The following is a 226,226-nucleotide window of genomic DNA, read 5'->3' on the forward strand; positions in this document are numbered from 1 at the left end:
AAATTCATCCCTTCTTTTTTTGAATGTTAAATAAAAACAGCCTTTTGCATATGGTTCCTTTCATTCAATAGTATGTTTGTAAACTTGATCTGTGTAGCATTCATTCATTCTCATTGTATAGCTCCCTTACAGCTATACATAATTTATCTGTTGTACTATTGATAGACATTGGAGCTGTTTCTGAATTTTAGGTATTACGAACAGGACTGGAAGTGCTGGGTCATAGGTCATGTTCAGCTTTCATAGAAACTACCAAAAGTTTCCAAAGTTGCATACCAATTTACATTCTCATCAGAATGCAGAAGAATTTCAGTTGCTTCATAGCCTCATTTTAACTTGTGCTTTTAAATAATTTTATTAACCATTTGGATAGTTTTCTTTCTTCAAGTCTTTAATCCATGGGGGGGTCAGCTTTATTGAGGTATAAAACAATGATATTTACCAATTGGAAGAGTGCAGTCATATGAATTTTTCAAATTTTACTATACCGTAACCATTTGTCATAATTACGATATAAAATCTTTCCATGGGGGCCTCCCTGGTGGCACAAGGTGTTAAGACGCAAACTATGAAGCTATCCACAGCCACTTCAGCACGAGTTCAGTCACCAGCCAGGGAGCTACCCACATGGTGCAGCAGACCTCTCCTGGCTCACCCACTGCTCCCCTCAGCAGTGTATTTCATTACCTCTGCCTCTTCTGTTCTTTACTCTGTTTCTGGTGAATCCTCTCACCCCACACCTCTGGCCTATACCCAGTTCTTGTATGCATAAATAAATAAATCTTTTTTTTAAAAAAAGAAACTGTCAAGTTTTCATTCAACTATGAAAAAAGATTTTTTTATAGTTTATTTTTATTTGTGGCAACATGGATAGACTTGAGGGAATTAGGCTAAGCAGAAATAAGTCAGGAAGAAGACAACTATCACATGATTTCATTCATGTATGAAATATAAGAAGCTAAGCAAAACAAACCCTTGGAATTTCAGAACTGAGATAACTGAGGTGGGGGATGGGAGGATAAAATCTGGTAGACTGGAGGGTGTCCAATGGACTGTGGTGGATTCTTATTGGTGTTTTGGTGGTAGGTGTTATATTGCAACATCCATTTGAAGAGGTGTGAATCTGTACTCCTAAAATGTATACAGTGCTATAAATCAACATTACCTCAGTCAAAGAAAAAAAATTATCAAAGTGGCTATATCGTTTACATTCCCACCAAAAGAATATGAATATTCCAGCTACTCTACGTCTTCACAAAGTTAGAACTATTATATCTTTCTGATAGGTTAATATTTTTATTATTGTGAAATATCACACATTTTTAATGCTTCTTTCCTACATAGGCTTCTTTATTGTTAGAGCTATAACAGCATTCTTTGGGTGTTTACATAAAAAATCTTTTTTTTTTAGTCTATAGTACCATGAATAAAGCTCTTTATTCCTTAGACAAAGAATTCTCCTCCATCAGGATTTCTCTGACACCTGTTGTAAAGGATACAGAAAACTCTCAGTCTGCAAATAAGATATTAGACTAGATGACTTTTCATCCTTCTCAGAGGCTATAGACAAATTTAAAACAGTGAAATCTAGTCACAAACTTTCATTCCATTTATTCTCCATTTACTAAGAAAGAAAGATTAAGTATTCTTCGCAAAACATGCTAAGGACTGATGACTCTCCTGAGACTGTGTTCTTCTCTGGCTCTTCCCCTGGTGTCCAGCACAGCTCCTGACACACAAACCCTCCTCTCAGAAAATCAACTGACTTCCCACTGCAGTTCCTTCATGGATTCCAGATAAGAATTTTCTGTTTGATTGATCTTGCCCATCTATACCTCCTTCCATCTATCTCTGGAAAACGTTCTTTCTCTTTTCTGAGGCAAAGTACTCACCTATGTCCTTTCGTTTCCTGTGGTAATTTGCTTCCAAATTATTTTCTTTGTTTACTTACTTTGCAAGCATCTGTGGTTTTTTTTTTTTTTAATGATATTTTTTAAGTTGAGGTAACATTGGTTTACAACATACTAGGTGATTTAGAGTCATAAGATCACACCTCTTCAGATGTATGTCACCTCACTCACCACCAAGACATCCTCAGTCCTCCAGCATAGGCCACTGGGCCCCCTCCACACTTTGCTCTCCACCCTCTACCACTTCCTCTGGTAACATTAATTCTACAGACAGATTTCTCATATTTGTTATTGTATTAATTTTGATTGACATTTTGTGTTATTTCTTTATAGTCCACATGTAAGTGAAACCATGTGCTATTTGTTTTTCTCTTTCTGACTTATCTTACTTAGAATTAGTCCCTCCATTTCTATTTATGTTGTTGCAAATGGCAAGAATTCCTCTTTTTTTTTTTTAAAGATTTAGTTACTCATGCATACAAGAACCAGGGTACAGGCCAGATGTGCGGGAGGGTGAGAGGATTCACCAGAGACAGAGCAGGGAACAGACCAGGCAGAAGGACTGAAGTACACTGCTGAGGGGAGCAGCAGGCGAGACTGGAGAGGTCTAGCCACGCCATGTGGGTTTCTCCCCGGCCAGCTGGGATCAAACCGGTACTGCAGAGGCTGCGGACAGCTTCACAGCGCTGCGCTGAGTAGTATTCCATTGTGTATACATACATAACAGATCTTCTTATTCTACTCATCTGTCCTTGAGCACATAGGTTCTTTCCATAACTTGGCTATACTAAATAGTGGAATAATGAACAAGAGTGCATACATTCTTTTGAATTTGTGTTTTTGCACTAACACATTCTTAATATTTTGAGAAACCTCCACACTGCTTTTTGCAAGAACTGAACCAACTTGCATTCCCATAAATAGTGTGTGAGAGTTCCTTCTCCACCACCTCACCAACACATTGTTTCTGGACTCTTTGATATGGGCCATTCTCACAGGTGTAAGATGATATCTCATTGTGGTTTTAATTTGCATTTCCCTTATGATAAATGATAATGAACATTTTTTTCATGTGCCTCTTGACCATCTCGATGTCCTTTTTGGAGAAGTGTCTATTTAGCTCTTCAGCCCATTTTTTGACTATTTGTTTTCTTTTTGGTAAGGTGTATGAGTTCTTCATATATCCTGGATAGCAGTCCCTTATAGATATATGATATACAAATGTTATTTTCCTCCATTCAGTTGCATACCTTTTTGTTTTAGTGATGGTTTCTTTGCTGTGAAGAAGCTTTTTAGTTTGCGATATTCCTAGTTATTTATAATATTTTGTTTGTTTGTTTCCCTTGCTATTGGAAATGAGTCCACAAAGATGTCACTAAAGCCTATGTTGCGGAGTTTTTTGCCCATGTTTTCCATGTCTTTAACCCAATTCTTTTAACTTTGTTGAGTCATTATTTTAGATTATAACACTTGTATCTTCTGTAAAAAAGAAAAAAGTATACACACATATGTATTTAAAATTAGTATAACAAAAAAATAAAATTAGTATGACAATCTGTTTTTATAGTGGAATATTACACCATATACTTATGGTAATAAAAATACATTATTTGTTTATACATACTTTTGCTGTTCTGTTAATAGTAACCCTAGAGTTTACAATATGTACCCTTGACTTCATTGACTTTAGTTTAAGTTACTACTTTTGAGACAAGATATCCTTGCTGGCATCCCCAGCAGAGAACTATTCTATTCTGATCTGTTATCTGAGAGAGAACATAGTTCCTTCCTAATTATGGAAACTAACTGTTGTCTAATTCTCTTCTTCTGCATTCAAGAGATCCAAATTCTCCTTAAATTAAGCCATTCTCTCTTCTTGGAGACTTTCCTCCTCCACATAATTGTGTCTTGTGCTTCCCTGAGAATTTAGAAATTCACTACAACTTAACCTTCCCTCTAGACAGGAAAAGGGAAAAATACTTCTCACTTATCCACAGTAAGTCCATAGACAAGAAAACAAGACATGATTTCTTAATCATCTTATCCTGCCATACCTATTAATATTGTATTAGGGTTTGTGGCCATGTGTTAGATTCTAACCATCGTTAGTCACACTATTTTCATGGGAAGTTAATTCCAACTTTATACTTTAGGGACTTTGAGAACCCAACATATTTATTGCATATATTTTCTGTAAAACAGCATGTTCTTGTTTTTCTTTTCTTTTTTTAAAAGAATTATTTATTTATGCATGTGAGAGCTGGGGGTGTAGGTCAGAGGTGGGGGAGGGGAGATGAGAGGATTCACCTGAGACAGAGTGGGGAGCAGAACAGGCAGATAGACTGAAATACACTGCTGAGGGGAGCAGCTGGCGAGACTGGAGAGGTCTGCTGTACCATGTGGGTCAGCTCCCTGGCCAGGGAGTGGCAGTGGGTAGCTTCATAGTGCTGAGACTTAACCCCTTGTGCCACCAGGGAGGCCCTTTCTTGCTTTCCTTATTCAAGGGAAGGAAAACTTGCCGATATGGCTGATCATTACTATAGGAATATTCTGGTCACTTGTCTTTAGGATTTACCTTCAATATTAACACCTACAAATGAGGTGAACATGAAGGAATACATGATCTTTCACCAAAGTGGAAGATATTTTTGTGTCTTTAGTTTTCTTGACTAAGCACAAATGACACAGAGAGAGAGACAGGTACTAATTACAGAGATATAACCTTCCTGAGATACACTGTGAAATTTAAAATGCAGTCATAAATACAGATGTAGGTAAGATTTAATTTAGGGAACTGTATTTTTAGTGATGTGGCACTTAAGCCAAAGAACCACGAGGTAGTGGTCTAGTTTCCAAAGGTCCATTAGGAAATTTTCCAGGGACAAAATGGTGGTGATTTCAGCCTAGACCATAACACCTGCTGCTTTTGCTGAAAGTGATTCCTAAATTTATCTCACCCTGTGATATCCAGCTCTTAATTCTGAGGACAATGTAGACCAGATTTTATACTATTTCCTGTGTTCTTTAGCTTTCATCCTGGACTAGTAATAGACTCACCTTTTACTCTGAGGTCAGGTAAGTCATTCCCCCAAATATCAAGCACTTTTTACAGGAGGGACTGAAAGTAAATTAAAGTTAAAGTAACTTTTCTCTCTCAAAAACCGTTTTCTAATTATACAGATGGAAAAACTTTTGATTTTTAGTTTCCCTGGATCACCATTTCCATGTTCAGTCCAATAAATGCTGTAGAGAAGGCAGAATTAGAACAAGGTATGTGATTGTGCAGCATGTAATAAGAAGAAATGCTTTTTCCAAAATAATTTGTAAGTTTGGCCTAAGATCATCTGAAAACTGAAAATGCTCTATAAACAATTCCATAATCATAAAATGAATTTTTAAAATCTGGTTTTCCACATAAGAGCTCTTTCACATTTAATCATTCAAGAGTTGATTATCCAAAATCAGTTATTTCTTTTTTTCCCTTCTGCTCCCTCATTTTTGGTCATTTCACAGCTCATTAGCATTCTTTCTCTGGGACAAAAGTAAATGTAGCACAAACCAGTGTTTTCAACTTTCTATGTAAAGGTTTTGTAGGATGGGTTATAATTATTGGCTTATATATCACTTTTCTTTAATAATCATCTGGTCAGGCTCCACTGGGCATTGAGAATTAAAGAAATTAAAGACATTGTCCCTGTTCTTAAGGCTCTTACACTATAATTGGAGAAACAAGGTTTGCGCACAGTGAAGTCAAGTATTAATGCAAGGCACTGGATATTTAAATAACAACATAGAAGAACTTGATAAGCCTTTAGTGGTAAAGAAAAGGGGAGGTATAGTATGGGCTAACAAGACTGTCATGGAAAGTCTCTACAAAATAGTGAGATTTGAACTAGATAGCAAAGAATGAATGGGATTTCAATATGAGAAAAGGGAAAATCACACAGAGACACAAAAGAAACACAAGGAAATACCAGAATTCCTATATATATTTTTAAAGATTTATTTATTTATTTATACAAGCACTGGGTACAGTCAGAGGCACGGGAGGGTGAGAGAATTCACCAGAGCCAGAGCGGGGAGCAGAGCAGGCGGACAGACCGAGGTGCACTGATGGGGGGAGCAGCGGGCGGCAGGGGAGGTCTGCGCGCCAAATGGGACCCTCCTCTGGTGGCCGGGGAGCAGCCGGGAATCAAACCAGCAAGGCAGAGGCTGCGGGCAGCTTCGCAAGCCAGCGCTCAACCGCTGCGCCACAGGGGAGGCCCCCCTATATATTTTTAAATGAAATACTTCGACGTAGAGAATAATAGAAGCTTTTCATCTTCTCTACCCAGCCTTGTCAAATATCTACTTTTGGCTGTATTTGCTTTATATCTAATTACTTTTTAGGGGAAAAAAACCCAACTTAGCTAAAGGCTTCTGCATGCTCTGACATTATTTTTATCCCTGAGCAGAGGTAACAATTATTCTGAATTTGTAATTTATCACTGTCATGAATATTTTAAAATATTTATCACATGTGAAAATATATAGTATTGTTTTATGTTTTAAACGGAATGTAATGGGGCCTCCTGTGGCACAAGGGGTTAAGACGCAACCTGAGAAGCTATCTGCAGCCACTGCAGCACGAGTTTGATCTCTGGTCAGGGAGCTACCCACATGGCACAGCAGACCTCTCCTGACTTGCCTGCTGCTCCCCTCAGCAGCGTATTTCAGTGGATCTTCCTGTTCAGTTCCCGACTCTGTCTTTGGTGAATCCTTTCACCCCCACACCTCTGGCCTTTACCCTAGTTCTTGTATGCATAAATAAACCTTTAAAAAAATAAACTGAATGTAAATGTGTACTTCATATCTCTTCTGCCACTTTCTTTTTTCATTCTGTATTTTGTTTTTTGAGATTTATGCATATTCTAGTTCTAGATCATTTATTTTAACTATGCTCTGGTATTCCGCTATGTGATCATATAATCTACTTACATATAATCTACTTAGGATTTTTCCTTTTATCTTCGGTTAACAGATGATGCTTCATTGAACATTTATTTACATGTTTCCTTAAGCATTTAAGGGAGAATTTCTTGACTATATGTAGAGAAGTGGAGTTGCTAGATTGTGAGACAAGGGCATCTTTATCTTTAGTGATATAGCTAAGTTGCCATTTAATATGTGTCTTCCAATCGTATCAGTTTATTCTCCACTCAGAAGTATATTCAATTTATGTGTTTCCGTATCTTTCTTATCTTTGCAGCTGTGATGACTAGATATTGTGGGCATGGAACAGTTGAAGAAGCATGGAGTCGATTCTTGTGAACTGGCTATGGAGGGGATGCTCAGCACTGGCCATCACTATGAACCAGCCCAGTCTAAGCTAAGAGAGGATAACAAACCTCTGGGAGAGAACTGGGTAAGAACAAAAGAAAGGAATGATCTAGTAGTTTAGGATTGGGTGAACATTTTTTTCATATATTTTTAAAAATTTTATTTATTTATACATACAAGAACTGGGGTATAGGCCAGAGGTGTGGGGGGATGAGAGGATTCACCAGAGAGTGGGGAGCAGAACAGGCAGATCTACTGAGATATGCTGCTGAGGGGAGCAGTGGGCAAGGCAGGAGAGGTCTGCTGCGCCATGTGGTTCACCTTTCTGGCTGGGTAGTCTTTAAGCCTCAGTTTCCCCATATATAAATTAGAGATGATAATAATTTGAGGAGTCATTCCAAAGGTAAAAGAAGATGATATAAATTTATAAACAATGTTGTTATGCAAGTCAGCAGCATTATTTTCAATTTGAGTGTTCAAGAAATGAGGCCCATAAACATTCTCTATTCCTACATGAGCAGTTTTGTTTTATTTTAAAAGACTGCTCAGCATTGTTTTGCAATCTCAGACTTTTGCTTAGAGATCTCATGATTTACTCTCTTAACTTCTGGCTCAAATTTACACACCGTGATCAGATTCCCTCTTGCACTTTCTAAATCTGTCACTATCCTTGCAGTGAACCCTCCTAATGCCTTCTCATCTTTTCAAACTCAGCCTGCCTAAATGTGAACTTTCATTCATTTCATATTTAGCTTCCCCTCAAGGAGGACTTTTGTATTTTTACTGTTGGCATCTCAGAAGCATGGTTATTGGCCAGGTGTGGTAGTATCTGAAGAAGGAGAGAATGAGGCCAGAGAGACTAATAAAGCAGCTTGCACCACATAGCAGAAAACAGGTTGTACTCAGATTTGCAGCCATGGTGTCTGGGTTTATTCGGAAAGACCAGAAAATACTCTTAGGTGAGAGGATTCATAAAGCCAAAATGTTGGCATCACTGCAACATTTAACAATGCAAACATGTTATACTTTTCGGCAGCAAAATTTCAATAAACATTTTCAGATATTGATGCCCTTGATGTTGAGACGGTGTCAACATTTATATGCAGCTCTACACCTAAGCTTGAAAACTGCTATTCACAAATATAGGAACTGAGTCATTTGTAAATAAAATACAAAGCAGGGGGAGTCTTTGATGGGTTTCCTTCCTTCTGTTTCTTTTACAATGAGAATAATTATTCCATCAACACATGTTTAAACTATTTTGATAGTATCAGACTCTCAGCTGGAAAATTCATACTACCAGATCAGTCTTAATTTAAATGTGTGTGTGTTAAAATATCTTTAGCTAACCACGTGATCAGATTCCAGGCTGAAGGTGTGGTTATAATATGAGAAGAGGCATGTCCTGATCCAGATGGGCTTTGCCACGAGTTCAGACCCTGCAAATGGTTCTGTTTCCTGGGGCAGAGATCTGAGTGAGTTTGAGAAATAGGTCACCTTCACGTCCATCTGGAGTTGCAAGTAGGTAGTAAAGAATAATGGAAAACTCCTGGCACATTATATGAATTACTTAACTGAGTTTTAAAATCTCTTTGTTTTAATCAAGAAAAACTCCAATCTAGGTTTAAACAATATTCATGTATTATTTCCCCCCCAAAAGGATGAATTTTCTAGATCTATAAGTAGATTGCTTTACTTAAGGTTTTATTGGGAGCAGAGATAATTTTCTGTCTCCTTCCTCTTTAGCCTCTCTTTGAGATTTAATGCTTTTGGTCACTCTCCACTTAAAATTCCCTCATTTGCTGCATTGATACCACATTTACTAGTTTAGCAGATGAGAAAACTGATTTAGAAGTACAAGATACTTATGTGTGGAAACACCTGTGAAGGATAAAAAAAGAGCGGGGTCCGGAGAAGGAGGGGAGAGCTCAGACAACAGTGCTTGTCTTCCTACTAGAGAAGGGAGAGGAAGAAGGGAGGGCTGGGCAGGAAGACTGTAGTATGCAGGCACTTCTGAGACCAAAGTCAATGGGGAGTCCCAAGAGCAAAGATTGTGCTCTATTGGGCAAGAATGGTTGCGCATGCTCAGTCACTGAGTGGCAGCATCTGGAGAAGGCAAGACTTCTGCATGAATGCTGTGATAGATCTCAAAGGCATGGAGGCTGGAGGGGGATCATCACACTCCTCAGAGCAGGTTCTGTGCCCCAACTCCTGAGTGGTGCACATGCCATTCAATTTCCACATGTCATGGTGGGTTTCACCCCCCACCCCCAGCTTCCTTTGCTGGATTCTCTTTGCTCACACTCTTAATCTTAGGGGTCTTCAGACACCCATTTTCTGCCTATTCCATACATTTCCTTATGAGAATTCATCTCAACCCACAATTTCAAATATGATCATCCCAATTGTTGATGCTGACTTTACCTGTTAATTCAGATGATCATTTTGTCTCACCTGGGTGACTACAATGGTCCCCTAACTATTCTCTGATCTTGGACCCAGTCTTGCCACCTGCCTCTAATTCATTCTCCATACTGTAGCTAATTAGGTATATCTAAGGTGAAAAAGACCGTGCTACTTCTATGCTGGAAACCTAGCAATAGCTCCCTTTTGTTCTAAATGAAAGCTCCAAATTATTTAACATGATTTGCATGCTTTTTCAAGGACCAGTCCGTTTACCATTCTAATCTTATCTGTTATTCACTCTGAACAGAACTACCATTGTTTCTTTGAATGTAATCTTTCTATTCTCCGTATGGAGTATAACTTCATCAGCCTGAATAATTCTCAACTTGGTTTTAAGTTTCAGTTTAGAGATTCCTTCTTTTGCATAAGGGATAAAGGTTAGGTGGAATTTTTGTTGTAAATCTACAGAGAGCAGTGCAACATCATTTGGGTGTTAAATATTGGCAGTATAATAAAAGGGTGTAGGGGCAGGAATGACACAGGGCAGGTTTTCTGATCCAGCAGACCGGGTAAAGGAGGAGTCCTGGAGCCCTCGGTGGCTTTGCAGGCTTTTATTGGGATTTACCAGGTACACAGCAGGCAGGGGTGCTAGGGGGTCGGGAGGCTGGCAGACCTCCCAGACCCCAGCAAGTCTTCACTCTATCTGGGCTCTCTGGCGTTTTCTCTCTCTCTCTTGGCTTCTGTTCTGCTTCTCTGCTTCTTTCTCAGCTTCTCTTTCTCTCAGCTTCTGTTGGCATTCCCGTGACGCCACCCTTAAAAGCCCAGTCTTAGCCCAGGTGAATCCCATCTATATATGCCCACCCCCTATTCCCGGTGCCCGCCATCAGGCATGAATTCAGGACCACAGGGTTCTGTCATCTATCCTAATGGCGGGAGAGCAGAAAAGACTGATACCTTTTACCCTACAAGAGACAATATTTTACATATCAGGACTTCTCTCAGAGAATATACTGTATGAGATAGAAAGGAATACTATAACAAATAGCTTGGTGTGGATAATAGTTCTCCCGAGGGACATGATAGGCAAACATTCCCAGTCCAGTCACATACCCTGCAGCCTCACTTCCGTCATTAAGAAATATGTGTGGCTATTTTTGTTGCTGATGTCAATATGGCACGGATGTTATAACACATGAGGACAGTCCTACACATGGAAGACTTGGCCTACCTAAAATGCTAATAAAACCTCCATTGAGAAACACTGAGATAAGAGGTGTATGCAAACCTGGGAGCAGAGCTGAACTGCTTAGAATAATGGAGGGGGAAGCTGAGAGCTGACATCCATACCCCTTCTGAGCTCCAACTCACCTTTAAATAATGTTGAGTGCAAAAATGTTCTCCCAGTTGGTGGGGTTTCTCTTTGTTTTTGTTATTGTCTCTTTTGCTGTGCAGAAGCTCTTTAATTTGATGTAGTCCCAGCCGTTTATCTTTGCCTTCATTATCACTGCTTTGGGTGATGTGTCTGTAAAGATGTCTTTGATGTGCAAATCATGTAGTGTTTCGCCTATATTTCCTTCTATGTATTTTATGGTTTCAGGTCTTATGTCTAGTTCTTTAATCCATTTTGAGTTGATTTTTGTGTATGGTGTGAGGTAGTGGTCAAGCTTCATTCTTTTGCATGTAGCGACCCAGTTTTCCCAGCACCATTTATTGAACAAACTTTCTTTGCTCCAATGCATAGTCTTTGCTCCTTTGTCAAAGATTAGTTGATCATAAATCTGTGGGTTTATTTCTGGATTTTCTATTCGATTCCATTGGTCTGTATGTCTGTTCTTGTTATGGCTTTGTAGTATAGTTTGAAGTCTGGAAGTGTGATGCCTCCATTTCCTTCTTTTTGTTTCAGGAGAGCTTTGGCTATTCGGGGTTTTTTGTGATTCCATATGAATTTCATCAATAATTGTTCTATTTCTTTGAAGAATGACATTGAAATTTTGATTGGAGAACATTTTTGCACACAACACTAATGATAAAGGACTGATCACAAAAATCTGCAAAGAGCTGATGAGACTCAACAACAACAAAGAAAATAATCCAGTCAAAAAATGGGCAGAAGAGCTAAAAAGAAACTTCTCTGAAGAGGAAATGCAAATGGCCAACAGGCATATGAAAAAATGTTCAACATCACTTGTAATCAGGGAAATGCAAATCAAAACTACCATGAGATACCATCTTACACCAGTGAGAATGGCACATATTAAAAAAACTAGCAACAACAAATGCTGGCAAGGGTGTGGAAAAAAGGAACTCTTCTGCACTGTTGGTGGGAGTGCAAACTGGTCCAACCACTATGGAGAGCTGTGTGGAGATTTCTGGACCTACTAAACATAGAGCTTCCATATGATCCAGCAATTCCACTCCTAGGTATTTACCCAAAGGACACAGAAACATCAATTCCAAAGAGCACCTGCACCCCTATGTTTATAGCAGCACTGTTTACAATAGCTAAGCTTTGGAAACAGCCCAAATGCCCAAAAATAGATGACTGGATCAAGAAGATGTGGTACATATACACCATGGAATATTACTCAGCATTTAAAAAAGATAAACACATGCAATTTGCAGCAACATGGATGGCGCTGGAAGGGATCATGCTCAGCGAAATAAGCCAGAAAGAAAAAGAAAAATACCGGATGGTCTCACTCATAGCAGGAATCTAGAAAACTTAAATAAGGGACCAGGAAAATGAATAACTGTAAGAAAGTGAAAATCAAAATCAACAAAAAACTATGAACCAGAGACACTTTTTGGGGGGTGGGGGGCAGGAGGGGAGGGACTGGGGTCAGAATGGGGGGGTTGAAATTGTATGGGGAATATAAAAATAAAATTTATTATTAATTAAAATAAATAAATAAATAATGTTGAGTACACATTTTTAAAAAATTGATTTTGGAAAACATATATTGATTTGAATAAAGAGTCAAATTATCAGTCCAAGTAGCATGTAATTATCTCTTTCTGGCTATTCCTCCCTGCACCCCATACTTATGTCATTGTGAAGAAATTATCTGAGAACTTGTCTGTATTGCCAACTGATTTCAGGGATCTAGCCCTATCTCATTGTCAGAACTTCATATAGTAGTGTTTGGGACTTGACAGGTACTCAATAAATATTTCTGAACTATAACTTCCTCGAATTAAAAATTAACCCGAAATCTTTTGTGTCAATTTTACATATCTGTCACTAATTTTACATTTCCAGTTGAGCACCTCAAACTCTACAGGTACAAGACAGAATCATCTACTCTGATCCAGTGTGAAAACCCTCCTTCCCCAAACCCCAGTTCCTTTTAGGACAAATGCTACGACTTCTTGGGAATCTTCAAAACTGTCTAAGGCAAAACCTGTGTCGCCCCCGTCCCTGCTTCTTCATTTCCCCAAATCTCCATCCTCAGCATCCCCCACCTTAATTCTAGGTCTCTGGTCTCTTAAATGTTGTTATTGATTCTGAAATCTTATGTCCATCCTCATCTCCAATACTATCATACTTAAAAACATTCTAAAATATGCTTAAAAGAATAGTAAGACTTTGTGGACTTGCCAAGGTGCCAGCACTACTGACATTTAGATGTAGTGTCATTTTGAGTATTCCTAACAGCCCCAGATTGAACTAACTTCCCAAAGTCCTTCAGGAAGAGAGACAGACAAGGTTTAAACCCAGGTAATGTGTCCCAGACTTGTGTTAGGCTGGGCTACACAACCTCCTAGAACGCTGCCATATTGTCATACATATGTCTGGGTCTGATTCTCCTCCCCTGCTGGAAAGCTTGGTTATGATGAGTCTTTTTTGAGCTAAGATTTGCTAAGTCCTTGTTCCTCTTTCAGAAGAGTTGTTGGTGTACTGGAAATGTGAGTAATGATTATGAGGTCAGTAAGCCAGAGAAATGAATACAATGGGTTATTAGAGAAGAGGTCCTGAGAGGAAAACTTAGAGCTTGTGTGGAGGCCAAGCAATTCTGAAGCCAAAGACCCAGGTGATGACCAACAGAGGGTGGTGTGGGTAAGCTGGCAGCTACTCTTGCCCATCCTACCCTTTATGTGCTCCCTGCTGTGTGGCTCTTACATGACTGTAAGACAATGTATTGGGGCAGAGTGGCCAGCCTGGAGTATAGCAGCTCCTCCTTGTTTATCTGGCTAACTCCAATGCACTCCTCATGATTTAGTTTTAGCATCATTCCTTTACCTTCCTGTCTCCATTAATACACCTCTTCTGTATTTTCACACTATTTTAAGAGTCTGCCTTCATTTTGAGGACAGATACTGTGACTTTCCTCTGTATTTTATAACACGAGAATCTAATGATCATTGACTCTAAATATATTACAGGGAGGCAGATTTTTGCTCAGCATAAGAGAAATTTTTAAAAGAATATTGTTAAGCAGAGTACAGAGAGTGGCTAAAAGTCTGGTCTTCCGTGTCATACCATCTCTGTTCAAATTTCAGCTCTCTGTGTTCTCTGAGCTGCTTAATCTGTTTGCTCCAGAAATGGAGATAAATACAAGCTGTTTTAAGAATTAAATGAGATAATATATGAAAAGTACTTGGTTCAGTTGTAACATTACCATTGAAAGTACATGGTAATGTTAGATATTCTACTGTTGTCTATTATTGTTATTATAATTCACTAGCATAATTCCATAATCAGAAGGTTGCTTTGGAAGAGGTAAGTTCCCTGTAACTGAAGGTATTTCAGCAGCAGTAAATTCAGGAAAGATGCTATGAAAGTAGTTTTGAATTGAAAAGAGTAGATGACTTCTAAGGATGCTTCTAATCATAGAAGAGGGAAGTTATTTCTCTGATTCAAAGAAAGTGTGATCATTAGTGTTACTTCTAGCAACAGTGAGGAGTGTGAGAATAGAAAAAAGACATGGGCTTTTGCTAGATGTATATATCACAAAGAGCATACTATTTTATTCTTTGTGAGCAGTTAATTGCAAAAGCCCTTTTATTTATATTGTAACCTATACGGCAAATCAGCCCCTTACAGGAACAACCATTTCTTTTCAAAAGGACTGGCTTAGCCCTGCCAAAATGAAACAAACAAAACTTTAGAAAGTGTTTCCAGCCCTACTGAAATGTCTTTTCCCTTTGAAAGAAATCTATTAGTGATGCAAATGCAAAGTTATCTCCACAGATGACAATCCTACCAAACAAAAGAGTGAAACCATTAGAACGTTCTTGTGCAATTTTCAGTCCTGAGAATTTGGCTTTTCAGCATTAAAAAGGCAGACAAAGAGAGCAAAACTGATTCCTATTTGGGATAGCTTGTTAAGTCTGCTTATCTGAACTCTGGGCTAATTATGCTTATGTTTGGCTTAAAGAAGCCAAACAATTCTCCAAATGTGGAAAGTTGCACATTTGCTCTGCACTCTGGGCCTCTGTAATTGCCTTAAGCAGATACAAGCAGGATCCTTAGCTATGGAATAACATTTGCAGTGAGGAGTTTCTTTAGATACCAGAATCTAAAGGTAGAAAAAAAATCACTGATGAGTGCTTTTCAGAGCTGTCATTTAGCCTGCCCAGAAATGCTCATATTACTGATGTTTTAAAAGAAGTGAAAAATTAGGGGCCTCCCTGGTGGCCCAAAGGGTTAAGACGCAGCACTATGAAGCAATCCACAGCCACTGCAGCATGAGTTCGATCCCTGGCCAGGGAGGTGACCCACATGGTGCAGCAGACCTCTTCTGCCTTGCCTGTTGCTCCCCTCAGCAGAGTATTTCAGTACATCTGCCTGTACTGTTCCCCACTGTCTCTGGTGAATCCTCTTACCCCTCTCTCCCCCCACCACCACCTCTGACCTGAACCCCAGGTCTTGTATGCATAAATAAATCTTAAAAAAAAAAAAGAATTGAAAAATTAGAAAAACGAAAGGCTACTTGCACAGCTAAAGAAAGGTGATAGTCTTTTTCCTGCATCTTTTAGTCAATAAATACAGCACTCAACTTCTGAGAATTTAATAAATATGCAATCTTACTGGCAGCAAAAGGATTGAAAAGATAACACTGTCTGAGGCAGTTACCTGTAAGTAGTTAGCTGGACTATTATTTGATTATACTTACTTTATCCTTAATAGGCTTGATAAGACCTAGTTTTGCAGGAGCTGCCAAGCATTAGGGAATATTCGCAGCCAGAAGGTATGGTGCCTGAGGATATCATGGTGCCTAAGGATATTTCTTAAGCAAAACTCCAAAGCGATATTGCCCAGGTAGCCATCCCCTACTTGATTACAGCTTTTGGAAATACCTGGTGGGCAGTATAGCAGAAATTTGACCCTCTGTGCTTTCTTGGACATGTATTCACAGTTGGAGCTGCTATTCACAGATTGGATGGAAAGCTCGCCAACTGGATCTTAACCAGGGTGGGGCTTTGGGTAGGTAAATTTCTTCCGGATCACCACGTGTTTACATTTCAGGTGCAGAAATGGGTCTAGCCCACACTCCACCCTCCACCACCTCGCCTTTGCAAGGTGGCCTGACAGCTTGCCTAGTCCCGCCCTGGTCTTTGATAATGAAGACTTCTCTGGTGAGGAAGGTCAATCACTGCTTTAACTTCAGTGCTCGCCTTGCCTCCCACGCCTTCCTGCGGCCAGGCTGGCGGCCGCTTGGCGAGATTTTCCCCCAGAGCTTCCCACGCCTTCCCCACTCCACAGGCCTCACTGGCCTGTTCTCTTCTGCACCCTCGCAGGCCAACTCCAAGGACCCGAGTTTCGGGTATCCGAGCTGGCGACCCTGGCTTTCCCCAGGGACACCCTTTGCTCAAATCCCAGCAAGTGTGCGGGATTTGTCTGCAAAACTCCTTTGTGGAGCAGCTTCTTGACAACAAAGTTGGGGCCGCGGGCTGTCACGCGGGTGCCAACCGCACCACCTGTCCAGGCTCGGGCTGGACGCGGCGACGTCGGCCTCGGCCCTCAGGGAATCAGAAGCCCCAGGAGCTACTTTGTGCCGGCGCCGCCCGGCAGGCGACCTCCGGCATCGCTGGGGGGCGGGGGGGGGCGCTCCCCGCAGAGGCGCCGGGCTCCGGGCGGGGTGTCCCGGCCGCCCGCCCCGCGGGCCAGGCGCGAAGCCGGGGCGCGCACCGGGCGGCGGCGCGCGGGGCCGGGGAGCGCGCCCCGCGGGCTCGCGGCTGCGCAGACGCGCCCGCGCCGGGGCGGGGGGAGGGGGAGAGCGGAGTGAGGGGCGGGGGAGGAGCGGCGAGGGCGGAAGCCATGTTGGAGCTTCACCCCGAGCGAGGGGCTGCGGGCGTCCTCCCGGCCCTGTGGGTGTGACCCGCGCGCGGCGCGGCGGGCGGGGGCGGGACGCCGGGGCCGGTCGGCGTCCGCGGCGGCGGCGTGAGGGCAGCGGCGGCGCCGCAGCGTGGAGCGGGGCGATTGTGACCGCCGGGGGAGCGGGGGCCCGGCGGCGGCTCCCACTCTCCGAGTGGCCCCCTGAGCGCCCCCCCTCCCTTGCCGGGGAGGGAGGCGGGGGGCACCCGGGGCCCGCCATGAACCCCGGCTTCGATCTGTCCCGCCGGAACCCGCAGGAGGACTTCGAGCTGATTCAGCGCATCGGCAGCGGCACCTACGGCGACGTCTACAAGGTGAAGGCGGGGGCCGCGCGCCGCCGAGGCCGCGGGGGGCCGCGGGAGGCCGGGGGGCGGCGGGGCCGGTGCGGGCGCCGGGCGGGAGGCGCCGGCGCCCGGGCGGGGGGCGCGGGCGCCGGCGGCTCCGCAGCCTGCGAGCGAACAAAGAGCCAAATGCCGAACCCCGAGACCTCCGAGCCCTCACCTGAGGGCACCCCCCGGACGCGCCTGGCCGGGCAAGGGCCGGTGCCGGCGGGCGCCTCCGCGCGTCCAGGCTCCGCGAGGGTCGGGGCGCGCGTTGCATTGGCGGAGTCGGGGCGCCGCGCCGGACAGCGGGGGGCTGGCGTCTGTCAAACCTGCAGGCTGCAGCCGGACCTGGCTTGGCCCGCCCGAGGGGGGGGCCTGCTGCCCACCAGGCCCGGCGCTGGACCACCTCTGTCCACGGCTCTGGAACCTTTAGCCACTTAGCATCCGCTCCCCAGTTTCTATTGATTTTTCAAGTAATGACTTTTTCGGTAAAAGAGATCTAGTTAGTGCTATTTCCCCCCCCCCCCTTTGGAGGAGAGAGCTACTTTGTTTTCTCTAAGTCGAATTGCACTCTGATGCCTTGTTAAACTTGTTTTTGTCAGTGACATAGGATTCAACTTTAAAACAAAAATAATGGATTGGCTACTTGGGAAAGGTACTGATTTGACAAGGTTAGAACTCAGAGTGCATTAGTAGTACAGCATTCCTGTTGTTAAGGGACCCCTTCTAAATCTGGGAGATAAATCACTCTTCCCTGGCCGGCTCAACTCTTGGCCTTGCAGAGACTGCCAAGGAGAGGGGAGGACAGTGCCAAATGTGGCAGCTCTGGATTTACTTGTGTATCTTCTTACTGGTTACTGAAGTGGAACTCCTGTTTCACAAAACACCTGAAGATGCAGAAGGAAACCTGATTTTGCTTTGGAAAATTTAATCTTAACTTTATTTGGCCCACATGGAAGCGATAGGTTTTTACTTTCGTGCCAGTGTAGTGCGTTTGGTAACTTAGATATTTAATACACTGCAGCTAGTATGTGTGTGTGTATATACGTGTATGTGTGTGTATGTGTGTGTACATATTTGGATGACGACAGCATTTCATTGCAGTTTTATTTTGTGCTGCACAGGAAGAAGGGATTAGGATTAGGGTTATGAGAATATGTAACGGGAGGACCTGATCTTCTTTGGGGAGTCAGAGGCATTGGTGAGAGGGAATTATGCCAGATAGAAGGAGCACAATCTGTGAAGGATCTGCACCTTAGGGAACTACCTGTATGGCCTGAGGATGGCCCTGGATCATGCAGGCTTCTTAGGTCTACTGAGAAAATTGAAACATTTGCAGGGTTTTAAATAGGGAAGTAGATTTAGATTTGGAGTTTAAAAAGATTTGCCACTGTAGTGTGGGGAGTGGAGATTGGAGGGAGAAGAGCATTGAAGGAAGTTGTTGCAATAATTCAGGTGAGAGTCACCATTCCTGGGTTTTGGAATTGGTGATTGTGGAAAGTTGAAGAGAATGGGTCAGGTTGCTTAGAACTGGTTAGGAGAATAGTAATATTCAGATGAAAAGTTAATTAAAACTTCAATGTTTAAGACTTAGGTGGCAATGTGTACAGTAAATTTTTTTTTCAGTTCTTCACAAGAATAATAAACCAAGTATTTACTATGCTTAGGAAAAACAGCTGGTAGTTAAACCATTGATTAAACAGTAAGAAAAAATAAAGGTCTATAATCTAAGGACATCTAAGTATAATGCAGATATAAGTTCGTTAACCTTGTTGTCATCTATTTAAGATAATGATAATAAAAGCTAACATTTATGGAGTGCTTATTACTAAACTCAGCTCTAAGTTTTCTCCTTTTTTTAACTTACACAAACCCTATAAAATAGACACTTATTAAATCTGTTTTGCAGTTGAAGAAACTGAGGCATGGAAGGTTATGGTAACCTGCCAAAGTTGATAGGTGGCAAACCCAAAATTTGAACTAATTAGGGAGAGAGACTGCATTCTTAACCAATCATCTGCACAGCCTTTTTAAAGACAGGACATGCGCAAATGTACTGCATTTCCAGTACAGAAACAGAGGCACACATTTAGTTCAGCTTTTGAAGTGTAGCCACACTCTAAGTTAGAATGGGTCTTGCTCACCTACAACGGATCTTGCAGGCATCACTCTTTTTGTAGAATCAGCCTAGTGGATATCAGGTTAGGCACTACACTGTGAAGCAGTCCGCAGCCTCTGCAGCAGAGTTCTATCCCTGGCCCACCCGGGAACAACCCACATGGCGCAACAGACCTCCCCTGTTGCGCCTGGTGCTCCCCTCAGCAGTGTACTTTGGTCAATCTGCCTGTTCTGTTCCCTGCTCTGTCTCTGGTGAACCCTCTCAGCCCCCGCATCTCTGGCCTGTACCCCAACTCTGTATGCATAAATAAATAAATCTTAAAAAAAAAAAAAAAGCTTGATTCCTGCCTATTAGGCTCTTCCAAATTCCTGCCCAAAGCAGAGAAATTCCATGTGGTTTTTGGCATTATACCTTCTGCTTGCTAAATAACCCAATAACCCAGTTAACCCTATTTGTGTTTTTTGGTTGCAGTGTTATCAAAGATAACATTTTTTTTGCATTTGTTTTGCTATTTTAGTTTTTATACAAACTGTGTTATTAGAGAGGAGTGCATTAGAGGGTTTGTTTTCCACAGTCAATATAACATAATTTGCTCTTTACTTTTTTTTAAAGAGTTCTTTATATATACAAGAGCTGGGGTACAGGCCAGAGTTTCGGGGGGTGAGAGGATTCACCAGAGACAGAGTGGGGAACAGAACAGGCAGAGCGACTGAAATACGCTGCTGAGGGGAGCAGTGGGTGAGACAGGAGAGGTCTGCTGTGCCATGTGGGTTGCTCCCTGGCGGGCCGGGGATTGAACTCAGGCTGCAGAGGTTGCGGATTGCTTCATAGTGCGTTGCCTAATCCCTTGCGCCACCAGGGAGGCCCATAATTTGCTCTTTAATCTGTCAATGTTTAGGTGGTAAAAATTGAGTGATAGATTTAAGTAAATAAGTTAGGGACCCAATTATCACCATTATTAGAAGGCTGGTGTTTTAAGGATTCTTCATTTCAAAATTGTATCCTACCCATTGTAATAATGTATTTGTTATATTTAAGGTGGGATGGTTTAGTTAAGAAGCACTGAATGAGTATGTATAATATCTGGAATTTATTAGCAATGTGGCCTTGTAAAATCATTTAATTACTCAGAGATGTTTTGTTGTGAAGGCATCTGCTAATCGTGGTGAATAACTTGAGTTTTACTCGACAGATAAGTTTTTTTTCCCCTAGGCCAAAAAATGCAATTATGCATTTTGTCTGTACTGTCTTAAAGTACATGAAAACATGGCTTTAGAAAAGAAGTGGTACCTCAGATGGCCCATGAAGCCCTCTGAAATGATCAGTAATAGGTTTCAGGTTGTGTGTATGTCTTTCTGGCGATATGGCTCATAGCAATCATTGCATTCTCAAAGAGGTATCCATGATCCCACGAAAGAATGATCTGTAGTCTGTACATCATTTGAAAGAGTTTCCACGAAGAAGTTAGGTCATTCTATACCAGATCTCATTATCACCATTTATCACCTTTAATATGATTTTCACATGCATTGTTCTGTCTTTTCTCAGGCAATTTTCCAGTTTATTTTGTATTATTTCTCCCCTTAAAACCTCCAAGTCCTAATGTGTTTCTAAGGAAAAGTCTCATCTATGGCTTTGGCTTGGTTCCTATCTTGTACTGCTCTATGCCATTGTCTCTACTGACCTCTTTATGGACTACATCTTCCTCCAAATCTGTGCTTTCCCTCATATCCCACATTTATTAAAAGCCCTGGTATTGATAAACTGGCCTAGACTTGAAGCCTTGGAATCATCTTTTACTTCTGGATTGGATTTAGTAATCATTTTTAAAGTAGGCGTGGGATGCTCCGGGGGAAGCAGGACTAGGAGTCTGTTAAAGACTCAGAAATCTGCTCCTATGTTAAACTTTGCTTAATCTAGCAAACTCCAAATTTATTTGACTAAGGGATTTGCTTTTTCTGTAATCCCCATTGCTTGTCCTTAGAGCTAGTGTCATGTAGAACACGCTTGGGAAATGTTGCTGTTGAATTTATCTGTGAGCGTTTGGAAGCCGTCCTCTGGGAGCAGAGGCTGCAGTATTACTCCAGGGTGCAGCTTTAGGGTGTCATTCCCATGTAGTCTCTGTAAACTGACTTGGAGTCTATGAAGGCTGACAGGAGAAAAATCGAAGACTTGTATGTACACTTGTTTTGTGAAGTGTGTTGGGTTATTTTTAACTCTGCATCTTTCAAGGTGTTTGATTAATATTATCAAAGACTAATTCTTTTCATTATAGTCAGCATCTGTAAGAACCTCTATAAGACTCAGTTCTGAAATCTAACCTCTGATGAGGGACATGAAGTCCATAAGCAATTAGAAAAGAGGAGCTGAAGGAAAATAAAACATGGTTATCTGGGGGTTAAGCTCATTTTTACTTCCATGGACGACAAAGTCTAGAGGGACTGATGTTCCTAAACTTCAGAAAGATCATTTGAATGTTTAAGGTAAATTAAGATAGAACTTCCCAGCATCAGTCGTTTTTTGAGCTGGAAAGTAACAGTGGAATGGATTGTGGAATAACTTCTCTAGCGATTGTTAACAAAGAAAAACAACAAAAGATTGAAAAACAAACAGGTTATCTGACTGTGATATAGATCTCATTCCCTAAAGGAGGTACTTACTTCCAAGAGTTGTTCTGTATATTTATTTACTTGTGAGAAAAAAAACATCTAATAGATTATTTTGTATTGAAGATGTTCATCCTGAATGTTGGTATTTGGTAACCCTCCCTTGAGAGTAGCTATAATATAAAAGGAAATGTGTTAGGGACTGAGGAGAGTATCAAAAATTACAAGATGTGGTAGATGGTATTTATAGGGACATGAAATGTGCACCTACCTTAAGCTATCATAATTTGAGATCAAAACTTTGTGATTTCCTCTTTGCTAGCACATTAAATGTCTTATTCACTGAGATTATTGAGACACTCCAGAATCTGGAGAGCCTACTACCAGTGAGTTTTAGAGCAGAGTTCAGAAGTCTGCCTATTTTCACCACCCCTCCAGTAAATTACTTAATCCTGTCTGTGCCTCAGTTCTCTCAGTGGTAAAATGGAGATTTCAGAAAAGGGTTTAGGGAAGTTTCTGACATACTGTTCAGTAATTGTTCATTGCTGTTAGTATTGAGTGTATTAGATATTTCTCCTGCTGCTGTCCTCCTGACCTGTTCTGCTCCTCCTGCTTCTGCCTCTTGGTTTTTGCACTTTCCGTCAGTGCCTTAAACATTCCCCTCTCCCCATATCTGTATTGTTTTCTGCTGCTTCATTTCCCTCAGGTCTCAGCTCAAATGTCACCCTTCTGTGTGTGCCTATTTTTTTTTTTGCCCCCATATTATAAAGAGCCCTCCCTTTTTGTCTTTATCAGGGGTGGATCCAGATTTTATAGGGTCTGAAGTTTATACAGTCTGGGGAGCTGTCATAAAGAAATAAGTTCAAATAAACAATTTGGTATGAAAGTGAATGTTTAAAATGAGAAAAGATGTCTCAACAAAGTTATTCAATCAGAAGTGCTTTCATAAAATGCTGCTTGTTAGCAACCTGGTTTCTCCTCCCCACTTAGTATTCTGCATGTCTCAACAGTAATTCTCAACACTCAGAGGCCCATACGAGTGAGGGGCCTGAACTTTTAGTTTCGCCTCAGGAAAAATTCATCTCTGCTCTTAACTCTACTTAGTTTCCACTATGTTGTGTCACACCTTGTATTTCATTGTTTATTGCCTGTCTCTCCCCTCTAGAGTGTAAATTCAGAAAGCTGGTGATTTTCTTTTGTTCACTATTGTATTCCCAAGGCTTAGAAGAATACATGACACAATCTAGACTCTTAATACTTGTGGAACAAATTAACTGATACAAGAAAAACAAACCATGTGCTCTATGACTCTAGAGGAAGGAGATCATTGTTTCTGGTTGAAAGACCTCAGCAGGTTTTACAGAGGAGGTACTAATGGACTTGACCTAGAACTCTGGCAGTACTGGGTAAAGAATGATTAAGCATTGTGGGTTATTATTAGGCCTAAACTAAATCTGTAGGCTTAATATGAGTATTTTCTGATTATTAAGCAGTGTTCATGACTGTTAATGTATATGAAGATACTCTGTCATTTTCAACTAAGCCTGAATAGTGACTGATTAGTGAATAAATGTAGCAATTATAATTTGCTTTTATTTTGTTTTTAAAAAAATATGATTACAGAAGGGTTTAAGGAAGATGACCTTGTTCAGCAATACCAGAAGGCCCTAGATTGTAGAGATGAAATCATGTTTATTTGCTGCTTTAGTTTTGTGTTTTTTAGTCCTTTTTTGTTCTAGAATATGCTACGTTTCAGGTTCCAACTGCCTTGACCTGAAATTATAGGTTTGAATTCCCAATGTGACAATATATTGCCTACCTTAGTCCTTAAAACTCTGTGGAAGGATTTTAACTTTGACCATAAATTTAAGTATATTTGAACAAGACATTTATTTTGTGTGTTTAGATTTCCTAGAAATTTAAAATGGTTAGAAAATTATTTCTGTATAAATCATCTACCTTACCCTGCTCAGAGTTTCTCTTCATTGCCTATAAAGTACAAACTTTTAAAACTAATATTCAAGGGACTCTCCTTTCTGCCCTTAGGCCCCTAAGGACGTATAAAGTTTGGATAGCTTGGAGAAGGCTGGGAGGGGGAGGAGGAAAGCAGGGGATGGAATGGGGAGAAGGGAATTATTCAAGGTGAGTGTAACTACTTTGGTAAAGTCTTAGAGACTAGAAGAGAGAATTAACTAACTTTGAAGGCTTGTATTGGAAAATGTTAAGTAAGAAATGCTAGATAAGGTAGGTCAGTTTATAAATGTCTCGAAAGCCAGGTAAAGTCATTTAGATATGAAATGGTAGGATATTGGGAGTTTTAAAAACTTTCATACAGGAATAATGTTGAAAGTGCCCAGGATTATTCCGGCAGTCATAAGAATGGTTCAGTGAGGAAGGATTGAAGTATCTGCTGAATAGAATCTGTGATTCTTAACACTTTTTGGTTTCAGAATCCCTTTATGCTCTTAAAAATTGAGCCCTAAAATTGTTTATGCTAGTTATATGTGTCACTATTGATTGTATTAGTAATTATATCTGAGTTTTATAAAATAGCAGTTTATTAGAAAGACTAATAAACCAATTACATACTAATACAAATAACATTTTTATGAAAAATAATTATTTTCTAAACAAATTTAGTGTAGAGGTGGCATTGTTGTACATTTTTGGAAATTTCTCTAATACCTGGTTAAATAGAAGACAGCTGATTTTCAATTCTGCTTCATTCAGTCTATTAGGATGTTTTGTTTTGATTTGCATATATACACAAATTTGTTCTCACTTATATGTGGTTGAAAAAGAAGATATTTAAATAACTTTTTCAGATAATTATAATACTTTTCTCTGATACTTCACTGCTTGACAATAGGTCATTTCTTAAGGATACTGCTTCTTAATGTGGAATTTAAGACCAGGTTGATAAATCTTATGTTAATATACTAATTTTTGGTCTCTCTTGGACTCAAAATTGGTCTTTTTCAACCATGCATGTTGTTGTTTTTTTTTACGTCATCCATTGGTCATTTGGAAAATAAAGACTCATTGAGTTATCCAGATCTTTCAAAAGTTGTGCCATATTTCATGATAAAATATGAAAAATCATCACTCATTAGCAATCCTTAAAGTATTGGTGGTAGAGAAGTTTTCCAAGATTCCAAATTTCTCAAATGCATAATTTGCAACAAATGCTGTTGGCCTTTTCTCATTGAAGTGACAGATTCATTTAGTTCATTTTCAAGAAAATTTTAGATATGTAAAGCTGACTATGCATAGTTTATCGTTCTCTCAAGTGAAAATGGTCCCAATGAAGGATCACTGCCTTGATTCGTGCTAAGGCACCAGCAGTTTTATACTTCCATTGCTTTTGTACTATTTGTGCAAATGCCAACTTAGAAATAAAAGGACAGATACATTTTAATATTGTGAAATGGTTTTGACCCTTTAAAAGAACCCCAGGAATTCACAGAACTGTCCTAGAAGTTAAAGGAAAAAATTAAAGGTGAGTTTAGGGGCCTCTCTGGTGGTCCAAGGGGTTAAGACGTACCCTGTGAAGCTGTCCGCAGCCTCTGCAGCATGAGTTCCATCCCGGGCCGGCCAGGGAGCTACCCACATGGCACAGCAGACCTCTCCTGACTCACCCGCTGCTGTTCTGTTCCCCACTCTATCTCTGGTGAAATCCTCTCAACCCTCACACCACCCTCTGGCCTGTACCCCAGCTGAGAACAGATGAGAAGTATCTTAGAGAAAAATTTGATGGGACTTTGTGGAGAAATATGATGATGGAGAAAGATAGTTGGAAGAGAACTTCAAAATTTTAAGCCTGCAAGAAGAGCACAAGGCACTGTGGTGATGGTGCACGGGTGAATTCGTGGTGGATATCCTATGGGGACTACACCTGAGAAAAGAAAGCAAATATTGTAGAAAAATGAACAGTGATGTAGTAATATATATAAAGAAATAAATTATTAAAAAAAATTTTTAAGCCTGACTGAGAAGCACATAACAGGTACTTTATAAATACCTGTTCAAATAAATTAATAGTGGGAGAATGCTATCAATTGAAAAAGCAGTAAAGTTGAGAAAGGGGAGTGGTGAAGAAGTTTGGATGTTTTATTAGAAAATAAAGGGATATTTGTGGCATCTCTCCATTTTTCTTCATGTGGTTACTCTAAAGAAACACTAACTGACTTAATTTTTTCTGTGGTGATAACAATTCTTTAGCAGTATCTTTAGGACTAATAGATCAGTAACTTTCTCCTGGCTCTTGGATTATCAGGAAAATGTGAAAAGGTAAGTTCTGCTAAGGAAAAATGCTACAGGATTGGGGAGGGTAATGGATAATGAGGAACTAGTGAAAGGAACAGTAGAATTTGCAATGGCTATTTTTATTCTGGCATAAATTTTAAAAATGTTTTGTAGTCTTACACATTTTTAAAAGAAAAAAATAGAAAATGATAATCTTACTCTCAAGAAATACTCTTAATATTTTGATATATTTTGGTTACAGGTTTTGTATATACAAAATATCTTACAAAACTTTCTGTAGTTGGTATATTTTTGAAATTGAATTGTAATCTGTCATGAAATGCAGTCATACGTGTTTCAGTTAGATGAGTTTTGAGAGTATACAACTGTGTAATCCACACCCTTACTAATAAGACAGAACATTTCCTTAACCTCAGTGTGTTCCCTTGTGCCCCTTCCAAAGCCAGTGGAGCACCCACTCTTCACCATGACAATCAAAGCTCTGAATTACATTCCTATGAAAAGCCCTTCTAGGATTTCATGTTAATGACTCATGTATGAATCACTTTGATATCTTTCATGAAAATCTATCAGCAATACATGTGTCAGTATATTCTGGACTGTGGTATGTTCTGTTGAGCTGTATGACTACTATCATCATTACCTCACCGATTGCTTACTGTAGCTTTCTATCAATAGAAAGTCTAGAAATCAGGCAGTGAGAGTCCTCCAACTTTGTTCTACATTTTCAAAATTGTTTTATCTATTCTAGGTTCTTTGCTTTTTCCATATAAATTTTAGAATCAGCTTTTCAAGTTATGTAAAAGAAAGCCTGCTAGGATTTTAACTTTTTATTTTAAAATAATCATAAACTTGTAGGAAGCTGCAAAGAATGTATGTGGAGGTCTTATGTATCTAACACCAGCTTTCCCCTGTAGTGACATCTTTGCATAACTATAGTGCACTATCAAAGGCAGATTGATCGACACCAATGCAGTAACTAGATGTTAACCAAATTTCACTTTTTGCTTATATTCTTTTTACACCTCCCCCCAGTCTTTGTGCATAATTTTATGGCATTTAATCATATATATAGCCTGCTGGAATATTTTTGGGATTGCAAGACATCTGCATTTGTGGAAAATTGAAATCTTAACAGCATTGAGTCTTATGATCTATGAATATGGTATTTTTTCCCATTTACTCAGATCCTTTAAAACTTAAACTTATCAGTGTTTTGCCTTTTTTTCTTTACAAATTTTATCCCTAGATTTTTGTAACATTGTAGTAAAAGATAACTACTAATATAGTATTTCTTCAAGATGCTACAATAATCATTGTAAACTTCATTTTCAATTTTTATTAAAGTTGTCATTGTACCAGTGGTATCTTGATTTCCTTTGACTTAACTGTGTCGATTTTTCGTCCTGATTATATGGACTCTTTAAACTGGCAAAAATGAAAACAGGGAAAATGACTATTTAAAAGCAATTTTAGCTGTGTTATCTAAGGGTTAAAACAAAGTCCTAAGAAACCTCATTTATTTTTATGTATAAGATATATGTGTTTATATATGCGTATTTTGTAAAGAATATATTTTCAGTTTATTAAAGGAAAACAACTTAGTTTGCTTCATCTGTGAGTATAAATAAACAACACTGCTAGATTGTTTTGAAGATCCTAAAGAATTTTACTCTGATCTTGAGCAGCTTATACTTTGACTGAGAAAACAAAATATGCTTCAGTGGAACATCTGACGAGCACTTATAAAAGGCAGTAGTTTAATAATTAAAAGAGCAACAGCATTTTATAATAGAGAAATTCACTTTGATAAGGGAAAGACAAATTGCCAATGATCTGGTAGAGACTTTGCAGAAGATCAAATGTTGACAGGAACTTAAAAAATACTGGATTTGCCTTTGTAGAGAACTGTGAGGGAACCCATTCCTGAAGGTTGAATATAGATGAAATACTGCCTCAGGACTGGAGTACACACAGGCCATGGACAATCATTCTGACTAAAGTAATAGCCCATATTCAGAAATATAATAATGTTTCAGATATCTAAGATACAGACAAATGACTGCCAACTGAAGAATTTGATCTTCAGTAAAATATTTCCCAAACATATTATAGCCAGTCTTGTTTTTTCTGATCTGTTTAGGCAGTTATTTGGATGGTATTCTGTGTTTTATTTTTTCTTATCCCCTCTATTGTGTTAAAAGTTATAGTTTTTGTTTTTACTATTTTGGTGGTATTAAAATTTATTAAAATTTCTACATGCATAATAAAGCTAATCCATACATCTGTTCTCTTTTCTGGCCAGTAGGAGGACTTTAGAATGTTTAATTTCAGATATTGCCTTTTTGTGTTGGTGTCTCTTACATTGGTTCTACATTGTTTGTAATCTCCCAGATTAGCATTTGTTATTACTGCTTTATACACAGTGTTCTTGTATGTTTACCTGCATCTGCCTTTACTCATATGTTTTCAGTTTCTTTGCTCATCATTGTTACTTGGTATCTTTAGTCCTTCAGTGTGGGTTCAGTTTTCTTCCTCCTGGTGGGCATTGTTTGATAGGGTGGGCCCTTCCTTTTTCCTTCCCTCCCCTTCCTCTCTCCCTCTCTGTTTGTTTTCCCCCCTAAGAATGTCTGTTTTGCCTTTTCCTTTCAAGAATTGTATGTCTGGTTATTTTATTTTTATGAAGGCAGCATTGGTTTACAATGCGGTGTATAATTTAGAGGTATAGGATCACACCCTTCAGGTGTACGTCGTCATACCATACCCACCTTGGCACCGTAGTCGTCCTCCATTGTCCATTGTGCCACCTCGCCTTCCTACTCTTCCCCTCCTGCCACATGGGGATCCTTAATTCTACAGTGAGAGCTCTGTGTTTAGTTATTGGTTGCATTTTATCTGACCCTTTGTTTTGTTTCTCTGTATCCCACATATAAGTAATACCATCTTGGTATTTGTCTTTCTCCTCTGACTTTCTTTAGTATAATCTGTTTGGTTCCATCCTTGTGTTTGCAAATGGCAAGAGTTTGTCTTATTTAATAGCTGAGTAATATGCCATTGTATATATTTCTGTATCACATCTTCTCATCCAGTCATCCTTCTTTGGACACTTAGACTATTTCCTAACTTGTCTATTGTAAATAGTGCTTCAGGGAACGTAGGACTGCATCTGTCCCTTTAAAGTAGAGTTTTTGCGTTTGTTGGGTAGATGTCTAGGAGTGGAACTGCAAGATCATATGGTAGATGTCTTTTCAATATTTTGAGAATGACCCATGCTGTTTTCTCTAGGGGCTGGACTAGTCTATGTTCCCACTAATGTCTGCAAGGGTTCCTTTTACTCCACATCTTCTTCACGCTTGTTTTGGATCTTTTTGATGTGAGCCATTTTCATAGGTATGAGGTGGTATCTCCTTGTACTTTTGATTTACATTTTCCTAACAGTGAATAATGGTGGGTATTTTTTCATGTGCTTGTTGGCCAGCTGCAAGTCACCTATGGATAAGTGGCTATTTACCTTTTCTGCCCATTTTCTGTTTGGGTTATTTGTTTACTTTTAGATGAGTTGCTTAAGTTCTGTGTAGATCTTGAATATCAGCCCCCTGTTAAACATATCATCTACATAGATTTTGTCCCGTATTGTAGGGTGCCTTTTGTTTTAGCAGTGCTGTCTTTTGCTGTGCAGAAGATTTTTAGTTTGACATAGTCCCAATTGTTTATATTCTCTTCAGTTCCTCTTGCTGTTGGAGACAGATATACAAAGACATCACCTAAGCCTATGTCATGGGCTGCTTTGTGTATCCTTTCTACAATGTATCTATAGTTTCAGGTCTTATATCTAATTCTTTCATTCATTTTGAATAAATTTTTGTATGATGTGAGGTCTAGTTTCATACTTTTACATGTGGCTGTCGTTTTATCAATACCATTTACTGAAAAGACTTTCCCTTCTCCATTATATATTCTTGGCTCCTATGGTATAGATTAACTGTCCATGTAGGTGCAGGTTTATATCTAGGATCTCAAAACTCATCAAAAAGAAAATAAAAAAGTTTCATGTCTGTTTTTGTTTCAGTACCATGCTATTTTGATTATTATAGTTTTGTCATAGAGTTTTAAGTCTGGGGTTATGATGCCACCTCTAGTCCTCTTTTTTGTAGGGATTTCTTTGGCTATTCGGGGTCTTTTGTGATTCCACATGAATTTCAGTAATGTATGTTCTTTTTCTTTGAAGAATGCCATTAAAACTTTAATAGGGTTTGCATTGAATCTGTACATTGCTTTGAGGAAGATGGCTATATTGACAATATTAATTCTTCCAATCCACGAGCACAGAATGTCTATTTCTTTTAACAATGTCTTAACAGTTTTCATTGTACAGGTCCTTTACCTACTTTCTTAAGTTTACTCCTAGGTACATAATTCTTTTAGGTGTAATTGTAAATGGAATTGTTTTCTTGATTTCCTTTTCTTTTAGTTCATTGTTTGCATATAGAAAACAAAACAGGTTTTTATATATATGATATGGTATCCTACCACTTTGCTGTACTGATTTATAGTTTTTTAGTGGAGTATTTAGGGTTTTCTGTGTATATTACCTTGTCATTTGCAAACAGTGATAGTTTTACTTCTTTACCAATTTGTATTTCTTTTGTCTTTCTCTTGCCTAATAGCTCTAGCTGGGACCTCCAACACTATGTTGAATAGTAGATTGTAGGATTGTTTTCCACCCCTCTCTTTTCAGCCTCTCTTTGTCTTTGGAGCTCAGTGCATTTCCTGGAGACAGCAGAAAGCTGGATTTTATTTTCTGATCTAACCAGTCACTCTGTGCCTTTTGGTTGGTGAGTTTCAGTCCATTTACATTTAGGACAATTATTGATATATGGACATCTGCCACTGCTATTTTGCCCTTAGTTTTCAGGTTCTGTTTCCCTGTTCATGTTTTGTGGCTTTTCTTCTCTTTGATTTAGATATTAGAGCTCCTTTTAACATTTCTTGTAGAGATGGGTTAATGTTTGCAAACTCCCTCAGCTTCTGTTTTTTTCTGAAAAAGCCTTTATTTCTCTCTAATATTGGAAGGAGAGTCTTGTTAGCTTGCTGTTTTTCTAAGTTTCCTTGTATATCTTTGATCAACTTTTTGGTCTTCTGTTTCTTTTTCATGGCAATTTTGAACTATATCTGATAGGAAGAAAAGATCTTGCATGTGTTTGTGTTTGGTTTCTGGAGATTTATTCCCTCTCTGTGGTGAGATAATCCCCTGAGGACTCAACGTGCCATGTGTTGTGTTTTCCACCTCCCCATAGTGTAGCTTTCTAGTTTGCTATTTCTAGAGTCCTGAGGGTGCAGAACTTCCACTTTTCCAGCTGCTGGCACTATATGTTGGGGGTAACTGATCTGCAGTCTTTGAGTTAGGGGTGAGGAAGGGGTCTAGTCACTGGTGAAAGTGAACAGGAGTTGTTCAAATTTGTGGTATTACTGAAAGGCCCCCCCCCCAATGGGTTTCCAGAGTCATATCTCTGCAGTCTGTGGAGTTGCACTGTCACACTTCAAAAAATCAGTTCAAGTCCCAAAAGGATGTGGGAGGGGTATTGCTGTTTTGCGCCCTGTCTTCACTGGGGACCTGACCCACCTGGGACACCTGAGCTCTTCTGCAGATAACTACCCTCAGTTAAAGGTGTGCCTACACACGGATCTGTTCTCCCTTCCTCAGGGCCACCAACTAAACATGTGCACACAGTTCTGAGACCTGCACAGCAGGCTCCTGTCCAGGCTGCAGTCTCTAGGCACCTCTCTTGACCTTCCTTTTGTTGTATGGAATTGATTTTCCACACTGTCCCTTCTAGTGTGATCAGCGTTGATCTCTGATGGCCCAGAGGTGTTCCAGTTTTGCCCCAAGTCACAGGATCCTCTAAGTCCAGTGACTCCCTAGACAACTTGGAAGCTATTCTGTTGTCTTCTAGTTAGCTGTTAACTGCTGCTAAGAAGTTTCCAGAAACCGATCCAGGATCATACATTGCTTTTAGCTCTAACACTTTTTAGTCTCTTAATCTAGAATGGCTTTTTAGCTTTTCTTGACACTGATGTTTTTAAAGAGTACATGTCATTTATTTTTGATATGTCTGCTGTTTCTTTTTGTTCAAATTCAGGTTACACATTTTGGGCAGAAATGTATATTAGTGATGTGGTGTCCTCAGTGAATCACATTGGGGGTTTGTGATGTTGATTTGTCTTTTATTATGTTGGCTTTGATCTCTTGTTTAACATTATCTGCCAGGTTTCTTCACTATAAAAATATTTCTCCTTTTGTAATTAATAAGTAAAATGTGGAGAGATGCTTTGAGACTGTATCTCCTTCCTGAAGTAACTTGTACTCAGACTTGGTTAGTTGGATTCTGCCGTGGTCAGCTCAAGCTCCCCAAACAAAGTAATAGAAATTTACTTTCTCACTGTTTTGGAGGCTAGAAATCTAAGGTCAGAGCATGTCGGCATGGTTCCTTTCTGGTGAGAGATCTCTTAGTTTGTAGATGGCCACCTTTTTACCTTCACATGGCAGAGAGTGAATGCAGTTCTGTGGTCTCTCTTCTTACAGAACATCATAGGTAACCCTGCCCTAAGGACTTCATCTAAAGCCTAATTATCCCCCAAAGCCTCCATCTCTGAACACCAATGGCAATGAAGGCTAAGGCTTTAACCTATGATTTGGGGGGTTGAGGAGAGGTGGTGGCATGGTTCAGTCCATAGCAGATTTCATTGCCCTTTAATTTAAATAATTATGATTCTAGAAATTCTGTTTTTCTCAAGTATTTGTATTCTTTTTGCATAGTTTCTTGTTCTTAGAGCTTTGATACCTTATAATAGTTTTGATTATTTTTAATGTACTTGATACTCTTTCAAATTATTCTATCTTATGAAATTTGGGGATTTTAAATCTTGATGTTTGTTGCTTTGTTGTTTTTGCTTACTCTCAGTGAATTTTTATTTTAATTTTAAATTCATCTAGTTTTTTAAGGAGACTCTTGTGGCTCAAGTGGTACAGGTGTCCTTCAGAATAGTTTTGCTTTTGCTTTTTCCAGGAACTTGATGATCTCTTTGGTCTGGGGGTAATGATTATGTTAATTTCTTGGTTTGGAATTCTCCACACCTTAGGGATAATGCAAATTTGAACCCCAAACCCAAATGAGCAGTGGCCTCTTAGTCTTAAATTACCAAGCGTTTTTTTTTCTTTTTCTAACCTATTCAGAGTTTAAGCAGAAAAAGACTGTTGTTGTCTGGCCACTTGAGACACCCCATGGCAACTTGTACTTCTAGATTGACCTTTTTTTATTTTTTTAATTGTTTTCATTTTACAGAGGTCACATCCAGGGTTCTGGTTCTGTTCAAGAGTCTCTCTTCCATTGTACTGTTTTTGTTATAGGGCAGCCCCGATATTGAACTGGTTGCCTGGCGAGTGCGCTTTTTGGTGACCAACGCAAGAAAAATTACTTTGGGCTGGTCAACCACGGGTGAAACTTGGAAACCACATTGGGCGCCAGCTGTTATAGGGCAGCCCCGATATTGAACTGGTTGCCTGGTTGTGGGTCCTCACCCGCATGCTTGAAAGGGACTTATTAATACTCCACTACAGGCACACACAAAAGGTTAATAAAAGGTTTATTTACAAGGGAAAAGGAAATAAAGAAAATGTACAACTCAGGGAGAAAATAGGGAAATAAAGCCTTTAATGTGTCCTACCCGATCTGCCGACCTGGAAACCCAAAGGCACTCTCAGAGCTGGCCGGACGCTGCGAGCTGGCGGAGAGCCAAAATGGGGGACCCCTCCAAAGCCCACGTGTCTGGCTTTATACCAACCTGGCTGCTTAACCCCACCCTCAGGTCCCAGCCACCTTCCCTTAGGTGGTGATGGGATTTGGAGTTCCCAGTGTCTTTGGCTTTGGCCTGGGGTGGGGGTGGAGTCCACAAAGCCTGTATGGAATTAGCTTTAGGACATCCTTTTCCCCTAACATTTTGAGTTGCCCCACGACCTGTTCACATGTCAAATCATTTTAAAATGCCAAGTACTTAGGTTGCAGCAACCAGTTTCTCTCTTTCCTTGTCTCATTCATTCTTTCCTTTACTCCCCTTGTGGTGGAAGTTTCAACTCTTGTTGTTTTTCCACTTTCCTTCATTTTTGGTACCAAGGGCCTTTTATTTATTTTTTTTTTTGGAGACTTTTTAGGTTTTTGTTGAAAGGGTTTTCATGTTGTTATTCTCCCATATTGCCAACACCTGAGATCACTGCTCTGTATAAAAACCCTAAAGTGGTATTTCTATAGTGTTTGCTATGCTAGTGGCCCACCATTAGTTGGAAGTCATACCTATTTTCTTTGTTCCCCAGTGCAAGCATGTTATAGAAAAAAACAAAGTTGTCTTGATTGACTTTATCTTTAGCAGTACAGAGCAGTTTTTTTCCTAATAGGTAAACTTTATTTTTTAGAGCAGTTCTAGGTTTATAGAAAATGTAAACTGAAAATTCAGACTTTGTGTGTGTGTCCATCCCCCTCCCCCTCTTCCCCTATTACAAAGATCTTGCACTGGTGTGATGCATTTGTTATAATTAATGAACTGATGAACCTATATTGGTAACATTATTAATTAAAATCCCTGAATAAAGTCAGTCCCTAATAAATTAGGGTTCTCTCTTGTTCTGCATACTGTGGATTTAGACAAATGAATGATGATATATCCATTATGGTATCATGCAGAGCATTTTCACTGCCCTAAAAATCCTGAATTTGGCTCTGTGTTCATTCCCAGTACTCTCTTTTTACCCCTGTAACCACTGATCTTTTACTGTCTCCATAGCTTTGCCTTTTCTAGAATGTCATATAGTTGAAATCATAGAGCTTGTAGCTTCTTCACTTAGCAGACTGGCTTCTTTCATTTAGCAATATGCATGTATGTTTCTTTCATATCATTTTGTGGCTTGATAGCTCATTTGTTTTTTATCACTGAATAATACTAAGTTTATATGTGGTTATACTGCAGTTTATATTTCCATTCACTTACTAAAGAACATCTGGTTGCTTCCAGCTTTGGCAGTTATGAGTAAAACTGCTATAAACATCTGTATGCCGGTTTTTGTGTGGACATAACTTTTTAACTCATTTAGATAAATACCTGGAAGTGCAATTGCTGGATTGTGTGGTAAAACTACGTTTAGATTTGTAATAAACTGCCAGACTTGGTAAGACGTTGCCCGTCTTCTAGAGTGACCTTACCATTTTGCATTCTCACCAGCAGTGAATCCTGTTCCTGGTACTCCGTATCCTCACAGCATTTGGTGTTGTCAATGTTTTGGATTTTGACCGTTATAATTGGTGTGTCGTACTACCTCACTGTTTTTAATTTGCAGCTTCCTAGTGACATATGATATTGGGCATCTTTTCATAAGCTTATTTGCCATCTGTATATCACACTTGGTGAGGTGTCTGTTCAGATTTCTTGTCTCTTGAAAAACTGGATAATCATCTTATTGTTGAGTTTTAAAGAATTTTTGGGTACATTTTGGATACAAAACCTTTATGAGAAAAACGTTTTGCAAAAAATACTTTCTCCCAGTCTGTGACTTGCCTTTTCCTTTCCATTCTCTTTACAGTGTCTTTTTAGCAGAGCAGAATTTTTCAAAGGAAAAAAAGCTCTTGTATAATGTCTTCCTCACTTTTAATATTCAGGGAATTAAAGATTCATGTTTTCAGTCTTTCTTTTGAGGTATATTTGAGAGAATGAATGAAAAGACCTATGTGATAAGGACATTGTAGAACTTAGGGTCTTTGCAAGAAGGTTTGACATTTGAAGTTACTAAGTATTTTCTAGTAGAAACACGTAAGAATAATGGAGTAAATAGAGATGGAGAGATTATTGTTAACAGAGTTTTGTTTCAACACTTGTGTACATTTAAGGTCCTCTCTTAGATTTCTACTTTCTTTTCAGTGTCTCAGGACTAGGTGACATATGATCTCCCACTTTTCCCACACAGTAGGGTTAGCACTACTTCTTCCTCCATGTCATTTTTTTTAGTGATTTATTTATGCATACAAGAACTGGGGTACAAGCCAGAGGTGTGGGGGGTGAGAGGATTCATCAGAGACAGAGTAGAGAGCAGTGCAGGCAGATCTACTGAAATACACTGCTGAGGGGAGCAGCAGGGCGAGGCAGGAGAGGTCTGCTGCCCCATGTGGGTCATCTCCCTGGTTGGGGAGCAAACTTGTTCTGAGGTGGCTGCAGATAGCTTCATAGTGCTGCTTCTTAACCCCTTGTGCCACCAGGGAGCCCCCTCCATGTCATTCTTAACAGGTGACAGAATTGATGGCAATAAGAAAGCTTTAAAGGTTCCCAGTTATAGGAAACCCGATGCACAGCGTCATTATTAAAATTGGATCATCTTTCCCTTCTGTTGCTTAGTCTGCACCCACCCTGTGCACCACAGTCTTCCCCTTTAATAAAAACTCAAACCATTGAGTAAAACTTTCACAGAAGCAGGACACACACAGTTATATTTACTTTTTGAATTCATTCAGCTTGAAACATCAGTCATTGTCATTTTTATTTTCTCGTCTGTGGGTTGACTTTGGGGGAGCACATCTTGAGTTTCTCGTCGGTGCTCTAATGATTTACTAACACGACTGGAGTCTTCTGATCAAATACGATGTTTTGATTTGGAATGTTGAGATTTCTTTTTTTCCTTCAGTAAACTGTGGTTTTGTGAGGTTTGACAAGCTGTTTTTTTCTTTCAAAAACCAAAATTGAAGGTTTCTGTTAATTAATGGGCAGAGTTGCTATTTTTACAGTAGGTTTGTATTGTTTGTGTTGAGATTTCTTTAACTCTTTCTTTTTATAAAGTAATAATTTGAATTAAAATTTAAAGGGTGTATAAATATGTGTGTATATGTATGTATATAACATATATTGACTTTATGAGAAGTGGTCATCTAAATGAAATGACATTTAAACTAAACTATGTTCTATAAGATTTCAGATGAATAGTAATTAACTTATTTTGGTGGGCTTTAGATCAGCTTGGAAATTAACCTTATTTTACATGACGGTAAAGGGAGCTAGTATTTTGTTGTTGTTGTTTGTTTTTTAAGCATTATTTGCAGAAATTATTTACCTGCTATGATCAACTGTTTTGCAAAACCAATACCTTTTTATTTGTTAGGCCAGTATTTAAATTCATCTTTTTAAACACATTAAAAATTATTTAAATTGTTTATTCTTTTAAGAATTTTTTAAAACTCTTGTCTAGGTCACTAATGTGCCATTTAGACTTTATAATCAGACCTGGAAACTTCCTGACCACGTGCGCCATGGCCAGGTGGGGAGGCGCTGGAAGCACCCAGGATGACACAGGTGGCATCATCATCACAGGATCAGCTTTAATAAATACCAGTCAGGTTATTTGGGAAAGGTGGGGGTGAGGCTTTACCACTTAAAGAGGAATCAGAGCTTTTGCTCAACTGTCAACCTTGAAAAACTGTGCATCTGGTCACCTAGCAGACTCCCATAAATGCTGCCAAAACCCAAACGGGAGCAGCTCCTATCACCGCTGCCACAGAGTTAAGGGGAGGGAGAGCTCCTGAAGCAGCCTGTGGCTGAGAAGGCCTAATTATTTTTTTTTTACTTTATGCATACAAGAGCTGGGGTACAGGCCAGAGATGCGGGGGGTGAGAGGATCCACCAGAGACAGAGTGGGGAACAGAACAGGCAGACTGACCCAAGTACACTGCTGAGGGGAGCAGCGGGCGAGTCAGGAGAGGTCTGCTGTGCCATGTGGGTTGCTTCCTGGCCAGCCGGGGATGGAACTCATGCTGCAGAGGCTATGGATTGCTTCATAGTGCGGTGCTTAACCCCTTGAGCCACCAGGGAGGCCTGAGAAGGCCTAATTCTTGAGTGGAAGAGCTGAAAAGACTGAGGGGGAGGGGATGGAGGGTCCCTTGAAGCCATGTGGAGGAAATTTCATTAAATGCTAAAAGTGCTTTTCTTTAAAAAAAAAAAAAAAAACCCAGAATTAGAAGAAACCAAGCAGTAATTTCATTTTTGAGTAGTTTTGGATTTATGAAAAGTCACAAAGATAGTACAATTTCTCATTCACTTTCCTTGTGTTAGCATCTCACATGATCACAATACATTTGTCACAACTACAGGACCAACACTGGTCCATTCCCATTAACTAAACTCTAGTTTACTTGGATGTCACTAGTATTCCCCTGATGTTACTTTTCTTTCTTTCTTTCTTTTTTTTTTTTTTAAGGTTTATTTTTATTCATGTACAGGCCAGAGGTGCGGAGGGTGAGAGAATTCACCAGAGACAGAGTGGAGAACAGAACAGGCAGATTGACCGAAGTACACTGCTGAGGGGAGCAGCAGGCGAGTCAGGAGAGGTCTGCTATGCCATATGGGTAGCTCCCTGGCCGGGGATCGAACTCATGCTGCAGTGACTGGGGACAGCTTTATAGGTTGCGTCTGACCTCTTGCGCCATCAGGGAGGGCCCTAATGTTACTTTTCTGTCTCAGGTTCCTATCCCCAATAGCACATTACATTTAGTCTTCATTTCTTTTTTGGCAGGCTTGTCTCTTGACAGTCTTACAGACTTTGTTTTTGATGACCTTACCAGTTTTCAGGAGTGTTGGCACAGTGTTTTGTAGCTTGTGTCTGAGTCTAGATTTATCTTATTCTTTTGTCGTGGATATGGATTTTAGGGACAATGAAGAATCCATGCTGTCAGCGGGACTTACCACTGGGTGATGTTAACTGGGATCACCTGACCTGGTAATGTTTTCCAGGTTTCACCACTGCAGAGTTTTCCCATCCTTCTATGTTGTGCTCTCTGAAATCAAATCACTGTTTATAGTCCCATACATAGGATACAAGTTAAGTTTCACTTTTAAGGGAGAGGGCTGACACATAAGTCACTAGGAATTCTATTGTCAATTTGTATCTCGGCCCTTAGTTATTTTATAAATCAGTTTAACTTATGTATATTTATTTTATATCTTGGGTTATAATCAAATACTCAGATTGTTCTAATTTAGCCATGGAGAGCTCTTTCAAGTCATCTCCTGTGTCCTTTTGTTTTGTCTCCATTTTGTTTCTAGTATTTTCTTACTTTCTGTCAATATAAAGTATTTCAGGCTCATCATGTATATTCCCAGTTTCCGCCTTACAGTTAGCCATTTCTCCAAGAAGCCCGGATTCCTGGTGTGGGAGAATAGTATAGAAGGTAAGACCTGAGCTCTGGGTGTACTCATGTATTGGTATGTAATTACTTCTAGGCCCTCTTAGTAGACAGAGATAGGAAATACATGTATATGTTACTAACTTATGTACATATCTGTAATTGTTTCTGTGTCTATGTTCATTTTTAAGCTAAAATGAGTTTGTACTGATGTACAAGTTCATCCTGGCTTTCCTATAATCTTCTCCTATAGTGAGAGACCTGGTTCCTTCCATCCACCATCCATTTACATATTTTTTTAGTCTCAGTATACTTGTAAAGCTTTTTTAGGAATTGTCACAACTCTGTTTTACAAGTTTTTAAACCAGGATATCCTCATACTTTTTTCAAAGTTTCTTATTTACCCTTTGAAATAATAATTATACACCATGTACTATATTAGCATTATTATATAAACTTTTACATGAAATAATCAATTTCAATTTTAAGCCATGCTGTAATGTGGGAATGTTATCACTCTTTTTATAGATGAGAATAAAGGGACGCAAGGAGCTGAGTGATTTGCCCAAGGGTTTCCAGCTAGGATATGGCAGAGCACAGCTGAATCTAGACAGTCGCCTGTGGAGTCCAAGCATTCAGCTACATTGCCAAAAGCAGGTGTGTGAAAACACAGAGCTATTCCAATGTAGTGTTGTTTTTAAGGTTTTTCTGTGCTTTCCTTTTTTGCCAATGAACAAGTCAGAAATGATCACTGATACCAGAAAAGTCCCCAAAGTATTCCCTTAGACAAGAGAGGGGGTCCATGATTAGAAAAAAGAATAAATGTCCTTTAAAAAGGCAAATATGCAGAAATGGAACCATATATTTACTAAAAGAGAAGGCTCTTTTTCTTCTAGTTAGTTGAGGAGACTGTACTTGTGAGGGAAGAAGTTAATGCTTTTAAAAATGATTTTGGAGTAAAACATGGACAGGTTTACCCCCCACCCACCCACCCCATGGACAATTGGTAGAAGATTATTATTTTTTTTTCCTTCTGGTAGAAGCATGTGGTTCTCACCCTCTTCACAATATGTCTCTTTTACAGAGGGGAAGGGAGTGGGTCAGAATTGCAGTTAGCAAAGGCGTTCTGCTGGCTGCTGATCAAGTCAAGAACCAACTCAGTTGAAGGGATTTCTTATTATTATCATGCCAGAAATATCTAATCTTTTCTATTTCACCAGAGCCTGTTTAGCATTTGGTCTCATTGCTCACCTTACATGGAAAAGCTTAGTTATTCTGGAGCTTTGTTTTCAAACACTGCAGCCTACCCCCCCACCCCCAATCTGATTTAATTTTTAAAAATAACCTTATTAAAATATAATTTACATACAATTCACCCGCTTGAAGTATACAGTTCAATGAGTTGTACAGCTAGTCTGATTGAAATTTGAGTTTTACAAACCCTAGAAAAACATGACTGCATAATTGAGGCTGCTAGAAGAGGAGGTAGAATGGGGCGCCCAGTGAGCTAGGGTAAAGGACTACAGGTGCTTTGATGGTATTGGTGGTGTGGTAGCATAGATTGCAGGAGGTGTGAACCTATTCCCCCAATCATATGCAGTGTTGTAACCATTGTTACCTCAATAAAGAAAAAGCATATTTTGAGTTTTAAAATCAGAGATTAGATCATGTAGATAGAATTTATTTATTCATTCATTCATTTTTTTTTAAGATCTATTTATTTATGCATACAAGATCTGGGGTCTAGGCCAGAGGTGCTGGGGGTGAGAGGTTTCACCAGAGACAGAGCAGGGAGCAGGACAGGATGATCTACTGAAATACACTGCTGAGGGGAGCAGTAGGTGAGACAGGAGAGGTCTGCTGTGCCAGACCTGGCCCAAGGATTGAACTCATGCTACATAGGCTCCGGAGAGCTTAACAGTGCTGCAACTTAACCCCTTGCGCCATCAGGAAGGCCCCTAGAATTTATTTTTCCAAATGTTTTATAATTCTATTTTTATATTAAGTTCTATAATATAAATTTTAAAGGCATTTAATCCATAAGCCTTTTCCAGCTAAGTCATAATTAAATTGAAACTAGGTTGTATTTATTATGTGTTTACCAGAAATTCCAAGGGAAGGTATCTTTTGTGCTGAGAGTTCCCATTTCTTTAGTATCTAGCATGTTACATTTCTGCTGTTGCCAAAGTAAAGTAAAGCCAGTTAGCATAGAAAATATGAAGGAAACTTTTATTATTAATTCTGTTGCTTCTTCAGTTGTGCTAACTTTTAAAATGATACCCATATACTTGGGCAGTTTGAGAACTGTTAACTTTTTTTTTTTTTGTTTTATTTATTTATTTATTTTATTTGTTTGTTTATACATGCACTGGGTACAGTCAGAAGCGCGGGAGGGTGAGAGAATTCACCAGAGCCAGAGCGGGGAGCAGAGCAGGCAGAAGGACCGAGGCACACTGCTGAGGGGAGCAGCGGGCGGCAGGAGGGGTCTGCGCGCCATGTGGGGCCCTCCTCTGGTGGCCGGGGAGCAGCCGGGGATCGAACCGGCACCGCAGAGGCCGCAGGCAGCTTCGCAACCCAGCGCTCAACCGCTGCGCCACCGGGGAGGCCCCGAGAACTGTTAACTTTTAAAAGCCATCTCTCTTCCTAGAAGGAATTGGGCTTTACAAGTTCAAGCTGTCAGTTCACTGAGTAGAAAATCTGATTGTGAACCATACCCAGGTTATCACCTGTTGCACCTGGCTCATAGAGGTGCTTACAGCTTCTCAAATCTTAGTTCTTCCCAAAAGTATTGGTGACAGTTTTAAGATTCTCTATGAAATTGCTGGCTTAACGTTTGTATAAGTGAATTACCAGTAAATAATTAGCACTTACATAATACTTGGTTTTCATACAGGTTCAAAGTATTATATTTGTATACACTCCTTTTAAAATTAGTGAGCCACTGTAGCAGGCTCTACAGCAGGTGGCAGTGGGGGTGGAACGTGGGGGCAATGTCTCAAAAACATGCCTGAAACATTTTCTTAAGGAAATTCATTCTTCTGAAGAATTTTCCTAACATCATTGTAAGACTTACAGTGTTTCTGAATTACTTGCCACCTTTTATTTCCCCTAGGAAAATATTTTAAAACTATTTAATAGAAGATTTTAATGTAGGAGTTTAAAATTTCCCCCCCCCCCCACAGATTTGGCAGTAAAATATTAGCTTTCAGGTGATAAGCAGGATTTTTTCTCTTGTATCTTGTGAGCATTGATCTTCAGAGAAGATTGGTACTCTCTTTGCTTTTGGATTTTGTCTTTCTATGGTGAGGTTGGTGGGTTGGTTTCTGCTTTCCAGACTTTGCTATTTCTGTAGAGATTAGGAACATGTTGCTTCTTGTGAAAGTGTTAAGACAGAGAGGAACAAAATCATGTTTAACTGCAGCAGAATGTTTTAATGCTTATTGCCATCTTAGTCATATTGTTTGGCTAGCAGTGTTACTTGAGTTGCTCTTCTTTTGGGTTATTGGGAAAATGTATGGAGAATCTGTGAATAACCATGTGTGCTATTACTTAAAGATGTAGAGACTGAGACTAATAAGAGGGGGAAGAAATAATATACTCGGGGAGAGGGGGGTGGATATTAGAATCTTGCACGTTCCCTGTAAGAAGCAGGAGAAATACTATCCATAAATAGCCAAGCAGTTCAAAGCTAGACTTTGCCCAGAGCTGCTTGGTCAGCATGGATGAAACAGAGACTGGATGTCTTGTTCTTCAAAATCTCTCCAGGTTTAATCTCTGAGAAACAATTGAGCAGGCTTCTCTGTTTAGAGACTTGAGGTGCTTATCTCTACCTGATCTTGTTTTTTTGGTCACCTTTCTGATTGCATTTGTTTCCTTTTAGTCCCTGTTCCTGAAATCCATACCTATACGGTCTTGTTTGTTTCATGTACAACAAATTAACCCATCCTTGAAATGACTGGCTTTGGCCCGATTCTGACTGCCAGTGTTTGGCTTTACATATTTTGTGATTGTACTTAGCTTTCTCACCAATATTAGCATATGACCACTAATTCTGTACCAGTATCCTACAGGCTACACTGGAGTTTTCAGATTTCTGCCCTAATCTGGTCCCCATCCTCAGGGCATGAGGACACTGGTGGAGTGACAATTAGGGGAACCTTGGTTCTGCCCCTGGCTCCTCATTACTGAAATAAATGACTGGTTCAGTTACCCACTCAGGGCTATGGTTTTCTCATCTTGTGCTAAGAATCTTTTTAGACCCTGGGTAATTGAGAATTGGGATGCAGTTTATACTTTGCTAAGGAAAAAAAATCCTTATAATCTTTTGTTGGGTCTCTCTGCTGGTAACTTTGGTGAGATACACAGTAGTTAGTTACATGAAAAAGAAATGAAAAGATGCAAGAAATCTTTAAAATCATTGAAGTGGCAGTTTAGTATTTGGCAGGTAGATACTGGCATTCAGTGATGACCAAATAGTTAAGAATTTAATTTAGTCTCTAAAATCATGTTGAATTTGAATTTAAACTCCACTGATTTTTCGCTTTTTTGTCATCTTGACACTTAGTTTAGTGTTTTCATGCCACAGTTTCATTTCTAAGATTAAAATGATTCATCAGAGAGCATACAGTACCTCTAAATAGCATACTTACCTCTAAAGGTTACTGTGAGGTTTGAATAATAAAACATTTAAATTTTAGTACAGTACCCTGAACATACTAAGAACTCTGTGTTATTACTGTAATAGTTTTCTTGTTTGTTATTGTTTCGTAAATTTGAACCCGTTTTTATGACCATTTAGGAAAACCTTGTGTCAATCGGCCTCTGTCATATTCTCTTTGTGATATCATCCAGGTTTTTGCTTTTCCTCCTGGATAGCACTAATCAGTCTAACATTTTCATATCTTTGTTTCTCCCCGACTGGAATGTAAGCTTTGTGTGGGATCAGGGATCTTTGCTAGCCTGTTCATGGTTATATCTCCAACTTACGGTGTTGTCCCTTGAACACAGAAGAAGCTTTTTAAAAGAGAATGTACTTTTAAATTTTGATCAAAATTTTAAAAATTAATTGATCATGAACTGAAACAATCTTTTTCTTTTAACCTAATATGTAGGGCTAGCTTTCTGCTATAAAAGCCTGGTTTACCCTTACTCCCTTCCTTCCTGTGTGAAATTATATGGTTAAGAAAATTAAAATGAAATAATACATGTGAAAGTATTTTGTGAACTATAGAGTGCCCCACACGACATTCATTTTTGTCAAACATTTCAACTTCCTTTTTTAGCCACCATGTAAATGTGGTAACCAACATCCTCTGACAATATTCTCAGATATTTTGCTATGTGTCGACCTTCATATTTTTCTAGTTAATCCCAGTTGTTCTTTCCCTTAGAATTTTTTTTTTCCCAATTCTGGAAGATTTCAGTGCTCATGGGTAGAGCAGAGATACTTGGCTTATCCAGAACTGAAGGAATGATGAAGCCCTTGCCAGATAACTTTCCTAGTTCCATCTATGTTCTCAGCAGTCTCACACGGTCTTCTGGGGGAATGAACTTTCAGAATTCTATTATTACAATTTGACCATATAATTAAGACACTAGCCATAAGCTCACAATGGCTTTTTGTCTCCAAACCATATTTGATATATAATTGGCTTCCAATAAATATTTAGAACTAAATGAGACATGGAAACTGTGCACTCTTCTCATGCTCATATAGTGAAATGAAAATCAGCTCTTTAGAGAGGGAAGATGTATCGGCACACCCAATCTAAAATACGCACCACAACTTTATAGTATCATTTGAGTAGGGAAAATATAGGTAAAACATCTGCATTTATGCCAGAAGTTAGGGAGTCAGACTTAACTGGCTTTCTCTCTGTACGCTGCTTTCAAGTTGGATCTCAAATAACAGCTTTAACTAAAAATAGAGGTCAGGGTAGCTTTCTTCTGTGATAAAGATTGTCCACTTGTCCTCTCAGGAAATCCACGCTCAATTTAGGCATAAAATTATAATGAATATATACTACTCTAAAAAATTACTGTTTAAGTACCATCCTTTATTTAAGAGGACAGTGAGTTCTGTTACCTACAACTTTAATGGAACATTATCATGACATCAGAATTTTTTGTTATTTTAAACACATTGTTTCTAAAAGGTAGACTAATGACTATCTAGATTATAAAGTATGATCATTTTTCTTTTGAATGAAAATACAGACAAGCAGTGCTAAAACATGGATATCAACAACTGACATGTATGTACCTTTAATATATTATTATATAACTATGTATTAAAGTGTGCATTCCATACATTTTGGAGTAATTGCTAGAAGGAGAAAGGGTCATTTTTGAGAAATTAATGAGCTTTTCAAAAGTTAGAAAAATGTTTCTATATTTTATATTATCAAAAGTAGTCCTTCTGAACTTCGGCCTAACATCTTTTTGTGAACAATCCTTTAAACTATCATTTTCATTACAAGTATATTAACATTTGTCTCTTGAAGACAAATTCTGTTTTTTCTTTGCATACTTGTATGTTTTGTCCCCAAAATCATCTATTAAGATTCTTGGCTCTTATAATTAAATGACTATAATGGTTTTCAGTGTAGTTATTATAATGTGTGGGCACAATCCCAAAATTTATATAGATACAAAGCTTTACAAAAAATTCTAGGTTGTTTTCAGTTTCCAGTTGGTTTTGTTATGATTCCATTTCTCTGAATTTCTTGCATTATGTGATTCTCAGTTGTTACGACATGTTTAGCTTGTTGCGTGAGTAAAGGGAATGCAGAATATTTGGTTCTGACGATTTGTGGTATTTTGCTAATACAACTAGGATTCTTCTGCCTTTTACTTAATGCAGTGGCCTGTTTCTGAACTGGAAATCAGCCTTCTTATTATTAAAGACAGTTCAGCAGACCTTCTAAATTACCATTCTAAATTACTGCCCTCCCATCTAAACCTAGGTGTAAAGAGAAACCAAAAGGTCAGCCAAAAGTTATTTCTCTGATGCAATCAGGAAAACCTACAAAGCTTATTGAGAAAGTGAATGTTGGGCATAAAAATATACAGTATTTTGTGCTTCGGTTTTGTGGAGAGAATTTTTTCTAAGTAACAAGTAAAAATACCTTTCTGTTCTTTTCAGTGTGTTGTTGGAATTAGTACTTAGAAACTATAAACTTAAGCACTGTGACTTTCTTAAAGCCATTTCTTCCCATAACCATACTGTTCTTATCTTAGTGTCTGTAAGTAAGAGGCTTGTCTTTACATTTATTATACTACTAGGTAAATAGGCATTTATACACGGTAATATAACCAGGATTGCGTAAAGAATCTCAATAATTATTTTTAGTTTGTTTCTGTCCATGGTGTTATTAAATTACTTTGTTGTCTTTAGTTTATAGTTTATAGTCATAAAGATTACCCAAAACTGTATTACAGTTTGATCTTTTGCAAATTTATACTGTTTCACAACCTTCACTACAATCTAATTTAGAAGGGTTCCATCATAGCTGAAGGTTCCCTTGTGCGCTTTTGGTCTCAGTTCCTGTTCTCACGTTAGCCCCATAAAATCATGTATTATCTGCAGTTTTTTGGAAGAGTCTGTTTAGTTTTTTACTTTAGTGTTTGGTAGAATTCATTAGTGAAGCAATATGGACATTGAGGCTTCTTTGTAGGACATTACACTACAGATTGGATTTCTTTTGTAGACGCAGGACTATTTAGGTTTTGTATTTCTTTAATGAATTTTGGTAGTTTATTTTTTAAGGTCATCATTTTTCCAAATTAAAATTTGTTGGCATAAAATTATAATATCCCTGAATTATCCTTTTAATTACTATCTGTAATGGCGTCATCTTTCTCCTACCTGATAGTAGTAGATTTGTGTTTTCTCTCCACCTCCCTCCCCCACAACCACGCTGTTGAGTAGTTTATCTTGTGAAAGATGTTTTTCTTGGTTTCTAAATACTTGGAATTTTCCAGTTATCTGTGTGTTACTGATTTCAAATGTGATTTCATTTTGATAAGAGAACATACTTTTTATGATTTGAATATTTTTTCAAACTTATTTTTTGATTGAGAATATTTCTTAGTATATATTCTTCATGCCCTGAAAAGAATGTGAATTATGTGGTCGCTGAGTGTACTGCCCCTATAAATGTCAGGTAGATTAAGTTGATAATATTATTCTGATAGTATTATTCTATATCTTACAGATTTTCTTGCTAGAAGTTTTAAAGTGCTTGAATGTAATTGTGGACTTGCCTGTTTCTTCTTGAAGTTCTACCAAACTTTGTTTCATGTATTTTGAAGCTTTGTTTTTTGGTGCATAAACATTTAGTTTGTATGCCCTCTTAATGAATTCACCTCTTAATGAACTTTGATCATTATAAAATGAGTACTTTTATAACTAATAATACTCTTTGCTCTGAAATCTATTTTGTCTTCTAGAGTAACCCTAGCTTTCTTTTGATTTGTATAACATGTTAGATCCTCTAACTTTTACTTTTTAACTTATTTTTGTCTTTTAGAATACGCTTTTTGTAGGCAGCATATAGTTGGGGCTTCCTGCTTTTAATTTTTCCCCAGTAATTCATTCTGACAATATTTGCTCATTAGATAGGAAACCATGCAAATCTGGGGGAATGTCACAGTTCATAAGTCCACATCTGTGCACTTACTATTGCAAGTCATGACTCAGGCTCAGAGTATAACAACAACAGGGTTTAATTATGAGGGTTGAGAGAGATAAGGAAAAAGGAGCAAGTTTCTAAGACTGTTAGACTATCTGCCTAGCTCAGATAGTGTCTGCAGTGTCCAGTAGTCCAAACCAAAAGCTGTTTGTGCTAGAAGGCACTGCCCCTTCAATGAGAACTTGGAGTGGTGGCACACCAATAAGTGGTGGACCAGGACCCAACTCAGGTGGCAACTGGAGGTAATCACAGGTGATGCCACTTAGGTGGCAGCCAGCAGCACCTAGCCAGAGGCTGGAATGGACAGTGCTGGAGGCAATAGTAACAGGAGATGGTGCTGAATGTATAGGGAGGCGAAGTGGCAGTCAGGCAATGATCAGGTGGCAGTACTGGAAGATCAGAAGCAGTGCACAGCTCTTAGAAGTGGCTAGGCATAGGCCAGCAGTGCTAGTCAACAGGCAGTAATGTGGAGCATCAGGTACCAGTGTACAGTTCTTGGAGGCCTCAGGCACAGGACATTGGTGCCGGTCAGCAGGTGACATGAAAGATTGAGCAGCAATATACAGCTCTAGGCTCCTGCTCCAGAGGCGGGAGCCATGATCCATGATCAGAAGCAAAAAAACAAAGGCCTGAAGACGAACTGAAGGTCTTAAAGAGAGTATCTTAACAATTCAGTCTCAAACCATTTGTTATCCTGCGTTTGATGGCTTTTAGGGTCTGTGGGTTTCAGACCTGATAGGCACAATTTCAAAACCGGGCATTTTTCAAAACCCAATTCCCACCAGTGCTTCAAAACTCACCCTATACCAGTTAGGCTATCAAACCCTGCTTGCACCAGGTGTGGTGGTGGACGCAATGGATGCAGCAGAGCCAGGCACACTTTGCTGCACCACCGAACCATGCAGGGTTCAAGTTAGATGTTATTGATCTGGTTTGGTTTAAACTTATCATCTTGTTACTTGTTTTCTGCTTGTCCCATCTGTTACTTGTTCCCTTTTTCCTCTTTGTCTGACTTCTTTTTGGATTGAGTACTTTTTAGGGTTCCATTTTATCTCATTACTGCTTTATTAGGTTTACTCTTATATTTTTAGTGGTTTTAAGACTTTTAGCATTCATCTTTAATTGATCACTGTGAACTTAGAGGTAGTTGTGTATCACTTTATAACAACAGTATACTTCCATCTGTCCCCTCTGTCCTTTGTGCTGCTGTTGTCATACATTTCACCTGTGCATGTAATAAGTCCTTCAATAAGCTGTGATTTTTATTTTAATCAGTCATTTATCTTTTTAAAGAGATTTGAAAAGTCTTACATTTACCATTTCTGATGTTCTTCACTCCTTTATAGCAAGACATATTTTGGTCAGATAGCAGTTTCCTTTTGCTTGAAGGATTTGTGAGTGTACCCTCATGGAGATAAGTTTTTTCAACTAGTTCAGGGTCTTTAATTTACCTTCATTTTTGAAAAATAATTTTTTAATTGGGTAGCTAATTCAAGTTTGAATTTTTCTTCAATACTTTTAACATGTTGCTTTACTATATTCTGGCTTGTATTGTTTCCAACCATAGATCTTTTATTCTTATCTTTGTTCCTCTATATTAATGTGTCTTTTTCCTTTCTTGCTTTTATTATTTTTCTATCACAATTGTAAACAGTAAGATTTTGATTTGCTTAATGGTTTGTTTGGGTTTTTTTGGGGGGGCATGTTTTTATGCTAAGAATCCATTCAGATTTCTTCTGTGGGTGTATAGTTTTCATCAAATTTGGAAACACTTTGACCATTAAAAGATGTTGTTTGCCTGTAAATTAGGCTGCATGAAGTTGTCCCACAGGTAACACACATGCTCTGTTCATTTTATTCCCGTCTTCCTCTGTTTCATTTTGGAGGGTTTGTATTTACTATTTTTCTAATTTCTCTGATTTCTGTGGTATCTAAACTGCTATGCTATCCACTGTATTTTTCTTGTAGTTCAGTTATTTTAGTTTTCATCTATTAGTATGATTTGGATCTTTTTTATATTCCCTGTTTCTACTTATCTTGCTTAATCTTTACTCTTGGCTATGTAGAATATCGTTATAATATTTGATAGTTTATTGACCTTTATTTTAGTGTCCTTGTGTACTAATTATAATTTGACCTCTTGTTATAGATTTATTTTCATTTCCATTTTATAGGCTGTATTTTTCTACTTTGTTCCATTCTTAGTAATTTTTATTAGATTCTAGATAATCGAGAGTTTTACCTGTGTGCTGGATATCCTGATATTCTTTCTTTTTAACTTTCTTTTTTTTAAAGATTTATTTTTATTTATTTATACAAGCACTGGGTATGGTCAGAAGCACGGGAGGGTGAGAGAATTCACCAGAGCCAGAGCTGGGAGCAGAGCAGGCAGAAGGACCGAAGTACACTGCTGAGGGGAGCAGCGGGCGGCAGGAGAGGTCTGCGCGCCATGTGGGACCCTCCTCCGGTGGCCGGGGAGCAGCCGGGGATCGAACCGGCGCTGTAGAGGCTGCGGGCAGCTTCGCAACCCAGCGCTCTACTGCTGTACCACCGGGGAGGCCCTATCCTAATATTCTTGAGTGTTGTTCTGTGCAGTGAAGTTTCTTTGCAAACAGACCCTTTTGAGGTTTGTTAATCTTAAATGGGAACAGAGTAGCTTGTAGCTTAAGGTCTATTTTCCCCTAACATGAAGCCCAATTTACTGGTGACTACTCTTACCCATTGCCACTGAAGAGGTTTTCTACTGCAGCTGGTTGGAATATGATCTAATCTTGGCCTTTAATGAGCTTTGGGGATTGCTTTCTCTCTGGTAGTTCTTGTACTAGGCCTCTCATCGAGATAGAGAGGACTGCAGATCTCTGAAGCGTTCTCTACTCTTTGGCACCCTGCCCCATGAGTCTGGCTGCCTAGTGTCCCTCTTTTCCAGCTCCGTCTCCTCAACTCAGGCAGACCATTGCACTCCATCTGGATTTCCTCTCCCTACTAAGGTCTGGAAATGATCTGTAGGCTATAAACAGAGACAGTTGAGCCCTGTAGGGCCTTCCATTTTCAGGAATCCCTGTAGTGTTCTATTTGGTCATTATTGGCTAAAGTCCATTGTTTACTGTATTTTTATTATTTTTTAGTTATTTCAGGATGAGGGTAAACCTAGTCTCTTACTTTATCTTGCCTAGGAACCCTGCTTTCAGAAGCTAAAAACCATATTACTCATAGTTAAAGGGGAAATTACAATGAAAATTATGTAGTACTTATGTCAATGAAAAATTATCAAAGCTGTGGATATAGATTAAGCAGGATATGTAGTCATAATGTGTAGTTGCAAATTTATTTATTAAAGAACAAGAAATAACAAAAATTGGAATGATACAGCATTCAGAACCCTAGAGAAGTAGAAAAAGCAAAGTAAATCCATTGATACCAGACAAACTATAAATAATGAGGAAGGACAAGAATTCAGTAGGGGAAAAAAGCTGGGTCTTTGAAAAGATATGTAAAAGACAAGCTTCTGGGAAATTCATTTAAGAAGCGAGAAGGCAAAAAAATTATTAGGAACAAGAGGTGACATCTATAAATATAGCAGATAATTAAAAATTCATAAAGGAATATTATGAGCAGTCTATGCTAATAAAAATGAGAGCCAAGCCTAGATGCATAGATTTTGAAGTCAAGACAGAGTCCAGCTTGGAGACTTGCTGTATTCCAGACAAGAGATAATGGCGGCCTCTATGGCACTGGAAGTGGAGAATAAAGTAAAAGGATTCAGCAGACATTGATGATTCTGTGAATGCAGAGGTGAGGAGTGGCAGGGAGGGGTAAGGTGTTGGGCTGTAAGATTCTCACATGGACACTTAGATGGCAGAGTGCAGTGTTATTACACCCGAGGAATAGATTTTTTTGGGGAGGAGGGTTGAATTTGAAGTATATGAGGTACAAATAAAAGTAAATGGGACAAGTTGGTTATATGAGTCTTCAGCTTAGATGTAAGTTCTTCATAAATTTCTGCTTGTGTTGCTACGAGATTGGGTCTTGTTTTTAAATTCAACAGCTTGTTTTTCTTTTTGTGAGCATGCCTTTTAAACGTTCCAGAAATATAAAATACCTTTGTTATCAGATTAAACCCACCCTCCTCCATATAAATATTATTTACTGAGTTAGATTTTAGATACCAGAACAAAGACTCTACTTAGAACAGTCTCTTAGAATAAACTCTGAAATGTATGCTTGTAACAGGAGCCCTTAACTTTTTGGCACAGTTTTTGTGTAAGTACTCAGATTTCTCTGTGTGATGAGGCTGTGACTTAGATTCTGATTTCTGGAAGTCATTTGCCAAGCTTATCTGACCCTGGCGCTCTAGGCAGGTCCTAAAGTACTTTTAAAATGAGCCACTTTTACATATGTTAGGGAGGTGCTAAATGTAAACTTTTCTTCTCCTTCTAGTCCTCAGCCAGACTCCCAGTCATGCCAAAAGATGGAAGCAGGATGGTTTCCATGTCCTTTTTTGTTTGATTGGGGGAAGAAAATGCGGCAGATATTGGAAGTGAACCTTTCCTCTTATGCTTTCATTTCTTGACTGGATTGAAGGGTACTGTTCACCATCTCAAACCTGCCAGTTTTAGCATAATCCCGCCTGACCTGCATTGAGCTGGCTGTTATTAAAACCTTTATCTACAATGTCAAAAGTATTACTGTCCGTCACAAGTGTTTACTTTTTTGCTGACTTCGTACTGACTTATAATGTGAAACTTTCTCCTGAACAAGGTGAACAATATGCTTTTTTTTTAATAAATATTTATTTGTTTGTTTGTTTGTTTATACAAGCACTGGGTACAGTCAGAAGCGCGGGAGGGTGAGAGAATTCACCAGAGCCAGAGCGGGGAGCAGAGCAGGCAGAAGGACCGAAGTACACTGCTGAGGGGAGCAGTGGGCGACAGGAGAAGTCTGCGAGCCATGTGGGACCCTCCTCTGGTGGCCGGGGAGCAGCCGGGGATTGAACCGGCGCCGCAGAGGCTGTGGGCAGCTTGGTAACCCAGCGGTCAACTGCTGCGCCACTGGGGAGGCCCACAATATGCTTTTCAAAATGTTCTCTAGTTTGCTTTGAAATCTGGTATGAGCATATCGACAATTGTAATTGCATTTGTGTGACTGATGTTTCACACAGTGGTTATTAATGTTGTAATTTTAGTTACTCCTTTAAATGTCGCTCAGAAAAGGCTTACACCATGGTCGATTAAGTTTTTTGACCAATTATTAACCAAATCACAAATTTCTTTTTATCTTTGTATTTCAGATTTTTCTTTTTAAGATTTATTTATTTATGCATACAAGAGCTGGGGTACAGGCCAGAGATGCAAGGAGATGAGAAGATTCACCAGAGACAGAGTGGGGATCAGAACAGGCAGACTGACTGAAATACACTGCTGAGGGGAGCAGCAGGCGAGACAGGAGAGGTCTGCTTCACCATGTGGGTTGCTCCCTGGCTGGCCAGGGATCGACCTGGTGCTGCAGAGGCTGCAGATTGCTTCATAATGTGGTGCTTAACCCCATGCGCCACCAGGAAGGTCCTCAGATTTAATTGTTTTACTCTCATTTTTGCAACAGGGTATGTATTCATTTACTTGGTTCTAAAATTAAAATGCTGTTTTTTTTTTTTTTTAAAGATACACTTTTTTTTTCCAATTTTTTTTTTTTTAAGATTTATTTGTTCATACAAGCACTGGGTACAGTCAGAAGCGCGGGAGGGTGAGAGAATTCACCAGAGTCAGAGCAGGATGCAGAACAGCCGAAGTACACTGCTGAGGGGAGCAGCGGGCGGCAGGAGAGGTCTGCGCGCCATGTGGGACCCTCCTCTGGTGGCCGGGGAGCAGCCGGGGATCGAACCGGGACTGCAGAGGCTGCGGGCAGCTTCGCAAACCCGCGCTCAACCGCTGCGCCACTGGGGAAGCCCTAAAATGCTGTTTTAAAAATGTTTACCCTGAGAAATCTTGCTCCTACCTATCCCAGTCTACCTCTTTCTCTGTAGCCCATTCATTACATATAATTATTTTTTATTAATTTCTGTATTCTTCCTGACTTACTTTGTGCATATTTTCATTTCCATCTCTTACTCAAAAACAGCGTACTACTGTTATTCATCTAGTTTTATACTCTGGAGCTCTTTTTCATTACCAGTACTTAAAGATCTCTTTTTTGTAATAGTACAGTATTCAGTTGTATGTGTAAACACATAGCAAGTATAGAGAATCTATAACATTTTACTAATTTAGTAGTTTCAAGTTAGATTTATATTAGGACTGACCAAGACTTTGGCATCCACGAACCCTACTTTAAGAGTTTCTGATCTTACACATTTTTAGAAATAGAAATCATTTTACCTCACCAAGAGTATACTCTTATAAGTGAAAAGAAGATACTATTTCTGATATTTCTGTTAAAGTTGTTTTAGGAAAAATATCCTGATTTGTTAAAACTTTGGGTCTTGGAGCTAAAACCTGTTGAATTAAAAAAAATATTCCTAAAGGCTTGGAAACATACACTGAATGGTCTTTTACTTTATTTTACCATGGGAACGCTGGAGTATTAGACATTTAGTATAAAAAAATTGTAGTTCCCCCGTTTTTCTGATATTTTACTATTGAATTATATGTACATATTCTGTGCACTGAGCACATTATTACCCTAAACTTTTAAACAATTATAATGTTATGGATACAAAACTTTTTAGGTTTTAAATAGAGCATATATCTCAGAAAATATTTTGAAGAATAATTGAGATCTCAGTCTTTCCTTCGTTTTATTTTTTTTTAAACGTATGGAAAGAATTATTTTATAAAATGATTTTCAGAGCCAGTTGTAATCTAGAATGTTTGGTTTTCTGATTCTATAACAGTAAGAGAAAATTTAAAATGGGAGTAGTAAGTGTAGAATATCACAATTAATTTTAGTAAGCAAAGTTTTGTTATTAGTATAAATGATATTGGATAAATAGGATAATATGAATGTTCTTATACTTGGAAAATTATGTTCATCCTAATAAAAAACAAAGGCTATAAACTGTTAGATAAGTTGAAAGGAATTTAATAGTGAGAATGGGGACCTAGTTCAGTCAAATTATGTAATTTCTTTCATGTTTAAGAGAATAGTTCCATCATAAGCATTTCGTTTGTCGTTTAAGATACAACGTAGTTAGTGAAAATCTGAAGGGCAACTTTATGAATTAATAAAATATCGTCAATTCATAGCCAGTATCCTCAGGTAGTGGAGAAAGCTTTTTAGCTATGACTTGATTAAAACCATTCTGAGTTAAAACTCTGTGTGTGTGTGTGTGTGTGTAAGGTGGTAAAATCCACATTTTATGTGCTTTTTTAAAGTTTTTCAACAGCAAGATAACAATTTTCAGTCTTAATTTGTTTGGTATTTTCCATACATTGAGAGCCCCTTACAGATGGGTTTATTGCACGTTATGATAATAGTACTGATGAATTGGTGTTACTTCTTGAATGAATTGGCATACTTAAAAAAAAAAAAAAACCTGGATATTAGAATGTTAGAAAGTTGTTTAGGGTATATATATGAACGAGTAGTGTTGTATCTGCTCTTGACATTGATTCAAATTATAGATTTTGATTGCTGTCCCAGCAAAATCAATTGTTTTATTTTTGCTTCAGGTAAAGTGTTAGGAAATAAAAATGTTGTTCTTTTTGTTTGTACTTCAAACACATAGCACCTTGGTAAAAAAAAAAATTTTAAGTAAAATATCAGATCATAGTGCCTCCGCTGGTGGCGCAGCGGTTGAGTGCTGGGCTGCGAGGCTGCCTGCAGCCTCTGCAGTGCCGGCTTGCTCCCCAGCCGCCGGCGAGGGTCCCACCAAAAAAAAAAAAAAAAAATCAGATCATAATTGTATTATTGGAATACTTTTCTAACTTCCTTATTATTGAAAGATCCTATCACAATTATTCCTATAATATTATATTAGAATTTCCACTCCTATATTTGTTTTTCTTCTGTATTAGACTCTCTTCCCTCAAGTGCTCATTATAAAAGACATCTTACACAGCTCCTGGCACTCATTATTTATTAAGTGAAGCAACTGATGAAATTTTAAAATTTCTCTAATGTTTTCCTCAAAAGTAAAATCTAGATACAATTTGAATTTGGAGTGGAATTGTTAACTCTAAGGAAGTTATAAGTGTGTATAATATCTGCATAGTGACTATTCTTTCAAAGAATCTCTTTTGAGTAAAATTCCTGGTCATGATTAAGACCATAGCTTTTTTGGAATCAAGACAGCCTGGGTTCAAATTTGTTGACTTCTCTGAGTGCCAGTTAAATCATCTAAAAAATAAAATTAATAATAATGCCTTCCTTACAGCATCATTGTGGGATAAATGAACTTTAAACATAAAACTTCTGTCACATGTCTGGCACATGGTAAGTGCTCAGTTAGAGGTAATTCTTTCGTGTGGCTTATATGGTATTGTTGTCATTATCATTATCATTCTGAGCATTATTGTGTTCATATGTTGATACAGGACAAAACTTTGCAGGTAGGAATGCTGTGAAATGACATACCCTTCTCCCCCTTGTTTAAGCATTACTTAGGTTGTTCTAGGTAAATTAGCAAACCTTTTAGAAAGTTATAGGATATTATTTTGTAATCATCAATGATTGGTTTTCTTTGGAATCCCTGTGTTATTAACACGCATAGAGATTGCTGGCTTTTGTCTGCTTCACATTAGGAAGTTGGCAAAAGTCACTGAAAGAGTCTGTCTGGTATCGGTATTATGAAACTGCTGAAGAGATAGACCATGATGTGGAGTGAGTGCTCTGACAAAATAACACAATTCTCTAGTCATTTCAAGAGCTCTTGTTTGTCTTATGATATTATATTTTTAAATATACTTAGCTTGAAATGCTAAGATTACTAACTGGAAAACACATGTGGTTAGCCAAGTTGTATTTCCTCATATAAATCTATGCCTTTTCAATTAGAAGCTTTTGGACTTTTTTAATGTTTTCATGGCAAACTATAAAACTAAAATATAGCTGTTGCCTTTTTTTTTTTTTTTTTTTTTAGAGATTTATTTATTTATAGGAGCACTGGGTACAGTCAGAAGCGCGGGAGGGTGAGAGAATTCACCAGAGCCAGAGCGGGGAGCAGAGCAGGCAGAAGGACCGAAGTACACTGCTGAGGGGAGCAGCGGGCGGCAGGAGAGGTCTGCGCGCCATGTGGGACCCTCCTCCGGTGGCTGGGGAGCAGCCGGGGATCGAACCGGCGCTGCAAAGGCTGTGGGCAGCTTCGCAACCCAGCGTTTAACCGCTGCGCCACTGGGGAGGCCCTGTGTTGCTTTTCTTGACCGTTCCTAATAATACGTAAAGTCTTCAGATTGAGAATCTGTCAGAACTTTGATTAATTTAGCTTAAACTGTAGCTGACACACCCTGTTTCTTATGTGTGCTTGTTTATGTTGCACATAGAGTGCTGTTAAAATTACTAGCTAGCGTTATATGTCAAATATACAGTGTTTTTACACTTTTGCTTTTTTTTTGTTCTTAAAATGCATGCTTAAAAATATTTAAAACCATTAAAAAAGTGAATCTTTTCCTTATGCTTCCCCCCTCCGGTTACCTATATCTAACCTGGTTGGGTCCCTTATCCTTTCCCAGATTGAATGCCACAGTTAAATTTTATCCTTCTTATTATCATCTAAATTGTCATTTGAAGTCTTCCAGTTGCCACTGAAAAGTTTTTCTGATACGAAACAAATTCATTTAGAATTCCGCACAACTTAAAAATTTAACTTTGAAATATAGCTTACTCTCTTGTCTTTCATTCTCAGATTGTCTTCCGTGTGTATAATAATCATTAGGAATCCAGCTAATTAGAAAGCTAATATCGTTACAGAGCAACCCCGATAGAGAGCGGGTTGCCTGACTGGGGGTCCTCACCTGCGCGCTTAAAGGGGACTTATTACTGCTAAACCCAGACACACACAAAGGTTGTACGGTGAGGGGGAATGGGGCAATAAATAACTCGGAGAAAAAGAGGGAGATAAGTTCGTAAATGCGTCCTACCCGTTCCGCCGACCTGGAATCCCGGTGACCCGCCGAGCTGGAGAAAAACCGAGCACACCGCGTGGCCAAGAGGGTGACCCCGGCCACAGGGCCAGTTAAATACTCAGGTGCTCACACCGCGAGCCTGGCTGCTTAACGCCGCCCTCGGGTCCTCGCAGCCGTCCCTTTGGTGATCATGGGATTTGTAGTTCCCAGTGTCGCGGGGGTGGAGCCCACAGAGCCTGTGTGGAGTTTGCTCACAACCTCCTTTCCCCCTATCAATATGATAGTCTCAATCTGTTTTTTGCCCCCCTTTCTTTGAAATTACCATATTACAGCCCTAGAAATTTAGATCTTTCATCTCTGACTTCCAAATAGAGCCATTCAAGTTAATTCAAGGGGGAAAAAAAGACTTAAAAAGGTATGTGTGATATGGAACTGGAAAGTTCCTAGGAGCTCCAGTCAGCTTTGGAATTCTGTTGCATTCTGGTAGTATCTCTTGTTTTCTCTCTGTGTTTGTTTTGTTCCCTGCTCCTTACTGACTATCCCCTCATTGTAGCTTCTTTTTCTTCACAGAGTCACTTTGCCTCCTTGTTAAGACACTGGCACAGTTTTATGACACCATTTTCACATTTAGTTATATTGCACAGTGTTACCGTTCTCAGTATTTCGTGTTCAAACTTTTTAGAATTGTGCTGTCTAGTCAGTTGTCATCACCACACATGCCTATTAAAATAGTATATATGGTCTGTGCGCTGATAACTAACACACTAATGAAATAACAAAGTCTAAACAGAGAGACCTGCTAGTATCATTCATGGATTGAAAGACTACATTGTAAAGATAATCAGTTCCCTTAAATTGACTGATAGATTTAATGCAATTCCAATCAAAATGCTACCAGGATTTAAAAAATAAATATAGACAAGCTGATTCTAAAATTTGTAAGGACAAAGGACCAAGAGTAGCCAGAGCCATTTTGAAAAAGAAAAATAAAGTTGGGTGAATCACAGTATTTTTTAAATTATTGTATAGAAGAACTGGGGTGTCAGACAGAGGCGTGGAGGGGGGGGGGCAAGAGGATTCACCAGAGACAGAGTGGGAGCAGAACAGGTGGATTTACTGAAATACACTGCTAAGGGGATCAGCGGGCAAGACAGGAGAGGTCTGCTGTGCCATGTGGGTAGCTCCCTGGCTGGGGATTGAACGCGGGCCTTAGCAGTGATAGCCCTAAGACTTAAACCTTAGGCCACCAGCGAGGGCCCCTTAAGATTTATAAAAATCTATAGTAATTAAGACCGTGTGGTACCGGTAAGATATAGATAGAAGAGCAATGGATCCATATAGAGTCCAGAGGTAGACCCATATAAACACAACTTGTTAATTCTGACAAAGATGAAAGGTAATTCAACAGTGGAAAGATAATCTTTTCAACATATAATATACATAGAGACAAAATATTTACAAATCATGTATCTGACAGAGGACTTGTATCTAGTATATATAAAGAACTCTAAAAACTCAGTAAGAAAATAAACATCCCATTAAAACATGGACAGAAAGCTAAAAGATAATTCACCAAAGAATGGCAAGTAAACACATGGATATTCAACATCATTAGCCAGTGGGAAGGCAAATTAAAACCATCAGAGATACTATCGCACATCTGTTAGAATGGCTAAAATAAAAAGTACAATACCAAGTGCTGACAAAGATGTAGAATAGCCATGCAATGGAATACCACTCAACAATAAAAAGAAACATACTAATGATACATTCATCAATTTGGTGAAATAAGGTTGTATCAAAAAGTCATAAAAGATGATTTAATTTATATGAAATTCTTAAAAAGACAAAACTGATGTGGCAAAGAACAATCAGCGATTTCTAGGGATTAGAGTGAGGGAAGAATATAACTTTTTTTTTTTTTTTTTTGAAGATTTATTTATTTATTTATGTAAGCACTGAGTACAGTCAGAAGTGCAGGAGAGTGAGAGAATTCACCAGAGCCAGAGCGGAGAGCAGAACAGGCAGACTGACGAAGTGCACTGCTGAGGGAAGCAGCGGGTGGCAGGAGAGGTCTGTGCGCCATGTGGGACCCTCGCCTGGTGGCCAGGGATTGAACCGACACTGCAGAGGCTGCGGGCAGCTTCGCAACCCAGCGCTCAACCGCTGCGCCACTGGGGAGGCCCTAGAGAATATAACTTTCAAGGGAATTTTTGCAGTGGTGCTGCTTTTCTGTTTCTGGTTGGTGGTGGTCACATAAATCTATAGTAGTTTTTACTACTGTGAACTTTGTCCTTAAAAGTTGGTTTTATCATCTCCTATTTAAAAAAATTAAAATCCCTGAATTTATCTATTTTATGGTATATACACATAATTAAATAAAATTTAGTTTTCATTTATACTAGCTATGTTTCGTTGATCAGTAACTACTTGTGGCCTGGGCTAGTCCATTGGACACAGCATATATAGATAATTTCCATCAATGCAGAAAATTCTGTTGTATGGTGTTTCTTTAGAGCAGGGGTCAACAAGTTTTTTTTATCTAAAGGGTAAAATGGTAAACACTTTAGGTTATGTTAACCATATGGACTCCATCTCAACTACTCTGTACCACTCTATTGTAAAAGCAGACACAGACAATACTTAAACAAATGAACATGACTGTATAACAGTAAAACTTCATTTCTAAAAACAAGCATGCTTGCTGGCCCCTGTCTTAGAGAATCTAATTGGCCCTATTTTCATGTCAAGTCAATATTTATTGGTTGTGTCATCTTATAATTTATTATCCAGATTAAATAAATTTTTAATTGTATTTTTGAGAGTGAAAGTAGGCACTTGAAATAACTCTGCCAGGACAATAGGTATAAACTGGGAGTATGCTGGAATGTTTGCTGCCTTGGCTACTGATAGTCTTCCTGTGGATTGGTTGCCCTTGTGGTAGGCTTATACTTAGTCCAAGTAACTTTGGAAAAGCAAACAAAACTATTCCTTCTGCAGGGACTGTGGATGAGCCATTTCCTTCTGAAAAGGGAGTGTTTATATGGGAGGCAGCCTGAGGTTTGGCTTGCCCAAGACACTCAAAATAGCCTCCTGGTTTTTGTCACTGTGTCCTTGCTCATGTTTTTCTCTCTGTGCCCTCTTTCCCATCCCTTTTCTGTGCTTGTTGTTTTTCAGCCCATTTCTCAAACCTCTGCTTTTGAGTGGTAACTCCTTCATAAAACAACCCCTGTAACAACCCTTTCAGACGTAGAAGTTGGTATTTATAGTTTATAAAACTGGCCCAGTGCCTTAGACCAGGCCCCCCAACCTGACTGAGCATAGCACCTCAGTAGCTTTAAAGACTCCTGGGTCCCAATCTAAATTTGTTAATTCAAAATTGTTGGAGTTTTTTTCCCTGTAGTTTTGTTTTTAAACTTCTCATATGATTCTTATATAATCTGCCAGTTGGTTCCGTATTTGGGATCTGTTACTTCAGATTTAAATTATTTCATGTAAACATTAACTTAGGATGAGAAGGAACCTTAGAAACAGTTTTTTTTTTTTACTTCTTTTTAAATTGAGGAGCAGGAGTTGGCGAGAAAGCACAAAAGGAATTACTTGCTCAGATCCCACAGTTACTGGAAGAGCCAAGACTAAACTGCCTTTTTCACTCCCATTTCAGAACTTTTCTTCATGTTCACTTGAGACATCCCCTTCGAAATAGTGAGCTTTCAATACCTAACGTTGCTTGGGATATAGTAGGTGATCATCTTTTTTTTTTATGGATAATGAGTATCTCTAACTCACTTTATAGCGTATCTAGGAGTTGGAGTAATGGCTTATATAGATAATGTGTCAAATGGCAAAAGTGTGAATAGCGCTAAGGAACAGCAAGTTGCTTGGCTTGTCTATAGCATAGTTAGGGAGCGACTGGGAACACCGGAGACAAGATAGTAAAGGGTTTTACAGTGGAAATGATGTATTTCACAACTGGATATCAAAATGCAAAATAATGAAATTGGAGCTTTACCTGACACCATACAAAAATTTACTAAATGGGTCATGGACCTAAAATGGGAGAAGTGAAACTTTAAAACTCTTAGATGAAAACAGGATAAAAATCTTTGTGACTTTGGGTTAGGCAGTGGTTTCTTAGCTATAATACCAAAAGCACAACAAAAAATACCAATTGTTAGACTTCATTGAACAACTTTTGTTCTTCAAAGAGTACCATGAAGAAAATGAAGACAATCCACAGAATGAGATTAAATATTTGCAAATCACTGATTGCAAATCATTAATAAGGGCTGTATCAGGTTCTATAAAGAGCTCTATGAGTCAACAGTAAAAAAGACAAGTAACAATTAAAAATGGGCAAGGAATTGAATAGACGTTTCTCCAGAGATATGAGCAATAAGGCCGTGAAAAGATGCTCAACGTCATTAGTCATTAGTGAATTATAAGGCAAAACACAATGAGATAACTTCATACCATGTAGAATAACTCACATAAAAAGGACAGATGATATCAGTATTGATAAAGACGTGGAGAAATTGGAGCCCCCATACATTGCTGGTTTGAGCATAGTGGTGCCACCTGCTTTCAAAGATAATTTGATAGTTCTTCAAAAAAGCTAAATATAGAATTACCATATGATTTAGTAGTTCCATTCTTAAGTCTGTACCCAGTAGGAATGAGAAGAAAAAGTTGTACACTGATAGTCATAAAAGCCAAAAAGTGGAAATAGCCTGAATATTCTTCAGCTAGTAGATGGCCTAGCAAAATGTGTTAGTTCCATACAATGGGATGTTATTCTGCAACAAATGGTATAAAATACTGATACATGCTACAGCATGGATGAACCTGAAAATGTTATGCTTGATGAAAGAATCCAGTCACAAAGGATCATACTTTGTATGATCCTTCTTTTATGAAATACTGAGAACAGTCAAATCCACAGAGACAGAAAGTAGATTAGTAATTGTTTGGGAGGGGGAAGAATAGGGAGTGAATGCATTAAATAAGCCTGGGGGTTCTTTTGGGGATGATGAAAATGTTCCAAAACTAGATAGTGGTGATGATTGCATAACTTTGCGAGTGTATTAAAAACCACTGAATTTTATACTTTAAAAGGGTGAATGTTATGGTATATGAATTATATCCCATTAAAGCTGTTACTGAAAATGTTTAGTGGAAAATTTAAATTCTGACAGGAAATTTGTATTTTTGTCTTTAAAGCAGTGGTGCGTACCCCTGAAGAGTTTTAAACTCAAGAACATGATCTGAACATCACTTTCAGAGCATGTGAAGAATGTCAGTTAAATCAGTGATGTGGCAAAAGACAGGGACTAGAGATGCTTTGAATATTTGGCTCTTTTTTTTTTTTTGCCCTGGGCAAGTCTGAAATTTTTACATTACTGATACTAACTTAGAAATGCTTAACTTTATACATAATATTTTACAATATTTGCCTTGCTCTCATTCCCTCCCCCCAATACATTGCTCTAGATTATTGAAAGAATAGCAGTTAGAGTATAAGAGATACTCATTTTTAAATTTACTTCAGCATGTAACCTTTGTAAATTTACAGACAGTAATATATGATTTATTTTAGCCAGAAGACCAAGATTCTTGATTAATGATAATACCCTAAAGGATCTTTCATTCGTAGATAAGAATTTTGATGCAGAAAAGTTTGGAAATTTGTTTCCTGAGAATTTTTTAAATCCTCCCACTTTTGTGAATTATGTTAATTATGTCAAATAAGTTATATATTGGAAACCTTTTGAGAAAACAGAAAGGACAGTAATCATTTTGGCTGAGTCCCCTCCACCCTCCACCCTCTTTGGATTCTATAAAGAGCCATAATTTTAAAACTTGGCTGTTATCCTTTAGAAAATCCTGGAATGAGTTAAATTTTGAAAAATTATATCCATAAATATTGACTTTAGTAGACTAGTTTACTGCTAGTGTCACAGTTTTTCTGTTAAATACGTGCTGGTGTTAAGTTTTACTAAATATTTTTAGGAGAGTACATTGTGTACAGCAGCCATTTTGGATAGACACTGGGATTTGTGGTGTCAGTAGAGAGAGTGCCCCCTTGTGGTCAATTGGGAATAAAATCGTAGCTATAAAAATAATCATCCTAGTTCTCTGTTACTTAACATTTTCTCAACTATACCATAATAGAATCATCCACACACTGAATTTCTTTTCAGTAAACAGAAAACAAAAACATGACAGACTATATGATGGAGAATGAGGAATTAGATAGTCACATCTTGTTTTATTTGGAAAAGAGCTTAAAAATATATGGTTGAATGACAGAGTATCATGGAGGAACCTAACAGGAAAAGATACTGAAGTATGAGGAAAGGCTTTTCAATTTAGGAAATTAAATACTTAATCTAACACTATTTGAAACATTTTACTTTATGGAGTTAAATGTAGTTTTAGATAGCTGTTGATACCTGTTTTGTACTGCCTGTCATAAGTTGGCATCATTGTTTATTAGTTAATGGGGATTTTTTTGAAGAAATGAATTTTCTCTGCAAACTTAATTTTAATTTTTTCCTCAATTTTAATGGGGAGATCGTTTAATGCTTTTTATTCTTTGAGTTAAAGGGCTAAATTTTATATTTCAACAGTACCTGAATTACACTGGTATAATGCTACTATTTCTTGTGATTCACTGATCATCTTTACTTATTCATAAGCAAGTAATTGTGCTTGCAACTTAGTGTTGCAGCGAGGAATAATGCTGGTCAATAAATGGATCTTTCTGTGACCAGGGTATTGCACATGTTGGTCTTTTATTGCACAGGTATTGGTCTTCATTGGTTGATATGAAAATTAATTTATTAAGTTTCAGTTAACAGTTTTTATATATTATATAAGTTTTGAATACTGTTTTGAATATTCTGATCAACTACAAAGTATTTTAAATTGACAGAATTATGACCATTTTTATACAAATTGAAGGCAATCTCTACTTGCTTATACAGAATTATAGCTGTAAATATTAGGAATCTAATGGATTGATTTTCTAAATGATTTTTGCTTTTACAATGTGGATTGTAAAATTTGGTTTGTATTGAATTGCACTGGTTTCATAGCTGCAAATTGTGTTGGCTTTTCACATTCTAAAGTTTTGAAAATTAAAAGTTAAAAATTACTTAATTTGAAATTTTAACCAGCCTTTGAATGAATGGCAATCGAGTATAATGCCGAACCGCTCAGTCTCTGGAGTCAGATTGTCTGGATTGAATCCCAGCACTGTCACTTACTGGCTTGTCCTTTAACTTCTAGTTTCCTCCTCTGCAGCATGGAAACGATAAATCTACGTCATAAGATTGTCGTGAAGGTTAAATGAATTAATATAAAAACAGTATAGTGCCTGGCACATATTAAGGTCTGTGCGTGAATAGTAACTATTGTTGTTATCGCCATTAACAAATATATCCAAGATTTAATGTTGAGTTCTTTGAGAAGAATATACTGTTTTGTTGATACCTCTTTTGTAGTTCGTTAATAAATATTTCTGTATCATTGAAAATAAACAGTAAGCCAAAATGACATTTTATTAAAGTTTTTTTCACAATTGTCTTTTCTTTTCTCTTTTAGGCACGGAATGTTAACACTGGTGAATTGGCGGCAATTAAAGTAATAAAATTGGAACCAGGTAAATTAATTGAACTCTTTTGTTTCTTATTTCTATAAGTCATGGGCTATCTTTAAGTCTTATTTTAATGATGTTTGGTCTCCATTCTCTTGTTTTTCCCAACATCTTCTGGAAAACAGAACTGGTGTCTGCTTTTTCTTCCACCCCTTTGAAACCTGTAGACACTTTGCTCAATTCTTCCCTGAAAGGTGACTGACTCATAAATGGGTGAGGGAGTGAACTCCTGAAGAGACTTTGTTCCTTCTGAACTCAATTGAGCTAACTTGTGAGAAACCGACAGTGGTTTACTTTCTACTTAACATTGGCCTGTGGTGAGGGGCCCTGGGATGCAGTGGAGAGACTGGGATTTGTAGAGTAGTCTGTGTGAACCACTCCCTTGCTCTGTGAACTTGGGCAAGTGGCTTCATTTCTTAGAGTCTTAGTTTTCTCTGTAGACCTAACTCTCACTTTTGTGTGTTATTAATGTCTTATTAATTACCACTCAAGCAGCTTATTATAAAGCCCCTAATCCATATTTTTTATTTGCTTCAACTATATTCTATCCTTGCAATCCCCCCACTCCCTGCAAAACCCATCTTTCTGAGCTAACGACACACTTTTCTCTCTTTCCCACCACAAGCAAGCATTGTGCATGGTGTTCCACAGTGGTGAGAGTGCCTTTCTAATGTGGCTTCTTCCACTGTAAACTGATAATATAAGTTTGTTGGTAAACAGTATGTTTGAGCAGAAATCCATTCAGCAATTTTGGTTTTCAAGGGGGGGCCAGTTTTTTTCTGTTAAAGGCCAGAGAGTAAAATATTGTAGCTTTTAAGTTTCTCTCTGTAGCGTCCTGCTTTTCTTTCTCCTTCTCGCCTCTCCTCTCTCAAAACGAAAGATTGTTCCTAGAAAATCAGACTACCTGCTTCTGTAGCTTGCCTGCCCCAATTTAAAGATCATTAGTTAACTTTTTAGAAATTGAGATGAAATTTGAATGTGTTGATTGACTTATAAAACCACAGTGAAATAGAGCGAATAGAAAAATGCAATACCTGTTTGCAGATTTTATATAGTCTGAAGTCCTTTATTTTTTTTTATATCTCTACTGTTTATAAGGAACTAAAATAGGATATTTGAAATTAGTGAATTATGGAGTAAAAAAAAAGATTTGGTATTTGATTGAAACAGGATCTTCAGTTTTTATTATTAAGAAGTGACTTTGTTTTTCAGTGAAATAGTCTGTAATCAGAAGTAGTTTGTACACAAATCATTCCCGCAAATCACTTTAGTGCCTTTTCTTTTAGGAAAACTTTCCTGAACCCTGAGCTGATTAAGATGACTCCTCTGCAGAAATAATTCTATTGTAGCACTTATCCACAACTACATTGTCATTCTAGAGTTGTCTTTTTTTATATCTAGTTTTTAATCAAATTTGTGTCCACAGCACTGAACTTAGGGCCTAGCTCATAGTATTCATTTACTACACCTCAAGTTTGCTTTAAAAAATTTAGAACTTGAAAAATCTTGTTGTTCATCAAGTCATTTGTTTTCTGATTAATAAAATATTTGAGTTGTTGCACTGTTGAGCTTGAGTAATGTGATGCATTTATTGATCATTGTAACAAAAGTACAAAACACAAATAATAAGTAAAAAGAAAAATTCATATTCTGCCACCCAGAGAGTACCATATATATGTTATTAGAGGTACTTAAATTAAAACATTTGATTCTATATTTATATTTTCACAGAAGCCACCCTAATTTTCATATTTAATTTCTTTGTTTTAGTTTGCTTATATTTTGTGAGAAATGTTTCCTTGTTGGTGAGCTTAAGTATGTTGCCCAGTAGTTTAAAGCATAGATACAAACAAGGCATCTTTGATTCTAGTCCGGGCTTGATCACCTTGCTTCTGGAATGCTTTCTGGAGCTTTGTTTCCTCATCTCTAAAATGGAGATAAAAATCGTGCTCCCTCTTAAGATTGTTGTAAGGATTAAATGAGCTAATCTATCTATAGCACTTAAAATAGTACCCGGCACAGAGAGAGTGCTACAGTATTTTTCTATAGTAAGTATCACTGCTTCTTTCCATTCTTCCCAAAATCTTTAAATAACTGTTTCCTTTGTTTGGTTAGATGGCGTAGAATTCTTCTGATTTGTAGTCTTTCTTTCACTGAAATGTGTCTGTAAACCTTATTTTGTGAAACTACAGGTTTGTTCCTGTGACTGTAGTCTGATTTTGCTTTTCTGCCAGCTCTAGAGACTGATTTTGAAAGATAATTAAAAATAGATCAAGATGAGAGCTTGTGGTGGAACTTGTTACTACAGTAGAACTCATATATAGGGTCTTCCACACTTCACTTTCAAAGCTATAAGGTATTACAACTGTCTACATTATGGGGCTCTTGAATCCTTTTCTCCCCCGCTTTTGTGTCTCAAAGTCAGAGCTTTATTTAGAGCAATAAGAAGTGTTTAAGGTCATCTATCTCAATAGTTGTCAGACATTTTATAACTTTAAAAACTTTTCTCATAGGAAATACCTAGTAGCAGGGAAGTAACAATCACTTAAGTCCAACTCACATTTCATAGTGCAGTAGGCACAGCATTTGTGGTTTGCTCAAAGTCACATATCTTCTTTGTGGATCTGATTCCTCTCATTCTTGCTCATTGTTCTTTTTCACACTAATAATAGTATTTAATTAAAATTACTTATTTCTCATTCATGGTATTGTTTGCAGCACCAGTTATTAAAGTAGTATGTAAGTGCAGGTAGATAACTTTGATTGAATAAGTGGCAACTCATGGGAGAAACACATTTGTTTCAAATGCTGAAGCTCATTGCTTTTCCAACACCAACAAAAAATACTAAAATGGATGAGTTGGGGAAATTAATAGTGAGAAAATCAGGAATTGTGTTTTGTTTCCATGAAAGCAACATTTATTAAATTGTAGAGCAAAATTTTAAAAGTGTGAAAAATCACCAGTAAGATCTCATTCCATTTTTTTATGGATCTCCAAAGTTGCATTTTATGAATCTTCTTTTTTGTCAGCTTTGACATTAGTTTTTTCCTGTCCTAAGAGATAAAAGAGGTGCTTTATCTGCCTTTACCTTTATCATAGAGTGACAAAACTTCAGGGAAATTATTCCTCTGATTCCTTTTCTATCTCCCTTGAGTGCTTTACCAGCTCCCTTACCCTCAGTTGTTTATTCAGTGCTGCCCTGCGTTTTTTGCCATCATGAAGTGTTGCTGTTGCATCATTTATGATAATTACTTTTCAAAGCTTAATCATGGATTGCTTAGGTATACTTTAATGTATTAGAACCATATTATCGACTTAAGACTGAATATACTCTTTCACCTTTGACCTGCTCACTCCTACATTATTCATACCTTGACACTTTTAACTTTTTAAAGAAATTATATTTTTTCTGTTGCTTCATTGACTTGAGGAAGTAGTAAACCAGGTTTCTTTTCTATGTCCTTAAAAACTAAACTTTATCCCCCCTGACTCCTGAGAAAGGGGATGTGGACTATAATGAAGTACATGTATATTCCCAAACTCATAGAAGGGAAAAGAAGCCATATGCATGCATTTATTTAAATCTTACACATTTGTAGATACCTGTATATAGGCAGTTGTATTGATCGACCATTTTGCATTGTGTTGCCCTTCCATTCCTTTGCAGAAGCTGTTCTCTCATTTGACATTGCCAACCCTTCACCCATACCTCCTACCAATAGTGTTTGTATAATTATTTTCATTGAAATTTTGTTTATTTTGTGAAAACATTAGTGGATACTCTGTTAATTCAAAACATTTATGTTAATGATAAGCGTAGGTCTTACAAACTTAATATACTTGACACCAGTACAGATAATTAAACATACAAAAAGGCAGTCAGTTGGAGATCCATTTGATTTAAGATTATGTATTATTTTGTTTAAAAAAAATAAAGAATTTCATGAAATGCTGGAAATACAGTGGTTGTCAGTTTGTAACTGAAAGTCCCGGGAGGTATCAGGGAATTTATGTTTAATTATAATTTTTAGGTAAAGATCTACCCCTATAACATTCAAGTTTCATCTTTTGCTTTGACACATTTAACTAAATATACATTTCTTCAAAGGAAAATAGAGAAAAATGACTACCATCTTCATTGTATCTCTTTACCTTTTTCATATATTTTCTATCTACTAAACAAAGGGGCTGAGTTCTTGTTTGTAATCAAAACATTTGTGAAGCACCTACTACAATCTGGACAACCTTTTACATAAGCCATGGCAGTAATTATTTCAGTTTAGGATAATGTTAACTACTGTAATAACTAGAGCATATCGGTGACCTAACATAATAAAATTTTATTTCAAGTTTATGTAATAATTCATTGCAGGTGTTCAGGTTGTTGGATGACATTCTCCCTGTTCATGACTCAGTGCCCCAGATTTCTTGCATTTTCTTGGACTGCACAATGTCATATAACCTACCAATAGTGAAAGAAAGTGGGAAAAGAACTCATTACTTTTGCTCAAGTTCTGTTGGCAGGAAGTAGCCTCTAGGGTACATCAGTATTCACGTTGACTAGGAAACTTGTGTGACTGGGTAATTGCCTGCGATCAGTAACTTCCACACCATGGGAGAGCACAGACTGCATGGCCAGCTAGCTCTACCACAGTAATAATGTTGATAGTAATAGTGTATTAATTTCCTATGGCTTCTATAACAAATTACCACAAACTTGGTCCCTCTGGACAGCACAGATTTAGTCTCTAAAAGTTCTGCAGTTCACATGCCCAAAATTAATTTCTCTGGGTCAAGACCAAGGTGTTGGCAGGGCTGCTGGCCCTCTGGAGACTCTAAGGGAAAGCTATTTCCTTGCCTTTGCCGGCTTCTAGAACTGCATTCCTTGTGTTTCTTAATTCGTAGTCCTTCTCTCCATCTTCAAATTTATCAGGGTAGCATCTTGCTTTTTGCCTTCTTATTGTCAAGTCCCCCTCTGCCTCTCTCTTGTAATGATACTTGTGGTTACACTTAGGGCCTAATCCAGATAACTCAGGGTATCTCATCTCAAAGTCTTTAATCATATCTGCAAAGCTCCTTTTTTCATTTCAAGTAACAGGTTTTAGGGACTGGGACCTGGATATGTTTGGGGGGCAGTATTCAACCTACTACAAAGAGCTAACAATTATTGAACACCTAATACATGTTGTATACATTCTGATAACTTTGCATATATTTTTCTGTTGATGTGTTTTTTCCATGATCTGCTGTACTTGTCATTCTGCCTGTTTTTCTCAGTCAGGGGTGTGTGTGCATCTGGCCTGCCATCTTCTGGAAGGTGTATTTTTCACTTTAATTTCTAAAAAATTTAACAGAAAGCCCCAGACTTACAGAACTGGAAAGAAACTGAAAGGTTTTGTCATTTAGCCATCTTGCTCCGTAGTATCCAGTTAAATGTGCTAGGATGGGGCGGGGTGGGCCTCTTGATTTTCATCTTTGGAATTTATTTCTCTCAAGCTTTGAAGAAAGCTGTTTAAATCTATTATTAGGCCCCTTTAGAGTATTAATGAACTGTTCTTTTTTTCTATCCGAATCTACCTTTTTCAGTTACCTTTAAAAATCCAAGTTGTGGATTTTATCTTCTCAAAAAAAGGCTAACTTTAATTTAGCTATTCTTGTAATAATGTAGAGATGACTTAATGGGGGAATGAAGGCTGCACTTTGGATCAGCAGCTTTCTTTTTATTTATTTAATAGTTAATTTATTTTCTGTTTTTAATTTGGGCATGGTATTTGACTTCTTCCTTCAGTGTAGTCCTGTAGTTCTCCTATCACCTCGGCACCTGTGATCCGTCACCACAGTCCCTTGTGCACGTCTCCCCCCTGGTTTGACCCTTCCTCCTCCTCCCCTGCTGTGTGCCTCAGCTCTATGGTCAGCTTGCCAGTTTTGTCTTTTTTCCCTCTGACATTTTATTTGACTTTTCTTTGTTCTTTTGTGGTAAGGAGGTAGTTGAAGACTTAAACCTACTCAGTTTAGTAGAAAGCACACAAGCAGCAAATAAGCAATTAATTGTATAAAAAATGCTAGTAAGTGGTCGAAGTTAAACCAAGGGCAAATATTCCCAATATGGGGTCATCATAGAGAGGAATTATGTGGTATTTTGTAGATTCTTTCAGGCAGCAGTGTTAGCGATACCATGTTAAGTGCCAGGGACACAGCAGTGATTAAGGCATGATCCTGCCCCAGAGGACATAAGAGTCTAGTGAGGACATACACATGTAGACATTGATACAGTGTCATAGGCCTGTGATGTGTACAGAGATCATAGCAGAACTTTTGATGCTTATAGTTACAACAGAAACTCCAACTCAGTATGGCTCAAATAATAGAGGGAATTTATTGGTGCCACACAGTTATATTCAAAAATTACAGAGACAGATGAGGCTTGCGTTAGTAGCCCAGTTCCATTGCTACATGCCTTCCTCCTCGCCCCTTTTCCCTGTTTCTCTTCACTGCTTTCTGCAGATCAACTTTATTCTAACGTTGGCTCCCTTTGAGGTGTCGGGTCTTAGGTTTACCCCCAGAAAGCAAGCTGCTGTCCTCTAGCCAACATATAAAAGTCCATAGTTTACTCTGACTGTATCAACTTGATCTCATACAACCCTTTCAGTAGATTGGGAGAAATTATTATTAGTCTCATGTGGTTTTATTATTTTCAACTTAGACGTTTCTTAATGTGCTAAAAACCAAGACTTGTGATTGCTGGGAGGTCAAGTCAAGAGAATCTGAGTTTAGTGATTTTCTTCTAAAATTTTAGAGGCATAACAATTTCCTATTCTGTTCTCCCTTTGGAGATCTTTAATTTTGCACTCACTTTTTTGTTGAAAGTAACGAAATGAAGTACTGTCTCTTCTCCAGTACTACTTGCCTTGTAACTGGGGCAGTAAAGTAGGTTTTGACATTAAGTTCAAATGGTTCATGGTTGGACTATTCAAGACTTAGTCACAATTACAGAAATGCCAGGACTTGCCATAATGATCTTACACTTGTGACTTAAGCAGTCATTTGGGAAGTCTTCTGTTTTTCAGTTTGTAACTGATGATACTTTTAATTGGGCTTTACATGGTATATAATACTTTAAAAGTAGAGTTAGATATATAAAGCTACTTTGATCTAAATGTAAGCAATTTCCATTTGTTTTCTTTCTGCATAGTCTCTGGCTACCACATTTGCATTCCTTGCAGTTCTGTTTCTCTCTATGGCAAGTGTTCATTCAGGAGCTGCAGCATGTGACACTGCTCTAGGATTGCTGGTTCTTATTTTTGAAGAATTTGGTCAGCAGGGGTGTAGAAGGAGAGAGATTATTTGCCAGTCATCCGACTCGACTAGGCTCAAATATAATTCCATTCTGCATCCCAGCACAGTTGAAACAAGGCACTGGAATACAGGGTCACCCTGTATATGTGAACCATCTGGTAACCCAGCACTACTCATGTGTAGTCCTCTTGGCTCTACAGAAACCTTTTCAGGTTCCTGCCCTGACTTTTAAAAAAAAGATTCAACTTTTTGTACTATAATTATATTTATTGTTATTTGGTAATAAAGGAAATAGTACTATGTACTTTTTAGTGACTTATCTGGTGATTATGTCCTAAGCATAATAATAACAATAGCCAGTACTTGATTTTGTGGTAACTGCACCAGGCGATATTGTAAGTATTTTCCATATATTAGCTCATTTAGTTCTCCTAACAGTTATGTGATATAGGTAGTTAATGTTTTTATTTCTATTTTACATAGGAAGAAATTGGCACAGAGAGCAAGTTATTTGCTCAAGTTCATACAGCTCAGTAAGGGACAGAGTTGGGATTTTAAGCCATCTAGTCTGGGACTAGCATTCATATTTTTTAATCACTCTATTTTCTGTCATTTTCATTTAAAGTAGTATCAACAGTACCACTGTGTTTTGAAATAAATGTGTTTTTGGAAATCTTTCTTACCTACTAAATATTCAACATGCCTTTTTTCCCCAGGAGAAGACTTCGCGGTTGTGCAGCAAGAAATTATAATGATGAAAGACTGTAAACACCCAAATATTGTGGCTTATTTTGGAAGCTATCTCAGGTATCTTGTTTGTTTCCCTTTTGGTATACTTAACAAAATTAAGTTAGTTCTAATACCATGTTTTATAATTTTCTCCATGCTTAAAAGATACAATTTTTTGTATGAATGGAATACGTATTTATGACCTATTTGTTAATTCTGTAATTGATATCCTAGTTTATGATTTGTCGTTATTGGGAATTCTGGATGTCATTACAGAAAGGAAAATAGAAAGTAAAAACCAACTTTTGTGGTTAGTCCTCCTGTGGTATATTGGAGACCTGAATCTGCTTTCCTGTTGCCTTTTCTAGACTTGGGGTGAATTTAGAATTTAATGGCATCTCTTCTTTTTATAGTTCTATTAGAAAATTTTTCTTTTGTCCTTCTAGCTTCGGAGTATTGCAACATCCCTTCCCTTCATTTTGTACAAAGAATTAATGTTTCACTAACTTCTTATTTTTCCAAGTCCTAAAGTGAACTCAGACTGTGAATTTGCCTCCCCTCATTCTGGTTTGGTAGGAACAAGCCTGGTTCTCCAGGTCATACTCCAGAGGGGGTGACTTCTGGGTCACATCTTGTTTATCCGTTCAGTTCTGCATGCACTGTGAGTTAAACATTGTGACTTAGTTGCTTTAGAGGCTCCTTCTAAAGGGAGGATAGGAATATGTTTTCCTGTGTATTAAGAAAATTTTGTTTTGTTCCAATATACTACTGTAGGTGTATGAGGACATAGCTGTTTGCAGTTCCCATTCTCATTTGATCCAACTACAAATTTCTACTCTGTGGTAGATGTTATTCCCATTTTACAAGTAGGATACTTGACAGAGTTAATGTTGTGTAGTTTATAGTCTCATTTCAAGTGGTTGTCAGATTAGGGTCCTACCTTTTTTTGTCATCTTGTACTCAAGAATGCCAACTAAATAACTTCTGACCTTTTCCACCCCCATAAAAGCCAGTACTAAACCAAACTGGACATTTCTTTCTTGGTTACTTAGGCAGGAGCCATCCCACACAGGGCGAAGCACGAAATGTTGGATTTTGTTACCCACCCAAGATCAGAACTCCTCTTGTGTTTTTATTCATTTTTATTGATAAGTCTTGGCTGTGACTTAAGGCAAAACAGTGAAGCTCTTTTTTAATTAACTCATTAATTGACCTTCACTTCTAGACATGTTACAAAAGCACCAATTTGAGATTATACATAACAAAATTTGTAATTTTAGATTTCAGGAAATGTGTATTCCGACTATTTTGAATGTTTTTTTTTTTTTTTAAGTAAACTCTTTGAAGCATAATGTACCTACAGCAAAGTACAAAGAATTATGTTTTGTGTATATTTTAATGAATTCTTTAAAAGGCACTTTTATTTTAATCCAAATGTAAGAATACAAACAGCAAAATTACCTATAAAGCAGACAAAATTAGGGCCCTTTTTTCAATACAGCTATGTTCATTTGGTATTATTTGATCTAAAATGGAGATAACTGGTATAAATAGATGATTTTTACTCTGTAACTAGTGTAGCTGACGAAAATGATATCAAAACAAATGTTAGTATAATATAGAATAGCAATTAATTTTTTTAACACTTTGCTTCTATAGAGATTCTTCTCTAATTAGAGACCTGACTCGATTTGAGATATGGAATACTAATGACGGAACTTGTAAGGTGTTAGGGCTGGAAGGGACAGGAGATCATTTCACATAGTCCACTCTTTTACAGATCAGAAAATGAAGCGCTGGATAAATGATTTCTGCTAATTGTTGGTACTGGGATTTAAAACTGACTCTACATATGTTTCAGTGTTTCCGATCACTTACTCCAGGAAGGTCAGATTTAGTCTCAAAGGGAACAGGATTTCTTGGATTTTTTTTTTCATTACTGAATGATTTTACAAAACTTGATACATCTCCCCTAAAATATATACTGAACCTAGCAACTTTCTTCTTTGTTGTTGCCATTACAGCCTGTTACAACAAATTTAGACAGAAAATTGAGCCAGCCTCCTTTGACCATTGGTAAACCCTCCCTCGGGGAATCAGACTTAACCTATGCTTATGTCCAAAGAACTGAGGCTGAGTTCCTGTAAAATATCATTGAAAGCCTGTGTACTGTACAGCAGGAACTGGACAGACAAAGCTTTTTCCTGGGAGTTTAAAATTTAAAGTCCTGGTTTGATACAGTTTTTAATCTTTGAATTTGTATGTGGGTATTTATAAAACAGCAAGTTTAAATCATCATAGACCTTTGCCTTATTCCCAGGAGACCTTTAACTATTATTTCTTTAAAGTGAAGAATGGTTTCACCTCAAGGCCCTTTCTAAGCATTCCTTAGTCCAACATCTCCTTTAAGGAAAGTTAAGACATTCCTTTCAAGTTTGAACTTTTAAAGCTTATGTTGAGTAACAACAGATTCTCCTCAGAAGATAAGGCAGTAGAAGATCAGATCCATACAGTAAAAACAATTTTACTTATGTCAGCTATGTTAAGCATTTGAAGTACTGGTATAGATGAACATAATTTATCTCATGAAAATCACATGTTTATAAGTTACTACCATTTGCAAAGTGTTTTCACATTTTTTCTTGTGCTATATAGGTACTGTATTGGTTTTTGGAGACCTGATAGATGAAACATAGTCTTTGCCTTTAATTAGATTACAGACTGATTTTGTAATCTAGTAGAAGAAACAAACACTAGCAGATAATTGCACTTTAATATGCTAAACGCAATAATGATTTTGATGTAAGACACAAAGTTGAAAGAAAGGTGGAATATATAATTTTGTCAAAGTAGTAGAATTAGAGAAAATAGTGAATAATGTGACTCACAAATATGTCATGTTAAAGGATTAGTGAGTGCTAGCTATAGTATGTATATGTGTGTAGAAAAGGGTAGTTTCTGGTAAAGGGAATGCATGCATGAAAAACCATGTAATATTTAGGAGACAACTAATACTCTCATTTTAGAGTTTAAGGGGAAAGGGTAAACTTTTATTTGGTGGTCTTGCTCACATTTTACTTTTTAAATTATATTTGGGCAAAACAATTTTAACTTAGTTTGTTCAGTTTTAGGTCTGTGATGGGTTACAAAGTATGGCAAAATTTTCAGTTCAGTGAAGTAGTTACTGCAATGTTAGTTCTTACCTGCTCAAGATAACACTGAATTAGAAAACAAAAGTATTGAATTATTCTTCTCTACTCATCTTTCTATCACTTATAAGATATAAAGATTTTAGAGAAATGAGAATAAAGAATCATAAGGATTTGATGAGTCTGGGTTAATAATGATACATTGAAATTTTACCTCAGTGGTTAATTTTATTTCAGCTCAGGTACCTAGGGACAAAGACTTTATAATTTATTAGATTGCATGAAATGAGCTGATTAATTCAAGTTCTTTTCAGTTAGGCAGATAGTTTGGTGAATGACCAAAACCAAACGCAGATTTGTCATTGCAAAAAGACATTCCTGGAATAGATGAAAGTTGTTTTTCTGATAGACTGAATATTTAAACTTGTTTTGATAATTCCAGACTTAACTAAATAGAATGATACAAAGGTAAAGTATTTTAAGTATCTTAAAAAGTGAAGTGGGGTGTGTGTGTGTGTGTGTGTGTGTGTGTGTGTGTGTGTGTGTCTATTCCTGACTATGTGTAAGTAAGAGTCATTTAACATAGAATGAATAGAAAATTGTGTTTTTAAGCAAGGTGGGAAAAGGGAGCAGGCCAGCTTCAAGTAAAAGATGGTATAAAATTGAAATATGTGAGAAAGTAGAGAACTTTTTCCCTTATCCATTTTCTCTACCAAGGAGAATTTTTTTTTCCAAATCGGAAAGGGTAGGAAGAGCATTATTAAGAAGGAATTGAAGCACAAGATAGGTGAGTAGATAATTATAGAGCAGCTAGACAGTTTAAATGAATTTAAGCTTTTAGATTTATATAAATTATATCTCATTATACTGAAAATTTAGCAGATGTGATTGTTATCTAGGCAGAACAGGTGTCAAAAGATTAGTGATCAGCAGTGATCAATTGCAAAGGAAAGGGAAAGATGATTTCTGGAAAATACAGACTTGCTGTCACTCATCAGTCCCCAGAAAACATTTAGGATAAATTATTAATCAGATAATTAGCACTAATAAGAGAAGTGGCGATTAGCATGACTTCAGGGAGAAGTCATGTCAAATCAATCCCATCTCCAATTTTTTTTTTCTTAAAAAAGAAATCATAAACTTTACTTACACTTTAAATTCTAGGAGCAATTTGTTGGATAAATTATAGCATAAGGAGTAGAAAACAGCTGATATTTATTGTGCCACATTCCAGGTCCTTTACATGTTAATTCATTTTATCCTAAGCAGACCCTAAAACAATCACTTGACTGGTTTTTGTAAGATGTGTGAAATTCCTACTGCCTATTTCTTAAGCACAGGTATTTTCATGAAAAACAGATTCATGTGCAGCAGTTATTAAAATACTTTAGAGTGGTGGTTCTTCAGCATTTTGGTCTTAGACCCCTTTTATTTTGTACACTTAAAATTATTTAATATCCAAAAGAGCTTTTATTTATCAGGATTGTATCTATTGATATTTGCCACATTAGAAATTAAAACAGGGCCTCCCCAGTGGCGCAGTGGGTTGAGCGCTGCACTGTGAAGCTGTCCGCAGCCTCTGCAGTGTGGGTTTGATTCCTGGCCAGCCAGGGAGATTCCCACATGGCGCAGCAGACCTCTCCTGTCGCACCTGCTGCTCCCCTCAGCAGTGCTATTGGTCCGTCTGCCTGTTCTGCTCCCCACTGTGTCTCTGATGAGTCCTCTTGCCCTCCCGCGCCTCTGGCCTGTACCCCAGCTCTTGTATAAATAAAAAATAAATCTTAAAAAAAAATTAAAACAAATATTCAAAACACAAGAAACACAAGAGTACACACAAGAGTAAACGCAAGAGTACACACGCACATATTCCAGTAGCCATCAGAGGGACGGCATCATTATTACATGTCCTGTAACCTCTGAAAAATTCAGTCTGTTCTCATGAGAACAGAGTGCAAAGAGCAGATCATTTCTTAGTGTTATTATAAAGATGTCTTTGACTTTGCTGACCCCTAAATGGATCTCAGGAGTTCCCAGACCATATTTTGAAAAACACAAAGAGATTGAGTTCTAGAGGAAAGATTCATCCTACCTAGAGAAATCAAAGTATGGAATCCTGCATTACACATGCCAAATTGGTGCCTAAGTGTTATTCCAAAGGGTATTGTTTGATGAACTTGCCATTTATACTTCATTTAAGCAAAGTAATTCTAAATAATCTACACAGTTAGAGCACTGTATGTCGCCAGTGGGTAAAAAATAGTTCTAACATTCCTTAACTTCATTAGTTAACTCACTTAGTACAGGTCAAATAGCTTGTAAGCAAAGCCCTAGTAATAAGAAGCTGCCTCTGATGGGTCTTTCCAACAACCACTTCTGAAGCATGTGGGTGGTGGTGAATTATTTCCAGTCACATATATATATATCCCATTGTCTGTGCTGAAGTATTTAAAACAATCAGAACCGATAATGTTATAGGACAGGGAGAGGGGTAGCCCAAGCCCCGCAAACCTGCCTATTCTAAATGGGTTCTGCCATCCGCCGCATCAACACAAAACATAGGAGACTTTAATGGGAAGGAACTTTAATAAAACTAGGAAACAATACAGGTAAGGCAAAGAATCTAGTTTCTAAATGAAGCACCCAAAGTTACCCGTCCCCTTGTGGGTAAAAGTCCATCCATATGGGATCGGCCCAGAGCAAGGCCCCAAAGCCTGCTACAAGTCTAAAGCATCTTCCAGTGGGGACCCACAGAAAAGAGTCAGAAACAACCAGACAAGCCTGGAAGGAAAAGAGCAAAATCAACATCAAGATAAAAGATGCCATGGTCACCTCCCCATGGGTCTCACCCACATCTGTGTCACCCAGTCCACGACCAAAAGACAAGCGCAGTTTCTTCACGTGTCTCTAGGCTCCATGTGCCTCCTTCCTCAGTCTCTTCTGCAGCTTCTCCTCTTCCTGCTCAGCTCCACCCTCCCTTGGGTGGGGCAGGGAACCTCCCCCTTTCCTGGGGACCACCCTGTTGCAATAAGATGTATGTCAGAAACAAAGAAAGGAGTCAAAAGTACTTTTCTTTTTTTAAAGAGTTAGATTTAACAAGTAAGGACAACATCCTGGTTTGAGTGAACCAGATAAATACAAAGCTGAAGAGAAAACTCACCTGACACTTAAAAAAGATCCAGAGGTGTTAGTTTAAACTAAGAAACCAAAGAGATAGCCTTGGTCAAATTAATAGAAATTTTCAAGTATTCAAATGAAGGAAATAATGGTTATATTGTTGGGGGGGCAGGGAGAATACACTCCTCCCTGTGTAGCAGTTATCAGTCATAAGTGCCTGCCCATTTAATAACAACACCCTCTGCCAGGCCTAGACATCCATTCTGACCGTTCTTAGAACCAGCCACTGGGTAGCTACCTCATACTTCACTGTCTGCTGTTCTGCCTCAGTTTCATTGATATGTGGACTGTGAATTGTAGATCCTGAGTAACTTCAGATTTCTTCTTCTAGGCTGCATTCTCTTCAGCTTTGCTCCTAGAATCATGGTCCTTTTTTAACACTGTTCTCTCAGTTTGTTGACCTTCGTGCTCTGATAACTTGGGTTCCCCTGTTGTCTGCTGCATGGTCCATTGCACATAACCACATCATCTTGCATCTCAGGTCTGGTTAAGCTCACCTCTGCCACCAGGTGTGGTCCATGCATACTGACTCCATGTTTTGTTTTGTTTTTTTTTTGAGATTTATTTTTTATTTATACAATAGCTGGGGTATAGGCCAGAGGCGTGGGAGGGTGAGAGGATTCACCAGAGACAGAGTGGGGAGCAGAACAGGCAGACGGACTGAAAGCACTGCTGAGGAGAGCAGCGGGCGCGACAGGAGAGGTCTGCTGCGCCATGTGGGAATCTCCCCAGCCGGCTGGGAATCGAACTCTTGCTGCAGAGGCTGCGGACAGCTTCTCAGTGCTGCAGTCAACCCATTGCCCCACCGGGGAGGCCCTGACTCCATGATTAATGCACTGTTCATGCAGCACTATAAGAAGATTAGATTCTGGTTGCCACATTTTAAAACAGACCTTGACAAATTAAAGAAGCCGTACAGCTAACAGCTGTAACTAAATTGAGTAGTCTACTAACCAAGCATTGTTTTACAATATAACCCAGCCTATTCTAGCTTTTTTCATGCCACCGTCTCTTCATGTCGCCCTCTGTTCAACTCACACTAAATCACCCAGTTTGTTAACTATGGCATCCTCTTTCAAATTTTCATTCTTTTGCACAGACCTCTCCCTGTCTCTCGATGGTAAATTCCTACTTTCACTTCAACGCCCAACTCAGAAAGTTACCTCCTCCTCAAAACCTTCATTGACTTTCCTAGATATTCATATCTCTGGGTTCTCATAAAATTAAACATACCCTAATCAAAGTACAGTCTACTCCAGGGGTCAGCGCTGCTGTTTTTTTTGTACAAAACCAGTCTAGATAATATGTAATTGAATGAGTGTGATGGTGCCTAAAATTCAAATTTCATATCATTCTTACATGTTGAGAAATATTACTCTTTTGACTCTCTTCCTCACCCCCTCAACCATTTAAAAATGAAAAAAAAAAAAATTCTTAATTCCTGGACTCTGCAGAATCAGGCAACAAATTACTTTTTGCTCATTGACTGTTGATCAGATTGATTTGTTTATTCTTTTATTCACTCATACATTCATTCATTTATGAAAAAAATACCCATCTGCTAGATATTCTTCCAGGCATCTCTGTTCCCAGTATGCTTCTTGGTACATTTTGAGATAAAGTAATGAATAATTGAACAAAGGAATAGACAAAGAAACAAGCTCTTGTAACTATTTTCTGCTTATTTCTTCCATAACTATATGAATTGTATCTTAGAATGTGTAAGAGATGCTATCTAAAGACAGGGAATGATTAATTCTAACAGATTATTTTAACAAGATCTTTAATAAGAATCCAGACAATGTATACAGTTTACATTTTGTCTTTTTGTTAATAAGAGTGCTATCAAAGATGTACTTTGAGAGTTTTGTCTTTCTTTGATGAATTTTTTATATACTTTTTGTTATGCACTTTTTATTTAACATAAAACTTTTATTATACCATCATGAGGCAGATATGTAAACTATGGGGGAAGAAGGATTTTTAACTACAGGGAAATTTTCTTTTACTTGGATGTGCCTGGTGACATCTCTGTATTCTACGTATAGTGTACTTTAAGGATTAAACCTAGGATTGAGTTATAACAATATATTATATTAAGTAATTCAATTACTCATAAAGATTAGCTTTTTTCTTAGCTAGCACATTGCATTTATGTGGTTTTTCAACAAGTATTTATAAAATACTTGTTCAGATAATTTTAATGTTGAAAATGTGATTCATGCTCATTTTCTCTTTATAGGAGAGATAAACTTTGGATTTGCATGGAGTTTTGTGGAGGTGGTTCTTTACAGGATATTTATCATGGTAAGACCTATATTTTATAGGTAGAGATCGAATAGAATTTCTTCAAATTGTTTTGAAGAGACTATGTTTTGTCTTATGTATTTGGATATTTGATCTGTAAAGATGAAAGGAGCACTTGCTTTTAACCTGGAAAATTATCTGCAGTTGAATTATTTGCTAATTCTAAAGATGGCATATTATATATTGTTAGTTCAAAATTTCAAATTCAGGCTTACAGAAAATGTCTGGTACTGAGCAAAGAGAATATCCAATTGATACATAAGTTGAGTTAATACATAGAATCAGTATTGCTCTCACGTGTTTAAGAAGCATCAATTGAATGTTTGCTCTCTTAGATGATAAGTTCTGGGGAATTAAAAAATTAATAAAACATTTTTCATTGACATTCAGTGGAGTATGTGAGAGACCTGCAAAGCAAAATAAAAACTACTTACTGGCTTTTCTTTTTTTATCTTTCATTTTCTGGTTATACAAACTGCAGGGTAGGTTTATTCTTTTGCTGGAGTTGTGCTTTTTATAATATGAGGTAAATAATATCTAATAATTTATGATGACAGTTTTCTGTGAAAATAATTTGGAAAAATCCTCTCACTTTTTTCACATAGTATTTGGCCTCATATTTCTAGTTTGGGACCTCTTCAATAATTTTAGGGGCTGATTATAATAAGGCAGATGTTAAAAGACTGGTTAGGAATTCTGTTTCTATTTCACTTCAGTAATTATATCATCTTGGTATAGTTTTACTTAACATAAAGATTGTCATAATAGTATTTTAATGTGTTACTAATTTTGTTGGACTAGGAAAAGGGACAGGATAGATTTTCTAGAATTGTTTTAGAAGACTTAATGAAGAAAGCAGCTTTAAAATTTTTCTTTAAAAGATAGGTAAACATTGGGTAAGAGAAAAATAGGGGAAAGTGCTTTCTAGGAGATGAAGCTATAGGCACTGACCTGATGGTGAGCCATGTGTGACCACTCTTACTTGTCTGGAGGTATATTTGTGGAGCAGTCGAGGTCCCATATGGGAGCCTTGAAAGCCAAATGCAGAGCCTGAGAACATTGCTGCTTTATGGAAAGTTATTTCTTTTCTTGTAGTTTGTTTTTTTATGTGCATATCTTCTTTATATTTGAGAATTTCTTTAAGTTTATGGCATTTTGATTTCATAGACTCAGAAAAAGTTAAGAAATATTTGGCATTATTTTGCCTTATAGAACACACAGTATGTCTAGAGGCTTGTGATTTTTTTATAAATTCAAAAATCGAATCCCCTCCTTTTTATCATAATTTGGACTGTTTTCCCACCTTACTGATTGATTTTTCTTCCTGAAGGCCTTTCAGAAGTTCTCAGTGATAACTGTCAGTTTTTGACACCCATTCTTAGATGATAATTTAAGTGGGCATACACAGGTATTTTTCTAGGTTGACAGATGTTTTCTGTCAGTATTTTGAAGATACTGATTGACCCATTATCTTCTAGCATCTCTCCGTGTTGGTACTGTCAGTCTCATTATTGATCCTTTATATGTATTCTTTCTTTCTCTTATTTATTAAACTTTTCTCTTCATTCCTGGTATTTCTGGTATCTAAATGTGGATTTATTTTTACTTTTCAGCTTAGGACTTTAAAGTGCTTACCGCTGAGAATTTAATCATTTCATCAAGTCTGACAGTGGTCAGTTATCTCTTCAAATATTTTCTCCCCTTTCCCTCATCTTTCCTTCTGGAATTTCACTTAACAATACATTAGATCTTTTCTCAATGTCTCTTCAACTCAACTTCATATTTCCTCTTTTTATATCTTAATAGAGCACTGAGAATACTCATAACCATCTTTCCACTTTACTGATTTTATAGCTGTGATTAGTATATCCATTAGTTTTAATTTTGAGTGGTCATAGTTTTCATTTCTAGATTTTAATTTGATTCTGTTTCAAACCTCCCTCCATTTTTTGTCTTTTTTTTTTTAAATCCTTGTAATTTTTCCTTCCTTCTTTTACGTTGTTAGTTTTTTAAGTGTACTTATATTTTAGTTCTCGGATTGTTTAGTAATTCCTTCAGATATATGTGATTGGTCTTAGTGCTTTGACTTTGCTTTCTTCATTAGAAGTAAAAAGACCAAGTTAGTTATAGAAGTAGCTTATCATAATCTTCTCCATTTCTACCAAATAATATTTTGATCTATCTTACAAAATTTGCAAAGAATGTTTCTTTATTTAAAGAAGGCCTTTTTTTTTTTTAAAGATTGATTTATTTTTATACAAGAGCTGGGGTACAAGCCAGAGGTGCGGGAGGATGAAAGGGTTCATCAGAGACAGAGAGGGGAGCAGAACAGGCAGACAGACCAAAAGCACTGCTGATGGGAGCAGTGGGCGAGACAGAGAGGTCTGCTGTGCCATGTGGGAATCTCCCTGGCTGGCCAGGAATCGAACCCGCACTTCAGAGGCTACAGACAGCTTCACAGCGCTGCACTCAACCCGCTGCACTCAACCTGCTGCGCCACCGGGGAGTCCCTAAATAAGGCCTTTTTATGTGGGAATTTGGAACTTTGTTTTAACGAGCCCTCTGAAGATCTTTGGCCTTTTCTTCTGAGACCATGTAGGGAAAAAAATAAAGCTCTACTTTACCAAGATTGGCCTTCCTCTAAGAGACAGCTAGAATAATTTACATTTTTACCTATTCTTTTGTCCCCTGGGAACATCTCTTACTATTGATGAACTTAGGCATTTTAAAGGTTATTTTAAATATTTTTCCTATTCCAGGTACTATTTTCAGGGTTTCAGCTTAATCTGATTTGCCATTATTGTGGGAAGAGAAATCTTAAAAGACGCCTAGCTTACTGAATGAGAGTGTGTTTGCAAGCCACAGAAATTAGTTACATAGTTTTCTTTAGAAATTTAAACTGAGCTCTGTCCCCAAAAGAATCTAAGTAGATTTCTTTCTTCCAAAATAGTAAAATGCCACAAGCGTTCTGAAACATACACTTTTGCAAAGCTGTTTTGGGTAAATGTGAAATTACTATCTAGCCAAAGATCCCATCATTAGAATTTAATTCAATTTCTACAATAGTGTCTCCTACCTAATGAATTTCTTTCTTTATTTTAAAATGGTTTAATAGTGGAAAAGAAATGTTTAAATGTCTTTCATAGTTAATAGAGGCATACAGAAGAAATATTATTAATTAAGCTGCATGTATTGATGTGAAAAGATGTTCATGATAAGTTAGACAAATTTCAAAATTGTCTGTGTAATGTGATTCCACACATTATTTTTGTATGGGCTACACATTATTTTTGTATGGGCTACACACTGCATAAAAATCTTTTGGTGGGGCCTCCCCTGGTGGCGCAGCAGTTGAGCGCTGGGTTGCGAGGCTGCCCGCAACCTCTGCAGCACCAGTTCGAACCCTGGCCACCGGCGAGGGTCCCACCAAAAAAAAAAAAAAAAACTTTTGGTGGATTATAAGCCAAATTATTGATCTTATTGTTGAGTAATAGTTTGAATAAGGAACTGATCTTTATTTTCTGAACTTCTCTATTATTTGAAATTGCTTTTTAAAAAAAAAAATTATACAAGAATCAGGGTACAGGCCAGATGCATGGGAGGGTGAGAGGATTCACCAGAGACAGAGCAGGGAACAGAACAGGCAGACTGACGAAATAAACTGCTGAGGGGAGTAGTGGGTGAGACAGGAGAGGTCTGAACGCCATGTGGGACCCTCACCCGGTGGCCGGGGATCGAACCGGTGCTGCAGAGGCTGCAGGCAGCCTCGCAACCCAGCTCTCAACCTCTGCACCACCGGGGAGGCCCATAAAGCTAATAATTTTAGAAAAAATACTAACTTTTAAAAAAAGTTGCCAGGCCTCCCCTGGTGATGCAGGTGGTTGAGCACCATGCTGTGAAGCTGTCCGCAGCTTCTGCAGCACCTGTTTGATCCCAGCCGGCCGGCAAGAGTCCAGCATGGCACTGCAGACCTCTCCTGTCGTGCCCACTGCTTCCCTCAGCAGTGTATGTCTGTTCCCCGCTCTGTCTCTGGTGAATCCTCTCACTTTCCCACACATTTGTCCTGTACCTTGTTTCTTGTATAAATAAATAAATAAATAAATCTTTTTAGAAAATAAATAAATTAAAAAGTTGCCAAAATACATGTTGCACATCACTTTTTAAAGGTTTAATAAGAACTAGCTAAACCTAGTTCTCTTGGCCTTGCTTTCTTTTAACATTTAGGAGATAACATTGATCAGTGAGATGTGAAAATGAATTTCTCTATTTTAGCTTTTCATTCATTCTGTAAACATTTTTGAGCAACCTTTCCATATCAATCACTATTGTAAACACTGAGAATACAACAATGGGCAAGTCATAGTTTAAAAAATTCCTGCTTTCATCAGGCCTACAATTTAGTGAATTGTTTGGGTATATTAAGATTATTGCTTCGTGGAATTTTTAAGACTTTGCCAGTTGAAAAACATGTTTGACTAATTTTATTACTATTAATTTTCTTCTCTTATAGTAACGGGGCCTCTGTCAGAGCTGCAGATTGCATATGTTAGCAGAGAAACACTACAGGTAAATCCAAAATTAATGAAAATGGGACTTTTTTTATTACACTAAATGTTTAATTATTGTGCACTACCTAGTAAGTAAAGTAAGGATTAAATACTCTGATTGGGTAAACTGTTGAATTTTAATACATTTGTAATTGTCTTTTAGAATATTTACATAAAATAAGTTAATTACTGGCACTAGACTTTCTGTAATGAGTAAATAAAAACCAAAGACTACTACTCAGATCATTTTAAATCCTAACATGTGCTCTATAATAAAACCCTTTTATTTTTTCTGTTTTTCTTGAAACTCCAGGGATTATACTATCTTCACAGTAAAGGGAAAATGCACAGAGATATAAAGGTACATATATCTATTTATATACACACACATCATGTTTAACCATAATGACCATTTCTTCATTTTTAGTTAATGCTACTTAAATTGTTGATCAAACTTGTGTTGATTATTCTATTTGATAAATTTACTATCTGAAATATGTTACAATGGTAAAATTGAGAGATACTCTTAAGGGTTTTGTTAATTTTTCCTAATGGCTTTGTTGAGATACAATTCACATATCATTAAATTTATCCTTTTAAAGTATAGAATTGTAAATTGCTTTAATAACCCATTTTAGCTTATTGTAGTTTTTTTAAAATGCAAATTAGGTTCAGAGCTTCAATAAGATCACAGCTTTTAGGAAGTTACATGTTATGAATATTGTAGTAAACTTTGGCAGTCTTTTTTTTCCTAATTATGCTTGTTGAAGTAATGTTGGTTTACAACACTGTATTTGTTTTAGGGGTTGTAGATTCAAACTTCTGCAAATATATGTTTTCATACCTTACCCACCACTAAAGCCCTAGTAGTTCACCACGATGCACTTTGGCTCTTAAGGAACTCTCAATAATGTATCAAACGGATAAATTAAACCTCAGCATCTTTAGTGGTCCTTCCTATAACTGGGGAGGAGAGCAGGTGCTGTGTGCTGACCAGGTGCTGGGCAAGACTCCTGTGGTTGTTTCTGAAAATACCATCATTTCCCCACGTCAGATAATTTCCTCTTTTTGTCTTACCCTTTCTTTCTTGTTTTTCTTCTCTCCCATTTCTCATTCTCTCTTGTTTCCTGAAGCTTTTTTAACCATAGAGATTTTTTTAAATCATGTGCTCTGATGGAAGCCTTGGACGACTCCTCAGAAAAGCCCTTATGCACATACCTTCAAATTTTGCATGAAATTTCAGTGAACTCTAACCTCACCTGCTGAGATTCTCTGCTTTAAGTGGTTTTCACAGCCACTTAAAAAACACAAGCAAAGAGCTTTGGAGTTCAGGTAGTTGAGATCATGAGAAGATGAGTAAATCTGTCATAGGCACTTAAATGATCTAAAAGGATTCACAGGTGTTTGTCAGCAGTGGAGGCTGAGGTGTTTTCCAAACAGGAATAGTGTGAACAGAGATAACACAAGTCAGATTGTGTGGGGCAGGAGCATAAAAGTTGCTCTGTGTTACTTGAAGAGAAGAAAATGGCCAAGAGTAATGGAAGAATGTGTTGGTGAGGTGGTTTGTTCTCCATTGCAGAGTTTGGGCCTAACTGTATGGTTCTAACTGTTGCCAGTATTTCTCCCCTTGTCTAAGCTACCATTGTATTCTCTCTTACCTGAACTTCCCTTAGTCTTCTGACTGATTTCTCTGATCCTGTTCTTGAGTGGTTCTACATTCACTTTTCCCACCTCACAGCAGCCAAGTGATCTTTAAAAACCAGATGTATTCATTCTCTTGTTTATAAACCACCATTGGCTTCCCATTCTACTCAGCATAAAATCCAGATTCCAGATGTTTTTACCATGACCTACAAGTTTATGCACATCTGTTGAGTTTTTTTCTGTGGCCTTATTTCACTTTCTGCTTGGGTCATTTTGCTGAACCACACTAAACTTTCTGTTCCTGGAATACATCAAGTGCATTCTGGCCCTAGAACTTTGTATTTGCCGTTTCCTCTTCCTGGAACAATGTTCTCCCATACTTTGGCATGATTCTGCACTCTCACTTCATGTCCACTCAGATATCACTGTCTTAGAGAGTCCTTCCCCTCCTTCTCTGTTTGTCTTCGGGGTATTTACCTCTGCTTGGCTTTGAATCATTTCTTGGTTCGCTCACTCATTCGTGTGTGTGTGTGTGTGTGTGTGTGTGTGTGTTTTCATTCATTTTTCACTTTCCTTTCTCTCTTACTTGGATGTAAATTTTATGAGAGCTAAAACTTACTCTTTATTTTTTACTGTAATACCAGAGCTCAGAATAGCACCTGGTTGCTAATAGTCTTTCAGGAAAAAGAGATGTATGGATGGATAAAGGAGGGAGGGAAGAAAGTATGTAGGAGGGACCAATTAAAGGCTATTGGTGCAGGAAAAGTGATATAAACTGTAATTTAGGAAAATTGATTTGGCTAGGGAAAGACCAAACTGAATTGAAGACTGTGGCAGCAGTCTAGAAAACAACATGAAGTCTACATGAAGATAAAATCCCTGCTCTAGCTCCTTCTCTCTTCTCTTTTTCATTTCTCCCATTAGCATTATTTCAGTAATATCAGAGGGGCACAGTCTTCTGTTTCTTTCTCTTTTAGGGGGTGAAAAGGAGTTCTCTATTTCTCTCACTTAAGCCTATATTTACATGATTAGGTTGTACTTTGCACTAAAGAGATTGCTTACTTTTGCTTGCTAATTTAAAAGTGCAAAAGCAGGGAAGGGGAGAAAGCCTGAAATACTTCAAGGAGACTGTATTTCTGCCTCCTTCAAAAACCTTGAGCTTCCTGAAGATGAATCTTCCGTCTTTTCAACTAAGTCAAGAAGCTAACATGGCTAAAATACTACTCCTAGGTCATGAAGACAAGGTGACATTTTAAATTCTGTGGACCTGTGACTATTTATTCACTGAATAACCCCAAACTCTGGGCAGACATATTAGGATAGACAACCTCATATACTAAGGAACAAGATTTAGTCTTATATACTAGCACTGGTTCAACTGATAATGAGTTTCTAGAAAGGGAGATTTGGTTTTTTTTGGTTTGTTTGTTTTACTTTTTGAACAGGAAATAGCCATCAAGCTTAAAATGTAGTACTAGGAATTGAAATGCCAATATGAGCTAACATTTTAGTATAATGATAGTATTTAATCAAGTAAGAAAATAACCTATAGATTCATATTATGTTAATAGCAGCTTTTTGCAAGGTAGAGCGTTTTATAAAAATTGTCATTGCCTAAAACAATTTTTATAAAAATTGTCACATTTCCTATAACTATTATGACTAAACATTTTAATTGGGCATATTTAAATTTTAAGTATTTCTGGGTCTCAGGCTACCACTTGTGATTTATTTTACAATGCTTATATTTAATCTATTACATGTGTGGTCCAATAAAATGTTTCCTACTTTAACAAAAATGTTCTCACTTTGAAGGGAGCTAACATTCTGTTAACGGATAATGGTCATGTGAAATTAGGTGAGTAAATTAAAATCTTGTCACTTGTGCAAATTTATTTCTAAAACATAGAAAATTTATATATTCCTTCGTAGTACTAGGTTTCCCCTCCCCTAGCAGTATTGTTAGAGTTTTATAGAAATCTTATCATGGAACCTATGTAATTCTTCATCTTTTTCCTCTGCTCTCAAATGGGGATAAAATCTGCCCTACACGTATGACAGATCTGTTGTAAAGATATAATGAAATAATATCCTTTAAAAATTCTTTCACCTCTGACTCCAGAAATGTGACTTGTAGTAAGAAATACATACAAAATTACCTTGTAACTGGAAAACAAACAAGAGCCAAAAAAACCCAATACTGCCCAAATCCTACATTCTTTATAGAAGCTTTTCAAACAAAATTGAGTATTACTTATGTAAGAGTGTAATTCAGTTGTTGACTGTTTCTTTAGTTCAAACTTTAACTTTCAGTTGTCAAATTGTGATTAAAAAGAGCTCAAAAGCTAAGTAGTAATGTAATTTGAAAGTTTAAGACTTTTTCCATACATTAAGGAAACATGCAATATAGTAGTTTTATTAAGAGTCCTGTGTGTTAAGTATTAATTCAAGTATTTAATGACATATTAGATATGAGTTATTTTTACTTATTACTATAAGACAAATCAAAATTCAAAGTACATATTGCCTTATCCATACGAATAAAATTGTTTTGAGCTATAATCTACAATAGGATTAATCACACTTAAAATTATATATCTAATAATTAACTTAATAAAACTTCCCTAAGCTGACTCTAAATATGGGAAAAGCAGTTATCTATCTATTGATGGCTTAGTGAGTAGTTTCTATTAGCTGCTTAATATTTTATATCAAAATCATGTGCTTAAAGAAATTCTACATATATAGTGATAAGGATTTACAAGTTATCTTTAATAAAGTAGAAAATATTAGCACTCAGCATATTTAAAGAATAACAGCAAATCTTAATAAAATAAATTTTCTGCTAGTGATATAGAAAATAGAATGTGTTGCAGATCCTAGGGGATATTGTATTTGAATGTTTTTCAGGTTAGATGGATTTACCAGTAGACTTAATGGTTTATTTGATATCAGTCATAGGTATGTGAGGAAGCAGATGGAATATCTTACTGCTTAAGGTCCTTTCCTGTGTTACTCCTTGAATTTCAGATCCTGGAAATTAGTGAATATAATATTATCAAGTCTGGTAGATTAGCGTATCTTTAGCTTTCTCTTTCTCATCAAAATTATGTGATCTTGACTCTCTTGATTCATGCAGGGGGATAGATGAGAATCTATTTGACCTGACACACACTGACTACTTTGTGGTACTTTAATGCTAGTTCATTAAGATTAAAAACTTTGATGTGATGCTTGAGAATATCTCTTATTTTCTGTGATGTTAGTTTAATGAAAATAATTATTAAGTTTCTTCTTATGTTGTCTTACATTATTTTACTTTGTTTCCTTTTCTCAACATTTCTCATTTTTTTAATAGCTGACTTTGGAGTGTCTGCACAGATAACAGCTACAATTGCTAAACGGAAGTCTTTCATTGGCACACCATATTGGTAATTGTATTTTAATTGATAATCTAACTTTATTTTTCTATAATAGCGTTTATTGAAGATTGCTCAATATTTTCAAAACTAAAAAGACATTAAGATGGTCATCAACATGTTAAGTTATTTAGGTGTTGATACTTATGGATGGGTTATATAACCAAATAATATCTACTGTGTTGATTTTCATTAAGTGGAAAAGACTTTAGAGATTGATAGCTTTGGGGATAGCTTTGGGGAATCTTGATACATTTTCTAACTGTGCTGGAAAAACCCAACTTTTGCTTCTACACATATCATATGTATTTTCAAAGGTATTTTTATATCTCTATATGTCTTTTTTTACTGCCATCTCCATCCCATAGTCTGACTAACCTTTGGACATTACATTATTCAGTTTCCTTTGCTTAAATTGTTTTGATATATCTTAGTAGCACACATGACAAGTAAATATTCCTTGGCATTTGGAGTCTTCGATGGTCCAACCTCTACTCTAGTCTTGCTATATGTCGCCATAGACCTTCCTTTCTAACCATGTTTGTCTACTAGGTTTTCTTTGTGCTTTCTATAAAAACCATCCTATTCATTATTACTCAGAAAAGTTTCTGACCATTTGCTATGTGCCAAATACATTGATCATTAGGAATATAGTGTTGATAGATACAGAGCTTTTTTGTTCACACTTGATTGTTCATGCTGGAAGTCTTAACATGCTTTTAACTTTTGTGCTACCCCTCCCCTGAGGCCTTCCTATTCTGCTTTATCAGCTGGGGGATAGCACTAGTCTGCACCACTCATTTTCCTATTTAGGATATGATATGCATATAATTTTTCTATTAATTTGCCTTTCTATCAAAAAACATTTTAAAAGTAAAATAGACTAAAAGGGCTCATAAAAACTTTGCTAGTTTGTCTTTCACCATTTCTAGGGTTATCCATTAGTTACAGATTTTGTGTGTTAGCTCTCTTCATTTTCCAGTTTTCTTTTCCTTTCAGTATACTTCCTATGTCAGTTATCCTGTTATTAACATTTACTGACTTGAAAGTTTTTTCCTATCTTCCCAAATTTCTTCACTCCAATACCTTCTCACATTTTATAATTCTGTAAGATAGCTTTATATAAAGTTGCATATGATAAAGCCTGCCACATATGTCAGACCTGGTTTTTGCTTTGTTTTAGTTTTTTTCTGAGAGTAGTCCTTCCTGGAGTTCTTTTACCTTCCATTCCAATTTGAGTTATTTTCTGGGACTTTCACTTCACTTCGCCTTGAAACTTTTCATCTCCTTGGGAATTCATATCCTAGAATTCAAGTCTTTTTTCTTGATACACTTCTCACATGTTTTGGTAACTTCCTCCGAAATTTGAATGCTGAAACTTTTGAAATGTTACATGTCTAGCCTTAGAGTTGACTGATAATTTGAGTGAGTGTAGAATTCTAGATTGGCATTTTTGAGATACTGCACTAGCTCCGTCTTTAATATTGCATCATCCTCGGATATCAATCCTTCCTCCCCCAAATCATTCCCGGTGGTTTAATATTTCATGATAATGTACCTTAGAATGTTTTGGTGTTGGTTTTTTTGTGTGTGTCATTTTTGCTTTTTCATCACTGTACTTGGCATGTGTGCTTCAATCACGAGATTCATGTCTTTCAGTTCTGGGAAATATTTCTGTATTATTTCTTTGATATATTTCTTTGATTAATTTCTTTGCTATACTATTTCCTGCTCTCTCTTTCTAGGATTTATTTGTTATATACTGGACCACTTGAATGAATCCATTAATTTTCTCTCCTGTTAAAAGTCTTTTGTTCCACTTTCTGTAAGATTTCTTCAGCTTTTTAGACTCATGCTTTCATGATGGAGGCTTTCCTCAAATAATCTGGTAATTCTTTTCTTCTAGTTCATATTGAAGAGCAAGGTTCTGAAAGCCAATTCATAGCTCTGCGTGCTTTGGAGGCCGCGTGTATCCCTGTTTTTTTAGTCTTCTAGAACTGAGCCGGTGAAGGAAAATGGGGAACTTGTTGCTCTGCATACAGACTCCACTCTCCAGTATTCCATTATTCCCCATATCTTTGAGTTTGAAACTTCTCTCAATTTCTTTTGGTTTTTAGCCTGCAGTGCCTAGTTCTCCTGCCACAGTCAGTCCTCATGCATTGGCAGGAGATCCAAGAATTAAGCTCAGTTCTGACACTGTCTACCAGAGACAGGCTCAGCTTCCACAGGGTTAAGGGCTCAGTCTTCAAGGCCACCAACGTCCACTTAAAAAGATGCCAGCTGCAAGCTCCAGACCTGGGCTTTTAACCAACATACTATAGGCTAGAGGTTACCCCTTACCCAAACCCTTTCTGCAGGTTTGATTAATTTGCTAGAAAAGCCTGCAGAACTCAGGAAACATGTTTACTCACTAGACTATCACCGGTTCATTACAAAGGATACAGATAACAGCCAGATGAGGAGAAACACTGGGTGAAGGGCTAGAGCAAAGGTGCTTCTCTCTTGTGGCTGGCAAGGCAGCACATGGAAGCACTCTCACCTCTAACCTGAAAGCTCTCTAAACACCCCTCCTTTTGGACTTTTATGGAAGCTTCATTACATGGAATGATTGATTAAATCACCAATGCTTGGCCCTTGAACCCTCTCTTACCCAAAAGTCAGAGGAGTGGAACTAGAAGTTTCACCCTTTATTCTTTTTGGTTTCTCTGGCAACCAGCCCTCAACCTTAGATGGTTTCCAAAAGTTATCTTCATTAACAAAACTAAATATACTTTTATTACTCTCAAAAGGAAACCGCAGTGCTTTGGGGGAGATATGAGACAGCAATAGTGGATGAAGGCCAAATATGTATGAGAAATATATTTTAGTCATCTGAATGAATAAATATATGTATGTATGTATGCATGCATGTTTTTGTTTTGGTTTTTTGGTTTTTGGTGGGGTTTTTTTTTTGGTAAATCAAAATATCAGAAGTGGGAATAGAGAAGGCACAACTGCTGGGCCTTGATGGTTGAGAGACAGAACCTCAGGGACTGTTCACTGTATGGATTAGATACCATCGATTTTTACCTCTACCTACTTTTATAAGTTCCAACTCTCATTTTTTTTCTGAGGTTCTTTTCCTCAGCACACACTTTTGTTTATCTTTCCCTGTTTGCTGCATCATTTACTATGAGTTAAGTTCAAATGTGTCTCCTATATATTTCAACAATGGTTTGTATTTCTTTTTTGTTCTCATTGTGTCGTGTTGACTTTTGAGAGGAATAATGGCTGAAGGACCTATGGTTATCTGTTTTTATTTTAAGATGCTCTGTCTCCTCAGTGCAGTGATTGAGCTCTCTGAGTCTCTAGTGGCCAGATTGATTCTGTACACATGCTTAGCAAATATTGATAATAGCTGAATTCCAACTCTGACTTCAGATATTAAAAACTATTATTTCTCTTATAATAGTGTAGGAAATACCTTGGGAGCATGTAGTAATTATTTTGAGAATTAGGCAAAATCAATTTTTGGAACAATTCTACTATTTCTCTTTCTAGCCTAGTATCATGTGTTTTATGCCTAAACTCCAGGGATATAGAATATAATGGAATGCCTTCTCCAGAGTAATTAAGGTCAGCAGTTAAAGTCTGTAAAAAGGAAAAAAATGTTGCATTGTAGTATGCATTTATTTGCCAATCTTTTGATGCAGGATCAACACCTTTACTTTGAGTGGGTCACTAAGAGTTCTAACTTAACAGTGTGAACCCTACTCATAAATCACAGCTGCATTTCTCACCGTGTGTTTCTCTAAAAGTGCGGTGAGAACTTAGACAAAGTGTGTGACCTTTTTTAGTCTGGTTTATTGAGTATAAATTTAGGCTCATTGGGTTTAAGGTTCTATGGACATTGAGAAACTTGGTGCCATGGTGGTGAGAAATACCACAACAAGATATAAGACTTTCATCACCCAAGAAATTTTCTTTAGACCCTTTTTTAGTGAATTCTCTTCTGTCATCCTGAGTAGTGCTAGCAACACCCAATCTGATCGCTGTCTTTGAAGTTTTACCTTTTGCCTGAATGTCATGCAAATGGAATTTTATAGTCTATATAGTCTTAGTCTTGTATAGTCATGTTTTTACTGCATGTTCTTAACTCATTTGTTGGGTTTTTTGGTTTTACTTTTAGAAACTTGTCCTTAACAAGTTTTCTAAAGCATTCAGTTTAATTTTTATAACAGCTTAACTTTTTACCTTAATAATAAATCCATTTTCAAAATATTTAAATAAATTATGTGTTTATAGCAGCAAGTATGACTAGAAACAAGTTCAGAGATGAACTCAGTTATGATTAGCATGCAACTAAACTGGCAGTAGAGGTGAACAAGCTGGCATCTTAACCTTTCACTCATATTTTAAAAGAGGAATGGAGTGCATCTCATGTGGTGAGCTATTAAGCATTTATCACTTATAGGCACTTTCATTCTCTGCTAGGGCACCTCTCCCAACTAGCCATCAATAAAGAATCCAGCCATCAGTAAAGTAATCATTGATACAGTTTAAAATTTAGCTTTCTTAGGATAACTTGAATGTTTAAAGAGATGTGGTAAAGATTTTAAGATCAGGTATTTTGAAAGTTAGAGGAAGATTTTTTTTTTAACCATACTGACAAGCTGATTTCCTGAAATGATATCAGAAGACAAATGTATATTTGTAAAACTGTCTATTTAAATTACCCTTTTGATATGTAAGAGTTGAGATGTTTATCTCAATTAGTTTCAAAACTATTGTTTAGGACTCAAAACTTTTTATATTTGAAAATTAATATTGTTTAAATCTATCATACAAATTTATTGAGTTGCAATTACAGAATAAGGCTATAGTTAAAAGAAAATAATTCCTTAATTGGTTAAATTTCCTCTGAATAAATACATTTTTTAAAAGCAGACACTTATTTCCACCATAATAATAAAACTGAAAAAAAGTCAGCTAAGTATATAATGAGTTAAGTACTAAATGAAGATTTTTGGTGCCCTAATGAATAGTTTTAGTAAAGTGAACACACAGGCCAGATTGCAGTTTATTGAGGTAAGGAGACACAGCTAAAAGTTATAGAATATTTATTGAAAGATGTTATTTTACTATGGAGTTTTGTATGTACAGAGGAGGAAAGATTGAGGTGTGCACAAATTTGGTACGCACTACTCTAATAGTAAAGTTTTATAGGCCTATACAGTAAGTAGTGTAACAAAGTAACAGGAATCACCAGTAGGGACTTGGGATGAAGGGTCTTAGGAAATATCCAGATCTTAGGAAACATGAGCCTTTTAAATACTAATACTTATTTTTATTTTTCAGAGAGCAAGGCCTATATATAAAGGCCTCAACTTACTGATAGTTCCATATACCTGGAATATGAAGGAAAATACAATAAACAGAAGGTTTTTCTTTTCTGAACTATTTCCTTCAGGATGGCACCTGAAGTTGCTGCTGTTGAGAGGAAAGGAGGGTACAACCAGCTCTGTGATCTCTGGGCCGTGGGGATCACTGCCATCGAGCTTGCTGAGCTTCAGCCTCCTATGTTTGACTTACATCCAATGAGGTCAGTGTATTGTAATTGAGGCATCCTATGCTTAGAGTACGGGGAACCCCCAGAGTCTTTCTTCAAATGTCATAAACAAATATTAGTTATGACTTCACAGAATTAGCATTAGATAGTAAAATATGAAATCTTAAAATCTTAAAATGTTATGTAATGATTGGTTTTTGATTTTTCAGAGCATTATTTCTAATGACAAAAAGCAATTTTCAACCTCCTAAACTAAAGGATAAGATGAAGTGGTAAGTATTTTGTTGTTGTTGTTATTTACATGAGCAGTCATAAGCAAAAAAGGAATTGAAATTTAAAAGTCTAATTTTCTAACATTTCTTAGGTCAAATAGTTTTCATCATTTTGTGAAAATGGCACTTACCAAAAATCCGAAAAAAAGACCAACTGCTGAAAAGTTGCTACAGGTATTTTTCCCCCCCTGAAATACAACTTTTTAAAAGATAAGATGTCATTCAGTTGGATTTTCAATAAGTGTTCTTGCTGTATTATTTTGATTCCATAGCACCCGTTTGTAACACAACCTTTGACACGGTCTTTGGCAATCGAACTATTGGATAAAGTGAATAATCCAGATCATTCCACTTATCATGATTTTGATGATGATGATCCTGAGGTAGGAACTATTTTTACCAATTAGTAGATATAACTTATATGAACACATGTATATACATCGCATAATCAGTTTTTTAAAGTGTTGGGTCTAGTTTAAAAAAACTCTTGGGAGAACAATTATTTGACTTTTATCTTCTAGGAAATAATTTCAAAGGTAACGTTTTCATACACAGGAAAAAAAATTTAGTGTGTGAAATAGATGCATTACCTCTTAATTATATTTATGCTGTAAATATGCTCTTAAAATTAGACTTTAGAGTATGCAGGATGAAGCTGAGGAAGCTTTGCAAATGCTGCCTCTTTTACTCTATAACATTGGAGATATATCCATGAATTAACAGTAAGGAAAATGCATTCCACTACTCCTGCCCCCATTAAATTTCTCACTGAATCTGACAGTACACATAAAATGGCTTTACTAAAGTAAAAGGAAAGAAAATAGAGGAGTGCTACTCCAAGAAAAATCATAAAGGGAAGTAAATTCTTATTTTCTAAGCAAAATGAACATTAATGCCTTTAACATTTGTTTCATTTCATCCTTTTTGATGTAAGAAGTTGAGCTTTTTTTAAATTATAATTTTCTACTCTGCAGCAGGGAAAGCTAGCTAATTTTTTGAACAGCTATTAAATTATTGCAATATTCCATTTTGAATATTTATATTCAACTTACAGGACATTTACTGGGACCATGCTATGAATAAAATATACCTCTAATCTTAATAACCTTCAATTTGAGGAGTGAGGATAAGAAAAAAAACAGCTGTTTTTTGTTAAGTAAGTTATATAGCGTCACAGTGGAATTGACGTTGTTAGAATGGAGTTTGACAAATTAAAATAAATAAAAATAATGATCAAAGCATTTGGGACTTTTAAACAACTTATCAAAATATTTAAAAAGTGATAATCAGCTTCCATGTCTAGATATTTGAATATATCAGCTTTCATAAATTTTAGAAATGTTGAATTATAATTTATCCTTTTAAGTATGTAAGTTTCACGTAAAACAGTGCAATCAAGACAAGCTTGTGTATGATTAAGAGCACATCAAGTATGTGACTGTTCACTTTATCATTTAATTGGGTTATTTTCTTATCCATTAAGTAATAGATTAATGCATTCTTCTTACATTAAATAATAGCTTGTACTAATTATATTTATGCTGTAAAAATATTTAGAATATTAATTGACTTTTAAAGGATGCTTTACAAAATATATTTTACTTGAATTTTATTATAATCAGCTGTTATCACTAAGAAACCAAAAATACATGGAATAAAGGAAAATATTAATAGACATTTACACTCCATATTTTCCAAATTTCCTACCAGTTTTTTTTTTTTTTTTTCCAGAGGCATGTATTTATTTATTTATTTGTTTGTTTGTTTTGTTTATACATGCACTGGGTACAGTCAGAAGCGCGGGAGGGTGAGAGAATTCACCAGAGCCAGAGCGGGGAGCAGAGCAGGCAGAGTGATGAAGTACACTGCTGAGGGGAGCAGCGGGCGGCAGGAGAGGTCTGCGCGCCATGTGGGACCCTCCTCCGGTGGCCAGGGAGCAGCCGGGGATTGAACCAGGGCCGCAGAGGCCGCGGGCAGCTTCGCAACCCAACGCTCAACCGCTGCGCCACCGGGGAGGCCCATTCCTACCAGTTTTAAAGGAGAAAGTTAGGATTTTTGTGGTAATGGTATTACTTTAATATTTTTTTAGGGAAACTTTTTATTTATTTATTTAAGATTTTACTTATTTATTTATACAAGCACTGGGGTACAGTCAGAGGCGCGGAGGGTGAGAGAATTCACCAGAGTCAGAGCGGAGGGTAGAGCAGGCAGAGTGATGAAGTACACTGCTGAGGGGAACAGTGGGTGGCAGGAGAGGTCTGCCCGCCATGTGGGACCCTCGCCCGGCGGATCAAACTGGCGCTGCAGAGGCTGCAGGCAGCTTCGCAACCCAACACTCAACCACTGTGCCACCGGGGAGGCCCGGTATTACTTTTAGCTTGGCTATTTGTGCTTAGAAAAGCTGAGAACCTGAAAATGAATTTGATTATGTTAAATCAGTGTTAGCTCCCTGTCTTGGATCACTGACCTTGAACAGGGGTTGGCAAACTTTTCTCTAAAAAGCAAAGCAGGGCCTCCCCGGTGGCGCAGTGGTTGAGCACTGGGTTGCAAGGCTGCCCGCAGCCTCTGCAGCCCCGGTTCAATCCCCAGCCACCGGGCGAGGGTCCCACATGGTGCGCAGACCTCTCCTGCCGCCCGCTGCTCCCCTCAGCAGTGTACTTCGGTCCTTCTGCCTGTTCTGTTCCCTGCTCTCGTGAATTCTCTCACCCTCTTGCACTTCTGACTGTACCCAGTGCTTGTATAAATAAATAAATAAATAAACAAACAAATAAATAAATCTTTTAAAATAAATAAATAAAAAGCAAAGCGATAAATATATTTGACTTGTGGCCCACATGGTCTCTGCCACACTTACTAACTCATCTACTGGAGAGTGAAAGCAACTGTAGATAATACATATGAATTGTTTATGAAAATTTACTTATAAAGATAGTCTGTTGTGGAAATTGGCCTTGGTCCATGGTTTGCCAACTGAGTGTTTTTCCCCACATAAGAATTTCTCAAACCTAACACTATTGTTATTTTGGTCCAGAGAATTCTTTTTTGTGAACTGTGATATCCCTCACGTGTTTAAGCCACATACCTGTCCTCTACCCATTAATCTTAGAACTTTTAAGCCATAACAGGAATAAACATGAAATGATTTATAAGGGTAGGTTTTGTTTTTGTCAAGAAGAGGTAATAAAAATTACTTTGCTTTTACAGCATTGTTTTAAAGAAAATACTTTGGGAACCATGTTTCATTGTGAATAGTTTGTTTCTTTAATGCTGTTTGTTAGCATGATTATTAATTTATGATCACTTCTTTTTATACCATTTATTAGAGTAATTATAAACTCATCATAGAAGATTTCTATGACAGTATGCATTACATTTAGAGAGAACAAGAGTACATATTTAGAAATTAAAATTTTAATTTTAATTTTTGAAATTGTATCTACATAGCCTTTGTCAAATTAAATGATACTAAAGGATATCCTTTTAGAGATCCAGCTTTTCTAATTCAGACAAGAAATATTTCAGAATCTACTCTGCTTATTTGAAAGTCCAATAAATCTAATCATTTTAGAGAAATTGAGTGAAATTTTCCCATTATTGGAAATCTAATTTCTTAATATCATAATAGAGTCGCAGTGCCTACTTAAATTTCCAGGAAGGGCATCTTTCATTATCCTGGCCTTATTTAACAATATTTTGTATCATCTCTTTCTTTCAAATATGAAATGTATTATTTTCATGACTCTTTTGGGCATGAGTGTTTTGGAAGAATACATACTTGTGTAGTCATCTGAGGTATTGCATTTGAAAGGAAAATTCAGTCAAGTCTTCATCTCAGCTGTGGACTAAATGATTAAATTAATCATTTAATTTCTTGAGCTAATTACAGCTTTATTTCCTACATGCTTTAGATTTCATTTTCAAAGGATGTGTATAAATGATGTTTTTAGTCCAAATTTTAATTGATTTTGGAGTCTTGACAAATCTTGTGTTGAGAATCTCTAGAGTTAAATCTTCCAGTGCTTTGGTCACTTCTAACTAGTTTCTATAATCCTGAGGTGTTAATCTTTACAAATTAAGAAGTTTAATATTGATAGGTCTTTTTATGCTCATGGGGATGTATGAAGAATACCTATAACAGAAAGATACTGAGATGGAATTAAGAACTTTTTTTTAAATGAAAAAATGTTATGGTTCAAATTCTGGCAAATGTTGAAATGAAAAGCAGTTTCACCTATTAAATTGTCTGTGCGGTGTGTGTGCAATATTATTTTCAAAATATATGTAAGTTGAATAAATCTTAAGAGAAAAGACATCTGAGTTCAGTCATTACTCTTAGAGATGATAGATGTAAATGTAATCATAATACTGTTATCTTTCCCTTTAAATTTGTTGATGTAAGAGTAGGTGCAAAGTATTTGGTATACTTGATTCTTCATTGTAAAATATATCTAGACAAATTCATTATTATATTTACAAATTATTATTATATTTACAAATTATTATTATTACTTGTATTTAATTTAGCATATGTTTATCTAGTCACAGAAATATTCTACCTAGTACAAAAAAATGACTTACCTTAAGTGTGTAATAAAGGTATTTATATTTTTACCTTCATTGTTTGAACTGCTATTGTGGTTGTCTTTTTTAAAAAATTATATATTCACAAAATTGCATTTTGTCCCCATTTTTATGCAAAATGAAGTTTCTTTCAGATTTGGGTAATTTTATGGACTAGACTATGACTTGATGTACCAAATTTCACATCATTAATGTGGTTCTTTCCTAGCCTCTTGTTGCTGTACCACATAGAATTCATTCAACAAGTAGAAATGTGAGAGAAGAAAAAACACGCTCCGAGATAAACTGTAAGTACATTTCTGTAATGTCAGTATATAATTCACATTGCTTTCAAGGACCAGCCCAGTGGGTCTTTCTTAAATACTGCTCTGTTTCAGAAACAACTTCATCACATTGTCTGGTCTTTATAATGGGAGTTCTTTGCAACTCTTCCTTGAAATATGACTAGACTATTAAGTTCTTGGCAAAGTTTTGTGCTGGAGCTACTGGCAATGGTTTTATGTTTCAAGTTTCTGGTGTCTCTCCATATAACCAGGGTTTTGTTCTCTCTTTGTTAAAAGTAAATGGTGTTTAGGCAATGTGTATGTAAAAAAAAAAAAAAAGACTCATTTGTAGAAAAGGTATTACTCTTTCACTTTTAGGAAGTCCTTTCTGCCTTCAGTTAAATATGATAAAACACTTTGACTTTAAGAGGAAACAATCTGGGGCTTTTCTTGTGTGCCGTAGTGGGATCAGTTTTGCCCCATAATGACTAATGAAGAGTCAGCGAGTGATAAAATTGAAGCTGTCTCAGAAGAAGCTAAGGAGGCGTTTTCATCCAGATATTAAAATATAAATTTATGATAAATGACTTTACATACAGATCAAGACCAGTGGACAGTTACAGGTAGTTTTTTACATTAGTAAAATATCATAAACAGCAATGCATCCTGAAATGTTTGACCAGCAATTATTTGAACAGTAACTGGATATAGTAGAAAGTTGTCATAACTTTAGGGAATTGAAGAGAACAGAAGAGTGATACCAGAGTAAAGCATGAAGAATGGATCTCCATAGGGACTTTGCTATATAGGGTCCATTTCTGGGAACGCATTCCCAGGGAGTGCAAGGATATTAAATAACCCACTACAGTTACAGTTCAGTTAGTAAGGCAGCTTCTTATCTCTACAATTAGTGATTGTGAAGTTGGGGTAACAGGGATATTCACAAGGCAGATAGATGCATAGAAGTGTCATGTAATGAGTGAAGATTTAATTTTGCTATTTAGTAACAAATACACAGGAGAGCTCTTCAGAGGGCCTCTATTGATATAGATTAGCTTTAATACTAAAAATTATTTTATGATTTTTGATGTATGATCATGTGTGTGAACTATAATAAGGAACCCATTCTTGAAGAGCCTAGTTACCTATAAGGGTCAAATTTTGATATCTTGTCCATAACAGCTAGTAAGCATGCACACCCGCATACACAGCTGGAGAGAGCTTATAAGATTACTTGTCAACCTTTTTTTTTTTTTTAGCTTGTGCCTCCTTTTGCTAAATATTCAAATCTCATGGTCTCCTTAAATTAATGTAAACATTCACAATAAATTATACTTACTAGCTAAAATCAAAACAATTATAAAAGTGATTATGCTTTTGAAATGTCACTCATTTCTCTGTCTTGAGAATTGGTGTTTCAGCTGGATCTCTTGCTAGTTGAGCTATAATATACTTGTGACTGTGTTTTTCTTCTGTTTATATTTGTCTCTCTGTTTTTAATCTCAGTGGTCTTGAATGTTGTACTCAGGTTATAAAAGCAGATGATGATAGTGATAATGGAATATAGACATTAAATGTAAAGGTAGTAAAACATTTAATAGATTAGAATAACAAGGAAAAAAGTAAATGATGTATTGTTAATTTAAGTCTATTTTAGCTTGTTTAAACTTTATCTCATAGCAGATACGTTACTGATTATTGTATAACAAATCACCCCAAAATTTAGCAGCTTAAAACAATAAATATTAACCTCACATGATCTGAGGAACCCAGAAGAACTTACTTGAGGGTTGTGAATCAGGGTTTGTCATGAAGTTGCAGTGAGGATGTCAGCTAGGACTCCTATCATCATCAGACTTGCCTAGTCTCGAGGATTTGCTTCTAAGGTCACTCATAGGGGCTTCTGGTCCTTGCCACATGGCCTCGTGGGGCTGCTCACAGCATGCCTCCCTCCAGCACCAGCGATCCTGAAGAGGAAGCCTGCAACAGAAGCCTTACCTTCGAAGGGGTGTGCTGTCATTTTGCTATACTCATTTTGATCATGTAGAACTACCCTGGGGTTATGAGAAATTTATGAATGCAAGGAGGCAAGGTTCATTTGAAGCCATCTTGCAAGCTGGCTTCCAAAAGTACTCTCAATTACTGTGTCCCAACTGAGGTCCTGAATGAGGATTCTCTCTCTTTGATGCTGTGTTGCGTTGGAGTAGCTGGTTACATCCTGATGGTAGCCTCTCCATGTGTGGTTTTAAAAAGTTAGTCATCTCTCTTACTGCGGAAAAGGCCTAGGATTAATAGATGAAGCTTTGTGACAGATAGACTGTGTTGGACTTTTTTCCAGCTAACATTCTTTATTTAAATCTTCGAATTATTTTCAGTGTATGGTAGATAGTAAAATTAAATGTGATCTGCCATGGAGTAATTTTTGAAATTACTACATTATTCAGAATATGGAAACAGAGTGTTGGTTTACTTTTTTTTTTTTAGTTGGCCAAGTAAAGTTTGATCCACCCTTAAGGAAGGAGACAGAACCACATCATGAACTTGTAAGTACTGTAGTCTTAAAATGTTAATACTGAAAATAAATATTTTAATTAGCCTTTGAGATATATTGGTGTTCACTGAAAAAAAGACTAGTTATTAATACTTTCAAAAGTTTGGGAAAATAAAAATGTAAGTCTTAAATTTAGAATAAATAAATCTGTGTTGCTGAGATTTTCAAAACTATTTGAGGGACAACCTACTAGTTTTACCATTCCCTGATTAAATGTTTTTAATGGTGGCCCTTTATTTTTTTATTTTTGTTTTTCAGTTTTTGAGGGGCTTTTTATGTATGCATTTATTGGAAATAAATGCCAGGGTTTTAAACTAGAATGATAAAAGCCCAACTCAGTTTTAAGAGTATTAGGTGGTTTTCTAAACGTCAAGACAGAGTCAGATATGCTTAGTGTAGTAAAACTCAGAACAGACTAGGCATTTACATAGTAGATCAAGTTTGTCATTCATTTAAGATTTGTTAACTGTAAAAACATTTTTTTGTTACTCTTTTATGTACTCCTTTGTAGATGTGTGATAGTATATTAGCTATAGTCTTAAAAGCAAAGTACTTTACATATATTTGAGTTTTTTTAAATATTTGAGATGTTAGTATTTTATGGAAGAATAAAAATGAGACTTAAAAATTAATCCTAATGAATTTATTTCACCAGAACTCCAGATAATAAATTTTATTATTTTTCTTTTCTATTAATAATGAGAAGAAAGAACTGTTAGCAAGTACTAAGGATTGAAGTGGGAACTTTCTTCTTAAATTTAATGCTTATTTTAACCCACTTTACTAAAGGTATGCAAAAAGTGTTTGAAGGCTTTAACTAATAGAGTTACTCTGATTCAGTGTAACAGCATGGAGAAAAGGATTGTTAAAGAAAAAAATTTTAATAATCATGCTGTAATACTTAAACCCAACATTTTAGAGTAGGTTAAGAAGAAAAAGTCCCTGACTTTATGAATTTGCAGTTGTATTTATTTTCTGTTTTTCCTTTTAAGTGGCCATTGCATGTATTACATTCTATACTAATTTAATAACTGCACTATAAAGTTGTTGCAGTATTGCTTTTATAGTAGTTCCTTAATATAATTTGCATATGCCTTAATAAAATTATGTTAGCAGGACTGACTACACTTGTGAAAGTTTCCCTTTATGAATTTCTGACTTTTAGTCTAAGTGTAAATAACTTGGGTTTCTTGGTCTCTGCTAAACAGCCCGACAGTGATGGTTTTTTGGACAGTTCAGAAGAAATATACTACACTGCAAGATCTAATCTGGTATTTCTCATCTTCTGATTTTCTTTGTCAGCATTGTTTTGGTCTTAATTGTTCTTTTTTTCAATCAAACATTTTGTCCAATTTTAATGAACCAGTTTAAACACTGTTTAATAAGTTCCTGCTATTTAGAAAGACTCCATTTAATAAAGATTATAGTAGTTATTTTACATAAAAAGTTAAATAAATGTATTTTACATGTTTTATAATGTAATAATTTTTTCCTTTTTTAATGGAAAATTGGTTTTTACACTCAAATGAGTTTTATTAAAGAATTTGCATCTCCCTCTAAAATGTCCAATGTGACTTATTTTAATGAACTAGAAATCATTCATCTATATATACAGATACACATAAGCATTCATTTATATAAAGCTATTTATGTGTTGCATATGTAATATATATTTAAAAAAATAATATGTCCCTAACAGTGAAAACAATCTCAGGTGACATTTTAACTTCGTAGCATTATTCATTGCTATTCATCATACATTGAATATATATGCCATATTCAATTTTCTTAGACCAAAATTTGAATTATAAAGTACCTCTGAAGTTACAAATATTAGGCCATCTTACCATTAGATAAGAAAAGATGGGAAATTAACCTTGCTAGATATTTAATAGACAGTACTTTTCATAGTTGAAAAGTTTCATAGTTTATTAAATAAATAGTTCTTTCTACTTCTGTTCCTGGCGAGAACACATAGGCACTTGAATGTATATCCACAGATTCCATTTTTTCTGCCTTTTCGATGAAATTTTCTATCCTTACCCCCTATAATCAAGAGTTTCTTATGATACAGAGGATCAGTTGACAGGGATGTTGTGACAAAGGTGATCTTTACGGACATTTAACTTGTGGCTAGTTCTGGCAGACGAGGGATGAATAAAATATTTGTCAGACTTCACCTTTAATAATCAGTTTTAAAAAGCTCAATCGATAATAAAAGTTAACACTTGTCCAGAAGTTTTTATATACCAGATATTTTAATCACTTTATATATATTAACTTACAATCCAACCCAAAAATGATGGCTTTAAGGTGCAAGAAGCTGAAATTGTTTTAATACCCAGTTAAAGAATAGCAGAGATGGGGAAAAAAAAAAAAAAGAATAGCAGAGATAGCAGAGATGGGATTTGACCCAAGCATTCTAGCTCAGGAATTCAAATCTAACCACTGTGGCACTGTGCTGTATTGCCTCTACTCAGCATCTTCAGCAGTGTTTTCTCACTAACACTGGGCTCTCTCTTACACGTGCTTGCTCTCTCTCCTTTGTCAATAGATATGTCCCATTGTTACTTTTTTTATTGTGGTAAAATACATATAACATCACATTTACCATTGTTACCATTTTAAAGTATATAGACCAGTGGCATTAGGTACATTCATATTCTTGTTCAACTGTCATCACTGTCCATCTCTAGAACATGTTCATCTTTCCGAACTCTCCTTCTTAGCCATTAAACAATAGCTCACAGGCCCCCTCCCTTAACCCTTGGCAGCCACCATTCTATTTTCTGTCTTTTTGAGATTTTCTGCACTCTGAGCATCATACAAGTAGAATCATACAATGTTTATCCTTTTGTGACTGACTGACTTCACATAGCATGATGTGATCACATATTCCAAGTTCATTCACATTGTAGTATGTATCAGAATTTTAAGGCTAATATTCCATTCAGTAGACCACAATTCTTCCCCCACTCATCCATCAAGGGATTCTTGGGTTGCTTTTCACCCTTTTGCTTCTGTGACTAGTGCTGCTATAAATGTGGATGTACAAATATCTGTCAGGTCTCTGCTTTCATTCCTTTTGTATATATAACTAGAAGTGGAAATGTTGGATCGTTTGGTAATTCTATATTTCATCTTTTGAGGAATTGGCTTACTGTAGCAGCTGCATCATTTTACATTCCCACCAACACCGCATAAGGATTTCAGCTTCTCCACATCCTCATCAGCACTCGTTATTTTCAGTGGGGATAGGGGTAGAGGAAATATAAAATGAATTTCATTGAAGTAACACTGATGTATAACATTATATAAGCTCCAGATACACAGCATTGTAATTTGACATCTGTATCTACCACATCATGATCACTGCCAAAACTTTAGTTTCCACCTATCACCATACAGTTGACTCCCTTTACCCGTTTTACCCACTCCCTGCACTTCCCCCCAGTAATCACCAACTGTTCTTTGTATCTAAGAATTTGTTTTTTTGTTTCCTTTTTTAATATTCCACTTAGCATAATACCCTCAAGAGCAAGCCATGTTGTCGTGAATGACAAAATTTCATCTTTCAGTAACTGAGTAATATTTCGTTATGGGTATTTACCACATCTGTTTTATTTCTTTATCAATGTTTAGGTTTTCATATCTTAGGTTTTCATATCTTAGCTGTTGTGAATAATACTGTATGAATATATGGTTTCAAATTAATATTGTTTGGGTAAATACCCAAAGTGGAATTACCTGGGTGACATGATATTTCTATTCTTAATTTTTTGGAGGAATCTTCACTATTTTCTCTGTGTTTTTAATAGTTGTCATCCCAATGTCTTTGAAGTGTCTGTAGTTATTTCAATTCCCTAATTTCACCAGTCCTGAGCTTTGTAAACAAGCTTTCAACTCTTAAAAATACCTGTTACTGGCCCCTAGAAACCTGACAAAAACAAAATGTCTGACTGGTATTTCATTAGGCAGGCACTACGGTGACAGCATAGAAGAAACATCTACTCCCATCAAGACCTTGCTGCCTAAAAAAGCTCCAAGTCATCAGTGATATCTGTTGATTAAGGGTTAAGTGTATTCAGTTTATAAATTTTATAAATGAATATGGAGTAGTACACCCCTGTTTCATTACTCCAATAAGGTGATTTTTTTAAAAGCAGAAGTCATCCAAGTATTTGTTTTTGTTTTGTTTCCTTTCTTTACATTCCACAAATAAGTGAAATCTTATGGTATTTCATTTGTTATTACTTCATAATAAATGAAACCTGAAGAACAAAGCCTAATTTTTTAGGATCGTTAGCCAGTAAAAGATTCTTAGATAGGGGAAAATGCCTGAGTTTAAAAAAAAAAATCAGCATAGACAATAGAGTTTTATCCTTAACCATAAATGGATTTTTCTGATATATAAAATGCTATTTTTTAGATTAAAATATTAATTTGCACGTTACTCGATGCTGATTTTTTTTCTAATTTGCTTATTTTGCTAGTTATTTTTGTACGTACACCAATTAAAAAATATTGAATATTGATTACATAAAAAGCATTGTTAATTGGTATATAGGAACATAGTACTAACTTAATCATTGCTCCGAAGAAACTTACACCTGAGGAAGTAAGAAGAAAATATTTACATTTTAATTGAAAGCTTATCAGAAATATATACCCAACTGATCATTATCGATAAACATAACAAAAGTACTTTAAGATTACCTCTGAATTAAGCCAGAATTGAATAATTTAAATTTATTTTCTGGCAAAGAAGCAGTAAGTACTAAACTTACATTAAATCTGTTAAACAATTACTGTAAAATTTATGTTTCATCATTATTTTTCTCACCTTGTATTTAAAGACAGTTTTTTGGGAGGACTCATATCATAATTGTACATGATAGGACATTTTCTAGAATTTCATGCCTACCCCTCTGATACTCATTTCCAAGCTTGCAGCACAAAAGTCATTTTATTCCATTGTGTCCTCTGAGGTCTTCTCTTGTGTTAGAATATCACACCACCACTTCATTAGCAGGTTAACCACCCCTCTTGCTTTTCTGGCATTTTATAAATAAAAAATTGTTTTTATTTAAATTATCCAGGAGTCAGTTCCTTTTTATCTGTGAGATTGCCTAACAACTCTATTCATGTTATGATTTTCTCATTCTTTTTGATGAGAAAAAAATATTTTCTTATGTTCTCTTTTTTTTTTCTTGGTTAAAATATATTGCTAAAGTTTTTTTTTTTTTCTTTTGTGTTTTTGTAGCCAAATATCATTTCTATTGACTTCCGCTCTTTTCTCATCAGGTGTAATGGATTTTGTAATCTCCCAAGGGTTAAAAAAATTTTTTTCTGCATCACACATTTTCATTTTTCCAGTGTTCCACGTTATATCCTTTGTTCTTTTTTCATTTTTGTCATGGCATTGTGATACGTTATGGACTTTATCTAGGTTCAGAAATACTCCCCATTCATTAAAAGGAACCACTGAGGTTAGGACCTTCTGACACAAAAAAGATACTTTAATTGGGCTAAGATGAGCATGTTAAGCTCAGTTCAGGTTGAATATGTACTAGGTCATTGCATGTTTTCAGTTCATGATGATACTTAATTGACTTTTCTGTGTAGACATTATCATTCATTAATATACTGGTGTCTGATGTATGCTACTAATTTTGGGTATATGTCCTGGCATGTTCAAATGTGTTCTGATTTAGCTTATAAAGAATGGCCATGTAATACCACCTCCCAGGGTTGTCTTGAATGCTTTATCCAGCATAATTTTGGTTGCATTTTTCTATTAATGGAATAGCTTTCAAATCCTTAAGAAGCATTTTAGATCTGTCTTTCTTAGATTTCCCTAAAGATTATCAATAACTACCAACTTTGCTCGTTTCACTTTCTTCCTTTCCTTTTTGTTTCTTCTCATTTTTCTAATCTGATTTGCTGTCTGAATTCCTACCATGTGATAGGTGTTTGGTAAACAATAGTTGAAATTAATAAGATTAGGTTTTATTAGAAGGACTTAGTATAATTCTTTTACTTGATAACTTGTCTTGCACTGTTTTTTGTTCCATAGTTGCTAAAACATAGCTTGATTTAGGGAGAAGGAATTACAAAGAATGAGCCCATTGCAATTTTTGCTTTCTGGAAGAGCTTGACATACAGCATATGTAATCATCAAACTTGAATTTACTAATAACTTTGTTCCTGCCCTGATTGTTATTCTCTATATGAATCAATGCTCAGTTTTTTTTTCTAGCATATGCTTTGATCTTTTATTTTTTTATTAATTTTTTATTTTTTTTCATTGTTCATTTTTAAACAATATTTGCTTCCCTCCACCCCCTCAGGTGTAGTCCCCCTAGAATTTCCTTCACCAGTGCACCTGTGCACCATCACCTCAGTCCCGTTATGCTCAATTTTTTTTATGAAAATACTATGTTAATGCTTTGGACTCTTCTTCTCTTCCTAAGTACACTGCTGTTTTTGATTTTTTTTTTATCTTTATCACTAACCAACGTGGTAATTGTCATTTATCAGATGAGATGGCTGTTCTTCTGATACATCTGTATTTATGTGACAGAATCCATGGCCACTCTGCAGAAATGTATGCTTTTGGGAGTTACCGTTCATTAAAGACTTAAAGAGATTATGATGTCTAAAAGGATGCTAGTCAGATTAAGGGCCGAGTTACCTACTGCTAAAGGAAAAAAAAAAAGCTTCAATTTAGAAGTGTGTTCGTTGAGATCAGTACTTACCCTTACTGAATGCCAAAGTTTTAGAGGTCCCTATGAAAAAAACTCATGACCACATAAATTGTGCAACTTAATAATTGTGTGGCAGTCTTATTACAATAGTGACTTCATCTTATTACCATCTGTCATTATAAATTAAAGAGAACAGGTGTCCTTATTAGAATTTTATGCGATACCAGTGTGACAGTCAGGTAATCTTTCTTGTTTATATATTACCTTTTCCGTCACTAGAAGAACAGACACTACTATGCATGAAAAGTCACAAATATTAAAGAAGACAAAATTTAAGTCTTGTCTAAACCAGGATTTTGATTTTCATCAGATTTTTCGTTTTTTTGGCAAGTCTTTGGAGCATTATCTTGGTGTATCTTAAAGAAGCTGAAGTGTTAGTTACCTGTTCATGGAAAAATTAACAAATGGCATCTGGACAGGCATTTATGTAAGGTTAGGTAGTATATGCCAGATACCAGCTTAGCCCTGGGCTATCAGTAAGGAAGATACTTTTTAACAATTTCCCTTTGTTTGAGAATGACAACCTGGCTACTATTTTTACAGACTTGTAAACAAATTAATTAAAATGCAGTGTCAGTACTAGAAGAGAACTATGTGTTCAATTATGTGGAGACCTGGAAAAGGTTCCAGCTATCTTCCTGGACAGTCTTGGAAGGCTGCTCCAAGAAGGTAACTTTTTTGTTAAGTCCTGATCACATCTGACAATATCTTGTAAAATTAGGAAACATTTTATGTACACTGTATTCTAAAGAAAAAATCATTTAAAATGTTAAATACTCCCCTTTTATTGTTAAAACAATGCTGTGAGATACCTGAGCTTAAAATGGGAAGAAAAGGTAGCTTTGTACTTTCCGTGGTTAGTGGAAAGCTTTTTATCCCTCATGAAGTCTAGCACATGTATTTTTCATCCCTTTAAATTTCATTTCTTAAATCTATAACCTGTAGCATTCAGTGGAAATGTTTAAATACAAGTTGAGTAGCTACCTTAATATTTATTTGAAGTCTTGCAACTTAGTTCTTTAAAAAAAATTGTTAAAAGTTCTCAAATGCAATTTATAATCATGTTCAATTTCTCATATATAATTTACTTAAAAAGAGCACCCTGTTTTATATCCTTAAAAATTATCTATTACATGCTTCATGCAGTATTTTAATTATGTATATATATAATATACATAATTATTGCAGATCTTTAAGTGAAAACAAGATTTTCTTTGCTTGTTCTCTTCTATTATCACTTTTGTTTCATAAGCTTGAGAATTCCTTTTTTTTACTGTTTTCTTTATAAAAATTTGATTTTTGCAGATGTTATAATAGCAATAGCTATAAGTGAAACTTGCATATATTATTCCAAGTTCCCAGAAACATGCCGAACTTAAATAATAAACTATGTAAATGAGGACTACAAACTTCTGAAATCTCTATTGTTGCAAGTCCTACCATGCCTTGTTTTTAAGAACCAAGCAATACAGATTTATTTGCAGTCTGGGATTTATCTTTTTAAAATAGTATGTATTAGTGTATCAGTTGATTGTGATAAGCTGCTGTTTGCTAAATACTTTATTTTGTATTGTTAGGATCTACAGCTAGAATATGGACAAGGACACCAAAGTAATTACTTTCTAGGTGCAAACAAGTAAGTAAAGTTATTTTTAAATTAAATTTAAATTCAGGAAAAATTAAGTTGTCTTAAAATATTTTTAATATTTATGGTAGTAAATTGCATTTAGTAGATATATATTTACTACACTATTAACTTTTTTCATTGCCACCTTGACAATCACTTGGTTAATAATTGTCATAACAGAGACAAATTTTTATGTCAAGCTATTTTGTAGCCCTTACTTATTAGAGAAAACTAAGCACAACTAAAGTAGATATTTCAACTATTTATTTCTTTTATTTGTAAAGCCACTTTGTTTATTCCTTGCAAAACTTGCCTTGGTACACATCTCCCAGATGTGTTGACTTTTGAAAACAGTTGGAAATAGTCACACTATTTAGAAATCTTTATCTTAAATATTTAGATGGAAGTCTTTTTGAAAAGTGAATAGTAGTTTAAATATGCCAGCAGTCTTAAAAGTTATCAGTTTGGGCAAGAAATAAATCCAGCAGCTATTCCAGACTTTACTATTCCCTGTGGATTATCACTTTCAGAGTTCATGGATAAATTATTACAAAAGTTAATTTACAAGGAAATATTGAAATTGCCAAAATCTCTCAGCGATATGGTTATTTTAATATTATCAGAAAAAGGGCCTCCCCGGTGGCGCAGCGGTTGAGTGCTGGGTTGCGAAGCTGCAGGAGGCCTCTGCAGCGCCGGTTCGATCCTCGGCTGCTTCCCGGCCACCGGAGGAGGGTCCCACATGGCGTGCAGACCTCTCCTGCCGCCCGCTGCTCACCTCAGCAGTGTACTTCGGTCCATCTGCCTGCTGTGCTCCCTGCTCTGGCTCTGGTGAATTCTCTCGCCCTCCCACGCTTCTGACTGTAACCAGTGCTTGTATAAATAAATAAATAAATCTTAAAAAAAAAAAAGAGAAAGTGATAAATTAAAAAAAATAAGAAAAAGTTGAAATTTCCAAGTATGATTTCAGTTTCATTAGAGATTTAGACATATTTATATTTATAAACTAGTTAAGCAGTTATACAATATGGACTAGAGAGAGGCAGCTCAGATTTAGAGATAATGCAAAGTCATGTCTCTTCTGGCTTTGTAAACTAAGCATAATTGTTTACTTATTTTTTACTCAGCACAAAGAAGAGTTTGACAACCTAAAGAAATGTATTAGTTGTGATTTAAAATAAACATAAGTTAAATATACTGAGGGTTTTTTAAAATTAACCTTACCTATGTTTCTTGCATGCAAAATAAGTATAAAGTTTTCCTCGTAGAAAAAAGTGATTTTATCAGTATAGTAGCTATTTGCTGTTCATAGGATGTTGATGAACAACTAAGGAAATTTTATAATTTATTTATAATTTATTGATGTACAACAAAGGAAAATTTGTCTTATAGTAGAATTAGCAAATAAAATCTTCAATGTGTTTTCTGTGTTACTTTGTCTAAATGTGAGATCATCAGTTTTAGTGATGTTGTTAGAATATTTTGATATATTTTAAGAGACTGAATAATTTGGAAAAATATTTCACTTGCCTTTTTTTGGTTCCTTTTAAATATACTTTAAAATTACATACTTGGAAAAATAAAAAATATAAATGACCCATCACTAAATACTTTTCCAGATACCTTAGTTCCCATTGTCTGATGTTTGACCGTTAGACATGTTCATAGTATATGGTTATTTTAGCTAGGTAAAATGTTAATAATTTGCCCAACCTTCATTTTCTGATTAATTGGATCCCTGCTTAAGGAACTGTATTCTATATAACGAATCACTGGCAAGGTAGGTTGGCCAAAATTTTAACCTATGGCTGTGTTTCGTGTACAGTTATATACATACATGTGACATGAGCATGGATGTAGCACTTCTTTTATTGTATTGATACGTCTGCTTTATTCTTGTGACTAGGCAGTGTTTTAAAACTCACAGGATTCCCTGCTTTCTCCATAGGTGATCAGGCAGACAGATTTCCATTTATGGGTTTCTACCTATTCCAGACCATGCAGGAATTAAGTTTTGTGGTTTTTTTTTGGTTTTTTTTTTTTTACTAGAAAGCCCCTGTATTTTGACTTACTGGGACATTTTCTTTTGAATTTTGTTATCATTAGGGCCAAATTTTCTGACCATTTAAAACTAATACAGTATTATTTTTAAAAGGAAAAGTCTAAATTTTTTTGAGAGAAAAGCTTCTAAAGATAAATTTTCTAAAGGTATAAATGATAGTCAAAAGAGTAAGTTGAATCACATAATTCCTGGCAGAATTGAGTATAGCAGTAGTGAGTGCTAGATCTGGAGTCAGAACTGCCTCCTGTAAGCTATGTGACTTTGAAAAATTTACCTCAGTATTCTCTAGAAAAAAATGGGGATAATAGTACCTGTGGGTGAAATGGAATAATCATTGTAAAATATTTAACACATTTAGGGCTTAGTAAATACTTACTGGTTGCCCTTATTTACAGTATTTACTCAGTAAATAATTGTTGATTGTAAGAGCAAGTGGAAAAAGTGAATAAATGTGCTTTTTGGTTTTAAAGAAATAGGGAGCTTGTTTTGATTTCAAATATATATTCAGGGCAGTATTTGTAGATCATTTTGAGCTAGTTAGGCATATTTGAAAGATTTTAGTTTAGTAACCGGCAACATGAATTCCTTAGGTAATTAAAATATTCAAAATACTTCGGTGTTTTTTTTTTTCTTCTCTCCATATCTGTTTCTTCACTTCAATTAAATCTGTTTCCCTATTGTTTTTAAATTTTTTAATCCAAATTTCCTAGTCATTTTTGATAGAATTGGTAACTCCGTATATGAGGACATCATTTTTTTGTTTTTTCTTCTCTTTATAAAAATTCCATAAGAATACAGTTGGACTTGGTGATTAAATCAGTATCACTTTTTTTTTTTCAAATCACTCCAGTGCTCTCAAGTTCCAGTATTTACTATAAATGGGCCTTTTTGCAGTTTAGCCATGTTTCGTTTTCTTTTATGAAACCTGAGAAGCAAATCATATATCCAACTTTTCATAGAGTTCATATCGTACCACGTCAGATAAAAGTAAATGAATAAAAAATGAGAGTCACTCACCAAGGCTAGTTGCTTTTTCATGTTCTCTTATTCAGCTTTTCTTTCTTACTCTTAGAAAACCTAATGCTCCCAGGAAGGCTTTTTTTTTTTTTTTTAAAGTGGGTGCCATATAAAATAACTAGAGGAATAACAGAAGACAAACTACGTTTTAAATTCCCCTCTTAATTATTTTCAGATCCTAATATTCTCTACTGGAAAAAAGCAATGCCTCAGAAACTGTTGTCATATGCTTAAGAAGTTGTTTTGTTTTTTTTTTTCCACATTTTTTCTAAAATGACATGCAAGCCCATTGTACAGTACAGAGAGATTATATTTAATTTAACTAAATAGTTTAAAGCAACACTTAAAACATTTTTGGTTCCAGGATTCTTTTATAGTCTTTAAAATTGATGACTCCAATGAGATTTTGTTTATATGATTGTTACTGTTAGTATTTATAGTATTGGAAATATAAACTGAAAGTTTTTCAAAATATTTAGTTAAAATAATGTAGTTGTTACATGTGGTCATATATAATATAACTTTGTACTAAAAAAAAAAAAAATTCCTCTCTTAAATGCAATTCCTTTATGGTACCTTCCTTACATCATTTGACTCCTGTCTGTCATGAGACTTAGAAGCAATAAATAATTGAAATAAGGAACTTCATATATATGTGATGAAATACAGCAGACTTTTTGTTGAGGCCCACTAACATTTTTATAAAGGATTTTTTTTTCTGAAACAAGAATAGTAAGAAACATAGCTTTGTTTTGTATTTTTATAATAATACCTGGCTTATTGAAGACAGCTAAATTCTCATATCTGTTATGATCCTGTAGTGCTATCATACATCTGATAGTCTCTGGAAAAACCCAGAATTTCCTATTTAATGAAAGAATGAGATCAAAAAAAATATATGCTTTATTTAGTATTATGAAAATGGTTTTGACCTTGCAGACCTCCTACAGAATACAGGTGTCTAGTACCCCAGGACTCCTGGACCGCGCTTTGATTAAAGTTTAAAGAAATGTTGCCAGGGCCTCCCTGGTGGTGCAAGGGGTTAAGTACCACACTATGAAGCAATCAACCTACATGGCGACCCACATGGTAAAGCAGATCTCTCCTGTCCCTCCCGCTGCTCCCCTCAGCAGTGTGTTTCAGTAGGTCTGCCTGTTCTGTTCCCTGCTCTGTCTGGGGAATCCTCTCGCCACCCACATCTCTGGACTGTGCCCCAGCTCTTGCATGCATAAATAAATAGATCTTAAAAAATAAAAATAAAAAAAAATGTTGTTTAGTTAAAAACAATGAAGAAAACATTAGTTGAGTACTCACTGTGCTCTAAATTACTGTTCTAAATTATTCTTAAATTGTAAGCATTGTCACTTATTTTATTTCAGAGAAACACTTTAGGATGGTCAATATTGCTGTAATTCCCATTGTACAGATATGGAAACTGAAGCATAGGAATGATCAAAGTACTTTATCTAAATCAGCACACCTTATCCTGGCAGAGGCAGCATTCATTTCAGGCTGTCTTTGCTTCAAACCAGTCACCTAGTTTTTGTTTGTTTGTTTGTTTTTGCTAATCTGCCTCAAGGCAGAAGCTCTCCTGTCTTCCTGTAGCCAGCCATGATGAAGTTGGTGAATAAGATAAATTGCCTGAGATGCCTCCTCAGTTTTTGTATCTGCAAACTAGGATTTGCAAAGCATTTATGGTCTTTCTGTGTCATTTGCCTTTCTAGATTTCTTACTTTGTCACTTTTTAAAACTTAGATTGATAATAAAACTGGCCTAATTAAAATACTTAATGGCCAAAAATTTATTCTATTCATTGCTTATACCAGATAACCAAACCTCTCAGTGCCTCTGGTTTTAAGTTTTAAGAACTCTAAGAGCATTTCCCCTCCCCAATATGTATATGTACAAGAGGGTAAACTAATTAGGAAGTTCTATCACAATTTTTAAGGAGAGTAAATATTCTGTTGAATCACTTTTATCCCAGTATGCTATCAGTAACCATATTTCTCTCTATCCTATTAGCTTTAAAAGACTATTGAGTTTTTATGCTTAAAAGAGTATAATATAGGAGGTATGCTGCATGAACTTGCAAGGAAAAGAATTACGTTAACTTCAGGAATGCCATAAGTTTTCTTTTACATTCCTGAAAAGCAAAGGTTTACAAATTGCTCCTAATGCTAAAATCCTCGCACCTGGTCTGATACAGGCTTAGTCTCCCAAAAGTGTAAATGTGTTTGCCAGTACACCACTGGAGAGCAGATACTTCAGGTAAGTGAGTGTCTTCTGTGAAAGCCAAGTGCTACTACATTCATGTATTCACATCACATGCATGCATGCTTTCGCAGAGAGATCCAACATGTTGAGTTTCATTTTGTAGGATTGCCTGAGAGCATGTTTTTTTTTTAAAGTGTGTCACCTTCCTTATTTAAATAATAAATATTTATATATATATATATATATAATTTCAGGTGTCAGGCAAAATACTCCAGGTAAAATTTGAGTCCTGGAAACCCCTGACTATGACCCTGCAATTATTGTTATGTCAGTCCTATCGTGACATTTCATGGTGGGTTGTCTTATGTTTGAATTGTTAGTTTTCAGTAAATATTAAGTTCTGTTTTGTTTTGTTTTCATTTAAAACACATGTGTAAAGACATTAGCAACAGAAAATAAGAGTATCTCATGAAATACAGCTTTTATGGTATAGAGATGACTGTAGCAAAATTTTAGTAAATAGTAAAAGGTAATTTTTTAGAATTATGGGTAAGGTTAAAGTGATAAAAATATATTCTTGGTATTGCTTTGCTTATTATTTACATTATTTTTTTCCTTTCAGGAGTCTTCTGAAATCCGTTGAAGAAGAACTACACCAGCGGTAATTCTGATTTTTAATTTAGCTTATGTACTTTGTACTTTGAGCAGTTTGACAAGAGTTTGCCCCCTTCTGTATCATGTAGCCCAAGATTACTTTGTTGCTGTTTTAAAAATTCTGAATCTTATAAAGATGTTGAAATAAACTTCTTTCTTGAAGTAGCCATTTCTGCATTTTCTAAAATTTCTTTATAAACTGTTTTGGTAAAGTCTATTTAGCACTAATAGAATTATCCTTTCTTTCTATTTAGAGGACATGTGGCACATTTAGATGATGATGAAGGAGATGATGATGAATCTAAGCAGTGAGTTTTGTTTCTGTTTTTTGTAAAAGAAAAATTGTCATATGACCTGATTTCTTAAATCTGGCTTTTAATATTGACAGTGATTTTACTGTCACTAATAAATAGTATCATGGGTTTCACCACAATTTCTTTCCTTTTCTGTATTCTAGTTGTGTTAGTCACCTTGGGTGTCCTTAACAAAATATCATACCTGGGTGTCCTAAACAATAGAATTTATTTCTCAGAGTTCTGAAAGCTGGGAAGACCAAGCTCAATTTGCCAGTTCAACTCCTGGTGAGAGATCTCTTCCAGATTTGCAGACAACTGCCTTCTTATGTCCTCACATGACCTTTCCTCACTGTGTGCACAGAGAGATAGAATTCTGTGCCTCCTCTTAGAAAGACATCAGTCCTATCCTATTAGAACTTCACTTTTAATGACCTTATTTAACTATAATCACTTTTCAAAAGCTGTCTCTCCAAATGCAGTCACATTGGAGTTAAAACTTTGACATAAGAATTGGGGTGGGATGGGGCCTCCCTACTGGTGCAAGGGGTTAAGACACAGCACTATGAAGCTCTCCGCAGCCCCTGTAGCACAAGTGTGATCCCCAGCCAGGGAGATGACCCACAAGGTGCAGCAGACCTCTCCTGTCTTGCCCGTTGCTCCCCTCAGCAGTGTATTTCAGTGGATTTACTTGTTCTGCTCCCCACTCTTGTCTCTGGTGAATCCACACACATAATATGTCTATACATGTATATGAACATATACACAGTTATATTGTGAATCATATTCAACCAGAAAAAGGAACCTTGCCTTTTGGGACAGCATTGATAGACCTTGAGGATACTATGCTATGTGAAACAAGTCAAACAGAAAACAAAAATTGTATGATCTCACTTATATATATTACATAAACCAAGCTCATAGATTCACAGGATAGATTGGTTCTTGCCACAGGTAGAGGTTAGGGCATGAAGGTGTTCAGAAAGTACAAATTTCTAGTACAAATAATTCATGGGGATATAATATATAGCATTGTGACTCTGATTAATGGTATTGTATTGCATGTTTGAAAGTTAAGAGAGTAGATCTTGAAAGTTGTCATCACAAGATTAGAAAAATTTATGACTTATGAGCTGTTAGCGGAACTTATTTCCCAGTATATGTAAATGTTGACTCATCATGTTTTACACCTGTAACTAATAAAATGTAAGTGTCAGTTATATACCACAAATTCCTTTTCAGCATAACTTAAGCATTTCACAAAATATTTTGGGATAATGAAAGATATTTCATTATCTTAGAAAAGGTATTTGCGCATGCTTTTCTTTAATATTTTAGTAGTGATTCAATTATATGATGGATAATTCTGACTCTAAATTTTTATGTTTTTAGTTCAACCATGAAAGCAAAAGTTCCACCTCCTTTGCCACCAAAGGTAGAGAATTTATTTTTCAGTATGAATTGTGTATGTGAGTGTATGTGAGAAAGAGAGAGAGACCTGCCACTTTATTTCTGTATTAATAGCTTAATTACTCTGTAGCATTTTCTTTTGGTGTCCATAAAGAAAAATAATTAAGAAGTTGCTAACCATAATATAAGTAGATGATTGTGATTAAATCAGTTTAATTTTTTTTAAAATTATCTATCTGGTCATTTGGTATTTATTCTAAATAAGTTACAGAAATTTGTACACTGGAAAATATTTTATTAATGGATTGATAGGATCATTTGTTTTAGAAAACTCCCCTTTCCCTCAAAATCTATAATCTAGTAGCTAATTTCCTGAGAAGTGGGTAAAAGGTAGTCATCATCACAGATACTTAATTTTCAGAAGATACTCTCAAAATGAAAACACATCCTGATGTACAGAGGATAGCCAACAAAGATTAAAGTAAAATGAAAATCCAAAATGAGATTTTTGGAATGTCAAACAAAGACATATTAAAATAATTCCAACTGTTGGACTTTTTAAAAAGATAGTATGAGTTAATATCGGTAATTGTTATATACATTTATTTCAAAAGTTCATATGCATAGCTAATTTTAATTATAAAATGACCTATTTATAAAATGAACTAATACAAAGTTTAGAAATAGGAGTTATAGGTGAGAGCTGGCATCTGATCAGTTTTTTCATCCAGTTTGTATTACTGTATTTAACTTCCATTTTATACTATTAAGAAAACCATCATTCATATAGGTAAATATTATGGTACTTGCTTGTTTAGTTTCATATTTGCAGAAATATAGAGCTCTGAATTTCAAAAAAGTAAGTGCCGATCACTTAATAAATGAAGGAACACATTTATAAATTCTCCATACCTTCATCATCTTAGAGGTTTTTCCCTGTCTGCATTTCTCAGGGATCCATATTGTTCTGTTAGTATTCTCCAGTATGACAAAATTTTAATTGAAATCTTCTGTCCCCAGTCTGAAAGATTAAAAGGCATTTTGTCATGTAAAAGACAGTTTAGATTAGCCTTGCTAAAGACTTGAACCTTGATAAGCATGGATGTTTAAATAAAATGAGTTCATTTAAATTGGAAATCACAAAGACCAGAATGTTTTTATTTGACTAGTCTAAATGGGAAAGCTTGTGAAGAGTTATAAGAAAGACATAGAGGGTCCCCCACCCCCTTGTTTCATAGCAGTAAAATCTGAAAAAACATTTTAGGATATATATGAAGATAATTGAATTACCTTGACACTTTGGTAAACACTTTGAAAGCCTCTGCTACATGGTGGTATTTACTTCAGGAAAATAATTCATGTTAAATCATTGGTCTCCTTTTCTGTATTATTTCAGCCTAAGTCCATATTCATAGCACAAGAAACTCATTCTACTGAGGATGATAATCAAGGAACAATCAAGAGATGTCCCATGTCAGAGAGCCCAGCAAAACCATCCCAAGTACCACCTAGACCACCACCTCCCAGATTACCTCCACAAAAGCCTATTGCTTTAGGTAAAGGGGGACAAAGGGGTAAAATCATTGTTACCAGATTTTCATACTGTGTGAAAAAAAAAGTGCAGGAAATCTTGATGAGAGTATGTGAAATTCCTTTGGGAAGGGGAAATGGAAGTCAGTTGTCATAGAGAGATACTCTGCTTTTTTGCCCTGTGGTGTGAAATGTTTTTATGACATGATCATGTGTGACCAGTCTAGGATATTTGCCCCTTGTTTCTCATTTCATGTCTAGACCCCGTCTATTGAGGAGTTGTTTATGCCAAATTCATTTACCTTTGGTGTGGAAACAAAAGAAATTAAGCTTTGAACAAAGAAAATGTCTTTTGGTTCTAAGCTACTTCTGTTCTAGACCTAGAAGAGGGTATTTTATCAAATTCATTTTACTAAATCAGTTTGGTGGTTTTTTGGTTTTTTTTTTTTAAAGATTTATTAATTTATTCATATAAGCACTGGGTACAGTCAGAAGTGCGGGAGGATGAGAGAATTCACCAGAGCCAGAGCGGGGAACAGAACAGGCAGACTGACAAAATACACTGCTGAAGGGAGCAGTGAGCGCGGCAGGAGAGATCTGCACGCGATCTGCACGCGCAGTTTGTTTGTTTGTTTTTTTAAATAATAGTCTCTGCTAGGTATTTGTCTCCAAATTATTTAGATGGTACTGTTTTAACAATATAAAGTTTCTTGTGTATTATGCAAAAGAAGCAATTAAAAAGAGCAACTGAAGTTTCTTAGATAACACAGTATGAATTGACCCTTTCCTGAAGTAATGTGTGAAATATTTCCTTTTTACCTTTTTTTTCTCATTTATGAGATATTTATTAAAATAACACATTTAGGGGAAAAAATCAATACAATGTATACATCATTACTGAAAAATATATACCATTATACAAAAAAGGATTTTATTTTGAAAAATGATTCCTAATTTATGTCAAGTTTTACTTTCGGAAATAAACACACAAAACAACACAATCTAATTCAATCTTAAAGGCTGGCATGCTGTGCAAGGAATGTTCTTATTCTTTGTAGAAGTTCCTTCTTTACACTGTCAGGTACCAGAGCTTTGTCTTTTGGTGTGATTTCAGCCACCAAGTCATCAACAGTAACGTGTTCTAGTCCTTTTTCTTTTATTACCTCTTTACAGTGTGCTTTCAATTGATCTTTCCAGCCACATTCAATTAATTTAGCTCTCAGCAACTCTTTGAGGCATTCTCTTTCTCCAGTTTCAATCAACTTTTGGTTAATCGCTGCTCTCATCTGCGCATCTTTGTTCATCTTGCTAACCACCATCACCGCGGGCAAGGGCCATCCCTTCCCAGCGACGAAATGACCCTTGCGCTGACGACTGTTACCTACCACACTCTTCGGCTGCCCAGACTTAGACCCTCAGTAGCTCGGGCACCTCCCTTTTTGCCTTTTTAACACAAATTTGTGTACTTTTATACACAACCTGAGTTTAAATTTATCTATCTGCCAGAATTAGAGATCTAAGTAGAAAAATGTGTGTTATAGGTAAGACTTTCTTACTTTAATGCTAATGTTTCAATCAAATAATCCCAAATGAAGGATGAAACCATCTCAGACCTAATATTTTTCTTTGCCACTTGATAATTTTCTAACTATAAAAATAAGGAAAATCAATTCTTTTTCTGTATGTTTAAACATGTCCTACTGTAGGAAATGGAATGAACTCCTTCCAGTTAAATGGTGAGCGAGATGGTTCACTATATCAGCAGCAGAATGAACACAGAGGCACAAACCTCTCAAGAAAAGAAAAGAAAGATGTACCAGTAGGTATTTATAGCCACAAAATCTACTTGTGTTTGTTTCCCTTTTCACTATTAAGTTAGTTTTGCCCTTCAGTTAGTGAAATTAGCAATTGTATATTTAGTATATTATTTTGTATATTTTGTATTTTACTTGTATATGTCTATTTGTATTTTTTATATATTTATATTCCATATGTTATATTTACTGTTTTAGTATATTCATTTTAGCATAAATAGGGTAGCGAAGGTTGTTTAAATCTTTCAAAAAGACTAAATTTGCTATGTAAATATGATTGATGACTTTCTGTGCTCGAATTATTTACACCAGTGTGTTATATAGTGTATTGTAAAACGTGATCTTCTGCATACAGTTAAGCACGAAGTATTCTTAGGTTTCTTCAGAAAATAACTATTGTTTTCATTGATGAAAATTGATCATTAAAAGTTCCTTTATAAATTCAAAAAGTTATGGAAAGAAGGATATGTACATTAAGCTTCTAGCCCAGGACAGATTTCTGACTATAGATTTCATAATTAGTGATATTGCTACTCTTCTTCAAAGAAATTAGCCAATGAGGAGGAGAAGTTAAAATTATTTGCCAGTAGATACTAGATATCACTTTAGGAGATTTGAAGTTAACCTTAACAACTATTCCTGTTACAAAAATGTTAGAATACTATGTCATAACTATTAAAACATAAACATTATGTTTTATAATACTGTTTAATCTCCCAAAATTTCAAAATTTTCTTGTGTAAATAGTGCTACACAAAAAATTTACATATTTATATATAAAATCAATAGTACCTTTTAAAAAAGATTTTGTTATATCATTTAAATGATTCTAATTTATATCAGATTGAGAAAAATTATAACACTATACCTTAAAATATTTACTATTAACTCAGAACAAATCTAGACTTTAATAAAATTTATGTTGAGTGTAACCTCTCTCAGTGAGTTTCCCTCTCCAGGGGACAGATCATATACCCCAAGAAGTAGCCCTATGGGAAAATACTGGCATTCCTAAGAATATTGTAGGTGAGCAAATATGCTATTTTTGCTCTCCTTATAATTATCAGTATACTTGACCACTAATATATTTGAATTACTCAAAATTTAAAACTTTAATTGACAAAACAAATTGTAAATAAGATTATCTGGAGACTAAGAGAAAACGTTTGTAATTACTTATAATAGATAAAGTATTCAAATCTAAATTATATAAAGAACTCAAATAGATTTTTAAAAAAAGGGAATGACAAGTCACAGAGGAGAAGATACAGATAGCCAATAAACATTGTCTTAAAAAGATTCTGAAGTGTGGTGTCATGGAATAGGTTAGAGGGGTTGATTTGGATGGTAACAAAAAAATAGGAGTCAGCCTTCATGAGGGTGAAAGGTATGCAAATTAATGAGAAAATATTTTTTACTAATAAGTGTGTCTTTGACACTGTAAAGAACCAGGACTGTCATATATTGCTGGTGGGTGTGACCTGAAATGGGCACTCAGAAAGGCAGTAAATGTAAACAATACAGACCCCCTATGTTCCAGTAGTTTGACTCTCATACATATCCTAAAAAAGTAAGTCACACGTTGCATCATTAGGTAGATGCAAGAGCATTCATTTCTGCAATGTTGTTAGAGTAAAAAGTTGAAATTAACCTAGATGTCCAATATTTACTACGGAATAGCTAAGTAAAGTAGGTTATACTCATATGCTACAGTTAAAATAAATGAAACAAATCTATATTTGCTGATGTAAAACACTGTCTAAGACCCAGTGGTAAGACAAAGAACAAAATGATAAGCAGTGTGCAGTGATGTTGTAAACACACACAAAACAATTTTCTGTGGAAACATGTATACAAATATATACCAAAAGGTTGGGAACAATATACAAAACACAAGTACATATACAGTAAGTCCTCACTTAATGTCATAGATTCTTGAAAACGTACTGTAAATGAAAGGACATATAATGAAACCAAGATACTTGAATAAAATAGACTTATTCATTGTCAGCCAGGATTTCTTTTTTCTCATTAGCAGTAGAAAGAAGCATTGTTTGAGGATCTGCTTATAATTACCTAGAAAAAGATTTGGAAAGATACATGCTAAATGCATTTTAGGAATGTCAGGGTACTAGGAATAAGTGTCACAGGGGAACTTCAGCCTTATTTTCATATTTATTTTGTCAAGAGAAAGTTTACATATTCAGATACATGCGTTGAGATGCAGTATTGTTACAACAAAGAGCAACAAAAGCATAATTAAGCATATGTTCTTTTTTCTAGAAGCCTATCAGTAATGGTCTGCCCCCAACTCCTAAAGTACATGTAAGTATAAAAATCAAATTGGTTAAACTTTCACACTGTACACAATACAGTGACATGTAATTGCGTGGATGTGTACCTTTGGATGGATTTTTTCTAGCTAGAAAGAATTTTTATTATTGAAAAAAAACTAGAAGATTACAAATTAAAATATTGTTTACATCTAAAAAGTAGCTTTTCAAAATAAAATTATCTAAGTTATACATACTTTATTCCAAAATGTGTTAATATCTTGTTTGCAGCTAATTTTGAAGATATGTGAAAAGGCACATGGATATAATAGGAAGTATAAAATGTAGGTATGACACATTTTTCTAACATGATTTCACTTATCAAAAACATAGAATTTTAGAACTGAAGGAACATCTGGCCCAAACTATTTTGCTTATGAGTAAAACTGAAACTCAAAGATCTTAGTCTAGCCCTCTAAATCATAGTCTAGCCAAGCCTACAGTTGGAGCTTAAATGTGCTGTATTATAGTTTGTTATGGGTTTTTTTTTTTTAATTAACTCATGCTTTCTTAGGATTAAAATTATATTAACTCAGTATAATTTCTGGTTAATATCACTAGAACTCAACACACCACACACACACACACACACACACACACACACACACGGCATGAATAAGATTTCCTTTTTGACTTCCAAATAAAACTTTCAGACAGGCATGTAGTTAACAGGGAAGAGCTGGTAACTATGGAATGTCAAATAGGACCAGCTATATACAAAAGAGCTTAAAGTTAGTATTGGTTTGATTGTTGTGTTCCCCATTTTTTTGTTTGGATTTTTTAGGAGTTTAGCGGTATTTTAACATATAAATATCAGTAGCTATCATAAAGGATAACTATTAGAATTAGTTCTAATAGTTCTAATAAATTCTAATTATTTCTGATATAGTGTCCACCCTATACCATAAAAGTATTTTTATTGGTTTTCTCTTACCACTTGGTTGTATTGCTAGGTTAAGTTGTTCATTTTGGGAAACTAAAATCTTTAAATACTGGTTGGTAGATTTCCACAAGTAAAAAGGTTTATTATTTTGTTTTGTTAGTATTTTTAATTCATTATAATAGTCAAATATGGTGTTTTCCCCAGAGTGCTATCTCATTTTTATGAAGAATATCTTTCTGCTATAAAATGAAGTACAATGATTTTCTTCTGGCCAAATATTCTATATTCTTTTTCTCCACAAATTATTGGTAGGAAGAGTAATGAAATGAGTAAGCTGTCTTGTATTTATTTATTCAAACCTGAAAAATAATTACACGATTAACATCTTATTCTAGGGCCTCCCCGGTGGCGCAGCGGCTGAGCGCTGGGTTGCAAAGCTGCCGGCGACCTCTGCGGCGCCGGTTCGATCCCCGGCTGCTCCCCGGCCACCGGAGGAGGGTCCCACATGGCGCGCAGACCTCTCCTGCCGCCCGCTGCTCCCCTCAGCAGTGTACTTCAGTCCTTCTGCCTGCTCTGCTCCCTGCTCTGGCTCTGGTGAATTCTCTCACCCTCCCGCGCTTCTGACTGTACCCAGTGCATGTATAAACAAAACGAACGAACAAACAAACAAATAAATAAATAAAAACATGCCTCTATAAAAAAAAAAAAAATTAAAAAAAAAAAAAGATGAATTATAAAACATCTTATTCTAAAGAGTAAATGAAAGTTCAAGTGAGTGATACTGTAATTCACTGAAAGGTATTTATTATCTGAAAGATTTATAAATGGGCTTGGTAAATAAATACTACCATCAAACAGTAAAGCTTTTTAATGACCTCTTCCTGGGAAAATAATCAGATTTCTCAATTTAAAAAAATAGGACTTAAAATAGAAGAAACCTATCTCAGCATAGTAAAGGCAGTGTATCACAAGCAAATAGCCAATATGATGCTCAGTGGCGAAAAGCTAAAACCTTTCCCCTTAAGACTGGGAACAAGATAAGGATGCCTATTGTCACCTCTTTTGTTTCAACTCCGTACTCAAGGTTTTGACCAGAGCTACCAGCCAGAAACAGGAAGTAAAGAGAATCCAAAATGGGAAAAAAAAGACATGAAACTATCACTGTTCACAGACAATATACTTTATATAGAAAATCCTAAACTTGATCAAAACATTAGTGGTAACAACAAATGAATATAGCAAGTGGCAGACTACAAAATCAGCATACAAAAAGCCATAGTCTTTTAATTACAAACAACAGACAAGAAGCAAAAGAAATTAAGAAATAACTCCATTTACAATTACTTCTTAAAGAATTAAATATTTTGGATTCAGCCCAACAAAGGAGGTAACAACTATCCAACGAGAACTACAAGATATTATTAAGAAGATGGAAGCATATCCCATGCGCCTGGGTGTGGAGAACCAATACATGAAAATGACTATCCTTACTAAAATGATATGCACATGTTGGGCCTCCTGGGTGGCCTAGGGGTTAAGTCAGTGCTGTCATCATTGTGGCCTGAGTTCCATTCCCGACCAGGGAGGTGACCCACATAAGGCACAGCAGACCTCTCTTGTCTTGCCTGCTGCTCCCCTCAGCAGTTATTTCAGTGAATCTATCTGTTCTGCTCCCGACTTTGTCTCTGGTGAATCCTTTCACTGCCCCCACCTTCACCTCTGTTCTACACCCTAGTTCTTCTACACACACGCAAATATTTAAAAAAAATAATATGCACATGTAATGTAATCCCTGTAAATATACCAGCAATATTTTTCAAAGAAACTGAACAAAAAAATCGAATTTATATGCAACCACAAAAGCCTCACTATGCAAAAAGGAGGAGGTATTAAAATATCTGATTTCAAACTTTATAATAAAGCAACATTATTGAAAACAATATGCTATTGGCACAAAATAGGTCCATGGATCAGTTCATGGACCACATTCATACCAGCACCTAGTCTAAGGTAAAACAGCAATGACCATAAAATGGGAAAAGGACAACTCTTTAATAAAAGATGCTGGAAAAATTGCAAAACCCCACGTAAAAGACTAACCCTATACACAAGTATAAACTCCAGATGGATTAAAGATTTAAATATAAGACCTACTGCAGTAAAGTTCGTAGAAGAAAACATTGGCAATATGTTCCATGATATCAATAATTAAGATATTTTTGTGACTGAATCCCTATGGCAAAGCAAACTAAAAACAAAAGTAAACAATTGTGATTGCGTATGAGAAAAGATAAACTTCTGACATTTGCAACATGGATGGAATGAAGGGGATAATGCTAAGTGAAATAAATCCAAAGAAGAACAACAGCTGTCAGATAGTTTCACTTATATGCAGAATATAGAGAATGAAAACAGAGGATCACACAAAATCAAAACAATAACAAACCCTAGAAATCTGACTAGATTTAAGGCTACAAGACAGGAATGGTGAAGGCAGCACTGTGGACTGTGCTGGAGGAGTGTGGCTGCCTTGGTGGTGGTGGTGTGATATGCATCTGAGGTGTGAGCCTGTGCCTCTGAATCACCCACAGTGTTTTAAACCAGTGTTGCCCACCCCCCCAAAAAAGAAAAGAAATGCCGCCTTTTTCAACAAAAAGGAATTATTTTGAGAGAATTATGTACAACAAAGTAAGAATAAGAAGAAGAAGAAATACTGAAGATTTATATAGCAGACAATTCAGTAACAAAAAATCGCCAGTAGGCATCAGTAAACATTCTGAGGACTTTAAAAGGGAGGAGGGAAGAAAACTTTGTATTAAGCAATACAGGGGAGGGGGGATTGTGGAGAAACAGGTCTGTATATTTTAAGATTGAAATCTGTGTCTGAATTTCAAATCAACTGTACCTCTTTCACTTTTCAATTATTAATACCACCTTTAGGTTCGTAAAACTAAATAAGAAAATTTTTCACCTATGGAGATTATGACTTCCTCCAGGAAATATTGTCTTGGTCTTATGTGGGACATGTAGATGATACTTGGATAAGCAATTTAGTGTGTAGAATTATTACTACAGTTTTGTTTATTTGAGAAGAAAAATAAAATTACTCTCTTCAATAAATTAACTTATCGGTTCACAATAATTGTTATGTTTGGAACCTTTGTGTTACCACTACTGATAGTGAATTGATACACAAATGAATTGATACATTATTTGGTTATTCTTTGTTTTTCCAGATGGGTGCATGTTTTTCAAAGGTTTTTAATGGATGTCCCTTGAAAATTCACTGTGCAACATCGTGGATAAACCCAGATACACGAGGTACGTCTTATCTGTTATTTTTCCAATTGTGTTTTAAATTGAACTATGAAACCTTTCATTTTGTGAATATAATTTCTGAAAAATTTTTAATTTAAGGTAAATGTTATTATCAGTGTCAGAGAGTGACACATACTACTACAGTTTCACTATGTAGGCACCCTGTCAATATGAAACCATGTGCTCTATGCCACCCTACTTTGCTTCAAAAAGTTTCTTCTGCTGCACAACCACTCAGTATCTTTGTTTTTAGACATAGCTATTGCTCTAGGAATCTAACTACTGAGGATTCAGGGTCCAGTGCCTACTTTAGAGGATCTCTCACCTTTGAGGGGACCATAATAAGAGTAATTGTACTCACTCAACATTGTATTGCCTCACTATAGATCTTAAAATGCATCTACATAATAGCTTATATCATTAATCCACCAGCACTAAACCTAATTCTAAGCAGTGTAAGAATGCTCTTGCCATTCTGGGTTGCTCACGGCATACTTCAGCTTAGTCTAGAGAAGTTCTTGATTTGTTGTTTTATATTATTGTAAAAACAAACCAGTCACCACAGCAAAACTGTATCTTCTAGAAGATATTGAGAACTCTACCATCCAAGTTTTGGTGTTTTTAATAAACAGTAATCACTTCCTGGTTTTTTGATGTTAGTGCTTATAAATATGGCCAGTTTGCAAAAATACTTTGAAATTGTATCAGCTGTTCTTGATTTACATTTGTGCACATTAGTTACTCATAATACTTTCCTAGAAGGGTGTTAGAAAAGAAGCTACAGATTCTGCCATTCTTAGCACCTCTGATGAGTGAGGAATCTTAGCATGCCACTCTTCAAAATCTTTTTAAATGAAAGTTGTCTTTACTGTTATGAGGCTAATATTTACAGATAACTCAATTTATTAAGAGTGTTTAACCATTTATTTGCATTAAGATAAAAAAGATTTACTACTTATAATCGTACCAATTACTTTGTATATATTAATGTGTATTTAATTTTAGACATACAAACCTTTTAAAAGGTATTTTAAAATCAAAAGTATATCAAAATTAGTGGACTGTTTTTATTATTTCAGATCAGTACTTGATATTTGGTGCCGAAGAAGGGATTTATACCTTGAATCTTAATGAACTTCATGAAACATCAATGGAACAGGTAATGTTACTTTGTTTTATCTTTTTCTTTAACTGTTAAGTTATATGTAGACAGTAGACAAGAAATAAGTTTCATTTCTGTGATTTGAAAGCCTCTTTTATTCATGAAATCTTTATAGAGCATGTCCTGTCTTCCAGTTACTGAAACACATTTATAGAACTAGTCCTTACTCTTAAGGAGCTCATGATCTAATGGAGGAAACAGTGACATAAAGCAGCAATTAAAACAGCCATGGGTAGATGTCATACTAGGAATGAGTATAAGGTATTGGGCCACAGAGATGGCAATCACCAGCCCCTCCTGTAGGGAGATGAGGAGAGGTATTTGAGATGAGTTTTGATGGTGATGAGTAGAAAGTTGCCAGACAGAAGATGAATATGAATGCATGGAGTTCAAAACAGCATTACAAGTATGGGGAACTATTAATGGACAATTTGGAATATAGAGTGAGTGTAAAATAGTAACAGTATACAGAACTAGGTAGCTAGGCAGGTGCCAAACCCAGGGCTTTGTTGTATTATGCTAATGACCAGATCTTCATTTTAGAAATATCTGTTTGCAGCAAGAGATGAGGCTAAAGATTATGCTCAAAAGGTAAAGATGGGGCCTCCTTGGTGGCGTAGGGGTTAAGTCTCAATGCTGTCACCCCTGTGACTAGAGTTAGATCCTTGGCCATGGAACTAACCCACGTATAGCACAACAGACCTCTCCTGTCTCTCCTGTTGCTCCCCTTAGCAGTACATTTCAGTAGATCTGCCTGTTCTGCTCCCCACTCTGCCTTTGGTAAATCTTCTCACCTCTACACCTCTGTCCTACATCCCAGTTCTTCTATGCAAAAAAAAAAAAAAAATAAAGATGCCTTAAATCAGGGCAGGGGTGAAGAGGACAGAGGGAAAAAATGGGGTTTAGAATTGTAGGAGACACTTTTGAATGTCACAATGAATGGGGAAAAGTGTTTGTCATTTAGTATCTAGAGACCAGAATACTAAGCAACCTACAAAAATGATAATGATGATGATACTAATAACTAACTCCTATATAAAGCTTACCATGTGCTAGATACTGTTTTTAAATGCTGTTCAAGTACATTAACTTGTTTAATCTTCACAGCAAATTCTCAGAACTAAATACCATACAATTTTCATTTTATTAAGAAATCTGAGGCACAGAAAAGATTAGTAATGCTACAAAGATATCACAGCTACTAAATGCTGAACTGGGATATGAACGCAGACAGGCTGATTCAGAGTCCATGTCTTTAACTACTTTACCACATGAGGGTGTAGGCCAGAGGTGCTGGGGGTAAGAAGATTCACCTGAGACAGAGTGGGGAGCAGAGCAGGCAAATCTACGGAAATACACTGCTGAGGAGAGCAGTGGGTGAGACAGGTGAGGTCTGCTGCACCACGTGGGTCAGCTCCCTGGCCAGGGATCCATTGAACTCACACTGCAGTGGCTGGCGATAGCTTGATAGCGCTAACACTTTAACTCCTGTGCCACCAGGGAGGCCCTCTCCCCTTCTTATTAATACTGTTTCTTTTTTAACTATTCAGAACCACCATTGTGACTTTGTGCTTTAGTAACGTCCTTAGAGACCTTGATATGTTTCATCATTCTCCATTCCCTACCCTCATCCCAATCTATTTTGGAGTAACCTGGTAAGAATTGCCAGAGCAAACCCAGCAGCCACACTTGTTGAATCAGAATGCTTAATTACATTCATCACTGGTCCTCAAACTTCAGTATGCATCAGAATCACCGGGTTAAAACATAGATTTCTGTGCCCGCCTTCAGAACTTACACTTCAATAGGTCTGAGATGAAGTCTGTGAATTTGCATTCCCAACAAATACCCAGGTGATGCTGATGATGCTGGTGCACCAACCACTTAGAGAACTACTGATACCCATAGTGAAATGTCTTGATAAGAATAGTTATTTTTTTCCTCCTGAGTACATGGACAATGTAAATAGTCCATGTACTTTTCCCATAAATACTAATCACTTTCAAGCTTCCAGGAGCGCCTCTCCTTTTTATATATTAGATTTTAGCAATGAATTGTGTGTTTGTGTTTGCATATATATTATAATTTGTAAGTTTTCATCATGTTCTCAGACTTTTTTCAGTCTCTTCTCTCCAGAAACCGAGCATGTCCATATGCCTAGATAGGACCGCTTTGGGGGAAATACATAAAGGAATCTTACTTATGTTAACTCAAAACTAAAATAAAAAATTAGACATTGTTTGAAAGTGTCATTCTTCCTGCAAAGTTTAAGATTGGATTGTCCTTACCAAAAAGGAGACTTGAAATAATCTTACTGTGTTGAAGCTTAGATAATGATATTATATTGCTCATGTTTTTCTTTTCTATAAATATGTATTATTTATATAGCTCATGTTTTTAGGTGCTTTAGAAAATGAATTTCTCTTAAAATAAATTTCTTTTTTAAGAACTGGCCTATTAATGTGAGAGTTTAAATGGTTGATGTGTACATGTTTACATTACTGTTATCTCTTAGCCTTGGTAAACTTTGTGTTTTGTTTTTTTTTTAATCAGCTATTCCCCCGAAGGTGTACATGGTTATATGTAATGAACAATTGTTTACTATCAATATCTGGTAAGTCTGTCAGTTTTTAAATACCTAATAATTGTTTCTCTCATGTTACTTGTTTTTATGTCATATTTACTTTTTTCTGCAGGTAAAGCTTCTCAGCTTTATTCCCATAACTTACCAGGGCTTTTTGATTATGCAAGACAAATGCAGAAGTTACCTGTTGCTATTCCAGCACACAAACTCCCTGACCGAATACTACCAAGGTATCTGTACATTTACTTGTTTCCACCCTTATAAATAAATAATGTTAATAATTCATTCTGATAAGTAGGACACTAATGTGTCCTTCCCACTTTATTCAATTTTCTATGCTTAATAGTTGATTCTTTTTGTCTGTATAGTATTATACTTTTTGATATTTCAGAACCTTACATTCAGTTAATCCTCCTGGGTTCTGACTTAGTAACTACACCCTAATTATCCTTGGAAGCCAGGGAATAAGTTCACAAGTTTGAACTGGGAACATTAAACGTGTTGCTACTGAAAATCTACCAGGAGCTTGGTTCAGATTTTTAAAAATTTGGGGCCTCCCTGGTAGCGCAAGGGGTTAAAACGCAGCCTATGAAGCTGTCTGCAGCCTCTGCAGCCCTAGTTTGATCCCCAGCTGGCCAGGGAGCAACCCACATGGCGCAGCGGACCTCTCCTGACTCTCCCCTCAGCAGTGTACTTTGGTCAGTCTTACTGTTCTGTTCCCCACTCTGTCTCTGGTGTATCCTCTCACCCCCCCTCCCCCATGCCTCTGGCCTGTACCCCAGCTCTTGTATGCATAAATAAATAAATCTTTTTAAAAAAAATTTCTAAAAGGCAAGAAGTTAAAATGATTTGTCTAAAAATGTGAGGAGTTTTTGTTTTCATGTGCATCAAGAAGATTCTTCTGAGGTTGTTTGGAACTGTATTGAGTATCAAGCATTTGCTCTGCAGATTCACATTACCAGCAAGGCACAATTCTGATATGTTTTTTTAAAGACCAGTGCAGACCAGCAGTATCTAATCTGTGGTACATTTATTCATCTGAAAGAAGCACTTATTTTTATAGAAATGGAGAAGTTTAATTTAAGTTTTGAACGATTTGGTGCTCTTGCAGTTTTAAATGGATTTTAACGTATTAAATTTGAGTCAGAAGTTTGTGGAACCCCTGAAACACCTTTGCAGAAAATCTATAGCCCACTTTAAGTGGAGAAATAAAAGCATCTAATTAAAAATTCTTAAAAATTGTTTTAGTGATATACTTTTTATATAACTTGAGCTTATTATAAGTGGTAAATATCTTTTCCCAGTTTATGGCTCATCTTTTCATTTTGTCGGTGGTATCTTTTGGTAAAACAGTTGTTAATGTAGTCAACAAGTTGAATGCCACTGGCAGACTGAGGTGTGGGGATACATCAGTGAAAAATACATCCAAGTTCATTGATATTTTCCTCTATGGTTTGGATTTTTTGGTGTTTTTTTGTAATTTTTAAAAGAAATCCTGATTTCATATTCTTCTACAATCTTTTAAGTTTTATAGCTTTGTCATTTTAAATCTTCAGGCCATTTGTAATTGATTGAGAGGGAGATGATTAGAGATCCAATTTATTCTTATTTTTAATAGAAAATCTAATATGCCCACACCAAATTTTAAACAACTCATGCTTTACCAGTGATCTGTAACAGTCCCATTATCATATGCTATGCATATGCTTATGTGTATATTTTCATTTCCATTTAGGAAATTTGCTGTATCAGCAAAAATCCCTGAAACGAAGTGGTGTCAGAAGTGTTGTGTTGGTAAGTACCCTGGTCAACAACATGTAGCTCTCCTGCTGTGCAGTCTGGTTAAAAAATGTTTCATATGAGGCTAGTGAAAAGCAGTACTACTCTATAGCATTCTGCCATTAATAGTTTATTTTTCCCCCTTAAGTAAAACAAATGTCCTGTCCATTCTATCTAACTAAACCTACTGTAATACCTTACCTATAACAGTTGTTTTGCAAATAGTTTATTGACTGAATAAATGAAGCAAGTAGGATGGCTTATTGCAGCACTTCACCATGATACGCTGTTCTCCAGAGGGCCTGTTAACTCATTGTTCACCATTCTTTTCACCACTAGTAAGCACCAAAAAGAGATTGCATTTTTTCATTCAGCCTTTACTATGTGAACCCTCTGCTTCTCATGTGAAGATTGCACTCCCCCTTTCACATGCCACCAGCCTAAATTCCCTTCTCCCTTCCCCATAATAACTAGCAATTTTAGTTGCATGCATCAGAAATTATTTCCTTTCATTCCCTTTAAAAATTGATAAGTGAAGGGTGAGATCCTGTACTTCTAAAACACAATGTGGGGGCCTACCTGGTGGCACAGGGGTTCAAGCCTCAGTGCTATCAAGCTATCGGCAGCCACTGTGGCCTGAGTTTGCTCCCCGGCCAGGGAGCTAACTTAGCACATGGCGCAGCAGACCTCTCCTGTCTCGCCTGCTACTTCCCTCAGCAGTGTATTTCAATATATCCACCTGTTTTGCTCCCCACTCTCTCTGGTGAATTCTCTCACCCTCCAGACCTCTGGCCTACCCTCCAGTTATTGTATGCATAAATAAATTTGAAAAAAAATATAGAAAATACAATGTTTTAACAATGTTACCTCAATTTAAAAAAAAAAAAAAAATTCCTCAGTAGGGAAAAGAAGATACCTTGAGCCAATTCAGTTTTAATATATATAAACCTGTATTTTGAGGTTTGATTAATTTCTTATTGTTTTTCAAATCAAAGCATCTGTGCTGTGAGTTTATTTAACACCTTCTCCCCGAAACCACCCTTCTTTAAGGTCTTGCTGCCTCAGCTAATTTCCCTGCTTCCAAAGACCTGAAGTCCTTCTTCCCTCTCCCTGTCCAGTGGGTCCATGCTTGTCATACAAACAAAAGTCCTGCAAGTAATAAGGGAGTTTTTTATTACCTGACACAGTATTTCTTTTTTACTCTGCCTAATAATGACTTAATAAGAGAACTCACTTTTTCTATTTCTTTTTTGTTTTCACAGTGCGAAATCCTTACACAGGCCATAAATACCTATGTGGGGCACTTCAGACTAGCATTGTTCTATTAGAATGGGTTGAGCCAATGCAGAAATTTATGTTAATTAAGGTGAGCATGAAAGCCAAAGTCAAATGGGTAAGAAGACAGAGGAGTAAAACTGACGCAGCTCAGATTGGGAGACAAGAGACTCCCCAAAAAGGCTGGTGGTCCCTGGGCTAGTTACCCAATTTCTGAATCTCAGTTTCCAACTATGAAAAGAGAGGTTGTGCAAGTGATTTGTTAATTCCTTTTAGCCCTAACACCCTAAAATTATGTGATTTTTTTTTAGCATAAAAAAATTTACAGTGAAAACCTAGAATTTTTATGAAGCTATTTCAAAATTTGCATTTTTCTGCATAGCAAGTTCTGTGACAGATAAAATCTTTATAGAAGAGAGCTATTTATGATATTTTCATAAAAATGAAAAGTCTTAATAGTATTCTCATGAAATTATTTGGCTTTTATATCTCTTTTATATCTTTTTTATATCTCTTTATATATTTTTGTTTGTTTCTCTAGCACATAGATTTTCCTATACCATGCCCACTTAGAATGTTTGAAATGCTGGTAGTTCCTGAACAGGAGTACCCTTTAGTTTGTGTTGGTGTCAGTAGAGGAAGAGACTTCAACCAAGTTGTTCGGTTTGAGACAGTCAATCCAAATTCTACCTCTTCGTGGTTTACAGAATCAGGTTTGTGATTTTTATTGAATTATTAAGGCTGGTACCTATACTGGTTTTGGTTTACTACATCTCTCATTAGGCAAAAATAGTGTATAAGCATACAACCTGAAAAACATACTAAAACTGGAAAAATAGAAGATGATTTACTTTAAAATTGGTCAGTCTTATGCCTCATTTAAAACAATTGATTGGCAGATGATATAAATTAAGAGCACATACACCAGTTTTTTCTGACTTTATTGAGATATATTTGACACATTACGTTGTATAAGTTTAACGTGTACAACATGGTGATTTGATAATGTTAACCACAGTTCTGGTCTTGTCGATAGAGACCATTCTCACAGGTGTGACAATGTCTATTTTAGAAGGCAGTTTTAAAGATCTTGGAAAGGACCTTTGGCTACTTAGGGAAATGTTAAGAAACTAACTTGCCAATAAATATTGATAGTCAAAAGTTTGTTGGAAGCCTGGAAGAATATTCACAGGAAGAAAAAAATTAAGAGACTGAGCGTTTTTTTGTGTTTGTAAAAAGAATGATTTACAAATATATTCACAGATACCTGGAGACAATACTTATTGGTACTGAAGCCCAGGATTTGAAACAGCTTTCCTTTAAGGGCATGTTATTGAAGGAAAACATGACTACCCCTTGGAAACATCTTATGACGCTTCTCTTTGGCTCCCCCAAATTACCTATGCTACAGTCTCCATCTTCCCTTTCAGCAGCTGGTGCACCCCCTCTTGCTAATTCTTCCTCCCTGTTTAAGAGCAGGGGTTATAGATTCATTAATATTTTCTTGTCTTTTAATTTGAGTTAATGTTTTCCCCCTAACCATTTTACTGTATGTCCTTTCCTGCTAATTGTTGAATGACAAGCTTCATTTCCTAACAAAAGAATTTCCTTCCATCCTTCCAAGGAACTTTTGAATACATTTTCTTGCCATAATGAAATCCCTTTACTAGAAGTTAAGTGTAACTTCATTCCTAGTTTTGAGATAATGTGATAGTGGGTAAGGGAGAGAAAATTTGGCAAGGGCTTTCAACAGATGAAATTATAATCCATTGGTTCTTAAGTTCTGCTGCACATTAGAACCACCTGGAAAGCTTTTAAAACTCCTCTGATACTCTTAAGTCAAAACACCCCCAGTTAAAAAGGAATATCTGAGAGTGGCAGCCAGGCATCATTATTTTTTAAAATCTCCAGGTGATTCCAGGTTTGGTAAATAATTTTTATAAGCAGTTGATAGTACTTTCTTTCCCTGGCTTTATGTCTAGTAATGATAGACTGGTTTCTTGACGTGAAGTCGGTTGCACAGACATGATCAGATTCTTAATTTTCACCAAATATGTAAGCACTGCAAGAGTCTGTCTAGTTGGCCTGACCTGCCGGAGACCTGTTTCAACTTCTTTAACCCAGGCTAGTTGCAAATGTACCGGGTTTAAAATATGTTTGAAGGTCTGTAAACTGACAGTCTTTGGATATCTTATGACTAAATACTATGGAAACTAGAAAACAAGCAGGGTGGATCAGAGATCAGGCCCACTCTCCAAGAAATATAAGACCAAAAACAAAGGCCTGTCACTTGGCGATTTCAGTTTGCTTGTTCATGCAAAGTGTGGGATATTCTACACTTCATGGAAAATCTAGTCTTTAAGCATTTTCAGTTTGTAAGAACTTTGATAAAGTATTGTAATAAAAATAATGCCTCTGGCATTTTAGTAGTCCTTCATACTACTCAAAACTCTTCTATATACTTTAACTTAATTGTATTTGAAGTAATTTGATACTTGCAATAAATGTTTATTGCATGTGTTAGGCACTACCGTATAATGAAGTACAAAGCACAGTCCATGGCCTTCTGAACTTCAAATCCTAATCATAGTTCAGAGGAGACTCCTAATTTCAGTATGAATAAAAGTGATATCACCAGTACTAATGACAATAATTAACACTCTTGAGCCTTACATAGTTCAGCACTTGCATCAGAGTTTGAACCAAAGCAGCCTGGCTCAGTTGCTACATATGTTTATTTCAAATTCAGTGGTGTTCAGAGTTCTTTTTTTTTTCCTCTGTGCTTTAGATATTACTTTTTTCCTATAAGTTTATTGATTTTTTTTTTGTGTTGTAGATACCCCACAGACAAGTGTTACTCACGTAACCCAGTTGGAGAGAGATACCATTCTTGTATGCTTGGACTGTAAGTTTTTAATTTATGTACATCTTACTTTAGTAAGATTTATTTTATCTTAGTTTCTGAATGATTTATTTTTTTCTTTAGGTTGTATAAAAATAGTAAATCTCCAAGGAAGATTAAAGTCTAGCAGAAAATTATCATCAGAACTTACCTTTGATTTCCAGATTGAATCAATAGGTATGTCAGTTTTGTATTTTGTTCTTGATTTCATTGTGAACTACTTAAAACATTTTATCTTAAATTATAAAAACATACTGCAAAGGACTCATTTTTTAAGAATATAAAGTATAGTTAATATGAGGTCAGTATCAGTCATTTACGTATTCTCTAAAATAGTTGATGCTATAATATGTAAATAATGTTATTTTCCTTACAGACTTGGCATTTCCAAAGAAATAATTAAATATCATTTTTCATACCATGTTTATGAATTTCTATTTCCTCCAGGCTCTTACAGAGTTTTATTGTACCCATTTTAAAATTTACTGATTATTATACTTTTTTTTATTTTTTATTTTTAAAGATTTATTTATTTATGCATACAAGAGCTGGGGTACAGGCCAGAGGTGTGGGGGGTGAGAGGATTCACCAGAGACAGAGTGGGGAACAAAACAGGCAGATTGACACAAGTACACTGCAAAGTACACTGCTGAGGGGAGCAGCGGGTGAGTCAGGAGAGGTCTCCTGTGCCATGTAGGTTGCTCCCTGGCTGGCCAGGAATCGAACTCATGCTGCGTGGCTGCAGATTGCTTCGTAGGTTGTGTCTTAACCGTTGCGCCGCCAGGGAGGCCCATCTTTTTTATTTTTGCTGTTATGTCTCTGATCAGAGAGTTTTAAGTATTTGGAACCTCCTTGCCATTCTCACATTTCATTTAACAAGAGTCAGAAATATTTGACAAAATTAGATAAATGATTATGTGAAAATGATCATATGTGAGATAGTGCTGGGGAAAATGAATGATGATTTAATGTACACATTTTTTCTGGTGTCCTTTATCGGTAAAATAAAAATGTTTGTATGTATACATGTTGGCAGAGGGTAGGGACAAGAGCAAATAGTTCATTTGTTTTATTCCTGGTTCTGTTTCTCCTATTCCTTCCTGCTATAACACCCCTCTGCCATATATAGGCCTGAACCCCCAAACTTGCTAGACTCTGAGTGAAAAAGAACACTGAACATATTCCCAAGAGGTGGGGAACCAGGGCCAGGCTCATTGCTGAGGTGCCTGCTAACCAGACTCCTTCCTCATTGAGAGCTGCTAGTTTTATGGGTGATTTTTATCCACCCTTGAAAGAAGAGACAATCCCTACCCCATCAAAACAATTTCAGATGGTAAACAAAGAAGGGATAGTGAACAAATCAGTGTTGTACATTGATACTAAAATCAAACAGAATTACCCAGTAGATTTTGAAAAATCTAAAACTCTGTAAATAAAATTCTATATTATCAAATAGTAGACATTATCCCAAGAAAATAAGAATGGCTCAGCATCAAAACATTTATTTATGTACATAGTAAAATTAAAAACAAAACATCAGGGCCTCCCTGGAATTAGTCAGTGCTTTCACTGCTACGGCCTGAGATCTCACCAGCCAGGGAGCCAACCCACATTTGGCACAGCAGACCTCTCCCGTCTTGCCCACTGCTCCCATTGGTGCATTTTAGTATCTGCACGTTCTGCTCCCCACTCTGTCTCTGGTGAATCCTCTCACCCCCACCCTGCACCTCTGGCCTACACCCCACTTCTGTGCATAAATAAAAATAAATCTTTAAAAAAGACAGTGATTAAAACTCTGGAAGTGGAAGATCCAAGAGGGGTCAAAAAATAGACCCACATGTAAGTGGAAATGTGTGGCATTTATGTCAGGGAGAAATAACTGTTCAACAGATGTTCGTGATACTGTTGGTTTTCTGTAAAAAACAAAATTAGACTTCTTCTCTGAACCCACACATATATATGTATTAAATATAAAAGCATAACTAAAAATTTTAGAAAGCACAGGTCCTGTGTCCCAGTTAATTACCTTTAGGTATCTTTGCTAAAAGATGTTTTGCACATGTATTCAGGAAGAAGTATAAAACTATAGTAGCATTTTTTTGTAATAACAAAAACCTAGAAAAAAACTAAAATGTTCACCATACCAAATATATAATAAAAGCATTCAATGTGATGTTTATACTGATATATAATATAAACTTATTGGGTAGTGATAATAAAAACATACATGGGAATGATGAATACTCAACTTGGCAGTTATCTCAAGGAGGAGGAAATACTGGAGTGGGACCAGAAGGGGCACCCAGGGGATGCCAGCTATATTTGTTTTTATTTAAAACAAAAAGTAAAATAAAGCAAAATGTTAGAATTTGAGAGTTGAATGGTGGATGCATGACTTTTAATGCTTTTCTCTGTTTTCCATGTGTTTGAAATATTTATTTTTAAATTTCTTTGTATCAAAATAAAAATTTCTATGATACAAAAAATTTTCACTGAGTTTTCTTTTTCTCACCAAAAAAGTAAATGAGTGATCTATTTTTTTTTTTAAATTTCAAAGGTAAAAATGTTGTGGAATGGCTGACATTAGTTATTGAAATATTGCTGTGCAAGATAGAAAAGGGATGAAATGATGCTTATCAGTTGAACTTTTGTACTATTAACAGTAACTGAGCTGTTCTTGCCTGCTAGTTTGCCTACAAGACAGTGTGCTAGCTTTCTGGAAACATGGAATGCAAGGTAGAAGTTTTAGATCTAATGAGGTGAGTAATCTTTTTTAAAATTATGTCTATTAAGTAGTCATGAGATATTATCAAATTCAAATAATGTTCTTTAACTTTGGAAAATTCTTAATGACACAAGTAATACTTGAATTGCTAACTCTACTAATATTAACGATATTAAATCTGTTCATAAATTAATGGCATGTACTTTGTGGCCACCTCTCTCTCTCCCTCCTTTCATTCATACTACTTCAGTGCATTTATCTTATGTGATTTCAGAAAATCACCCTTTGATTCAGACCAAGAACTTCCTAATACTGCTAAAAGTGAGCCAACTATGGTTTTCTTTCAATTTTCTGAGACTATCACCTGCAACAAAAGTGCACCCTCTGTCCTGGGGCACCTTTTCTACTTTGTATTTCAGAAATAATGATCAATACAGGCGATGAGTAAAAGAGAATATATTTTTGAAGCACCTTGATTTCTCGTACTTTGTTCACTTAAGATTCTTTGCCCTTTTCCTTTTATTAATCTTTAGCTCTATCTCCTGAATACTTTCTGCCTTACAGAAATAATTTAACTCCTACTTATGTGACACAGTCAGTTCAGTTTAGTATTTATGAGCTAGGGTTAGAAGCATGAATAAAACATAGTACTTGACACCTGGAATATTATAGGCAAATGAAATCATCGAAAAGTCCTCCAATCCTCCAAAACCAGTATCAGTAGTAGAAATTTTACATTGAGCAGTAGAAGTAAAGGAGAACCTCAGGAAGACTAGGCAAAAAAATTAGCCCATTTTTGGACTGTCTTTCCTATAGCTAAGAACATTCATCTAACAAAGTAAACAATATAGAAGCATGATCACAAGCATGGATTCTAGAGTCAAGACACTCCAAGGTTCAAATTCAACTCTCTTCTTTAATAACTATTTGACCTTGACATACTACTTCCATTTCCTATATTTTTTGATCTTTGAATTGAGGATAATAAAATGGTACTTACTTCATAGGGTTGTTAAGATTAAATGAAAGGAAGTTTGTCCAGTACTTGGCATAAAGACTGTTAAGTATTCAAGAAAGAGTGTTGCTAATATGTTCCTAGCAGTAACCCCCCAACAAGAGGGCTCAGTTCTCAGGAAGATGTTTTTTAAAATTACTTGAGGGAATCAAGCAGGGAGATAAGAATAGTCAGAAGCTAATAAACACTAGTGGCAGAGAAAGAAAGATATGATCACAGGATTGATCTTTTAAAAGAAAAAGTTTGCCAAAAAAGTCATCTGAGGCACTTTTTCACACTGCACAAGTAGTCCTTATTGAATATAAGTTCTCCAGAAATCTTATTTTCTTCTAGTAGGTTAGCCCCAAAGTATATTGAAGTTTGGTGACAATGAGCTGCTCTTACTGGAGTGAGCATACTGTATCCTTCAGCTGTTACAGAAGACATTAAGAATCTCTGGTACTTTCAAAATAATTGTTGAGGAACTCATAGGATAAATTTTGTTTCAAATCATACTGTTTTTGCAGTCTACCTAATTTGGGGGAGAAGTTACTGCCATCATAATATGTAATATTTTGCTTTCAGTAAGCAAGAAACAAAAAATAATATTTAGGTTGGGGGAGAAATGGGAAAATATTATCTATTGAGCACCTCTTAGCTAGGTATACCCACTAATACTTAAATATTACAATTTACTAGTGGGTATATTAATACTCTCTAATATTTAAAAGACTACTGCAAAGTAGATATTTTCTATCCCATTTTGCAGAAGGCAAAGCCATTTCCAACAAATTAAACAATTTACCCCAGCGTCACACCTAGTAAATGGGAAAACTGGGATTAAAACTCAAGTCATGTCTAACCTATAAATATTTCCTATCATATAAGCTTTTAAGTAAAAGGACCAGATCTTAAGTGGCTTTACTGCTACAGTAGCCTTGCTGCTGTTAGCCTTAACATAACTAGCATAAGTCTTCTAATAATAAAATGAACTAGGAACTCTCCTGCACTGTTGGTGGGAGTGTAAACTGGTCCAACCACTATGGAGAGCTGTGTGGAGACTTCTGGACCTACTAAACATAAGAGCTTCCATATGATCCAGCAATTCCACTCCTAGGTATTTACCCAGAGGACACAGAAACATCAATTCCAAAGAGCACCTGCGCCCCTATGTTTATAGCAGCACTATTTACAATAGCTAAGCTTTGGAAACAACCCAAATGCCCAAAAATAGATGACTGGATCAAGAAGATGTGGTACATATACGCCATGGAATATTACTCAGCATTCAAAAAAGATAAACACATGCAATTTGCAGCAACATGGATGGCGCTGGAAGGGATCATGCTCAGTGAAATAAGCCAGAAAGAAAAAGAAAAATACCGGATGGTCTCACTCATAGCAGGAATCTAGAAAACTTAAATAAGGGATCAGGAAAAAGAATAACTATAAGAAAGAAAATATCAAAATCAACAAATAACTATGAACAAGAGACACTCTGTGGGGGGTGGGGGGCGGGGAAAGGAGGGCTTGGGGTCAAAATAAGGGGGTTGTAATTGTATGGGGAATATAAAAATAAAATTTAAATTAAAAAAAAATTAAAAAAATATAAAATGAACTAGGTGCTTTGCGTCTAAATTTTTCCTTTAAGTTTATAATTTAACAAGCAAATGGTTGTCCTACTCTTGTATTTTAAATTAACCACATTTTTCCTAGACTAACAAATTGAAATATCCTATGTGCTGACTTAACCAATTAACAGTCAGGAAGGGAAGTCCTCTTAGGGATTAATGTTTCTTTTCTAAACATTAAGTTTATGGGTTTTTTTTTTTTAAAGATTTATTTGTGCATAGAAGAGCTGGGGAACAGACCAGAGGTGTGGGGTGAGAGGATTCACCAGAGACAGAATAGGAAATAGAACAGGTGAAATATACTGCTGAGGGGAGCAGCGGGTGAGACAGGAGAGGTCTGCTGCGCTATGTGGGTTGCTCCCTGGCTGGCCGGGGATCGAACTCATGCTGCCGAGGCTGCGGATTGCTTCATAGTGCGGTACTTTAACCCCTTGTGCCACCAGGGAGGCCCTAAGTTTATGTTTTAACTCAACAGGTAACACAAGAAATTTCGGATAGCACAAGAATTTTCAGACTGCTTGGATCTGACAGGTATGAAAAGGAGTTGTATTAAATACATAGTACTAGATATGTCTGTAAGTCCAGCATGGAACTGGTTTCTGTTTCAGAAAAACTAAAAGTCTACAATAGTATATTCAACATTGTGTTCTTCACACTATAAAATTTCACAAGTCATAAAATTGTAAAAGCCTTTGTGACTGTGCCTGGTCTTGCAAGTAACAAATATACAGATGTGTCATTACTAGTTTTGCATTAAACATACTACTTAAAGTAGTATGATTTATAGCACAAGAAAGAGGAAATAGCTTATGTTAACAAATGGAAATTTTTTTGTTTTTAGTGCCAAAATGGATTTTGGGGGTTCTATTCTGTTTTATTTTCTGATTCTTAAACTATAAATTGTTTTTAGAATTTATAATTAGAATCATGTATCCCCTAATTATTCCTAATACACATTCCCCCCTGCACTGGCTTTAGTTGGGAGGCAGAAGGCAGCAAAATTACTTCCTAGAGCTGAACTACCTTTTTAATCATAGTGAGTCGAGAATGATGTCAGCCTACAAACCAAATAAGCAGTATTTGTAGAGGAATATATTGAAGGAGAAGTGAGAGCGGGGGGGAACCTGACAATTTCAAGAATAACTTTGTTTTGTTCTATTTTTTTTTATTTATTACTTTTAGGGTCGTGGTTTTGGAAAGTAGGCCAACTGATAACCCCACAGCAAATAGCAATTTATACATCCTGGCGGGTCATGAGAACAGTTACTGAGAAATGTTGTGCTTTGACAGTTAACTGTAGAAAGAAAGAACACTACCGCTGCAACGTTAATGGACGCTTGAAGCTGTACAAAAGCTGCAGTAACCTGGCTTCAGTTACTTGTAATTTATTGTGGCATGAGACAAGATGGGGAAATTTTTGTTTTAAGTGGTATGGATATATTTAGCATATTGAACCACACAAGTGCTTAATTCATCATATGTAATCTTTGTACATATAGGCAGTATTTTTCTGTGAAACTTCATATTGCTAAAGACATACACTAAGAATTTATGTAGATAATGTACTTTTATGAGATGTACAAGTAAGTGTCTTATCTGTACAGATGTAAATGTTAATGAAAAATGCAATTGGGTTAATATTTTAAGAATTCTTTAGTACATTCTTGGGTGTGGCTATATTACAAAATGGGATGCTGGCAATGAAACCGTACATTTAACACTATTGTATTTTTATTAAATGTAATTTAGTAATATGATTATAAATCTTGTAACTTTTAAAATGGTAATGGAGGCTGTAATCATTTTATAATCTTGTTTTTAATTTTAATGCAAGTACACTGGTGTTTATATTTGCACAAAGTATTGATATGTGATGTATTAAGTCACAAAAGTAAGCTGTGACATTGTCAATATGCATTTGGCTCCACAACATCTTTTTTAAATGTATTTGGATTATTTTCTTTGTGACACAAACCAATTAACCACTGTTGTAGTAACTGGTCTTTTTATATTTAAGCAGAATCCTGTAAGATTGCTTGTCTGTGCTTAAAAATAATACCTTTGAAAAAATTTTCAATCACAGAATAGCGGTACCGTGATGTAACACTGCAAATGTTGTCTGAATTACAGTATGCACAAAGACTCAATTAACATAAACAGTCCTCACTAAACATTTCATATAATCACATTGAACATTCCATGGAGTATGAAGTGGTTTTAATTTCTTAGTGGAATTTTTGCTTTTCATGGCCTTATTTTATGATCATTTTCATGTTTCTTTTGATTTATAGTATTAACACATGGCCAAAATGATTTAGTTACTACCTCATATAAACAATATAATGGTTACTACACATCACAGGAACTTAGTTTTGGTTAAAGTCGTTTTTGATTGCGTTTTTCCAGTGGAATATGTATATCCCCAAGTTTCAGCAAAGTACACAATTTTTGGCTCTTTGGTATATGTTCTTTATATTTTAATGTGAGTATAGACACTATGAACAAACTAAATTTTGATTTATGGTCTTCATTTATTTTAATTGATAATCCTTCTAAATATGTTCCTGCTTGTAAATAGTGTAAAATAAACATGTTTTTTTAACATGCTGTTGTATAGTATCTTGTCATATGGCTTGATTTGTATATAACTAGTTAACATTAAAATATATTAAGGGGGAACATTTAATTATTCTGCATTAAATCCTCTTTACCCATTCTGGTACTTCAGATCATTGTATTTTTATTTGATCTGTGATCTCAATTTCATGAAAGAATAAAATTCCCCCATTTGGGAAAAGGGTGTCTTTTTCTAGAATCTTCAGTTTCCTAATCTGGAAAATCAGTTAAGCATTGTATAGTCTTTGGGTTAGAGCAGGATTTGGAAAACAACTACATTTTTTAGCCCAATCCTGTTTTTGTAAATAAACTTGTTTTTTGGAACACACCATGTATTCGTACGTGTATGCGTGCAGAGGTCAAACACCAAGAAATGAAAATAGGATGTTGGGCTTATACATAAGGTGGTCATTGGTATCCTTAGAAAATTGTCTATAGAATTATGAAAGCAGAAATAATGCAGAAATGGATATATGTGAGTTTATGTCGATTTGAGTTTAATGAAAGTTATGTTTGGTCTTGAAGGAGACAGGAAAAAAGGTTTCTGATTTGGTTTTCTAAAGATGGGGAAATAGAGGATATTTCTAAGCAAAATGAAGGGAACAAGATCGGTGAGGAAGGGGGCAAATCATCTCTGCGGGAAGGAAGAAGAATGGACAGCCTAAGCCGGGCGGGACAGGGAGCGTTTTGATAGAAAGGCCGTGTGCACGGTTGTTAACAGAGTTCCTAACTTCGTCCTGGGAACAAGAAGCAAAAACTGTCTTTCCCCCCAAACAGCATTAATCGCATTATCTGTTTGCTTAACTTGCTTCCCCGCTGCGTAGCAAACTCGCCTATTCCGAGTCAGCCCCGCTGGCGCAGGAGGCCGCAGCTGCACCCCAGGAGGCGGTAGCCACCTGTCCCGGGGACACCTCCGGGAGTGTCCCGAGAGCGGGGCGCAGTCCGGCGCGGGCGGAGAGTCGGGCCCCATAAGGGGGTGTCTGCGTCTGCGCGGGCTGGAAAAAGCTGGTGCCCCGTTTACCACCGGCTCGGTTTGCCTGTGCTTTTGCGGTCTCGGGGAGCAACAGGACTGCGTGTCATCGGCGAGTGTAGAGAAAGGCCAGTGTTTCCCGGGAGCCCCCCTCGGGGCGGGGGGCATCTCAAAGGACGTTCTCAGAGGAGAAGCTGCCCCCGCGCCCCCACTCTGGCGAGCTGCGCGCAGCCGGCGGCGGCGAACCCCGCCCGCGCCCCGCGCGGCGGCCGCCTGGAACCCGGCTCCGGAGGCCGCGCCCCGCGCGCGGAGCGTCCGGTTGCCCGGGAGACGCCGCGGCGGGCGGCGCGGGAGCTGCTCGCGCGGGGGCCGGACTCGGGGCGGCGGCGGGGGCTGCCGGGGACTGCGCCGCCCGCGCCGGGGTCCGCGCCGTAAGTGCGGGTGCCCGCGGGGAGCGTCGCGGCGGTCGGGGGACGGGCGCGGGCCGGGGTGCGGGGAGCACGAGCGGGGCTGGGGGGGAGCCCCGGAGCGGGGGAGCCCCTGCTCCCCGGGGTCTCGGGGCCGCGGCGGGCCGGGCGGGAAGCGGGGGTGCAGGTGACTTGCTGCCCCCGCAGACCGCGCGGCTCGGGGCGGCTCCCGGGGGGGCCTGGAGAGAAGTGGGGTTCTGGGGAGCGGGGCGGCGGGTGGGGCGAGGCTGTGGCGCCTGGAGCTGGGCCGTCTTAACTGGGGGTGCCGGTTCACAAGCCCGGAGATCCGGGGGCTGTGCCGAGCCCCCAGGTCTGTTTCGTGCACTCGGGGGACGGGATGCTTTAGACCGGGCCGGCCTCGGGGTTCTGTGAGTCGCGCGGTGTGGGGTGTGCCTGCGATCGCCAAGACGCGTTGGTAAACAGACGTGTGCGCCCCTGAGGTTCTGTGGCTCAGCGTTCTGTTCTTAAGGCAAATGCAGAATCGTCTTGTGGCCCGTGTTCCTGGTTAGTTTTATTAAATATGAAGAAATAAATGTTTGGTTGCATTGGAAACAGTTACAACCAGAACATAGACAAGTCCTGGTCTTTAGAAGGCCTCACCCATAATAGCCACCCTCACCTTATTCCCGAAGCCAGTCTTCACACGTTTAGGAAATTTTTTTAATCAGGAAATGAGCTTTTTTCACCTGATTTCCTCCCCCTTAATTTTGTTTACCTTCCCTCAGTGTGTTCCTTAGGCTTTCTTGAAGCCTCAGGACTCGCATTGTGATACAGTTGTGGCAAGTAATCTGCTTTCAAGTGTGTTGTGTCTTTGTGTATCATTTTGCAGTTATTTAAGACTATGGAAATGAAATGATCTAAGAATTTTAAATGCTAAAAAATCTTAAAACTAAAAAGACACAAAAAAACTAAAAAAAACTTAAAAAAACAAAAAAAACTTTAAAAAACTAAAAAAAACTTAAAAAAACTGAAAACACTTAAAACTAAAGAGACACTTAAATACCTATTCATCTAAATCTGTTTTACCTTTGTATGTTAATTAACAAATATTTCATAAATTCTGAATTCAGAAGACCCTGTAACCAAAAGTTCTTAACTTCATAGAGATCGCTTATGACCATGAAACGACTATGAAAAATATTTTCAATTATATCTGTTCCCTGCTAGTAGTTATAACGTTGTTTAATCTTGATTTCCTGCCCAAGAATTGTAAGTATTGCATTTGCTTTTTTAATAAAACATTATTTTACATATTTAGTGGAATGAATAAAATTCTAGTAGGACTTCAACAAAATGATTGAGCACCTACTATGTGCCTGTCAGTGAGCTAACAGTGTGAGTCAGGGGTGATAAATAATGTTTCTAAAAAATGGGGGAAGTTGTTAACACAGTATGTGTGCAGAAAAATAGCCTGTCTTTGGGGATTTGGGATGGCAAAACAGAAAACACAATTGAGTTGAAATGCAAAAGATGAAGAGAATTCAGTGTAAAACCTTCCAGGCAGTAGAATGAGCAGAAACTGGGAGACCTGACAGTGTTTGAGGAAGAACCTGAAAAGCAGTTAGAGAAAGGTACATTGAGACCAGGACCTAAAGGATTGTAAATCCTCACTTGGAGCTTTATTCTGTGTTGTTAGAGGCTGGAAGATGTTGAGGTCTGTAATTTTTTGATACTATATTGATGTTTAGAAAAGATGTTTTTGGTTTGATGTAAGTAGGTATGAAGAAGAAAAGTAACTTAAAACACTGTAGGTCCACCACATATGGGCTTTTAAATAACTCTGTTTGATATAGTAATTTCAAATTTGCAGGAATAGTACAATGAGCTCATGAATCTACATTGGCTGTTTACATTGTGCTCCATTTGTTTTATCATTTCCTCTCCTAGTCTCTCTGTCCTCCTCCTCAAGTGCACACGTGTGTGTGTGTCTGTCTGTCTGTCTGTGTAAAGCACATTTCCCCCGGGAGTCAGGCTGCTGGTTTCTCACTGGTCCAGGTTGGTGATACTGCTGCACGACTCAGCTAGGGTATGAGGGTAGAGTTGGGATGGCATCAACCCCAAGCAGAAGCCACAGACTCCCACTGTTCAGTGGAGTTCTAGCAGCTTGTGGTAAATGGATCTCAATTTGGTTGTTTTGCCTTTGGTTGATTTCTCGAACCCTAAAGCTGTGTTGTTTTTGTTTTGTTTTGGGTAGTTTTTTGCGAGATTTTTTTAAAAAATATTTTCTCTATTGCTTTTTTATTTTTATAATCTCTTATGCAGAAATTAGTCTAAATTCTCAATCTCTGTTGAGTAAAATTTTGTGAACTGTTTTTCTAGGAAATTGTCCACTTCTAAGTTTTCAAATTCATCTTGATCCATGCCTGCAAAGTAGTCTCATGATTAAAGTGGTTATTCCCTCTGTCATTTATTGTTTTGATTATTTGTTCTTTCTCCTTTTTGAAGTTAATGATTTGACTATTTCAAATTTTTCAAAGAAGTAGGATTCTAGATGTGACAGATAGTGAAAAATTCCCTTGGAGCCAAAATTGCCCCCAGTTGAGAACCACTGCTTTAAATGCATTCCATTGATTTTTATATGAATGTTTTCATTATCATTTTTTTAAGTACTGTTAGTTTAGTTTGTAGAGATGATTAATAGTAAACTTTTAGTTTCTATAAGTCTTACAGATTTTTCTATTTTTAAATTTTGTTCCATCTTCTAGTTTGATAGTTTGTGATCAGTGTTGTTTATGTTTCTATTCTTTGAAACTTCCTGATACTGTCTTTGTTACCTAATATAATCAAATTTTGAGAATATTCCATGTATGCTTGATTATTCTTATAAGAATGTAAAATTATAAGAACGTAAAATGTACATTCTTACAAGAATGTAAAATTCTAAATAATCCTTGCTTTTTCACTTTCTTCCCTTGTATTTCTTCAAAATGCTGCTGAATTTTTTCTTTGCATTGATAAGCTTGATGTCACCATAATTCTTTCCCTTCTCTGTAATGAATGCTCAGTTCTACCAGGACACATATATTTTTGCACAGATGATCTATTTTCTCCTCCAGGGAGCGATTTAAATCTGGCTTAGCCTCTTCTTTTCCTCTTTTCTCACCTTTGCAGTTGTTCAAGGTTCCACCCCACTCCCTTGTTTGCTCTCTGCAAAGGCTCATAGTGGGAGCGCAAGAGCTATCTTGTCCAGAATTGGAGGATTACTTTTCTACTTAAGTTTATAGATACCTCTGTCTCTTATTTGAAGACACTGGGTTGTTCGGTTGATTTCTCTAGTTTTGTGAAAAAGATACTAAGAGATTAAATTCAGACAGCTCTCATTTTCCTTGGCTGCCTCAGAGTTCTCTGCCATGTGTATCTTGACACATATAGTGTGATGTAGAACAAGTTTGTGAACTTCGAGTAGGGATTAATGGTAAGAAATGAATGTTTTGGTTCTGAGGTGATTCTGTTCATCCCTGTAGAAGTGTTCGTCAAGCATTTGATCTGGATTTCAGGTAAGAGACTAGGAATTACAGCTTCTAAAAATTTTGGTAGAGTCCTAGTAAACTAGAATTAGGGACATAAATTCTTTTGTGGTATTTCTGCCTTCATCTAACTCCCATCTGCATAATTAGACACATCTTTTATGAACGCATAAGGGCTTTAAAAAACAAAAAGATAATTTTGAGTTTGTTCAATAAATGGTGCTGGGAAAACTGGACTGCTACATGCAAAAGAATGAAGCTAGACTACTACCTCACACCATGCACAAAAAACAACTCAAAATGGATAAAAGAACTGGACATAAACTTGAAGCCATAGAATATAGAGAAGAAAATATAGGCAAAACACTACATGACATACACCTCGGTAACATCTCTTAAGACACATCCCCCAAAGCAAAGAAAGGAAGGAAAAGATGATCAGTTGGGACGACATCAAATTAAAAAGCTCTGCACAGCAAAAGAGACATTAACCAAAACAAAGAGATACCCTGCTGATTGGGAGGAAATTTTGCACTCCATACAACTGATAAGGGACTGATCACAAAGATGTACAAAGAGTTGACAGGACTCAACAAAAATAAACAATCTAGTCAAAAATGGGCAGAAGAGCTAAAAAGACACTTCTCCAAAGAAGAAATGCAAATGGCCAACAGGTATGTGAAAAAATGTTCAAAATCACTTGTAATCAAGGAAATATAAATCCAAACCACAATGAGCCATCACCTTATTTACACCAGTGAGAATGGCACATATTAAGAAAACAGGCAACAACAAATGTTGGCAAGGATGTGAAGAAAAAGGATCTCTCCTGCACTGCTGGTGGGAGTGCAGACTGATCTGACCACTATGGAAAGCTGTGTGAAGGTTCCGCAAACTACTGAAAATGGAGCTACCATATGACCCAGCAATTCCACTACTAGGGATCTACCTAAAGGACATAAAAACAGTAATTCAAAAGGATCCCTGTACCCCTAATTTACTGTAGCACTTGTTTACAATAGGCAAGCTATGGAAACAACCCAAATGCCCAAAAATAGATGACTGGATCAAGAAGATCTGGAATATATTCACAATGGAATATTACTCAGCATCAAAAAAGATAAACTCATGTCATTCACAGCTAGATGGATGGAGCTGGAAGGTATTATGCTCAGTGAAATAAGCCAGAAGGAAAAAGAAAAATATTGGATGGTTTCACTTACAGGAGGAAGGTCGGGGGCCCATATAAGGGATCAGTAAAAAAAATTATAATAAATTAACAATAGGCAACTATTAATCAGATACACTGCAGGGGAGGGGGAGAGAAGAGCCCAAGGGACTGTGGTGAGGGTTCATGGGTAAATTGGTGGTGGGAATTTTAAGGGGACTAGACCTGAGAGGAAAAAGCATACATTGTACAAAAAGGAAGAATGATGTAAAATATATATGAAAGAAAAAAGATAATTTTGAGAGGTTTACGGGTGAAGTGCTATTTCCTGGTGCTTTACTATGTTCAGCAATTTGAAATGACTGAGAAATCTAAATATTAATCTGAGGAACCAATACTTATTAAACCTTTTGGGAAAAGAAAAGGAAAATTGTAGAGCAATAGATCAAATTGTCTACCTAGAGAGAGAGAAAAAAATAGCACATAAACTAAAACTTCTTAATTAAGCTTTTTTGCCTATTCATAGTTTCCCATAGTAACCATAACTGGTTATCATGTAGGTTAAGTTCATAAATCTACAAAGTTCTATACCAATAACTTTCTAAAGCAAATTCCTAGTTTCTTCTGTTTTTCTCACAGTCACCTATAACTAGGCTAAAGAAAGGCAAATGTATACATGCTTATACCCCAATACCTTGAAGATAATAATATCTATGTAAAAATACAGTATAATTAACAATTATCAGAACATGATCTGTGATGGGTTCTCCATGTAATGTGTATGGCTGAGTTTTTTCCCTTTAAAGAGAGTAAAATCTGCTTTAAAAGAATAATTGCAAAAATATTGTTATTTTTTAAAAAAAAAAAAGATTTATTTTATTTATTTATGCATACAACTGCTGGGGTAGGCCAGAGGTGGGAAGGGGAGACGAGGGCTGATGAGAGGATTCACCAGAGACAGAGCTGGGAGCAGAACAGAGGGATCTACTGAAACACTCTACTGAGGGGAGCAGCAGGAGAGACAGGATGAATTAAGTCCAGTGTTTCCATAGAAATAACTATGAGTGTGGAATATAGAGGAAACAAACAGACAAAAACACAAAAGAACTAACAAAACCAAACCAAAATAAACCCTAGAAATACAATTGCAGAATTGAGGAGACTAGAAGGGAAGGGAAGAGGGGTAGGATCAAAGGTGGGAGGGAGCACTGTGGTCCACATTAAAGGATTATGGGTGCTTGGAAGTGGACTGGGGTAGTAACATACATTTGAGGGGGTGTGTAGCTATTCCTCTGACGTATATAAAGTGTTACCTCAATATAGGGGTAAAAAGGAGAAATCACTGTGGGCATGACAGCATTCATGACGAGTTAGAGATATTGGCCTTTTTATTTATTTTCTTTGGAAGCTAAGATCTAAAGGAGCTGTTCCTTCATCCATATAAAAAACTAAGTGTGATAAATCGGCCTTGAAAAGATTGTTTTATCATTTTTTGCTGGCTGCTGTGCTCAACAACTCACATCGTCTCATTCTTCTCTCCACCAGGTGGAACTGTAACACTTTATAACATGTCTTCTTCCTGCCTCTCTCTAGTCTCTGCAGTATTCAAAATGAATTAAGAGGAAGAAGATAAATACCATATTTGAAAGTGTGAACTGTTTGTTCAGCTGAATTTACAGCTTTGTATTTAATCATTTCCTTGAGGATGATAACAGTGGGTTAGATGAGTTTCCACAAATTCTTTCAATTTAATTCTTTAAATAAAACATTTTATGTTTAGGTTTTATAAGGAATGATACATGAAAGCGTTGCCGTATCTAGAAAGGCATAGGACTAAACTACACTAACAAAATTGCTTCCAAATATTGTTAACTGTTATTTGCAATTGATGGAAATAAGCCTTTAGCATTTAGGGCAATTTGGTTTTATATAATAAATCATAAGCACATTGTCCTTCACAATTTGATTAAGCCTAGTCATCTTATTTTCCAGGTGTGACATTGCCACATTCCCGGGTGCAAGTCAGCCAATACAGCCATTTCGGTTGCTTCAACTCTAATGGAAAAGTATGAAAAATTAGCTAAGATTGGAGAAGGCTCTTATGGGGTTGTATTCAAATGCAGAAACAAAACCTCTGGACAAGTAGTGGCTATTAAAAAATTTGTGGAATCTGAAGATGATCCTCTTGTTAAGAAAATAGCACTAAGAGAAATACGTATGTTGAAGGTAAGTTAACTGTATCTTGCTATAATAGCATGATATTGGGTGAAACATGTATGCCAGAATTACGAAGAATTTTAAAGTCATTTTTTTTGTTTCAATGAACTTCAATTTCTTTGTGTTAGCAACCTTGGGAATAAGTTGATCATCATTTTAAACATGGGCCACACTGATATTTATCTGTTATTAGGAGTATAGCTGTAGGTTGTTAAAAATATTGATGCATTTCCAGTGTGGTTAGTAACTATCCACTGATATGTCTCCTCATCCCAGTGTTTACCCTCCATCCCCCAACCCTGGCCTTTCTCTGCCTCCCTCCCAAATCCTCCCTACCCACCAGCAAGTAAAACACCCTTCCTGGCCCAGGAGAGCCCACAGACCAGTGGCTGGGCCCCTGTGGGGATGGAGGTGGCTTCACCCTGCCTGTGCTCCACTGTGTGCGCTCCACTGTGTCGCAGACTTGTTGAATGTCACCCCGAGCTACTTACACACATTTTACGCACAGGTTTTATTCTAGTTGTTTTCTCTCTGATAGGGATTTCACACACAAGATTCTTAAGTTCTTTTTTTTTTTTAAAGATTTATTTATTTATGCATACAAGAGCTGGGGTACAGGCCAGAGGTGTGGGGGGTGAGAGGATTCACCAGAGACAGAGTGGGGAACAGAACAGGCGGATTGACTGAAATACGCTGCTGAGGGGAGCAGCGGGCGAGTCGGGAGAGGTCTGCTGCGCCATGTGGGTAGCCAGGGGATCAAACTTGTACTGCAGTGGCTGTGGACAGCTTTATAGGTTGCGACTTAACCCCTTGCGGGTTCTCAGTCAGAAATCTGGGCTCCCCCCTCCCCAAGATTCTGCATTTCTAACAAACTGCTGGTGCAGAGCTGCTGGCTCGCAGACCACGGTTTGAGTAACAAAACTCTGTTTTCCTCAAGAACAAAGCCCACATTTACTTTTGACGTGTGTCTGTCATCTGTATTTAGAACAGCCAGAAATCCAGGGGGTATCATATTCTCTACCCTTTTCAAGTATTATTTGTAGCACTTTCCTTCATCTAATAAGTTCTAGTAGTTTTTTTTTAAATATACTTTGATATGCACAGACTTTTCAAGAGCATATTTACCTTGCTTAGAAGCTGGGACACAGCCAGCTCCAGCACAGGGCCAAGATGCAGGCTGTGTCCTAGCCCCATGGTAGGAGGTTTCTTTTTTTTTTTAATTTTTTAATAGATTTATTTATTTATTTATATAAGCACTGGGTACAGTCAGAAGCGCGGGAGGGTGAGAGAATTCACCAGAGCCAGAGCGGGGAGCAGAGCAGGCAGAAGGACCGAAGTACACTGCTGAGGGGAGCAGCGGGCGGCAAGAGAGGTCTGCGCGCCATGTGGGACCCCCCTCCGGTGGCCGGGGAGCAGCCGGGGATCGAACTGGTGCCGCAGAGGCCGCGGGCAGCTTCTCAGCCCAGCGCTCAACTGCTGCGCCACAGGGGAGGCCCGTAGGAGGTTTCTAGTAAAAGTAATGCTTTTTTACCTTCCCTTACACCCTCTCCCAGTTTTCAAGTAAAATTAATGCTCGGGTAGCATGTCCTGGGTTACAAGTGGCCAAATTTGAGAATGAACTGTAAGGTAAAGGGTTTTCAGATTCCAGCTCTGCTTAGACTTGGCGATGGTTCTCAGAATGCACATCTTTCCTGCCTTTTGGTATGTTACTCACATGCGTGCCCTGAACAGATTCCTTCCCTGCTAAAAGCTGCCTTACCTTTCTCACGTACGCCTATTACTACCAGTTTACTTTCAACAGGTTACTGTTTTTCTGGACTAAGTTAATTTCATTAGCAAAGGAGATTAAATGGTTGATCTGCCTGAGAACAGATCTGACCAGGTTCACCTGACTTTTCATCCAGCTGTGGCATCTGGGAACCCCTTACTCTCCTGGCAGAGACAGCTTGCTACCATTCTGTGGTTTGTGCTGCAGCACAGCCAGCTTTTCTGGTGTGACCTGTTTCCTCCTTTGTCTTTCTGCTCTAAGGCAATGGCGCAGGTAGAGTGGAGCCCATAAGAAAACAAGTTGATTTCATGAAGTGCGCATATTTTTTTTTAAGATTTATTTTTATTTTATTTATTTATTTATTTGTTTGTTTGTTTATTTATTTATTTATTTATTTATTCAAGCACTGGGTACAGTCAGAAGTGCGGGAGGGTGAGAGAATTCACCAGAGCCAGAGTGGGGAGCAGAGCAGGCAGAAGGACCAAAGTACACTGCTGAGGGGAGCAGCGGGCGACAGGAGAGATCTGCGCCCCGTGTGGGACCCTCCTCTGGTGGCCGGGGAGCAGCCAGGGATCGAACCAGTGCTACAGAGGCTGCGGGCAGCTTCTCCACCCAGTGCTCAACCGCTGCGCCATCGGGGAAGCCCAAGTGCGCATATTTTTAATGTATAAGGATAATGGATTCCCTTTCCCCAAACTGGCAGCAGACACATAGTTGTAGGGTAATGTTTTTTGTTCTGTTTTTTGTTCAAGCTATATTTAGTTACGGATATACAGGATGCTAAGTCAGCCCTCATACCTAGGACTCCCTAGTGGACTTATAAAATAATCATTGAGGATCTACTTCTACTGTGTACAAAATACTATGTTTTCTCTCTTTCTATATCTTTCTCAGTAAATGATAAATTTTGGAAAGTTGATTTGCCTACAGTCATGCATCCCTTAATGATAGGAAACTTCTGAAAAATATGTCATTAGGTAATGTTGTCATTGTGCTCACATCATAGGGTGCACTTAGGCAGACCTGGAGGGTATAGCCTAATCCTCACCTAGCTACAGTGTGGTCTATCGGGATCACGCTCCTATAGGGGTCCACAGTTGACCAAAACTTGGCTACGGGCCCACAACAATACCAAACTGGGAAAACAGCAGAGAAGATGAGTTGTAAATAGGAATGATCAGCTATCCTGGTTTATAGCTTTTGTCCCAGTGTTCCATCTGATTCACATCCCCCTTCAAAAGTGTCCTGATTTGTATGCTAAGTGATGTAGTCCCTAACTCGTGTGTGCCAGTGTGCCTGGGACAATCCTGGCTCCCACCCACTACCCTGGTTGAATGATAAATGATGCAGTTATGTTGTTAATAGTTTATCCTACTTAACCAGGCTTTTCTCTTTGGTTTGTAATATTAAACAGAGGCTGCCTTCTGATGCTTCAGTTTGGGTATAGAATTTAACACATGAATCATCCACGCATGAGAGAGAACAGAATCAAAGAATAGAGCTGAAAATATGCCACATCAATTTAAAATACAGACTAACTATGGGGACTCCTAGAACCGGCAGTTGAATCATACTTGAGAGATCTAGTGTTTCTGAGAGCCAACACTAAAATCCAAAGTGTTTCTTTTTTTTTTAAGATTTATTTATTTTTATACAAGAACTGGGGTACAGGCCAGAGGCGCGGGAGGGTGAGAGGATTCACCGGAGACAGAGCAGGGAACAGAACAGGCAGACTGAAGAAATACACTGCTGAGGGGAGCAGCGGGCAAGACAGGAGAGGTCTGCTTCGCCATATGGGATTCTCGCCGGCTGGCCGGGATCGAACCCACACTGCAGAGGCTGCAGACAGCTTCACAGTGTGGCACTCAACCGCCTGCACCACCAGGGAGGCCCAAATCCAAAGTGGTTTTAAATCCAGCTGACATTTACATTAAATCCATAACACTATGTAAGCTAAGTGGGCATGGATGATTTTAATAGTCTTTTACTCAATAATTTTATTTCTTTTGATTTTGTCATTCAGGTCATTTTATGACTTAGTTATTTATAAGTTCCATAAAATGCATAATGTATGTTTTATTTTAGTACTTATATGTTATGTACTTCATTTGCTATCTCCAGGGGGATGTAAGCAGCTTAGTTACTGTTTATTATAGGTACATCAGATGAATTCTTAAATGTCTTCCAACTTTTAGATTTTGTGTTTCTTGCTAAAAGGAATTTCTCTTATGAATAGCTGTAATAAAACCTCCACAAGAACTGCATAGAGAATGATAAGCAAAGCCTTACTAGAAAATTGTAAGGAGTCTGGGTGAAACTATTATGAGAAACAAATGACTAAACTTTGCATTTCTGTTCCTTTGCAGCAATTAAAACACTCAAACCTTGTGAACCTCATTGAGGTATTCAGAAGAAAAAGGAAAATGCATCTAGTTTTTGAATACTGTGATCATACTCTTTTGAATGAGCTAGAAAGAAACCCAAATGGGTAAGTAACCTAGAAACTAAATTTTTATATGGCTGGTCCCCTCTTTCATTATACTTGGGATTAACTATGGCAAATTTCACATGGGAACCACGGTTCCCCTTCCTACCCAGATGCATCTCCAATCTCAATAGCATGTGCTTAAAGGGCAAACTAGTATTAACCTAGAGTAAAAATATTAGGAAGCAGACCTATGGCAGATGAAAATCACAGTGCATTTACTGTGATGCAATCACTGTGATCCAATTATACTTTGGATGGTCTGAATTCAAGGAAATAACCTTAGTTCAATATTAGAAAATCTAATTCATATAATTTGTATGAATTTATAAATATTTATGTATTTCTTATAATTCACTAATAGGTTAAAGGAGGAAAAAGTAGATATGGTTGATGAAATTTGAAAGGCACTTGATAAGTTCAGCACCCTTCCCTAATTAAAAAAATATTTTAGCAAACTAGGTTTAAAATATTTTATCCCACATACTTGTACTGTGCACACCCAATCTCTTTAAAGCAACAGCCAATTTTATATTCAATGATACCACACTAAATGAACTGTCAGTGTAAAATGAGAAAAAGGCAAGGATATCAGTTGTCATCACTATAAGGTACAATGTTCTGAGAGCTCTAACTAATGTAATAAGAAAAACAAATAGAATCTATAACTTTGGAAGTGAGATAAAATTGTCATTATTGCGTTATGTTTTTGTTCTACAAAATTAAGGAAATTGCCTAAAGAGATACTAAAACTAATGGAGTTCAGCATAATGACTACAGCACTCCAAATTTCACATGCAAAAATTAACAGCTTTTGTATCTATCAATCAGTACTTTCGAAAATCTAGTGATGAAAGAGCTCATTAACTATCAACCAAAAAAATGTTTAGGAATAAAGATAAAAAGAACTGTTCAAATTCTACATAAATATAACAACAAAATTTAACTGAAGTAAATAATGGTTTATTATTTAAATTAATCTATATTTCTGGATGAAAATATTATTATAAAGATACTGCCTCCCCGATTTGTTTGTTGCACAAATATGAATCAGGAGGCCAGTGGGATTTTTTTTTTGAACTTGAAAAGGTTAGATTACATCAAAAAAAATTTTTAAAGGGAAATTTCACTGCCAAATATTAAATCATATTAGTTTTAGCTAAATAAGGTGGGGGGAGGGGTCCCTACCCCTCCACCATAGTACGCTGGGATCCCTCCACACTTTGCTCCCACTCCCTTAGTTATGTGCTCAGATTTCAAGGTTTGTTTTGGTCTGGCTCTTTGTTTTGTTTCTTTATAGTCCACACATGAGTGAAACCACCCAGTATTTATCTTCCTTCTTCTGATTTATCTCACTTACCATAGTCCCTTCCAGTTCTATCCGCGTTATCACAGATGGCAAGATTTTATCTTATTTTAACTGAGTAGTATTCCATTGACTATATATATGTCACATCTTCTTTGCCCACTCACCTTTTATTTCCATAATGTCCATAAAGCAACTATTATAAACACTATGGATACAGGAATTCATATATCCCTTTGAAGTTTTTGCATTCTTTGGGAAGATACCTAAAAGTGGAATTGCAGTAGCTCTTTTTTAATATTTTGAGAAACTGGAGGACTCTGTTCTTTAAAACTGTATTTGCTGCAAGATAACTGCAGAGAAGTGTATTTGGGAGTTAAGATAAATCTTTGATAAAGTATTAAAAGAAATAAGGAGAGCAGTTGGGCAACAGTAGGGAATGTATTGGGATGGTTGGAATTGTATGTGATAAGGTAAGAAGGTTCCTTGTTTCCACATTCATGAACACTTGTTTTTGGTCTTTCTGATGTGGACTATTCTCACAGGTATGAGGTGCTATCGCATTGTAAATTTGATTTGCATTTCCCTGATGGTAAGTGATGATGTGCATTTTTCCATTTTTCCATCTGTACATCTTAGCTCTTTGGTTTTTATTGTGGTACTTATTTGATTGCTTCTCTCCTTTGAATATGCCCAGAATTTTGTTTTTATCCTGTTGTGGTACTTGGCACTTACTATCTGACATGTTTATATGTGCATACTTATCCTCTTACAAGACTAAATTTTCTGAGTTACTGTCCTTGGCCATACACCAGGACAGTCGTGCTTTGGCAAAGGAGAAATACCCAATATTTTGGGAAATACTGGACAATGCTTTCAAGTAAAGTCAATCAGCTATGATTTTGAACACCACTGTGGTTCACTACTTTGTGGGGGCAGGGCTAAAGGACTTAATGAGAATCAGAAAGCAAATGGAATTTTGTGGTCCTAGTAGGTCCACAAATTCAGTCTTGGGGTTATTTCTACACTTCCTAACTAGATAGTTGAAAAAGATACTCTAGCAAGTGGAAAAAGAGCCAATTGACTCTGATCCAAGGAATGAAGGTTATTGTAGTGGGTAGAACCTACTAGAAGTGTCTGACATGCTGCTTCTTTACCAGAATGGAAAACTGAAGGGGCCTCCCTGGTGGCACAGGGGTTAAAGTCTCAGTGCTACCAAAACAGAAAACTGAAAGCAATAATGCATATTTGGGGGAAGGGCATAAATTTGTGCTCCCATTAAAATTTTGGGGAGACAAAGTTAGAAAGAAGATGAGCATGTTGCCTAGATAAAGCTCTCCTCAAATCTTTGCATTTCCTCCTCCTCATTTTACTAATGAATTTTTGGCATCTCCATTGCATCGGGCAGAGGCAACCATTTAATTCAGGTTTCAGTCAGCCATTGCAGCTATCAACTACAGTGATTCCTAGCTGTACCAGACAGTCTGTTGAAACCAGAATCTCTTTTAAGTGTGCTCAGATTGTTATAATCATCCCGATCCAAAAATTATGCTTCTTCCTCTCTGATTCTCCTCCTATGAGACCCATTTCCACATTAACTCCCCACTACAAATCAGCAAAATTTTATGGTTCTTTCTGCTGTGTAAATTTTTATTTCCCTCTACTTTACCTTTGTAATAGACCTCCATAGAACATGCTGGGATCTGACTTTGATTAAGGTTTAGAGACCTGGAGTGGTGGCAGGGAGGAGCCTTGAGAAGTACTGGCACCCCCATGCAACACATTTGAGGGGACTTAACGAGGCAAAACTAGACTCATCCTGTAAAATTGGTGACTACTTTGCATGAGAAGTGGCAGTTGGTAGAGGTTGGGGTGCTCTTAATTATGTGAATACTCCTGAGTGTTACATTTCAGTTCTTGAAGTATGTCTTTTTCAGTGAACTGAGAAGTTAACTTACTCCCATAAATACAAGCTATGTAGTCACTTAGCACTCTGCAGGAGTATTCTGTGTCCAACTTTGCAGTCATCTCATGGCAGTCAGTGTGAACCAGTGGGTCCTCTGGTGAATTCTATAGGTACAAGAAATCAGGAGCTATTTTAGGAAAACATTGAAACTCTTGGTTTCCTAACTATGTAGTAGGAAATATTAAAGCCCTCAACCTGTACTTTCAAAAACTTTGTCAAGGGAAGTTTGATATAGCCAGCTGACCCACTTTTATTACTCATATTGTTCTATCATATTCAAGCCACCTATCACCAAAGCTTTGCCTTACATAGGAGCTTATTCCAGATGATTTCTTAAAATTTGTTTCCTCACTAGGTGCCCATCTACCAGCATTCCAGTTGCTGATGGTAATGAGTGCCTCCTGACTTCAGACACAATGAAATCAGATAGCTTATTCTAGATTTCCAAGACCTTGAGTGTTTCCCCCACCCACTTCTGGTATCATATTCTGAACTGGTCGGGATTCAACAGCAAGACTTCACCTTAGCTTAAAGCAAAAAAGGAATTTATTACAGGGTGTTGTTAGTTTATAAAATATCTGAGAGTGTCTGAGAAACAAACTTAATTGAGCACCCATTAGATACTGGGATTGCTCTAGGCCCCGAACCTACACTAATGGATAAAACAAAGTCCTTGCATGATCACAAGTCTTTGAAGAAATATAGAGCAAAGTGAGGGGTTAGAGAATGCCTGGTGGGGAGGGGGAGATTAGAGGTGTCAGTAAGGCTGACATGTTCAGGGAATAGCAGAAACTAATGGGGCTGGAGTAGAGCTTGGGGCTGAGATAAGAGATAAAGGTGGAAGGTCAATAGAAGTGGAGTCATTCAGAGTCTGGTGGGCCATAGTAGCAAGATTGGATTTTATTCTAGTATAGCAAGTTTAATGCCAGAACCCAATTCATCTTTGGTAATGAGAATGAAGTCAAGTTTCCACATTAAGTTATATGAAAAGACAGTGAGTTCTGATGTCAGCATAAAGTTTCCCCTGAGTGGCTAAGAAAGTAGTCTCTGAGCAATCCAGTTTGAATTCCTGTTCATGTTACCCTTTTAACCCATTTGGTCTTGAACTAGGATGTCTCATTTTTTGCTCTCAAATCCTTCATTAGGACTTGGCAGTGTTTGTTTTTGCACTCACCCAAAGTATTGTATTTAAACATTGAGTTATCAGTTGATTTCCACCGAAGGCTTTCTCTCACTCCAAAACACTGAAAAATGCTGCCTGTGGCTGAATGATGTCGTGGTGTTCTGTCTTTCTGCAGTGAGCACCGTGTGGATCTGTATTCTCAATAGTTCTCTGCTTTAGTGGCTTTTGTTTGTAGTTGTTATTGTGTATGTTTGTTTTGCCTTTGATGGAGTCTGCCTTCTTGGAGTCTGAGATGACTAAGGATTCTGTTTTGAACAGAACCATGGCATTTCCAGGGAGGTGCCCCTAAACAGCCCTCTTCTAGGACAGCCATTCCATACTTCCCTGAGACATTATGTCCCGTCTGGTTCCACGTTAGTAACATTCACACTAGGGTCTGCCAAGTGTCTGCCCTTGCCCCGGCCTGGTTTCCAGAGTCTATTACTTGACCCTGTGCCTGCAGTCCTTCCATCCCATCTAGCACCCCATTTCCACATGAGCAGGACCCTGAGTTCCTCTGCCCCCCCCCCACAAGGATGGAGCTCCATTTCCTTTCCTGTCACCTCTTCCCAATTGAATCACCAAATCTCACCTGGATCATTAAATCAACTCCTAACTAATCTCCCTGTGTTGCTTTGCTCCCAGAAATCCATTCTGCAAATATGTGTGTTTCCTTGAGTCCTTTCAATGACTTCCTTTGAATTTAGAGCAAAATCCCAATTCCTTACCAAGATGTATAAGGCGCGCCATAATTTGACCCTCGCCAGCTTCAGCGATATCTTCACTTGTGCTTCAGCCACACTGCCTCCCTGTTGTTTTTCCTCCACTCCCTATTCGTCCCCACCACTCGGCCCCTTGCTATTCTTTTGGGGCTATTTTAATCTCTGTGCAGAGTCTCAGTCCCACCATCTAGCCTCATCCAAACTCACACCCTCATCTTCTGAACCTAGGCAAATGTTAAAACCCAGACTCAAACTCAGACTTAAAACCCAGATAGAGTTTAAATCCCAGCTGGGCTGCTTGCTAGCTTTATAACCTCGGGCAAGTTATTTGTGCCTTCAGTTTTCCTCATGTATAAAATTAGTCTATGGGGTAATAGTCCATTTTTACACATGAGGAAAATTGAAGGCACAGATATCTTGCCCAAGGTAAAAAAAAAAAAACTAGCAAGCAGCACAGCTAGGACTTGACCTCTATCTGACAGTGCTCTGTCTATTCTATTCCTCTACCTCTTATAAAAAATCTAAGTAATTGATTCAGGTTTGGCTCTAGGTAAAAAGGGGGAAGGATAGAGTTATATCAGAATTCAGTGCAGGAAATAAAAAGCACTCTAAAAAGGGGATTTAATGCTGGGAATTAGGTGCCTTCACAATATTAAAAATTAAAAATCAGTGTTCAGGTCTGCCTTTTTTTTCTGTTAAGCCAGAGTCATGGGACTGCTACCAGATCTTAGACATCAAGGGCTTGCCACCGTAACTGTGACCTGAGATCAGAAAACTGCTGAGAGAAATTCCCCCATGGACCTATTGTTTCTTCTCAGCATGTGCCCAGACTCACAGAGTGATGGAGCTGGTGCCACAGGGGCCACCCCACTGTTCTAAAAGACCAGCCACCCCACTGTTCTAAAAGACCAGCTTGTTGCATGATGAGTTCTGTGTTTAAAAAGCAATCTAAATATATGATTTCAGAATCCAAACATGACAAAAGTACGAAAGCTGAGGATGGGTATGTTTGGAATTTTGTTTTTAATTTTTTTTAATTAAAAAATCCTCACAGTAGACAATTAGTGAAAGAAAACTTGTGTTTTGGATTTTTGAAAATATGCAAACATCAATCCCATCTCCACGAATAGGGTTGAAAAACAAAACTCTGAGAGAAAAATTTGTAGCATAATCCACACTCTGATATACTTTACCATAGACTTTGTCAGTCAATTTGAAGGAGTAAACAGATCAATCAAAAAAACAATAAAGGCCAATGAACAGGGCAAGAGAAGAAATGTAATATTCCAATAATTTTATGAAAATTAAAATCACTAATAATTAATGAAATGCAAGTGAAAACCAAAATGAAATGTCCTTTTATTTCAACCACAGATTGGCGAGCGTAATGCTGGCAAAACCAAATGTGGGCAATATAATGAAGAGTAGGGACTTAAATGCACAGATGTTTGGTGGGAGTGTAAATGGGCATCAGCCTCCTTAGAAAGGGTGGTGTGTAACTGTGATGGCATCATCGTGGGCAGTGAAGTGAGCAACAGGAAGACATGAACAGAGAAGCTAGAGAACCTAATGGCTGTAACTTATAGAGATGGTCGTACAAGTTCTTAGACTACTACCAGACAGAATATAAGTCCCCCAAATCCCCAGTGGAAAATACTTTTCAATGTTTTCCAAAAAGTGAGGATTCTGCAGGGACAAGAGGCTCCCAACCTCTCATTCTCATGGAACATTTTTCTCCCTGGCATGCCCTGATTGTGTGCTTACCTGCTGCTTACTAGGTGTAAGAAACTGTGGCAAAACAACTCCAGCAGATGCTTGAGTGTCTACTGCAAACATGAATTGTAGGAAGTGAAGGTCAGTGTTCAAGTCTGCCTTTTTTTTCTGCTAAGCCAGGTCTCAGGTCTACCTGAAGTTTATATCTACAGCATCAAAATGTAGCATGGGCCTACCATTGGTCCCAGATATCCCACTTCTAGAACTTACCTTGAAAAGATCCATCCCCAATAAGATGAATGATTGTAGATACTTACTGAGCATTGTCACTAGAAATAAAACTAGGCCAACCTAATTGCTCATGAATGGAAGCTAAGTAAATTATGATACTTTCATATAATGAGATCCTCTATAACCACTAAAATATATATATATATAAATATTAGCATTTACATCTCTATGCATAAAGTTTTTGTGAAAAAGGTAGGGGAAGTTGCAGAGAATGGAATGGTGTTAGGCAGGTGCGAGAGCGATTCATAGATAGACTCCTAAATGTATGCATATAGATGCATTTTTTAAATCAATGTTTAAAAATAAATGCAGAGAGCAAGAAAGAAATGCTTGAAGAGACAGCCACTGTAAGTGACAGCAATTATTTTGGGCTAGCAAGATTTGAGTCAATTCTTTTTATATCTTTCCTGTGTTGTTTGATTTTGGGGATAAGCATGTATCATTTTTCATGGTAAAAACATTTCAAATTCCAACAGAAAATTATATGAATGTAATGAAAAAATTGTGAGGCAGTTTTCATTCAAACATTTTTTATAAACAACATTCCCAAGACACTCTGCACTGTGTTCATTCGTCACGGGAAGCCCTGCCTAAGCCCTTCTATTCCCAGCCCCGCTGTAGGACATCCATCCTGGGAGTTTTCATTTCCTGTTTCTTTTTTTTCCCCAGAGTTGCTGATGGAGTAATCAAAAGTGTATTATGGCAAACACTTCAGGCCCTTAATTTCTGTCATAAACATAATGTAAGTAACATTTTCTTATGTATTTTTTAAATTCTTCATGATGACTCTTTTCTTCTAAATGGCTCAGGGCTCTGTTTGAAGAGCTGAAGCCAGAAGGATGAATGATAAGAGCAAAGCAAAAGAAAGTTTCAGAATATTGGTCTCACTCATAGCAGGAATCTAGAAAACTTAAATAAGGGACCAGGAAAATGAATATAAGAAAGTGAAAATCAAAATCAACAAAAAACTATGAACCAGAGACACTTTTTGGGGGGTGGGGGGCGGGAGGGGAAGGATTGGGGTCAGAATGGGGCGTTTGCAATTGTATGGGGGAATATAAAAATAAAATTTAATATTAAAAAAAAAAGTTTCAGAATATGAGGAAAAGCAATTCATGGCCCCTTTCCAATTCCTGTGAGAATCTAGTTATTAATTCTTTATGAATTAGAAGTTTTTATAATGCTTCTCTTTTTCCCCAGTACCAACAATTTCTATGACTATTATTAAATTGGGTTAAAGTAAGTTTCAGAATATCAATAATGTAATCCAGCATTGCACTTAGTTTTATTTTTTGTCTCTTAATATTTTTATTCTCTAACAGTCTCCACTCCCCTTCCTTTTTCAAAAATTTTCCATGTTTAATTTTTTAAAACTATAGTCCTTAGATTTAAGTATACATCAAAATCCCCTGGGGAGCCTCCCTGGTGGCGCAGGGCTAAAGACACAGCGCTATCAAGCTATCAAGCTATAGCTAGCCACTGCAGCATGAGTTCGATCCCTGGCCAGGGAGCTAACCCACTTGGCACAGCAGGCCTCTCCTGTCTCACCTGCTGCTCCCCTCACCAGTGTATTTCAGTAGATGCACCTATTCTAAACCCCACTTTATCTCTGGTGAATCCTCTCACCCCCTGCACCTCTGGCCTACACCCCAGTTCTTGTATGCATAAATAAATAAATCTTTTTTAAAAATCCCCTGGGGGTATTTTTAAGAAATAGTCTGTCGACCCTATCCTCACTCTTTCTGATGCCATAATACCTATGGGAAGAATCAGAAATGTTTGCATTTTCCAGTTGATATTGAAGCTGTTGATCTAAGAACCATACTCTATATGCTACTCTGTTAAGAAATCATTCTGGCTGATTACTTCCTGTGTGTAATTGAACTGGGTCTTGCAAACCATATTTCCTGTAAATTGGTATTTATGCCTGGAGGCTTGGTCACATTCAAGTTTAGTTTTTCAGACAAGAATATTTCATAGGTAGTGCCATGCACTTCTTATCATATTACCATTGCAAGGCATATAATGCCCAGTTGTTCCCCTTTTGATCATCATAAAATTATTTAGTGGGTTCAGGAGGCATTAGTTTGAGTCCCTCCATTATTAATTTTCCTGTCAATTGTTTCACTTGATGGTTTTAGCATCTGTTAATTATTACTTATAACCAGAATTTCATTAGGATTAAAAGATGGTGATTTTCTACCCCTATTATCTTTCTGCATTTATTAATTGGAATTCTATAAAGAACTCACCCTAGGGCTTCCCTGGTAGCGCAGCAGTTGAGCCCTGGGTTGCGAAGCTGCCTGCAGCCTCTGTAGTGCCAGTTCGATCCCCGGCCACCAGGCCAGGATCCCACACAGAGCGCAGACCTCTCCTGCAGCACCCCTTGCTCTCTTCAGCAGTGTACCTTGGTCCTTCTGCCTGTTCTGCTCCCAGCTCTGGCTCTGGTGAATTCTCTCAGGCTCCTGCGCTTCTGACTGTACCCAGAAAAAAAAAAGAACTCACCCTATTAGACACTGGCTTCTGTTAAAATACAATAAGTATGAGATTTCCTTTCTTTGCCAGTACTCACAGAGATGAGTTAGTGTTTTCGCAGCCTCTAAAAGTGAACAACAAAAGGGTCTTTGAGCCTTAGGACATCATTGTAAATTCACAGATTTTACTCTTTGATGTGTTTCAATCCTTAGCCATCATAGTCCTCTCTGATACTCAAATTGTCCCTTTTTAGGCCAGTGAGAACTTTTTAAACTTGGCTCTTGGGTGCTTTTGCTTTGATGCTCTTTTAAAAATAAGTTTTGATCTTCTGAGTTGGTGCCTAGACAGAGGCACTGGCTGAGGCAAGTATACAGACTCCTGTATGGTCGATTTTGATGTCCACAGAATGTCTGTCATGGTAGTCTAGGACTATGGAAAAAGAGCACCAGATAATGGAAATAAATTTCAATACTTAAAGGAGGCTTTTTTCCTTTTAAGAAAATCTGAAGTTTTGTTAGTCTGGATCAGAAGTTTTTGTTTCTATTAATAAATTTATAGAAAGCTGTTGTTCACAAGACACCTGTTTTTCATAATGTTTGTTTTTTCAAATACTTACTAAAGATGATGTTGAATCAAATCCATATTTCTTTTGCTTCCATCATGCTATAGGAGGTATTAAAGTTCTCCTAAAGTGCTGCAGGTGTTTTATAGATAGTAAAATGATTTTTAAAGTGTATTTCCCAGTGTTATATTTTATCCCTGTATATTCTGACACTATCTATCTGACTGTGACTTACTATTTCCAGGGGATCCCAGTATTTAGTAACTCAATGCAACTGCAGTCATTTCTCTGCTTGAACATGTTCCATATCTTAAGCTTTAAGATATTGAAAACCTTCAATTGAGAGTCTGTGGCCTCTATCAAAAATGGGTAATTTTTCAGGCCAACTTTTCTTCTCTAATATGGAAGTTACTTCTGAATTCTGTTATTTCATTTTCTCATGTTATAGTAAGCCTTTGTCTATCTTCTCATTTTTTCTGTTAGCTAAAATGCATATAGGGAAAAGAAATGAGGTCATATGTGAGCTGTTAGAACTATGTGTAAGTCCTTTATACTCTCCTTACTTTTAATGGAATCTTTATGATACTCTCAAAGAATAGACAAGGCAATCTGTTGACCCAGTGGCATTACTAAAGATTTGTAGCTTTTAATGTATGGAGACCGTGGCTACCTTATTATCTCCAGAACAGAATTATGTGTGCCTTACTGGTGGGCGTGGCATGGTAACACATCTGCAAGGGTGTGAACCTAAATTATACAGTGTTGTAAACCAGTGTTACCCCAATTAAAAAACACTCATGGGGGGCCTCCCCAGTGGCACAGCAGTTAAGCGCTGGGTTGCAAGGCAGCTCCCAGCCTCTGCAGCACTGGATCGATCCCCGGCCACCGGGTGAGGATCCCACATGGCACGCAGACCTCTCCTGCTGCCCGCTGCTCCCCTCGGCAGTGTATTTCTTCAGTCTGTCTGTTCTGCTTTCTGCTCTGGCTCTGGTGAATTCTGTCACCCTCCCGCACTTCTGACTGTACCCAGTGCTCGTATTAATAAATAAATAAATCTGTAAAAAAAATTTAAAAAATAAAAAAATAAATAAAAATAAAAAACACTCATGGACGATACTGATGAGATTGTGCTTTGAGAGTAAAAAAAAAAATCAGTTTTTATATCCAACAATTAAAATTTTAATTTCCTCACTAAAATAGCAACACTTTGATTTTTTCTTTTAATGTTATGAAATGTACATGTAAAAAAATGCCAATTTAAGTTCTTAAGAAAAATGAAGGAAATTGTATTTTTTTAATCTCATAGGGCTATATATTTATCATTTAAACTAATAGTTAATGTTTATTATACTTTATCATTTTGATGTCTCAAAGATTTCATCAAATGTTATCTTACAGTGTATTCACCGAGATGTAAAACCTGAAAATATTCTAATAACTAAGCAAGGAGTAATCAAGATTTGTGACTTTGGGTTTGCACGAATTCTGAGTGAGTAGCAATTTTTTACTGACTTATCCTGTTCAGAGGATGGTGAAGTGATGTGGTTTAAATTCTTTGTTGAATGTATGCTAAATGCTATACTGTTATTATTCCAAGAGGAAAATCTCACTTCAGCCTTTTAGTCAGTACATTAGTTTGCACTTCAACACCTCTCCATTTGGCTAGAGTTAATTAGACATCACATTTATGTGCTTTGCCCTACAGGAGAGGAAAGGAATCATACAATGCATTTCTGATTTTCAGGTGCTTATAATATGAAATTTTTTTTAAAACAGAACAAAATAAGTGAAAGTGCAGATTGTTTCCTGGAAGGAGAGATTAACATGGGCTCAAGTGGCTGGAAAAAATTTCATGGAACTGATGAAACTAGAAGAGTAACGAGATCAGCGTGACAGGACACAGAGACAGTGCTAACAAAAAGGAAATCACCTCAGAAAGGGCAGAACTGAAGAGAAAGGGATACAAATCATTCCTTGTCCCTGAATCTGAGACTGCACAGTAGACAAAATATGTATTAGCGACATACACCTTGCAAGTGGGTGTGTTCATAATCAGTTATCTTGATAGGACCCAGACACAGGGGACTTGAAAATGCATTTGGAAGGGTTGGATAAAAACAAAAGCTAATGCTTTCTAAGGTTACTTGATTTGTGGTATAGGGTGATAGTACTCTAATGATAAATGCTGCCTGTGCTGAAAAGACTATTGTGCATAGTGCTATGATGCATCCATATTGTGAAATATTAGGCAGCCATTAAAAGCAATATTTATAGGGTTTTCAGTGGTGTGGGCAAACATTTTAGGATGTGGTAAATGATCAGAGCTAAAACTTGTATGTGTGGTATGGTCTTAATGATACAGGAAATACACAGAAACTATGACTGGCATACACAGGGCCCTCAATTTAGAAAATGAAGTACATGACAGACATCAATAATACCTAGAGTTAGTTAGGTGGCCCTGGGTGGGGGTTAGAGAAGAATTTCAAATAACATAGCCTCAGGTTGCAAAGAATAGCTTCCTGGAATACACAGGTATTCCAGCCTGGCTTGCCTCACACTCAGACTCCAGCTATTCTATATTAAGAGGCTTGGGGTCAAACCAATAATAGCACTCTGCACGTCTGCACCTATAGTTCTGTAGTAGTACGCCTTCTGTCCTGGGCACCAACTCTCTGTACCCCTTGTCCAGTTGAGTGCAAGGTCTCCAAAGTCCCTGATGTGGGGATGGGACCCTAGTCAACAACTGTAGTGGGAGGCTCCATATGGCAGCTGTCCCTTGCCCTTGTATGTTGTTCTGGCCTGATATCCCTGAAAACATAGGTCAGTGGAAGTCTCCCCTCCAACCTTTGCTGAACCATTGCTCCTGATGGACACTGTTGATTTGTCAGGGGTTGTTGACACTGCTGCACCCTAGTTGTGAACATACAGAGGAGGCAGGCTGACATATTCACCCTGCTGCCATCTTGCCAGACTCCTGGAAATCCATTTCACCCTACAAAAAATGTTCAATTTGGTCACAAAAGTAAATTCTAAGACCTGCAAATATACACCATGACCAATATTAAGAACATAAAAGAAACACTTCATATAAAAGCTACCTCATAATGCTCTTTCATAAATGTTTTTTCATGGTGCTGGCAAGGCTTCTCAAACTGGCAGTTTTTCTGAACATATAAATCTATTCAGTTTTTCCATGAATATGTATTATTCCTTTCCTGCTGAGTCTCTCTAGCAATCATCTCAGAATGAACGCAGGTCAATGTTACAGTTGTCTGTCTCAGAAATTCAGGTTGCATGAATCTTGTGAAGGACTCTGCATAGTGAATCCTCTGTGGCATTCCCAATGATGATATTTCTTCTGTCATTTTATTTAAACAAAGCAGTAGCACAAAACATTATCAACTTCTTATGGTTGGCTAGATCTTGTACCAGATATGGGCTCAGACGCTGATACAGCTCAGGCTGTCTTTGATATGGGTATGGCTCATTGCTGCATTCACTGGTCACTTATAACAAGACAGGATTACAGTAAATGCTAAATGCTGACACTGACTAAATAAACTTAACCATATAAGAAAAATTTTAAGCTCCTACTGGATATTCACATCCAAAAGAATGAACATGAACTTTTACCTTATACCATGAACAAAATTAACTCTGTGACTCAGCCTCCTAAACGTAACTCCATTAGATTATAACCCTTCACCACCTAAAACTATAAAACTCTTAGAAGAAAACATAATGGGAAAGCACAATGAAATTGTATTTGACAGTAATTTCTTGGCTGTAACACCAAAACCACAAACAACAGAAGAGTACATAGGTAAATTAAACTTCATCAACATTTAAAAGAATTCTGCAAAGGATACTATACATGGAGTGAAAAAGCTACTATGGAATTGGAGAAAATATTTGCAGATCATATGCTGGAAAGGGATTAATATCTAGAATATCTAGCTCTTTTGAGTAACAAAATTTCTTTAATGGGCAAAGGACTTAAATAGACATTTATTCTAAGAAGATATCCAAATGGTCATAAGCACATAGAAGATTCTCAATATAACTAATCATTGATATTAGGGAAGTACAAATAATAACCTCAGTGATATACTACTTCATTCCCCTTAGGATGACTTTTTTTAAAAAGATTTATTTATTTATTTATTTATTTATTTATTTATTTTTTTATTTATACAAGAACTGGGGTACAGTCCAGAGGTGCAGGAGGGTGAGAGGATTCACCAGAGACAGAGCAGGGAACAGAACAGGTAGAGTGATGAAATACACTGCTGAGGGGAATAGCGGGTAAGACAGGAGAGGTCTGCTTCGCCATGTGGGACCCTCGCCAGCCAGCCAGGATCGAACTGGCACTGCAGTGGCTGCGGACAGCTTCACAGCGCGGCACAGCACTCAACCGCCTGTGCCACAGCACTCAACCACCTGTGCCACCAACCGCCTTAGCTTGATGATATCTGCAAAGACCCTCCAAATAAATTCACATTCACAGGCACCAGGGCCTAGGACTTCACATGTCTTTTAGGGGTGAGGGACATAGTTCATCCCACAAGCAATACCATGCTGATGATAATGTGGAGATGATTGTTTATACTTGGAGTTACCCTACAAAAATTCTCACTCCCTTGCTCCCCATTTGGAATTAAATGGATGTTAAGCAGTTGCCTTTGGAAACTGAATTTAATAGCTGAGTACACAGTGTAACTGAGTACACAGTGTAACAGTTACACTGTGTACTCAGCTAGTGCCTCACTGCATTCACTGCGAAGACTGTTCAGCCTCAGAGTTGCTGAACCTTGCCTAAATGTCTGGCCTGCTCTTGGGAATAGTTTACATGAATGTGACCCACCTGATCTGAATGATGCATTTGCAGTTCCAGGAGATGCCTACACTGATTACGTGGCTACAAGATGGTACCGAGCTCCTGAACTTCTGGTGGGAGATACTCAGTATGGCTCCTCAGTCGACATATGGGCTACTGGTTGTGTTTTTGCAGAGCTCCTGACAGGCCAGCCGCTTTGGCCTGGAAAGTCAGATGTGGACCAACTTTATCTGATAATCAGAACACTGGGTATGAGTATTTTATGACTTAGAGTTGCTAAATTGTTATAGTAATAGTATGTTATTATAATGGAAAACAAGAGCTTTCTTCTCCAAAGTGTTACTTAGGATGGTGGCTCTGGCTTGTAGCCAAAGCCCATCCCTTTCCTCTCATCACTCCTCTGAGTTTGCAAATGCAATTTCTGTTCACTATAAAAGAGGAGTTTTCCCCTTTACCCTAGAGCAGGGATCAGCTAACCTTTTCTATAAGGGGTCAGATGGTAAATGTTTTAGAATTTGCAGGCTACTTGATCTCTGTTGCCACTGCTTCTTTGTGTCCTAAAGAAGAACTTACAATTTGCTTTCCCATACATCATCTCTTTAAGTCTTAAGAAAAACCCAGTGAGCACCTTTTTATTTTTTTTATTTTTATTTTATTTTATTATTTTATTTTATTTTTATTTTTTTATTTAAATTTTATTTTTATATTCCCCATACCATTACAACCCCCTTATTTTGACCCCAGTCCCTCCTTTCCCCATGCCCCCATCCCCCATAGAGTGTCTCTGGTTCATAGTTGTTTGTTGATTTTGATATTTTCTTTATTTATAGTTATTCTTTTTCCTGGTCCCTTATTTAAGTTTTCTAGATTCCTGCTATGAGTGAGACCATCCGGTATTTTTCTTTTTCTTTCTGGCTTATTTTGCTGAGCATGATCCCTTCCAGCTCCATCCATGTTGCTGCAAATTGCATGTGTTTATCTTTTTTGATTGCTGAGTAATATTCCATGATGTATATGTACCACATCTTCTTGATCCAGTCATCTATTTTTGGGCATCTGGGCTGTTTCCAAAGCTTAGCTATTGTAAACAGTGCTGCTATAAACATAGGGGTGAAGGTGCTCTTTGGAATTGATGTTTCTGTGTCCTCTGGGTAAATACCTAGGAGTGGAATTGCTGGATCATATGGAAGCTCTATGTTTAGTAGGTCCAGAAATCTCCACACAGCTCTCCATCGTGGTTGGACCAGTTTGCACTCCCACCAACAGTGCAGGAGAGTTCCTTTTTCTCCACACCCTCGCCAACATTTGTTGTTGCTAGTTTTTTTAATATGTGCCATTCTCACTGGTGTAAGATGGTATCTCATGGTAGTTTTGATATGCATTTCCCTGATTAAAAGTGATGTTGAACATTTTTTCATATGCCTGTTGGCCGTTTGCATTTCCTCTTCAGAGAAGTTTCTTTTTAGCTCTTCTGCCCATTTTTTTAAATTCTTTTTTTTTAAAATGCAATTTTTTTAAAGATTTATTTATTATTTATTTATTTATTTATTTATTTATTTATTCAAGCACTGGGTATAGTCAGAAGTGCGCGGGAAGGTGAGAGAATTCACCAGAGCCAGAGCGGGGAGCAGAGCAGGCAGAAGGACCGAAGTACACTGCTGAGGGGAGCAGCGGGCGGCAGGAGAGGTCTGCGCGCCATGTGGGACCCTCGTCTGGTGGCCTGGGAGCAGCTGGGGATCGAACCGGCGCTGCAGAGGCTGCGGGCAGCTTTGCAACCCAGCGCTCAACCGCTGCGCCACCGGGGAGGCCCTCTTCTGCCCATTTTTTGACCGGATTATTTTCTTTGTTTTTGTTGAGTCTCATCAGCTCTTTGTAGATTTTTGTGATCAGTCCTTTATCATTAGTGTTGTGTGCAAAGATGTTCTTCCAGTGGGTGGGATTTCTCTTTGTTTTTGTTATTGTCTCTTTTGCTGTGCAGAAGCTCTTTAATTTGATGTAGTCCCAGCTGTTGATCTTTGCCTTCACTATCACTGCTATGGGTAATGTGTCTGTAAAGATGTCTTTGATGTGCATATCATGTAGTGTTTTGCCTATATTTCCTTCTATGTATTTTATGGTTTCAAGTCTTATGTCTAGCTCTTTAATCCATTTTGAGTTGGTTTTTGAAGCACCTTTTTAATCGTGCCTATTTTATACATGAAGAAATTAGGGTTCTGGAGCTTCTTTGATTGGCCTAAAGTGCTGATCAGTTAAGTGCAGAATAGGCATGGGGCTCAGAGGGCTCTCATGAGCTGTCATCATGTGTCAGCATTCCTTCACCTGGATGCAAGCAAAATGTTGGCTGCAGCTTTATGCCAGCAGCATGGACAAAGAAAGTGACATGTCTATACACTTTCGATGAGTGTTTATGCCTTCCCACAACCCCTCCTGGCAGCATGGCTGCTGGGCAAGGGAACTGCTCCCATCTAGTCTGGTCCAGTTCCCCATTTGGTTCTAGCATATTCTTTTAGAGAATTCTACATGCATGAGTATCACTCATGCATGGGCTAGAGTATTACTACAGATCACACCTTTGGTGTATATTGTTTATTTGATTGATTTCCTACAAGGAATGTGGAAATGTAAACTAAGCAGGTATTAGACAGACTTGAGTTTGTTTCTATGTCACATAATAACTATGACCGTAGGCGGGCTATTAAATCTCTGAGGCTCACTCTCCCCATTGGTATAGTAGAGATTAAAAATAGCAGCCATTGTGAGATTATTATGAAATTAAATGAGATCATGTATGTAAAGCACTCCTCACCATTTTCTGTCCTTCTCTTCTGGTGGTGGGTGAATGGCAGACCAAACCCCATGTGACCAAAAGAGTTACATGGGAGAACTGACTCTACCTGCAAAAGCATGGCATTGCAGTGATCCCTCATTCCCAGGTCTGGGGGGAAACCATCAGGCTCAAGATAGCTTTCTCATCTAGACTTCAAAAGTTAACCATTTTAATATTGCTTAATGCATTTAATGTTTAGTGCATCATCTAGGATACATACCAGTTTATTGGCTCTCTGAAAATACAATATTTATCTAAGTTAAGCTTTGTATTTATTGTGACAAAAAGAGAACAAGGTAATTTTTTAAAAAAGAAAAAAGTTAACTCTTTAAACGTTGTATTATTTTTATACATTTTTTTCTGAGTTACATGGTTTTATTTTACAGGAAAACTAATCCCAAGACATCAGTCTATCTTTAAAAGTAACCAATTTTTCCATGGCATCAGTATTCCTGAACCAGAAGACATGGTAAATTACTCAATTTTGGATATTTTATTATTTGTGTTGCTATATTGTTTAAAAGGGTAGTTTCTTTTTTAAATTTTGTGCTTTTTGCCTCCTGTTTTCCTTATGACCCAGTAATACAGATCAAAGAAACTATAAAAAAAACTACATACATAAAATGAAAAAAAGAGAATTATGTAAGATGAATCAGGCAAATGCTTTAAAAGTTTACTTCATAAACACCTTGATCCTTTTAGTTAAAACACTTGGGTAACTTTCCTTGAAATATTATTTTTTTCATCAGCAATGCTTGCTGTATGTTATCTTTCTTTGGAAAAAAAATGCTTTCTTTTTATTTTTTTCAGCTTGTAAAACAAAGTTCAAATCAATGAAAACCATTTCTTCACAATGTATATTTTTACAAAATGACCCTCGTATCCAAATCAAATCTCCACACCCAGTGATCACTGTACAATGCCTTTCTTTGGGAGTGTATCAGCAACAGCTCACCCTCTTGTGTTCAGAAAACACTGATTTCCTGTCTGTGTTATTTAAGTTGGACTATGATCTTTAAAACTTCATGTGGTCTAGTCCTAACTGTAGAGTGAAAGGACTGTTGGAGAGGCGTCTGTCCTCACACAGCTGTATCGGAGCTAGAATGGTGCAGGGCTGCCGAAGCCATAAAGACAGATCATGGCACTTGAACAAACAGAGGTTTTTATGATCACGGTTCTCTCTAGACACCATGATTGTTTTGAATTCATAATTTTATATAATACTTGGATTTATATGCTGGGTGCTTCTTATATTTGTTAAAGTTTTTTATTATATGTGTCAAACTCTTAAATATAATAAAAGGTTAAAATTGAATTACAAAGCTAGAAGTTGAGTTACAGTAGACTATATAACTTGTTTAATTTAAAGAACAAGATACAATAAACTTGCATACAGCTGGTGCATAAAGATGAATATTACCATTTTCTTTGAAGTTTTTCCTCTTCCATGCATTCCTTCTGAGACCCGCCTTCTCCCCTCCTCACCATTCTGAATTTTGTGTTTATCATTATATTTTCTGTAGTACTCTTATACCTGTAGTTCAATGTATGTTCATTAATGCTCAAAGCATCCCTCTAAGTATATCAGGCAGATATTATAGTACTATTGTAGCATTGGGCCTCACATTTACCAATCATCAATTGCAGGACATTGTGAAATTAAGCAAATAACTCAATTTATGTCTTTCAGACTTTTATACTGTCATGGAAAATTGTGTAAAATATGATATTTTTTAATGTTTAAAAGGGAATTATCTAAGCTACTAGGGGATCTTTCTTCAAAGTATTCTTACAAATATATTTTAAATATATATATATATATATATATTGCTTTGCTCTTATGTAACTTTGAAATTCTTTACTTTGTTTTTTAGGAAACTCTTGAAGAAAAGTTCTCAGATGTTGATCCTCTGGCTTTGAATTTCATGAAGGTACTTAAGAACATATTATAATCATTATTGACTGGAAATTGTATGATTAAAACTGGCAACTGTGAGAGAGGTGGACTGTAGGACAAATAATGTCAAAGTAGGATGTAGTTACTGAAAATTATAAGAAACTGTAAAATAATTATAGTTAAAGGAACATTGGTAGGTTCAACAGCAATAGTTCTAACATATCCTTTAAAATTAGTAGAAGACACTATTGCTGCTTTTACATTTGTTAGGTCGTTTGAATGTTAATATTCAGACTATGGAAATTTACGAGGGTGAATATTTCTTGAGTTTGATGTTCTAGAGGGCCTCCCCTGGTGGCGCAGGCAGTTGAGCACTGGGCTGTGAAGCTGCCCGCAGCCTCTGCAGCGCCAGTTTAATCCCCGGCCACCGGAGGAGGGTCTGACATAGTGCGCAGACCTCTCCTGCCGCGCCTGCTGCTCCCCTCAGCAGTGTATTTTGTCAGTCTACCTGTTCTGTTCCCTGCTCTGTCTCTGGTGAATCTTCTCACCCTCCCACGCTTCTGACTGTACCCAGTGCATGTATAAATAAATAAATAAATAAATCTTTAAAAAAAAAGTTTGATGTTCTAGAACTGCACCTGGTGGCCACTAGCTGCACATTACTACTGAGCACTTGAACTATGAATAACTAAGTTTACTATAAAAAAAATAACATATTTCATTAATAACTTCAAAATATTGATCATGTGTTGAACTGATAACATTTTGGATATTTTGGATTAAATAATTTTTTTTCAATTTTTAAAAATGAATAAAAGACCAGCAAAGTCAGTGCCATGCAGACATCAGTTATGGCCCCTGCACCAGGCCAGGAGAGATGGCCAAACAAAGGATAGACCCTAATTAAAAAACAAGACTCAGGGCCTCCCCAGTGGCGCAGTGGGTTGAGCGCAGTGCTGTGAGGCTATTTGCAGCCTCCACCTCACCAGTTCAATTCCTGGCCAGGGAGATTCCCACATGGCGCAGCAGACCTCTCCTGTCACGCCCACTGTTCCCCTCAGCAGTGTATTTCGGTCCTTTTGCCTGTTCTGCTCCCTGCTCTGTCTCTGGTAGATTCTCTCACCCTCCTGCGCCTCTGGCCTGAACCCCAGTGCTTGTATAAATGAATAAATCTTTTTTTAAAAAAAAAGGAGTTAAAAAAAAAAAAACCAAGACGCAATTATGGGCAGTATGCCATTCATTCTTGACTGCTGGAACATGTGAAGCCATGCTGGAACGTGTCACCCTTCCATCCAGGGTTAATACTGAATGCACAGAGGAAGGGATGGCAATAAAAATACCAGTGAGAGTATCTAAATCAATTGAGTTCTACCTACAGTGGTAGTTTTCAGATGGCTACTCACCATAATGTCCTGGGAGTTTTTTTTAAAAAAATACACGTTTCACTTTCTAACCTCAGATTTATAGAAGTAGAATTGCCATGAGTAGGATCCTGGAATTTGTACCTTTAAACATCCCCGAAAGTGATTATGATAAGCAGCCTAATTTGAAACTCATCTGAACTAGAAGGAGGAACCATCCAGATAAACTCGAGTCAACTTTGTAGACTGACCTTAGTGCTTGTCCAGGTTGCCAGGTGGCTGCCTGGGTGCTATCCAGGGTGCTGGATTCCTTCAGCCTGAGTCCTGAAATTCCTCTATGCTCTCTCTCAGACTCCCCTTTCCACTGCTCCACCTACCTTAACACAGCACTCTGCAGACCTTGTCCTGGAAGCCTCATTCCCTGACTTTGTTCTGGACAGATTGTTCTGATGTACCCGCAATAGCAAAACCTTTAAGGAGTCAGGGTGACGTCAAGCTCTGTGAGCCTACCCAATTCTAAAGTAGAGTCTAGGCCTTCCTCTACTTACTCTCCCCACTAACCTGAGAGAAAACTTGCTGGAAGACAACTCCAGGGCACAAAACACCAAGGTATAGGAAAAACTCCCTGTCTCAGCTTCAGAAATGAAGTGCCCAGTGGGACTGCCCAAGATCCTGGATGAAGTTATTTTCGGCCACTCCATTATTTGATTTAGAGCTATAAATATTGACCTGACACTCAAGAATTCTCCAAGTGCATCAGGGATTGTGCTCTTTTGTGAGCTACACTCTAAAACTTAGGTTCCTGCTCCATGTTAGATGAAGGAAAGCTTGCTTTCTTTAATAGCAGTTGAGTCATTTTAAACAACAAATAAATACTGGCAAGACATTTCAGATCCCCTGTGTCTGCATGTTCTAAGGCAGCTCCAGTTCATGAGTAAAGGTTCATTCTCTGACCAAAAATTATCAGGGCCTCTTGGAAGAAATCGGTGTCATGATTACCATTGATTCCACTGCTGTCAGAGTCCTCCCCACTCCAGGGTGTGCAGAGCTAGTGATTCTAATAGCTTCTAGTATAAAGGGTCATAATGTCACCTTTCTCTTTTTGCCTCTAGTGATTTTTATTTGAATATGTACTCCAATCATCCCCATTTTTAGGTTCTTTTCACTACTAAAACTAACACTTCCCTAACTGCCTCCTTAAATCAGCAATTCTCAAACTTGAATAAGTATCAGACTCATCCAGAGGGTCTGCTTAACATAGGTTGCTGGGCCCCACTCTGCTTTTGATTCAGCAGGGCTAAGGTTGAACCAAGAATTTGCATTTCTAATAAGTTTCCAGGTGATGCTGATACAGCTAGTCTAGGGACCACCTTTTGAAAAGTCTGACAAACTATTTGCTTAGACAGTGATGAAGAGATGTCATGGTGGAAACACCTGATCTACATGTAGCCCCTTTCAGAGACAGTGAATGTTTATCATTTCTGCCCTCAGAAGACTTAGAAGTGGCAAAAGAAGAACAAGCCTAGTAATTAGCAAGTTCCAAATACTGGAGAATATATCAACTTGAAATTTTCTAAACTCCTGTTGGCTCCCTCTTACTAGTCAGAGAATGGAGACACAATAATAAAATAGGCCTTTTTCATAGTATCTTCTTTGCTTTTCTCTCCTTTCAAAGGAGTGTCTGAAGATGAATCCAGATGACAGATTGACCTGCGCCCAACTCCTGGAGAACCCCTACTTTGACTCTTTCCGAGAGGACCAAATGAAAAAAAAAGCACGTAATGAAGGAAGAAACAGAAGACGCCAACAGGTACCTCTGTTCAAAAGCTAAAGTGTTATAAAATTGATTCATTATTTTTCCTTCTTCTACCTTTTCAAGCGACACTAGGTGGACACCAAAACCTTTTTTTTTTTATTGGTTCATTATATTTTTTTATCTTAATAAATATTGGTGATTGATGTCATAAAACTATGCAAAATAGTTTGTTTTCTTTTAAAAACTTGTTCCAGATCTTATTCCAAAGTACACTTGAATCAAATCATTGTACAATCCTTTTGCTACACTGATTGGATATGTTACCTACCAGATTGTGTAACCAAAATACAACTGCTTCGTACAACGAAACCCTGAGTCCACAATCTCTACAGAGGAATCCCAGTACCTTTCTGGAGCTTCCAAAGGCTTAAATAAAGGAAATTTGACTATTCCATTCTTTTCACCCATGATGCTTAAGTCTGCCTTTCCTAGGCTTGTCCCTGAAATCAAAGATAAGCTCTGGCCAGATACAAAAGGGTGAAACTCAAGACATCTGGGAACCAATTCCTAGCCTAAAATATGCTGATACTACAGAATGATATGCTGAATCTGATGATAAATGTTGATTCTGCAGTTTATTAGGTGATGACCCTTTACTTGGTTTCAGAAAGCTTTGATGTTAAATAAACTTCATGGAAGCAGGCTAATTTTGGATTGGGCTTCTTTTTCACCTGTATTCCCAGCACTTAAAACAGTATCTGACCTGTAGAACGTACTTAATGAATATTATCCAAATAAATATATAAGACAAACATTGTTTAAGGAGGAGAGTAATTTTAATTTATCCAAGACTGAAAATTGTCCCATTCTATCTGCTGAATTTTCACTTTTGATCTATGTATCAGTCATTTGTTTCCTCAGCATTTCTACGATAAAGAAAGAAATCTTTTTTTTCCAACCTTTTGATAGTTAAAATAGAAGTTTGTTGAGGAAGTTCAAACTAATCAATATGATGAAATGTTAGGATTATGTCTGTGTGTCCAAAAATCTGTGGGTATCTGAGTTTTTGTTACATAGGTAAATTTACCTTTCACTGTTAAAGCTGTATGTTTGAAAGTCAAGTCTAACACAGCTTACTTAAGTAACCAAAAGATTAGGGTTTCTTCAAATAACAGTTTGAACTGCAATATGAATTGTGTTTTAAAACACTAATCCGGGGCCTCCCTGGTGGCTCAAGGGGTTAAGTACAGCACTGTGAAGCTATCCGCAGTCTCTGCAGCAGGAGTTTGATCCCTGGCCAGCCAGGGAGCTGCCCACATGGCACAGCAGACCTCTCCTGTCTCGCCCACTGCTCCCCTCAGCAGTGTATTTCAGTCAGTCTGCCTGTTCTGTTTCCCACTCTGTCTCTGGTGAGTCCTCTCACCCCCCGCACCTCTGGCCTATACCCCAGTTCTTGTATGCATAAATCTTTTTTAAAAAGATTTTATTTATTTATTTTTGCATAGTAGAACTGGGGTGTAGGCAAGAAGTGTGGTAGGGAGGGGGAGGCAGTAAGAGAATTCACCAGAGACAGAGTGCAGAGCAGAGCAGGCAGATTTACTGAAATACACTGCTAAGGGGAACAGCAGGTGAGCCAGGAGAGGTCTGCTGCTCCATATGTGTGTTAGCTCCCTGGCCTGGCCTCAGGCCTTCCAGGTGATAGTGCTGAGACTTAACCCCGAGGCCTCCAGGGAGGCCGCTGTTTATCTATCTTTTAAAAACTGACTAGATACTCAGAAACAAGTATATTGAAAGAAATCATAGTGCATCCATGAGAATCCTAGAATAAAGAAAAGAACCAAATTTTCAAGTATCAGAGGGTTACAGTTTTTATAAATGTAACCCTGCCTAATTTTAAAATTGATGTCATTTGACATCTTTGTACCATATGTATCCCTTTTGTTTTACCACCTTTGAATCAAACTGCATAGGAATTGTTTTCAATTTACTTTCTTATTTTTGTCTTGTTCCACTATTAGAATCAACTGTTGCCTCTCATACCAGGAAGCCACATCTCCCCCACACCTGATGGAAGAAAACAAGTCCTCCAGTTAAAATTTGATCATCTTCCAAACATTTAAGAAAATGTTCTTTCAAGTGGAAAGTAATTTAATATGTACACATTTTTGTACAAGAGAGATAGGAATTCTCAGTGTTTCAAATGCAAATGAGCCATATGAAAATTAAGATGCTTTCTAGAGTTGTTTTGCTCTGATTGTTACTAATTCCTCTTCCCATGCGTTTTACATGCCAACTTTATCTCTTAGAACATTTTCTTTAAATGTTATAAAGTCTGAAACTATACATATGGAGGAGACATTTTCACTTTCATCAGAGCAGCCCCTGAATGAGGCAATTTGTATTCAGGATTTATGGACTTATACTTTGATTTATGGAGAAGATTTACATATAGCATCTTGCTTCAGCTGACCACATAATGTCTTAGAGCAATATCAAATATCTTGCCTGGCTGTTGTTTATGTAAAAATGACATTGTATTTCTGCATTTTAATTCACTCTTATTGTAACCAGGTCTGTTAAGTAATGCTGGCATTCTATTCTGTGCTTTTATGTTGGTGTAGGAAGAAAACCTTGAAATGTCATCTAAGTTTACCCTTTGATGCCAGGGCAGACTCTTTCTCTGTCTTGTGAGACGCTGACAATTCTATTTTTAAAGTTAGCTAGAGAAAATACCATATATATTAAAAAGCAAATAGAGAGTGAACTACAAGGAATCACCTTCTTTGTGACAATAACATCTTAGGATAATTGATTGCTGACTAATATGGTCCTTTGAGACCTCATAATTCTTTATCCTTTTCTCCTGCTGGTTAACTCATCTCAGTACCTAAACTAATACTCTTGGATGTGTTTTTGAAATAGTTCATTGTCAACACTCTTTTCCAAACATTTGCATCCATAACCTCTGTGAACTTGTTCAGCTCTAAACATGATCAGATTAGGTTGTAAGCACTTGCAAGCAGAGAGTTTTCTTTCATACTATCTTTATGTCTCATACAAAACAAAAGAGGCAATAACAGCAAGCAAAACACCTCAGTGGGTGAATTTTCAATTTATGTAGGGATCTTATACATCTTGAAGCATCATGGTAGTTCTTTATATCCTGGACATTTAAGAATGATGCAGAATGTTTGAAAGTACTTTTAGTTTGCTAACAAGGAGCTCATGTAAAATAATAGCCTGGGGCTGCCTATCACTTTCTGGCATAAAGGCACAAAATAGTGATGCTATCAATAAAAATGAAGAAGTCTTCATAAATTCTTTTCTGTTCTTGGGCTACGTGAATGCTGTCAGATTTTGCAAATCACATAGTTGTTGGAATTCCTTGTATCTAAGACACTGAGCATAAGTTGTTATTACGAAATCACAGTAACACCTTATTGTCCATCTCTAAAAGCTTATTGAACTTATAAACATGGCTATATATGCAAACTTCCTGCAAATCTCAATCAACTATTTGGAAGCATCTCTTTTATTTTTCCCTTTTTAAAATTTATTATTGTAGCCACTAGTTCTAAGAAATTATGACATCTAAACAATAGCTCCTTTCTCAATGGACGGATATTTTAAGTAGTCTTGTTTAGCCACTTAATATTCATGGTATGAATATAAACTGCTAGATTTTTCCTATTTTCATCTTATTGTCAACAATGTACTTCTTCAGATTTCCATGTTTCTTGCATTTTTAATAAGATGATACCACAGGTGCAAGGAAAATGAGAAATAAATGATAAGAGGTAATTTTACTGAAAGATTTCTCTTTAGTTTTCACTTAAACCTCCTTATCACCAAATCACTCATAATGCTCCAGTTCCCCTAAATATATACATTACATAGAATACATACACACATAGAGTGAGAGAAATTAAGAAGACACCAAAAGACTCCACTACCCTTTTTGTTACAATAACGGCATTTGGGGAAGGGGTTCATAGGTTGACTTAGTTTTGCATACATTTAAAAATTAATTCAAACTAGTATTTCTCTCTATATATTTTCTCCCTTAAACAAACTCATCCTTTAAATATCTCTGGGGAAGAGAGAGGAGAAAGCATCACATGGTTAGAAAAATGTTCTCATGCAGTCTTATTACCACAAAGAAAGAGAACCTGCTGATGACCTTTGCTTCCTTGACTTTCTCTGGGTGTCTCAGGTCATACAGCCCCTATGCCATCTGTATCACTCAAAGCTGCAACTCTGAAAGCATGACTCTCCTGTTTCAAGTGCATTCATACCACATTCTACATTTCACATTCATGCTACGTAAATGCTCTTGCATTTCTCAACCACATGGAAGACACCTGCACTCAGCATCTAGCCCCAAATTAAGTAATGACTTTTTAGAACTTCACCTCAGCAACCAGTCCTACCCCTGGCTCTTCCAGCATCCCACTTGATTCTGTAACCCTGTGTTTCCTTTACAATCTTGCAAGCTTCTATCTGTACTGGGCCTTCTGACTCCTGTGCCAGCATTCAAGCTTTTAAATTTATTTATGTAGCTCTTGCCTGCTGGCTCCAAACACTGCGCCAGCACAGTGAGTGAATACTCCTTTCTGCACCTCTGTGAGATCTCTTTGCACCCTGTTTTCCTCAGACCTTCCATGCAGGTGTATCCGAGAAGCTCCAAACAGTTCTTTTTGTTCAGTACTTTATAGACCATTAATAGTGCAGACTTCACATCTCAGCATTCCTATTTCTTCAGGGAGGAAGGAAATACAGTCAGAGCAAAGGACATTTAATTAGACTGTATTGACCCTGCAAGCCTATTTGCTTGGACTCTGTCTGGTCTCTGTTTCAGTCCCAGTGATATTGGAATGTAATTATTCCAATTTGCCCCAACCACAAAGCCCTTTTAGGGGGCCACTTTTTGAAGATTATTTTAGCTAGACTGAATTATTTAAAAGTTGTTTTCAAGAGACTTTTGAATCCTTTGGATTAGGGAATGACTGAATAAAGAGTCAAAACCAGCTCTCAGGAAGGGAATGAAGAATTGAACAGAAAGTGGATTTTTTTCCTCTGTTAACTATGTCACAATTCTACATTGCTCTTCCCAAACTTTAAGACATAAGAAAAATAAGATTTTTCATTGGAAACCTCTCAAGATGTTTTATGATCCTTTAGCTTACTTGCCACAGAATTATAATTTTTCAAAAAGATGGCACTTTCTTACTCATTTGTCACCATCAATGAATTCCAATCCTGGTTTGGGAACAACTTGCACTCAATTCTCAAAATAGAAAACTCGAGAATTATACAAAATTCTCTGAAAAGAAAAAAATTAATTAAAACTCCAAAAATTAATTAAAACCAGAAGAGGAATGATCCTAAAATTTCACAAAAGTAATATCTGGGGGGAAATTGAGGCATCAGAGCTGGATTGCAAATATACAGATGTTTAATGCGTATAGTTAAGACACAAGACAAAATGCCACTGACAAGTTGAAATAACATACTGAGTATGTGTATTTGTTTTCTATTAAAATTTCTTAACACCTTCCTCTTGTCTTAGTAGAAGACAGTACATCTCCAAGAGTGGTAGTTTAGAGAGTAGAAGAAGTATCATTTGACGGGGGAGTTAGGACAGCTGTGGTCTAAGCCAGGCTTGCAACTCTCTGTAGCATTGTTGCAACATAACACTTTTCTGTGCCCTCTTTTCTCATTTGTAAAATAATAGAGCAGATGAAATGAAATGATTTCTAGAGCTCCCCTTCAGCAATAAAGTTTGGCGACTCCCTGTCACACATGGTGTTTTTGTCCTGGGCATATTTCTCACAAGAAGAGCCTTTGTAGAGATTGTTTTTCATTAGTGAGAGCAAGCCAGCTTTTGATGTCTATCATCTAACAAGAAACCAGGAGATATCTTTCTTTGTCTTGCTCTCTCATCTCTTTCTTGCTTTCACAATAACATAAACACTCATGACTATTTTCTGCTAGTTCCATCAAATCAAAAGTAGTTTACAAACAACTGTCTAGGAGAGGTCAAATTTTAAAAACTAATGTGGATTTTTAAAGCTAATTATCACCAAATTTTAATTAATATAAATAAAACAGGTGTGCTTTTAAAATGTAGAGTAATATGTAGTCAATCTATGATGTTTTCTTCTAACTCTAATTAGCTTAGAAATGGTGCATATACTGTGGAACATGAATTTCCACCAGCCAGTAAGGCAAAGTACATTTAGTACATTTCTAATTTTAGGAAAACTGTATTAGTTTTAGTAAATGATAGCTTAATGGAATTCTACAAATACGTGTTAACTATACCTGTCTTCTGTTTAAGCAACTGTCAACTTTATACTTAATCTCAAACTAAGACTTGGTTACCCTACTTACCAGGCAAATAACTGACTTGTATTTATAAAGTTAAAATTTTTTTTCTATTGTGAGCACTAGTCATTGACCATATCTCTGAATATTGTCATATTGAAGATGTTGTATGTCTACTTACAACTTTAGAACATATTTGTATAGAAGCAGGTCTATTTCAATTCACATGAAATTATAGCCATCTATTAACTAGTTAACATTTGATAAATAGCATAATGGCAATTTCTACTATTAGAAATAATAGTTAATAAATTATCCCTTGAAAAATTATCTTTTTAAAAACTGTATTTTTTTAATGAAATAACAATGATTTACAACATTGTATATGATTTGGGGATATAGGTTCATCCCTCTTCAGATGTATGTTGCAACACCACACCCACCACCAAAAAATTCATTTTTTAATTATAGTAGTTACCATGTCTCCTCCCAAAGAAGTGTAGACCTCATCCTGCTCAGCTGCTCACAGCTTCTGTTTGGTGGCTTTTGCATTCCCAACATGAATAGATTTCTTCTCTTCCAGCAAACAAAAATGCAAGCAAGTGTTCCCTTTTAACACCAATCTAGTCTATTATTTACTTACTGTCTAACAAACACGATGAAGTACTAAGCAGAAACAGAAGGAAATGAGCCCTCAATAGAATATGTAGCCAACAAAAAGAAACCTTAATAGGGTTAAGCAGAAAGGCACAAATTAAGACACACCAGAAAACTTGAAGATACCAGTATCAACATCATTAAATAATCTGACCATGACTCTAAGAGACTTCCTGGGGGAATGGAATCATCAGTGAGAGAAAAGTCAGCTAGAGCAGTAAAGCTAAATTTTATATATGGTAATATACAAAACAAATTTAACATTGTGTTCATTAAATAATCCAGAGTGATTGCATAGAGGAAACGCAACAAGAGTAAAAAACAAGAGATCCCAGCCAGCAACTTAAGTCTTAACCTGTGTATTCTGGCAACTGAAATTAAATGAACAATTTGTACTTGTGAGGAAGTAAGAAATTGCTGTCAGTGAGAGGAAAAGTGAGTCTTAATATTTAAGAAACACTTGCAGTGAGAGAAAAACAAAGGAGAGAGTCTGTCAGAAGTGCTAGCTAGGGGTAGAATCAGTGTTTGTCACATGTCTGGCAACCGTGTCCATCTCAAGATCTCATTTCTGCTATTCCCTCCCCTACTCTTTCCTAATTACCCTCCTCTCTAGTCACATATCTACTTTTCTAGCAATTGAATCTGCATCTGATCACCTCAGTTTCTTCCTTCACCAAATACCCATCACTGCAGACTGCGCTGATGAAGACCTTCTCCATTTCCAATTTCCTTCCTCCTGGGTTTGCTAATTTCATCCTCCTACTACCTGCAAACTTTAGGTCAGAGAAATCATCCAGCATTTAGGTTTCTCTAATGTAAGCCCCCCCCCATAAAATATACCCTCCCTTATGCAAACTAAATTTCAAAATAATTTTAGATTGAATTCAAATAAATTCCTAAAATGTTTTAGAGATTGATTTCTTTTTTGATGCCCATACTCTATTATTCTTTTTTTTATAATAAATTTTATTTTTGTAATCCCCATACTCTATTATTCTTTAAGTGTAATCCCACTTAGAAAAATTAATTCCTCACCAAAATTGACACCATTAAATATTCCCTCTAAATCATGAGTTCTTGGCCTTTAGTCCATTTCAAGGGAGTTATTGGAAGCTCCCTCTTCCATTTCTATATCCAGAGAAAGGTTATCCAGGGCTGAAATAGCCACAAACTCGAGAATTCTGCCAGGTTAACAACTGGGCAGCTCACAGTACTTCCCACCTATGACAAAAGACCTCTCCCCCCTTGCTCTGCTACTCACCAGCTTGCCTTTCCCCAAGCCCTGAGCCCTTTATGACTTGAGATAGAACAATTCATGAGTTTTCTGCCCCACTGACTGACTGACCTAGAAAAGATAAAAATCTCTTCCGCATTCTGCCTTAAATATTTAACATTTAGAAATCCATCTGGGTTCCAAAGTAACCCCACTGAGAAGATTTGAAAGATAAATTACCAGTTAGAATTTTCTTGTGAATTTGTTTAAAGGCATAGCCTTCCCAGGAGCTGTCATCAACAGTACCTAAGAAAATGGAGGCGTGAGCTCCATTTTCCATAAGAAAATGATGGGTCTGGTGCGTGGCTAGATGACAATACGAGGGCATTGGGTGTTTCTTTAGGTGTTGGGGGACACCACGAGGGATGAGAAATGGGAGGCAGAAATAGGCTGTGTCTGCTAAAATTTACCGAAACCAACCCCAAATCTTATGCCCTAAAGAACATCCCTCAAAGCTGTGTGAAGTGGAAAAGTCCTTGGCTGGATTCTGGAGACAACACTGCTTCCAACTGCCCGCTGTCTGTGTTTCTCTCTCTGGCCCCTCGTTCTGTAATAAGGAATAGCAAAGCTCAATGTTTTTAAGGATCCTTCTAAGATATTTTGTGAAATGACAACTATCAATCGCTATCCTCTAGCTCTTGCCCTGTTCTGGCGTCCTCTTGCACCAGAGTGAATGGAGAGACAGCACCTACCTAGGGGTTATACTCTGTGTTCTTCCACCTTCCTGACTTACTCTGAGAGCAAATTTCTCCCTCCTGTCTGCTGCAGAGAGCCAGCTTCATGGTGGAAAATGCAAAATTCTGGGGACCCAAGATAGATGAGGTATTAGATGGTTTATGTTACCGGACACTGGGCTTGGTTTTTGTTTTATTATTGCTGTTGTTTTGTTTTGCTTTGCCTTAGTAAGCACTATAAACTCCTATTGCCCTGAATGATGGCACACTATAAATAGACACACTGCACACCACTCTGAAGAATACCATCCTTGCCCAATAAGTACACAATATGCCCTTTGATCAATAACATTGACAAAGAAAGATGCACATGGCTGAGAGAATAGCTATTAAGTACAAGTGAAATTGAAACTTCAATTTTCAAATTGTTCAATTCCTAAGAAAAGTAAAGTAAGTCCTTGGCCAGGATCCCAAGAAAGTTCCATCTAGCAACATTGCCAGGAGATTTTCCGTCTCTTTCAGTATGCAAAACCCCAGAACATTATTTACAGTATTTTTATTTTATCTCAACTTGCTAACCACCATTTACTTTATCTTGCAAAAATTTACATTTCTTTTTTTTAATTGTCAGAATTTCTCAATCCATAAAGGAAGTAAGAATGACTAATGCAATTGAATATGTTAGGAAATTTGACAGGATCAAAGCTAGGGAGAAGCATTAAATCATGATAGAAATCTCGTCTAAACTAGTAAAAAGGAAATAAATATTTTAAATCAATATTCCAAACATAAAGCAGCTATCACATGTTGAAATACAAATCATTGGTGCATAATGGAGGCACATTGTGACTTTTTTCATTTATTCTGAGTTTTACTAACTTATGAACAACATACATATTTACGTTCATTTCTCCTCTGATGGCCTTGGCAGGTTGGTTCAACACAACTAAATCTCATTAAACCCTTGTCAGATGTCAGGTATTGTGCTGAAGACTTCATAATATGCTCTCATATACGCTCCCAAACAAAGTAGGAAGTAGGTACTGTCCACATTCACAAGTAAGAATTCTGAGTTTCAGGGCCATAACCAGGAAATGGCAGTGCCAGCTTTAAAAATTCCAGAAAACTTCACCCAACTTTTCACTTATATTTGCATTTAGAAAGAGTAAGCATTAATTATCTAAAGCCAAGCCCCTTTTGTTGGGACATTGTCAATTTTCAGTAAATTCTTACATTCTAATATTTGTCATTTCTCTAAGGCCAATCTTAATTAAAACAAAGATGTAAAAACAGTGTGTCCTTAGCTGAATGGCTAGCCCCAAGCTATAACAAGATGTTTGTTTTCTTGCCTGTGTATCTCACCATGTTTGTGAATGAGGCACCTGCACATTTCTCTGCTGTATATGCAAATCCTGCCTATAAGAAAGGGGATGGTACTGAAATTATCACAAAATTTGACAGTCATATGAATGCTACATTAAAACACAGAATAAGACCTTGAAAAAGCTAGAGGACTCAAGAAATGTTAAATAGAGATGAACTAAGACTTAAGACTTTGACATCTTCTATATATAATTAAAAAATAAAAGGGATAATTAATTTCCAGAAGCAAAGATGATAAAAATGTTCTAAAATTAGATAGTGGTGACAGAGTACAAAATCTGCGAATATACTAAAAACCATCAAATTGTGTATTTTCAAAGAGTGAATTTTATGGTATATAAATTATACCTGAATAAAATTTTATTTATTTATTTATTTATTTATTTATTTATTTATTTATTGTGGGACCCTCGCTGGTGGCCTGGGAACGAACTGGCGCTGCAGAGGCTGCGGACAGCCTCGCAGCCCAGCGCTCAACCACTGGGCCACCAGGGGAGGCCCAAAATTTATGTTTTTAAAAGAACAAGGCTATATTTAAAAAGCAAGATAGACAATAAAACCAGGGATTGATACATTTTTTTGGTTTTATTTATTTTTATTTATAGTCTCTTCTCGATTCCATATGACAGTTTTGCCAGTGAATTTGGTCTGTGTCACATTAGCTTAATAGATCAAGAACATTGCTTCCATTTGTCCATTGTAGTATTAAGTCAGGTTTTGGAATTTCTATTGGGGTTGAGAAATTGTTTTCAAATAAGACTCTGGAATATATTTCCAAAGAGAGTACATTTTTCCCATGAGAATTTCTCTAAATAGAAGCCATAAACTAAGGTCTTATTGACTTCTATTTTAAAAAATAGAAATATTAATCTGTAGCTCTTTATATTCAAGCATATATTTGTGTACAAGCATACATTTTAAGCAAAATGCCTGATGATAAGTACACACAAATTGATCTAGGAATCGCTCTTCTTCAATTTTATCATACAATATAATGAGCAGAAAAAGTCTTGAAAACAAAGATTACATCCTATTATTATCTTTATTTATAGTCATGAGAAGGTGGAAACAAAAATATCTAAATGTTCAAGAATAGGAAAATTTGGGGGTATAATAGAATGTTGTACAACCCTTTAAAGTAGGGTTTTATTTATTTTAAGATATATATATATTTCTGATTATAGATATAATAACAATATATACATTATTTTAAAAAATTAACCTCCAGGGAAGGGCACAAGGGACTATGGTGATAGTACATTGGTGAATTGGTGGTGGGAGTTTCACGGAAATTACACCTGAGAGAAGAAAGCATACATTGTACAAAAATGAAGAATGATGTAAAAAAAAAAATCAACCTCCAGATGTTAACCCCTCCAACCCTAATAGATAGCCAAAGTTAAATGCTTGATGAATATTTAATATTACCATACTATAAGACTGCTTTGCAATTTGCTTTGTCCACTTTGTAATGAATCTTTATGTCATTTCCTGCACATCTTCCACACTGGTTTGTTTGGAGGTTTTTAAATGTTGTCTTTAAAAGTATTCCAGATTTAGAGAGATGTTCATGATACACTTTAAGTGAAACAAAAAAAAAGCAAAATATACATTATATGATATGATCCTAAATTGGATAGGAAGGGGGAGTGACAAAGATTATATATATATAAACCTATATAAAAGACTAAAAGAAAATAAAATGGTTGATTCTAAGTGGTAGAACTGTGAGTAATTTAATTTTCTTCTATATAATTTTTAAAAAATATTTTCCAAGTCCTCTGTGATGAGCAGTTTCAAAATAGCACTAGCTTTTTCTACTTCCAAAAATAATATAGGTTTCTTATAGGCAATCTGGAAAATAAAGATAAACCCAAATAAGAAAATAGGAAGTCATTTGGATTCCAAATACCCAGAGATAATAACTGCTGCCATTCAGATATATTTCTTAAACCACCTTTTTCTCTGTGTGTGTATATGTGTATGAGTATATCTTTTACAAAAATTAAGCATACTGGCCATAATTTTTGTAACTACCCTTTGTCACTTAGATGTGAAGGTTTTAAAAAATTTCATTAAACAACCATCTACAAAATGATCTCTTGGACCATAATTCATATATAAGATTCAGGTGTTTATACTTTTTGCCTTTATAATTGACACATGAACATTTGTATGGATAAATCATTGTGCATATAAACTGTATAATATTTTCATTTGTATAAACAGCTAGAAATGGAATTTCTGAGTCAGATGGTGTGCAGAATTTTAGTGTTTTTGATACTTCATGCCAAGACATTCTTTAGAAAAGATTTAGCAAGTTTTCTTCCGAGCAGTGGTATGAGATAGTGATCATTTCCCACACTTTCAGCAGTTCCAAGTGTTATTAATATGGAAACTAATTTTTATTATTTGTTTCTCTTAGTAGAAAAATGTTCATTATAGAAAACTTGAAATGTACAAATGAGCAGACAAAAGAAAGTAAAAATACCTAATGATATCACCATCCACTGATTCTGTGTGCATGTGTGTGTATACTCATATGGTTATATATATATGTACTTAACTTATTAAAATTGAATCATAACAGTCAATATAAAGCATTAACTATGTGTTAGGCCTTGTGCCAGGTGTTTAAAATAAATTATCTCACTGAATCCTTATGCCTCTTTAAAATAATGTTAGTATTTAATATATCCATTTTTTAAAAAGAAAAACTAAGTGGAGAAAAACTATATTTATCTGGTAATATAGTTACTCTTTGGTAGAGCTGAGAGTAAACTTTGTCCAGAGTTCCTATTCCTATATCCATTAGGAGCCGCTGGAGGGGTCTGTTCCTTGTCACAACGGATGGGCAAGAGTATTTATTACTTTTTTTTTTAAAGATTTATTTATGTGTAGAAGAAGTGGGGTACAGGCCAGACGTGTTGGGGGGAGCAGGAGTGAGATGATTCAAAAGAGACAGAGTGGGGAGCAGAACAGGTGGATTTTACTAAAATACACTGCTAAGGGGGGAAGTGGGCGAGACAGGGGAGGTCTGCTGCATCATATGTGGGCAGGGGATCAAACTCAGGTCGCAACATTGATAGCACTGAGATTTAACCCCTCGGCCACCAGGGAAGCCAAAAGTATTTATTACTTTTAATTAAAAAGATGTTTGCATATAAACAATTAATAGAATGAGTAAGTGAATGAGTGAATGAACATGGAAAGGATGGAGGGACCAATCCTCCTTAGAGAATCCCAAATAATATATGTAGATAGGATTCTCTCTAAGAAGTGGAGCATGGGCCTCCCTGATGGTGCAAGGGGTTAAGCACAGCATTGTCAAGCTATCTACAGCCTCTGCAGCATGAGTTTGATCCCCAGCCAGCCAGGGAGCTACCTATATGGTGCAGCAGACCTCTCCTGTCTCTCCCGCTACTCCCCTCAGCAGTGTGTTTCAGTCAGTCTGCCTGTTCTGTTCCCCACTCTGTCTCTGGTGAATCCTCTCCCCTCCTGCACTTCTGGCCAACATCCTAATTCTTGTATGCATAAATAAATAAATCTTTTTAAAAATTAAAAAAAAGAAAGAAGTGGAACATAGTTCCCCTCCCCTTGAGTGTGGCTTGGACTTAGTCACTTCTAAAGAACAAAGTGTGGAAATGAAAAACATAGTAACTTTAGAGAAACCTGACAAACGCCTCACCCCACAGGATCTAAGTTAGCATAAACAGTGATCAATCATGTTCATATCATATGCCCCAACCTGGCAGTGAAAAGAAGGGTATATCATCTTGGTATTTTCCCCACAACCCATTACCCCAGTGTAATAATGAAGGAAAAAAACCATTAGCTAAACCCACATTGAGGAACAGCCTACAAAATACCTGACCAGTACTCTTCAAAACTGTCAAGGTCAATGAAAGACAAAGACAGACTAGGAAACTGTCACAGATGAGAGAAGAAAAGAGACATCACCACTAAATGCCATGTGGGATCCTGGATTGGACCCTGGAACAGGAAAAGGACAAAATTGGAAAAACTGGTGAAACCCAAATAAAATCTGGAATGTAGTAATGTACCGATGTTGGTTTCTGGATTTTAACAAATGTGCCATAGTTTAACAATGTAAGCTGTTATTATTAGGGGCATCTTGATGAGATTATTCAGGAACTTTGCAACTTAAATCTAGAATTATTCCAAAATTAAAAGTTTATTTTAAAAAAATGCTTGTTTTCATACAAACACCACTTGTAGACTGCAGACATCAAGTTCCAGCTACAGCAGACTTCTCAAACTGTCAGGGTCTGAACCAGTCGCCTTTCTCTTTGTCATTGTTTGCCTGTGAGTGTCCAGCATCCACCCAGAGTGTGGCCAAAAGAGAACATTCAAATGGGGCAGAGCAGACGAATCTCTAGGGCCTGATCCCAACGACTCCAGCTGGCTTTCCGCTAGAGTTTTATAGTTTCTGCAGGACTGATAGGCCCCATGTCACTCATCGATTAATCCATGTCTGCTATATTTCTATCTTGATTATCTGTAAGCAGTAGAGGAGGTGGTAAAATCCACTCCTGTTTTCACTTCAGGCAGCAAGAAGTCTGGAGTTAGATGCTCTACCACAGTGCTGGCTGGTATCACAAGGGCTATGGAAAAGAAAAGTGAGTGAAGATCACCAATTCTTTCCAATCTGGGACCCAACAAAATGGCTCCTCCAGGAAGGTGGCAAGCAGAGAATACAACCATCAAGGACATAACAAAGTGGGCTTCAAGAATTGTGACCATCAGGCAATTAAAGGGATCCAGAAATTTGTCATGAAGGAGGTGGGAATGTAAGGTGGGTATATTGACACAATATTCAGCAAAGCTGTTTGGGTCAAAGGAATAAGAAATGTCCCACACAGTATCTATTGTATACCAGCCCCGAAAATGTGATGAGAATAAAGATTCACTAAAGAAGCTTTACACTCTTCCTACCTGTGTAGCTGTTGCCACTTTCAAAAACCCACACAGTGCGGATGAGAACTAACTGCTAATTGTCAAAGACATCAACCACAAAAAATAAAAGATCACCAAGTACCCAGGGAACAATATAACCTTGTTTGTTATCATTAGCTGGACTATCTTCCCAGTATTTCTTTAGATCACGAACCAGAGCCGTTTCCCTGGTTACGCAGGCCCACTCACTAGGACAAAGGGCACAGTGGATGTGTCATTCCAGGAATTTGTAACAGCAAATGCCAGGCTTTCACGTGAATATGTGTCTTGTGTCATAAGCCTTTGAAAGAGGCTATTTGTGGACTCAAAGACTACTAGAGCCCTCTACTACTTGTAATCTGCTGCCTTATTTTTTTTTTTACTTAATAAGCCATGAACATCTATCCATGTTATTAAGTGTTCTACAAATCATTCACAAATATCATCTCAAAATGGCAGGTAAATGAAAGAACACACATCAGAGGAATACTCTGTGTTGTTTATAAGAACGAGGTGGCTCTCCATGTGCTCAGATTGAACAATCTCCAAGAAGAAATAACTGTAAAAGCCAGAGAACAGCAGTGTGGATGATGCCACAAGAGAAATAAAAAGGTATACATTTATACATACATGCACAGGGAGAGACTGTCCCTGGAAGAAAAAATTAAAGGGAAACTATCATTTCCCCTCAAGGAGGAAACCCAGTGGCTTGAGGGTAGAATTAAAAAAAAGGTTATTTTTTTTTACTAAATAGGCTTTTGTGTCTATTTTCTAATTTTGTAAGACACTCATGAATTATTTGTTTTAAAGGGATAATTTTTTAAACTTACACCATCATGGTTAATGCTGCCTGGCATGTACATTAGCCTGTTTCCAATTATCATTATTGTGTATAATACTTTTTGCCACATCTTAGGAGTTAGACCTTTGTCTATATTGACACTAATTTCTTTCAAACAACCACAAGGGAAATTGCTGGATCAAAAAGTGAAACATTTTTAGAATTTTCTATCTCTTTAGCTAAATTCTCCACAAACAAACAAACTTCCATGTATCCCTTTACCATAATATATCTCTATAGCCTCACTAATAGAGGAGGTTTTTTTTTTTTTTCATTTTGATAGGATAAAAACATGACTTAACATATAAAAAGCTATGTGTATGTTGTTTTGTTTCATGAAGAACAAGAGATGCAAGCTTCCCAAGTCCTTGCATATATGAGATACCTTCATAAGTTTTAATGTTACAGATTTTAGAGTCAGAAAAACTTCTCTCACAACTTGAAAACATGTCTCCATTATGCTCTAAAATGTAACTGCTGGGCCTCCCAGGTTGAGCGCTGGGATGTGGAGCTGCCCGCACCCTCTGCAATGCAGGTTCGATCCCTGGCCACCGGTGAGGGCCCCACATGGCACGCAGACCTCTCCTGCTGCCCGCTGCTCCCCTCAGCAGTGCATTTCATCAGTCTGCCTGCTCTGCTCTCCCCTCTGGCTCTGGTGAATTCTCTCACCCTCCCGTGCTTCTGTCTATACCCAGAGCTTGTATAAATAAATCAATCTTTTTTTAAAAAAATGCCTTTAAAAATAAATAAATAAAATGTAACTGCTGAACTTAACTCTGACTTGGATCCTTTTATTAGTTACCATATTTCTTTCCTCTGAAAGCTTTTAGAACTTGGAGTTTGTATTAGCTGGCTTTCACTAGATAATGCTGTGTAATATACTCAAAATCTTAGGAGCTCCCAACAGATATTTATTTCCTGCTCATGCTGTAAGTCAGTGGCTCTGCTCCAGCCTGTGATTTGAGGAAGGGTGTGTGTGTCTTCTCATCCAGGATCCCAAATTAGGGTACTGCTCCATTATAGAAAATGCCATTCTCATAGCAGAGGACAGAGGGACAAAAGGCCTAGAAGAAACTTGAAATGCCTCTAGAATCTTCTGTTCCAATAATGGTATAGATCACATCCACTCATAATCAGATGCCCAAGGCAAGTCCCTGGGTCAAGTCCAAGTAAAGTCTACCTGTGGGGAAGAAGAGAGTGAATAGGTCTTCTTGGAGTCCTGAATTTTTCCCTAGGAAGTGTCCATCCATGAATTCACTTCCTTTTTTTTACGAAATTTCTGCTCAGATAAGGCAATCTGTAGGGTAGTAACATTTACCAAGATTTGGAAGAAAATGAGCAGACTGAGGCAGGAGATTTATAGCAGTTGCACAAAAACCTTGAAATTTCAACTTGAACATTCATGAATATGAGTCATTTGACTCCCCTACCACAGGTGTCTCTCTCCCCCCTCATCCCATGCAGCAACTGTACATCTTCTCTGTCCTGTCTGGCCTCTTATCTCTCCTTCTCACTCTCTTCAGTTCTTGGAATTTTGGGATTGATATTCTGGAACTTGAGCAGGAAGTGGTGACATGACAGAAGAAGATTAAAACAGGCCTGTTTCAGTTATCTTTTGTTGCACAACAAACCACCCCAAAACTTGGTGGCTGAAAACAACAGCCATTTTATTATCTCTCACAATTCTGTGGGAAAGTCAGTGCTCAGAAGAATGATTATTTTTCGCCAGTCTCATTGTGGGCATCTCATGTTGCTGCAGTCAGATAGTGGTGGAGCTGAAATATTCAAGATGGCTTCCCTCACGCCTGCCCAGAAAGCTGGGCTCAGCCAGGTCACAGGCACAGCCAGACCTCTCTCTTTACCTCTAGAATCACATAGCCCTTTTCTGTCCAAGTGATCTCGCCATCAGGATAGAAGGACTTCTTTCATGTTTGCTCACAACTCCAAACACACAAAAGTAGGAGCTTCCAGGCCTTCTTAAGGAACTAGTGCTCTCAACAGGCAAGGTGTTCCTTCTGCCACTTGCTTTTTTTTTTTTTAGATTTATTTATTTATTTATTTATTTATTTATTTATTTATTTATTTATTTATTTATACAAGCACTGGGTACAGTCAGAAGCGCCGGAGGGTGAGAGAATTCACCAGAGCCAGAGCAGGGAGCAGAGCAGGCAGAGGGACCGAAGTACACTGCTGAGGGGAGCAGCGGGTGCTGCAGGAGAGGTCTGCGTGCCATGTGGGACCCTCGCCAGAGGCCGCGGATCAAACTGGTGCTGCAGAGGCTACAAGCAGCTCCGCAGCCCAGCTCTCAACTGCTGCGCCACCAGGGGAGGCCCCCTTCTGCCACTTTCTGTTGGTTAAAATGAGTCTCATGGTCAACCCAGATTTAGTGTGGCAGGGGCCCATACAGAAACACACAGAAGGCATGCTGCATTTGGCTCAACTTTGGAGAAAGATACTGCTTTGCCTTAACTACAATGGTTAATAGCATTCATGTCTCTTATAAAGTAGTAATGAAAGCTTTGTAAGAGATACCTCTATACTTTTAATATACTTATACATTTTAAAATCAATCAACTATACTCAGTTCATAAGGCTAAAGACATTATCACACTACCACCTCTCTTTTTTCTGACTTTTGACTGCTATGATTTGCATCAAGATTGATAACATCCACAAGTTCTATAATTAAGACTTGTTTTCCATGCTTCTTTATAGATAGGTCCCGAAAGTTCAAAAACCATAAGCAAACTTTACATTTCATTCATTATCCAGCAAAATTTCTAAGAAATTGATGTGAGGTAAGTGTTGTCTAGGCATAGCATGAACAGGACACAGAAATCCCCTGCCCTTGAGAAGCTGCAGTCTCAGTGGGAGAGCAAGACAATAAAACAGAAAATAAACAAATGCAAAGTAAAAGTTCAAGTGAAGAAAAATAAAGCAGGGAGAAGAGGTAAAGGCCAACTCAATGGAGGGGGAGGCAACTTTCAGGTGGAGGCAGTGCCTTTCTGATAAAGCAACACTTGATTTGAAAACTAGAGAGAGCTGATGCTTGTACACCTCAAAATGGTGAATTGTATGGTATAGGGATGACCCTTCAGCTTTTTACAAAGGCAAAAACAGTCACATGGGAAGCGAAATATGAACATGGGAGAAGCCTGTGGCTGAAGAATGTGACGTGGGAGAGCTTGAGGAAGGAGCCGACCTAGTGAGCTTAAGCACAGGATGCCTGCAACTGAGGAGCAGGGGAGAGCAACACACTACTCAGGGATGAAGCAGGCCCGCAGCACGGTGAGGCTAGTGTGGGCGCTGGAGACCTATCTGCTAAGATGCTGCCTGCGGGTGAGTGACTTCCTTTGCCACCAAGTTTTGGTGGCAAAACGTGGTCATTAAAATGATAAAATGACATTGATGTACAGTGAAAAATTAAAGCGCATTCACATAGAGGGGATGGATCAGCTAAGAAAAGAACAGTAAAGAGATAATAGCTAAAGTGATTACATTGGGATAAAAAACTAAACATCTCTAAGTAGCCTCTGAGTTCCAGTGATTCAAACTACAGAGAAAGCTTCCATATCAGATTAGCAGACATGTCTGCACCACAGACTCTTAGAGATCTGTATTGATAGGTGTTCTGCCACCCTTGACACGTAGCTTTCAATGTCCGTCTAGTCATCACCATTAAAACCAAAAGGAAGAGAGAACAGGGAAAGTCCAGGGCCAGCAATTTCCTTTGAAGTGAGAGAGCTGGAAATTTCCCACATCCCACTAACTCAAGTTCCACTTACTGGAGCTTAGTCAGCACACCGAGGCATCTGGGAGGCTGTTAGTGTGCTCCTTGGGCAGGTGTCTCTTGGCTGCATTTCTTTTCTGTGGAATGAGGGGTGTTCAGGTTTTGATGAGCAGCAGCTTGCTCTGCCACTGTGTTATCACAGATGGCCTGGTGAGTGCAGGGAGGAGCATGGTAGCCAAGCCGGCAGTGTGGCTGTTTGAGGACCCAAGCAGAAGAACACACGGGAACCCAGTCAGGGACTCTCAGGAGGCAGCATCCCAAGGAATCTCGGAAAGAGCTAGAGGAAACTTTGAAGGGGGTTAATTTCATGCAGTAAACTTGGTCAGAGATTCATCATCCTAACCTGAATGACAGATGGTATTTTTTTCCCTTTGCTTTTTGAGAGTGGCAATGTGGTGGACTAGAAGGAACAGGGAGCTTGGAATCAGGAGGGCTGGGATTAAATCTAAGTTCTGCCTACCACTTAGTTATTTTGAGATTAAAAATCTCATTTTCACTTTCTTCACCTGCAAACTGATTAAGACCCTTCCTCCTTCACTTGTTGAGAGTTTCAAATAAAACAGGATTTTAATGTCCTTTATAAGTTGTAAAATGACATGCAAATATAAAACTACTTCCAGGTTGGAACACATGTGGAGGATGGGGAGAATGGCATCCCTGGAGAGGGCCATGGAAGCTCTGCTCTCCCCATACCTCGCCTGTGCATCTCTTCCACCTGGCTGTTTCTGAATACCATCTTTGTAATAAATCAGGAAAATATAAAGTAAATCAGTGACCTAGTGAGCAAAATATAAAATAGTAAACTTCTTTAGTTTATCTTGTTATGAAATGACATCATGCAAAGATCTAAAAAGAAAAACCCTCACCATCCTCTTGGCACCTCTCCTCTGCAGGTAAAGTCCTAGTCATTAGTTCCTGATGACTCAGACCCATACTGGAATGGGAGAAGTTTTGTGTAAATCACCTGACTGTTAAAAACTGAGGCAATCAGAGAAGGGGGGTGGTGGGGTGGGGGTGGGAAAGGGAAGCACCCAATGGAACATGGTAGAGGATTGTTGGGTCAAGGGTGGTAGGGAGGGTGTGACAGTGCAGGTTTGTAGAAATTTGAACCTATAATCCCTGGAGCAGATAAACAAAGATGTAAACTGACTTTACCTCAATAAACATAATTTGGGGAATTAATCCAGGATCATTAATCTGAAGGAAGTAAGTTATGAGTCGTCTTGCTTTCCCAATTTTGCCCATTTGGATATGTGGACAGAGGGACCTGATATTTAACAGCATCAGCATAAGCCTATCGGAGCTGCCTTTTACAGGTATGTAAGGAAGGGACTCTAGAAATGACAAGCCCGATGACCTCCAGCTTCAAGCAACCATCTTGAAAAAAACAACCTCTTTGTAAATTCAGTGAAAAAGGCAAAAGAAAGAATGTTCACCCAATAAGCCCCAAACCAAAATGCCAACTGTAGAGAAGGAAAGAAAAAGAGATTAAAACATTTTTTCCACAAGTTTTTCTTCAAGTGATTTTAACATCCTAAACCTATCTCATCATGAACTCCAATGTATTATCACAGCCAGCCATCAGCAAACTGTGAGAAAGGCCATCTGCCTCTGTCTCCTGAACTTTGGCATGCAAACAGCCACACTCTAAGACACCAGGAACCTACATCTATTTTGCTTTTGCCCTTTGCCCTAGGGAAACCCCATTCTCAGGAGAATTGCTGAAGCACTCATTCTTCTTGAGGTATAAATGTTTTCTTTTTTTCTGTCTGACAAAATTTTAAGCCAACAGAATCGATCTCTACCTGTGCAATTTCGGGTGTTATCAACATTATGCTTAACGGCCCATTTCCAAAAAGTCTCACATAAAATAAGACTTGTTATTTACTATCTTTGCCAATTTATTCCATGAAAAATGGTGTCTTATTTGTAATTTGCATTCTTTTCAATTATAAGCTTTTCAAACACGTTTCTGCCATTTATGTCTTCTTTTGTTTCTTATGTCTTCTTTTGAATACTGCTTATTTTATCATTTGGTAACTCAGGAGAAAGAGCAATAGACAGGAAGTTGAGTCAAGACTCCTACCCAGATAACACAGGTTAGGTCCTGGTTTCTTCATTAATAAAATGACATGGCCTGGTCCAGGTGACTGGTATTCTTCAAGAGATCTAAAACACATAATGTCTAGTTTTCTAAAATTTTTTGCTTAAAAATAATTAAAAAGACAGTAGCCAAAATCTTTTGCTGCCCTTCCAAATAGCAACCATTCATCTGTAGCCTGAATTTATGTCAACACGTCAATTTGCATCAACATCTATAGCTATACTTCTTTTAACTAATTCAAAACAGATTCTTACCTGGGGTCTCTGTTTACCTAAATTGTGATGATAGAAATTAGTTTAATAATTGTCTATCTTAGACATTATCTACTAAGTATGAGAATAAGGCGATATTAGGTTGTATTTGCATCATTTAAATGCTGTAAACCTTATGTAGACACAATGTGACTCAAGTAACAAATTGTTAAGACAATTAAGACCAGTACCTGCCATTCAACTGATAAATTCCAGATTATCAATAGGAGTGATGGCTAAAATACCACCATTCTTGTTAAAAGCATAATTACCTAAAACCCTACTTTGCAGAAGGGTAACTAGAAGGAAGAGGATTCTGGGCTGGGAGCTGTTTTTCTTTAAATATTATGAGTATCTCTGTCCAGTCCTCTCATGCTTGTAATGTTTCTGTTGCAAAATCTGCTGATAGTCTGATTGGCATCCATGCATTGGTCATATGTGATATAGTAAAATATTCAGCCTTAAAAAGGAATGAGCTTCTGATACATGCAACAACATGTATGAACCTTGAAAACATGATTAGTGGGAAAAAAAGACACAAAAAGACAAATCTTGTACTTATATAATTTACCTAGAATAACTAAATTCATAGAGACAGAATGTAGAACTGTGATTACCATAGTTGGGGGTGGGGAAAAGGAGTAAGGAGTTGTTTAATGGGTACAGAATTTCAGTTTGGAAAGTAGAAAAAGTCCTGGAAATGGATAGTGGTGATGTTTGTACAACACCATAAATGCATTTAATGCTACCAAATTGTAGACTTAAAAATGATTAAATGGCCTATTTTATGTATATTTTACCACAATTTTGAAAAAGAAAAAAAAGGAAATGAAATATTGATAGATAACAGTATGGATGAGAAACTTGCATATTGAGCAAAAGAATCCAGACAGTGCGTAGTGCATGGTTCCATTTATTTAAGTTCAAAACAGTTAAATTGATCTAATCTTATTAATAGAAATCAGAATAGCAGTTACTCAAAGTTAGGCAGGGGTGAGTTAAGATTGATTGGAAAGGGGCACAGGGGAACTTTCTAAGTGATGAAAATATTCTCTGTCACGACTGGGGCTACATGGGGTTGTACAATTGTCAAAATTCATGAAATTGAAGATCTAGCCTTTCTGGGGGTGATGACCTCCTGGCATACCTCCTTGCAAAGGATCTTCTGTATCCTGCTCCAAAAGAAAGGAAGAGAAAGCACAAGAAGCAATGCTGCATTTCCTACTTCATGGATGTGAAATGCCCAGAATGCTATAAAGTCACCACTGCTTTTGCATGCACAAAGGGTAGTTCTGTGTGTTGGCTACTACACTGTCTTCTGCCAGCCTACAAGAGAAAAAGCAAATGGCTTGCAAAAGGACGTTCCTTCAGAAGCAGCATTAAAAGTATCATGAATCAAAATGAATGCGAAACCACTCCAATAAACACATTTTGGATATATAAAAAAATGTACATCTAGTACCTGTGCATTAGGCTCTGTGTCAGTATATGTCAAGTAAAAACAAGAGACAAAACAGTATGATGAAAATGAAATTTAAAAAATTTAATTAAAAATAAAGTTACAGGACATTAAAAAATAAAAAAGTACAATAAAACATTGAAGAATTCAGTTTTCTGAGTAGTCAGAGATCATATCTTTACTACTCACTGGTATGAAATGTCAAAAAAGAAAAACCCACAACTCTCCAGAACTTAGAATACTTTTTCAGTTTTTTGTTTGTTTGTTTTAGCTATTAAGGTAAGTTAACATTTATTTAAAAAGAAACTGAATTGGAAAAGGACATGAATCTCAGCACCAAAGTATTACTTTCCCAATATGACCACTTATGGTCCAGGAATTCTTAAGAATGTCCTGATTTTGGAAAAATATTTCTCTACATACCAGTTTTATTCCTTGGCATTCTATTCAGTGAGGTTTTGATGTCAAGAAAGACTAATTGAGTTAGAAAAACAATCGGCTTGTTTTTCTGCTGAAAAAGGCCCAAAGATGGATTAAGTCATCAATGCAAACTAAAATGTAAATCCCAACCAAGCCTTCTGGGAACCACACCCAACTTCCTCAGTAGCAGGGCAGAACCTGGGGAAATGGAGCAGCCTGGGGTGCAGGGAAGAAGGAAGATAGAGGAGGAATGGGAGGAACACATGTGTTGAGCCTCTTCTTGGTGCTACACATTATTTTAGGAGCTTTAGTGTAATTATGTCATTTGAAGAAGTTGCGTAAACGTGTATGGAGAAGGGGTTCAAAGAGAGATGAAATAAATTCCTACCTATCTTTACCCACCAAGTACAAAATCATATCTTAGCAGAAGCTGACAATGACAGATTCCATGAAGGACTGGGTGGAGGTGGCTGCCAAAAACAGTCACCTCCTAAGAACTCTAGCTCTCTGCTCCCCCCCCCCCACCCCTGCTTACTTCCCTCCAGAACAAGTGCCCGGGGTTTTGCAAAACTTGTCTAAATAGTCAGTAAAAGAAAGTGTGTATTTAATTTTGGAAAAGGGCCGGCTGTTTTATATGATTATTTTTGATTAGCTGTTTTCTAGGGGTTGATTAAATTTGGGAATAATTGATCTTGGCAACTATTTAAAAACCTCAGATGGTAAGCTTAGGGATGGCTACCTAGGAATTTGGGAGTGGGTTGTCATCCTGTGACCAATTGCCAACCCTGAAAACAAGCATCCTTTGTCTACCAAAAAGATGGTGTTCATGCAAATTTGTCTAGTTCATTTTTGCCTGGAAAGAGAATCCCATCTGGCTGACTTCTCTTTTTTCTCCATTTTCTCATATGAAATATGCAAAGCACAAAAGCCACCAGTACAGCAGATTATGTTACTTGGATATTGCAGATAAAATTGAAACATAACCAAGAAATAAAAATTTGCCCTTGGGAAAAGCATGTAAAAGACCCTTTATTTACATAATGATATTATAAAGTTTTTTAATAAGTCCAGGATGGGAAATCAAATAATTATGAGGGGAAAAAAGAAAATTGTCAGTTTGAAAAATTCACTCATGAATAAACTATAAGAGAAGTAGTTTAAGCATTTAGAATAGTTAACATTGGGATGTGAATTTATTTTATAAATAGAAAAACAAATTTTTATATTTAAGATTGCATATATAACTTATTTCTGTTTATCACTTTGCAATTGACAGAGCACTTTCACACCCATTCTCGTGACTATGACATAAGGAAACCAGTTATTATTAGACTTACTTTATAGATGAAGAGACTGAAGCTCAGAACAGTTTTGCCAGCATTATACACAAGCTTTAGTTGGAAACTACATGCAGATCTGGACATTCAAAATTCTTAGGCTACATTGATTACAGTAAAGGATTACTGGTCCTTTTTTTTGGGGGGGGGCGTGTTATAAATTTGTAGAAGTGTGAATCTATATCCCTAAAACAGATAGAGTGTATAAACAATAAACATCAGAAAAACAAGCAAAATTCCTGTGCTTCTGCCACTGCTTTTGTTGTCTTCCTAGAAATATTATGAAATGAAATAAAAAGTTAATCAGAGTAAGATCCTTAGTTAATTATATTTACTGGTAGAGATTTAGAAAGGAGTTTATAGTGCAGTGACTGGGGTGCCTCTGCTTAGCTATGTGATCTATGCCTCAGTTTACTCATCTGTAAGATAAGAATAATCAAAACAGCTACCACATAGGGGCTTTGAAAACAAAGAATGAGTTATATGTTCAGTACTTGGTACAATGCTTAGCTCACAGTAATCATTTAATGAGTCTAAGGTATTATTGTCTTTGCAAATTAATTATGCTTAGGTTACTCTGGTAGACATAAAAATATGAATTATTTTAAATAGATGTATTAAGTTTGCAAATTACTTTTATGCTTAGGTTATCCTGATAACCCTTGAGATATTTTAAGCAAATGCATATGCATTGTATTAAAACAGATCCTAAAAATCTATAAAAATTAAAGACTAAAATCAAAGATCTCTCAAATTACTATCTCTAGCATATTTTTGCCAGTTAGGAATGATCAAAGGTCAGACCTCAGAGTCACATTAATTCTGAAGCCATAACAAAACACTTTGATTTATACTTATTCTGAAACATTCTAGTTTAAGAATCTTGGGGGGCTACCCTGGTGGCCTAGGGGTTCTGTCTCAGCACAGGCTGTCACGCTGTCACTGAAACAGCCTGAGCTCCATCCCCTGCCAGGGAGTTAACCCACCTATGGCACATCAGACCTCGCCTGTCTCATCTGCTGCTCTCCTTAGCAGTATATTTCAGTAGATTCACCTGTTTTGCTCCCCACTCTGTCTCTGGCCAGTCCTCTCATCCCCCGCCACCTCTAGTCTATACCCCAGTTCTTCTACATAAAAATAAAAAAATAATTTTTTTTTTAAAATCATGGGACCCTAGATATAATTTTTGCCCTTTCAAACTAATGGCCAAACTCACTTTGCTTGAATATATTTACTGTGTAGACCATTATATAGATAACAGATCCCTTCAGGTTAAATAGCAGACTCTGTTCCTGTTCAAAATTCAGTTAAAAAAAGAATAGGTAAATACACACTCAAGAATCACTGAGTCATCTAGGTCAGAGAGCAAAGATGTTCTCAACAGCTCTTGGAGCCAGGTAAAAAGAACACAGTAACACCTTCAAGGGGCTTTGAAACTGAACACAATCACTCATCAGGTAAATGAGTGACTATTTGGACATTAAAAACGTGACTGATTTTAGCACACTGAATTTCTAATGTGTTTGAATCCATAGTGATGGGGTAATTTGGGGAGAATAGAAAAGAAGGCAGGGTAAAGCAAAGGAAATTTTTTTTTTCTACGTAGAAGACTGCTAGTTAAACAATCAACAAAATGAGAAGACAACCATTGGAATGAAAAAATATTTGCAAACCACATATCCAATAAGGGGTTAATATTCGATATATAAAAAGATCTTATGCAACTCAATAGCAAACAAGCAAACAACAAACAATTTGATTTTGAAAACTGGCAGAAGAACTAAATAGACTTTTTTTTTTAAGATTTATTTATTTATGCATACAAGAATTTGGGTACAGGCCAGAGGTGTGTGTGTGGGGAGGCGGGGTTAGAGGATTCACCAGAGACAGAACGGGGAACAGAACAGGCAGATTGACCGAAGCACACTGCTGAGGGGAGCAGTGGGCGAGTCAGGAGAGGTCTGCTGTGCCATGTGGGTTGCTCCCTGGCCGGGGATGGAACGCGTGCTGCAGAGGCTGTGGACAGCTTCACAGGTTGCGTTTCAACCCCTTGCGCCACCAGGGAGGCCCTAAATAGACATTTTTTAAAGAAGATGCACAAATGGCCAATAGGCAGATAGAAAGCTGTGCAACATCTAATCATCAGGGAAAGGCAAATCAAATCCACAACCAGGTATTATCTCCCATTTGCTAGAATGGATATCACTAAAAAGATAACTGACAACAAATGTTGGCAAGGATGTGGATTAAAGGGGACCTTGTGCACTGTTGGTGGGATGTAAATTGGTTCAGCCACTATGGAAATAGTATGCAGGCTCCTCAAAAAGTTAAAAATAAATTTCTCCCTTTAAGTGTGTTCTGTCACCTACTAATAGCAGAGCAGAGGCAACACCAAGGAGTTTCTGAGGATTGGGAGAGTGCCATAAGCCAACATTCTTTGAGATGGCTGAGGTTTTCTGAATTTTATGTAAAGTGGCAACTAACATAAGACCAAGCTATCCCACTTCTGGGTATTTATCCCAAGGAAATGGGTACTGAAAAAGTATTTACCTTCCATATTTATCACAGCATTATTTACAATAGCCAAGTTAAGGGAATAACCAAAGTGTCAAGGGATGAAAGGATAAAGAATGTGTGGTATTTACTATATACGGTGGAACATTATTCCGCCATGAGAAAGAGATTCTGTCATTTGTGAAACATGGATGGATATTCAGAGTATTATGCTAAGTGAGGTAAGTAGAAAAAAGACAAATACTGTATGATAACACTTATATGTGGAATCTATAAGAGCCAACTCATAAAATAGAGTGATCACCAGGGCTTAAGGGGGTGGGAGAGAACTGGGGAGATTTTGGTCAAAGAATACAAACTTGCCGTTAGAAACTACATTCTGAAGCTCTAATACACAGTATTGGTATTATAGTTAACAAGTCTGTTAAAGTCTGTTAACAAGTCTATTATAGCTATATATAAAGTTGCTAGGAGACTAGGTAGTGTTCTCATCACACACACGAAGATAATTATGAGATGTGATGGAGGTGTTAGCTCACTCTATGGTGATATCCATATTACCATATAATTGTATCAAATCAACACATTGTACACCTTAAACATACACAATGTTATGTCAACTGTACCTCAATAAAAATAAAAAGTATGTCACTAATAAATATTCAGTGGTTGATAGAAATTCCCAGTGATGTCAGCTTCAGTGCTATAATTAATCCAAGCAAACATGTAAATCAGTAGTTCTCAAAAGTCCATGTACATCAGAATCACCTAGAGGTTTGTTAAAACACAGATTACTGGACACCGCTGCTGAGTTTAGCAGGTCTGGCAGTGGGGGTAAGAGATGGGGGTGGGATGGGTGTAAGAGTTTGCTTTTCCATCATGCTCCTATAAGATGTTGGTTCCAGGATCACACGCTGAGAAACGCTGATATAAATAATAGGGTGAGGGGTTGTTGAGCAAAATATTCACACAATCGAGGATTATTCAGAATAAATATTTATTTTTTTTTAAGATTTATTTATTTATGTATACAAGAACTGGGGTACAGACCAGAGGTGGGGGAGGTAGGGGCGGGGGAGTGGATTTACCAGAGACAGAGTGGGGAACAGAACAGGCAGAAGACCGAATTACACTGCTGAGGGGAGCAGCGGGTGAGACAGGAGAGGTCTGCTTTGCCATGTGGGTATCTCCCTGGCCAGCCACGGATCGAACTCCTGCTGCAGAAGCCACTGACAGCTTCATAGGTTGCGTCTTAACCCCTTGTGCCACCAGGGAGGAAAAGAAAAAAGTGAATCAGAGCAGTAGAAATTACCAACACCTTATTTGTGACTAAGTTTAGATACTGCTCATTTCTGTATGTGATACTGGAATCTCAAGATCGATGAGTGCAAACTTGCCCTGAAAATGTCAGGCCAGATCACATCTAAACTCTTAAGATCAGTTTAGGACCAAGGGCTCTGATTTTGTTTCCACTATCAACAGATATATTTGACCTCAAGCAAATAACTTAATTTTTCCTTAGGGCTCCATCCCTTTACTCAGAAAATAAGGATCTTGAAATAAATGTTTTTCATGGGCTTAAAGGCAGAGGGTTACAAAGTCTAAAGAAATTAGGTGGGAAGAAATTACTGCATCCTGCAACTTTGAAATCAGAAAACAGCATCTAGGGTGAAAATCTTTAGCAAAGATTATTTTTATAACATTGCCTCAGACATTTCTTTTTCTAAAACAGATGCTTGTCCTAGCATCTTAGCAATATAGATTTTAAAAGAATGTGAAAGAGAAATGTTATAAGACAAGTTGAAAAAAAATCAATGTTGCTGTAGCCACCCTGCTTTATATGGGGCTAGGAATCACTTTACTCGGCAGAAATAAATTCACTCAGTCCTTCTGAATGGAGTATCACTTTTCCTGCTGAATATAAAGCCATAAACCATTCCTGTAAGATTTTGTGTGATAATGAAGTAAATTAAGGGACACCTTACCAGAAAATATGTTTCAAAAGAAAATATCTATGTCTTTGCTACTGGCTATCTGTAAAAGGCAACTCATATTAAGGCAGCTTAGGCAGGCCCCAGCCTTATCTCCTTGGTAGACTCTCCATTCTGGTCTTGAGACCATTCTGAGGAGTAAAGGAAGTAGGCGGTACTATGGGCCAGCAAAAGGTGGCTCCCTTAAGGAAAGCTGTGCCTGGAAGAAGAGGGAAGAAAATTCGGCAGGCAAAAATACATTGCATGTCAGGGTTTTAGTTCAGTGAAATTAGAGTTGCTGAGGAAATAGGAGTTTGGGGTTAGGCCTGTGAGGGGCTCAGGAAGTGAGCCTTGGGTAAAGAACAAAAAGGTAAATCAGAGAGGCAGCCAGATAGGCTGTGAGGTGAAGCTCTGGCCAACTTGAAGGTTCTAGAAGCCTGTTTGTCAGGTGGGGGAAAGAGGATGACCAGGGAAACAGGCTTGCTTTCATTTTTGACTTGTGTTGCAAGTGGATTACAAATATCACTTCAAGCAAAGCTAATGAAGCCCAAATACTGTAGTTTTCATATATTTTATCCCATGCCTCAATCAGCACTGTCTGCTCCTTTCCTAGTTCACATTTTTTTTATCCCAGTAAGATATACTTTTGTCACTCTCGGTCATAACAGGCAAAGCTTCTACAGGATCCAACTCCTTAGCACTAATCTCCAAGGGCCCTTGGAATTCCAAGGGAATGTTGCCTTAGAATAAAAACCAAAGTCAGATGTGCTAGATTGAGAACCCTGGGGGAGAGGGGGATGTGTGTCTAGTCCTAGGCTTGAGTGCATTCCATGATAATTACATACAACAGAAACATATAATTAAAAGATGTTCTAAGGTCAACTTCAGCACGCATACTTACTGTTTTGTCTTCAAGAATTAAATGTCCAAATATTTTAAAATTTATAAGATTTATAAAATTTATAAACAAGAACCTTTTCTTTTTCTTCTGTTGGTATAATATCCTGCTAAATTAAGATAGCAGGGGTCTTGTTTTTGTGACATTCAGTAGTGGTCCCATTTTTTAGAATACAGAGGATGCCCGAATAGAGAGGAGCGCACGCATATAGCACAAACTTAGAAATAAATTTTGGGTTTTACCAAGTTAGGTCAAGGATCCAATTTTTTAGTATTAAGTTATAAAGCTAGGAGTCAAATAGTGACTGATGATCATATTTACCTCCTAAAAACAAAATGCTGAAGAACAAGACTGGGATTGAGCAAGGGGTCCTCTTCAAGTCACAGCCTGCCATCAGCCCCAGCTGGACCTAACCAATAATTGTACACACTGGTTTCTTCAAAAGATTAAAGAATGAAGATGTTGGAACTTTCCTCTCTTGAATAGTCTCATTTTTCAGAAAGATAAATCTGAAACAGAGTGTACATATAGTCCTTGGCATAAGGAGCCCCTGGATGAAGTGAAGCAACCACTGACCTTGGAGTTAGCCAACAACTTTGCATTGGGTGATTGATGTAGGGCAGAGTGCTTAAACTAATTGAGTCTCAGTTTTCTCAATAAAGTGGGGGTACTAATATGTGCTTCACAAAAAAAGCATCTGGAATGTAAGCTGTCATTCTGGAATGCTGGAAATGCTAGCTTCCTTTGCCCATAACCTGTCAGTTCTTCAAGAGAGGGAGCACAGGGTGATGAAGCAAGGTTTTGCATTGAGGACGAAGGAGAATCATTTTCCGACTGGCCCTCTCTGCCTTCTGTCACCCAACAGACTCCAGCATGCCTGGTCCAGCCCGCAGTAGCACCAACCGTGGCTCCTCAGGGCGCCCTCCCAGCAAAGCAGTGGCCTCATGGGATCTATGTCTGGCAGAGGAAATTTGCCAGCTGCATGGGGAAAGAGGGGAACAGGCTGCATGACCTCATTAGCCACTGCGGGGGGACGAGGGGAAAGTGGCGATTCTAACCAGAAGATTCATCTGGGCTCAAAGTTGGCCCGGTTCCAGTGTTGGTTATGAGTCTTCTGTTCATTGCTTCTGTATTTATGGTGCACATTTGGGGCAAGTGCACTGGTTCATACAGATTCAGCTCTATCCATCTGTTTATCAACTGAAGAAGAAAGAAAAAAAATCCCATCTCTTGGACCAAAAGCATAGTGATTTTCTGTTCATGAGAAAGAAATTTTTTTGTAAGCTTACAAGAATTGATTTTGAAGAATGGGTTTTTTTCCCCCTAGGGCTCAGGTTAATTCATTTATACCAAAGAGAGAAAGAGAGAAGGGGAAGGTGAGGGCAGAACAAAGGAGCTCAGGTTGATAGTTTTGAATTTTTTAATAGGGTAAAATTCAAGGTCAAGGGAATAGGGAATGGGCAGGAGAAATAAAGCATCTAAAGCATAAAGGAAAAGTGTAAATTAGGGGGTTCTAAAGATTAACACATGGAATTTGAGGCTTATGATCACGCAATTAAGGTGACACTATCCTGTGCGATTGGATGATCCTCTAGCACAGCTCAAGTGCACATGTGCAGGCACAGAACTAGTGGACGGACAGGTTATCTGAGGTTGAACAGACAGTAGCAAGGAGACTGCCAGGGGCTAGAGGAGAGGGAGAACATGGAGAGGTAAGCGGTATTTAATTGGTACAGTTTCTGTTTTGCAAAATGAAAGTGGTGTGGACATTGGTTACACAATATGTACATTTGAAAAGGGTAAATTTTATATGTATTTTATAGAAATTAAAAATGAAGCAGACAGAACGCTGAGGCAGAGGTGGCATCGGCAAACCATCATGAATACACCAGTGGAAGCTGAAAAAAAACCTCTGTGGCTAGGGTTCAAGATGTGATTTGGGTCGCAGAGCACTCAAATGAGACTTGACTTGGAACTGTGTCATCTGTGGAAAGAAGAGCGCGCAGAGCAACTGCTTTGTTGAGGTAGACTGTGGCAGGGGTGGCAGGGTTCTGGAGCCGGCTGCTGCAGCAGCAGCTTATTAATTTGGCTGATGACTTCTAGATTCAGCAGCTTTCAACATCAATGGTGGCAACTTTCCCAATTTTGGTCAAGGCAGAGTAATTATAGGGCCCAAGAGTTGCTTAGGTCCTGCTCCTCCCATCTTTATGAAAAGGCTAGAGGCAAAATCATCATAGCTGCATATAAAATGTTTGTAAATACAAGACTCAAAGACATTGTTTTTAAAAAAGAAACAGCTGATACTGAGGAAGGTGTTAACTAAGCCGGCCAGATTGAAGACAACCATATATTTTTAAAAAACAATGGCTTTTCTTTAATCGAGCAACAATCAGGTAGAAACGTAAATTTAAAATGCCATTCCAAATGACAGCAGAAGTTAACAAGAACTAGGAATAAATTTACACAGGTTACATTTATTCTTTTTCTCCTTCACTTTCACAATATGTTCCATGGTCTCCTAAAAAAATCAATAAATACCTAACAGGCATATTATAACAAAATATTTCACAAACATGGTTCCCACTGAAGTCTCAGTTATCAAAAAAAAAAACCCTCCTTTTTGCCTAATGAGCTGAGCAAGTGAAAATTCAATTCTTCTTCAGCTGTTACTGTTGTTTTCCATCCCAGGGTTTTGTTTTAATGTCTGTGTTAGAGTTAAGAAAACAAAAACTATATACCCCATAAATCAAGGCAAACTTTTTCATTTTCAGACAAAGGACGTTACGTTACAGGGAAAACAATTCTGAAGCAGCAATGCTTCTGCCTCGGGGAGAAAAACTTTTAATATAATCCTTATGAAACTGTGTTCCTGACATTCTCTTCATAAATCATGCATGTATAAGTAATTTTCAATGATTTGGAGAAATGAACTGATGCACAAGAGATGATAGGATATGTTACTTTGTTTTCGTATTTGTTTTCTTCCTCTTTCTTTTTTTAGGGTAGCTGGTAGTTTATTGGCCAAAAAGGGAAGAGATTGTCTCTGTCAGAAGCAGTCAAACAAAAAGACTAGATCTGATGAAATGTGTGTATTTTAAATTATATTTATACTTATCATCTGTTTTAAGGAGCATTACCAAAATTAGGGTAAACTGCCAGAGATTAAGAGCTCTATTTGTGTATTTTTTGAGAAACAAATCCTTCTGGAAAATTATAGCTAAATTGCTATAATTAATGAATTTGAGGTGTTTATAGAGATATACCATGATTAAAAATATTGGTTAATATCCTACAAATCAATGTTTATATACAAATATATCAAATGGGTCTGCTAGGAAGCAGACCCTAACATGAAGTTAAGAATGCTAAAATCTTACTGAGGACTAACATGTGTGAAAGTGCTAGCATGCTATCAAGGGAGACCCTGGGGCCCCCAAACTTGCATACTTAAAAGGGGTACAGCCATCCATGTGCACAAAGACAAAGGAGATTCCTGGTATTAAAGAACTTGAACAGAGTAAGTGTGTATAGAAACAGAAGGGGGAAAGAAAGGATATTTCAAATAAAATATCCCATGCCTTCCTGGGTAAATGACTCGCCATGCATCTCCTTCTTCCTTTCTTGTTATATAGCTTCACCTGGCCCCTCAGCTCCTCCCATAGTTAAGTGCATGGGGAAATGCTGCCTCCCCCTTTTATGAGGATGCCTCTGTAATAAAAGGAAAAACAAGGAAGCAGAACTGGGTAGAGGAGACATCAGACCATAATGCAAATCTACCAATGACTCAGTCATCCCAATAGAGAGCTACTTAGCAAAGATTACCCATTGGATGAGGAGTGTTTGAGGGCAGAAATGACCAGTGTTTTGTTCTACCATTTTAATGAGTCATTCACTGGGCCATCCCAAGAAGAATATGACCATGGCTCAAAAGTAAACTTGAATTTGTTAACAGCTGGCTGGCAGCCAACTGCATGTTCCTTACAGTTAAGCAATGAGTCCTTTCTTAAAGGGGCATCTGAGCCACACAGCATCTCCATGTCTGCCACAACTTAGCACCAGTGTTACATACAAACAAATCGTGCTGCTTTCTTACAATTTTGTATTTTAAAAAAAGCTAAGGATTAGCAAAAAACATCAGTTTTTAAGAAATGCCAACTGATCAATTAGTTTGACTGGTTCTCTCATTTGTTTCAAATACTTGGAAGAAAATGGGCATTTTATAGGTCACGTGTGTTTATCTAATAAATTCTAAAGTAACTCTCCTAGTCTGGCAGATCATTTGAGATTTCAGTGGCATAACCATTCTTTTAGGCAAGAATTGACAGAATTTATTGACTAAATTTATTTGTTGTAATTAAGTTAAATGTTTAGTAGAATGAACATGGAATAAGACAACAGTATAAAAATTGATAACTTTTCTGTTTAGTTCTAAAGGTTTTACTACTTAAAAACATGAGACATGCTTTCAGAGAAAATCCAAAATACTATTTTGGAGTCATTATAGATATCAATGTAATATCAATAGTCACTATTAGGAAATTAAATTTTCTCCAGTGGCCTATAATTACAACACCTTGTGAATGAGTATTCTAAAATACAATATGAACTTTAAATAATTAGCTCTCCAGTTTGTCAATATTTATCAAAATTGCAAATGTACTTTTCCACTGACCCAGCACACCCTCTTTAGGGAATTTATCTTCAGATACACTTGAATACAAGTAAAATATTTCTACTTACTGTAGCAGTTTGTAATAGATTAGGAAAAAAAGTCCCTAAAAAGGGACAAAATAAGAGAAATTACTATACATCCATGCAATAGAATTCTAACCAATTAAAAAACATGAGTGTTCTCCATGTATGTATTTGAGAAAGCTTCAAAGATAAATTATTAAGTATAGAAAAAGAGGTAAGAGTATTTGCTATGATTTTTTTTGATAAAACAGGAATGTAAGAATATATATTTTAGACCTAATAAGTAGGCTTAGCAGTGTCACAAGATACAAGATAAAAATACAAAAAATAATTGTATTTCTATACTCTCCCAGTGTAAAATCTGAGAATAAATTAAGAAAAAAGATATTTACAATTAAATCAAGAAGGGGAAATATTTAGGAATACATTTAACAAAAGAAGTGCAAAACTGACACTGTGAAAACTATAAAGTATTTCTGAAAGAACTTAAAGAAGATCTATCAAAATGGAAAGACAGTCCATGAACTAGAAATTACTATTAAGATGGCAATACTCACCAAATAGATATACAGATTCAATATAATCCTTATCACAACCAAAGCTGTTTCCGCCTCACCAGAAATTGTCAAGTTGATGATTAAATTCATCTAGAATTGAAGAATAACTAAGACAATCTTAAAAAGAACAAAGTTGAAGATGCACACTTCCTTATTTCAATATTTACTACAAACTACAGTAATCTATTGAATAGATAGCTTAGTATTGGTACAACAATAGACATACAGATTAATAGAATAGAAATCAGTCTAGAAATAAACCCTGACATATATGATCAATTAATTTTCAATAATGATGTAAAGACAATTCTAAGGGAAAGACTTATCTTTCTTTCCACTTTTTAATGGAAATGCAAGCTTTATTTAAAAGCAACCTGAGGCCTCCCTGGTGGCGCAAGGGGTTGGGACGCAACTTTGAAGCTAACTGCAGCCACTGCAGCAGGAGTTTGATCCCCAGCCTGGAAGCAAGGCACATGGTACAGCAGACCTCTCCTGTCTCTGCCTGCTGCTCCCCTAAGCAGTGCATTTTAGTCGATATGCCTGTTCTGTTCCCTGCTCTGTCTCTGGTGAATCCTTTCACCCCACCCCCCACCCCCGCCCAGCACCTCTGGTCTGTGCTCCAGCTCTTGTATGCATAAAAATAAAATAAATCTTAAAAAAAAAAAAAGCAACCTGAAAGAGCGTTTAGGGGATCTACAGGTACAAACTGATAAGAGGGAACACACCATTAGATGTCTATATGGCAGGGTCTCAGTCTCTTAAAAAAAATGACTCTGGCAAGTGGATATCTATCTGCAAAAGAATAAAATTGGACCCCTTGTTTACACCATGTGCAAAAATTAATCCAAAATGGATCATAGACCTCATGAAGTGCAAGAACTGAAGCTACAAATCTCTAAGAAAACAGGGGTAAGTATTTAAGACTTTGGATTAGGAAAAGTTTTCTTAGATATGACACCAAAAGCATACAATTGATAAATTAGACTTAATTCAAACAAAACTTTGTTTTTCAAAGGACACATCAAAAAAGTAAATACTACCTACAGATTGAGAACAAATATTTGCAAATCATATGTTAGATAAGAAACTTGTATCTAGAATATATAGAGAACACTTACACCTCAATAATAAAAAGACCTAACTCAATAGTTTATTTTTGCTACTTTATGTATATAGTCCTCCACAATTTACCATTTCTTCTGTCTTTGCTATTGCAAAGAATGCAGTGAGAAATGTTCTCTGGAATGTATAGGCAGTGAGAATATATATATATATATATTATATTATTTACATAGCACATGCTCATGGTTACTTTTTAAGAAAAGACAAAGAGTTATTTAAAGGTTGTACCCATTAGTTTTCCCATAGCATTGGATGAGTATTTGAGTTGTTTTATGTCTGTGCCAAAGCTTGGTATTGTTCAATCTCCAAATTTTTGCTTATTCAATGAGTGTGAACTAGTATTTCATTGCTTTAATTTGATTTCCCTGACTACTAATGAGGTGAACATCTAATCATATTTCCTTTAAAGTAAACTATCTGTTCTGGATACTAACTTTTTTGGTTATATGAGTTGCAACTTTTTTTTCCTAGAGGCTTGTTCTTTTACTTTTTTTTTTTTTTGGATGGTGTATTTTGATTTACAGACTTTCTTAATAATAATGAAGTCAAGTTTATCAAATTTTCCTTCAGTGTTTGTGTTTTTTGTGTCTTATTTAAGAAATCCTTCTTACTTGAAGTTCATATTTTCTTCTCATAATTTTATAATTTTGTTTTTTACATTTAATTCTTTAATCCAATGGGATTGTTTGTGTAGTGTGTGAGTTCGGGGTATAATTTCATTTTTTTCCTATATATATATTTAGCAATTGGCAGGATTTCATTTATTGAGCAATATGTCCTTTTCCCACTCATCTGCAATGACTACCATGCCAGAAATCAGCTTTCTACATATTTGGCCCTCTATTGATCAATTGGTTGTCTGTTCCAGTACTAATACCACATTATTTCATAAGTCTAGCTACAAAATATGTCTTCATATCCACTAAGCCAAGGTCCTCTATCTTGTTCGTTTAAAGGAAACCTCCCTTATTTTGGCTATTCCATATACACTTTAGAATTAGTTTATCAAGTTTCAAGATAAGCTCTTTTGGAAATTTGATTAAAGTTGCACTGGAATCGGGTACAATCATGTTGAGGAACATTACAACTTGAATCAATTGAAAAGAGACTTTAGCAAAAAGGAACAACTCTGTCGGGATCCTGAAAGAGTCTTAGGAAGAGTCCCACATATCCTGGGGAATTTTTGCTCATTTCTTGTAGCTGCACTTACTCTGTTCCAGGAAAGGGGAGAGGAGGGAGAATGAACCAAAGTATTAAAAAATATGATAAAGGGTGGGTCTGCAGTGATTTTATTATCCACTATTTTCTGGGGACTTACTGAAGTGGAATTCAAAGTAGGGATTGGGGGGCAAGGCGAGGAGAAGCATGAAGGGAGTATAAACTGCTGGAAGAAAAGACCTGAAATTACTGTTCCTTATGCTTGTTGGATTCTGAAGTTTGAGGAGAAGAATCCTGAAAGCAGAGAGAAGGCAGCATTTGAGCTGCGGGAGACAGCGAGGAGCTCCACAGTGGGCGTGGAGGGGGTAAAGCTGTGGCGGGTGGTCTGCGGATATTCTAGGCAAATGGAACCATCTACAGGAAACGAGACAGGAGTGATGGGTTTATAGGAGAAGTTCATTTGGAGCAAGAGATGTAGCTGGAACTAATGAGCCGTGGCATGATCGTACAAGGCCATGAATATCAGGCAGAGGACTTTGGACTTCAACCTGGGACGACAGGGAAGGTTCTTGGGAAAAAAGAGGAGCTGAATCTAAAGTTTGCTTCAGGAAGATAACTGCGGCTGCCCCGTCTTTGGGAACCCCGTAACTGCGACGAGTTCCGCGGGGAAAAGCCGAGGGCTGCACCCTGACCTGCAGGGGGCGCCCGGTTGTACCGTACGCTCGCCCCGCCCCTCCCTTCCCCTCGCTGCCCGCAGCTGAAGCGGTGCGCTCGGAGCTCGGCTGTCTCCCCTGGACGCGCCCTGGGGCCTCCACAGCTCCGTCTGGACGCGCCTCTGTGCGTCACTTCCGCTCTAGTCCAGGCCAGAGCCGAGGCGGGGCACGCTCGGAACTTCTGCGCATGCGCCCCTCGGTTACGCTCAGCCGTTAAAGCGGAAAGGCCCGGTGGGCTTGTGTGTCTCCTCTAACACGTTTCTGAGCCCCCTACGGTTATCATTTCTCCTTGCACGCACAGGTATTTTGATTTAGCCCAAGAGATACAGGCAAACGGCCCGGAGGAGCTCGATTGTTCCCTGAGCTTAGTGGCGCCGAGCCTAGCACCACCTCCCTCGAGGTCTCAGTTAAGACCCGAGTCTTGCAATTTCCCTCCAACTGCTTGCATCAGTCTGTGGTCAAAATACCCATTTGGAAGGCCTGCTAAGCGTCCCCAGCCCGGGCTGCAATTGATATTTCCAGGGCTTGTTTACTTCTGGTCAAAGCAGGCTCGATTTGAAGGGGACCGTGGAGGTCACCAAGTCTAAACTCTTAACCCTGAGGTCCCCATGTAAGCAATTTCACGATTTTTATTTACACACTTCTGAAGATCATCAGTTTGGGGACAACTCTGGATTCTGTAGCTTTTTGGACATTTCCTTCATTCAACTTTCATTCCTTTAAAAAAATATTTGAGCATCTACTGCGTACCAGATCCTGTAGGTTCCCCAAGATACAATGATGAACTACAGTGGACGCATAAGAATGTTGACTGTGTGGAGTTTACATGTGTAACAAAATTAATTGGAGGCCATGAGTTGTGGTAGTAAGAAACAAGCCAAGGGGTATAATAGAAACTTACAGGTGAGAATCAGAGTGATTAAAGAATGCCTGTTGGAGGTGGTAACATTTCTAGCTAGCCAAATGACTAGTTAGGACCAGAGTGAGTTCCAGTCTGCAGGAAAGAGGTTAGTGTTTTCCAGGCATCGGCTGAAGATCCGTGTGACTGGATCGGGGTGAACCAAGGCTGAGGATGGTGAGAAAAGACTGAGAATGCAAACAGGGGCCAGAATGCAGGCTTTGTAAATCATAGCAAGAAGTTTGAAAAGTATTCCAAGAGAAATGGAAAGCTAAGGAAGAGTTTGGGGCAGAGGCTTGATCTCAGTTGAATCGTTTAGAAACACACAAACCAGCTAATGTATCATAGTTTTTACATACCACAATCCTTTAGATATTTGAAATTGGCTGACATGTTTTTGTGAGAACTCTTGCCCCCAATTTCTGAGCAATGGTTCCTAAACTCTGGTTCTTTCTCGGAGGATTTATGGTTTTCGGAATATCATTCTGAACACTTTAAACTGTGAAGAATATAAAGATGTAAACCATGTATCGAAGATGAGATTCTCAAAGAGAGGCACTATTTAAACATTTCTTATCTATGTGATCCTGGTTATTGTTCTGGAGAATAGCAGGGTGCAATGTCAACTTAAACCCAGGTTACTTCTCTAAGCTGTCTTCTTATCTGTGAAATGAAAACAATAGGATTGCTATGAAGATTAAATAAGATTACGGTCAGAAAGTGCTTAATGGTAAACCATGAGGCGCCAGCCACACCAAGCCACTTTCATAAAAAAACAACTATATCGTTGGGAAGGAGGGACAATTTATAGCTAGTGCTCTGTTAGCATTCTAGATACGTTCACTAAGTTGCCTAGTCTGTGTCGGGCCCCCGGTGAAAAAAATGTGCCTTCTAGTTTATTACCTAGTTGAAAGGGCCAGCAGAGGCAGAATACCCAAAGGGGCGCGAGTAAAGTGCCTGGGGAGCTTGAACATTACAGAAGAGGGCTCAATTAATGTTCACTGGAGGTAAGTGGTTACTGGAGTTCCCATTTGGAGTTTGAAACATGAACATATTGAATCTTAATACACAACAACCAACGCCGCACCTAACACATTTCTTGATGTGGAGGAAAGAGTTGCTGGGAACAGTGCGATGGTTTCTACTCTTCGACAAATACCCAGCAGTGCGTTTCGCCGAGAAAAGGCACCTCTCTTTTGTCCAGTGTGTTTACTATACACTGCACGCTCTGCGCAGCCCTTATCAGCATGTTCGGGAACAAAGTACACACAACACACCCCTTTCGGAAAAGAAAGGCCCCGGACTGGAAGCGAGGGGTGCGATCTCGCAGCCCAACCACACAATAGGGGGCAGCGCCGTCGCCCGCACCCCGCCCCGCACCCCGCAGGCCGCACACAGCCCTGCGCTCGACCTCTCGGGGCCCGCTCGCCCCTCCCCTGCGGCTCCCGGGGCGCCGCCACCGCCCGGCTGGGCGCCCGCGCGCCCGCGCCCCCTCCCGCGGGGAGCCGGAAAACCCGGAGCCAGCGGCCCGGCCCGCCGGCGCATGCTCAGTGCGAGCGGGTCCAGCTCGCTAGTAGGAAGCTCCGGGTTGCACCGGCGGCGGCGGCACCTCGGGGCGGCCAGACCCCCGCGACGACCTCGGGCCCGCCCCTCCCCCGCTCGCCCCCGGCCCGGGCTCCGCTCCGCTCGGGGCCGCTCGCTTCCGGGGTCCTCGCCGCGCGGAGCGGGCGCCGCGGCCGGAGCGTCCCTCCCCGGCCCTCCCCCAGCCGCCGGCTCCGCCGCGGGGCCGGGCCGGGCCCCTGAGCGCAGCCCCGGCGGGCGGGCGGCGACCGCGGGCGGGGGCGGCGGGGCGGCGCGGCGC

General features: G+C 37.3%; 3 protein-coding genes and 1 pseudogene across 10 annotated transcripts; 3 read left to right on the top strand and 1 right to left on the bottom strand.

Moving 5' to 3' along the window:
- Nucleotides 1–16,879: 16,879 nt before the first annotated feature.
- MAP4K3 (mitogen-activated protein kinase kinase kinase kinase 3) lies at nucleotides 16,880–148,931 on the top strand. Of its 5 annotated transcripts, XM_037528178.2 has the most exons (35): nucleotides 39,410–39,520; nucleotides 40,004–40,132; nucleotides 65,829–65,886; nucleotides 73,894–73,984; nucleotides 82,472–82,536; nucleotides 87,047–87,102; nucleotides 87,397–87,444; nucleotides 90,543–90,585; nucleotides 92,086–92,158; nucleotides 97,596–97,727; nucleotides 97,904–97,966; nucleotides 98,059–98,140; nucleotides 98,239–98,349; nucleotides 102,756–102,834; nucleotides 105,295–105,353; nucleotides 106,570–106,632; nucleotides 113,706–113,764; nucleotides 119,668–119,706; nucleotides 119,954–120,007; nucleotides 121,385–121,427; nucleotides 122,799–122,958; nucleotides 124,639–124,751; nucleotides 127,030–127,071; nucleotides 131,199–131,283; nucleotides 132,360–132,439; nucleotides 134,996–135,056; nucleotides 135,139–135,256; nucleotides 136,762–136,820; nucleotides 138,068–138,171; nucleotides 138,622–138,793; nucleotides 140,917–140,985; nucleotides 141,067–141,159; nucleotides 143,671–143,741; nucleotides 146,808–146,863; nucleotides 147,515–148,931. In XM_037528178.2, the coding sequence occupies exons 2-35, from the start codon at nucleotides 40,004–40,006 to the stop codon at nucleotides 147,600–147,602; spliced, it is 2,718 nt and encodes a 905-aa protein (XP_037384075.1). In that variant the 5' UTR covers nucleotides 39,410–39,520; the 3' UTR covers nucleotides 147,603–148,931. The 5 variants fall into 5 exon arrangements, with proteins under 5 accessions (XP_037384079.1, XP_037384076.1, XP_037384075.1 ...); XM_037528179.2 differs by lacking the exons at nucleotides 39,410–39,520; nucleotides 40,004–40,132 and adding an exon at nucleotides 16,890–17,267; XM_037528182.1 differs by lacking the exons at nucleotides 39,410–39,520; nucleotides 40,004–40,132; nucleotides 106,570–106,632 and adding an exon at nucleotides 16,880–17,267.
- LOC119259376 (transcription and mRNA export factor ENY2-like) lies at nucleotides 123,906–124,359 on the bottom strand. Its single transcript, XM_037528183.2, has one exon. The coding sequence runs from the start codon at nucleotides 124,249–124,251 to the stop codon at nucleotides 123,946–123,948; it is 306 nt and encodes a 101-aa protein (XP_037384080.1). The 5' UTR covers nucleotides 124,252–124,359; the 3' UTR covers nucleotides 123,906–123,945.
- A 1,381-nt stretch (nucleotides 148,932–150,312) lies between the features above and the next one.
- On the top strand, nucleotides 150,313–218,093 carry CDKL4 (cyclin dependent kinase like 4). Of its 4 annotated transcripts, none has more exons than XM_054701191.1 (10): nucleotides 150,313–150,349; nucleotides 157,013–157,246; nucleotides 161,372–161,493; nucleotides 169,320–169,392; nucleotides 173,086–173,176; nucleotides 176,579–176,776; nucleotides 179,741–179,823; nucleotides 181,229–181,285; nucleotides 184,288–184,422; nucleotides 217,046–218,093. In XM_054701191.1, the coding sequence occupies exons 2-10, from the start codon at nucleotides 157,079–157,081 to the stop codon at nucleotides 217,073–217,075; spliced, it is 957 nt and encodes a 318-aa protein (XP_054557166.1). In that variant the 5' UTR covers nucleotides 150,313–150,349; nucleotides 157,013–157,078; the 3' UTR covers nucleotides 217,076–218,093. The 4 variants fall into 4 exon arrangements, with proteins under 4 accessions (XP_054557166.1, XP_037384082.2, XP_054557165.1 ...); XM_037528185.2 differs by lacking the exon at nucleotides 217,046–218,093 and adding an exon at nucleotides 199,251–199,589; XM_054701190.1 differs by lacking the exon at nucleotides 217,046–218,093 and adding an exon at nucleotides 186,387–188,159.
- On the top strand, nucleotides 216,096–216,426 carry LOC119258662 (protein transport protein Sec61 subunit beta-like; annotated as a pseudogene).
- Nucleotides 218,094–226,226: the final 8,133 nt, after the last annotated feature.

The sequence above is a fragment of the Talpa occidentalis genome, unplaced genomic scaffold (assembly GCF_014898055.3).
Source record: "Talpa occidentalis isolate TD23 unplaced genomic scaffold, MPIMG_talOcc4v2.1 talOcc4.5, whole genome shotgun sequence".
NCBI classification, from domain to species: domain Eukaryota; kingdom Metazoa; phylum Chordata; class Mammalia; order Eulipotyphla; family Talpidae; genus Talpa; species Talpa occidentalis.

Coding starts and splice junctions, on each gene's coding strand:
- MAP4K3 (XM_037528178.2), top strand. CDS start 40,004: ATGAGAATAAAGGGACGCAAGGAGCTGAGTGATTTGCCCAAGGGTTTC. Junction 131,284..132,359: donor GATAAACCCAGATACACGAG/GTACGTCTTATC, acceptor TTATTATTTCAG/ATCAGTACTTGATATTTGGT. Junction 143,742..146,807: donor GAAGTTTTAGATCTAATGAG/GTGAGTAATCTT, acceptor TTAACTCAACAG/GTAACACAAGAAATTTCGGA.
- LOC119259376 (XM_037528183.2), bottom strand. CDS start 124,251: ATGGTGGTTAGCAAGATGAACAAAGATGCGCAGATGAGAGCAGCGATT.
- CDKL4 (XM_037528185.2), top strand. CDS start 157,079: ATGGAAAAGTATGAAAAATTAGCTAAGATTGGAGAAGGCTCTTATGGG. Junction 161,494..169,319: donor CTAGAAAGAAACCCAAATGG/GTAAGTAACCTA, acceptor TTTTTTCCCCAG/AGTTGCTGATGGAGTAATCA. Junction 176,777..179,740: donor TCTGATAATCAGAACACTGG/GTATGAGTATTT, acceptor TTTATTTTACAG/GAAAACTAATCCCAAGACAT.